This window comes from Chelon labrosus (genome assembly GCF_963514085.1).
Source record: "Chelon labrosus genome assembly, chromosome: 4".
NCBI lineage: Eukaryota > Metazoa > Chordata > Actinopteri > Mugiliformes > Mugilidae > Chelon > Chelon labrosus.
Genome location: NC_140340.1, coordinates 19,346,748 through 19,635,105, shown reverse-complemented (window position 1 = coordinate 19,635,105; position 288,358 = coordinate 19,346,748). Strand labels below are relative to the sequence as shown.

The following is a 288,358-nucleotide window of genomic DNA, read 5'->3' as shown; positions in this document are numbered from 1 at the left end:
CCTCTGGTTTAGAGGTGAACACTGTGTATATCGGTATTGGTGTGTGCTCTGCATATGTGTAAACAAAAGTGTAAACAAAACAGAATGCATTTGTGCAAAATGTTGAGAAATGAGAGTTGTGCGATTGAAACTAGTTTTTAGTGTTGATTTTGCCACAGTGGCTGCTTTTCTGAAGCCACCTGGGAGGAATGTGGTAATGAGCAGATGGTTGGGTGTGCCCAGGTGCTGGCACAACAGAAAGATATGTGTATGTCAACATGCTGCATGAATAAAATGGGCCTCCGACTGTTGTGATGTCTTGAGCCTTGTGATTAACGGATGTACGACGAACAAAGCCTTCCGCTTGAGGTCCCATGAAAGAGTTCGCCACAGCCAATGGTGCCGCACTGAGGTTATTGGAATATTTCTGCTGATCGAAGAAGCTCAGTCATAGGATGTCATTGTAATCATGAGACAGCTTGTGTTTTAACATCAGAGACAGACAGGGGGGATCTACGATACAGATAAATCTAGCAAGTGAGCATTCCGACACATGTATAATGTGTGCAAAAGTACACCATGTCCATTTAAATGTACCTTTACAGTATATTCATACATATTCATGCATAGGTACTCTGCAGGAAAATTGTTCAAAGGATGTTGGAGAATTTGCCACAGTTCTTCTTTGGATTTTCTCTGTAATACCAGATTGACTGATGCTGAGATCAGGGTTCTGTGTGAGCTAACCAGTTAATCGGTTGAAGGATTCCTTGTTCTTCTTGTTGCTGGAGATCGCTCTTCCTTACTCTGTCTTTGCCCGTCGCGGTGGTGCAGAAAGGTTTCGGGATCGATTAAATGCCTCCCCGGTGGCTTCGAGCGATAACAATCTAAACATTTGAAGCACCTAAAACTCTCACGCAGCGGCGGATTTAAAATATACAGTATAACTTCAATAACATTATGACAGCTTGCGGATTTCAAAAGCAATTTTGCAAGCAGAATGGAATATTTTTCCGAGTTCATGTTTGCAAATCCAATCAAATTTCGAAGGCCTATTTTCTCAGTTGGGGAATTGTTTCATAAAAACGACTCAGCCGTCACCATTTTTGCACTCCAAGACGAGACTGTCACTACACAAGCAAGCAAATGGTGAGATGGACAGCTAAGTTGCTGAAACATTCAAATGACTCAGCCAGTAAGAGGGTATTCCATTTATTTCAACAGACTAGTGTTCATCTCATTTCATCTCAAAATGCATAGTATCTTAACAACCTGGACCTTATTGCTGGCATAAAATACGATCGTTTACTCACCCACATAACTTTGGTGTCATTTGGAGTCGTTTGAATGATATTTAGATCCGCGTATATCCACATAGTGGGAGTGACTGGGGCACCGCAACGCTGCCTCTAAATAACACATTATCTCAGAGATGACATTATCCAGGTCAGAGGTTAGTAGGTCAATCTACAGATGATGATAACAGGTAACTCCGGACTCAATGGGGAATAGCAGTAGCGTATCATAACAAAATATTGGTGAAATGAACGAGTTTCGAGGCAGAAAATGCGTTATTTAGAGGCTGCGTTTCGGTGCCCCAGTCACTCCCACTATATGGATCTAGTTATCTCCCGATGGAATACAAATTACACAAAAGTTATATGGGTGAGTAAACGATCGTATTTCATCAAGTCCTGGTTGTAAAAAATGGAAATTCCCCTTTAATGTATCTATTTTTATGAATGACTGTTTTTATGGTGATGACTGCCCTGTAATACAACAAAATCTGTCTGTATGGATTGTTGGCTGACAGCATGCTTCAACCACATTTTCCTCATCCACTGACGAGCTGCGGGTCTTATGGATGCTGTGCAGCTATTGATTTTGTTTCTCGTTGTGGTGATTCTCAGGCCCTTCGGTTCTAAAGTTGTTCCAAAAGGTCACGCACTCTTCAAGATGTATAGGATCTCGACGCCTCACCCTGTCGGAAAACAAACTACTTCACTTTCAGTGAGGCTGTAAAGTTTTCCTATCCGCAGAAACACAGTGATTTTATGTTGTTTGTTTTGTTTTCATGCTTATTTGCCTCCATTATGTATTTTTACTTATGCTTATGATTCTATTGACAGTCCTTCGAGCAACCCTGTCAATCAGTTGATTGCTTGGCCGTTGGTGTACAGTATGTCGCCTCCGCTGACTCATCACTCACTCTCAGACTTTATTTATTTTTGCACAGGTCATAAGAAATGACATCAAACCCAAATGAGCCGTGCATTTCTGTGCTGTCTGCAGCGCTGAATGACAGCGCTTGGGAGTGGGTGGAGAAGGTGCAAAGGAGGATTGATTTGATGCATGTGAGACTCCGCGGGAAAATCAATATGCTCGCCGCAACCCATGATTGACTTAACTGCACATGCCAACCACCTCCAAGCGGAGCTGAGAGCGAATGCCGCTGCAGTTTGTTATAGACGCTCTGTGCTGATATGATCTTGGAGCCCTCCCTTTTCGTTCAGCACATCACCTGCTCACAGAACACTCTCTCAGCTCCTCCCCAGTCGGACTGGAATAATAATTGAGGTGGGTGGCTAGCATATCACACTCCCCTACTCTTTCATGGCTGTCGAGCTACAGCATGTATCAAACTAAGCTCTTTGTGTGGGTGACAGCTCACCTTTGCTACATGCCTGAAGAATGATCAAACAGATGATCACATGGATTCTGTCTGCACTTGATCTAGTTAGTTAATCCACAGGTTTGGACGAGACGGGTCATAAAAATTAACATTCAGATTAATAGCAGTCCGGTTGTAGGTGGGCAAAACAATCACCTACATCATTAATAAGGAAAATACTAGCTCATAATGTTCTCTAAAATGTAAGTCTCATCATTTCAGCACATCAAGAAATTGCATGCATTTTGTTTTAGACTGTATATGAACAGGTTTAACTAGAAAGCAGCTTCACAGCACGCGCTCTAAATGGTATAGTATGTGTCCTTATGTAACTGAACTAAACAGATGCCACACAGATAGTTTTTTTTTTTGTTTCAAACTTTTTATTAGAATCGAGAAATTCCGATTTTTATATTGACTCCTCATGTTGAAGACTTGGATGTATCACCGCAGCAGCAAACAAAGGAGTGGAACAGTGTGAGCAAGATTACAGAGCTCAGGCGGCATGCTGCTCTTGGATTTTGTTCAAACTGACAACAGCATTATCACCAGGAGAAAAAAAAAAAAAAAAAAAACAGACTGCAGGAACTACTGAAAGAGAAGACCTCCGTATTGTGAATGCTGGCACCTGCAGGGCCAATCTGTGGGGGAGCATCCTCAGATTTCTGGCCAGTGATTGTAGTAAAATTAAGCTCAGTGTGCAGTTTCATTGTACAGTAACAACACACCGGTGCCCACATGATACAATATGTTGACATCTGCCAATAAAGACAGTTAGCTGAAATCAGAAAATCCCCGAAATCTGACCATACAATTATGAATAATGCAAAGTATTTCAAAGAACCTGAGCCCACTATTTGACTGTCAAATGAACCCGTCAGTCTGCCTATTGTGCTATTTATCTGGCCTTCTGTCCTCATTGGATTGGACAGACGAAGTTGTATACCAAATGTATGCCATAATTGCTGTTTTGGGGGGCGTAAATAATACTAGTCTTTGTAATAAAATGAACCTCCTTAGCTATGGCTGCACTTTGGAAAATGTTAATGGACAATACAAACTCCCCGGGGGGTCCAGGCAAGTAACTCAGCAAAGCAAAAAAGTCAGAGCAGGGAAGAATTACAGTGCAAACACACTCAGGAAGATTTAGAGGGCTTTCCCTGCAATGCATGACTGTGTGTGTGTGCAAATTCAACTACAGTAGGATTTATATACTGTATTTATTGGAGGAGGAGGACGAGGAGGAGACACGTCTTCATAGGTGGGGAAACGTGGCTTTTATTTTAGCAACGCCACATCATTTGAACATTTAGAATGAATAAAACACCTGGGTGAACAAAGCTGTCGGACATTAAGCACACACATTACTGTTACAACGTCCAAAAGGAAAAAAAAAAAAAACCCACTTGAATCAAAAGGTTTTAGCGTCTATAGGTTTGGTTCCAAATGAACTGCAGCACTGGTAATGGAGGTGATAGAAGAATTACTTCATCTACAGTGATAAGATTTCTATGTAAGAGAAAAGGGACACTTTTCAAATGCGCGGTACGTGACCTTTCGTCTGCTTTTGTTCGTCCGCGTTTGCGGTGCACAAGCCTCTCTCGTATCAAGGAGAGGCTGCCTTCACTTCCTCCTCATTACCGCACAGTTTTTCCTCAACTCTTTAAATTCAAGCATTCATTATCTGTTTTACAGGCCAAAAACATTCCCATCAACCGTTTTGCAGAACTTGGAATCCCCCGAGCTGTAGCTGCATTTACTAATTGCTTAAGATTTAAGGCTAATGATGGGGGGTTTTAGCTCTGGACCCCTGTCAGATTTATTTTCCTCACTTGCCAGCGGATGCTCAGTTTCTCGTGGTGCTTGTCGTTGTAGTTACTGTCACAGCGCGCATAAAACCAGGATGAGTACTCCTGTTTAAAAGTAGGCTGCAAAATAGATCACAAAGCTGTTAAAAATCGTGTCTGCGTTTGTCACTAACTCTGTGAAACAAACAAAAAACAATTATTATCTCACTGGAATCCGGGGAATGTTGTACATTTAATTATACAAAATAAGGAGCACTTCTACAGTGAACTGTCCATCATTTCTCTCTAAAATGAACACCTTGCAAAAACAATGTAGTCAATGTGAAGTTGCACAAGTAAACAGACAGTAGCTGCAGCAGCTCTGAGCAACACACCCCAACGTCAGACACACACTCGCAATTTATAGAAGTCAATTCAACAATTTGAATAATTACCTTCAGACTTCCTCTGCAAAATGAGTGTCATACATTTGCATTCAGTATATAAAATAAGTGCATGTCCAACTCTAACTCTCCAACTAAATGACTGCCTCGCTATCATATGCCTCTGCCAGCCACTCAAGTTGCAGTTAACATTTATGTCTCTCCAGGCTCATATAATGTATGTAGTCAAGACTTTGAAGGGATTTCATTAAAGGTATTAAGTATATTTTTAGGCATAGTGGAAGTGGAAGGATCACTGTTGACGTGAGTTATTTCCAGGGAGACATGCTGTCTTCACTGTTTTTATAGAAGGGTACAGAGAACAGACCAATGAAAAGCTTTGTCACATGGCCCAGCAACAGCCACCTGAGGCTTGACACTGTGGTGGACAAAAAGACCAGGACGCCCCCTGTCCTGGTTGCCATCCAGAGAGGGGAAGTGAATAGAAAAACTTCCAGCCAGTTACGTGCGTGAACTCTTGAGTTGTGGCCAAAAATGTGACGTGTGATGTGAAAACCTAAACCTAATCAGGTCATACTTGAGTTAAAGCGGATTTTTTTGTCAAATTTGAAGAACGTCCCTCAAGGCAGACTGAGAACCTGAAAACATAATGCCTCCGGCCACAGCTGTCAGCGGCACAAAAATAAAGACAGGACAAAACCTGTTCTCCGCACAGACACAGTGTGATTCTATGTGTGAAATATTAAACAGCAAACATTTAACCCCAGTCAAGTAATTTCTATATAGAGTAAAAATATTCATACCGAGCTGCTTAGTGTGCACTGGCCTCTGTTTTTTCCTTCTTTTAGCCTCTTATCTGCTGCCAGGGAGTAAATATAACCCCCCCTACCCCCCATGGCTTCCTTCATGCCAACCAAGCTAACCCCAAGTAAAAAAAAACTTTATTGCGGCACGTCGGTGGAAGACTGAGAGAGTGGGACGATGTCACCCTGGTTTGTTGACGTGTCTGACACAAGATAAAGGAAAACATATCTTCCTTTCTTCCCTGTTCTGATTTAAGAATACATTTCCCTGTTTTTTGGATCAATAATTTGCTCCTGTTGCACAATTGTAGTGTGCAACAGGAGAAGGCTGTGGCTCAGTAGGTAGATCGGGTTGTCCGTGAATCAGAGGGTTAGCGGTTTGATCCCTGGAATGTGCCATGTGACAAAGTGTCCTTGTTCCCAGTGCGTGGCACTGGTGTGTGAATGCGTGTGTGCTTGTGTGAGCAAATGGGCAAATGCATCTGTGACTGTAAAGTGCTTTGAGTACCAATAGGTAGAAAAGGTGCTGTATAAAAAAACAAGGCCAAGGTCATGCAAACTTATGTGGAAGAACATGAACTGTTGATAACATAGAATGGTTTCTGAATTGTTGAGATGTATTTCAATATTTCATTTTAGAGTGCTTTCATTCTGTAGTTTAACAAGACCAAATGCTGCATAAACATACAATTTCATCTGAAATGGTGAGGCAGTATTGTCGTGGCTCAGGATCATCATCTTTACAAGACCCACCTTTACTGCAGGCGGCAACACAACAGAGCGCAAACAGAATGCAGATGAGACTCACAAGGCTAAGCTACACACAATGCATGCTATCTTTTTGAAGCCGAGGCACCGGGGGTTGATGTATTTCAGGTTCAAACGTCTGCTTGCAGAGAAAGAACCTGGTTGTGCTGAAATGTTAAACTCCAGTTTTTGATCATTTGCCTTCCTCTGTAACGCAGCACCCATCTGTCCTGCATGCAGCCCAGTTTCTAAGAGGTTTATTTGGATATAAATAGTAAAAGTATTTTGCTGAAACAATGTGTTCCCTTTATGCCATCTGTTTCAGGTTGGGCTCCTGTTTGTTTATCCATGATCGGGCTTTCAATGACTGGATAAGTGTTTGATCATAGTGCCAAATGTTCGCCTGTAAGACTGTTGCGGGCTTTGTTGTTCGCTAGCTCAGACACAAAGACGGGGAAGCTGTCAAAGAGCACCGGCAATATTTTCTCGCCACATCCATTCACAGCCACCAGAAACATAAAACAAATAAAATGCTGATTTGTGGTTTTTCTTCTTTTCTTTTCTGCTACAGCTAGTGGATTGTGGCTTTCTCACTAGATCTTGCAGATGTACAAAAAGGCCTCTGATCATTGTTTGCCGATTTGAGGATTTATAATTTGACATAGGTATCCTTTTCTGGACAGACTCTGGTTTACAAATGTCTGAGAAAATATTGTTCAGTATTTAAGATGTGCTTTTCTTATTACCGTGCATATATTACTGAAATATGGTCAAGGGGATGAAATCTAATTTGAGGGTGTGGGATTCACTCTGGAAATACAGAACCATTTACATACATGCCTTATTCAGATCCTGCAGTCTTCTATTAAATTCAATTTCTTAAGTACATGATCAAACCTCTAATCAAGACAGAAAACTGAGACTAATGGGTGGTTATTACTCTGCGTATCTGTGCTTTAGAGCTTTTAACACCCAAATGAGTTTCACTCCACTGTATCACTAAGCGCTCTGAACCAGAAAATGCAGCCATATCTCAAGAAAAAAAATAAAAAAAGATTCAGCCGTGCCTTCAGTGCGTAGTCTCCACAAACCTAGCCCAGTCCTGAGACTCAGTGTTTGTTTATTAGCATATCGGTTTTTTTTTTTTTCTCCAGACGCTGAGTTAAAACGAACACGCATTTTTGGACTGAATCGTTTGGAGTCGCAAAAGTATCACAGTTTGTTTCTGTTATGAGTAAAGTACAATTATTTCTTTCTATACTCGATACTTTGATCAGTACTAGTGCAGTGGCTCCAAAAAAATCAAAAAGACCCCAAAACTGACATGTAGTCTGCAGTCTGGTACTCTTTAATTGAGAAATATCATTGTGGCTTGTCCATACCCCACTTCCACTGTTGATTGTGAAGTGTCCTCCGTAATCTTTTTTTTTTTTAATCATGTTAGATTTTTTAAGGTCAGCAATTAGCAGTGATTAAAACCAACTTGACATAACTTCATTTCCTTCTTCATTCTTAGATTAAGTAGACTAATATCTGGGCAAAAAACATGGAAGGATGGCTTTAATTTAGTTTTTAATGAGGCAGATGAATTGAATGAATTAATAATTAAAAATACATGAAAAGACAAAAATGAGAGGTCTTTAGAGTACTGTGCATCAGTTATCTTCAGGAAAACTCCACGGCCCGTCACAGAGTGAATCTTGTCTCTGTGACGGCTCAAAGAAACATACATGTAGCCAACGTTGTGAACATACCATTTAAGAGAAATACACACATATGAAAGTGTTAAGAAGAGTCAGTGTTAAGTGCAAATGTGTGAGAGTACTAATTCTTTCACATTGTTTATATTATTACTGGCAACTGTTGAATAATTAATGAATGAATGAATGAGTTTCTGTTTTTTAAATCCTGGCCAAAGCGTTTGTACAACCTGATCATGAACAGTTTCTCCATTGGGGCGATCAGGCAACAAGTTTCTGGCTAGTTGCGAACGTCTATTGCTGTTGTAGACTGTCCATGTGCCTCTGAATGTAGTCCAGTCAGTATCAAGCCGTGCTCTGTGGAGTATCCCTGTTTTTTTCTCAAACTGCCTACGCTGCAATGCAATCTCAGTGGGTTCTTTTGGGAGGGCTTGCCCTAATGCGCTTCCATCAGAAGTAACCTGTTTTTTTTGTTTTTTTTTATTGTTTTTTTTCAATTGCTGGGGAAGCCACTTAGCCTAGCAATCAAGACATACCTGTGAATGGCAGAAGCACTGGCCGTGGTTCCATTGTGAGGGAACCAGTCAGGAACATAACTGGCATTACTGAGAGGGTAACTGATCAGTTTGCTTCATTGTCAGTGAGTAATGTAATTTAAATAGAGAGTTACGTGATTGTACTGGTAATATAATAATCGCACTGGTTTAATGGAAAATGTAATTAATTCATGGCACGTTATCTGTGGGTGGAACAGTGACGTGGTGGTTAGCACTGATGCCTCAGGGCAAGAAGGTCCCGAGTTCGATTCCGTCGCCCAACTGGGACCTTTCTGTGTGGAGAAGCCCCCTAGAGGTTACTGCTGGTGTCGCTACCTGAGTTACAACTCTAAAACCAATCGTTCAGTGCAATGTGAGACTGTCTAAATATCCTGCTGTTAATTTACCGGGACACAGGTCATCATAGCAACTATTGCGTTCCCTGACAGACTTGGCTACAGATTTGGCCATTGGGCCTGATAAGAGGCGTGTGAATTTTTTCTGCTGGGTAGGGAGCGTGATCCCCCAGTCTGTTACTGACTGACACTCTGATACCTACTTCTTAACATTATACAGGCCTACATACAGTCACTGGACTCAGATAGCTGGGCTTTAGAACGGGCAGAGGTCAGCAGTCCTTCTGCGGTTGGTGGCGAATTGGTAGCATGCAACATGACTTGGCATGTTACTCATACACAGTTTGATGACACCCAGCTGCTCAGTGGAGAGCAGGGTTTTAGCCGTGACAGGCAAAGCACCCATTAGAGCTGAGGGATAACATTCAATATGACAGCATGCTCTGCCAAGTGTAGTGACTTATTTGACCATCTGACTGTGACTATTCATAGCTTCCAACTGCACAATGGCCCTCAATGCACACTGCAAAAACAGCTACAGCTTGAAGTTTACATTAAATAACTCAAATCTGATTGTCCAAATATGCAATCAAATTTAGACTGGCCTAGTAGGAGTATGTATACACTATGCAAATATACCTCAGACTTGGCAGCGCACTTAAGAATCATTCAGTTCAAGGTATGCAATGAGATTTGAATGTTCCATTAACTTCCTTCCCACATTCATGTCTCAACATCAGCTGTGGCTATTACATCAGTCAGGACATTACCAGTAAGGTGAGGTGGGGAGAAAAATAGATTTCATATGTGACAGGTCTTATCTGCCCTTCACTAAACACATTTGCAGGTAGGGAAGGGTACGCTAGATTAGTCAGTGCATCATATGGAAGATGAGTGACAAGGGCAGGTGCCAATACCCCTATGCTAGATTGAAAACGGAGTATTTCTCTGCGAATGCAGCGAAGCCGCACCGGTCCGTGAGCTGACACCAATAGACACGCTATCGCCGGCCATAGGAGGCCTTGGTTGGTGAATAAACCGAAACTCATTTTAAAAAGTCATAAGCAGTGAATTATGTATGCGTGTTGGTATTACAATTTCAAGACACGCAAGAAATTCATGCAGGCGATTTAAACAAACCTCTAGATAAATATTCTCCTTGCAAAGCAGGACTATTCCACAAGTTAAACTGGATTGCTTGTTTTTGTTTTTGAATTTTCCCTTCAGTTTTGTTTTGTTACTATTTGGATTGCACTTATTGGCATGTTGAGGTACTCCCTTGTGTGTTAATGTGGTGCATAATCCTTTTGGAGGCAACAACAGACTAATACACAATATAGAGTGAAACTATCTATCCACTCATAACTCCGCAATTCTGTCTTGCAGTTGGTGTTTTATCCGACGCTCTGTTTAAGTAGTAGTTTTCCTTTTCAGCGTTATGTGTTGTTTTACTCTTGTAGCTGCAGCTATACATTTTACATAAGCCTGAATGAAACAGAATGAAATTTTTTCACTCACTGCTTTTGTTATTGTGTGAGAAGGTTGATAGGGCTGGCTCTATATAAGAAGCCACTATTCAATAAATGGACATCAGTGAAGCATTAGCAGTAATCTTCCACCATTGTCAGGGGTGTCAAGCTCATTTTAGTTCAGGGGCCACATACAGCCCAATTTGATCTCAAGTGGGCCGGACCAGTAACATAATAGTATAATAACCTATAAATAAAGACAACTCCAAATGTTTCCCTCTGTTTTAGTGCAAAGAAGAACAAGTACATTATGAAAATATTTATAACTAACGAGCTGTCATTTTACAAAACATTTTATGAACAGCCTGGAATTTCTTTAAAAAGTAAAGTGCAATTTTATTGCTGTCTGCCTGTTTGCTACTCTTACTGAAACAGTGGATAAATTAGAAATAGCAGTCACTTTTGTATTTTACAGGAGGGTGGTGAGTAAACCGCCTCAAAACTACCGCCTCTGAGTAATCACTCTTTGCATGGGAGGTGAATAGATGATGGGTCTGCTAAAGTATTAAATTTGAGATGTGTGTATAGCAGCAGTCAGAATGTATGACTCTTTCTAGGGTGCAGAGAGACCTGGTTAGCTTCATATACAGCTATGCTGCCCTGAGAGCTCAGCCTCCCATACATTATATAGTTTGGCAAACCAGTCATTCAGCAGTGTCCCGTCACTGTGGTGTAGAAACACGTCCTCAGGCTCCGCCCATGTTTGTAAGCATCCATTAGGTTCTCAGCAGCTTGGTGTAACAAGTGTTTCCCAAGAACAAGTCTCTGACACTGCTAGCACAAGGAGCTAACTAGCAACAGTCCACAGTGTGGTCACAGTTTAGCTTTAATTAAGTAGAATTTCCGACAGAAAAGGCAGAGCGTTCAGTCTCTCCAGCAAACAAATACACTAAGTTGTGCAGGCAGACACATAACTAAATCACACTAACGTAAATAAATATAGCTTATTGAACTAAGTTTTAGTGGTGACTTTCATTCTCGCTCCGTCTCTTTCCTATCAGTCCCATTCACCTGGTTTCCCAGTAGGTTAACTTGAACATCACTAATTGGCTAATCAAACAGACTGACACCTGCCCATACCATTAACGCCACAAGAAAATGGTGCGTTCGGGGAACAATGTTGAACATAGAACATGCCATATACTTAAAGGGGAATTACCATTTTGTACAACCTGGACCTTAATAAAATACGATCGTTTACTCACCCATATAACATTGGTGTCATTTGAAGTCGTTCGGAAGATATTTAGATCCATCGGAGCGCCGCGTATATCCATATAGTGGGAGTGACAGGGGCACCGAAATGCAGCCTCTAACGCATTATCTGCCGCAAAACTCGTTAATTTCACGAATATTTTGTTATGATACGCTTTACGCCAGAAATAAGGTCCAGGTTGTAAAAAAATGGTAATTTCCCTTTAACGAACCATCCCAAATACCAGTAATCTTTTATGTAATTTCTGCATTTTGTGTTTTGCATTTTGCAGTTTGCAAATTCATGCCGCAGGCTAGATTAGATCCTCTGTCGGGCCGGTTTTGGCCCACGGGTCGTATATTTGACACCTGTGCTCCATGTCATCTAATTATTCTCATTGCATCTCCACCTAAAAGCACCTTAAATATGGATTTATGCTTCTGTGTCGGATCTCTGTGGCGTTACCCGACATGCACCTGCCCAGAAATGTAAATGTAAATGTTACAGCGGTGCAGACTGCAACAGCTGTGATTGGTCTGGAATTCATGTCCTCATCCATGTCTCTCGGTGGCCAGACAAACATAGGAAATTCTCCCTCCTTCTGCCTCCTACACATCTACTCAGATGTCCTCTCTCTTAAGTGCAGTGTTTTCAGTAACTGCTGATCAACATTTATTAGCTCCAACACATCTGACCGCCCTCTGACCTGCTTTTAGTGGCATAATTAGTGAACGACACACCAGTGTATGAACGGTCACAACGCTGTTGGCTATTCAAGCGACCTAACGTAGAGCTGTTGCAGGAATGTAAACCGAGCTTAAGAATGGCCGCTGTGTCTATCTTCTCCTCGTCGTCCATTAAACGTCGCACTAAGTTACTCTTTCCATGCTGCCTCCTCTCTAACACCGCGCACCAGTATTGTGCACGGCACTTCGAGCCTCACCTCATACCACCTCTCATTGTCCTTTTAATATTTTAACCGTGGAAGTTATTCTACACCAACCCTAAGGCTTAGCCTCAAGCTTTAGTTGCCCAACCTTATTCATGATGATAATACTTCCTTAAAAAAAGTTTTATCTGTGTTTATTTGCCTTTATCATACAAGCAAACAATGTGCTGGCACAAAAGTCCATGTTCAGAGTGCTTGACCGTGTAAGCTACACAATTCTAAAACACTTTTGCTTTGCGATGTCAGTTTACAGCATGAAGGCATAGAGCAGGTAGCTATAGTTAATCATAAATTTGTGTATCATAAGTGTTTTCATTTTTCTGTCTTTTTGATTAAAGCATTAAGAAATTGATCAGTTTGTATTAGGCGGGAGGCGTTTTAGCGCTGTGTTGTGCCTGACATTTTTGTACATTACCCAATGCGCAACAGTTAATTATCTTGATTATTAGTGCAGTTCAGACAGAGATAACTATTACTTGGCCAAGTGTTTGGGACGCGTTCAAGATGAGATGAATAACAGAACTTGAGCATGATCCCAGCCTGTTTTCTCTGTTGCCGCTGCAACGCTAACTATATTCCACAGAAGCCAGACGTGCAGGGTTTGTTGTCTATTCTGAGCACCCATGCTGAGATCACAAGAGGTACTTGGCTTCCTCTTCTCCTGGACTCAAACGCTACACTATCAGTAGGAAGCACATTACACTGCTTTTTTAAATATTAAATTCAGCATGCAGATGAGTTTGGTGTTTTATCTCCACTCACATAGCGTGTACTTGATTCACGAGGGATGAAATACTATAAAATCATATCTTAGTGTTTAATGTGTTATGTTGCTCCACCTGCTTAATAATAATGCTTAATTTACAATGCTAAAATATACATTTCTCCTTTAAGAATTCATGAGCTGGGTCCTATTTTTACCAGTGAGAGGAAATGGTCATTACTACATTTGACAATAACAGCACTTAGACCAAAAGTGGAAGCACATTAGAGAGAGAGAAGTAGCCAGACTTTACTGGAACCCTCGTCTGTCCCTGCTATTAGAACCATATTCCCATTTACCTGCTAGACAGTGACTAAGGCCGTGGCTCTGCCATATGAAACATCCAGAGCCATTCTGCCTCCTGGCATCTAATTACTGACACAAATCATCCAGAGATAATGCATTCCCCTTTGCGATTTGCATATAATTGATGATAATGCTGAATATACCATGGGATGCTGATGCTCTTACAAGACGTCTGCATTTGGCAATAATGATTTGAGAAGATTGTAAACATAAATCAGCAGGGGCCCATAAGCAGCGGGATTGTTTGCAATGTAAGCCGCTCAAAATGACTGCGGTTCATTTTAGTGTTCGCATGTGCTTTCTGTGTCTTTTCACTATAAAACAGATAATAAAAGGAGGAAATATTCAATCTGAAGTTGCAGTGAGCTTTCTCTGCAGTGTAGTGCTCACTGATCATGCATTAGTCCCGTTTAAAATAGTTGACCCTCATTATGGCTGTGCTGTTATGTAGCAATTTCATCACTCTTCATTTCCCTCTTGCCCTCAAAGTCAGCAGCTCAGAGGCTGAGTCACTTCAAGTTCACATAATGCAACATCATAATTTATCTCTTCAACAAAGTGACACCTTCCAGTGAGAGGATAGAAAGTCCAAAGCAAGGCAGATAATGATATCTTCTTTAATAATTGGATGATAAAGAAGCTGCATTCGTATGCGTTGTGAGTATTTACAGAGACAGGAGGGACATGGCTACATCATGACAAGAGAGTACAATGCAAACTACCTCCTGTCATGATTTAGAGCTCAGGCCTCAGCACAACCATCTGGGTGGATAAATTAAACAAGGTCTTCAATCTGTGTTGTTACTGTGCTACCATGGCTTGATAGTATTTTATCAATCAGAATCAGAATCAGAATACTTTATTAATCCTTCAAGGAAATTGTTTTGTTGCTGTTGCTCCCATAAAGTGACAGTTGCTAGTTAACAGAGCAAATACAATCGAATGAAAGTAATTCAAAAATATATAGTAAGTAAGATGCATTTAAAGTAAAAGAAACAATATTGCACAAGTATTCACAATATACAGAGGTAAGAGGTTGCAAATAAATTAACATGGTCTGAAGTGTTGACAGTGTTAAGAGTGACCAACACTCAGCGGGAGGAGTTATAAAGTTTGATGGCCACAGGCAGGAATGATCTCCTGTGGCGTTCTGTGGTGCATTTGGGTAGAATGAGTCTGTTACTAAAGGTACTCCTTAGACTGACCAGTGTGTTGTGGAGTGGGTGAGATGTGTTGTCCAGGATGGTCTCCACTCTTGCCAGCATCCTCCTCTCTGACACTGTGTTCAAAGAGTCCAGCTCCACCCCGACAACATCACTGGCCTTGCGGATCAGTTTGTTGAGTCTATTCGCGTCTGCCGCTCGCAGCCTGCTGCCCCAGCATGCAACGGTGTACAGGAGCGCACTGGTCACCACAGACTCATAGAACATCCTCAACATTGTCCGACAGATGTTGAAAAACCTCAGTCTCCTCAAAAGGTAGAGTCGACTCTGGCCCTTCTTGTAGAGTGCCTCAGTGTTCTTTGACCAGTCCGGTTTATTGTCGATGTACACTCCCAGATACTTGTAGTCCTCCACAATGTCCACCTGGGTCCCCCCGGATGGTAACAGGGGTCACCGGAGCCTTTTTTTCTCTGCATGTCCACAACCAGTTCCTTTGTCTTCGTCACATTTAGCTGAAGGAAGTTGTCCTCGCACCATGTGACAAAGTTTCCCACCACAGTTCTGTACTCAGCCTCCTCACCATCACTGATACATCCTACTACCGCAGAGTCATCAGAAAATTTCTGAAGGTGGCAGGACTCTGTCTGGTAGTTGAAGTCTGTGGTGTAGACAGTGAAGAGGAAGGGGGAGAGGACTGTGCCCTGTGGAGCCCCAGTGCTGCTGACCACCCTGTCAGACACACCGTGTTGTAGCCGCACTTACTGTGGTCTTCCAGTGAGGTAGTCAACAATCCAGGACACCAGGATCATCAACATGCATAGCTTTGAGCTTGTCACCTGTTGAAAACCAGTTGAAAGACTCCACACAGCTGGGTGGCACAGGCCCTAAGCACTCTGGGACAGACGCCATCCGGGCCTGCAGCCTTTCCTGCATGGAGTGTCCTCAGCTGTCTCCTCACCTGGTCAGCTGTGAAGCAGGTCGTCGTTATTGTACTTGGTGGGGGGTTGCTGCTGTGCCTCTGGAGAGGGCTGATGGAGGAGGTAGTGGAGGGGGGAGCAGGGCCATCAATAGGAGCAGGAGCAGGAGAGCTGCGAGGTGGGGGAGGGTATGGTGATGCCATCATTGGTGTTGATGATGATGATGATGGGCAGCTCACAAAGGAGTCTGGGGGGGGGGGGGGGGGGGTTGGTGGGGTCCACTGTGTCAAATCTGTTGAAAAACAGGTTTAGTTCATTGGCCCTGTCCACGCCTCCCTCTGCTCCACTGCCAGCTGGCTTGAAACCAGTGATGTTTCTCAAGCCTCTCCATACCTCCCTCACATTGTTCTGCTGGAGGGGAAACTTACTTTGTCTTTTTCGGCGGGCGGCACAGTGGCGAGGTGGTTAGCACTGATGCCTCACAGCGAGAAGGTCCCGGGTTCGAATCTATGGGCCAACTGGGCCTTTCTGTGTGGAGTTTGCATGTTCTCCCTGTGTCCGCGTGGGTTCTCTCCGGGTTCTCTGGCTTCCTCCCACCGTCCAAAAGACATGCTCATTAGGTTAGGTGGTGATTCTAAATTGGTCGTAGGTGTGAGTGTGAGTGTGAATGGTTGTCTGTCTCTCTGTGTTGGCCCTGCGATAGACTGGCGACCAGCTGGGATAGGCTCCAGCAGACTCCCGCAACCCCTAACAGGAATAAGCAGGTACAGAAGATGAATGAATGAATGAATGAATGTCTTGTCGGCGTTTGGGAGAAATGACAAGCTGACAGAGGGAGGCAGTTACATGTACATGTTTGGATGCTTTAGGAAAGTTCCTTGATAAAAGACTACAGTCAAATCAATTGAAATGCAACGTCAAACCCAAAGAGGAGCTTTGTTGCAAAAGGACATTATTTTATAAAAGGATCAATATACAATTGTTGAGATTTAGCAAATGGTGTTTAATTTAGATTTCACAATCGGCCCATTTGGTCATGCCCTTTTGAGGGTGCTGATTAGTAATTTACTAACAATATGAGTTTACTGTTCCACAATAAACTCATATTGATCTGTTTCCAGGGAAGCAAGGGCAAACACAATTGATCTCCTTTCAAACCTTTCAAAACTTGGAGAGAAACACAAATTCCTCCTTTCCATTGTACGGAATTCAGATGTCTTATTTCCATATTCTGTGCCTTGGCAGATTGTCTCTTGTCTTACTGGTGTCTTTTCCTTTCAGCCTCTTTTGTGGTAGGCTTTGCAAATAATATCTAGTTCTGGACTGCAAATTGCACTGAAGTTAATCAGAAATAATACAGTGAATAGAGAGTATGTAATGTAGACAAAACACATCCTTGCCATTTGGGTTCAGGTGGGCCCTTTGAATCCACAAGCTTATTCAGTGCTCACTTATACAAAAGAAAAAACACACTAAAGTTAATAGACTTGACAGAATAGAGAAGGGGAAACCTTGTGGAAAGTAATCACTCTTTAACAAAGCACATTTGTACAGTAATGACTGGTTCAAGATCAAGCCTGTCTCTGTTTGAATGCAACTATCAGCATGGGTTTATAGCTGAACAAGTGCCAATAAAGCACAGCTGTTTCACTGTGGTGTCCCTATAAAGTTAATATCCAAATACACTGTCCAGTCATAGTCTGATATCTTTGAAATTCCCATTATGTTCCAAATGTGTAATAAGGCCGAAGAATGCTTTAAAACAGGAAATCATGACACTTCTATCGACAGGCTTTGACTCTACCTCAGTCAAGGACACGGTTCTCTACCAACAGGTGATGTTCACATGGTGCAGCAAAAAGCAGGCCGCTGAATGTCAGGATGATGAATCGAGTTTTTATCCTCTGACAAGGACCACTACTTTGACTGTGCTTCATTTGTTAAAACACTTTGGCAGCAAACAATTAAATGAAATGTTCTGTCAGTATGTATATTTCCGTTTCAATTAACGTGCAGTCCATTTCATTTCAAGTGTCTAGAGCTTTCTGAAATCTGTTTTCCTGCTGTGGCACCTATTTCATTCCTCACGTTCAGCTTTACCAAGAATCCTTGACTCACAGCGCTTGACACAGTGGCTGAATCAGCCTCTACATTTAGTACATGGACTGTATTTCTTCAACGTAGCGGAAATAATCCAGGTTAGGTTTCAATTCAAGTGTTTACATGGTCAAATTGCACGAAGTGGTTCAGCCCGCTGTGGCTGTGGAACCACTTTCTTCTGAAATATAGCAGAAGAAGAGACGCATTTTTATTTTTATTTTCAACATTGCTGCCCAGATCAATTCCAGCTTTTTCCGCCATCTTTTACTAATGCACTTAATATGAAAGGGTTACACCATCCATCTCAGTCTGATTGAAAATGTATTTGTCAGGCCAGTCTGTTCGAACTAATGTGGTCTAATGATGCATTTTTATTCTAAATTGGCTATTATTCTTATTATTAATATATTACTTGTGTCCAATTGGAAATGTAGCCACTGATTTGTTGGAGAGCGGTAGAGGAACTGGTGGCAGCTTCTGTGTTCTTCAGACAAATTATACCTAATTTTGGCCTGATTTTATCTTGTATTGGGACCAATTATTAGACTTTCTTGACTGATTTCTGTGTTCACAAAAAAGAACGTCTTAGAGGCGGTATTTTTGTTTGCTTCTGTCCAATCTGTTTAGGGGAAAAAAGTCAAAAAAATATTGACCTGTGGTTGCTTATAGCCCTAAATCGTTACACAGGTGTGTTGACACAAAATGATGCTGTCCACATGCTTCCGTAGCAGTGAGCAGCGCAGCCTGTTAACGCTGACGTGAGTGATTGGCACAGAGTGGGAGCTGTCAGATCCCAGAAATCATATCATTGTCTTGTCTTGTCTACAGTGCCTCTAACACCTTTTCACGACTGTTCCGCTGCTGAACTGATGGATTGATCATGCCATGAGCTAACATAAAATTGCGATGTAAAAAATGTGCAGAAGTCCACTAATCTGCTTGCGCAGGGATGTAATGCTGAAAGAGCAGTCAGTTTGTTAAATCTGGCGACGGGAGACTCCAGTGTTTGTCCAACATATTTTGTTGGTTCATATTAATCTTGAGGAATCGCTCTAGACTGTCCACTCTCAGTCCATGTTTACTTGAGCCGTGACCAAAGCCAAGACTTGGTGGCTAACTGAGCGAAAAGCTGCGCCAGAATGCAACCCACATACGGCAGAGAGTGAAGTCACTCCTTGTCGTATGTTTGGATTCATTCATAGCTTCAGTTTAACCCACATTCACGTCTCACTCTTTCACACCTCTCTTTGATTGCACTTTAATCAGCATTAACACATTTGGAGCGGCGGTGATGGTAAAAAGGGAAGCTGGAACTACTAAATGGTTCTTCTGCATTTTTTACATCTGTCTACTGGAGTGTTAACAATCAAAGAAAGACTGTGTCTCATTATTCGCAGTGCTGAACACCACCAGGAGCAGCGCGGTGGACAAGGTTTGCAACTTTAATATAGTTTGAGTTTATTTGAAGAGAGGGGGGATGCAATAAGAGGTACACCTCAGCTTGATTGTTAAGAAGAATACAATAAAGGCTGAAACTTCGTGCTGGGAATTTTACATGAGAAAACACAATGTTACCTGGGCGATAATTATCACGGGTGCACTGTAAAAATCTGTATGGACAAGCGCGATACACCCCATATTGTACTTGTCCATCAGGTATCTGCGTTTTCTGATTTTAAGTGCGAGTTCACAGCTCACGGAAAGAAGCTGTTTTTTAGTCTGACAGGCGGGCGGTGAACGGGGAGTGTCCGGTGTTAGAGGGATTCTTATAGACGTTGGAGGCCCGCTTTGTGGAGGCGGCTCGAGTGGATGTCACTCAGGTGTGGAAGTGGAGAGCCAGCAATCCACTGAGCTGATTTTTACCACCCGCTGTAAACCCTGCCTCTCCACTGCAGTGCAACCCAAAGCCTGTGTGCAGTTTCAGCGAACCGGGCATTTCTGTGTCCGGATGGCAATGAGAGCCAGAAATCTTCCTCGTAGAGTGATACATCTGAGGAGTATAGAGGGAGAATAAATGAAAGAGGGAAGTCATTAAAATAAGCAGTAGGTTTAGCAGTAGCTAAGACCAGACAAACAGCTGGAGTTTTAACTCTCTTTCATAACACACTAGGAATTCAATTAAAAGAGGTAAGTTGCTCACAGTGTGACAGTTAAAGCTGCAACAAGAAATACTGAGCAATGCTAATATTACATAAATAAATGTTAACTGTACAAAAATGGTTATTAATTGTCCGGATTCCAAAATTTCATTGTTAAATCTTGCTTTATTTTTTAGTTCTGACCCACAGCCACACAAGCACATGCCAATTTGTGAATGCCTGCCGTTATAGACGCTACACCCGACTCTGGGTGTGTGCTGCACTGTTGCTTTAATGACAAATTCAATATCCGTGCAAGGGCAACAATACAACTGACTGTAAACATTTATAGAGCTATTGCAACAAGGAAAAAACAAGGCTAAACTAAACCAATGCAAACTAATCAGAAGATAATCTCATGAATCTCATTCACCCTTTTGTCCATTTTTGGTGTGTTGTAGCCTGTAAGGGCTTTGGATACATGAGTCATAAATATTCATACATAAATTAAACTCATATTTATGTCTGGCTGATTATGTAATGTGTACTTTGTGTATTTAATATATTCAATTTGATTATTTAATTATATTTAATCAAAGAACATTTTCACAGCTTATAAGTTCTCATGCGAGACTTTAAATATGTCAAACTAAATTAAATGTGAAGAAAGGAGAAATTTGCCTTCACTGCCAATTACTCACACTGTGACCGCGGCCTCTTTATATTTTCTGAAGGGGTTATTTTCTAATGGATCCTGATGTTTGTTGTCTGCGCAAGAAATGTCTGACAGACAGCTGTGCTGCATGACAGATGGCAGTGCGGCCTTTTTCTTTATTTTAACTGATCACTGACGAGAACAAAATTGCACCAGTTTTACCATCGCTGACAGATGTGTCAGATATGAGGGACGGGCTCTTGAGGGGGAGCGACGTGTCTGAAGCGTCAGCGACTCATTGATTTCCTTTTGCATTTTACTGCTTCATCGTCCACCAGGATCTGATCGCTTTTGGTGGGAGTCCTCTCTGTTCTTTTTCATTGTTTTCTGGTTTTTAGAGTGAGTGGGGCCCATATCAGCTCAGTCAGGACACTAGACCTGTGTAATTACTGCCCAGGGCTAGTTTATCCCACCACTCTCCCACTGTACCATCACTTGAGTGATTGGAGCTGCAGGGGGATCACCAATGTAACAGGCCATTACTCATAAAGGTGTGCACGGGCAATACAGAGTCAAAGCTCTACAGTGTGGAAAAAGCTCTAGCTTCAATAAAAAGAACATGGATTGCTTATCTGAGATCTGGGCAAGCTCATGGATCATTCTGTTGCACATCACTTAAACCAACTTTAACTCATCAGCAGGTCTGAAACCATAACACCCAACATGCCTCATAGGAACTAAAGATAATACTGCATAAATTATAAGTCTGATGAGTGCAGGAAATGGACACCAAAAAGCAAAGCTCTGAATACGGCCCGCTATCTTAAAATGAAAACATAAAGTATTATAAATGTGAGGAGGCACGTGCTTGAATTCTATAAATAGGTCTTTCCACCAACAAATCAGTTATGTGTGTTATTCGGAGGTTGCTCTAGATGGCTTATGACCAAATAAAGAGCTAATGAAATGAGGAAATCTGTCTGGAAACGGATAGATTACTCTGGATGCTGGCAGAAATTCCATTAGCATCTGGCCAAGGCATGTTGCACTCCCATATCTGAGCCAAAGACATTTGGCATGATGTATGAATGCACCATGAGTAAAAATATGTGACACATTACATTCTTTATTTCATTTATTTATTTATTTTTATTGTTTTTGTTTTTCAGCTCTACTAAAGAAAAAAAAAAATAGGCAATTACACAGAGAAGGCATCCAGTGCGATCATTTTCCCTCTTGTTTTGTTATTTCAAGCCAAACAGATGCAACCAATACATGGTTTTAAGCTGGGGCTATCATTGCTATTCATCTGTCAATACACGAATCAATACCATTTGTACAGACACTCAGGTTCCTCTTGTAAGGGCTTTGCTTCTCTCTTCTCTGTTCTTTAAAGGTGCAGTCAACTGTGCACCGTGACTCTTTCAGATATTTAGAGCCAACATGTCAACGTGCCTTCACATGTATTATTTGTAATATTACTGAAAATGGATTTGTGTCAGCAATAATGCCACCTATGAATTCTCAGCTCAATTTAGAAATTAAAGAACAGTTTCTGCTGCAGCAAAGATCCATGATTTAAACCTGTACCTCTGCTATGTTTACAATGGCGGTGAGTAAGCAAGCTACAATTGGTTGTCAGTGGAAGTTAGCACGTTACTACGTGACGGGCAAGACGCAACACTTTTTCTGACGTTCCACTGTGGCAGCGACACATTAACCACTAATATGCGTTGACGTGGATAACGTCCATCCACCTCAGGGTTTCCCATACAATGTTAGTGCTCTGGTGGCTCGCCAGAGTCTAATTCATTACGCCGGTCTCATAACGAATCGAAATATTTTTGCATGTCTCGAACTTTTTTGTGCTTGCGTTGTGTTTTTCCTAAAGTCGGCTCCACCCAACCCCCCCACCACCACCACACACCACACACCGGTCGCTCACCTGCTCTGTACTCAACTTAACCTGACGGAGATAACGGCACAACTCACGTAGCATGTGAAGCTAATTGTGTTATTCACAAATAAAACATGTTGCCACCATTTAAAAACCGGTGTTTGTGCACTTGATTTATTAGATCCATAGAGATTTAAAAAAATGTTTTAAGAGAGTTGGTCAAAACCTGGATTAAACGACTCTGTAACGTAACGTGAACTAGCTTAACTTTATAAGCGCTAGCTAGTACTGTTAAATACTTTATTTAATCTTGCATATAGTTGTCCATGGGAAGCCACGTGTCAACAGCATTATGTTATTAGTATTCCCATTTCTGAACTGCACAGGCTGCTGTTAACTGCCGCCAAATACAATATTAGCGTCATTACAGTAATTTAACGACGGACTGATAAAAATGCATTCAGACTTATTCTACGTGCATTCATTTCATATACCGTTTGAATTGTTTTTAATATGGATATTACCACAATTAGAGGACGTTCCAGTCTCTGGTTGCTCCAAATGTTTCCTAGTGAAACAAGCAAAACACAAAAATGTTGCTAGTTTATCGATGCAACTAGCTGTTCCGGCTGTCTCTGCTTGAAAAGATGAGCTCAGCTGCCTCTGGATCCATACAACACTCCAAGCCTGCCATCAGCATGGTCAGTGCAATGGTGGGAAGAGTCATGGATGGTGTTTTCTTGCTGTAAATGTCTGTTAAACTATATAACTGCTGTGTTAGTTGCTAAAATTGGTTGCGTCGTCTCAAGGTTGAGATCACCTCAACTTAGTACCCGTGCATCTGCAAAGGCATTCACTATTCTTCACTAAACTGGATTCATGGTCTCTTGTCACCACATCGCTGGGGAGCCCCTTAATAAATACCAGATTTGAAATTTTGAAAACTGCCTATAATCAGAAGGTTATTGAGCAGCTGTCACAATGACAGCCTCAGTTATTTTGCTCAGTCTCCCCCTCAGTCCCTGACTTACATCCCTCCTGCTCACACTATTAGGAACTTGCCCCACATGCCACTTACAACCTGTCCACCAGATGCCCTAAGACTCTTCCGCTTCTCACTTGCCAGCACACCCACTACCCATTTTCATCAATCAACAGCACGGTAATTAATAATAAAAAAAAAGTCTTTCTCCAGTCACATGCCAAACTGTTAATGCCTGAATCTGAACGTCTGCATCCACTCACCATTTCCTGCCTCCCCTGTCCCTTTCAACACCTTCAGCCCTAAAGTCTGTTTCTGTAAATTCCTACCTGGAAAAAAACATCCCTACATTCACTCTGTAACAGCTGTAAGGCCAAAAGGAACAACCCTGGGCTCTGTGAATTAGAGACGCTTAGGAGAATCTTGAAATACAATAAATGTTCCTATCCTTACAACCAGACCCAGGTAAGACTTGTCTCCAGCGAAACATGATATTTTTACCCAAAAAAGAAAAGAACTATGGCTGCAATGTTCCAATTACATCAAATATTTTATCCAATTTTATTACATAACTTCAAGGTAAATTGTAACATTCAATGCAGTTTTTCTTTCTATGATTGTAAGTCAGTGAATTAAATGAAATATCTCTATATATACTTTTATAGTCACATAACGCCATATTTATGAAGACAGAAAATTATTTTTTGTTTGCCTGATCAAAACTGTCATTTCACCCCAGTTCTGCAAAATAAGACATAGAAAAAAATGAAGCACAACAATGCTAAATCCATTTTAATCAAAACAGCAGAAGGTAGCATGTTCAGTAAATGTCCCACACTTGCCAGCTTTTTTTTTTGAATAAAATGGCAACGGGCTGCATTTTCATTAAAGAGACGGCTCGGTTGCCGTACAATGTATCTCCAGTGGGCAAAGGGTTAACTTGAAGACTCTCATCCAAATCTGTTCAGACATCAAAATTATAGAAAATCACAATCACTGAACTGTTCCTCCGATGTCTTTTGGCTTATGGCATTTGAGGTTTAAACTTTTTCATATGCTCATGATGACTTCTTAAGATGAACCATTTTGGTTGTTGAAGATATTGTCAAAGATTCTTTCTGCCAACTGCTATTAACTTTATAAATACGTTTTTTTTTTTGTACATTTATTTTTATGTTTTCTCAATGCATGTTTTAATGCACTTAGTATTACATATAAAGTATCAAGGGTTACAAAGTTAAAAATGCTGATTTTCTTACTATAAACATTTAGCAGGGCAATTCTTTCCTTCACAAATAAGTAAATGCAAATTAAAAACTGCACAGATATAGAGCAAGAACGGTATGTATGGTTAGAAAAATCTGCACACAGCGGCCTTAAATAATCAAACACGGTTATGGAAAGAGACGGAGGCAGCATGCAATAAACACATCTAATCACGAGTTACCCTGTTAAAATATTTGTATTGTCTTGTCTCATAAATTAATCGTATCACCTGCCACATTATATCAAGCCACGGAGCCACACAGTCCATCAGCCATCTAGGTTATACACCATGTGGTTGATGATGAAAATGCTTGAAAGCACAACATGTCTCATTCGCTTCCGAGATTCACGTTGAACAAAACGTCATAAACATTTCGACTACTTTCAGACATTTTGAGAAATGGGCACAGCGGCTTCAAAACAAAATAACAATAGTCTAACTGTGACACCGGTCAACTAAGAATGACAGCAAAACCAAAGTATCTGCATGGATGGATACCATGCATTTACTTTACGAGATTACTTTCTTTGAAATTTGCAACTATAATCTTCAGGTGGTCTCATGTCAGCTTGACTTACAGTCTTGGTTATGGATTATGCAGGCAGAAAAATTACTAATAGTGCAATTTTTCTCTGCAGGGCCTTCAGCGAAAAACCACCTGAACATTCAGAAAATGAAAAGAGATAATGTTCACATTGGGGATAATGACTTATTGAAAACGCGGCCTATATCCCATACAAACATGTGGCTTTTTTGTACGTCCCTGGCGAAACAATATGACACGCGGGACGGTGAACTGGCCACAGGAAAACACGCGGACTGCTAAATGCTGCTATTGCTCAAATGTGTCATGAACAGAAACACTTGCCTGGCTTCCTGTTGCTTTCCCATCTGTGTGCAAGTCTTCTTCTAAACATACAGTTTTCTAGCTGAGCGCCCATCAGCTCACCACATTGCAGTTTGAGATCTTTTAAAGGAATGAGTGTAATGATGCAGATTTAGTCCAGATATTTTCAGATACCATTAACTGTCATTTACATCCTTGGTAACCAACACTGAAGAATACTTATTCAAGCGGGAGTGATACGAAAAGTCTTGTGCCATGTATCTTAATGTATCTGAAGGAAGTGCTTGATTCTTTCCAAATTCATTTAGCAAGGCGATAAACCAAAGCATGCAACCAGAGTCATAAAGGTCTATCTTCAGGGACAAGAACAACAGAGCACTGTTCTCCAGGATGTCAATTTGAGAAAGCCTTATGCAGTTTATGTTTCTCCATCAATTTGACGCCGTAGCTACGGCAACAGCCCAGACACTATGCAGACCTTAACGGCATAGCCTGACGTGCACCTCCCCAGAAATGTAATTACACATCAGACTGCAAGAACTGTGATTGGTCTGCTTGGTAGTAGCGTATTTCCCCTATTTCTGGCTGCTTCTCCATCTCTGCAATTTTTTAATCAATTGTTTTGGATAAATAAAGATGGAACACATCAAGGAAAGGTTAACTGAGGAGGTTTGGGGATACAGACATTTGTATGACTCGTCTTCTGCGCAATTTCTCCAAAAGTTTCAGTCGCCATTGTTGAAAGTGAAGCAGGAAGTAGAAACAAAAATTAACCCGACTGGCAAAAAAAACACAGCACCGCCTAGCCTTTGGGTTGTGTTGTTACAGAGCGAGCCAGACTGATGGGCGCACAAGTATAAATGGCTCACACCAGCGTAGGCTACGTGCAGCTTGCAACAGATGAACATGAACTGCTGGCTTGGCTTAAATAGAGCGGCTCTCTGACCGTCCAATCAGAGGAGGCGAAAAAACTGACTCCACCGTAGGCCACAGAGAAGGCCTAAGAACACGAACTTAAAATGTGATTGGTTAAAGGAACAGTGTTATTGCAATGTATTTCAATGTATTGCAAGCTTCAGATGCCTGCAGTTTTAATTGTGAAGGCCCAGGCAGATTTCTGTGACTCCGGCAACACATGATGGCTGAAATATGATTGGATAAAAGCTCTAATGCATAGTTACACTGCCAGAAGCGCCACAGTTGAGAGACAGGCAAGCCATAAAATGAAAAGAATAGGCTATTGGGAAATATTTAATGGGAAATATTAAAATGTAAGTCATTGATTTTGCTAAAGTTTAGGCCAGAAGAGAAGACCTTGCTGGCCCTGACGGCCCACCACTGATAAAACTATTGTAGCCATATATTACAACAGCTCACATTTTGATGTAAAGCACAAATTCCTGCAAAGTCTTATGACTTATAGCCTGTGATATTTTTTTTTCCCGCCAGGATCTGTACTGCTTTTTTGAATAACCATTGACTGTATACACTAGGAAATAACTCAACTGTTTGTGTGGATCTTCTGCTTCTGCGGTGCCGGAGGCGTCTTCTCTTTCAGCTGCACCAGCCATGCTGTATTCCGTAAATCGCACGTCGGCTGACAGCTGTCGTAAAACTTTTATTTCTTTTTTTTTCCTGAACGGGGGTGAACGTCGTTATTTCCCTCCAGACTGAGCGAAACTCACGTCTACGCTCACAGTCGGAAAAATGATGCGTTCACAGTTCACAAAAAAATGAACGCCGTTCATTGAACACGTTCACGCACGACACTAACAATGGGTGAGGTCTACAATCTTGGTTAGTTTAATTTACATTTGTAATAATGAACTACTTTGAAATCTAAAAACCAAGGAGCAAAGTTTAATGAAATGTCACCAAGAAGAAAAACCAAGTACTCCATAAATAATTACTTGGTGGACTCATAAAATGCCGGTTGGGGCTTTTATATAAAAGTAATCTTCAGTTCATTTATTTTAGTTGACATTTAAGAGCCGTTAAGTGTTCCTGTTTCTTGTTTAAACTGCCATGCAAACTGACATTTTGCTTGTAAAGTTAGTTTAATTTCCACTGCTATTGGACCTTTTTCCACAGTTTCCTTTTCTTCCTTATCCTTTTCCTTTTTTTCCCCCTTTATATTAAACAAGACCGCGTTGGACTGTAAAAGATCATTGGGATGTCAAAGGTCAGCTTATGGTGATTCATCCATTTTGATGGATCCAGATAACTTCACGCTAGCAGTAATAACACAAGATTCCATTTAATTATTTTTTATAAATATTTTAATAATGTACTTGTTCTTCTTTGCACTAAAACAAAGTGAAACATTTGGAGTTGTTGTTATTTATAAGTTAATATACTATTATGTTACTGATCCGGCCCACTTGAGATCATACTGTGCTGTATGTGGCCCCTGAACTAAAATGAGTGATTTAAGTGTGATGATTTAAGCAATATAACATTACTATCCATCTATTTATATTCAAGGCATTACCATGCCACTCTCTTTCAATCCCATTTAGGTACAGACGCTAAGTGTAGCATTAAGGCCTCGGTTGTGATTGTGGTCTACCATGGCTACACCTTGAGAGAAAAAGCTTCAATTCAGAGCAACAATCACCTCTGATATAACACGTCTCATCTTTTTGAATCATGAGTCATTTTCAGGCCAATTCTGGTTTTGGAGTCCTGCAAGTGTTTTTCAGGGAGTTGTTGCTTCTTCTTTTTTTTCCCCCAGCATGTTTTGGCAGAGCACCCAGTCAGAGGAGTGTAGGACAAGCCTGTGATTTCTCATGAGAGTGAATTTTCAAACACAGGCACTAGTTTCTTCCAGCGTTGCTTATTTTTTTGTATATGCATAAAATGTGTCAGTTGTATACACAGCCATAATCCGTCTGTAGTTGTTCTGTTTACAAATGATTAGAAAGCATCTGTAATGTTCTACTAAATGTATATGCGCTGTCCAAAGCATGACGCAGGCTGCTGGTCCGATAAGCAGGAGTAAAGAAGGCGGTTAAAGAGGCATTTAGTAAATACTTGGAGCCAGAGCGGCTTCCAGTTTGTCAGCAAAAACTAATAAATGTGTCACTTGAACTTTTTTGTAATGCGACTTGGCTCCTGTAATGACAGTCGCCACCGTTCTAACGTCGGCTAGCTCTGTAATTAACCGGTTTGAGTTTGAGGTGCTCCGTGGCAGCGTCAATGCAAAGGCTGGATCTGTGTCAACACGTGAGAGCGCCCTCCTCAGTTGGCCTTGAGCAGTAAAAGTGCTTGTTATGCGCAAATTACCAGCTAGTTCTGTGGTCATTAACAGCTTTTAATGTGCACGTGTCTTGTTTATGATTCCGACTGCAATTAGTTGTAATTTTAGGGGTTTGGTGTGCGTGAGTGCCGGCGAGTCACTGGAAGCAGCAGCAGTAGGGGCGATGATAAAAGTTGCTGAATATGGGGCCACGTTTTGAGTTATGATGGGTTAAGGAGGCTTTAACAATGTTATTTAAAATTTACAAGTCAAACACTTAAAATAATCCACGAGGATGTCTTAAAGTTATATGGCCAAAACAATATAACAGTATATATAATATATATCTCACAGTGCCTACTCCGAGCTCATGCTTACAGACAGTAAAGATACCACATATGTATTCATAGAAATGTTTAAGGTGAGCAACACGCAGTAAATCATCCCTTATTACCCTCTTGTAGGGTGGTGTACCTTCGTCCCCAAGCACACAGAGCGGCGCTGTTCAAGCTGGTGAGGCTCGGTTCCATTTAACCAAGCACTGATGTCACGTTGTCCCACTTTCATGGATGGCCTTAATCTCTGCCCTTAGCTGAGGCAGATTAATCTCTACAGTGCTGACATTATCTCCTGTTCTACACTGTGACACTGGACAGAGGAGGAACTCCCCCCACATCCGCACTTCTCTAAGCTTAAGCATCACATCTGATGCCACTGGATGTTGATCCGGAGCCAAAGAACAACTACAAGTGTTCTCATAACCGTACATATCTAAGCTGTATTTATACACACTCCAATCATACATTTCTAATACATCGATTTGATGCAATACTAAACTAGTCATTGTATGTGATAAGGAATGATTTAAGACTTCTGACATTGGATCCTTTCAAAATATTGTCACTGCAATTACCCTTATACGACGAGGATGTATGATGTTGGATGTAAAGCTCTGATTTATGTTTTTTTATTTTTCTTTCATCCTTCTACTCAGTACCTTGGCATGTAGGCCGTGTATTCAAACCACAAATTGCGTGTCAAACTGGCTAATGAGAGGGCCAGGGAGGTAAATATTTACCACCAAGTGTGACTGTACTGGTGGTGCTGTGGCTAAAAACAGTGGATGTCAGGGTCGAGCAAGTGTACTATGACAAATATTTTCCATTAATTATCTTTGTAATTCATAAGCCAGGAAGTGTTTGATGTACCGTGACAGATTGTCATAATAATGATGGAGCACTGTGGCTGGCAACCCACTGGAAAACATATTTTATCATAGGGATAAAGGTTCTTGCGCTTTGTTTAGCAGTAACCTCAAAAAAGCCACAATGTCCCATTGTTTCAGAGCCTTCACTCCCACCTATTGAAATGGATAAGCGGTGATGCATTATTGTGCGAGGGCTTTGAACAGTGCTCAGTTGACTGAATGAAGAAATTGTAAAAAAAGAGAGAGAAATTACAAAACACTTTAGACTAAAGAAAAATTGAGGATGAAATTGTGACAGTCGGTTACTCCAGCCTTCTTCCATCTGCACGCTATTAACTTCTAGCTTTAGAATGATGATCATTTTAAATCTTCCTCAAAAAAAAGATCAGTGTATTAACAAAAAATATTAAACTGATGTACTTCAAAGATTACATACAATATGAATTAAATCATAACAAAGCATACAATTTATTCTGCAAGACAAAGACACCTGTGTTTTTCTACCCACTGAGTCATATGGATAAGTTGTTTTCGTGCATTAAGGTTCAAAAAGGTTGCAAAAGTAAAGGGTCCTTATGCCAGGGATGAAACCAAGGAAGGCTGGACTCAGACATCGAGCACTTTAAAACCCAACCTGATTTATAAATCAGATTGCATCACATACAAATGAGGACAAACTTCTCACACTTAGTTCTCTCTAATGTCAAACTTGCTCACACTACAAGATTTGGAAGTAATTCCACACTCCAGGATGTTATTCAGATTATCCTGTTGCATCAGGGAGTACGGAATGCACCGCCTCGTGTAATCTCACTAGGTAAAGGCTGTAAACAAAAGAAACACTGTGGTGAAAACAACTTGCTGTAAAACTGCTGATCCACACTTCAGTCCAGTAGGGGGCAGAAGACTAAACTGTGCATAAGAAAATGGTTCGGGAGACACAATCGGTACTTCATAAAGACAACTATGCTAGTTTATGTTAATCCCAAGGGCTAGAATGTTCATAGTTGCTTGACAACATTGTTGGTTGCTCTGTGTGCTTTCTTTCATTTGCTGTTGTGTATATACTAATGTAATCATCAGGTTATATTAATCGGGACAACCCGATATAATAATTATTATTACAATTATATATAATAATTCTACAAGTGGTTTGGTGGACTGGACCTGTAAACCCTCACATTAATCCGGACCGAACCTCATTACTAAACAAGTCCGGGGAAGGAGTTCTCCTCTCAGTGCTGAAGAGTGAATTTGGGCATAAATGAACTTGAGGAGACGTTTAGATCCCTGAACTTTTTGAAGGTAGTGGATAGTTTGGTGCCCACGCTGTGTTACTGCGTGTTTAATACGGTCTACTGTGACTATTTGTCAAGCTCTGCGATCAGTTTGAGATAATGTGCATAGATATTCAGAAGTGACAGCTGGCAGATCTACACGCTGATGGCTTTTTATGGAAAAAAAAGCATCAGAGCAAACAAAAAAAAAAAAAACATAACACAATCACCTTTATTATGAGCTTTTGCACGTCCATAAAACATCTGGTATATTTTGAGAAAACGGCATAATTTTTATGCATGCTTTTATGAGTGTACAGTAATAACCAGAATCAGTCATACTCTTAAAAGATCATTCTGGTTTATTTCAGCAAGGTGTAATACCCATTAATGCGTTATTGTGCCTCCATGGGTCATGTTAACTTTGCACTCTGCCTCGATTTAGAAATGTAGGGAATGGAGGAGTTGCACAGGATGGTGTGCAAATGGAGGGACTTGCACAAAGCTCCCTGCAACCTTTGCCATTCTATCGTTGCCTGTAGAGCTAGTCAGAGTTGGAAGACGTCTGTCAAAACACAAGACTTGTTTTTCAAATGTTGAATGCAGTTACATTTCTTATTTCTGTGATTAGTTCATCAGTTTATTTTACCTGTTCATTATGCATAGATTGTATGCTTTATTTGGAAAACTTTTTTGTTGCACAAACAGAATATTCTAAAGATACTTAAATCACAGCCTTATTTTGTACATCTAGTTCGCCTAGAGACTAATGTTTAGTAAAGTCTGAAGCGTGTCATATCGGAATCCAGTGAGAACCCCACAATTATTCCAAACAAATGTCCAAATGGACAGACACAAAAACGATAACGGACAATAGAGAGGTAGATATGTCTTTGGCAGTGGTCTTTATCCTGTTGGCAACACTGCCTCTGTGTGAGTAGGTGTCCCTGTCTGTCGTTTTGGTATAAATTCAAATATTGTGTCAATTATTAAATGGATCGTTCTGGAATTCAGGTTTACGCTTTGAATTTTCAGTTTATGTCCAGATACCTTAGTCAGCTGAAGAGAACATTTTCATTTTTGGAGATGTTTAGAGCTTGATGTTCTGCCCGCCACTGTGTCGATAACTGTGCAGTGTGTGGAAAATGCGTTTAGTGCATATTTCTTATTTATTCTCCAGCCGCGCAATCTGATGTTAGAAGTTTCCGTGGCCCTCAAAGTAATTCATTTAGGAGGTTCTTAGCCATGAAGTCCATTATTACTCAGCTTCTCTGTGATTATCTGAAGGTGACATTTTTCATCTCTTGTCTATTAAATTGTATGAGTTTTATTCAGATTGTAGATGGATTGTCTTTTCAAGCTGTAATCAGCCCTTGTGAAGTTTAATACATTATGCATGGGGACAGGTCTTTTTTAACATTTAAATTGTGTTTTACCAGAATACTGAAACCCAGTAAATTTAACTTGAGCTTAGCTTTTGTGTGTGTTAAAATGGTTTAAGTATTTATTGGGATTTGCACTTTTGAACACTGATTTCATTTTTTAGCCCAGGCTGTTGTTCAGTACAGGCTGAAGCTAAATAGACATTTTGACGACAGTGACGTTATTAGTATTTAACTTTCAAAATAATTAGGTTTTTGCTGTGATTGCAAAGGCAAGGGAGGCATTATGTTTAACCGCTAATACAGATGCGGCTTGCTCAATGATAACAGTGCACAATTCATTGCAAAGGGACATTGTCGGGCGCTGAAAGCACAGTGAGCCGCACGTATCATTTTGTATTTACCAACAGTCATGCAGATCAACATATTTCTGAGACCAGGACATTATTCTCTGACCATTTGCATTTGCATCACCGTTGCTCAATCACAGGATTTCGTGGCTAACAGGATCATATCAACTAAAACCCATTTTCATGACAGAGAATGGTCTGCAGCATCTGAATCTGCTAGAATTGCTTTCACACCTTCCCACGCTGTAGCATTTGCATCATTTTCAGATGAGGCACAAGGAAAAAAAAAAAAAAGACAAAATGCTGTTTTTTTTCCCTTTTTATTTCCCATTACTCTGTTCTTGATTATGCATGCAGTGCCTGTAAAACTCACACACTGAATTTGATGCTCATGATGTTCCAAACATTTTTACGACTATATAAATGCAAGTTTTCCTTGCTTCTGGTAAACAGTGTAAAGGTCACAATCTCAAATTCATGATGGACGGCTAGTGTCTGATTGTAGGAGGGAAGCGTTCTAGCTATGATTATTTCATTTACAGAGTTGTAAAACAACCCATCATGGGTCAGGGCGAAACATTATAGACAACTTTGGTAATGGCAAATAAAAACTTAATTCTCAAACTGCGGCCTGATTCTGCTTATCCCTCCTTCATAGTCTCCCCAGAGGTGGCGTCAGTGATTCCCAGATCAGGTATTTATATTTTTGGAAGGAGGCCAGATGGGGAGGGGCAGAGCACAAATGTCTTCATTAAAACTCGGGGTCACTTACAATTCATAATAAAATAAATGGTTTGCCACTACGCGTATAACAGAAAAACAAAGCAACAGAATGGAGCTAATAAAACACCTTTTTGTTATTTTAGGTTAGAACTATTTCATTATTACCTCAACAGAAAATCTCACTCTGGTCTAATCCGTTTCCAAATATAACTGAAGGTGGGACAAGAAAAATTTGAGCCTTCAGAAAATTTGTGCCTTAAAAAAAATGTTTTATTTAATATAATAGTTAAATGTGCATGGGTTTTTAAAAGCTGAACTTAACAGAAAAAGCGAATGTGTGTTCAAATGCTCAGGACTTGCTGTTATCAGACACTCAACCACGACATGTCTCTATTTCTAAAGTCCAGTTAGGACTAAATACCAGGACAGTCTCTGGCTGTCATGGATGACTCCCTCTTCCGCTGATTCAGACACCATCGCAAGAGGGAAGGTCACATATGCTCTTTTATCATCTCTATCTATCGAGCCATATGGAGTAGGCTTTAAACATCCCTCACCAGTGGCTGACTCTATGAAGACACTCGTCCCCCGAGGAGCTTCCATCTTTGCTGTTCCGTCTACGAGCGGGATCGCAAACACAGCTGAAGGACACATCCCCATTTCGTCAAAAGCCGCGCCACTATTGCTGTCACTGGGCTGAGAGATAACTAGCATGCCTAACCTTTCCTTTGTGGGAATGTCAAAGTGTTCATGCAGGGGCCATGACACGCCAGCATGAGACACTGTAGTCTGCAACCAACACTCCCACGGTGGTGAAATGCCTCGGAAGAGGTGGCGCGCACATATTTCCCTAACTGTTGTGTTCTTAAGCCACTGGATACACAGCAGAGAACGGAGACATCTCGCTTTGTCGGAAATAAATCCTGCATTGCGGCTCTCTCTCTCCTCCCATTAAGAATATACAGTTATGCTTATTCCTGTTAATACTTCCAGGACCTTTAAGCACTTCATCCTTTCCAGATGGTGCCGTAAGAGACAAGAGAACGAGACACTCATCTTTTGCAGCTCCTCTCATGTTAGGATTGGGTTGCTGATGTTGACTCAGATTGCTCCGTGAGCACTGACACTGTATGTATCATTTTCATCTAAATTCCTCTCTGCAGCCAAGTCAGTCACCAGAGATGAAGTCAGACTTCAGTCGATGAACTTAATTGCTTAACCTCCGCAAAATCAGCTGCCAATAAATTGTGCAGGGAAATGACTGATCACATACATCAGTTTCATGTTGCCAGAGGTTTGTCTGTCACACTTAATCAGACAGTTCAGTGGCGATGTGTGTGCTTTTGTAGAAGGACGATGCAGTGTCCCTGCAATCAAGTGCACCACAAGGCTACATCATTAAACTGTGTACAGTTAAGTGCACCATGAATTTGTGGCAGTAATACTACTGCCTGTAGTGGAAACATTCATACACTGACTCAGACAAAAGTCACAATGAAGCTGTTTATGGGTTACCTCCAAATATAGCTGTGGTCATTCCTTTTTCTGACTTTTCTTCGGGGAGAGGGACAGAGGAAATAAAACGCCAAATGTCGCATTCCACTTTGCTTGAATTTCCTACATGAAAGCTGTTTCAGCCATATTCACAGGATTTTGTGAGAAAGCCTGATCTGTGTCACTTTGAACATCACAACTGACTAACAATCCATCAAATGAAAAAAATAAATAAACCCATCCATGTCCGCAGGCCATACCACGATCTGTATTCAAGCTCACGACACGCTATGGGGATTAATGGCGATGTAAATGGAAGTGCTCACACTTCACTGCAGCTGGTTCACATCATCCCTGCGTTGGCTGTGTGCGGACTTGAGCTCCTATTCTCAGCGACGTTTCATCAGTTTCGAGGGTATCCCAGGTTGAAGCAGCTGAAGTGATGGTCAAGTAAGGGAGCAGAGGGAGACACAAAGATTATAGTAATATCCTACTGAGAGCGATTCAGAAGAGGTAGAGTTTATTCATGTTAAGTGGGGCTGTAAAATCTTCTGACTTCTGCTGACCCCCTCTGTCTGGCTATGAATATTTAAAAAAAAATGGACCCTGGAGGTCATTTCTAAAGTATGTATGAATTTATATTCCTTGTGACAGTTTTAACACCGCACTGGTGTCAGATTCATTCATCGATTTGTTGCTTTGTGTTGTCTTAGCATTGTATTTACTGTTAAGATTAAATTACCTTGCACTGAATTCAGTTTCACATTTTGAAAGACCAGAGTGGATGTTCATAATTTGTTCTTTTGAACCCCAATACCAATGCCAATCTTTTACTATTGAGTATCGGCCAATCCTATTCCAGATCCGATCCTAAATGCACAAAATTTCCTCCACTGGAGATTCATAAAGACGTTTCTTAGCTTACTTGCGTTCAGCTGAATCATGTGACCGTGCATCCAATAAATGGAGCTGTCAAAGCTAACGTCAAGAGGGTAGTTCGAAGAGAAGCTCCAACAGACGGTGAAAACCTGTGTTCTGTACTAGAGCAATGTTCTGGGTCATCCAATGTCATACACTCCATAACACTCTCCTCAATATTTTTCGCATTGATGCTCTCACAAAACTGAAACACAGCGTTCAGTGTCAATTTTGGTGGTGAATCAAGTTGGTAGTATTGACTGATCACCTACTACCACCTTCCAAAACATCCACATTTTACAAACTGCTGACTGACTTACTTAATTTTTCATAATAAAGGACCTCCAAACATCAGACGGGTTTAGTCACGTGATTTTGGTTCCACTTCATTCATTCCTTCATCTTCTATAACCGCTGGGTCCTGTCGGGGTACACCCTGGACAGGTCGCCAGTCTATCGCAGGGCTAACACAGCGAAACAGACAACCATTCACACTCACATTCACACCTACGGCCAATTTAGAATCACCAATTAGCCTAACCAGCATGTCTTTGGACGGTGGGAGGAAGCTGGAGTACCCGGAGAGAACCCACACAGACACAGGGAGAAGATGCAAACACCACACAGAAAGGCCCAGTGAGCCTGTGGATTTGAACCCGGAACCTTCTTGCTCTGAGGCAACAGTGCTAACCACCTCGCCACTGTTCTGCCTTGGTTCCTCTTCTTTTGTTAGCTTTGACCAACCACCATTAAAACATAAGAGGAAGAAGATGTTTAGACACTAAAGAGAAGTGTTTTTTGTCCATGGCAGACTAAAAGCAACTACGACATCCCTATTAACTATGAACTACTGTGTTTTTGTTAGCTTAGAATGAGCTCTTCATATTTAGAAAGGGAGTGGGTCCTCTTCAACGGAGCCCATTGTGTTGCACACCATCTTTCTACAGTAGCCCAAAAACGAACCACTCAAACACTGAATCTAAAAAAAGGTAACATTTTTAAGTAAAACTGTTTAGGTTCCCCACCACACTTGAGAATGCAGAGGAAGCGGGTGTTCATTTGTGTTCAATTTTCAACCTCCGTAAAGGCACTTTGCTGTATACCATGGAGTCTGTACTAGTATGCAGAAAAACCCACTGAACAATGCACAAGTAGGCCTTGCTTTTAACGGTGGAGCTCACTGAATGCAGAAAATCTAGGTGGAAACACAGACCCAAGGTAAATGGCATCTCTCATTTTTGAAAGCCCACCTTGAATTAATCCAATTTAAAGGGTTTAGCTACACTGTGCACAGCAGTATTCACTCAAACTAATCCACGGCGCACCCACATACTTTTACACACATGCTGTAGCTTTGTGTGCTCATGTCAAAAACAAGCACCCGTGCACGCTGTCACGCCTACATGTTCCCTTTCATTGTGACGCGCGCGTGCACACACACACACACACACACACACACACACACACACACACACACACACACACACACACACACACACACACCAATACACGTGAACCAGGCTAACAGTGGACTGCCATTCTTCATTGGCTAACAGGGGACTTGGGTTTCTGGGCATTTTTAAACAAAAACAATTACATAGAAAATTTACTTTAAAGGCCTTTTACCACATTATTACTTAAAATGTGCTTTTTAATTTTTTTTGAAGAAAAGGCAAAGAGGGGACTTGCATCTTTGAGCGATCTCTACCTATCAAGCAGGGGACCTCCTACTACTACAGTGACACTATCTGCAGCCATTGTTTCACCTAATGAGTGCCTGTTTACTGCCAAGCCTTTGATTCTTTCAAATGATAATTTAACTTTAATGTCAACATTTAAACCTTTCTCTGTGATACAAATACTAAATAATCATGGCCACTGGAATTCTGAGAATAAAAAATGTTATCTTCAAATTAGGAGTAACTAACTTCGCTGCATGCACTAATCTCAAGTGCTGGAGTATTAGCAGCAAAATTGACTTTTATCTGGGATTCATAATAATTAAAAATAAATCTCAAAGTTACTAAATACGTATAAGTGTGCAGTTCATCTGGGGTGTTTTTAACCACTGGTGCAGAGTAGTAATGTACCCAAATTTGTGTACAAAATGTGCCAGAACACATCAGGCAAGATAAGCCATAAGATATTGATGTGGAATAGGCAGTCATTTTGAGTTACGCTGAGCCAAGGTAGATCTGTCTTTGCATATAGTAATCACTCTTTCCTGCATTAGAACATGTTTCCAACCTGATCTGATCTGTCCTCCTATGGAATCAGTTACAATCTCTGTCAGAGCTAGTACAACAAGAGGTACAACCCTAAAGAGGACATGTCACCGTTTAAAAAACTAAACAAGAGGGAAAAGAAAAACAACCAGGATGAAGTTACAAATAAAATGGGCAGGCGTAAGATAATTTATATTTTTAATCACTCTGATCACCTTTATTAGACATTCAAAGCTGTCTAATCCATATTTTAAAAAACTGCTGCTGAGATTTTACAAGCCCTGGATTCCAATTTATAATAATAATTCACACATATAGTAATTTGCACACACAGGGCTGCAACATTTGCTCATACACGTTACCAAAAAAAGGACACATGTCCACTGTTGGCTGGCAAATTATGACACAAGTTCCCTCTTGGATAGCACAGAGCGACAGTCACACTCCAGCATGGGTGAAAAGAGGAAATAAGCAAGATTATTTAAAACTTAACTCAATATCTCAACTAACTAATTCAAGAATTAAACATGATTAGTTAATATGTTCTTTGTTTTTGTTTTAAATACAGCATGATGGCTCTATTAAAGCGGAATTAAAATGAAAAGCTACCCAGAGGGCAACGGAGTACCTGAAAATCTAAAAATGGGGAAAGAAAAGAAAAACAACTAGGAAAAAATAATAAAATGGTTTATAGCCAGATCTTCTATACTTATAGAAGACTATTTTATTTGTTCATTTACATTAGAGCAAAAGGTCCACACTTAAATAGTGTGGAACGACACAAGTCCACTGTTGGCTGGCGAATAATGACACAAGTTCCCTCTTGGATAGCATGGAGCGATACTTAGACTCCAAAATGGATAAATAACAGAAAAAAGCAAAATGAATGGTAGTTTTTTGTTTGTTTTGTTAGTTTTTTTCCAGCTTAATAGTCTCTTGAGAGATGATTTAATATGTTTTTTGTAACAAAACACAAAGACTTCCTGACCAGTTTCAAGTTTGAGACTGTTTTAAATGAAGGCCAACCCATGAGGCAGCAGAGAATTTTTAAAACTTAGAAGACAAAAGTTTCACATGATCTGTGTTTTTGTTGTGTGTGCATTGAAGTAACATCCTGTATGGTTAAGGGGGGTTAGGTTGGGAAAGAAAATGCTGCAGAGGCACAGGGAAATAAAATGTATAGATACGTTTGTTTGGCTCCTTTTGATGAACCAATGCTGGTTAAAAAGGGTAGGAAAAGAATATTTTAAAAGTTATAAACATAATAAAAACAACATCAAAATGATAAGAAAAGGTAATGATAATTAGTAATAAAATAGACAAACATTAATGGTTCTAAGACACAAGGGCTGTTGTGGAGAGCTTCTAATAAAATTCCATGGTAGGGGATCCCCTCTGCAAGTTGATGCCTGGAAATTGGGGTGACTAAAAAGATAATTCTTCTCTGTGGGTTTAACATAAATAAATAAATGTTACGGAAATTCTTTTATCAAGAATGACAGAGTCACTGGAGTTTCGTTTAAAAGTTTTATTTGCAACAAGGAGTTGACACATGCACTACAGCAAGTACAGAGTCAACTGGCAATAATAAGATTACATCCACTTTTGTCTAATTGGTGGTCCTGACCTAGTGATGGTTACAGAGAGACAGCCTTGCTAAATTTGTCATAATAAACACAGCCATAATAAAAGTAGACCTGGCACATCGGTGCCCCACCTGTGGGAAGAAGACGGAAGCAAACATTTTTTTATTAGCGACCGTTTAACCTTGGTATTTTTCCAATAAATAAATAAATAAGGAAACTCATATGGTGAGGCAAAGTCAAAATCATCATGCATAATACAAGTTAAAATATTAATAAAATCACATCAAATCAACATGCATTTAAAATAAAACACACTAAAACAATACTCATGTTGTCCCAACTCCCATATAATGGTTAGGAGGAACAGGCGTTGCCATTGCAGACCACGTAAAGTGGCAGCCAAATGGAGCTCTCTACTTGGAGATGGTCCGATGGCTGCAGCTCTTTGAATCCCTCCTTGTCAAGGACGACCGTGTACTTCTCTGGAGTCTCTGTCTGTGTAAGTCCATACTCCTGGTGGTCTCCCAACTCCTCTGGTCGTGCATGTGGAGGTTAGGTTGATGGTTAGGGCCCCGTCCTCTCCATGGAGGACAAAGGAGTGCACTATATTGAAGACTGATTTTCGGGTTCCCATACTTAGAAGTTTTGGTGGGAAATTTTTCTCGCAGATTGATATGTATACATAGGGAAATGCAAATATGTGCAAATATTTGACCCCTCTAGACTTGTTTCTTGGGCCCTAAGACATCAGGCAAAGCCTTCCGGATCTCTGAGTTCTGGTGGCCATTGGGCACCTTTAACACTGTGATCTTGGTGGCTTTGTTGAGACACACACACACACACACACACTACCGGTCAAAAGTATTAGAACACCACACTTTTTCCATTTTTTTACTGAAAATTATTCGGTTTAGTGTCCCATTGGACTCTGAAATGAAAGCATAGAACAAATAAGCAATTTGAGTTGAAAAATAATTCATGGAATCAATTTATAGACCAAAATGTATTCTAAACTATTGACTCATCAAAGTAGCCACCTTTGGCAGATATAACAGCTGAACACACTCGTGGCATTCTTTCTACAATAGAAATCAAATATTCTTCAGAAAGTTCTTCCCAAGTCTGTTGCAGAAGTTCCCATAAATGTGTGGCACTTGTAGGTTGCTTGGCTTTCAATCTTCTGTCCAGTTCATCCCAAACCAGCTCGATGGGGTTTAAGTCTGGAGACTGTGCTGGCCACTCCATGTTTTCAAGCTTACCATCTTGTTCTTTTTTTCCTGAGGTAGTTCTGGCATAGCTTGGACTTGTGTTTTGGGTCATTATCTTGCTGTAGGATGAACCTCTGACCAACTAGGCGCATACCAGAGGGTATTGCATGGCGCTGCAGAATGCTATGGTAGCCGGTTTGGTTCAGGGTGCCTCTCACTCTGTACAAGTCACCGACCCTGGATCCAGCAAAAACAGCCCCAGACCATCACACTTCCTCCTCCATGTCTGACAGTTGATGTCACACACTGTGGAACCATCTTCTCGCCTACTCGACGGCGTACAAAGATCCTGCGTGATGAACCGAAGATTTGAAATTTTGATTCATCAGTCCATAATACCTTTTTCCAGTCTTCAGTAGTCCAATGGTGGTGTTTCATGGCCCAGGCGAGCCTCTTTGTCTTATTCTGACATCTTAGCAATGGCTTTCTTGCTGCAAGTCGTCCTGTCAAACCTGCAGCTCGAAGTCTTCTCTTCACAGCTGAAAGTGTCCAGGGTGTACCCCCGCCTCTCGCCCGATGACAGCTGGGATAGGCTCCAGCAGACCCCCGCGACCCTTAACAGGACTAAGCGGGTACAGAAGATGAATGAATGAAAAACTTTTACCAGAGTAGTTAGCATCCGTACTTTTACTTAAGTACAGAATGTGAATACTTTTGCCACCTCTGGTTAAGAGTGTCATTAAGCTTTCATCACCGTCATCATTAGAGAAGGATTAGTTATTCCCACCACTTCAGCAGCTCAGGAATATCAAAACACAATCAGAGTCTATTAAAACAACGGCGTTACCGGCCCACTGAGAAGCAAAAGTTGTTTTTCACTTCTTTTTTTCTTGTTTCTTTTTTAATCAAGAGGTGGTACAATTTAGCTGACCCTTCACACGACATGTCAATATCACACCAAGACATATTGCCAGCAGGCTTGTTGACATGTTGAAACCATGGGCGTCACATCCGTGCGGGATGGGGGTGTTGCTTTGTGGCATGTCAGCTAATATTAAGCAAGCCAGGTGGCAAACAAAGTTAATGCAAGCTCAGTAAAGTTAATGGTTACTGAGAGTTTTCTAGAGCCATCCACTGATTTTGACATTATTCAACATTATCGTTATTCTTTTTGATAGGAATGCCAAAAAGGAAGAGGCAGCAGAAGATAGACTTATTTTTCAAATCAAGTTGTCATGCAAGTGTTTATGTGACAGGAGGGAAACGGAAAGCTGTCAATCCATAAATGCACTAATTCAGTTATATGGTAGTACATATTCTTGCATTAATGCCATGTAGGTGTTCATTTACGTAACTTAAAGCGGTTTGTTGGAGCTTAAAACCTTCTTTTCAATGAAGAAAATCCCCTACATCAGGAGTGCCCACACTTTTTTGGCTTGCGAGCTACTTTTACAATGACCAAGTCAAAGTGATCTACATGTCCATATATATACACACACACTACCGGTCAAAAGTTTTAGAACACCACACTTTTTCCATTTTTTTTACTGAAAATTATTCGGTTTAGTGTCCCATTGGACTTTGAAATGAAAGCATAGAACAAATAAGCAATTTGAGTTGAAAAAGAATTCATGGAATCAATTTATAGACCAAAATGTATTCTAAACTATTGACTCATCAAAGTAGCCACCTTTGGCAGATATAACAGCTGAACACACTCGTGGCATTCTTTCTACAATAGAAATCAAATATTCTTCAGAAAGTTCTTCCCAAGTCTGTTGCAGAAGTTCCCATAAATGTGTGGCACTTGTAGGTTGCTTGGCTTTCAATCTTCTGTCCAGTTCATCCCAAACCAGCTCGATGGGGTTTAAGTCTGGAGACTGTGCTGGCCACTCCATGTTTTCAAGCTTACCATCTTGTTCTTTTTTTCCTGAGGTAGTTCTGGCATAGCTTGGACTTGTGTTTTGGGTCATTATCTTGCTGTAGGATGAACCTCTGACCAACTAGGCGCATACCAGAGGGTATTGCATGGCGCTGCAGAATGCTATGGTAGCCGGTTTGGTTCAGGGTGCCTCTCACTCTGTACAAGTCACCGACCCTGGATCCAGCAAAAACAGCCCCAGACCATCACACTTCCTCCTCCATGTCTGACAGTTGATGTCACACACTGTGGAACCATCTTCTCGCCTACTCGACGGCGTACAAAGATCCTGCGTGATGAACCGAAGATTTGAAATTTTGATTCATCAGTCCATAATACCTTTTTCCAGTCTTCAGTAGTCCAATGGTGGTGTTTCATGGCCCAGGCGAGCCTCTTTGTCTTATTCTGACATCTTAGCAATGGCTTTCTTGCTGCAAGTCGTCCTGTCAAACCTGCAGCTCGAAGTCTTCTCTTCACAGCTGAAAGTGTCCAGGGTGTACCCCCGCCTCTCGCCCGATGACAGCTGGGATAGGCTCCAGCAGACCCCCGCGACCCTTAACAGGACTAAGCGGGTACAGAAGATGAATGAATGAAAAACTTTTACCAGAGTAGTTAGCATCCGTACTTTTACTTAAGTACAGAATGTGAATACTTTTGCCACCTCTGGTTAAGAGTGTCATTAAGCTTTCATCACCGTCATCATTAGAGAAGGATTAGTTATTCCCACCACTTCAGCAGCTCAGGAATATCAAAACACAATCAGAGTCTATTAAAACAACGGCGTTACCGGCCCACTGAGAAGCAAAAGTTGTTTTTCACTTCTTTTTTTCTTGTTTCTTTTTTAATCAAGAGGTGGTACAATTTAGCTGACCCTTCACACGACATGTCAATATCACACCAAGACATATTGCCAGCAGGCTTGTTGACATGTTGAAACCATGGGCGTCACATCCGTGCGGGATGGGGGTGTTGCTTTGTGGCATGTCAGCTAATATTAAGCAAGCCAGGTGGCAAACAAAGTTAATGCAAGCTCAGTAAAGTTAATGGTTACTGAGAGTTTTCTAGAGCCATCCACTGATTTTGACATTATTCAACATTATCGTTATTCTTTTTGATAGGAATGCCAAAAAGGAAGAGGCAGCAGAAGATAGACTTATTTTTCAAATCAAGTTGTCATGCAAGTGTTTATGTGACAGGAGGGAAACGGAAAGCTGTCAATCCATAAATGCACTAATTCAGTTATATGGTAGTACATATTCTTGCATTAATGCCATGTAGGTGTTCATTTACGTAACTTAAAGCGGTTTGTTGGAGCTTAAAACCTTCTTTTCAATGAAGAAAATCCCCTACATCAGGAGTGCCCACACTTTTTTGGCTTGCGAGCTACTTTTACAATGACCAAGTCAAAGTGATCTACATGTCCATATATATACACACACACTACCGGTCAAAAGTTTTAGAACACCACACTTTTTCCATTTTTTTTACTGAAAATTATTCGGTTTAGTGTCCCATTGGACTTTGAAATGAAAGCATAGAACAAATAAGCAATTTGAGTTGAAAAAGAATTCATGGAATCAATTTATAGACCAAAATGTATTCTAAACTATTGACTCATCAAAGTAGCCACCTTTGGCAGATATAACAGCTGAACACACTCGTGGCATTCTTTCTACAATAGAAATCAAATATTCTTCAGAAAGTTCTTCCCAAGTCTGTTGCAGAAGTTCCCATAAATGTGTGGCACTTGTAGGTTGCTTGGCTTTCAATCTTCTGTCCAGTTCATCCCAAACCAGCTCGATGGGGTTTAAGTCTGGAGACTGTGCTGGCCACTCCATGTTTTCAAGCTTACCATCTTGTTCTTTTTTTCCTGAGGTAGTTCTGGCATAGCTTGGACTTGTGTTTTGGGTCATTATCTTGCTGTAGGATGAACCTCTGACCAACTAGGCGCATACCAGAGGGTATTGCATGGCGCTGCAGAATGCTATGGTAGCCGTTTTGGTTCAGGGTGCCTCTCACTCTGTACAAGTCACCGACCCTGGATCCAGCAAAAACAGCCCCAGACCATCACACTTCCTCCTCCTCCTCCATGTCTGACAGTTGATGTCACACACTGTGGAACCATCTTCTCGCCTACTCGACGGCGTACAAAGATCCTGCGTGATGAACCGAAGATTTGAAATTTTGATTCATCAGTCCATAATACCTTTTTCCAGTCTTCAGTAGTCCAATGGTGGTGTTTCATGGCCCAGGCGAGCCTCTTTGTCTTATTCTGACATCTTAGCAATGGTTTTCTTGCTGCAAGTCGTCTTGTCAAACCTGCAGCTCGAAGTCTTCTCTTCACAGCTGAAAGTGAGACTTGCTTACTACGACCACTATTAAGCTGTGCTTGAAGCTGTTGTCCTGTGAGCCGCCTATCACGCAAGCTGTTAACTCTCAGAAGCTTGTCCTCTGATTCAGTTGTGTCTTTGGGTCTGCCAGACCTCTTCCTGTCAGAGTTTCCCCCAGTTTCTGAGTGCCTTTTGATGGTGAAGAAAACTGTACTCACTGACACCTTGACTTTCTTTGCAATTTCCCTGTAGGAAAGACCTACATTTTTAAGTGTTATGATGGTCTATCTCTCTTCCATTGGTATTATTATCCAGATGCTCATGGAGGACCTCTGGTCAGTTCAGTCAAGATTATTCTGCTAGAGCGTTTTTCATATTGCAAAATGATCAATTGTTTCATTAATGGCAAAATCATTTTTACTTTTTACCTAAGTACATTTCAGAGCCTGTACTTCCTTACTTTTACTTGAGTAGAGAAATTGAATCAGTACTTTTACCAGAGGCCCTGCGATGGACTGGCGACCTGTCCAGGGTGTACCCCCGCCTCTCGCCCGATGACAGCTGGGATAGGCTCCAGCAGACCCCCGCGACCCTTAACAGGACTAAGCGGGTACAGAAGATGAATGAATGAAAAACTTTTACCAGAGTAGTTAGCATCCGTACTTTTACTTAAGTACAGAATGTGAATACTTTTGCCACCTCTGGTTAAGAATATCATTAAGCTTTCATCACCGTCATCATTAGAGAAGGATTAGTTATTCCCACCACTTCAGCAGCTCAGGAATATCAAAACACAATCAGAGTCTATTAAAACAACGGCGTTACCGGCCCACTGAGAAGCAAAAGTTGTTTTTCACTTCTTTTTTTCTTGTTTCTTTTTTAATCAAGAGGTGGTACAATTTAGCTGACCCTTCACACGACATGTCAATATCACACCAAGACATATTGCCAGCAGGCTTGTTGACATGTTGAAACCATGGGCGTCACATCCGTGCGGGATGGGGGTGTTGCTTTGTGGCATGTCAGCTAATATTAAGCAAGCCAGGTGGCAAACAAAGTTAATGCAAGCTCAGTAAAGTTAATGGTTACTGAGAGTTTTCTAGAGCCATCCACTGATTTTGACATTATTCAACATTATCGTTATTCTTTTTGATAGGAATGCCAAAAAGGAAGAGGCAGCAGAAGATAGACTTATTTTTCAAATCAAGTTGTCATGCAAGTGTTTATGTGACAGGAGGGAAACGGAAAGCTGTCAATCCATAAATGCACTAATTCAGTTATATGGTAGTACATATTCTTGCATTAATGCCATGTAGGTGTTCATTTACGTAACTTAAAGCGGTTTGTTGGAGCTTAAAACCTTCTTTTCAATGAAGAAAATCCCCTACATCAGGAGTGCCCACACTTTTTTGGCTTGCGAGCTACTTTTACAATGACCAAGTCAAAGTGATCTACATGTCCATATATATACACACACACTACCGGTCAAAAGTTTTAGAACACCACACTTTTTCCATTTTTTTTACTGAAAATTATTCGGTTTAGTGTCCCATTGGACTTTGAAATGAAAGCATAGAACAAATAAGCAATTTGAGTTGAAAAAGAATTCATGGAATCAATTTATAGACCAAAATGTATTCTAAACTATTGACTCATCAAAGTAGCCACCTTTGGCAGATATAACAGCTGAACACACTCGTGGCATTCTTTCTACAATAGAAATCAAATATTCTTCAGAAAGTTCTTCCCAAGTCTGTTGCAGAAGTTCCCATAAATGTGTGGCACTTGTAGGTTGCTTGGCTTTCAATCTTCTGTCCAGTTCATCCCAAACCAGCTCGATGGGGTTTAAGTCTGGAGACTGTGCTGGCCACTCCATGTTTTCAAGCTTACCATCTTGTTCTTTTTTTCCTGAGGTAGTTCTGGCATAGCTTGGACTTGTGTTTTGGGTCATTATCTTGCTGTAGGATGAACCTCTGACCAACTAGGCGCATACCAGAGGGTATTGCATGGCGCTGCAGAATGCTATGGTAGCCGGTTTGGTTCAGGGTGCCTCTCACTCTGTACAAGTCACCGACCCTGGATCCAGCAAAAACAGCCCCAGACCATCACACTTCCTCCTCCATGTCTGACAGTTGATGTCACACACTGTGGAACCATCTTCTCGCCTACTCGACGGCGTACAAAGATCCTGCGTGATGAACCGAAGATTTGAAATTTTGATTCATCAGTCCATAATACCTTTTTCCAGTCTTCAGTAGTCCAATGGTGGTGTTTCATGGCCCAGGCGAGCCTCTTTGTCTTATTCTGACATCTTAGCAATGGCTTTCTTGCTGCAAGTCGTCCTGTCAAACCTGCAGCTCGAAGTCTTCTCTTCACAGCTGAAAGTGTCCAGGGTGTACCCCCGCCTCTCGCCCGATGACAGCTGGGATAGGCTCCAGCAGACCCCCGCGACCCTTAACAGGACTAAGCGGGTACAGAAGATGAATGAATGAAAAACTTTTACCAGAGTAGTTAGCATCCGTACTTTTACTTAAGTACAGAATGTGAATACTTTTGCCACCTCTGGTTAAGAGTGTCATTAAGCTTTCATCACCGTCATCATTAGAGAAGGATTAGTTATTCCCACCACTTCAGCAGCTCAGGAATATCAAAACACAATCAGAGTCTATTAAAACAACGGCGTTACCGGCCCACTGAGAAGCAAAAGTTGTTTTTCACTTCTTTTTTTCTTGTTTCTTTTTTAATCAAGAGGTGGTACAATTTAGCTGACCCTTCACACGACATGTCAATATCACACCAAGACATATTGCCAGCAGGCTTGTTGACATGTTGAAACCATGGGCGTCACATCCGTGCGGGATGGGGGTGTTGCTTTGTGGCATGTCAGCTAATATTAAGCAAGCCAGGTGGCAAACAAAGTTAATGCAAGCTCAGTAAAGTTAATGGTTACTGAGAGTTTTCTAGAGCCATCCACTGATTTTGACATTATTCAACATTATCGTTATTCTTTTTGATAGGAATGCCAAAAAGGAAGAGGCAGCAGAAGATAGACTTATTTTTCAAATCAAGTTGTCATGCAAGTGTTTATGTGACAGGAGGGAAACGGAAAGCTGTCAATCCATAAATGCACTAATTCAATTATATGGTAGTACATATTCTTGCATTAATGCCATGTAGGTGTTCATTTACGTAACTTAAAGCGGTTTGTTGGAGCTTAAAACCTTCTTTTCAATGAAGAAAATCCCCTACATCAGGAGTGCCCACACTTTTTTGGCTTGTGAGCTACTTTTACAATGACCAAGTCAAAGTGATCTACATGTACATATATATATACACTATATTACCAAAAGTATTCGCTCACCTGCCTTTACTCATTCTATGAACTGAAGTGCCATCCCATTCCTAACTCATAGAATTCAATATGATGTCGGTCCACCTTTTGCAGCTATTACAGCTTCAACTCTTCTGGGAAGACTGTCCACAAGGTTGAGGAGAGTGTTTATAGGAATTTTTGACCATTCTTCCAAAAGCGCATTGGTGAGGTCACACACTGATGTTGGTCGAGAAGGCCTGGCTCTCAGTCTCCGCTCTAATTCATCCCAAAGGTGTTCTATCGGGTTCAGGTCAGGACTCTGTGCAGGCCAGTCAAGTTCATCCACACCAGACTCTGTCATCCACGTCTTTATGGACCTTGCTTTGTGCACTGGTGCACAGTCATGTTGGAAGAGGAAGGGGCCCGCTCCAAACTGTTCCCACAAGGTTGGGAGCATGGAATTGTCCAAAATGTTTTGGTATCCTGAAGCATTCAATGTTCCTTTCACTGGAACTAAGGGGCCAAGCCCAGCTCCTGAAAAACAACCCCATACCATAATTCCTCCTCCACCAAATTTCACAGTTGGCACAATGCAATCTGAAATGTACCGTTCTCCTGGCAACCTCCAAACCCAGACTCGTCCATCAGATTGCCAGATGGTAAAGCGTGATTCATCACTCCAGAGAACGCGTCTCCACTGCTCTAGAGGCCAGTGGCGGCGTGCTTTACACCATTGCATCCGACGCCTTGCATTGCACTTGGTGATGTGTGGCTTGGCTGCAGCTGCTCGGCCATGGAAACCCATTCCATGAAGCTCTCTGCGTACTGTACTTGGGCTAATCTGAAGGTCACATGAAGTTTGTAGCTCTGTAGCAATTGACTGTGCAGAAAGTCGGCGACCTCTTTGCACTATGCGCTTCAGCATCCGCTGACCCCTCTCCGTCACTTTACGTGGCCTACCACTTCGTGGCTGAGTTGCTGTTTTTCCCAAACGCTTCCATTTTGTTATAATAGAGCTGACAGTTGACTGTGGAATATTTAGGAGCGAGGAAATTTCACGACTGGATTTGTTGCACAAGTGGCATCCTATGACAGTTCCACGCTGGAATTCACTGAGCTCCTGAGAGCGGCCCATTCTTTCACAAATGTCTTGTTTCACAGTCTGCATGCCTGAGTGCTTGAATTTATACACCTGGGGCCAGGCCAAGTGATTAGAACACCTGATTCTGATCATTTGAATGGGTGAGCGAATACTTTTGGTAATATAGTGTATATATATATACACACACACACACACACACCACCACACACACACACACACACACACACACACACACACACACACACAATTATTAAAGGAAGACAACAGTACCAGTGGAAGGAGAAATTAAGTTCCTAGAAACACTGCAGCCTCTTCATTCGTTTTTTCTTTTTTTTTTGCACAGGATTCAAGACATGGGGATGCCACGTCAAGCTGGACACACGGTGCAGAGGACAGGAGGCATCCTGGGTCCTGCATTTGCACCGCAAATAGCAAAGTTGGCAGCTTGTTCACAATTCACCGATGCACAATAATAAATAGGTGTAATTTTTCTCTCCTGAAAACATTTCATCTTTTTATTAATGACGGACAGAAGAAGACGTGCTCTGCTGGAATGAAGACAATCCACTCATGTCAGATGATTTGTCATAGAGAGCTCTTTGCAAGGTGAAGGTAATTCACAGGGTTCAAACGTCAGTCTGAGGTCTCGAGATGCTTCAAATACTGCAGTATCTTCGGGTAACATCAAGCAGCTTGAAGTAGTTCATGACAGTTTCAGCCACCATTCACCATTAACTTTAGTTGCCCGTGGATATCTTCTTTACAGCAGTTAGCCAAAACATTATGACTATTCATGGATAAAGTGAAATAAGTTGATTACCTATCAACAACAGAACATATGAGGGCCTGGAATGTCCAGCATTAGACTCTAAGTGAACAGTAGTGAGTGTGGATGTGGGAGAAAGAGTCAGGTATAAAAACTTGATCAGATGAGCATTCCACGAGCCTCGTCTGAAATTACAAGGCTTGTGGAAAGCTCTTTGTCAGCACCAGCTGACACTGGCCCCAGGAGGGACAAACCTTGAACCGCCAACAGGGTGTTGACGGATGTGATGGAATAAGTCTGCAGGGATGTTGTATTTAGCCTGGCAAATGTTTGCTAACTGCCTACACCCTGCTAGGCCACTGTTTCTGAGGCTGAGCCTGCAGCAGAGATAGTTTAATGAAAGTTTTGTAAAGTTTAGGACATATTTATACAGCTGATACTGACAAATATAACAGTTAATTATTGTGCATTATATTAAATATATTAATCATAGTGCAGAGCTACAAGTGGCTGGACAGCAAGGGCAGCTGCTCAGTTTATTTTAAGACCTGTTCCTGACACAGTTCCACCAAAACAAAGCCAATACTGTATACATGTCAAGATCAGGTCCTAAAGTTGGCGGAGAGATCATTTCTCAGTTGATACGATTTATTGCTGGAACTAAATGTGTCACCAATGAGTCTTCAGCCCACTGCCAAGGATGACAGTCTCAGTAATTGTGTACACAACATCACTCAGGATGTGATCATTCGCTCATATTGATTACGTGCGCAGCAATATGGAAATGTGGACAACAGAGGAAACAAAGCGGAATGCAGCATTGATCACAATAAGACCAGTAACAGGATGACAATAAAGGAAGGATCAATTGTTTATATATTTTTTTATAATTAAAGTGCACACTTTGGACAGATTGAGGTATTAAAGTCCTGCAATATTCTTTGACCAAAACACACTTTTGTTAACACAGTTTGTTAACTTAGAGCAGCTGGGCACAAGCTCCAGTCTCAAGGTGTGAATGAGGGTGAAACATTTTGAGAACACTTGTTAAGACTGTGTTGGAAATTGATGGCACATTATATCTCAGTCCATCTCCCCTGTTCAGAAAGTTTTTTTTTGTTTGTTTTTCAGTTTGACAGAGATGGTTTCAATGTCAACTATGTCAACTCTTCAAGTCCAGTTGCCCTTTTTTCAGCACTTTTTAACAAAATCAAAGCCGCACATATTAATCAGAGTTTAGCATCATGTCAGTTAAACTTCTGGGTTAGTGATGTGGTCAGTTAAGTAGCAGAGATTAATTAGTTTCATCTGCTTTGGTGTTAATGGAATTAACAACAGGCGCTCCAGAAGGTCAACAGTCGAGGGCCGCTATCTACTCCTTTGTGCAAGGGGGAACAGTGTGAGCGCTGCCACCTGCCATCACCTCTGGCAGGCCACTGGTGTGAATGTTTCTGACCAAACAATCAGAAAAAGATTTCTTGAGGGTGGCCTGAGGGCCTGACATCCTCTAGTGGGCCCTGTGCTCACTGTCAGGCACCATGGAGCTCAATTGGCATTTACCATAGAACACCTGAATTGGCAGGTCCGCCACTGGTGCCCTGTGCCCTTCACAGATGAGAGCAGGTTCATCCTGAGAACATTTGACGGATGTGAAAGGCTCTGGAGAAGCCGTGGAGAACGTTATGATGTGTGTAATATCATTCAGTATGACCGCTGTAGTGGTGGGTCAGTGATGGTCTGGGGAGGCACATCCATGGAGGGACGCACAGACCTCTTCAGACTAGACAACCCTGCCCAGCCCCAAGACTACCCCGACCTAAATCCAACAGAACACCTCTGGGACATTACGCTTCAGTCCATTCAAAGTTGCCAGGTTGCAACTCAGACTGTATAGAGCTCAGTGATGCCCCGGTCCAGATCTGGGTGGAGATACCCCAGGACACCATCCATCATCTCATTAGGAGCATGCCCTGACGTTGTCAGGCATGAATGCAAGCACGTGGGGGCCATACAAACTACTGAGTACCATTTTAGGCTGCTGCAATGAGATTTAAACCACATCAATTTTCACTTTGATTTTGGGGTTATCTTTGAATTCAGCCCTCTGTAGATTGATAATTTTAAGATTAAGATTAAGTGTCTATCGGCCAAGTATACTTGTGTATACAAGGAATTTGGTCTCTGCATTTATCCCATCCGTGAATTAGTGAACACAAAGCACACAGTGAGGTGAAGCACACACTAACCCGGAGCAGTGAGCTGCCATGCTACAGCGGCGCTCGGGGAGCAGTGAGGGGTTAGGTGCCTTGCTCAAGGGCACTTCAGCCGCTTTCTACCGGTCGGGGGTTCGAACCGGCAACCCTCCGGTCACAAGCCCAAAGCGCTAACCAGTAGGCCACGGCTGCCACTTCCATCAAACGACGTGACATCTTTTCTTTCACATCACCCAGTCAATATCAGAATAGATATCCAGCATGATTTTTTTTTTTTTCCCCCCATTGAGATCTGATGTGTTTTCAAAGTGTTCCTTTAATTTTTTTGAGCGGTGTGCCATCACCTGGAAGCTGGGAACCTTCACATAAGAGTACAGAAGATCAAGTGGAATGCTATAAAAAGTATTTATCCAAAATTAGCTTTATAAATCATGCATGAACATAATATTATACTAGCTAGTACAAGTGGATATTATATTGCAATATCAAATGTAAAATATCCTGCTCAGAATTGACAATCTCGGCCTCCAAAACACACTCAGTGAACTTGTTGTGTCCAACCATCCTTTCCAAGGTTGTGTACAGTCAAGGATAATAGAGTTCCAATTACACGAGCCTTAAAACTCCAATGTCTTCCTATTAGTCACAGTCAGGGGGAACACATCAGTGAGAGAAGTTCAAATGAATACAACACCGTTTTCTTGCTGATTTTAACAGAAGCAATTTATGGACACAAAATCATGGCATGTGACCTTTACCATCTTAAAATGAGTATTTAGATTTGCACTCATGGAATCTCTATTTAAATGTATCCATTTCTCTTCAAAATAACACAATCAAATGTCATATTAAGAAAATTGATGTGTTTTCCCCCAATTTGAGGTGAATCACCAAGGCCCATCCCTTTAGTTTCTTAATGAATAAATTGACTTTTCTGCATTTGCACAAAGGTAATTTAGATAAGGCAAACCACTCTCCTCTCTGCGCATCTAGAAGTAATTTGAGTTCACGCTTGAAATACAAGCTTATAGTTTTTTCTACAGTAAACTTATTTTCTCCTCAATAAACTCCCACTTTTAGGATAAGAAGTTACACAAACAGCTCTTATCCAATAACTCACTGGGGGAAGATCCTCATCCACTGACTCATTACTTGGTTATGCCTTCAGTCAGCTGTGATTCTTTGCCTCCATCTCAGATCATTGCAGAATGGCTCTTTTGCCTTAGCCTGCATGGTTTGGGTGTAGCATCCCAGACCACAGTTCGCTCTCAGCGTATTTCATTGTTAATAAAAATAAATTAAAAATTCTGCATCTTATTTTTGATAGGATATTTAGCCATACATAATAAGCATGAAGCATATTTCCATATTAAATGGACACATACTGTGCACACGCTGTGGCAGAATACATGGAATTTTCATCAAAGCATGAATGAAACCCATATCACAACCTTAACAAGTTACCATATTAATGTAATCATTCTAGTTTAATAGCATAAAAAGATGAACTCTAATATAAACTGCAAAAAAAAATGCAAATGACTGCCAGAGTGCTAAAAACCAATAAAACAGAAAATACATTATTTTCAAGAACTCGCGCACATTGGATTTTATTGTAACAGTCCAAACCACGGTTGGTCACTTTGGAACCTAAATCACATTCATTAGGATTAGGTTTTAAATCTACATTTTAATACTAATATTTGCTCACAGTCTTGGCAGCGAGAGCATAAAAAGTGGCACAACAAGCTGAACTACACTGTATGGTCTCTATGGTTCTCTATAATGCTTTCTATTTTTGAGATTATGCTGCAACACTTTTCATAGAATTGTGAATAAGCTGATTAGGACACTGATCCCTTTCAATAGCCCAAAGTCAGTCACATTAACTGTTTGCGTTTGCCCGGCTTTAGCTGTTCACTCTATTGTTGTAAAATGTAAAGAATCAGTGATTTGTCACCCCTGCCAAAACTGTTATTTGAATTAAAAAACAGTAAGGAGTTAGCAGAATTACTTAAATGTGCATTTCAAGTGCATATCTGCATGCACGTGATCTGCTTGTCAGTCCACTATACTTTCCAGCGCTGTTTTGTGCTGTTCATTTGCTGCTCTTAAGTGGAAATTAAGTCCAAGTTGTTAAGTAGTGACATGTTCACTGGCATTTCCAGAAACAGTCGTATGGAGTTTTCTTTATAAGTTTCTAATGTGTCTTGTTGATATGTTTGATGTCCCCAAAGACTTCATCCTTTCACTATGCTTTTGGATTTCACACATTGAGTTAGCTTGAGGTTAGCCTCAGTTGCCTTGCAGCGGTGTTCTCACAATTTACAGCTGATGTTACCTCTTGAACGCCAAGAATTTTGTGGACACGTCTAACCCGTCTTGCCACTCTGCAGCAGCTAACAGAGTGCACCTTGTCCCTCTTGCTCACCCAGCCAATGTTTTTTTCTTTTTTTTTGTGCGTGGCATCCGCAACAAACCTATCATGGTACTTATCATGCTGATTAGCATGTCACTAGTAGATGTGAGTTAACTGTAGTGAATGAGCTGCTAAAGTGGTAGCTGTAGTATAAACTGTGCATAATTGTAGTTACTTTAGCCCATGGGTGTCAAACTCATTTTAGTTCAGGGGCCACATTCAGCCCAATTTGATTTGAAGCGTGCCGGACCAGTAACATAACAGCATAATAACCTATAAATAATGGCAACACCAGACTGTTTCCATTTCCATTTGTAAATGTATTAAGAAAAATAAGTGCAATTTGAACACAGTGCTATCTGCTGTTATTTTAATTGAAATATTGCAGTCTTTATGTAATTTTCGCACTTTGCAAATTCATGCTGCGGGCCAGATTAGACCCTCTGGCAGACCAGCTTTGACACCTGTGCCGTTACCACTGTGGGCCTTTGGGCAGCTTAAGAACAGCATTGGGGCTTTGTGTATTGCTTACTTCTGTTGGACTATTATCACTTTTTTTTTTTCTTTTAATCAATATGCACCAGCGTTGTTCCAACATTTACTTTCTTCATCCCCTTAGCTTTCTCTCAGGAAAACTATAGTCAGTTTATCTTTAAACAGTAAAACAACTTCAGGGAAGCATAAGTTTTTGATGAGAAGTATAAAGAAAAAATAAATCAATTCCCCTGTAGTTTACTGTGCTTTTGTTTTATTCTACTTTTCTCTTTGCCTCTTGTGTTTGAGACATTTTAATTTAAAGAGCACTGACCGCAGCTGCAGGAGTGGACACACATCACTTCCTAAGGAAGATGGATTGCTCTTTCCTTAGGAACTAATTAGCCTGGGTCTTCCACGACTCATGTTCAAATGCCAAGTCCTGAAGCTCCACGACTGTAGGGGAGACGGCCAGCGAAGGATTCACAGAACACGCAGATAAACAGCTGATGCTAATGGTCTATTATGAGAGGTCTTTGGAGACTATTTGAGTGGTCTATTTTCAGACCAGTTGTGCAAATCAACGTAATATTCTTACTTTCTGACCATTATAAATTCAAGTCTGTGCGCCACGGAGAAAGCACTGTGAAGTATCGATCCAATTTCTGGGGCTCCAAACAGACTTCCTGATGTGAGAGCGTAATTATGTGAACCCACTGCACATAAGAGACTTTCTGTAAGCCTGTAAAATAACATTTCATGATGTAACGTTATGAAATCTGTCAATGACCAAATGCATGTCAGAGGGACTGGAAATTGTCTTTTCTTTAATTCAAAACACCGCGTCACCTAAATTTTCACCCCTCACTTTGTTTCTTTTTGTAAATGTCTAACGTTCACATATAACCTCCCGTTTGCCTTCCCCCATCATGCAGTGTGATGATCCATGCACTGTAAGTGGATTTGATGCTTTGTGGAATAGTGAGGTAGGCTGCAGCAATAAATGATAGTGTTTTTCCTGACACACTCCATTTTGATTTCACTCTGGTGAATTTGAATAGCACGCTGCGAGATACAATGGCTAATTGGCTAATCCATCTCGACATTAAAGGCATTTCATAGCACACTTAGTGTCTTTTCAATGCCATTCAATGTGTCATTACAAGAATTCAATTGAAGGTAGAAAAAGTATCGGAAATGCAGAGGAATGAATAGTTATCAAGTACTCAAAATCATTCACATGCCCTCTTTGACAACTGTCGGTGTGACAATAAGCATAATTTGTTCTAAATTATGCACTTCCTATTGCGGAATATGTGTAATGACGCTCCTGTGTAAAACCCACATTATTTTCCTTGCTTAGCTTGAAGTGAGCCTCCACTGAACATCCAAATAAAGAAGCATGCATCGTTGCATGTACTCACATCTGTAACAGTTAAAAATACGAAAGCTCTGAAAATAATGCATTTAATGATCTGAACAGTACATGGGTTTGCATAACGGATGGGAGTTTAAGGGACTTAATAACATCACTATAATAGTGGTCAGAGGGAGGCTTTCATCAGCAGCCACTCCATATTCAGACAGAATGTATGTTTAAGGAGTGAGATGAAACCTAACCTTGGGTGTTGTCTGAGTGCCTCTTAGCTTCCTTTGCACTTCTCAAGTCTCAAGCTCTCATTCATTTCGCCCCGAGGCCGTGTCGATGCTGGAGGTGGGGTGTAGAGCCCCAGAGACACGCTACTTTTTCATTCATTTGTGTTTCATGTACAGATTCTTATCCACCGATGCTCCCACTCAGAGAAGACACATCTAATACGCGGCAGCTGAATATTCTTGAGGAGAAAATAGGAAGGGGACGGAATGAATCTCTGTTGATATTTGCTAATGTTATAATTTCCAGGGCAAGATGGGAAGAAGTGACTTTGTGAGCGCAACTGCGAGGGTCTCTTCGTGTCTAACCAAAGCATATCGACTACAGTTGCTGTTGAATATGACAAAAATTAATATATTCTATATAAATTTAAATTACTGTATTAAAAATATGAAAATGTCTACACAGGAGTAGCTTTTGGGTCTTGGTTACATAAGAGGAAATTCACCTGTGTGTGTGTGTGTGTGTGTGTGTGTGTGTGTGTGTGTGTGTGTGTGTGTGTGTGTGTGTGGTGGTGCGTGTGTGGGTGTGTGTGTGTGTACACCAGAGAGACTGAATGAGAAGGGCAGAGGAGCGGAGAGAGAAATGGGGTGGGAGCATAATTACATGCTTTCAGGCATAAGCAAGCAAAGTGGTTACAGTATTGCTGTGGTGGAACTGAATTAAAAATTCTCTCTTTATCCCCCATCAGCAACTTGACACACAAAGTGATATTGTCTTTTAAGACGTGCAGTGATCCAGATGCGGTGGCAGCCAATATAAATGAGACACTTGGAAGGCTGTGCAAAATATGTCTCAAATATTCTAGCAAACGTGTTTACCTCAGTCAACGGATGCAGTTAGATTTTCAGTTGAATGTTGCTGCCTGTCTATTAGCAAGATATCCCAAAAGTTAATCAGTGGATTTGGATGAAATTTGGAGGCAGATGGCTGCAGGCCCAAGGTTCAGATGATCAGATTTGGGTGATGTCTGGGTCTGGGATGGCTGCCACTGAGAAATTAGGGATTTTTTAGTCATAGCAGTGTGTTCACCTGTCACTGGGCAAGTTTTTATTTATTTTTTTTTCCAACAGAAAAATATTTGTGATACTGTATGTCTATATGCAGAGGCAAACAGGCTGCAAAATCACATCTTGTCAGTTTTATTTCTAGCGCATTGACGTGCAACGTAACTGTCAGGGTTTAGGTTTAATCTTCCCCACTGTCTTAATTAATGGATGCCTGTCTGCTCTCGGATAGACAGGGCATGGCAAAAGGTGTCAGAGTTGTTCCAGTGTGTTTCTCTGAGCAAATATTGATGAAATAAAAACGTTTTAAATCATGACACAGTTACTCATATAATCCTGTTTGGGAACAGTTTGGGAACGGTAAAAATTATATTTGATCAAAACCTGCTTACTGCCAACTGTCTGTCATTGCACGGAGGTTAGCACGCACGCAATGACACATGCACACTGTTGTCATGAAACCAATCATAAAACACATAATGTTTGGATGAGGTTAATTGGGTATGAAGTTTGTGTTACATGTTTTTTGCACTATATTTTTTTTTCACCGATGGCTTGATAATATGCGTTTCTGTGCATTCTGTAAAAAAACTAAAAAAAATAAATAAAAATGGGGATTTAGCTAATTGGTCAGTGGATGTAAACGGTGCAGATGGCAACCTGGGATCATCCAACAGCGTATGAGTAATATGTCCAGTCATGCTCTAACTGATGTGTCTGATGTGTTATTGCCAAGTTATTTTGTGCCATGAAGTCTTGTCTTTAGCTCAAACCATAGCACGTAATTTCTGGTGCATTTTGCATTACATGGTCATTTTTTTTTTAGATTTTCACATGCATGTACATCATAAAGTGAAAAGTGCTATTAAAATGATATTATGTAGGTTAAATAAAGTGGCTAAAGCAGTAAAGCAGAAAAATGAACAAAACCATGCATCTAATTACATTGTACTTATGTACAAACTCAGTTGTCATTTATTTCAACATATCTTGCTAAAATGAACACAGTCTTTTATAAATATGTTTTAGAAAAACCTACTCATAATAGGTAGGGAGGATGAACTGGCTATTTATTCAGCCCATTATTATAAAGTAGTAGAAACACCCATCAGTGTAATGCAAGAAGGTTTGACAGAACCTCTTACCTAAAAATAATTTGGAGTGGACTAGGCATTTTGCATAGTTAAAGGAACATATGTTTAGTTGGAGCCCTGCTCTTGCATTACAGAGTGACTTTGTAATATTAAGTGACTTGTATTATGGGGTATTTATGGACTTAATGTTGCGTTTGTGAGTTTCTTTTTGTCTAATGACTGTTTGCTACAGTTATTCAGCCTCAAGTAAGCCCAATTACACCCACACATACCATAGGGCCATTTTATGCTAACTACAAATTTTACTGTCACTGAGGAATTAGAGGGGGAACAACTGGAGAGCAAGACCATGAGCCAAAGTAACTGTTCAAGCCACCAGGCTCCAAACTGATCGCTTCAGGGCACCTACTCTATATGCAGTCATACAAAGGTTATGTATATATACACACACACACACACACACACACATACATTAACTGGACTTCAGAATGGTTTGATGCATTCCAGATATTCACGTTGCGAGCGCTGTGTTGGCTTGGACTCCAAAATAAATGAGGTGGCAGCGCTAACTCACACGGCCATCCCTTCTAATAACCGTGGCCCTATTCACCAGCGGGGAGGTTCATTTCATGAATAGACATGTAAGCACTCAATTAGAATAAAATAAACATCCACAACCTACAGTATGCAGGTTTGCTCTGAAGTCAGCAAGCAATTATAAAACACCAAATCTCTCCAATGTTGGTCGAAGGGAAATGTTTCTGTCACAAGACACACAGCCCTCGGCTACTGAATCATGGTAAAACCATAATATACCTGTATAAATACCAGTATGAATACAAATGAAATCTTCAGACTCTTTTTTTTTTTTTTTTCCTGAAGCGGATGAGTTACAAAGGTAATGCAATATGCAGACATTTTAGTAATTGTATAAACAGACAGGAAAGGAAAGAAAGCAAAAAGCATATTCAGGCTGCCTACATTATGATGATCTGCCAATGACATTATAATCCTGGGCGTGTTATATTATTTTATTCTTGGCTTACATCCACTTTGTGAACAGTTTTGTAAAGGAAAAGCTTCAATCCTGAAGGGGCTGTGCTTTTCACCAGACCTCCTCGAGTTTCTGGTTGTCAGAGATGTGGGCAGGGATTTGGAGGTGTCAAGTCAAACCTCCTCAGCAAACTTTTGAAAGGCAAAAATTACAGTGGTCTGAGATGTAATTGCACAGTCAGGCAGACTTTTCTTTTGGCTTTCAACCTCTTTTTTTTTTTCTCATAAGGCCTTTTTAATAAGAACTACTTTAAAAAAAAAAACATTGATTTTTTTTTCACCTGTCCTTGAAAATGAATATAAATAAAATTAATGCTAACATTTTAGTCCTAGAAAAACAAGAAAAAATGCACAAATTTTCATTTACAGGTTTTGATATTTGGTTTACGTCTCCTCATTTCCTTTTTAATACAGTGTACCTTGCTTTGTGTTAGGCATTACTGTATTAATAGCCACAAGTACGTTAAAGCCACTAGAGGGTATCTCTCTTTTTACGGAGTCATGTGAGGCCAAATCGCTTCAGGAAATACGTGTAGCTGACATAGATGTTTTATTTCTCCCCATCTACGTGTGCCCGCAAATAAAGCGAAATTGTGCAGCTAAAGCACGTCTACTGCTGGTTCCAACCTGGTCAACCCCGCAAGCCTGGTCTTGTCCCATTTTAGGAAGTCACCCCTAATCTCTGCTGATGGTTCAGGCGCACTGCAATGTGTTCCCCACTGGCAGACTTCTGAGTCGTCCCCCGTGCATAATATCCGTGCAATTCTGCTTCTGACAGATATGTGTTGTAATCTCTTTGAAAATGAGCATTTGCAACATGTAAGAGCCTCAAAGCTGTGGGTCTGAGAAGTGTGAGGAAGAAAATGACATGGAGAAACTGCAGTGTTAAAAAAAAAAATAAAAATCCCTGCCTCGAGCCTGGCCTTTTATCCACGTCTTTATTCAGCTCCTGCTAATAATTTCTTTGGAAACAGTTGGCAGTATTGCTCCTTTTTTACTTGAAGTGATTAATGTGTTAATAGCGGTCATTTAACAATGCATTCACATTTATTTTCATATGATTGCAAAACACAGCCAGATTTCAGTGCATACGAGGACACTGAAACAAATATGACTCCTCCTACACGGAAAACCTGCATTCAGTTTATTTTGTAGGAAAAAAAAAAAAGACTTAAGACAATACAGAATGGAAGTATAAATCTCTTTTGCAATTTTAATTAAAATCTCTTTTAATCCGAACATAAAGAAGCATACACAGAGGACTAGACTAGCAGCGATAGTGACACGTGACCGTGCATTTTTAATGACATTTAATGAGCTGTAGCAATGAAAAAACTTTTGGTAGTGCAAAATTGACATGACAATTTTGAAGCGATACATTGCTGATAGTGGGCTTTGAGCGTAGGGGGGAACCCAGATGGAGCAGAGGCATCATTGGGCGTTCATCAACAGCAGGTACGCAAATGTCCAACTTGGGTACGTGGTGAGTTCTACTAGAGTACGCACTCTGCAGGACGGCAGGACACAGGACGGTAATTCTGCAAATTGAACATCACCGTACTTTATGACGCCTGGAAAATGCATTCTGGGTTATCAGGCTGTCCCACATCCACACAAGTTGAAACATCCTCGATAAAACAGGCGGGGCACGTCTGGGTACTGTACTTGATCAGATGTGCACTTTGAATTGGAACAGTGCTTGAACAGTGAGTGTTGATGTTTCACAAATCCATGAGAACCAGAGTAGAGACAATAACAGACACTGATTGCTGGTGTTTTCTCTTCCAGTAGGGAGTGGTGACGGCAAAAAGAGGTAGTTCTCTTGGCGATCCAGAATGTACAGCTTTGATCTAAGAAACTGTGTAAGGCTCGTCTGTGCACAAGCAATATTTTTATGTCCTACTTATTTCCCTCTAAAACATTTGGTGGGAAATATACAAGAGGGTTACCAAGGCAACCATACCCTGGAATGCCCGCCAGCGATCAGCTGTCACCTACAGAGCGATGGGTAGGGAGCAAAACACTTTGTAGTGGATGGGGCTTAAGGCTCGCCCCGGTGTTTAGAGAGCTCAACTGAAGGCCATGTGACAGAAGTTAAACTTGCGTTCTCAGTATTCACTCCCATGTTTTAACCAGAATGGAGACATGCACTGAAGGAAGTTCTGGTATTGCTTAGAAAGACTTTGATGATCCTACATATCCTTTCTTCCTGTGCACTTCTGTGCAGCGCTCGGCCCGTCACATATTTGCTAATGGAAATCTAAAGGCTTTTCCGGATGTGATTGTCTCATTAAAAATTCCTCACGTGAGAGGCTAAACATAAACGCCATTTGAACTGAGTAATGGAGATAATTAAAATCAATCTCAGTGTACCTGAGCAATTAAATTGGTCAAAAATTGCAAGATGGTTAATAGCTTGACAGGTCATTTACATTGATGACAAGTTTACATTCAGGTCAAGGTTTCTGAAGATAAGAGGCCATTCCATTACCACACGTTTGGATAGCAATTTACACTAATTAATAACTTGAGTAATGCGTACAGACTATTGAAAGAAATGGCATCATTAAGCTGTGATATCTAATGCCCGTCTATAGGCACCGTGTCCCTAAATGGATCCCGCCTAAACTTAATGACTACGACACCCTGTGAGAGAATGTATTACATATGCACAAGTCCACGGCCTCGTAATTAAACTGTCAGGGGCCTTACGCATAAAGCTCAAAGTCAGCCACTGGACATTACTGTGGCTGAATCTCATCTGCAGTTTTCAGCTCGGGCTGGCCCTCATCTGTGACTGTTCAGCAAGTTCAGCAAGTTGGTTGCTGGCAGTGAGGGAAAACCTGCATCCATTACTAACATTAATTTACTTAAATGGATAGTGTGGATCGCATTAGTAATAATGACCATATCAGCACGCATTACATCCATAATGCACATTGCGGAATGAGTTAATCGTCTCAAAGTGGATTCGTATTTGCACGATTGTAGTAATTAGAATTCTTCCACAGTACGTGATCTTTGTAACATAAATTCCATCAAATCGCTGGAACGCTTGTAAAATTTACTGGCAGGTGACATGAGAAGTTTGCGCTCTCCTTTTCCTTGTGTGGGTTTTACTCTGTGTCTTTTTGCTAGCCTCCTATAATTTCTCACAAACATCCCTCTTGGCAGCTCAATGCTTAGAAGCTAGGTAGTCCTGTCTAGCGTCGGTCCCCTCGTGAATTCCCACACCATTCCTGTTTGCAGGTGTCTGAGAGAGAAACACACACACGGGTCGCACAACCGGTTTGTGTGCGCAACTTGCACAACTGATTCGTGCCGTCTCGTTAGATGCTCCCAGTGACGGGCCTGTTTAAGCCTTGCGTGCTTCTATGCAATACACCTAATACTTCATGAAGTGCTGGAAGCTGTTAAGACAGCCTAAATCAACAGAACTGTACACAATTCTAAAATAGGTTTGGAGCAACCTAGCTTACAAGTACCGTGAAACAAAATGTGCTAGTTTATCCAGGAGAAGGCAAATATTGGCGCAGTTTAGGTTTTTACCGTTTATTGCACTTTACAGGAAGTTTATTGATGAATAAAAACTATTAATGCCATAATTTTATTAAACCATTTAAGTGTGTAGTCCCTAAAACATTTGCAGAGCACTATATGTTGTACACATGCACAGTATTTGTACTAGAGGAGACATTTTTAAGGGTATGTTGAATCGGGATGTGTCATCTTGCAAAGTTTACTGTTTCCAAAATAATAATGGCTAAGTCACTCCAGGGCTCAGCTATCAGCAGATCAGTCCAGCACCCTTCTGTCCTCCTCTACAGTTCATGTGGATCATTACAACCTTTTGCACCACAGTGTCTCTTGACCGCTGTCCAAGGTGCTAATCCTGGAACGAGCGGGCTCTCCTGATGCCAGCAACAAAGGATGCAATCTTAACTAAACTAGCTCGGCTGCAGTTCAGAGCGGGTCCAGCCAAGTTGCAGGGGTTTAATAAACAGCTGCATTCTGACATCGAACAGATCGCTGCATTAAAAACAAGCGCAGATTAAGCTGAGGCGAAGCTGCTAAACCTGTCTGAGCCGCTCGGTGGAGGTGTGTCAGACAAACACGACGTGTGCTCACCGAGGGTAGATGCACAAGCATGCCCTGAAGCAATGAAATTGTCCTTGGTATCATTATTATCTGTCTCGTTGTGTTGCTACTGGTGTTATTGATCCGCACCGTGCTCTGCAGTGCTTCCACTCTTCATTTTTTTTTTCTATATTGTTGTACAACTAATCACAGTGAATGAATGATTATGCTGTGAGGGATATTGTACGTGTGATTATCGAGAGTGTCATCCCTGACACTGTTCTGGTGACTCAATTCAACACTTATAATGAGTTTAGTTCCACTAGTGAATCACATTAAGAGAGAAACCATTTCCCGGCTAACTTTCTTTTCTGTCTGAAACCTTGATCTTGGCAGAACATGTGGACTAGTAGATGTATTATATAGTTTTAGATATCTCAAACCCATCCTACCATAATACACGTGGCTCCATGTTTCCTTTCAACATTCTGCATTAATAATCTGTTAAATACACACCATGGGCTTGGTTACATTGGAGGTTTGGTGGGAATTGATCTGAAAATACATTCACGGTTGTTTGTTTCTCTGACTTTAACATTTTTGCAAATTGACCTTGTGTCATTCTCTGAGCCACTGGGACAGAAGAGAGTTTCAAATTTAGAAAGCTTAATAAATAATGAATACCTAAATCACAGCTGGTGTTGCTGTTAAAGACAGAGTAACAGTGTCGTGAGGTATGCTATATGAAACACACACAAGTGAAAAAGGCTTTGCGATCCAAAAAGCATCACGTTCTCTCACGGAGCCGCCGTCCCAGCTCAAAAAGAGTTCTTGGTGCAAATGGTTTGAACTTAGCTGCACTTTTATTTGGACTGATGGAAATATTGACAGAGTCAAACCCACTTTCATCAGTGCTGGCCCAAACCAAGAAGGGATCCCCCTGGCACTGCATTATAATGCTTTCACTGACATCAGCAGGGTTAGTTCTACAGAACACAGCGATGGTATGCATAACGAGAGGCTGCCACAGTTACTAAGACATCCTGCTGTCTGATTGTTTCCAATAAGAGGGTGGATGAGATGTGGAATTGGAAAAGCATTGCATAACATTATTCATTCATGGGACACACTGTACATGGTTATTTGGATTTGAATATCTATTTGAAAGATTTCTGGTTTTGGCAAACATGAACTACTCCAAGTATAGGTCTTCCTTGGACTTGGTCCTGTAGAATAACCTTTTTTTTTGCAATTGCAAATGCACTTCAGTCCCCAGCAGAAATGAGAGGGTAAATGTGACATAACATAACATTATGACCACCTTCCTAATATTGTGTAGGTCTCCCTTGTGCCTCCAAAACAGTTGTGACTCATCAGAGAATGGACATGGGCCTTCTGAGGGTGTCCTGTGGTGTCTGGTAACAGAATGTTGTTAGTGGGGGCCTTTGGGTCCCGTAGGTTGAGGGGAGGGGCCTCTGTGGATAAGTAACACAGTCTTTCAGTGTTTTGGGTTCGCTTGCGTTTCTGTTTTTACATTGATACAAGTAAAAAGGAACTGCCATTAAGAGTTCCACTCCTGATTATTATGGACCTCCGTATTAAATTTTCAGATCAAGCTCTAAGAAATAATTCACTTTACACCTAGAAACTCTTAATGACATTTTAATTCTTAGTAATTAGTTTTCAAGTTTCCCACAGAGGAACATGATTCCCATTGTTTCCCACGGTCATCAAAACATAAAGTGAAATCCATGGCCCAAAGGATGACAACAGTTTGGAGTTGACATATTGTGAGGTGAGGTGGAACCAGCTCCCAGTTTGGGTTCGGGAAGCAGACACCTTCTCTATTTTTAAGGTCAGGCTTAAGACTTTCCTTTTTGATCAAGCTTATAGTTAGGGCTGGACTAAACCATCCCTTAGTTATGCTGCTATAGGCGTAGGCTGCTGGGGGACAATGCACCAAACACATGTCCTCCTTCTTTCTTCTCTCTCCTCTCTCGCATCCTCCACTTTCTTTTCTCTGGCACAGAGTTCTTGCCCTCTAATTTCCTATCTACTACTAGTCATGCAATTCTGTGCTATTACTGTATAGCATGTTAACTGCTGTGATTGTTATTGACGCTATATAAATAAAATTGAATTGAATTGAATTGAATTGAAAAAAGGAATCACTCTTTATCCAAGCAGTGCACAGGAGAGGAGCTCCCAGAACAGAGAAATGAAACAGTATTTATACACAATGGTAGCTTATCTTCAGTACAGGTCATGCTGCCTATCAAGAAGCATGCTATCTATTCTCTGGAAGAAGGGAGTATCTCCCTTAAGAGGGCACCAAGGCCTCAGGCCTCCTGCACTCTCCTTGACCTAATAGGTTTTCTACAAAAACAAGGCACTTAATCGTGCATGAATACAACCTGTTTACTAAACCTAGTTACTACACCTAATAGTTTTCCAGCACATATCATTTGCTTCTTGGTCCAAAAGAATCTACCAGTTTGTCAGCTTTAAGTTCATGTCGACTTCATCATTCATTCGCCACCTAAAAGAATTTTCCGAGGGATCTCAGATTAATCGTGTATTTGTCTCTCCATGGCAACAAGCACTAGACCATCAAGTTAAATGTAGCCTACAGTTGTGGTTGCTCACCCATGCATTTGGTGGTCAAGTGTGTGTTTGGGCTGGCTGAACTTAATTTGAACTTTATTTACGTAAAAACATGCAATTAGACAAGGTGCTGCTAAGCAAATAATATGCATGCCGGCACGCTATTAGAAAAGAGCAGTCCACACAAAATCCATTAGTAAGTGACCAAAACACACACTCCCTGGGCACATTTAAAATGGAATGTAATCCAGTACAAGGGACACCACCTGATGTTTAAAACATTAGAAAAACGTATTAAGACATGTGGTCTAGTTCGGCATCACCAAAGTTGAACCATAATAACAATATACGTAGATCAATTGAACAGTCGCAGTCATTTTTATCCTTGTACAGGAGGAATGTACAGTCTCGGCTGTTGGAATTAAACTGAATGGAATTTTACAAGTGTACCTAATAAAGTGGCCTATGTGAGTCTATGTCTGAGACACGCTTGATGGTTAAGTGCAGGTGATACAGGCAACACCACAGAGTAATTCAAAGCAACAAGTTCTTAATGATAACTAGAGAGACAATAAGAAGAGACAGAGTAATTCCTCACTGATGGAGCCAGGTCTCTGTGTGTGTCCTTCTTCCTCTCAGTTTCTCAGATACTATTCGTAAAAAAAGAAAAAGAAAAAACACTTATGGACTTGTATCTATAGAGAAAGATAAGCACATGACAACAGAATGTGGAGTCTCACAAGACTTAAGACCCTGCTTTGTTTGTAGGTTAGACGCCATATGGACGGCAACACGTTCAGCTCTGTTACCCCAACAAATTGTTGTTGACACTGCCCTCTAGAGATGTGTGATAGTGCATTAGCACTGCAGACCTTGTGCTCAGAAAGCCTCCTCTCTGCCCCATCGGCAGTGAGGGGGCAGCGTTACGACAGAGGCGCTCCATATGCATGAGCTCTATGAGTTTGAATCCATATATTGGCACCTGACACCTTGACACCTTGTCCTATTATTCACACCTATTATTGGGAGCAGCTCGTTCAATAGTCATTTTTCAGTTAGGTGTTGTTGCACTGAATCACAAAGGTCTAATAGTGAGAGTGTATGAAACACCAAACCTCTGTCTACTAGGAAACAGTTTTCCTGGAGTTCCTGTATTGGTAACGGACTTACTGGTCCGCTGGTGCGCAGATCAATACACGTATGTGGTCTTGATATATTGAGTCGGCTTTGCAGAAAGTGGGAAACCAATGGCTTTATTCAACGGACTTCTTTTTCAAGGATGCAGCTGCCGTGTTTTTGTCTGTCCTCTTGAATAACTTATTTCCTGAACTTCCTTCCAAAGAAAAAAAAAGAACCCCGTAAGACCATTTCACAAAAGACTTACAAAGCCGCAAACATCATTTAAGAGTAAAACAGAATAGCAAACTAAGCCCGGGCCTTTGTTAAGGTGATGCTGATTAGATTGACATAGCCCGAGGCGGCTGTCAAACTTTGGCAGGTCTTGGGGATATGAAATACTTGTGGTCCCTTCACTCTGAAGCAGTGACTTTGGAGATGACCACGATGACAGGAAACACAAATCTAACACCTCAGCCGCCTCTTAATGAGATGAGACCGATGTAACTCTGGTGCATCGTTTTGGCAGGGGTATGCTAATTATAATTTTTTTTTCTTTTTTAAGAATATGTCAGTGTTATATTTAAGAATGCATGCGGGGGAACAGTTTTGGTGCAAATGACATTTGCAAATAGGCTCTCTGATTTGAGGGACGTTGCAGCGTGAAAAAGTGTTGCAACAGCCTTTGCTGTGAGACGGTACAGGCGTGATTCTGCCGAGCAAGGAGGGTGAACTCATCTGGAGTTAAATGCTTGAATCCATTTGGGTGATGGAGGCTCTTTAATGAGACAAAAACCGGAAGAGAGAAAAATCTTTTAAAGTGGGTTTAATGGTGTTCCAAGAAAATATCACCTTCTCCAGTTGTTAGAGTGGTGAGGACAATAAGTACTGAATGCTTTATGTAAGTAAAGTTTTTTTTAGATCGCCTTTTTTCGTTGGACACACAAAATAAAGTAAGAAAAGATACACTTTCAGCAAATATTTTCTGATAATCAAACGACTGATCAGTAGACAGATGGTGAAAGGATATTTAGAAATCTTTTTTTTTTTTTTTTTTTTTAACGAGAAAAAAAATCCACGGAAATAAATCGGCTTAATGGACAGAATTAGAATGGTCTGAATCCAGGGTGGGATTAAGAAAAAAAAAAATTGTGTGAAATAAAAGAACGAGTGATCAGGAATGACTGTGCGTCTGTCTAGAGGGCGGGAGGAGAGAGAGAGAGAGAGAGAGAAATAGGGGGGGGGGGGAGAGAGAGAGAGAGAGAGAGAGAGAGAGAGAGAGAGAGAGAGAGAGAGAGGAACACATTTTCATCCAGACCTCTTCGTTTTTTTCCAGAGCCTGTCTCTGCTCCGCGGCTCAGCGCTACTCCCTATTGTTTAAACTGTTCTCTGAACGCATCCACCGAGTCGTTTTGTCTTTTTGCGCTTTGATCCGATGCTCGATTTTGGGCGCCCTGAATGCTGCATCGATTGTCAACTTCTCCCGATTTCTCCACTTAAGACTTGAGCTGCATCATGAATAGTTTGGGGGCACCTTTCAATCGCATACCTCTGGAATGGCGGGGATTACACAGCCGAGACCCGGAGAGCATGTAAACGCAGATGGAGTTTGGGATTTATTGCAAAATAAGGGAAAGATGACCGTCTTCTCGTTGTGCTTGCTCCTGTGCGCGGATCTACTGGATTTAGCCGTGGGTAAGTCTGACCCTGTCATGTCATTTTCTCGCAGTGGGAGCATCGCGCGGTCTCTCGGATCCATGCGTGGGGTCTAACAATAGTCGAACTGTCAATGAGTGGAGGGATTCGTGGGTGACAGCGAAATACTAACTGGCCATTAACAGGACAGCGGGGTGGAGGCGATCGGTGCCACGCTCGCCTCATGCCAACTTTCCCCCCTCCGCGCCAACCAAGTCGTGGAAAATCAGTGAATAATGGTGGAATTCAGTTCAGGGTGCAAAATGCGTGATGTCGGTGTGCTCAGATGAAATGGCACAAGGCCTGGTAATGTGTTAGGTCTTAATTATGTTGCACTGACTATCACGACCAGCGTGCATGACAGCACCTACTTCTGAGCCACGCACAACTATATACCCACAACGCCGAAGCGCACTCCTCTGGGTTTTTGGTGATCGTGGCTTTTGCACATCAGATAACGCCCGAGCTCAACAGATATTAAAGTTGCTGCTTTGAAAGAAAACATTAAAGAGTGTCTTTTATGCAGATTTCAGCCCTGTGCGCGGTCTGCACAGCACAGCGGTGGTAACAGTGTCGCGTGTTTCTTTTTTTTTTTTTTTTTTTTTTTAATCCTCCGTTGGCGCGTTTGGATGTTAGAGGATGAAAAACAGCGTTGATCATTTTTCATGAGAGCAAATTCTGGATTTCAGTCAGTACACGCGTGTTTTAAATTCCTCAGTCTTTCTTGAGAGAGTGGTGGTGGGACTGAGGACGTTACACGACAATTAGGGGGGGGGGGGGCACATTTATTCAAATATTTGCAACAGATTGTGAGTTGCTGGCACAAATGTAGACACGTTTGCTCACTTTAATGATATTGTATGTTCTCACCCGTTGTCTGTTTGGCATTCGGGGGAATCATTTTTGTTTTCCATATGGTGACAGTCATCATTAAGAGCTTGCCTTACAAGGCTGCATTACAGGCGCTCGATATTCTTATTCTGTTGGAGTTGCAGGCTCACACACACACTGGACTGGCTGTTCACACTGTGGTGTTTGAAGGACTTAAGAGGAAGGAGAGTTCACTTCTGGCTACAACATCAGAGCAGCATGCCATAAAACCTAACCTGTTAACCTGTGCCGTTTGCTAAGGATGTTGTTGTTTTGAAGTGTGTCCGACCTTTGCTGACCCGTACAGGAAATGTCGGTTTGGGCTCAACATAATGTTAAATGATAAAATGCCTCCGGGACCCTCCTGCTCAGGTGACGGCATACTGAACACTGGCCCTGCACTCTGTAAGCACAGAGGATTACCCCTGTAATGCAAGCATAGCTCGCTGATTTGAAATGGCTACTGCTGGCGATTACTTTAGTTTGATTTCATGCTACATGCAAGTGTTAACATGATCGCCGTGTAAACAGACAGCGAAAGGAGGAATTTAGCAAAAGTATCGTCAGGAAGTGAGTTGCGACTTACGGCCAGATTGCTTAGCTGTTCTTAGCATTTGTCGTCTTTACCATTAACAAAATTGATTTATGCTATGGATAGATGATTTAACTGGAATTGTCTGTTGTTCCCAGGTGCTTTTTAAATATGAAATAATGCCTGTTGTCTTCTGAATGTCACATTTGACTGACACACGTACACATTCCCCTTGTCTTCCTATATTTCTCTGTTGGAATATGCGCTCCAGGTTCTTCACATGGAATTTGCGAAGGCTTGTGTCCAGTGATTCCACTCGCATAATTGTCCTGAAATCTCATACATTTTTGGGTGCGTTTTGCTTTTGGCTGATACAAGCTAGCTTTAACTAATAAAATCCTGCAGGTGGTGTTATGATAGAGCCACAACGTCTGCAGGGAGGAGGTCAGGGTTGGTGGATGGTCACGGCAAACTGCTATTCTTTTCCAGATACAAACTGATAGATCAAGATTGTCTCTCCGCTTCTGTTTATTACTATAATCATGCTGAGAAAGTTTATCCAACCTTAACAGCCCAGCCATGAGGTTTCCTTTAATGTAAGCAACTTGTTATTTTGTATCTAACCTAATCAGATCCAAACTGTTTATTGGTCAGGTTATTCTCAGAAGGTTAGGGGCGTACATACTGTATATGGTTCTTAAGATTTAGATATTTAGTTACAGTATTTTGTTCAACAGTGATTTTTTTTTTGGTCTTTTAGACTTGATTTTACTGTCTCAGCTGTAGTCCATACACCACTGCTGTCTGCCAGATGTGAATTTTTGCGACAGCTGCTTGCTTAATACAGATATGCATACAAGCTAGCTTTAACTAATAAAATAGTGTAGTTTGACTGTCACAGAGTCGGCATTTCAAGATCACTCTACATATTCAGTGTCTGTATGGTTGGGTATTTTCCAGAAATTACTTTTAAAATTACTTTTAAAATACTATATAGACTGTATTTTAAGCTCACACATTTATGGATCCACAATAGTGAGTAGGTGTGTGTCCCCAGGCATACAGTACAATACAAAAGACCAAAACAATAAAACAAAAAACGTTGAAAATGTGGCTATGCAGCTCGTCTGGCTCTGCCCATAGCTAACAAGATCTGCCTGCCAGCACCCATGAAGCGCCATTTATCACATTTGCTTAATTCTTTCAAAGTCTACAAGTGGAAAATTATGACTTAATGGATGGTAATGTGTCAGACAGTTCAAAGGTTCAGAGCAATGTCTTCCTCAAATCTTTGCTGGTTGCCTGGCAACCTCACATTTTTACATACTTCTCAGCAAGAAACACTTAGGTGCAAACCCCCTCCCTCAACCTTCACCCCATCACATCCAGACAGTTAAGCTAACTTGCTAACCGTTTCTCAATGTAGCCAGCCATTTGTACCGAAGAAAAAAGCAAATGAACACCATCCTCATTTTTTTAAGGTAAATGTAACTGCCATTTAGTGAAGTAGCAGAGCCCATCTGTGGATGTGAGTCTGTTCCTTTGCTAAGCTCATTCAGAACACAATTTAAGCTTTTGTACAGTCAAAATGGAGACGTACCCCCATTAAAAAAGAGTTCAGAGGTTTGACGAAGCAGCTTAAAAAGGCCCATATTTACTTTTACCGTTCCATGACTTCAAAAGGTTGTGTGCAGTAGCCATTTCAAGAAATGCTCCTAAATGGCAGGTATTTGACAATGTGCTCACATTATGATAGCAAAAACGGAGGAAGGTCAGGTGATGTTATGATAGATAGGGATGCACCGATCCGACTTTTTCAGTCCCGATACCGATACCGATGCCTGGACTTTGTATATCTGTCGATACCCGATACCGATCCGATACCATTGTTGAATTAATAATAAACTGCATACCTTCCACCTTATACCTTCCTTCCACCATGTAGAAGAAACTAAAGGCACCAGACTTTCCTAACTAAGACAAAATAACATAGATGTAATGTATTGAATACTTATTTATTTGTTATTTAAAGAACAATTGTGCATCCAAATCGAAAATAGAATGTAATCAAACTTCTTAAAATAAATTTAAATAAATAAACCTTTACTTTGCAGACATTGCAAACAGCCGTCGAACTAGTTGGCGTGGCAAGCGCGAAATATCTCCACACAGCCGACTCTTTCGCTCCATGTTGCTTAAATGCGCCAACTCCTTCTTCTTCTTCTGTTTAATGGCGGATCATATCTTCACGACATATACCGCCACCTACTGGACTACTACACAGGATCTCCAACTCGTTCCAGCATGCGACACACGTGCTGCTAACGAATGACGTAGGATCTGCTACGACGGAGAAAAAAAAAAAAAAAAAAAAACTGGATCGGCCCGTGGATCTGTTAATTTTTCCGATCCCCGATCCAGCTATTTTGTCAATATCGGGGCCGATATCCGATCCCAATATCGGATCGGTGCACCCCTAATGATAGAGCCACAAAGTCTTTACAGGGAGGAGGTCAGGGTGGATGGATGGTCACGGCAAAATGCTGTTCATTTCCAGATACAAAATGATAGATCAAGATTGTTTCTCTGTTTCTGTTTATTATTGTATCATGCTGAAAAAGGTTCTCCAACCTTAGTGAACTACTTTAAACTGTTTATCTGTCAGATTATTATCAGAATGTAGGGGCATATATACTATATATGGTTATTTCATCAGTCAGCAACTTGGTCCAGGTATCATCTCTACCAAGCGGTCGCAATTGCTCACTTACAGCCACTTATCTGCTACTTTTAAAGAGATCGTTTGTAATTCATTTTTCTTATTCATGACTTCTTGTTAAAGAAGAATGTTAAAGTCCAACACTGTAGAATTTAATTGGGCAAATAGTGTGATTCATCTTGGTAATGGTTTAGCAGGGGTGGGCTGCTTTTCTCCGTGGTCCCATTCCTAATTCTAGTAGATATGAGGAGTTCTTACTTTTACATGTGTTTTGTAGGATGGATTTTTTTTTTTTGGCCTCAGATTTAGATACCCTCCAAAAAAGGAAACAAAAAACAACAACAATGGGATGGTGCAAGGCGCTATTACTGTCTCTATGACAATGCCATTTGGAGCTTATTTCACAGACCCACTGAGAATTTTTAAAGATTAAAAACCACAGATAACAGTGTTCAGAAAATGAATTAAAGCTATACCAAATTGCAGCTTTTTGAAGCTTCTTTTTTCCCTTGCAAGAGGAGTTGGCTCACTATTACTGCTCATATTCATTTTTGGCCTGGACTATTTCCTGATAGGGCGACACAGTGGCGGGGTGGTTAGCACTGATGCCTCACAGCGAGAAGGTCTCGGGTTCGAGTCCATGGGTCCTTTCTGTGTGGAGTTTGCATGTTCTCCCTGTGTCTGCGTGGGTTCTCTCCGGGTACTCCGACTTCCTCCCACCGTCCAAAGACATGCTCATTAGGTTAATTGGTGATTCTAAATTGGCCGTAGGTGTGCATGTGAGTGTGAATGGTTGTCTGTCTCTCTGTGTTAGCCCTGTGATGGACTGGAGACCTGTCCAGGGTGTACCCCGCCTCTCGCCCGATGACAGCTGGGATAGGCTCCAGCAGACCCCGTGACCCTTAACAGGAATAAGCGGTTACAGAAGATGAATGAATGAATGAATATTTCCTGATAAGAATCAGAGTATTTCTAATACCGTCGCATACACTTTTTTTAATTTTAAAAATCGAGCTAAAGATGAAGTGTCTTACAGAATAGTGTTAGAAATCATAATAGAACTTTTTTTTTTTAGTCATGCTCAGGATAATTCTTGATTTTTTTGACAGCTGCATGAATATTGTTTACTCTCAAAGCATGTGACGATTTTCTGCCCAGTCAATTGTGCATCTATGCTCGGATTTTAATACATAATCGTACAATCCTTGCGTTTCCCAGGGTAAATGTGTATGTGGGCTAAATCGCTGTAGGTTGAGGCTTGGACAGCTGAACGTAGGTTCAAAGAGCAGCGCAGCAAAGTACAAGCCGCTCTGCTTTTATGTAGATTAGTAAATGGGACAGGACAGCTCCAGCGATTTGCTACCAGTAGAATCTGGTAGGAATATTACAGGGATAAGGAGCAGAATAATCAGCGTTCATGGATATTGATTGTTCACTGTGTCAAAGGCCAGAGAGATACTGAGCATTTTGGAACAGACTTAAACAGCACCATCAAACACACTGCTTTAACTGCTGGAGTTATTGTAGTTAAAAATACTGAAACTGATTCGCTGTACAAACAAATCAACAAAATTCTACCTACAGGTGGTTGGCTGTAAAATCAGCTATACGTAATTGTTGTATATGGAATACTGTGTGTTATTATTTTCATTTTAAACCATTCTGTCAAGGCATTAAAGACACTATCCTGCCTCATAGCATACAGTACAGTAGGTTAGCTCGGAGATTGTGTGTCATTGCAGTGTTGACAGATTTAACAGGCGCTGGATCCCTGTCAGGTTTCTGCTGCACTATGACTGTTTGCTACTCATGGCTGGTCTTGACTCACAGGAAGTGGGATGAGATAGGAGCTGGAAAATGGGTTTTGGTTATGCCACTGTCTAACAATCACAGAGCTTTGCATCACACTGCAGCTCTCGGCAGTTATGTAAAATGATTAAGCACAGATTAGAAGCCGTTTTCATTGTTTTAATCTGCATACTTGAATTGGAAATCGTTGTAAGAGTACAATAAAGCTGTTTGATTTATTTTTCATTTCTAGATTTGTCTGTTGCTTTTGATACACATAGATCAGTCTGGGCTCACTACTAAAGACTGTATATAAAAATGGACATGACATCACTGTAGGTTTCCTGAAGAGCGGTTTTGAAGCTGGCTCTGACTGTTGCCGTCTTGCCAGTGCGTGAGTGGAGCTGAGGTGGGCGGGTGACGTCTAGGCAGAGCTGCCACACCCTTAATGACGCATAAGCCTTGATAAAATTTAAACAGATGACCTATATAAAAATTCTCCCCTGCTCAGTTGTTATGAATACAAAACTGATGGAGACCAAGACAGGTTTTTTTGTACCAGGCTGTAGACCAGGCAGGAAATGTATTTCTGCCATAAGGTTGGCAATTTTTACATCCAGGTCTATGGGGATTGACTCACTTTGGGAGCCAGCCTCAAGTGGCCACTGGAAGAACATACTGACTTAATTTTTCTGCACTAGAGGTTGCTGTTTTTCTGCTTAATATACACCAACCAGGCATAACATTATGACCACCTTCCTAACGTTGTGTATAGGTAGATACTTTATTTATCCCGAGGGAAATTCAGTATCCAGTAGCTTCATGCCATAAAAAAAAAAAAGAAGAATGGACATGGGCCTTCTGAGGGTGTCCTCTGTGTCTGGCAACAGAATGTTGTTAGTGGGTGCCTTTGGGTCCTATGAGGGGAGGGGCCTCTGTGGATCAGGCTTGTTTCAGTGCATGTATTGTACTAACCACCACAACAAATTCCTGTGTGAACCCATGTAGCAATCAAAATAATTCTGATTCTGATTAGAGTCCAGGTCAACACCTTGTGCTGTTCTTCATGTTTTTTGAGTTGCTCCTAAACCGTTTTTGTGTGCTTGCCTGTGTTAGGCTGCATCCTGCTGGGATGGTTAATGTTAATTACTTCTCCTGTCAGTGGTTTTAATGTTGTGGCTGATAAATCTGATGCAACTGGGAGTCCACTTTTGAAACAAACTTTGTTTTTTACTGCTTGCAAATATAACATTCATTCATTGCTGTGAGGTTGAAGCTTGATCAAGAAATTAGAGTGGAGATCACTTAGACCCAGTAACATCCAACACAACCTGCTTTGAGACTTTTTGGTGACCTCATGTACTTTCCGGGTGTACTTTGACCAAATTGAGGGGAATAATACAATGAAAAGGTTGTCAGATTGCATCTAATAGCTTCGCTGAAAGAAAAAAAAAAACTCCAGAATCTAGGCCATCCTCGCCGCAGCCTCTGTATATGACTACCAATTGTCTCCTTCAGTGATCACCTTCAATTAAAGTATAATTTCTGTTGTGCTCACCTTTTAGTCCAGATCTTTTGTAACTTGAAATCCCATTTAATGTAATGAAAGAGTCATATTAAAACTTGAAATGGGTTGATGACCCAGAAATGACAGCTTTTGTTGAAGGGCTGCAGCCGGCTTTGTGCATGCAAACGGTGGTGCTAAAAATGAAAAAGCTTTTACTGAAGAAAAAAGACTGACCTGAAATTGTCTTTGTGGTGTCATGCAGTACCTACAGGACATCAGGGAATATTATTACTTCACGGTGGGATTATTAGGTTGAAGGGTTGTAACTGCTTTAAGTCCAAACTAGCCTCCGCATTGTGACATATTTCAGAATGAAAAAGAACATGAAGAAGGGACATAATCATGAGATGGTGTGGCTTAGGGAGTACAAAGCTGTACAGGGCTGTTGATTTGGACCCACGCAGCTCTTGCTTGCTACAGGATACAACTAAGGAAATAGTACAGTGGAGTAGCCAGTTTTAAAACTGACATCCAAACACAGACCTCTGCTGTCATCACCAAAAGATTAGTGGTCAAGAGATCACTGGATAATTCTATTGATATTCCCCCTGAGTCCAGTAGAAAGATGTAAAAAGCATCCTCATACTATAAAGAAAGAAGAAACTAGGCAATAATAGAACAATCAACACAATGACACAGAATTCAAATATAATTAGAACGCGCCAAGGGTCGTTAAGTTCCCTCAAGTCACTAAAGAAATGTGGAGAAAACTGTTTCCCCTTTTCCCTTTCACCCCGAATCATTTTGAACAACAGGGGTAATATTAAAGATCTTCTGCCAAACTATCAGTGCGTTGGAAATTAGTTCATTTATGTAGACATTGTAGAGTAAACAGTGAGGTATGATTATCACTAATAACCAGCATATTGTTCCCTGACGTTGCCGGTTTTCTGCTGTTCCTCTGTGGTTATGTTGGCTGAAGTCTCAGTGGTGAACTTTGTTCTTCTCTGACAATTCTGTACATTGTGGGGTTTCTCAGAAGGACTGTGTGAATGTGTTACTCTGTTGTCTAACGCAAAGTTTTCCAACAGTATGGCTGAAGTGGTTTTCGCTTCTCAACCATGTATGCAGTCGCTTTTCACACTGAGGCACAGATGTTGTCCTCGAAGGAAATACTGGCCTTTAGTTCCTTCAAAGGCATCCTTCCCAACAAAATGACACCCTGAAATGTCTGAGACAGCGTTGCGAGACAATAACATATTCTTAGAAGTAGCATGCAAGCTATCTGCTTTTGGTGTGAAACCAAATCCTCTGTGACATTTTGGACAAGCTAAAGTGTGGTCTTTGCAGTGAACCAGTCGCTGGAAATCCATTACCATATTTTATTTACAGCATCCTCAACCATGGGGGTTTGCATTCGAGCTGACTTGTTGCCTGGTAGCCTCAGGTCCTCGGGTCGACCACAGGGGATATATGTCTACCACAATGCAAATAATGCAAAAGAATCTGTATCCATCATGACAAATCGGTCCTCCCCCACCGCCACCGCAACAGCCTCTGGCATGGAAAGTGGTACATTAAGGGCGAGAATCACAGAAAATTAGCCTTCCTTTGCCTATATGGCTGAAATACATTTATGGTCTCAGGCAACGATGTTCCAAATGATCACATGATAAAGCCTGTGATTAATAGAGACAACTAAAGGCTCGGAGCAAGAAGTTCAAACAGCACAGTAACTTTCATTACTACCCTCCTGGACCTTCATACGCAGATGCAGGCTGGCTTGCTGATGTCTTTGGCTTGCGTGGGAGTTTGAAGCAACTCGCGTTCCCTCAGCAGCTGGTGGTTCGCAGAGATAGGGAAAAGAAGCTGGAGAAGCTTTGCTCAGAATGGTCTCCCAAGTATAAGAATGTGTAACATTCCTGTTTGTGATCTGAAGCAAACAGTGAAGAATTGTCAAACAATGGCATATGTTGAGTACCGCAACCGTTATCTGTAAACTTTTAAATCTCATTGTAACATAAGCAACTTATTTTTTCTGAAATTAACAGCCAGTATAACCAGGGATTTCTTGACAGGCTTTATCAGCAGTTTTACTATATTTCCCCCATAACTGTAGCCTACATGCTAATGTGGATTATGCGATTTTGCTTATCCTGATCAAACATGAGTAACAATAATTTTTCTGCCACTGTGTCCCAACATTAGTCTGCGTATTAAAGATTGTAAGAATAAGAACCCTGCCTTGTATATGATATATAACGCTTATCTCTACATCCACAGTGCATTATAAGGGAGCTTAAGCTTCCAGGAGTAACACCGGTCTGCATAGATGATTTTTCATATACAGATATTGTGATTCTTTGCAGTTTATATATATATAAGTATATATATATATATTTCTGCTAGTAATGAGTATTTCTGGACTATCTGACAAGTTTTTGTGTTACAGTATGTACAGTACGTCAACGTTATTTTATAAAGAAACGTGGTGGTGGTGGGGGGAGGGGGTTGGCAAGGCTTGCATTAGTATATTATTGCAAGTCTGAGACGGAAGGTGATAGAGGGCAAAGACAGAATTCTGACATTGCAATGACATTGCATTAGATGTATGTTGTCAAAACAGATGTCTTTAGTAACATATAGTCATATACAGTATGTAGAATTACATGCAGAATCAGTTTACCTATCCAGCATTTATATATGTTAATAGTCTGTCTTTTCTATATTCATGCATGCAGATTATTTTAATCTTGTGCTTGTAATTTCAAGACCATTTTTCCGTCAGTATATTCTCATTATGTTGTTTTTCCGTGCTTCTGTTCTTACGTCTCGTGCTATACAACAGTCTTTTAGGCAGTGAATGCAGCATCGCAAAGGTTCCATGAAAAATCCAGATTAAGTGTGAAAAAGAACAAGATGTTAGAGGAGGGGGAATAAAAAAAAAAAAACTCTAATGTGCACATTGACATCACTCTGGATGAGCTGAAGCTGTGCGGATGGGCGTAAGGAAGGGTCGCGTGGGCTACGTATCTTACGACAGCACATTATTTCCTTTAATGCATGTTGACTTCCTCCATGCAAAGCACAGAGACTTTCTTCCCTCTGGATAGCATGCCTAGATTTTCTATCTCCAAAAAAATAAAAATAAAATAAAAATCATGAAGACATCAATCTGTAGTCACAGGAGCAGGTATAAGTGAAGTTTCACAGACAGAGTCAGTCTATCGTAGGACGAGTCTTTGTGTTCATCCTATAACATCTGTCATTTCTGATAACATTTATCAGCGAACCTTTGATCCGCTGCAGAACTTGTCATGCAAGTTCAGAGAATTAATCCCCTGAACACGTGACGTGAATGATACAATAACAGAAACTGCGGCTCCATATGGATCATAGCCAGCTTTAAATATGATTATTTTACTTCTCTGTTTTTCAAGATGAAGCTTAATATTGCAAGGCTGTTTCATCTTTTATGGTGATTACACTTAACTTTCTGCAGCTCATGCCTTCATTTGGAATTTTTATATAAAGGAAGGATTGTGATGATCTAATTTATTCTTGCCCAATAAAACTGTCAGCGTTAATTTACCTCTAGACGGGAGTGCGGCTTTTGCCTCCTACCTGGTGACTCTCTGCTGTTGAAATGAATTTCTTTCAGGAAGGTGCACTTAAATATTGTTAGGTATCATCCGTAATGGCTTGGTGGCTTGTTGTGCGTTATCCTGGGAGGATTTTACATGTTGTACGCAAGTGCATAATATGGGGTCATGGTGTGAGGCTGTCCTCTCGAGGCGCGCAAGCACGAAGTTCCAAGGCGTTCACACTTACAAACACTGGCGCTTAACATTTTTGCGGTTATCGTCTTGGAGAACATGCACTCATCGCAGGAGGTTATCTTTTCTTCGCTCGTTGCCATTACCCAGCAAGTTAGCTCAACTCTTTATTGTTGTTCTTAAAAACCACTCCTTCGCTGAAAGAAAACGATCTTTAACCCATTCAGACCGGATCACGCATCTATGCGTAGTTACCATTAAGACCGGCAAACACGTCATTTTGAGCGTTGTCGTCTTTTTCGAGGCACATGGCCAATTATATGCACTGTGATTGGCTGAAATATTCTTGGGGTTGAGTGACAGAGATGCTTAGGGATTTCTTTTAAACTCATGTGACTAATAAAACGCTTTGTGATTGGTCGAAATAAGCCTACACGTGGAGTATGTTTTGGTCGAAAATTTTAAACACCGTGCTAGCGATCTGTCATGGCTGACTCAAGTGAAGGAAGTGATATTGACGAAGTAATTGAAAAAATAGATCTTTACTGATCAAAATTTTAAAAATGTTTGGTGTTTATTGATTTTTAAAAAAAATGCATTTGAAGATTATGCCCTAGCAAGTCAGTCAAGTTGAAAGCCAAAGAAGTAAGCTTTCAAATGCTTTTTATTTCATGTTTTTATCTGCTAGAGAAATTAAGGTTTTAGTAAGCGTTGACATATTTTGAAAAACCTCAGGTTTTGAGAGGGGGTTTACAGAAGAGTATTTAGGCCTGAATGGGTTAATTGGAATGTGGAGCGACTGTTTGTTTATCTTTAATGTGACTTCTGCTAAGGGAACATACTATTCTTATGCCGAGCCATAACCAACACCTAGGGAAAGACTCATCATTTGTTACTGTGTGGAAAAAAAAAGACATCAGATTTTATTGTGTATGTACCATCGCGTGGCAAAGGTCGTAAATTGCAATCCCAAGTCTATTATAACTCACTATGCTGCTTTCTACAGCTGAAACAAGACAAAGCAAAAGCATGAGTGTAGATGAAGATGTAGTAACTTTCTCGAGAGCCGGTCGGTGCACGAATTATGTTTTCGTAGATGTAATTAGTTTGGTGCTATGGTGAATGCCCTTATCGATTAATGTCGTGTGGCATGTCATCCAACTCTGGAACTAAGATGTACTTGTTTATACTCTGAGAGGAGGTGCTGCTTGAGAGGGTTGGCTTACCATCTTAGCAATTCTGTCTCTTTTAATTTACCATGATTTATTTTTATTTTTTAAATTCCTTTTTCATGGTTTATCTGACAAGTGAATTATTTCTAAAATAAAAAAAAAGACAAAGGTATTTCGTTGCACACAACTGTCATTTGGTTTCTGCGTTTGAGATTTTGATGGATTCTGATCAAGTTTATTTGTATACTTCAGTTACTCTAGCAATGGCACTGGGCTTTTTAATTCCATTTTCTAGATAACACAATCAGAATCCCCGCGTGCATAGTTCCTTGCCATTTACAGCACATAAGAAGCCACCGCTATTTACATGCTAAAAAAGTTAGAACTGCGTGTGCTTTCTGTGGACACAGACCTCTCCCTTAGCAAAGTCACAGCAACTGGCAAAAATACATCAGTCGTATCATTGTCCTACACAAAACTGCCAAGCTTATCTTCAAAGAGGGCTTGCCTTTAGCTTTAGTGCTGCTGTTGGTGCCATAATAGCTACTGTCACTCAGCACATTGCAGACAATCTGTTGCTGACAGCATTACATTCTACCAATGACACTGTCTCAACATACACGACTTCCAACCAGATGACGGTGGTTTTGAGGTTTTTGTTTTAACAACGCGAAGTTCTGTGTTTTCTGACGCTTCCTTCTTTATGGTACACACCATAGACTGTATATAAATATGGACAATGCAATTTGACGGGGATATGGGCTGCGCTGTCTCGTGACTTTGGAGCCAGAGTCTGCGCAGTACGGTCCGAGAGTGGAGCCACGCTTAGCCGCGTTATCGACCACCCGGCCACACTTCCGCCAGACTCACTCGTGTTTTTGTTTAAATTAATACTGCGCTCTGCTCTACCTCCGCCAGTTACAAGGAAATGCTGGATTATACACTGTACTTATTTATTTATTCGTTTTTTCCAACTCTCACAGTCCTATGGTACTACGTCACAGATCGGTTGGCATGGAAACTTGAGGATGTGATCATGATGTCACATCCTATTTCTATAGCGTCACATAACTAACTAAAATAAAACTTCTCAGAAATATGGATACTTGAATATGCACCAGTATTACGTTAACTAACTAAAATTACTGAAACCATCTTTGAAAAAAAAATTATTTGACGTGTACGTTCATGTTTTAGTTTGGCCCAAGTCCCATTCTCTAACATGGAGGGGTGGTACAGACTATGATAGAAACCCTTCATGACTTCACCCACAGTTATTCTGATAAATGATTTAGTAGCTCAGCGTGGCAGCACCAGCCACCACCATTTTAACAGTGCTCTCTGCTGATTAAAAAATGGGCAGCCTCAAGTGGCCATTGGAGGAACTGCTTTTAGGCACTTCTGCGTTGCCTTCATTTTTCATCCCGTGAGGTTGTCGGTTAGTTAAAATACACCCTTTTAAATTTGATGTGCTGGCATGAAATATATTGCCAGTTTAAACACGTCATTTTCAAAATTGTAATCTGCGTGATTAAAAAATTGAAAAAATTTATGTCCAAGGACACAAATCACTTTAATTAAATTTTGTGACTCTTTTAGGAGCTTCCATGAAATAAGGAGTCCTAATGTTGTTTGTGTCCTGTGCATATAACACGAGTTGTTGTGATCAAGTAATTTCGTATCCCTTGCGCTGACTGTCCTTTAACAATGAGTAAACAAGCCCAACAGGCTCAGAAACTAATTTATCTCCCGTGTTATTAGACCTCTCATTATGCCGAGATTCCACGTATCGAGTCTGTAATGAAAGTGATGAATATCAGGTGGGAATAGGGAAAAGGAAAGCTTGTGCAAAAATCTTTGGCTCTGATGCGGCAGAGAGAAGTCAGCCCTCGGCCATGGATCAAGTTTGTGCTGAAACACCCCCACTGGATTGTACTTAATCAAACTCTGAGAGCAGCATGGGGAAGTGATGGTAAGAGTAGGTGGAAAACAGCCCGGAGAGCTGTGCACTTTAAGTGTGAAATGAGTAGATTGGCAGACAAGAAATTTCTTTTTGAGCCATGAGTTAAAACTGACTCTTTAGTCAAGGATGCTGATAACATGCACACAAAAAAATATCTTTCCTATGGTATCTGGGACTCAGAGTCTATTCTCCAATGTACATACAGTGACATAAAAATAAGAAAGCGATGTCCCAAACTGTATGACGGTATAAAGGCATTTTTAAGTGAGTCTCTTTATAATATTTAAAACCTGGTCTACACATCAATACGAGTTATTGCCATATATAGTCACACATACAAGGAATTCATTTTGGTCTTTGGGGCACTAAACATAATAAGAGGTAAGACTCAATAAAAAAAATTTACAAAGAAAAGAATAAACGAAACATCTGGTTTTAAAAGACAAAGCAACTGTGGAGACAACCAGGACAACCAGGTCGATAAAACCATCCTTTCTTGTTAATTAAATACACCGAGTATGAAATAAAGCAATATAAACACTGCTGTGTTGGGTTAAAACCAATCATTCTCGTGTATTTCTAAAATGATTTGCAGGTGCAGCTTATGATTGAGAATTATTTTTGTTATCTCAGTAGTGGACTTTTTATTCACAGTGGGGGGAAAGATAGGCTCAGCAAACTTTCCTGCCTCTGACTGATGCTTGTGTTTCCATGAATATAACTCAAAATGAGTGTTATCTTTTACTTGTGCAGCTGTGTTACGTAGAAAAACCACAACTAAATTTTGGATTCAATTACCTTTGGCATCTTGTCTATATTAAAAAAAAAAATTGATTGGTGATTACTTACTATGTATTTATGCAGCTTCCTTGTCAAGCCTGCATAGTACTAAATGTATTAAATGATAGTTAGGCACCTGTTTGCCGAAAGTAGCGGCGAAGTTGAATTGAAATGCTTTCCTGTCATTTCAGCAGTTTGATTTACGCACCCACTCAGCTGCTCCGTTTCCTCATGTGGCTGCCTCTTCCAGGGGGAGTTGAATGTAAGAGAAAGCTCGCATTAGTCCCCGTCACAGCTGACTGAACATTAGGCTACATTCTGCCGGATAGCAAGACCTCCATCATGTCAGGGATAGAAAATGCCAGTTTCAGGATGCAGACAGATTGTAGATTCAATAGAGTGTATTATCAGTTTTGTTTGGCATTTCATCTAATTCCCTTTACTATGCAAACCCAATAAATATGTATGCCCAGCCCCAATTTTGTACAGCAGCAGCAGCAGCACTAAAAAGGAGAAAAAATCTGTGCACTTTGACTGGATGGAAATTTAATGAAATGTCCCCTTTTATCAGATGCCACTGAAACCAAAACAGATGTTCTTTCAAATTACCCTGTGTTGAATTTCTCTTTGTCGTATGTTTAAGGGAACAAACAAATGTCAACACTTCCTATATATAAAATTTATATGTAACATATCTACAGTTTTAGAATGTATAAATCCTCTCCTGATGTGTATTGCATGACTATGATATTAGGGGATGACTATTTACTCTTCTTTCTAGAATGAAAGGGTATTGTGAAGTCGACATCTGTCACCCTCCAGAGACAGTCTGGCAATGTATGTTTCCTCCCCTCTACCCTTTCGCTCCATCCCATTCACCCATTCCCCCGAGTGGGACCGCACTCGAAGCTGTTCAGCATAATGATCTGACAATAAAGTGTCAGAAGAATCATGTCATTTGTAAGGTGCGCGGACTTTACCTAACTCTTCCTCTTCAGTCTACATAGACGTTAGTATTAATCCTGTTGTTTAAGCTCCACACACGAGGGAAGGAAAGGATTAAACTATACAGCGCCAGAAAAGCATTTATTCTTTTGTTTACGATCAGCTGGAAAGCTGAAATAACCCTAGTTGATAATGATATGCCCTCTGTAGATATAAACAACACCTGCTCAGGCTATATTCTAGTACAGTTGTAAATCTCAGTTTAACAAAAACTGCTGTAAACACAGTCTCGGTGAATCACTTACTGCAGTAATATAAACAGCGTATAGGCAAATTGCATTCAGCCGTGTAGAATGTAGAGTTAAAGGTGGTGAAGGAACAAAGGAAGCAACCACTGCAGTACCTGACATCCTTAAAGAAAGATTCAAATCCCAGATTAACACATAGATGTTATGGACGCTTCTCTTTATCTTTCAACTACAACTGTAACCACAAATCAACGGCTGCTAGAGCCACAAGACACATTTTGTCTTGCATTACATTTTACAGTTTTGTTGAAATATGTAAATATATACCACCTCATCTTGGAGCGCCTGACATCCCTCTCATTCAGAGCAGAACAGTTAACGTGACGCTTCAGTTCGCCTCGGCTGTTAAAGGGCAGGCAACACGTTGAAGACCTCAGCTGCGCGTGTACACTAAATTGACTGATGACGAGACAAAGGCAGTGTGTCAAAAATACATTTGGAAACGGAGCGACCATAATGTCACAACAATCGTGAAAAGTCACCTGAATGCTTTAAATAGTAGGCAGTTTTATTGCTTGAAGAAAAAAAACTAGCTGTAGCTGTAGCTACCAAACATAACTCAGCTGATATCTATTCTCCAGTTATCATAATGAAGCTACTTTTATCTGCCATTTAACCATTATGTTACGCATCATAAGGACTTGCACTCACTTTGCTTGGAAAAATAGTTGCAGCTGATCTGAAGAGTCACAACCAACAACTACTACTAAATGGCCTTCTCCACATACTTTAGAATAATTGAATCCTTAAATATGATTAATGCTGTAAAATAAACACAGACACTTCCAACTATACCCCCTTCACCTCACCACCCACCCCATTGGTCGAAAGTTAGAATATTCACTGCAGCGCCTAAATGATGCTACAGTATTTGGGAACCTAAAGGTACCAGCTACTTATGGCATAGTTACTTCTTTGTAGCATTGGGTGGGACCCCTCTGTGCCTTCAGACATTATTATTTTTGGCGTATATTCAGTATAAAGTGCTGTAAAATTGCTCAGGCATTTTGGATGTAATTACATGACAGCATCACACAGTCGCTGCCAGTCAGAAATCCTCCTTTTCATGGCATTACAAAGTTGCTCCATTAGGCTGGTGATAGTGCAGGCCTTTTGAATACACTTAACCCGTTGTCATGTTCACGTCTGAGATGATACGTGCTTTATGACACGGTACTGAGCGTGGATACTAGGAGTTGGGTGGTCATTAAGAATTGGACACGGCCAGTCTCAGGTTGTCTGTCTCTCTGTGTTAGCCCTTCAATGGACTGGCAACCTATCCATGGTGTACCGCCTTTCGCCCAGTGACAGCTGGGACAGGCTCCCCTATAGCCCTCCAGAGGACAAGCGGTTATAGAAAATGAATGATTTTTTTTTTTTTGGGGGGGGGGAGCAGTTAAGCATGTGTACCAACTATTACAGTGTAAATGGGAGTAATATGTTTCAGTTTTTAATACTGTTGTTGTCTGAGCTTTGTCTTGCGTAGCTAAATGAAGCCCGTCCAGCCATTCATCATCTATAACAACACATCTGGTAGAGAGTCGGGGCCTGTCCCAGCTGTCATAGGGCGAGAGGCAGGATACACCATGGACAGGTCAGCCCTCCATCACAGGGCTAACACAGAGAGACAAAACAACCATTCACACTCTTGTGCACGGCTACGGCTAATTAACCGAACATGCATGTCTTTGGACTGTGGGAGGAAGTTAACCCATGCAGATACCGGGAGAACGTGTAAACTCTAATGATGGTGCTAACCACTGCATCTCCGTCCTGATACAATACCGCCTTCAGACTCACCTTTTTGAGTTTATTCTTTACTCAAGAACAGTTGTTGCCCAAACCTTATATTTCACGCTGAGTCCACACAAGGTTCCCCCAGTTCAAATTATTAAGTTTGTATTTTGCACGTACTGTATGTGTTTGCTCTTCTTGGTTCTATGTGCTTTCCTAATATGACTTGTTTAGAGTTGGTTCTTATCATTAAGTCTTTGAGGTGCCGTGCTGAAAGGACAGAAATGGCTGTTTAAACTGCACATGTATTGCCATTAGTGGCTCCTATAATAAGGAAAATCAAGGATGTTATTTGACAAAAAAAGAGAAATCTCCATGCATTTGCATGAATTGCCAGTAAAATATATTGTATTCCCATTAAAGCAGTACTGATTAGCTAATTTGTTCTACTTCTGGTAGATTTCTAGAATTGTCTCGCCGTGATTGCTGCTGATATTTTTCTATGCCTAATATTATGTCAGCTTGTGTTAAAAGAGAGCTTCCAATCAAGATCAGCAAAAAACTTATCATACTAGAGCAGAAGGAATCTAGGTGTAGAGCAGAAAAGGAATCACAACGTGGCTCATGTGACCAAAGCCCTCAGTTCCAGCCCAGTAAAGAAGGTTCAGTCCTACAGTAGATTAAAAACTGAGAGGTTGTCAAGGACGTGAGTGATGAGATGAAAGAATAAGTGGGTGTAATTATGAAAAGAGGAGCAAAGGCTGTGGCTTCATCTCTACTGTTGCGTGTTTTAATGAAACAAAAAGGTCTCTTTGAGTTTCCTTCTATATGACTATGCTTTATTCATGATGCCACAAAAGACAAGCAATGTGATTCAAAGGGGTTGTCTTGTCTGAACAACTCCCTAGAACTGAAAATAATTTCACACAAGGCTTTTGGATGTCTTTGAAAACAAGTGATAAAATCTATGACAAATATTGGAAATTATATTTGTGAATGTAATGTATGTTTTTGGAAATAACACATTTTATCCTTATTTTTTATACTTTCTTTTTATTGATTTTTTCTTTTCCAACATATAGAAATCGACAAAAACAGAACAAAAAAGCAAATACTAACATCAGAAAAATAACAAGCTGGACTGCTATGTCGCTACAGTTTGTTTTCTATTACGATCAGTGTGAAAGACCTTGTCCTGTCGTTGATGTGAAGACAGTCCACTTCTCTCATCTTTCTCGACATTGTTCCTCTTGGATCCTTATCTTATGAGTCAGTTGCCCCATAACATATATTTCATTCACAATTTTCAGCCAGTCATTTTGCGTTGGTGGGTCTGGCTTATACCACTTCCTCGAGATTGCTTTCTTACAGGCTGCTAACAAGATTTTCGTTAAATATCTGCCCTCTTTTAACACCATTCCTGTCATACTGCCAAAATATAGTAACATGCATGACCTCGGTATACCATTACCCAGAACTCCAACAATAATTAGATGAACATCTTCTCAAAAGTTTATGAAATTAGGACAGAGCCAAAAAACATGAGAATAATCTACATTTGTAGCTCCACATTTTCTCCAACATGGCTGTGGTATAGATGAGTATTTGCTACTAATTTTGGGTGTGATAAAGAATCTATTTAAGTTCTTCCAACAGTGTAATCTCCAAGTAGTTTATTGTTGTGTTCTCCAACTATGTAGCCAGTAATCTTCAGAAATATCCACACCTAGCTCTCTTTCCCATTCCAGTTTTACATACAAGGTTCTATTTCCTCTACATTTGATCATTTTATAAATTCTCAGTTGCACTTGCTTTTATAAAATTCAAATTCTCATTCAGTTCAATAGTAAAACCAAATATTTGGAGAATGAATCAAATGTTCACTGGACAGATGAGCTCCAAATACCCAGAGCATCCCTCTGAGGCTAAGGAGGACAGCATTACACAATGTTCTACTAATAACGTGACATTTGTCAAATGTTAAGGTCAGACAGATGTAGAGATTGGAAAGTGTGTGTCAGAAAACACCACAGTCTCTTAATACAATTTCTCAACCGGATCCGTTCTGCCATCCTCCCTGTGCCAACTGTGCCAAAGCAGACGTTGCACATTCATTACACATGAACGGCACATAATAACGACAGCAATTACCACAAATGTTGGGGCTGGGTTCATTATGGAAAAGAAGCTTAGGCGTAATTGTTTTTCCCATTTTTCTATGCTTCTTCACAAAGGGTTTGGGGATTGAGATGGCCCAGGAACTGAATAGAGAAACATCAGACATCAGACTATATTCTCCTTTCTGTGTGTGTGTTTTGCAACGTGGAATATGTGTGTGGCTTAGAGTGCATTCACATGTTTCTCAGATGGTCCCATTTCCAGAACTGGGAAGTATATTTTTTTTTGCTGGTTTTATGTGCTTTTAAGACAATATGTAGAAACAACATGAACTACAAACAAGATGTGGGTTGTTTTCTTTTTTTTTCTTTTTTCGCACAAAGCACTTACACAGCACGTTGATAGCTGCTTTTAGTATTTGCAAGAAACCAATTTCAAACACAAAGCAACAGAAACAATCTGTATATTCTCAAAAATGTGGCGCTGGGTGCTTTTGAAACATGGACATAGAGCTTGCAGAGTAACAGCTAGTAAGTTTGGGTGAGCATTAAGGGGCTTTCACACAAAATTCAGCTAATTATAGCAATGATGGGCTGAACTAATCTCAATTTTTAGGTGAAGGGATTGAGTTGATTGACATATCGCCCAACCACAACATTTACTGCAAGGAAACACCGTCCATAACTCTGGCTCCTACTGTCAAATTCACCATGCTGATGGTGGGCTTTGAGGTTTTTCAGTTAGATTGAAGACTTAGCTCCGCCCATACACTAGCATTATTTTTATACACCAATCCGGGCATAACATTACATTATGACCACCTTCCTCATATTGTGTCGGTCTCTCTTGTGCCTCCAAAACAGTTATGACCCATCAGAGAATGGACATGGGCCTTCTGAGGGTGTCCTGTGGTGTCTGGCAACAGAATGTTGTTAGTGGGGGCCTTTGGGTCCTATGAGTTGAGTGGAGGGGCCTCTGTGGATCATCCCACAGATACTTGACTAGTTTGGGATCTAGCGAATTTGGAGGCCAAGCCAACACCTCGTGCTGTTTTTCATTTTTTTTTAGTTGTTCGTAAACAATTTGTGTGTGTGTGTCTGTGTCAGGCTGCCATCAAGGAGTGTCATTGTTATGGGGTGGGGGTGCCTGGTCTGGTGTAAGTGGATGATACATGTCTAAGTAACACACAAATGCCAGGTCCAAAAGTTTCCCAGCAGAACACTGAATTGTCACAAGATGGTCAATGTTATTTACTTCTCCTGTCAGTGGTCATAATGTTATGATTGGTGGAGCTTATCGCTTCACACTGATCCCACTGTCAGCTACAAACTGATGGGTCACAAGTCTCAACTGCTTTATACATGGACCAGACTTTACTTGTCAATAACTCGGTGGTCATGTGCCGTTTTTTTGTTGACTTTCTGGGCCACCTGGAGGCTGGATGATCACATGATGTTTTCTATTTGGGAACTCATTTTTTCAGATTAGATTAGGCCGCCATCACATGAATGCACAATTAGTGCACTTCCAAATATCCAAAGAGGCCAAAGCTGGTGAGCCGTTAAATGGGTACAACGTCAGAAATACTGCTACACCTTGATGTGTTCACTGCAGTCCTTTAACATGAAGAGAGAAAGCAGGCTCTGTTACCCATCCTGAGTCACTGAGAGTCACTCATACACGAAGAAGTGTGTCATTTATCAAACAGCCACATCAGCCGTAACAACAGTGTGCTTGTCATGAGTACACTTAAGCTTTGCCTGTATTTTGTAAAATGTGCATCCTTCCTCTCTCGTGCAGGCAATAAGAAGAGATTGCAGTAATAACATGAGAATTGATGAATGTGGTTGTCTATGCATGTCCAGTTTGCAAGAATAATTTTCGATTATAAAACCACTCTCAAGAGAACGTTCACATCTGCCCACACATATCAAACGAAAGCTGTTACTCCTCCTATTTTCAAGCAGAATAAACGTTATTGTATTTTTATTTCATACTGAGCAGCATAGCGGTGCAGTGGTTAGTCCTGTCGCCTCACAGCAAGGAGGTTATGTGCAGAGTTTGCATGTTCTCCCTGTGTGGTTTCTCTTTTATGTGTGCTCCGACTTCCTCCCTCGTTCCAAATGCGCACTTTAGGTTCACTGGTGAGTCGAAATTGTCCGTACGTGTGAATGTTTCTCCGCTAGCTCTGTGATAGACTGCCGACCTCTCCGCGGTGTGCTTTGCCGCTAGCCCACTGTCAGCTGGGATAGGCTCCAGCCTCTGTGTGACCCTGTGAGGATAAGTGTTAATGGGTAATGGATGGAAAAGTTCCAAAAAGGGAAGGTGTGAATAGATAAAGGGACAACAAATTTGATTAAAGATAAAAAAAACAGGTATAAAACCTAACAATTGAATACGGCAATTTGTCCTTTTGGTAAGACATTACTATACCGGAAGATTCTTGATTGACATCAGCTAACATTAGTGCTGACTGCCTCCTCTCTAAGTCTCTGGAGTGAATGGACAGTTTTCCCATTCTTTTTTAAAAAAAAAAACAATTTCTTTGAGCATTATTGTCCTTCCATCTCTTCAGAGTACGCAGTAACTTCCACTGCATTAATTTTATGCTCTGTAGACACTCAGGTACGTTTTCTCAGGTAGAGTGGAACCGCACTCTAGTCAAAAGATTGTTACTTCATTGATGGGTGTTTCTATTTTTGTATCACTCTGCAGATTTTCTTTCACTTCATTTCTGAGCTTATTGACTTCTCCACCTTTGGTAGCTTCTATCCCTGTTTGGCATATTTGAGCGCTGCTTCAGTTTGCCCGGAAGGCAGCCTTTTTGAGTAATTAGCTGCTGCCTCGGTAAATTAAATACTAATTTTCCACAGACCATGACTACAAACACTGTGAAAACGACAGCAGCATGCTCTGTACGCAACAATCTTGCCCTTTATTTTATATCCTCTCTAGTGTTTTGTCCTGGTGCTCATGCGAGTAGTTGAGCATATTTTTTATTTATTTATTTTTTCGATGCAGAGAGACCATTTTATTGTTAGGAATCCTCATTCATTAATTTTCTGTAACCCCTTGCCCTGGCGGATCGTGGTGAGGGGGGCTGGAGCCTATCCCAGCTGTCATTGGGCGAGACGTGGGGGTACACCCTGGACAGGTTGCCAGTCTATCACAGGGCTAACACAGAGGGACAGAAAACCATTCACACTCACATGCACACCTACGAGCATTTTAGAATCACCAATTAACCTAATGAGCATGTCTTTGGATGGTGGGAGGAAGCCAGAGTACCCAGAGAGAACCCACGCAGACACAGGGAGAACATGCAAACTCCACACAGAAAGGCCCAGTCAGCTCGTGGATTCGAACCCAGAACCTTTGTTGGGAATCTCCATATGCAAATTTCGGCACATGGCATAACCGGCAAGTCAACCAGGTTCCATTGAGCTGCACTTTGTAAATATTTGCAAATATAACTAAAGTAACAGCACAGTAAATAAGACGCGGAGGTGTTAAATTATTATTTTAAGGCCATTGTTGTGGAGCAAAGCAGCAGTCTAAGAATACAGGCTTCACACATGTACCTGGTTAGCCTTCTCTGAAATAATAAGAAACAAAGTCCCTTGTGATCTGTCACCTGCTACGGATTTGTCGGGACGTTCTTAAATCATTGATCGCGGTTGTCGCACAGTCAGAATCTGGGCTAGCCCTATGGTCATGGCGAGTTATCCTTATCAAGTAAGCAGAAATAATTAGTTCAAAACCCACGGCTCTTTCATCTTAGCCTCTTCTAAAGCTACTCACACATTCCACTCAGCGTGATGCAAGCTACAAAGTAGTTAATTTACTATTGGGCTTACATATTGAACAGGCAGTACTGAAGATTCCCTTCTAAACGGCCCTATTAGGGGGTAGAATAGAATAATTAGTGAATTATCATTATTGTTGTCATGTTAATACAGCAGAGTCATTCTAAAAAGTTGGTGTTAGTGTCATGATTTGCCTTTACCAGCATTGTGACCTATGTGGTATGCTAATATATTTAAAAATGTGTGCTTTTGCTGTCATTTGCACCTTAATCGAGGATAATAAGAGACATAAGACACAAGACATTGTTTATTTATCCCACGTGTGGGAAATTCCCAAGTCACAGTAGAGCAGAATTTGAAAAGAATATATACAGAAAACAGTAACGAATTTGACAGGAAAAATATTACAAAAAAAAAAAAAAAGAATTTGAAAAAAGATATATACAGCACTTTGAGAAAAATATAAATATAAAGGCTTTCCGTATGTACAGTGTGGTGGTGGAAACTTTAATAACTTTAATAGTCCGTTCAGTGGTCTTCTGTGCTGACAGTGCAGTCAGAGAGACTGTAAAAGTCTAATCTCATATAAATTCCATGTTCCAAGGGCTGTGCCCAGACAACAGTGTGATGTATGAAGTCACTGGCAGAGAAAAGGGCAGGTGACGAAGCTGCAGACTGTTTGATATTCAGAAGGGTAGACTTCTTCAGACTGACCTGACTGAGTGGTAAACGCCCTTGCAGTTCAGTCGCTAAGGGGAAATTATACAATGAAAACAGTCTCTCCTTGGTTTAATGTCTGAATTAACAGAGGATTTATTAACTGAGGACTACAAGTTTTCATTACCCAGATGTATTAAATTCTGTCAACCTTAAATATTGAGAGCACCATCAAAAGTACATGAAAGTGAAACTGATCATTTGAATTTATTTATTTTTTGGTCATCTTTACTTTATTAGTTGAATACTAACTGACCAGGAAGGTGATGCTGTGCCACTGTGTGACATCCAAAACACTGCAGTTATGCCTTAGGAAAAAAATATATATACCAGTTTTGTGATCTAAAAAGCAATAATTCTCCTTTGAAAACTAAAAATGTTCCTACCTTATTCTTTAGAAAATTGCATGAGGGACACGAACAAGTGTTTCTTGGAATGATGTGCTCAGAGTACAGGGAACACTCTGGTCCCTAGCCAAAACTCTCCTGTTTGGCTTTGTAGTCTGTCCTCGCTGCAAAATGCCATCTTAGATTTGCCCCCACCCCCTCCACTTAAAACGCTCCTCCATCACCTGATGTATTTCTGCTTTGAACAGCACCCAGACAAAATCAGCCGCTTGCCAAGTGCTCTGCAGCTACGAGTCAGCAATAGGTAATCAATAGAGATTTACAGGAGAACTTTTCCCAGCCATCAGGGCGTGACATCTTCACTGTCACTTGACTGTACAAACATCAGATTTCAACTGCCGGGCTAATTTCCGTCTTAACGTCTCAACTGGGCGAGGCGGTGAGGCGGCGTTCCACGTTTAGCCATCAATATCAGGTTAGATGAGACAGCTGGACATGCTCTGTTTAGCGCACTAGGGGAAGCTGTAATGTACTTACCAAAGGCCAGTGGTAATAACTCACGTTGCTTAATTATGTTGTCCTTGTTATTATGATATGCCGTGTTTGTTCTCTTGTTATGTACTTCTAAAAGGCTTCCATTAACCGGTTGCATCATTATTTTTGCTGAGTCAAAATGTATTATGAATTTTGTCGAATAAACCGTGTTTTAAACAGTCGGGGTGTGAATGAAACGCGGTGCAGGTCTGTTTGCTTGGAAGGGTTGCAGGATTAGAACATTAGGGGTAGTCAAATGAGAGCTTCTGCACAGCTGTATGTGGTGAACTGATTAAATGCTTGATTAAAGTCTAGGCGGAGGAGTCTGGCAGCCTAATTCAAAAGCATATGCAAATAATCTCTTTTTTTTATGCCTTTTTTTTAGCCTTTTATGCACTCCTTCTCACTCTGTGTATGCATACACACAAACTCTGAACAACTCAAGGATGCATACTTCCTGAGCATCCCAACACATGGACAGAACTGGAGACAGTATTGCGCAATATTATTTGTGAGCATACGCGTACGTACACCCAGCAAGCAAATGCAGTCAAAGCAAAAAAAAAAAAAAAAACCTTCAGATTATCCACACGCTCTACTACAGAAGTGGCTTTACAACAGACCACAGCATATTTTTATGACGATTACTTTTTTTTAAGGTTTTCAGCAAGTACACAGCCTCAGGCAACGTTTTCCCAACCTTTTTTTTTCTTTCTTTCTGACATTGCACACTTTCTGCGTTCAAAAGATACCAGGGCGCCCCGCCACCCCATTAATCACAAACGTGTTACAAAATATCACACAGATACTAATGGCCTGCACTGTTTGCACTGCTTGTCTCAGGTGAAATAAACACAAGCTTTTTAGACACAAAAAATGAATAAGTAATAGTGATAAGAGTTGTTAAAAATGAATATCTTCAGGGAAAAAAAGGCAAAACCCAAAGCAGTTAAACCTATTCAACATGGTTTCCTTTTCTTTGTAGTATTTTTGATTAGTTCTAATTATACATTTCTGACATATTCATATGATATATATGCATTTCTCCTAAAGTCCACTGACGCCGTCCCAGACTGCTGGGGAAAAACTGCCTACCTCACCACTTCTTCGCAGCACAAGCATTTCTAGGCGATATCATAATATCGTTTTTCATTTAATTGCAAGATACATTATTGAGTTGATCTTGTCCTGCAACGAAATGTGATACACCACAAAAGCTTCCATAATTCATAAGTGATGATTTCTCATGCTGTGTCCCATTCACATTTGCCAAGTCTGTCCCGTTATCCAAGCCGGAATCCATTCTGAAAAATCTCTTTGATAGAAACTAAAACGGGCTTAAATATCTGTGCTTGGTTTCCATTCTTCCTAGCTGCACTGTGCTCACTGTTCTTGGCACTGCCCTGTGCTCCCTTTTGTTTTGTTTTTTTTTTGGTTTTTTTGCTTCAAGCAACCTTCTGTAATAAACTCTGTAATTTAACTCCTATTGGAGTTTGTTGTTGTTTTTTATTCATGATATCCATGAATGTCAATATATATATATATATACTTAACCCCCTCCTTAACTCCTCAATCCAAATTGGTTGTTTCAACTCAGACCAGACACTGTGAATCTCTTTGATGCAATATGTAAATATTTTTTTGTACATATTTGTTGGCTGTATTCTATTTTTATTCTATTCTATTTTTTTGTATCTTCTGCATTTCGCACTGTTGTTTCCTGCTGCTGTAACGCCCTAATTTCCCCACGGGGATGAATAAAGTCTTATCTTATCTTATCTTATCTTGTCTTATTCTAAAGCCAGTTGGAGCAATAATACGACATCAGCCTTATGGAGAATCTTTGGAGAATCATTAGCTCTCGGTGTGCTACCTAAAGCAAATGTATGCTGGGACTTGAAAATCAGATGAGCTCAGCTACCTCTTGTGCAGCTAAACCACTAGAAAATCATTTCATTAACTAAATCAATAAGGTATCCAGGTTCTGTGTGGTCACTTTTACAATTTTCCCTCCTTTGTGGATATTAACATTTCCATATCTTCTTTTGTCATTGTTTGATGAAGGCAGCTTTATTATTCAAATTGCATTTTCTTTACGGTCTTGCATCGATATTGATCATTTTTATTTATTCCGAGGACTGGGTGTTGTCATCCCACTTGGTTAGCATAAATCTACACATAGTTAAGAGGACATGGACACATTTAAAATGACCCACCTTGCTCTTTACTCTCACAGCAAATGTGGAGAGTAATGCCACATTTAAGCAGCACTGTGGGATTATTTGATTCATTCCTTGTATTTCCTGCGTGTCATGACAAAAACAAATAAATGGATTGACAAAAGGACGGTACTTGGATCATTTGGACAGTGTGCGGTGGCACGTGCACACCAAACAACAAAATGTGCACCTTTACCTGGTTTACAAGTCTAAAGCAAATATAGTGTTCCAGCAGATAGCAGTGATATCATAGATACGGGGAATGTGTATTTCTAAAAATGAAACTGGATACGTGTGTCTCCAGGATACCGTGTGCATGTAAACACAGCCAACGCCAGAAGCGTCGACTACAAATATCATTGAACCTCACATAAAAGAAACTAGGGTCAGTCCTTTCATCAGACAGGATGACTCGGCGCAGCACAAAAAAATATGTCCTCTGCAGGAGACGATTCAATAAGCACAGAGGCTGAGTATGAATACTTACCTCCTGATTAACCTTTTAATTTTTATTTTTATTTATTTAATCTCTGTCCATCTTTCAGCAGATGAAGTAAATTTGATCCGATCCTATACTTTGGTGGCAGATAAGAGACAACATGAATAATCTCAGAATATCTTTGGGCCAAGATGGAGATGGATTTCTCTGAAACACAATGTTTAATGACTCATTATTGCGGTCAGCCACTGAAAATAGATGAGATAGACATTTTATCCTGATTAACGCAGCTAATGGGTTTGCCCATAAAACCAAACTGTTCCTTCACTGATGCGTGCTGAGTCTGTCTCTCCCGCTCATATTTTCAGGTCGATAATGCATACACTCATCCATCAAGATTGACAGTGATCATTAGAATAATAAGGAGAGCTGATACTTGATATGAACCATCTTGGTGGCTGCTGCCAACTGAATAAAACTGTCTGAAGCAAAGCAGCAACCTTGACATCAGAAACCAATAACCTGGTGAAATTCATAATTCAGTCCGTAAAAGTTCATCTGCAAGATAAACTTTTCCATTTGCAAATAAATATAGATGTTTTCATTATTACTATTTATTTTGTCTGCACACAAGCAGACATTGTTTGCGGTCCCTGCCCTTGTGTCTCAGTAGACACAAAGACACAGCTGAGACTATAATGTACTACCCATGAACAATCTATATTTACAGAAGTGTTATCAACCCAGTGCTGAAGGCATAAACATAATTTGTTATGCAAGCGGCGAGGGGAAGGTGTGTGCTGGAATGTGTTTATGTATATCTGTGTGGATGTCAGTTTCCAGGTGTCTGCACACAAACACACGTGGCTCGGAATAATGTGCCGAAGAGAGCAAGCAAATATTTATGTATCTCTAAGCTAGATTTAGTTTATCGTCTTATTAAATATTAGTTGTTACATATTACCAACTCTTAGAACGTTGTTCCAAAACAAAATTCGAAATGCTTCAGTTAATTGTGAAATGGATGTTGTGTATGTTAAAAAGAAAAACACACTTATTGGAGGCTAAGTTTCTGTAATGATATTTATACATAGGGTAATGCACTTATTCCGTGCAGAAATAGATCATGGGTCATCATCTCATAAGTAAGTTCAGAGCTACAGATATATTGGTAGTATAATGGAACTAATGGATCCAGCAGACATCCATCTCTCGAGTACTTGCGCTTGGATCGGCAAATGAAGCTCAGCACGGTACAGATATATCACTGAGCCGTATTTGAGCACAGTGAAGTACTTTTTAAATATGACGTTGAGAATGGAGAGGTGAAGGATCCAATTCACCTCAACTGGAGGTGAGAAGTAAGCCTTTTTTTTTTTCTTTGAAAAGCAAACAATGCTCCACTGTCTGCGCTCTTGTCGCTAATGGCCATGTCAGATGCTGCCCCCTGTCCCAAGACTGTAATATATCAGTTACACCACAGACAACGTCCAGCTGGTACATACAGTATGTTCTGTGTCCTGCGTAAAAGGAAACACGTCTTCATACCAGGAGGTGGCAGGAACCTGTTTGTCGTTCAAAAGAGGAAACCAGAGGAGCTACTAGGCTGTTAGCTGGGAATCCAGGGAGTTTAGAAGAGTCGTACAGAGCTGGCGTCTCCGGAATCGAGCTGATTATATGGTCTATAGTTAATGTTATTTAATATTCTTTTATTGGAAAGTTCAGATGAGATGAAGATGAAAAATGGGAACAGTCTTCTGTGTGGCCTTTGAAGGTTGTTTGCTATGTTTATTTACATCGTTTCCGTTTCTCTTCTGGTTTGCTGGTTAGCTGTTGACAATTGGCAATAGTGCAGGACACTCAAAAACTATGAACACAGACACATACCAATGTTTTCTTTGTCAGCACCACTGCCCGGTAGCAGCAGGTGTATATTTGTACCAGTAACAATGTTTTATAATCGCTGAATGATGGAACACGCATTATTAACTGTGTGTGGTTTGTGGTTTTGCACGAGATTGTTTCCACATACAACAATTTCCTAATACAGCAATTTCATATAATTTACTCAGTGGACCACAGACTATTTTGTTACCTCATCAGTTGGTAGATGGTGATAACTGAAAATGAAATCTTCAAGATTGTCACTTTGTAACTGATCATGCAGCTTTGAAACTGTGTCTCACAGTTATCGGGCTTAGACTGCTTGATTATGTGACAAAACAGAAGACACTTTTTAATCTTAAAAATATGAATTGTGTACAAATTCCTTTTAACACCATTAATGCTTTGTACGTGTGCAAACACCTCCACCTCGCCAAAGGTAGGCCACACAGGACAGCGTTAGTTTGCCATTAATTATCCATTAACTATGGAAATCATGCGATTAATAACAAATTATTAATTTGTTATTAATCAAATTAATAATTTGATTAAATGTTTTGATTAAATGGCCGTTTAATCAACGGCCATTTGAAAAATACTTTTTCAAAAAGTATTTTTGAAAATAAGATAGATGATCCCATGTGGCTGTCATCACTGATGCACACTAAGAAATACGCGTTTTTGAAACGTCCTTTTCTACTTATTAAAGAGGAACTACTAGAACTACTATTTTTTACAACCTGGACTTTATTTCTGGCATAAAATACGATCGTTTACTCGCCCATATAACTTTTGTGAAATTCGCATTCCTTTAGGAGATATTTAGATCAGCATATATCCATGTAGTGGGAATGACTGGGGCACCGAAACGCAGCCCCTAAATAACGTATCATCTGCCGTGAAACTCGTTCATTTCACCAATATTTTCTTATCGTTCGCTAGTGCTATTCCCTGTTGAGTCCGGAGTTAGCTGTTAACATCATCCGGGGTCCGTAGATTGACCTACAGATGATGATGATGTTGTCTCTGAGCGCCGTGCGCACCCGCGGCTGTCGGCTTGTTTACCTGTAATTTGCTACTGCTATGGTTCGTCCACAACCTCAGAATCGGAAAAATATTCAGCCACGTTGCAAAAAAACTAGGAGTTTGTGTGGTATTGTTAACTATGCTAATTTCAGCAGCACTGTAGGCTGTTAAACCTTTGTTGCACTCTTGAAACTTACATATTATACATGAAATAGTTATACTGCATAGTTTTACTTTATGTCAATATGTTGTTCTATAATACTTCTTTCAGTGCCACGACTACAGTGGAGGTCTTTAAATTTCAGGGCACACACAGTAATTATTTTTGACCTGTTGGCATTATGTAACTTGAAAAATTGATTTGCAAAACCATGTTTTGACCTTCTCTGTAGTTCAAACAGCCTTAAGATATATATTATGGAATAATTGAATAATTTGAAATTGGAGGTGAATTAAGAGAAAAATAAAAGACAAACAAAAATACTTTACACCAGGTCCGTTGATTGTTCTGAAGGACACCGGTTAATTTACTCTCCCTCCTCCAACTGATGAGCTATATTCGGAATAATGAGGCATTGCTACCCTGAACAATCGCTAAATTTATTTTTAGAAAATTACAGACAAGAACAATCCATTTTTGACGATGCCGTATGGTTGACTGGACAGAAGAAGAGTTGGAAATATTGGATGTTTTGCTTTATAGTGTCTAACCAGGTTCCAGTGTCTTCAGTTTAGCATGTTGTGGTTTCGCTTATATACTGAACATATCTATATAACATCTTTCTTTAAGATTTGTGCATTTTTGTAGTTAAGGAGCATTTTTCTTTTTCAGACCAGTTACACGATAGCATCCCTGGACAACATTTAGTTTTTGTTTAGTTCACATAAATGCTGCACCATTTCAGAAATGTATCTGTAGACCTCATGTTAACCTACAGGATACAACAAAAGTGCAATTTAAAAGACAATAAGTATTTAACAGTACTATCCCTGCGTTTCTTTTGGCTTTATTATTAAAGTTCCCATGAAATTGCTAGATGAGTGCCATATATTTCTGCATATTTGAGTATTTCCTATTAAAAAAAGAGCCAGGGAGACCACACCCTCCTAAAGAAAGCCCAGTCTACTCGGCTTCAACCCCCCGAAACACGCTGAGCTGAAAGCCGCTGAAGGTGAAGGAAGGAGAAACATAACAAGTTGAGAAGCTGTTTCATTGGACACTGCATTAGTAAACTCCCCCTAGTGCAGAATGAGTCATCAACATTTTTAAACCACTCCAGCGAATGACAAACACTGTAAAGCCTTTAGGAATACACTAAGTACCAAGATGCATCTGCTAGCAAGTTAGCAAACTGTGTCTAGAGCTTTTGTTCTTGTAATGTAGTTGCATTGCCCTCTCTCTTATTTCCATTCCTACTCCACGCACCACAGCTTAAGAAGAAACGCAAAAATGTTCAACACACATGCAAACAGAAAGTAGCTTCACTGATTTCAACAATTGGATATAATTTCTTAAACTGTTGAAAAAGTGTCACAGTACAAAGTCAGTCACGCTTGATATTGTTAAGAAGGGAATGATAAGGTGGGCCTTGACATTTAGCCACGTTGTTGCTGCACTGTGAAGCAAGAATACAGCTACAAAGGAGCTGAGTTAACATTGAACACTGAACATTGAACTCTACTCCCAGCTGTGTTAAACAAGTCCTCATTTAACTTCACATTTTGTGTTCGTGCCTGTTTGGTGGAATGAAATTCTCTCTTCACCTCGTGGCTGCTGGGTTTTCCAGTGACTGCGGCAGGTGGGGTTTATGTATCTTGCTCAAGGATCCTCCTCGATGTTATGGACGCACAGTGATCTTGCTCAGGCCCCTTCGCTGGAATATGACCTTACTGGCGACTGGTCCATGCAGCTGGAAGAACTAAATTGTTACAACCCTGATAACCAATATACTGAAACTAAGCATGCTGGACGGAAAGCTGCACTTTCATTCTTGCTGTACCAGCCAGGCGGTCGTGCAAAAACGGATGTTCACAGAAGAGCTTTTGAAAATTACAGTACTGGCACAAATTTAAAGATAACTCATTTTCTGGGAACGTGCTCTCTGAAAATACACTCCAAGTAAGCAATTCATATATTCATAGTATTTTCCTGCAGCATTAAGTATAGATTTTTCATGTAGATTCTGCATAGGAAGATATGGAAATTGGAACACTTGAGAGGCATCTTTCCCCCACCTTGCAAATATTTTTCGGGCCCACCGTATTATTCCTGTTCATTTTGTGATAATAAAATGCCCACTCCTCTGTCAATGTTGCATTTTAGATTTTTGTGCAAACATGTTACCCACTGCAGTCTTCAGGATGTTTTGCAGATGAACAAAAGAAGAGAAATAAGAAAACTGCCAGAAAACAAGGTTGTCAGTGTCCGCTTTCTGGTATGTCACACTGGAGAAGGTGATATTTCTTCCAGACAAAACAGGAGTGGCACAGCACACCTGGTTGAATCAATATACATTAACATAAACTTATTTTTTTGACCAAGTTTGAACTCATTCAAGGGACAAAACCGCCTTGATGGCCACTCTAAAAATCTGTGTCAGCCAGTGGAGAATTAGCTGTCAGTAACAATGGGAACCAGACCCCTCTGCTATCCCAATCCACAAATATTTTCCATCCATCTTATTTATTTATTAATTTATTGCATTTGGTGCTATTGCTGCAAAATAACTCATTTCATCTTCTGCTTTGGGGTTGGTCGCTGCTAGATGCGCCATGCTGCTTTCCTCTCCGTAGTTATGTTTGTGTTTCTGTGATGACGTTGCAAGAAACTTTATTCATTTAATTTTAGGTGGTTTCAGTCAAAAAAGTCCAAAGACATTTTGGTCAGTCCTTGAATTTGGAGTTTCCAGCCACTAATAAGTTGTTGGGTACCACTCACTGGAAGAGAAAGGGATCAGGAACTGGCCACCACCAAACAGATGTTCCTGTTTGATCCACCAGTCATTTAGAACAGGAGTTTTTTAAATCACTTCAGTCTTTCACAAGATTAGTAGTAATGGCACCGCTTACTTGTTCACATCGCACGCGCGGAGGTCCTGCTCACTTAGCATTATGACAATGACTAGGCTTTAAAATCAGCTGCTCAATTTCTCCAATGAAGAGCAGCAAGCCATTCAGAATAGAATAAGCTCACTCGTTCACTAAAATAGTGTTTCTTGACTGGCTTTAGTTTAATACAAGAGGCAGAATCATTGGATTACTTAAAGGTTGCCGCCGCTTCACCTGATAATGTCACTTTATCAATGTTTCATTGTATCATGATTCTGCCTGCATGTTCGTAGTTTGTCTCATTGTAATTTGGAGATGAGTACATATTTTTTTCTTTTCTTACAAGAAACTGTAATATCAGATAAAATTACTGACATACATGTAGCATTACTTCCTGTAAAGTGTTTCATTGTAAGTATAGTTTAACAGGTCAAGTGGTTAAATCTAGATATATGTGGTCAGCAGATTAAACTAGTCAGGAGCTGTGCAATGTGAAATTCTTTAGATGCTCTAGAACATCTTGAACATTATTGTTTATTAGATAAATGTTAAAAATGTGAAGCATGCCATCCTCTTGAAATGTTGCTTTTTATTTTCCTTTGGTTTTGTTTTTTGTGAGTGAGTATTTTCTCCCCATCCTTGACCAAACTATCACTGCTCCAACACATCACTGAGACTTCACTAACACACACCCTTCTTAGGTGTCAATGACAAAAATAATGTCAGCCTCTCAGAAAATGCTAGAGGAGGCCATGCATTCCACTGTTTCACTTTTTGCAGCATGTGTCACATGCTGGTGTTGAGCCTCCTCATTAGACCATATAAGTGGAGTGGTTGTCATGGCTGACAAAAGTATGAAGCGCACACAAAAGAGCAAAATTTGTGCTTGTGTTGGCACCCTGTCTTCACTGTGACAGTCCCCCAATCTGGCTGGGTGTCGGGTGGGGCTGTGAGGCATTTGAGAGCGGCGCTGAAACTTAGAAATTGCCACATCTTCAGTGAGGCCTGTCAGTCACGTCAGGATACATCAATCTTTGTGTATACCTTAAATCAGGCCTATGAATACAGAGCCTGCGAGAAGATCCAATCTGATTGATTGGCAGATGTTTATGTGTGGCCTCACTTCACTAACTCCCAAAGTGTTCCAGCCTATTAACTTTAGTTAAGAGTGATTTCCTTGGAGACATGGCGAAAAAGCAGGTTTTTGGCAAGTGAGCAGGCATGTCAAATGACTCTATTAATCAATTCCAGTGCCAAATTGACAGCATTTAGAGTATGCTGTTTTATCATAGCTCTCCTGCTGTTTCTCATTACACATACTTTCACACCTTGAAATGCTAGTTGAATCCCAATTATAGGAAGAAGTAATTCTTTGCATGCAAGGGTTCATTAGGCTCTTCCAGCAGAAGTGCAGACTTATCGCTATCGCTAGTTCTCACTACATGGTGCGCGCTATCTAAAACAGGTTATTATAATAGGTTTCTTTTGAAAAAGTATTGGTTTTCAATGAATTCTGAGTGGCCAGTAATGTCATGCATCATTGTTTCCGACTGACTGCTCTGCAAACATGGGATCGGCAGATGTTATTTTGGATAGCGGCTGTTAGGGATCTGTTATCCCCTCATTACATTCATTTGTCCATTCAAAGTGAACTTTGCACACACCAGGGCGGCCCTGATGACATTTTAAATGTACGGAAAAGTACAAATTGCGCTTCGTTGAACACATTCTGACATTTTGAGCAAGGCCCTACACTGCATTTTTTGCTTTGGTATTTCAAGAACATCCCCTACTATCCCATGTCTGCGCGTAGAATAAGAGCATGCACTTTTCTTATCAGTCCGTCACTAAGTTACCGTAATATTACCATACCAACGCAAGTGTTGGATTTAGCGACAATTGCCAGCAGCCGGTGCAGTATACATGAATACTAAACATAATTCTGTGTTTGTCTGACGTGGCTTTCTATGGAAAAATGTATGTAAGATTGAATAAAGTATTAGCAAATTTAACTGTACTAGCTAGCTCTTATAAAGTTAAGCTAGCTCACGTTACGTCTGGAGTCGTTTTGACCAACTCTCTGAAAATATTTTTCAATATCTATGGTCTAAAAAAATCAAGAGCACAAATACTGGATTTTAAACGGTGGCGGTCACGTCCGTTTTCATTAGAGAACAACACAAATAGCGCTCCGTGCTACGTGACTTGCCCGTGCTGTTTTCTCCGTCAGGTTAAACTGAGTACAGAGCAGCAGCACAACAGGAAAAACCCAACACCAGCACAACGTTGTTAGAGACGTTGTTGCAAAAATATTTCCCATTCGTTATGAGACCATGGCGGAGTAAATTAGACCCTGGCGGGCTGCCATAGTATTAACATTGTATGGGAAACTCTGCAAACTAGTAATAAGCACATGGGTATCAGCAACTTAGGATAGAGTACCAGCCTGCCCTCTTGACTTACATAGATGCCGTTTGGAGCACTTTTTTTGCAAAGAATACACTACAGTATATAACAACAACTCAAGATAGTTATGGATAGATAATCTTCTCCCAAAGTGGCTTACTGAATTAGTAATTTGTCAACGTGCAATTGTAATACACCATGGACTCTTGGTCTAAACAATGATTATTCTACATGAGTCATGAGCAGCATCAGACAGCTTAATCCATCACTGAGTTTAAGCAACCACTCGCTTCCTCTACTTTCTGATGAATCTATGCCACCTTCTCCAGGAGCCCCATAACTTACCGGCTTTAATGTTAAATTCTCACTTCACGAGCCTTGTTTTTCTCTCCGCAGCCTTTGGTTTAAAGAATGTACTCTTAACGACACAGCATTCAACAGCAATAAGTCATTGTTTTGCGTTATTGTGGAAGCTCAGGCTGTTCCGTACAACACAGATTCATCACCACTCAGATTCATGGCTCGTGCAAGACAATTACGTGGAGCACTCCATCACTTTTTATTTTATTTTATTTTTTCCAGCTCTGCAGTCTGTAAACTTGTATAATAATCTTCTTTTGTAAAAACCATGTTGCATTCAGATATACTTTGGTAGACAGATGACCTGATATTCATTGAATACATAATTCTAATCTACACAAGCTATGACGCAACATATATGTTAATTTTCCACATAAATTGTATGTAGATTTATTTAAAATCTGTCTGGAGTTGACCAGATTGGCCAAATATCTGTACATATCAACGCTGCACACTTTTGGAAAACCATCCAGATCCAGGAAAGCTTTCGGATACTTAAATAGTGTATTTGTTCTCTTTGGCATAATCCAGATCTACTGCATACAACAAGCTATAAAGCAGTCTAATCTTTGGTGCATTTCTCAGTGTTGGTGTGTCCCTCTAACATGGGACCAGAGAACCCCAGGTATGAAGAGGACTAATCGTACTGCACGGTTTCATGATAAACTACAATCCATTCTGAAACAGACAGTGAATTAATATGTATTATTTCATACATTACTCTTACATATTTCCATAGTTTCAACTAGATTGTGATGAGTGATGGTGGGTCCAACCAGACTTTTACGGAAGACTCATGCATCCACAGTAATCTGGCTTGATTGCTGGTTCCTATTTGCCTTGATGAATCGAGACTGAAATCTGCATTTGTGAGCTTTCCTTAATTTTCTAGTTTGAATTGATTGAATGCTAGCAAAGGCCAGTAAATTAACTTACAAGGTGGCACAAAGCGTGGCTAGCATTAGCAGTACTTTTAGCCCAGTGGCGTCATTACCTGCAACACACATGCAACAAATTTCAGCTACTCGAAGTTTGAGATTAATGACTGATTGCTGAAGCAGGTCTTAAATCGGAGGACACAACAGCTTAAGAAGATTGTGGCAATAGACTTTAAAAGCAATGGCTTGTTTTTTTGTTAATGTGGCCCAGAATATATTAGACAGTGAGAGTTTCAGTAAAATGCATCAATTTAGTGTCCATAGATTGACTACAGACGCTAACTGTATTAGCCACTGTAGCTATAAATATGGGTCTGCTGTTTACGGTACATGATTTTTCCTTATCCTTTGCTACTTGCTTGGAAAAATGGGCCGTTCCCCTGTTCCAACCCCGAAAAGAATAAAAGATTTTAGGGACCAGATGAAAGTGGACAGGAAGAAAATGCCAGGTTAAATGCTGTGCCACTTGGAAATACGTTTAAAGAAATGTATAAGCAATGCTGGGCTGCATTCATCCTTCTTTAAAGTTTGACACTTAACTGAATTATGTAAATCTGGCTTTGCCCCCTGCTATGGCCATGAGCCCTTTTATTATTCCAGCCCAAGAGAAAAACCTATTTCAGATCCCAGGCTTGATATTGCAGAATGACAGGTCTAAATATCACAAGCTGCCAGAGGTCTTTAAGACCTCTAAATATGATATGCCGCTCACATATTGTGTTTACTCGATGAACAGCAGTGCTCACTGCAGTGCTCTTATAAACGAACGTCTGTATGGCAAAAAGAGATGTTTCATCTCGTAGTCACGTGTATCCTGTTTGTATCTTACGTACCGGGGAAAAATCTCTTTAGTGGCTTTTATTCTAGTTCCAATACCTTTCCTTGCTCTTTTGTCTCCATTGAGGCTTACACCCAAACTAAATAGCTATCCATGACAACAGCTTTGTGGATAATTAGTCGAATGATGTAATTAGGGCCTCTTAGGGCCCTTTGGTCTGGGAGGACTCAACAGAATGCTTCTTTCTATGGAGCGCAGAGATAGAGACACTGCCCCAGCATTAGGCAGAGGGGTGTGAAGTAGCCTCTTGCATGTATTCATCTTTTCCACTACACAGAGGCTTTTTCCTGCTCATTAGAGCTATACTTACACTCTAATGAGGAAGCAGGAGGGGTGTTGGCCATGGGGTGGAGACACACAGCGGTCATTTTATTTTTGTTTGAAGGTGACCACGGCATTTAATGGAGGTGTACCACTCACAGCATGCGATCCATCTCCCTCGAGTTGTTAAACTCTTCATCACTTTGTCTCGGGTTATTGTCTCCGTGGCTCCGGCTCCGTCTTGGCTTCCCACTCCCCGCGTCTTCCACCTTCTGCCTGTCATTCACTCATTCATGCTCTCTTTAGCTCCAGTGTCTCCTTCACCTGAGTGGAGGTGTACGTTGGAGCTCTTCCTGTCGTGAATATCGTGCATCAGCCGCAGAGGTCAAATGGAATGGGTTTTGCAAGATAATGACTGGAGTGATCGTACCCGGGCGCCACCAGATTGTGGAGTGTCTGAGGTTGTCATAAAACGACAGGGGAGGAGAACGCTGGATGCTCACTGTGTCCTTTAGGCATTATGAATGTTAGAAAAGGCAATGTCAAAATGAGCATGTTTTCATTCCGCCCCTCTTCGGCTCCCTTTACCTCTCAGTCCGACACCAACAATTCCTATATCATTTTCTTCTTCATCCAAGCAGAAAACTTTTAGTTCATCCCTAGGTCGCACATCCATGTACGGCATTTACACACTAAATCTGTGACTGAGTGATGGCTATATCGGACAGCTCTGTGTCATCATCTGCTCAAAGCTAATATTTATTGCATATGTCTTCTTGTCATTGAATGACTTTGATGCGTCCCTTCTACATTACACAGTCGAGTTTGCTGCCTCTTTTTGTCGCCACTCTCCTGTTATTTTCCTGAGATTTACAGCTCCATTGAACGTTTCCCCTTTTCACCTCTTGCCAGCATGTTTAAAACCCAAAAAAACCATCACAAGTTAAGGGAATTGGGGGCATCGCTCTACTGTCTCACTCCACTTTGCTGCTCTAAACACCCAGTTTCAGCTCAAATTGCATCCCATTAAAAGTCAATGAGCCGTTGTCACATTATTACAGGCCCTGGACTTGACAGCTCACAAAATAATCTATTACGAGTCACTGTGATGTGTTTGTAGCTAGTGAGCAACATTAAAATTGATATTTGGGCCACAGCATATCACCTGTCATCTGCAGAGTGGGGCCATCATTGAATAATAATGTAAAATATAACGAATAAGTGAAATTAGAGGAGACTTGAAAATGCTGCACCAAGTTTTTTATTCCGACAGCTAAACGATGCGACTTTGCGGCTTTGAAGAACTAGGAAAAGAAACAGGTTGAGAACAAAGGCGATGTCTAACAAGGTCTCTTGTCATTCCGGAGAAAATCACCAGACTCATATATTTGCATAGTTTTTAGAGAATCACTGCATTTCTGTTCAACTGGTTCAAACTTTTGGACCTGGCATTCATGTGGATGTAACTTAGACATGTACCACCCAGCTAGACCAGACCAGGCACCCCTACCCCAGCCATCCCCAGCAGGATGCAGCCTGACACAGACACACACACAAAAACGGTTTAGGAACAACTAAAATAAAAAACATGAAAAACAGCACAAGGTGTTGACCTGGCCTCCAAAGTCACTAGATCCTAAACTGATCAAGTATCTGTGGGATGATCCACAGAGGCCCCTCCTCTCAACCCATAGGACCCAAAGACCCCACTACAACATTCTGTTTCCAGACACAACAGGACACCCTCAGAAGGCCCATGTCCATTCTCTGATGAGTCACAACTGTTTTGGAGGCACAAGGGAGACCTACACAATATTAGGAAGGTGGTCATAATGTTGTGCCTGTAATAGATAGTTTCACAACCAATTGAGCCACCAAACCCAACATGTATAATTACTTAAACCTGCATTAAACAGAATAAATAGAAGCCTTTTGTGCATCTGTGGACAGAACTGAATTAGCTTGAATAATTTAAACTGCCAGATCTTTTCACTAGGGAGGCTTTATTCTTTTCACATGTAAGGTCAGTGCTATAGGCTCATAGAATTGCATGTGCAATCCCTTGTGATTCATTTATCGGCAACAAAGCCCTTGCGTGGCATTGCTCTTGCCTTAGTGCTGTCCCTGGTGCTGGAGCCTTAAAGAACTGGAGGGCCCCTTAGTGCCGGTGTTCACAGCTGATTGCTCTAGAACCCCATATTGGTAATTCAGGGCCTCGGTGGGATAGCCGACCTTGTGGGCAGGTTCAGGGTTTTGCCAAGGATGCCTCTCGTGTTCCTTATTTAGACCGCTTTGCTGAAGTGGGGGGCTGAGACAGATGAGCATCCCGAGTGAACATGCTGCAGGGACACTCAGTGACAGCAGGGATTTCCATCATTTAGCTTTATGCCTTCACTACTCTTCCTCCCCAACACCAGTCCTTCCCACCCCTACTGGCTTGTGATTAAACAATCACACTTACTGTTACCACAAGATTTACAGTGAGAATGCCTCTACAGTGAATATACACATACAGCGAAGGCACTTTGTATAATAAACACGCTGACTGATCTTTTGCAGTCGTGTGTCCTCCTACATGAGAGTGAGAAATAGGACACAAACCATGAAATGTACCATGAACCCGCAAATGTGTAAAAAGAAAATCTGTTCTAATAAACTGTCGGACACTGTCCAGTCATGTCTACGGTGGCATGTTAGAAATGAAGATTGAAATATTGAGCTGAAGATATTCTGAGCGCCCACTGACGTGCACAGGAATAGCGGTGACACCGGTGAGTGACAGACACACATGGCACTGAAACACAACAATGCTGCGCAGAAGCCGACCATCCCGACCTTCCTAGCAATTAGCATGACTGCTCGTGTTCTTGTCGGTGGTTATTTACAGCGCCTTTTTGCTTGTTTTTTATTTTCTGTTTTTCCCGGCCTAATATATATATATATATATATATATATATATATATATATATATATATATATAGTGTTTGAATCAAATTCAGTTATTTTTGACACCCAAGAAAAAGATGACACATAATTGCGTGCACAAACACAAGTCAAATAAAATAGTGAGAGAGCAACCACAAAAACGTATCCAAGCGTTTAGCAGCCTCTATCTGTGTGACACATGTACCTGTCTTCTGCGGCAGAAATTCTCTCATCGCACTCGCTACACACAATTATTGCCTTCTCAGAGGCGTGAAAGGAGCTGTCAGAAATAATATTGTCTTTTGAAGTTGTTGTAAAGAAAACTTTTAAGCTATTTTCCATTGACCAGTTTACAGCTATACTCACCCAAGTATGGGGCAGTTGCCGTCTGAGCTGTCCAGATTGTGATGATTTTCATTTTTATCACGCCATCTCACAATTATTGGATCCAAATTGCATCGGCTGACTTTTTTTATGTTTTTTTTTTTTTGTGTGTAAAATTACACCAAGACAAACCTACTTGATTTAGTCATTGAGAATGACTAACCCTAGTATCTGCTCATATATATATATATAAAGATTTGATGCAATGTATAATACCACTTGCTCCATGAAAGTAACTTCAGTGTTGTCTGTTCTGTTCTTCGCAGAAGCCAGAACAGAAAATGTTTCACACCTCTACAGTTTCACACTTAGTAGGCAACATTTGCTCATAATCTCTGCCTCATTCCCAGAGGATATCTTGTTTCTTCTAGAGCGTTATTGTACCAGACATGTGGTGCTTTGCAAGGCTCAACCTTTTCAGCACCAGCTCTGCAACTTTAGTTTGGTGGGAAAGGTCCTTTGAGGGGTAAAGCAGCTATTAATAAGCGCTCTTTCAGCAGAATAGTCCCATTAATCCAATGATTAATTAAAAGAAAATCATCATTGACTGAAGTAGGTGTAGACAGTTAAGTGATTTGCTATTTTTAACAGGGGGAATACCCAATTGGAGCACACACACACACACACTCACACACACACACATCCGTACAGACACACACACCCATGCATGCCTCCCAGAGGACATAACTGCAGGACGCCTTAACCACAGTGTGACATTTCGAATTTTACAATTCCATTTTATCCAGTAACCCTTCTTCTCTCCCTGCTACATTTATCTTTTTATAACTTTGTATTAAAGTCATGAGTAAATTTTATGCAGCGAACTGTGTGAGTGCGGTCAGTGCAGGTTAATTTACTATAATAGGCTATATCTGTAGTCATTTCTCCCCTAAAATATTTTATTGTAGAGGTGGCTCTGTCTGAGCTGCGTTTTCAGTGGCACACTGAATGATCATAGGAATATTAAAAGAATATTATACAAATACTACTACTACAATATAGCGTATAACTGAGTCATTATAGAATAGTTTGAACAGTATTATAGATCAGAGGCAAAACAGACAGAAAGACAAGAAAAAGGTGCAATTATATTACCATCTGTGGCTTCAATTCAATTTTATTTATATTGCGCCAGTATCAATCAAATTGTCTCCGGGTGCTTTACAGCGGCAGAGAGCCTGAAACCCCCAGAGCAAGCACTAAGGCAATAATGGCGCGGAAGAACTCCCTTTTGAAAGGAAGAAACCTCGACTTGAACTTAGCTCATATGAGGGGACCGAGGGGCAACCTCCAGGGCATAAAAATCCAGCAAACAAGGAAATGCCAGAAAGAAAAATAGCAGTTCTGCTAATGGCCACTTGAGGCTGGCTTGAAAACCGATTCAGCCCCTCCACTGTTAAAATGCCCAACATTACGGCAGACATAAACATGTTTAGAACGTGGCACATATAAGCAATTTTGTACATTTTGTCTTCTGTAATGTTGGGCATTTTAACAGTGGAGGGGCTGACTCAGTTTTATATATTAAGACTCATCCATTTAAACTATATAAATGCTAAAATAAATGCATGTTCAATGCCCTGACCAATCTGAGTAACAGGTTTGTGTGTGTCAAAGGTTGCTCGGTGTCTGTTCGGCGTCACCCAACCAACCTTGATGTCCATTTCTGAAATAGGCATAATCAGTCCCTGCAAAGATGCCAACATATGTGGCCACCAGTTGGGGTTGTCCAGTCCTATACACAGTCCATAGGGGGACCTATTTGCTTAAAGCTGCCCAGTTAGATAGAAAGAGGGGCTTCAGCACCATGGACAGAGGCATGGATTTATCAAATGGCAGCACAGTCAGCTACTGATATTTCAGAGCCACTGTCTGGGCCATATATTTGAACTTGCACAAACCTCAGCCCCATAAAGGATCAATAAGTCAGGCATCCTAGGCTAACATATTCCATTGAGCAACACTTTGTTAGAAAACACTTGATTCTATGATGCCACCTGTGTTACGACAAAAAAAAACAAAAAAAACCATTGATTTGAACCCGTACAGCTTTGTGTGTGAATGCATGCATGCACAGTGAGTGAGAGAGAACAGAACACACAACGACGGCATCTAATTTTATGGCTGTGTTTGATGGCTAAGTAGTCACAGGGTGAGTGAAAATATCAAGATTGCTTTTACATGATGTTTAAAAGAGGACATTATCAAACCATTTTCTAAGGATCTTTCTGCAAAAGGTAAAAACAAGCTATAATGATAAATAATAACTTATACGCAAACATGAACAATGGCTTTTTGACAAATAATGCATATTATCATCAACATTGCTGGTGTTAGCACGCCCAATACATGGAGGTTTTTGATCGCATGTGTGACTATAAAAAATTAGTTTTTGGGGCCATCTTAACAAAACAGCTTTACAATATTACCTTATTTAGATAAGATTGCTCAGATCTCTAAATTTGAATGTAGTCCTCTTAAAATTTAAAAAAAAAAAAAAGAAAAAGAAAAAGACAGGGCTATTTAGAATTCAGCCAGCGAGACAACACAAACTGCAGTGATGTTGCCACTAAAATTGTGATTTGCAACATAAATGGTGAACATAAGCGATTTTCACTTAGCCGCTTCATGCAAACTAGATTGTATCCCCTAATTAAGCAGATAAATGCGGGGAAATAAAAAGGTACAGGCACATGCACCATGCGTCTTCTTTGATCGCATAAACCTGACAGATGTGATTCATCTATGCCTGTTTACGGCCATGCATTAATTTCCCCTCCCCTCACTAACACAGTTTAGCCCAATTAACACAGTAGCTCCTTTACTAACAGTGTGAGGGGGAGATGTGCATGTGTCAGAGCTGCAGTCGGCTGCAGCCAAGTACCAAAAACGCGATCCAAAATGGAGGGACAGCTGTGAATACCAATGCTCCGCACTTCCACTCACTCTGATAGGTTGTGCTCTCTCTTCATGCTAACGTGCCTTTTCTTTCATTCCGCTGTCGAAATACATCAGCTGAAAGAAGGAGATGACAAAAACAACCCATTATGGCATGCAGGAGTGCACAATTAGAGAAATAATGGAGAGACATAATGGAGGTAGTAAGATTAGATTAATTTGTGTAATTCTGGAGAATCACTTAAATCTCCCATTCAGTCTCGTGGGCCTTCAAGAGAAAATATGAACATAATTCTCTATCCTTTTCTTCCTGTATTGCTGCTTTCTTTCTAAGGCTCTACAACAGTTTATATCATTGTTTCCATGAAATCATTGTTCAAATTCAAACGCTTGACATTGTGGAAACAGCGGTATACAGTGTTAATAATCACGCATGTATGTTGCTGGTGCTTGCCAAAAGAAAACACCCCGCCAATCGGCGTAATTAATGGATTGACTCGCACTGATTTTCTGACTTTTATCGTTTTATCCAGTGCCGTGAAAATCCACGATATGTCCGATCTGGAGACCCTGACATTCGTCTCACTGCCGGCGCAGCCCCCAGCTGACTTAATGACTCCATTTTTCCAGCGAGATCTGAATATGACAAAAGGGAAATAGCCGCAGGGTAGACAACGTGGCTCCTTTGACTGTCCTACCTGCCACTAGCTAGCAGTGGGAGCGCACGTATAGGTGGGTAAAATGACAGGAGAATTATACATGTGATACCGGATTTAATGGAGAGTGATGAATGCTCGGTGGAACTATCGCCGCGGGGGAACAGTGTTGAAAGATGATCAAACCAGTGTCTGTCTAATAAGTAAAAATGCCCTTGGTTTATACTACTGACATTAACCTATTCAACAAAAATAAAAAAATAAAAAAAAGTGCATGAGATGGTAAAGTCAGGCAGGGTGAGTACAGTCAAGCAGTTCTTAAGTCATCCCAAGAGCCTTATAAAGTTCAGGAGCAGCTGTTCCATGCCTTTGTGATGATGTTACAATGTTGTTGTTTTTTTTAGGGCGCATACATCAACAAGGCGGCCCCGCTAGCAGAGAGCCGTGAGAGGCTGTACTTAAGCACAGCAGCGCTTTGTGCTGAACGCTAACGTCAGGATGCTGATGTCTGGCAGACCTTTAATATGTTTGCCATCTAGATGAGCTAGGTTTTAGTGCGCTAGCATTTCCTGATGAGCACTTACGCAAAGTACAGCAGAGGTTGATGGGCATGCCATTATTTTGCAGGTCTTTGGTCTTAAGCCAAAGTATATGACACATTAAGATTGTCATTGGATGCAGGATCGGGAATGTCTGTCGCGTTTTAATGGCGGCGTACTAGCAACACATGACATCGTTTTCCCTCTAGCATGTAGCCTGGAAGTAGATGGAAGTTCTGAAATCCACCTCTACACACAGGGAGAAAAATAGAAAAATAGCTGCAGTATGGGAAGATGCTCCGTATTAAAAGTGAAAAAGAAAAATCCTACACCATTCATCTGATGTGTATGAACTACAGAGTTGTTGTTCAGTTTCCAATCTTCCAAAAGAACCACACAGAAGAATAAGTGCATTGTGAATTATAAAATAACTTGTTGACACATTAACATCTTCAGAGATTTATTCAGCTGGCATCTGTTCGACCCTTCCAACTCCAAGGTACTGTATATATGCTGACATTCGTGCCGAATCCATACTATATAATGTTTGCTGCGGTGCACCTGTACACAGGACAGGAAGTCAATGTGAAGGTCACCATTTTGGCCAGCAGGACGTTCTATTCCCCTGAACAGAACAGAGAGGAGAGGAGCTGCAGTGGCAGCCTCTAATCCTCTTTAATTTGTTTTCAGATGAGGCTTTGGAATACCAGCCTGCTCCCTAAGCAGAGATCACATAAGAACGTGGGCTGGGACAGCTGTCTCCTCTTCTGGCAGTTTTTAATACAGGTCTGGTCACCACCCCACCCCACCCTGCGATGAATAATTCTGCCGCTGAGCTGAGTAGTTACTTTATGTGGATTTTAGTGCAAAAAAAAAAAACGGGGCGATGCAATTCCACATAGTACAAAGGCATGGTAGCGCCAACGCGGCTGTGCTTAAAAAAAAAAAAGAAAAACAAACCAAAAAAATACAGCAAATGAAAGTGGGTGGGGGTGGAGATGAGTGTTTGTTTTTTTTTCTTTATCAGCAGTCATGTGGCCTCCTCCTCCTCAGTCCTCTACACAAAACAAAGCCTGTAATTGGGTTTGGGTGTGTCCCCTTTCTCCTTTGTTTGACAGCAGAGGTTGAATTTTAAAAGGAGAAAAACAAGGATGCTCTACTCACCTGCACCCATGTGTGCCTTAGCAAGTTACCTACACGGAGGTGAACAGTGTCACTGAGGAGAGGACTGCACCGTCTCCTTTTGCGGCACCCTTTTGCAGCAGTGATCGGTCGGGGCGAAGGCGTGTTGCTGTTGGAGTGATGAAGCGCATCTTGAGAGACAGAGGGGGTTTAAAAGCTGCTGAAATAAAGCATGCAGGCTGTAGGTTGGTGATGCCGGCGGGGGAGTGGCAGTCCTTTAATCCTCACCACAGTGCTGATAAATCGGCCTGTGCGTTTCATTTTTATCCCCACTCTTACCAGTTTGCTTGGATCTTGAGTGATGAACGAACCCCTGCTCGCCTTCGAGGCCGTTTGATGTAATACCCAGACGTGGATTACACCCTCTGCATTGGCCAGATTGGTGTTTAAGCGCTGGGCTAACTGGTGGAGCCCAGTTAGCTTTCGGGACGACAGACAATGAAGTCACTATGTCACCAGGGAGAGGGCAGCAGTCTAAGTGAGAAAGCTTCACTGATACTCGTCATGAAGGTGATTCGCTGCTCGTACTTGGACTACAATGGATGTGAAATCCGCAATATAAACTTTGAAGTCAAGACGCTACACGATCCGGCAGATTTCCTCCAGCAATGATCACTCTCTGTGTCACATGCCTCTGTGCCACCTTTTGAACCTAGTGATACGTACCGCTATTTTTAGCTCTTCTTACTCTGCACTGTTTGTGTCACAGTTGTCTCATTATGTGTCTCAGTATGTATGATTCACTCCTGCTTTCATTTGTCTCCATCTAAGCTCTGTGGTGATTGTGTAACAATACATTGAAGATTATGCACTCCAGTTTTGCGTTGCATCATGAGCAGCCCCCCCATGTCTTTAAATGAAGTTAGAATATGTTTCTCTCTGCCTTACTTGACATTGTCTGATTTGAAGGGGGGGATATACGTTGCCATAAGCAAAAAAAGATGAGGGTACCACAACAAGGAGACACATTTTGAGGGCTGCTAGAGTTAATAGAAATGCATAATACAATACCAGAAATCCACTGAGGCGCCAGTACAGCGCTGCAGGTTGCATTTGTCAGGAAAACTCAATACGCGCAATCGTAGATATCTTAATTGAGGTCGCTCTGCCGATAGTTTCATTTCTTCCCTTTTGGAACATAAAGAGAAAGTGGATCTTCTCTTTTTGGCCTCGACGTTAAAATGGTTCGAGTAAAAACAAAATGCCGCCCGCGGAAGATTGCAGTTGTGAAGTAGCTGAATGGCGCTTCAAAGTGGAGGAAACGAGCAAACCGGCGCAAAGATGTTGTGAATAGTCGGCGTCTCAACATGAAATGGTCTTCCTGTAACGGCAGCAATTCCGCCGTGATAAATTGAGTCTGTGGTTTATGTTCCCTGCATGCTGGATACGTCCCTCAAATCTACCCGTTTGACATTCAGAATGGCCATTTCTCCACATCGCCCTCATCTCCTCCCTCATTTCCTGCCATTGCTCGTGACCTGTGGTGATGCAGGGGTCCGCAGATTGAATGCACAAACAGTGACTGATACCCCGGTGAGTCTGTCTCCGGGTTACCACAACTTGCCTCCTTGGTAACAACATCGTGACTTCTTTGAGGCCTTTATTAATATGACACCCAGGTCCTGTTTACCTTATTAAAAACTGATTGGAATATCTATTTCCTAGGCTCTGTGACATTTCATTCCTCTGAGCTCTAGATTTGTTTGTTGTATTTATTACAAAGTAATGGAAAAATACAAACAAACTGCTGCAAAGCTTCTATGAAAACCTTCCGATTATTTTGTCGGGGGTATACCGAGGGAGGGCAAAGCATTGTCATCGTTCCACGTTCATTCAGTGATTTTTCTTTTCTTTTTAAACATTGAACAGATATTAAAAGTCTCTTATTTATTCATATTTGTATCTAGCCATCCATTATCATGTGTTTGTGTGTCACAAAAATTGGACTGTGACATCTGCTCAGCTTTAAATGTGTTTACTTCATGTAAAACACCCACACTCATTGTACCAAAGGCTTTTACGGAAATTGGAATAAAGAATAGTGAGCAGAATCATAAAATGCTGTTTGAAAAATTGCTTTTTGGTGGGTTGAGGCCGTATTCGCGAACGCATTTTCCGTTTCTACTGCGGAGGATCACTTAATTTTCCAGGCAAAATAAACACATCTAACCGAACAGGCAGTTCCCGCTACGGTTTCACATCTGCCATTGATTCACTGAACAGAGATACCCGGAATAAAACATTATGTTTAATTTTCTCAACCTTTCCCGTTCCTTTATTCTCAGGATTTGTCCAAATTAAAATGTTGCTTTGAGTTTGTTTAAATTCATGCAACAGTTGGTAGCATGAAGGACTGATAACTTTTTCAGCAATACTGCAAAATCCAAACATCCCTGTCAAACAACTGCTCTGTCAGCTGAAAAATCCCTCACGGACTTTAACTTATTTATGGAAACTTGCACAGATTCACACCTTGGAGTGTCACCCTGAGCAGGAAGTATCTGCTTTCTCACAGCGTCGGGTGCACCACACTGAGTGTCCTCACTTAAACGGGCGAGACATGCTGTTGTTCTTTAAACAATCTGTTTTTTGTTGACCGCCACTGTTAGGGAAGTGGCTGACGTGCAGCTGTGGCGGCTGACAATAATTTGTGTTTCCAAAAAAAAGTGTCACTCCAAGGCCATAAGAGGCAAAGAAGTTGAGTTTGCGAAACCTGTTATAAGAGCTTCTTATCGTGTCCCGACACATTTCCACCACCTCACTGAATAATATCTTTCGCGGGATTGTAGATGCATGACTTTTCGAGTGCAGCTGTTCCCCCAAAAGCAGAGATACAGCCCTCCCTGTGCAGAAATTGGTTGATTTATCCCTAAACGACTGAGTTTGGCAGACACAGAACAATGATAACAAATAATTTTCACAGCTGCAATAATGACGCTAGGAGGCAGATGAATCTATATTTAGCCGTGTAGTCTGATGCAGGTTTGTAATATCCTCTCACAAACTAAAAATTCATTTTATTCAAATGACATGTCAGAAAGCTAACTCTGCCTTTATAAAATTTGCAAGATATGTCATTGTAATGAATCACTTTAGTTGGGCGGAGGCAGATTGCTTTTAGTGTACAGCATCACTCCGGCTCCATTCACAGGCATCAGTGGCTTTGTATTTTGGGATCCAAAAGCATATAGGCGTAAAAAGACACACTGTAGTTGCGAGGGGGCCCTTAAAAATTCAGTACAAAAAAACAGTCTAGCAAATATATTTGCTATATATATATAAAGTGTTTTTAAATTGTTTTATGAGCATATGTCAGCATAATCAGTGTAAGATCACAGTGTCCAAGAAGTTACTTTGGCTTGGTTGTTATGTTGAGAACTTTTGTCTCTCTTGTTCCCCAAATTTCCTTTTTTCCATCAGCTGTGCTAAAAACCATACAGGGGCTTACATGTTTTAGTACCTGAATGATAAAATGCAGTACTTTGCAGACGGCAGAGCACACTAAAGTTACCTATTATTTTTTCTTTGCCCTTTTCACGCAATTTCACTCTTTAGATGTACGAATAAACACATGCACAACAAGCTCCCTCAGGCTTTTTATATCTCCGGTGAAAATACACAAAAAAAGCAAAAAACAAGAAAACAAAAATGGTGCATTTGTCCCTGCACATGCACGTTCCCAGCTGGATAATCTACACCAGACATGCGTCCGTGTGTCATTTTTCCTGATGCCGTTGCTGTCGGATATCTGGTAGTCCCAACTACTCCCTGGGGGCCATTTGTGAGCTTCAGCAGTGGTCATCCTCCGTCTTTATCCTACAAGCCTCATATGATTGCTGTTCACCTCCAGCTTTTTCCCTCTCCTGTTTCAGGGGAGAAATGTGTCCATGCTGTAAGTTTCTAAAATGGCGGTCACAAAAAAACAAAAAAAAAAACAGTTAAAGTATAGCTTCCCACTGAATAAGGAGTAATAAGGAACAGAACTCATTCTTATTTAGTTGTTCTGTTAAATAACAGATGTACACTAATAAAGAGAGGGAGAGAGAAAGGGAGGGACCAGAGAGTCACTGCTTTCCATTTGGCCAGCTGACACTACATGGTACAGCATCTGACTAACACATGTAGGAAGTCTGGCTGTTTTTCCTCTCTGGCTCTGACTCCCCTCCACCAATGACATGATAATTCCACATGCCTAAAGCCCTTCAAAACAAGGACCCGCTGATAGCGTTCCTTGTGATTGCTATCCACAAGAGCAGGGCGGTGGATTACAATAGACTGGTACTGACACTCTTGAAGCTGAAGCATGTCATTAAACAGTAAATCACTCTGATTGAAAAACACATCAGCTCCCAGCACTCTGTTTACAAAAGAAGACCTTCTCTGCAGGCACAGATTGTGTTCTTGGTCAGAATAAATCAACAAGCAACCATCCAGATTCTCCCGCCATGTAATGCTTCCTGAGCTCAGCTTGCACGTGCAGCTACAAATCACTACCTGAGATGTGTTGACTGTGTTGAACATTCTTCACCACAGTATTCATTCATCCACAGCAGCTGTCAGCACTGTTGGAAGTGCAGTGATCTTTTTTTTTTTTTTTTTTTTTTTTTTGGCACATTTGATCTAATTAGACTGAATTATTCGAGCACTGTAAATATGTATGTAGACCAACTAAGTGTTTATAGGAAAACATCAGATAACAATGTAAAATAAGGTGATCCAGTCGGTGTAGCGTTAACTCTATGCCACATGTTGACCACTGATAGAAAACGTGTCGCAAAAAAAGAAATGCCAGTTCCTTCACAGTCTTGTTTTGGTAGTTAGGGCCATCATATTTGGTTCTGACACCATGATATTTGTGAAATCTGTGGATGCAGCAGGGAGGTAGATGCAGCTTAACAACGGAGACTAATAAGGCAGCACAAGCTGTCAGACAAATCGCTTGTGTGCCTGCTCCGAGCATTCTGCCTGTAATGTTTTGAGATGCCACATTACCACACCTTGAGGATGAAGCGCAATCGTATGGGGACTGAAAGGTAATGAATAATAGAAATGAGGCACAGTAGCACAACAGATGCGTTAGATAAAGGCGTACTTTATCGAAACAGTCACACACATCATTATCTAATGTTATGAAGCATTACATTATGCAAATTGTTCTGGCTAATTAAAGCCAATATATAGATAGTAGAAGTTCTAGCACATGTTACACACATTACTTATATTATACATTAAATACATAACTTCGTATTTTAATCAAGACCTTGATTGTTTCTGATATGGTTTAAAAATGCAGTATACTCGCATCATACCACTGCTAGTTCTGCTAGCATATACACCAATCAGACATAGCATTATGACCACCTTCCTAATATTGTGTAGGTCTCCCTTGTGCCTCCAAAACAGTTGTGACTCATCAGAGAATGAACATGGGCCTTCTGAGGGTGTCCTGTGGTGTCTGGGAATGTTGTTAGTGGGGGCCTTTGGGTCCTATGGGTTAAGGGGAGGGGCCTCTGTGGATCATCCCACAGATACTTGATCAGTTTGGGATCTAGTGAATTTGGAGGCCAGGTCAACACCTGGTTCTGTTCTTCATGTTTTTTTTTTAGTTATTCCTAAACCGTTTTTGTGTGTGTGCCTGTGTCAGGCTGCATCCTGCTGGGGATGTTCTGCTGCCATCAAGGAGTGTCATTGCTATGGGGTGGGGGTGCCTGGTCTGGTCTAGGTGGGTGGTACATGTCTAAGTAACATCCACATGAATGCCAGGTCCAAAGGTTTCCCAACAGAACACTGAATTGTCACAAGATGGTCAGTGTCAGTGGTCATAATGTTATGGCTAATCCGTATAAATGTTAGTGACACTGTAACTACCATTTCTCCTCCTCCGTCCTATTACAGAACTGTTTTTTTTTTTTTTTTAATGGACCCATTACATTTTTTATTAAAAAAGAAAGAGAAAAGCAAAACATTAATGTTTCTCAGAACATGAATGAACATTTTGCTCTTTTTTTTCCCTGATATCTATCGGGTTCTTTAAGATTTAATACCAACCATACGTTCCCGTTATTGGGATTAATGTGAAGATGATATATGTAATATGCCCAATTTACATAATCTATACCCTCTATTTGCCTTTAGGCCTTTGACTTGAACATTTTTCAGAAGGAACCTTCAGGGACCTTCAGAACATTGACTAAATGTTTAAGAGGTTATTGCTGCCAAAACAGTGTAAAGTACTGACATGTCAGCCATGGTTCTTCCAAAGAGCCTCTCTTCCTGTTAACAGCACTTCACTGCTCACATGCCTTGAGCTGCTGCCTTCAAGTCAGGCACAAGGCTTTAGAAGCGCAGTTAGTAAGTGAATTTATTGATTACCCGCACGGGTCCAGATTGCCAGACATTTATAGCTGATGCTCTTGCAGGTTATATTGCAAGTGTTTAATTACAGATGGGGTGTGTGATGACATGCACATATATTATATATATATTGAGGCAGTATCGTTTCTGCGTTAAAGATAAATATGCCATTGTTTTTAAAACGAGATATTCCTTCCTTTTTTTTTGCAAAGTGATAATCCTTAAATATGTTTGAGACACTACAAATCGTCTCTTTCTGTTCACACTGCTTAGAGGCACAGATGAGGAGGAGAAACTCAGCCATCCATTTTTTCTCATACATTTATTTGCACTGACATCTAAGCAAAGGTAGGCCACGGTCATAAATCACAGAGCACAATAACAGGCACATTTTGGGCCGGTCCATCATTGGCTGTGTTTTGTTTTCTCATTGCATCTTGGCAAATTGCTGTTATTAATGGGAGAAAGCATAGTTTGCAGCCCTCATTAGATGTTGTTCCAACAGCGCCTCTGATGGATTAAGACAAGCCGGAGGCCTTGTCTGCCGGCGCAACCGGCTAATATGAGCCAATTAAATGCCATGCACTCTCTGGCCACTCCACACTTGCTTACGCGCTCTTGCAGTGATGTCCAAGTACTCTGCTTCATGCCCAAATAAATTTTAAAGTTTCACGACAAGTAGATTTATTTCAAGGATTTTCTGGAGAACAGAATGTTAACCTCCCCTTCCATCATAACAAATTATGTCCTTTTAAAGCAGCTGGTTTCTCTGTCGATGTAGAACATTTTCCTTTGACCAAGTGTACTTTTAAATATTCATTCACATTTTTACAGTCTGTCCTCTCCATACCTGCAGCTATTTATGAGTTCTGTTGGTTCTTCTCGCCACATGAGAAAAAGTTGAGGTTTGGGAGAATGTGTTACGGTGGCGTCAGCCTAGCAGAATGTCTGATTGGTGCAGGTAAGGATAGCGCAGGTGACTCTGAGTCACTGTTCACTGTAAATGTATCCAAGGCTCCTTTTGGAAGCAGGACTATATGACACACATGGATTAATACTGTGCAGCACTTTCATGAAAACAAAATCTTTCTGTCTATTGAATTTGAGCTCAGCTATATCAAAGGTGTTCACAAAGCCAGATATAACTTGTAAAAGCTTACTGGATGCATACAACGTTAAGACACTTAAGACACAAAAACTGATTGATTGATTATTGACTTAAGTGTAAAGTGACATTTCTGGCTTGTTTCAATAAAAGCAAGATTCATTTTTTTAGTTGCAGCAATCTAAACATGGCACTCTCGTAACAACAACACAAACAGCAGAGGAGTCGTGCTGTATGTCTTATATTTAACTAAGGGAGCATCTCTGTTAGTTGAGGAAAATAATAATCAGCCGTAATGTTTGTGAGCGGCTGCCCAGTAGATTAAATGTTGATTTTCCAGTGTTTTGAGTCGACAAGGCGTGATTGGAGACTTGTGTGTCCACTCAGAGCCGACACAGCTCTGGGGGCAGCTGTCTAAACGATCGCAAGTGCTGAATTATGTCTGATGGGCGAATACTTACATAAACACTTGCACAGTGTTGGTTTTCATGCTCAGAGTGAATTAACGCTAGCGTTTTTTTTTTTTTTTTTTTGCCATCGGAATATTAGGCCGCGTTTTAACAAGGGCATCAAGCATAACAAGAAATATTGCTTCGTTGGAACACTTTCAACAAAGAACTGGCAAATAAAATGTGTTTAATTTATGAACTCATTTGGATTGCGTTCGATGGATATTGAATTGCGTGGGTAGTATGCCCTCTTGTCTTGGTCTGTGCAGGCTGCAGCCGCTCCAGTTTCTCGTAGGGATTATTTGAAATGTGAACTTCTCCGGCATAAGTGCATAACCCGTGTAATTTGCTCTTTTAAAAAAACTCCTCATCCCTCCCTGCATGCTCTGGTCCATTTTTCCGTCATTGGCCGTGCGGCATTTTCCTCTGTGCCAGATACTCAATGAATTGTTCACAATTAATCCCTGCAACCACAGAAGAGGACCACCGTGTAGAAATCGCAAGGAATGTTGTACCACCTATGACTAAATATGTCCATTACGTAAAGCAAGACACCCACTTAACTAAGTATTCCACAGAGGTAGTTGACATTCTTGTAACATGAATTTCCACTACCGCTCTGGAAAACTCACACAGAGACATTTACAAGGCCAAGCTGCTCCTCTTGTGGGTTCATAGTAAGTGGTGAGGATTTTCTCTAAGAGCATGAGCTCTGTGTTAATGACATGCAGTCTCCGGAAAGGTTTATCCATTCAATTTGACTCTGGAGAGAAGATCTCTTCAGCCTGCTGATTAAATTAAGATTCTTTAATAAGCATATCTAGGTGCACTGACACGAGAGACAAGCAGATCTGTGTCTACCAATGCAGATACACAAGACCCATTTTAGAGGCAAATCATTTCCTCACAGTGATGTCTTTTTTTCCAGCAGTTTTGTGTAGTTTTGAATTATTCAAAACGGTGGTAGTATTATTCCTTTTGACACTGTCCTAAACGTGATGTAAACCCATGTAATTCTGGACAGCCGTACTATTTAACAAATGCGTCCTGCTTTTTGAGGGACAGCAGCAGAGTGCAGTGCATGATTTCATGAAAGAACCTGTGAGAGATTAGCGCGTAAACTTTGACACTTTTGCAGCTGACACTGATTCCGTAGATATTTTGATGACTCACTGCGAACGTTTCTGGGACGCTCACTGTCGGGGGTGGATCACTAACATCTAAGGGGAATAGAGCAGTTTGTTGAAGTTTTGCATGGATTTATGTAGACACCGTGTTAAAGGTGCATGACGCAGCCGAATTGTGTCAGTGAACGAATCTCTGTCAGTAAAAACCTTAACACGACCTTCTGTCTTTGAAATGCATATCAAGTGCATGTATGTGGCTGCATTGAGAATGAGTGACATTTAAACTGTCAGGATGTAACGTGACATACTGTAATGGGGATTGTTGAGGTAGTGGGTTTTTGAAACGTGTCAAAATCCATGACCAGTGCAGTAACAAAATAAGGAAATAAATAAAAGTAAACAAATTGTTGACGCTACCTTGCTTTCTTGTGCTACCAGTGCTAATTTTAGTAAAATAGATCATTCAAGGGCAACCACAGGTTAAAGTAAACAGAACAAAACAAACTATGTAAAAAATAAAAAATAAAAAAGAGCACATACAAAAAGTCTATGCAATCTGGAGATCCTTAAAAGGAAGACTGCCATTAGGTTAATTTCCTTAAATCAACCTAATGGCAGGACGAGGAACCACACATGGTAACTTCAGCACACATTTTAAATTGCATCCCGGTGCCCCACAATGAGGTCGAGAAACGTGGTTTTTCCCCAGCCAATCAGTAAAGATCAAGGCAACATTCTCAGGTCAAATCAGTTTCCAGTGTGGTCTACAAGGTCTACCTTTGCATGAACACTGAGCGTAACTGATTTATTAGGTACCATGAAAAAGAGGCTTAATGTTGTCTAATGTGGAGTTACTTTTCTGCTTAATTTCAAGATTAATTGCTAGTAGTTTAAAATTAAGTATTTTGAACTTGGCTTATGTGTATTATGGTTTCTTGGTATATATTCTTCTTGACCTATTTGTATTTGTGTTTTGGGTTTAAGGTTTTTCACCTGCTTTTGGCCACGTCAACTTTCAAAATAAAAGAAAGAAAAGAAAGAATTGATTCCTGGTCATTGAGTGAATTCCAGTCCAAGTCATCCGTTGCAAGCTGCCCTTTCAAGTGGGGGAAACTGCGGGGTTTAACCTCACAAGAGTGAGGACCACTTGACAGATAATGTGTGTAGGTTGACAAGTGCCTGAATCAGCACTTATGTTCTAATGGTCTAAGTACATGTTTACATTTTTTTACCACTTAACGGGGAACTACTGTTTTTTTACAACCTGGACCTTATTTACGATTGTTTAATCGCCCATATAACTTTTGTGTAATTTGTAGTCACTCAGGAGATATTTTGATCCGCGTATATCCATATAATGGGAGTGACTGGGGCACCGAAACACAGCCTCTAAATAACGCATTATCTGCCTCGAAACTCGTTCAAAGTCCGAAGTTACCTGTTATCATCATCCGGGGTCTGTAGATTGACCTACAGACCCCGGATGATGTCTTCTGACCAGGATGATGTCATCTCTGAGCGCCGCGCACAGTTTGCTACTGCTAGTTTTTTACAACATGGCTGAATATTTTTCCGATTCTGAGGTTGTGGACGAACCATAGCAGTAGCAAATTACAGGTAAACAAGCCGACCGTTGCGGGTGCACGCGGCGCTCAGAGATGACATCATCCAGGTCAGAAGACATCATCTGTAAGTCTGTAGGTCAATCTACAGACCCCGGATGATGGTGAGTAAACGATCATATTTTATGCCAGAAATAAGGTCGTTGTAAAGGTTGTAAAGAAACAGTAGTTCCCCTTTAAAGGGCCATATATGGTACTTTCATTGACCTTGATCTTCTACATACAAATAAAACAGTTTGAAAAGTTAAAAAAAAACAAAAACAAAAAAAAAAAAAGTCTTCTTATGCTCTACAATAACACTCTAGGCTTCGAATTTAGAATTTCCAAGTATTACATTGTGTGCCCTATAAAGCGTGAACACACTTGACTAACAAGTTTGCCTGATACGACAAAGTTCTGTCCTCTTGCACGGAAATATGAACAAATCGCAAAAGCGAAGTGTCAACTCATTGTATTCATTCGTATTCCAAATACTCATTCATCATATTTCAGCAATCCACGGACAAGGACAACTGTCAGTGATAATCATGGTTCTCTGAATTCCATCTCGTTTCTTCCTGCGCTATAGTAAAGCTCGGATGACAGCTTACAAAACCTTCGGTAAAGTACACTGCGTGCTGACAGTTAACAGGTCCCTCGGTTAAATTATAAGCGAAAGAGAAACAAACACACAAGCTCGGCGGTGAACTCTGGATGTCAGCACATTTGGGTTCAGGAACTGTTAGCCGAGTGCAAAGGGTTACAGGGTTCGACACGTGTTACATATAACAGCGAGGGTGCGTGCTGTGAGAGTGTTTTCTGGGAATGTGTTTTTTTTTTTTTTTTTCTAGACAGATTTAAGCCTTATACTTGCACATCCATTCTGGGACAGCTTTGAATTGGTTTGTTGAGTCTCTTTGATTTCAATCTTTCTAAATTATTCAGCGTACTCCCTACAAATACCTGAGTCTAAAAACAAAGCACTTTATTAAGGGTAAACCTCTCTGTGGTCTTCCTTCCTTACTTTGTAGCTGATTACCTCACAGTTTGTGTCATTCTATCAGCGTCAAGATATAAGTAGTATACATTGCGATTATATATTTCACTATGAATTTTTCACTCTGCCTGTTTTGTGTGATATAATCATCTCATTAAACACTAAGTGTGTTATCTGCTGCTGTATGGGTAGAAGGTTGCTTGTCTGTCTCTGGGTCTCTCTGGTGTAGCCGGATTTAAATAAATACTTTTTTCACCAATATATAAACTAGATATTGTATATTTTGGATACGTGTCGATATATTTTTGGACACTACATCTGAGCCTCGCCCAATTAAGTTTTGCATTACCTTCCTACAGTCTTCATTCATTCGCCTGCCTCCGGTAGTTTGGAAGTATTTTCTCTCAGGTCTTCTCATTATCACCAGGTAATTGCCTTTGTATCCTTGCATTTTTACTTAGAGATATAATCTCATGCCCATGCTGAGCTGTTATCACTCTGTGCGTGTGTATGAGTGTGTGGAACAGAAGAATACAAAGTGCTGATGATCTGGCAGAATACAGCACGTAGCATTCACTCGAGATTTTACTTTTGTCTCGGGTAGTCTTATTTACTTATGCTTTGTTTTTGCCTTTTTTTTTGGGGGGGGGAGATTAGCGTAGGTATCTGTGACTTGTAAGTGTGTGCTGTCTGTTTATGGCTGTTATCACAAAAGTTTCTGTTATATTTTCAGTTGCATTACATTAAGGACGCTCTTGGGGTGTATACTGTGTGTGAATTATTGCAAGTGACTTGCAATTATCAAAAGCAACGGCAGCATTACCCTTTAAATATGTTTCCACCGTGGAACCAGTGCTTCTGTTTTTGTCGGTTCTGACGTTTCTTACTACGTTCTTCACCGACTCTGAATGAGAAACTGTTCGCAATGATCCCTGTGATGCCGCAGGAACGCCTTTGCCTCTCTCTGAGGTTGACTTGGGATGTTTATCCAAGGCCAAACTACTTCAAATAAATAAGCGGTGAACGGCTTAAGCAGACTGCATCCGACAAGATGTACAGGTTATATCGCACAGGATAATGTAACGTGAGAAACCAATATGTCTTTTATACAACCACGAAAATCTTAGACATTTTTCTATTTCAATATGAATTTATAATTTGAGTAAACAGAGCGGATATTACTGCACACTACAGAGAAATAATTGCTCTGATACCTGCTACATGTGCACAGTGGCTTTTTTGTTTGTTTGAGTCTCTAAAGCAGAGTGGGGTCACTAAAAATGAATGTCTTCCCTTTTTAAATAACTATCACCGAAATGCTGTTTACCAAGAAAGACCTACGTGGGAGAGTGCTTGTTTTATAATTGCATAAGGATGAATCATGACATTTTTCCAAAGAGATTGCAGACCCAGGCAATTTTTAGCTTTTTAAAATAATTCATGACTGCAATATCTGCTGTCTAGCATTTACATCTACGGGAGCAATATCACGCAAGAATAAACTTGTTTTAAGCGTTTTTATAGTCTGTGATTATAATGTAACTTTTTCCCCCATCCTTTTTTTTGTTTCAGGATATCTGACAGTTACCATAGAGCCTCTGCCTCCTGTCGTTGTGGGCGAAACCGTTACTCTCAAGTGTAACTTCAAAACCGACGGAAGGCTTCGAGAGATTGTTTGGTACAGGGTGAGTAAACCTGTCTACACTTTTAAGCACTAGATCTACATCTATTTCTGCCATCTGAAGGAGTTCACTGCCGTGGTATCAATGCTAACGGTATATGATATCACAGGTTTATGGGTGTGTTAGGACAACGAGCGTGCGCCGTCAAACTGCAAACTTGTTAGGAAGCAAGCTATTATATTGGCCAGCTGTATGGGAGGCATCACTGGCTGTTGCTTGGGAATTTAATTTCTCAATCTGCTGGTCATCACCATCGTTTCTTAATAGTTCACAGCTGGCGACTCAACATTTATTACAATCCCAGTTGGCGTACAGCACTGCTTAAGTGCTGCTAATAATTAAATTGCTGTTGATGAAGTAAAAAAAAAAACAAAAAAAAACTTTGCATATCCAAGATGGATTTGTTTTTAAGTTCTGTGTGGAAGTAAATCTGTGAAATATTACAGTTCAGAGTGGAAAAAATTTGTCTCACTTAAAGGGAGTCTGTGATAAGCACTCGAATTGAAAAGCAGGAGCAGCTGCTACTGTCACATCATTGCCCGACTATTTGTATTTGCCAAAAAACCCTCCGATGATTCTTGAGGGCAGTGCGGGTTTGCTCTGTAACTGTGTCTGATTTTCACGTTGGGGAAGTTGTTGAGTGGCGACTGGATTTGTACAATGCAGCACAGACGAGCTGTAAACCCTGGAATGTTTTCAACCTAGCCAAGGGGACTCCCATAAAATGCACTCTTGCTCTGCATTGTGTCATTTATGAGGCTTGTGGAGCGCTCTAATGACTGATGGGTTTCCAAACCAAACAAGTAAACAGCAAGTGTAACTTTGCTGAGGCCGGGATTCTTTTATGTGCAGCTCTGACTTTACCTCGGGAGGCGGCTGGATTCTTGAGAGACTTAGGATCACACGAGAAGTACCACTTGACAGACTCCAAGCTCTGCACTTACCCACAGAGGTGTAGGCCATCATTGTCTTGTGAGGGACTACTGGTGGTTGTGGGTGTGCTTTAGGTGTGATATTGGTCACCCCCAAAAGCTGTTACATACTCTGTGAGAAGTTAGTTCTCTACGCAAAAACACATCAGCCCGGGCAGAACTTTTTTTTCCCGTGTGGTGTCGACTATTCTGTGATTGGTCAGAAATTGGAAGTGGTTAATGAGGAAAAGCAGTGGGAGCGGTGGGAGGGCCCTATGAAGACTTCCCACTTGAGTTTCTTGTTCAGTATAAATTACCCGGCCAAAACTAACTTTTTTCTTGTTCTCGCAGCCCTGGGAGCAAGAGCAAACTTCTCGCTTCTCGCAGAGTATGTAACCAGATTGAGAGTCCCTGTTATGTGCAGATGTTCTTTACTGACATCCTAACAACATCGCTTTTATTGTGTGTTTTCTTTTTGTAATATCTTACTATGTAAAGCTATGTTTGTTGATTTGATTGTTTGAAGTTATCCAGCTAGACAGATGGTTCACATAATCACCTGGCATGTATTTTTTGAAAATGCCTTGTCTTTTCCAAACTGTTTACAAGGACAGCCTCCCAGATGGTTCTTTGCAACAAACCATCTGAAGCATCAGGTTGCCCCTGACCTCCGCCCTCAGTGGCTGCTGCCTTAAGGAGCATTCTATTCTAAACACAGGCATTTATGTATCCAGCAACAGGCAGAGAGAACTGATTATGAAAAAATAATCGTTACGATGCCATCAGGTGAACGTTGTTATTGACTGTAAGAAAAGCAGCACCTGGAGCTTCCGGAGCTCGACTCACACTGAGCTAAACGTCGGGATATATCCACCTATGCTGCATCATAAATTTTGAGCATTTCATTTTTATTTGTCTCTTACGAGTCTAGTTTAATCGAATTGGGAAGTGTGCCACACTGACAACAGTTCACTCATTTCAATCGGATTGAGGTGAGGAAGAGAAATAAATAAAAAAAATCAATCTGACTAATATCTCGCAACTTCTCAAAGTTGTTTCAAAGAGTTTCAAAGGAGCTACTTATTCTTGTCTTGTTACGCTCCGTCAGTACTGGCTCCTAATAAACTATTCAGAGTGTAAACTGAACTTGATATCTGAGCATCCCATCAGCTAGGTTCACTGAACAGTCAGCCGGCTCAGGTCAGCTCCTCACTGGCACTTTTGCCAATATGCAATCATTTCTGGTTAATTCTGCATTCAGCAGAATTTTTTTTTTTACTATTATTATTTTATCGCAGCGTTTGATAATTTGCAAATGTTGAGTCCGACGCCGTGGTGACATTCACCTTGGTTTTCACCCTCTAAACTCAGCCGGAACACGAGTCATTAATGAGCGGGAGGTTTATTGCTCAGGCAGAAATTCTATCTTTAGAGAAGCTTCTGCTTTCTCACTTTTATTATTGTGAAATAAAACAGTGTCTCTGGACTCATCTTAGCAAATGCTGACCTTTCAAGGTAGGACAAAAAGAGATTTATGGCACTTTGCACATTCACCTTAGTATCATAGATCATTTTCATTGCTTTGACAATTTCATTTAATCAAGCAGCCTCAGTAGAGCATTGTTTTGCTTATACTTTCTGTCAGATTTCTGAAGTTCCTATCAGTGGCTACATACTGTAGTTTAAATAACCGCCTTGAGAATAGAGCTGCCCATATTAAGTGTCCTCACGGGGAAAGGGAGGAGGTTGTAATAGAAATCAGCCCCATCTTTCCAGTGGCTGCTGCTCAGCACAACCGCTGATAAATTATAAATCAATTGTGCACACTCGGCTGCCAAAGTTTCTTTAATCTCTGCCTTTTATTTGACTAAATACTGTTGACTTCTCATTTTACCTCCTGTTCAAATGGAACAGGGGTTGATACTCACCTGGGGAGTCCTCGTATCTAATCGAAGCTCGGCCGATCAAGTGAAGGGCTGAACAAACTGAAGACTTCAGTTCCTGACGTATTCTGTTTGAGGATTTTTTAAAAGCTTAACACTCTCATACCGCCATCAGAATTAGCATGTTTTAGGATGTACTTAAGATTATTTTAGAGGACCTTTCAAGCTCAAATTCTCGGCAGTACATTCAAAACTAGAGAGATAAAAGTAATGGATTTGATATGAGGTCCCCCATCGTTTCTGTTATATAAAAGCATTTTGTATTTTCTTTTATCCCCTGAATTGTGAGTGACTTATTTTATGGTGACATTGCTTGACTTAAGTTTGTGAAAGGGTCTTAATGAGAAGACGTGCTGTCCATTGCTGTTCAGCTTAGGCATTAGCTGCACAATTGTTCATGCAATTATTTATCACTTCCCGATGACATTAATCCTTTGCAGCCTCATTGTTTGGGGCCCCGCTGCTGTATCTGTAAAAGTGTTGATAGCAACTGCAAAATGAACCATATGTTTATCCTCAAACATGTGAGGATGAAGAGTAACCATGTCACAGGCTGACCTTGAAGGTGACAAAAATGGAGAGAAGATTTGTTATTTTATCAAATAAGTATTACATGTATTTTCCATTAGATTTTACAGAACAGCGATTTAAAAAATATATATATATTAATACGAAACATTTATTATTATGGTGACAAAGTGTTTTTTTGAACTGATGAAAGAGGCAAAGGATCTCCGGGACCCCAAACAGCACTTTAGAATTAATGAGTTGCAAACTGCAGACTAAATCTGATGACTAAATGTAAACAGTGTTTACCAGTGTAAGAACTCTGCACGGTCTGCAATGTCTACCGCCCCCGTGCATTGTTGTGAGGTTGGTTTTGTGATGAATGGAGATTATTCATTAAAGTCACCAAGTGGAGTAGGCAAGAAAAAAATGTTAAGAATGGATGCAGGTGCAAATGCAGCTTTAACCAACAAAAGAAACTAATAACATTTTTGGACCGTCCTGTTTTTTTTTTCCTTTCCTCCTACCCTTACTCTTTATAATAATAATAATAATACATTTTATTTATAGGCGCCTTTCACGACACTCAAGGTCACCGTACAAATTGTTTAAAATAAAACACAATTCAATACACGAAATAGTTAAAATAAAACACAATTAAGATACACACAAGCAAATAGAACATATAGTTACATACAAATGACAGATAGAATGGGAGATAGAAGTGAGACTATGGAATGGAGTAGGCCTGTCTGAATAAATTAGTTTTGAGCTGAGATTTGAAGGTGGTGACTGAGTCTGAATTTTTTAAGTGTTCCGGGAGGGCGTTCCACAGGCAGGGGGCTGAATGGGAGAATGCTCTGAACCCCATGGTGGTCAAGCGAGCAGGTGGGATGGTGAGGTGTTGTGATGAGGATGAACTAAGAGTGCGGGCAGGAATGTTTATTTGGAGGGGCGAGGTTGTTTAATGCCTTGAAGGTGAGAAGTAGGACTTTGTAGTTGATACGTAATTTGACAGGAAGCCAGTGGAGTTGTTGCAGGACCGGTGTTATGTGACTTATGGAGGGGGTTCTAGTGATGATTCGTGCGGCGTAGTTTTGAACCAGTTGTAGCTTATGGATGGATTTGTCAGGTAAACCAAATAAAAGGGAGTTGCAATAGTCCAGACGGGACGTGACCAGGCTATGGACAAGAGTGGCAGTATTTTCAGGTGAGAGGGATGGACGGAGACGGGAGATATTGCGTAGGTGAAAATTGGCTGAACGGGTGATGTTGTTAATATGAGAATGGAAAGAAAGAGTGGTGTCAAGGATGGCACCCAGACTCTTAACCTGGCGAGAGGGGGAGACTGGGGAATTGTCAATTTGAATAGAGAAGTTTTTTATATTAGATAGGGTGGTTTTGGTGCCAATGAGAAGAATTTCAGTTTTTTTTTTTTTTGACAATAATACCATAAGTGGGTTGGATGCCTTATAATAGTTTTAGTTCGTTTTAGTTTACCCAGATGGCAAACGGAGACAGGGAGCGAATGCAAGAGTGAGAGCAGTCCTCGGTAATGGATGTCGTACAGCCCTGCAGCTAATGCTTCAAGAGCAAATAAATGAGACCCTCTCAAGTGTGTATGATATTGCACTAAAGGCCATATGAATGTTTTTAGTGAGTCTTGAATACTGGCAGGTCACGGATTAAGCGCTGCGGATATGTAATACCATCAAGCTGTCATCTATGCTTTAACAGCACCCCAAATAGTAATGATGGATCATTTGATAGGGTGGTACTAATGCGCCGCCTCTGTGGGAGAAGGATTCGAGCACGGCTGTGCGCGGTGGCGCTCGGATAGGACTCCTCGAAGACGTGCGCACGGGCTCATCTCATGCAGTGCTTGTTTTAATTTATGTCGTGTCATTCTAATGAACATACACATATGGGACTTCTCCCTGTGGGCGCCCAGGTATGCCGCATTGACAGTAGAGGAACAAGTGATGTCTGTTAGCTTGCCCGTTGAGTGCACTTTGCTTAATTTTAATCACTGGATCAACTGTGTCTGCCTTCCTATCCAACCACCCCACCCCCACGCTGCCCATTATGGAATTTCTCCTTTCCCCGACATAACTCTTCTGAGATCCTCTCCCCCACCAGTACCAGTATCTTCCCTAAGACATTCCCCTAATTTACCACATCCCTGTCTGCTAGGCAAGCTCATTCTCTGATACACTTAGCTGTGTCCATCTCTGCCCATTTCATTATTATGATTCAAACTCACCTGTATTTATAATCCTGCTCTTTGCGGAATTACAGGACGTCACCCTGCGCGCCCCAGGTGCAATACTCCCACGTAGCAGGATAACATGCAGCATCAACAGCTAAAGAGAAGAAATATTAATTATGTCCCAGAGTCATTTGGTTTTTCTGTTAACAAATTGCACGCTAATCTGCATGGTTTATTGTGAGCATGAGCTACCCAGAAAAATACTGGAATCCACTCTCCACGTTTTGAACTTATTCATTCATTTTCTGTGACCGATTGTCCTGTGAAGGGCCGCGGGGGGGCTGGAGCCTATCCCAGCTGTCATCGGGTGAGAGGCGGGGTACACCCTGGACAGGTCGCCAGTCTATCACAGGGCCAACACAGAGAGATAGACAACCATTCACACTCACACCTAAGACCAACTTAGAATCACCATTTAACCTAATGAACATGTCGATGGACAGTGGGAGGAAGCCGGAGTACCCGGAGAGAACCCACACAGACACAGGGAGAACATGCAAACTCCACACAGAAAGGCCCAGTTGGCCTGGATTCGAACCCAGAACCTTCTTGCTGTGAGGCATTGTCTTGTTATTTTCTAATGAAATAAATGGAGACTGAAGATTAGAAAAGAGTGCATCTCATTTGGCCATTTCCCATTCAAATCCCCAGACAAGATTAGAAGCTTTAGCAGCCTGGCTGTTGTGGACTGTCAGTCTCGGCTGCCTCTCTCTAAATTATTTACTCATACATTCCCTAATTTTCTAAATATTCATCATCACTCTTATACATTCACGTCTTCCACCGTTTAATGGTACAGCGGACTGATTTAGACGAAAACATTTTAAAGCGGCCGCTCACAGAAATGGCGCATGTTAGACATGATTTCATTTTGTGAGCTGTCCATGAAGGTTAAGCCATGAAAATAACGCCGAGGCTTCGAGTATGATTGACTCGTGAAATACCAGCTCGCTAGCCATTTCCTGAAAGCCATCGTTGATGATATGCCAGTGGTAGAAAAAGCTTTGATGACCATATTGTTATTTAATTTAATATAAGTTACACTGAAAGTGAAAGAATATCTGGAGTGTCCTCTCCTCCCGTGTGTGTGTGCGTGCATGTGTGTGTTTTGGTATTTGTGTTGGGGAAACAAATCAACAGTTTACAATGTGTAGGAAGGACAATAACCAAAGACATTCGTAAATTTCAACCATCGACCATTAAGCACTTGTCAGATTTTAATGAAGCCATCTGCCTCAACAGAACTGATTCAGAGCGCCGCGTGTGAGTTTGCTTTACAAAATGTTACTACATACACTAGGATGTGGTGAGCTGGCACATAAAATAAAGAGGCAAAACATTTTTTAAGTTGTCCCTAGCATTTCCATTAAATCCGCTCAATGACAATGTTGTTATGGGGTCAAGTGTTTAAGCACTTTTCCATTTATTTTTATTTTTGTACTTTTATTTTGCGATTAACGGTGTGTTGGGTTGATCTCATGTCATTTTTATGCCATAAAAGAATGCATTCACTTTATGGACTTGTTCCGTGGGTGGGTTGTGCCAGTGAGTGTAGTTCTCTCCTTCTCTCTGAAAGGCCTAACACAGGTTCTTAAAGATGACACTTCGGACCCCTTTTAAACGTTCACCATTTCGGTGAATTCTCCATTTTTATTTATTTCTGTGAAAGTGTGAAAGTTAATTATATTTATCTGCATAGATTCGACTTTTGTGGGAGTCCATATCCAAATGCTGCGCGCACACTCCTTCCCTCTTGACATATTGCCATTATCTTAACAGCACAGAAGTGTTGTACACATATACGTAGGTGTTTGCCAACTGTGTTTGGACATATGCCAGCTGCCTTAGCTTAGTTACTAGGAGGAAAACACGATGCTTATATCTGGAAATATGAAAATAACTCTGCAGATAAAATGACCTGACTGCAACTTTCCAGAGCAACTTACAGCAAGAAACTGATGCACAAGTAATAGTGAGACACTTGCTGCACAAACTATGTCACCTTATTTTAATACCCTGAACCGTAACAATGCTTGTCGTACCGTTTTTTTCAGATTTACTTGTGGCCCACATGTGACAAATCCCATTAAAGCTGCTGACAGTGTCAAAGCACAGTATAACAGCTATACAAATGACTTATCTCTTGTCATAGCCTGCCAAGAAATATAGCAAAGCATTACCTGAGGGCATCGTGTCACCGGATTTACTGTTGTCTCTTTCTGTCACATGTTACCTCCAAATTCAATGGCAAAGATATGTTACCGGATACTCGACTGGAAAGTGGAGTGTTTTTCTAGCCGGTAATCCCGTCTCTTGACTGTGGAGAGACACAGGAGGCGTCATATGTTAAATCCGAGTTTAAAATCTTCAAGACATGGTTGCCCGGGCAACCGGAATCTGTGAGTTCAGAGCAGAGCTTGCACAGAGTGTGCATGCACCGCACAATCCTGTGGGGGTGTCTAGCGTCCTGCTGTTTTATCCCCAAGTGTGATTGTCTGGCTTCAAAATTGCTTGTCTCAGTTATTATCAGTGGCAACGTACAGTTGCACATGAACATTCTGTGTCGTTGTCTGCGTAAAAGTGCCATTTATGAATGTCATTTTCGGTTTCTAAATTGGTAGTGCAGGCGGCGTGTTCTTGTGAAAGAAATATCGAGCTTTATTCAGCCTTAGATTTGTTCAATAATTTTTCAGGTTTTTTCAGGTTTTGAGCTCAGGCCGCTTCAAGTTAAATCACTGTCATTTGGTGTCGTCCTAGAGACTGTAGGCCACATAAGTAGGTGTACAAATGGTCCATAATAAATATTTATTCTACTGTGTCCTGTCATATAGGTGGCTGGAGGGCTCTGCACTTTGGTGTGTGTTTGGGGGGGGGGGGGGGGGGGGGGGCGGGTGTATGTGTGTGTCTCTGTGTTTTTACGGGGTTGGGAGGGTTGGATTTTTGTCATTGCGGTTTTTAGCCTCTGTGAGGCACTTTGTATTGCTTTTAAAAGGTATGAAAAGTGGCATATAAATAAAATTTGATTTGATTTGATTTGATATAGATTTGACATGCATGCATGCTGTTATGATTATTAGAGAAGCTCTGAAGGGGATTCATCGATTTTACAATGCACTTGCTCCTATGTTTACCCTTGCTCTCTCATTTTTAGTTCAGTGCACTGAGAAATTCATCTGTCTTTGCATGCGTTACCACAGCCTTATCAACAAAGAGTAGTGCAGATCACTATCGACACCACTGCCCATGATGCTGCTCTGAGGTCTGTGCCAAAGGGCTTCCCTGGCCTCTGTCCATGGTGCTGATCTGACTCTGGCTGCCAGAGCAAGTAACATTGCTTCAATCGTCCCATGAATCTCCCCTCGGGGAAATTCAGCACCTGGGAGAATTAACCTGCTTGTTAAACCGTAGCACATTCAGCTGATTTATTTTTTATTTTTTTCCTTATTTAAAGTGTATAGCCAAGATTCAAGCTGTTGTGCCTCGTCGTGACGAAAGACAATAATATCATTCATCTATAATCTGTGAACAGACTTATTTCGGACAGAGAACATTTTTGAATGTCAACTGTTTTGTTTTTGTTTTTTATCCGTAAATAAGGCATGAGTCCTGTTCACATCTACAACAATTCGCTCATTGTCTATCGCTCTGGTTGCCTAGGTAACTCTCTTGTATATTTCCCACCTCAAATGTTTCAGAGTGCAACAATCATCTCCATCTGGATTCACCTGATGCTCCAATCTTGCTATGAGCACAGTGAATATTTTGGTATTTGCTTTAAAGATTACAAAGGCCGTATCACGTCGACAGTTCAAACTCAAAAACAGTGAATTCTTCTACACACTGTCATTTGGCGTAGACCTTGCCCTCCATAACAAGCTAACCTGCAGTTTTATCTTGAATGTAGCTACGGTGTAAATAAATGTGTATAGTCATGGGGAATGCCGAGGCCCAGGAATTAGGTTTGTGAGTTTTCGGTGCAGCTGCTCTTCCAATTTGACATGGTTGAAGCGGTGGGAGTGGACACTGGTCGTTGTGGGACTGGTTCAACTTCGAGTCAAATAATTTTTTTATCCCTACAGCTTACTGAATTTTCCATGATTTCTTGTCACCACATTGCTGCTAGTCTCTTCCTGCGTGTACACCCCTTTATGCCCAGTGAGTTATTTAGTTAGTGTGCCCTACTTGGCAGTAGTGTGTTGCTTTTCTCTTCAAACTGCTTGTTTGACTGTATAATACCATTAAAATGACTGATTGAGCATTACCCTACTTTTGTTTTGCCTCTGTGATTAGGTTTTATATGTGACCCTAAGTAGACACAAAATGCTTCTGTTGGTGAAGGAGCAATGTGTCCTTTGAGTAAGCCCGCTAGAGCCAAATGCGGTGTAATGATAATACATTTTCCAATCACTAGTCCAAGTAATAACTTGATACCCCATTTAAACACATTTTAGCATTTTTCAAGATGCACTTAGGGGCTATTAGGATCCTGATTTGGTCATTGTCTTCTCCAGTTTTATGCCTTCACCCAAATCCAATCTTACTGAGAGAGGAGCGCTCACATGTGAGCAATTTCACATATTGCATTTATAACAGAATAGTAGAACAGTTTACAGCGTTACATTCATACTGCATGTGATGAAAGGGAAGCTTTCTGCTTTCTATACGTAAAACACACTAAGACTCTGTCTGTGACCGACCTGTTTCTGCAGGGGACCAACTAACCTATTTGAAAGAGCGTCTGCTTTATAGTATTTTACTTCAAACGTGCCTGCACTCCCTCCTCTGACAAAAAAAAGTTGTCTGCCCCTTTCGACGGTGGTACAAACCTGTGTCATCTTTATTAGCCTGCTGCTCCATGCCAAATACGGTGCCCCCAAGGGGGATTGGGAGATAAGGTGATATGGATCACTGCACTGCCACCTTCCCCTTTGAGGATGTCACTAGGGCAAATAAGCAGCCTGTTATACATGGAATGATAATTACACACTTCATGTCAGCAAACTACAGGATCAGTCCCTTTTGTTATCCACAAATGGTAATGGCAACAAAGGGACAGATCATTGCTGTGCCTGTCTGAGAGCTTGTGCTGCTAGTGACTGTGATGACAATGGGATATTTTGTTTCTAAGAGTGCGTAATACCCCCTCACTGTTTGTATCTCTCATAGATCCCCAGGTATATATCAAAAGCATACACTGGATCTAATTAATTGTGTAATTCGACAAATGATTGCATAGAAAAACTCTCAGTGAGGCCATTTGTTCTTCTTCCTAATGATTCATTTTCTGTCTCTGACAGTAGAATTAAGTACAGGGTGCAGTTCATCCATATGTGAGCAGCAGTGTATAGTGCACCAGAAGCAACATAATAGTTGGTGATGCACCGATCTCAAAATGTCTCTTCCTTATATTTCAAAAACAACGGCCGTCCGGAGGAAGATTTTAATTCAGACTGCAAAACTCGTAGGCTTCTTCTTCTTTCTTAAGGCTTACAGAGCTCTTCAAATTTTCAACATGACTTCAAAATTTATTATCTCCCAACCAGAGTCATACCAGATTTTTAAAATCCATTCTCGCTATCACAGAAGGATCAAACGAGAAAGTGATTATTTAGCGATTAGGGGTGGATCAGAGCTTCTTTGTGACATTTGCATCTGAGGAGGAAGTCATTTCCATGCCAGAGGAGTCTTAGCTGTGGCCTCTACTTCGCCTCAACACAACACACTGTGAGGTCCTCTGGGAGCGTGGAAGCAGCCAAATGATTACTTGTTTCGTTCCTTGTGTATTTATTCCTCTGTTTACTTCCTTGTCGGTTTATATGGATAGACTGTGTTGAGACGTCATTTCAGCGGGTGAAAAAAACAGCTCCACACAAACAAATCAGATGATGTAAATACTTGATTGCTTTGTAAATCTGTTAATCAGTTTGTTACATGTGGTGTTTGAAACACAAATGGGAGACGTCCTGGGTTGTTCTTCCTATAAATAAATTCCATGAAAAGTCCAAAACCAGGATTGTTGGTTTTATCTGTGCAGCTAAAACCTACATACATATTTCTTTGTGCCATAAATCTCTGTTGTTGTCCAAAAAACACATTAATGACTCACAGTGTTAAACCAAGTGACCAATGTTCTTTCATTATTAGAACCGCGGGCACTTAGTGTATTTTGATTAGATCCAACTTAAAAGAGACATGCTGTTCTAAATCATCACAAGACCGCTAAGTGTGTTCTATCTAAAAACTACAGCTGTTTTAGGAAATGTAATTTAGTCTTCTTTTAAAAAAATGAATTACAGCTACACAGTTTGTGGCCATTTTTTATTTTTTTTTTCATTTCTTCAGTAGGGATGTCTGGGCTTTGGAACGAGAGCCAAGTCAAAAACTGTTGAGAGATGCATAACCATGTTTATGGGCTTGGCACAGAATTCAGATTTTCTCTGGGTCTTGGGTTCTTGGACTCATTGGTGAATTCAATAAGGATGACTGCTTGCAAAATACGGCACAACCTATTCTGGATTTGATACCAGTTTTAAGGAGTATTGTATTTATCAGCAGTTATTCTTCATAATTATACTGTACACTGATCAGGCATAACATTATGACCGCCTCCAAAACAGTTGTGACTCAGCAGAGAATGGACATGGGCCTTCTGAGGGTGTCCTGTGGTGTCTGGCAACATAATGTTAGTGGGGGACTTTGGGTCCATTGGGTTGAGGGGAGGGGCCTCTGTGGATCATCCCACAGATACTTGATCAGTTTGGGATCTAGTGAATTTGGAGGGAAGGTCAACACCTTGTGCTGTTTTTCATGTTTTTTGAGTTGTTCCTAAACCGTTTTTGTGTCTGTGCCTGTGTCAGGCTGCATCCTGGTGGGGATGGCTGCTGCCATCAAGGAGTGTCATTGCTATGGGCTGGGGGTGTCTGGTCTGGTCTAGGTGGGTGGTACATGTCCAAGTAACAGCCACATGAATGCCAGGCCCAAAGGTTTCCCAGCAGAACACTGAACTGTCACAAGATGGTCAAAGTTATTTAATTCTCCTGTCAGTGGTTTTAATGTTGTGGCCGATCTGTGTACATCTTTACTTTATTTTTGGCCTCGCTTTGGCACATAGGAGGAAGTAGGGATATGTTGTCCATCTTTCATACTAAAAAAAAAAACACTGACTGTGCACCAGCATCTCCTCAGGGGTGACGGTTACTCTGTAATTTGCTGCAAGCTGTGTTGAGAGAGTTGGTGCAGATGGAGTGTGCGCCACTTCTGCCTTATGATCTGCACAGATAAGTTTTCACAGTGAAGCACATTAGTTATCAGATATGCCAATACCGATATAACTGTGATAGGGCTCTATTACAAAATAGCATGAGAAGATAGAATTTATGCATTTACTCATTTGATTAAGTGATAGTTATAAACTCTGTAACTGCACTAAATAAATCTCACTTTTTTTAGACCAGGACTATACTCTGTGTGTTTTGGTATTTGGCCAAGCGTGTAGTTAAAACAGTTTTATCCTATCAGTAATAATATATTACTACTGGATGCCAGACACTCTCATTTAATTTTTAAGCCTTAACGTCAGTTTCATTGTGCTGTTCTTTTGTGTTCTGTGTTGACTATTTTGTGCCTGTAGTGAGATCCAAATTAACAGAATGGCTGAAATATGAATAAAAATATTAAATGTAATGTCTCGTCACTGGATTTAGTAAAAAGGCCCGAGAGCTGAAAAACTTCAGTTATGAGGGATGATATAAATTGTGAAAGTTATTACAGGAGAGAAAGAGGAGAAATGGTAGTTTGGCCTGCTATTGCAGGTGGTTTATATAACTCTGATGACATATTTTGTTCCACCTGAAATAGTGTTATAGCATGTTACCGTCATTTGACATTTTGCATATGTACAGATAGACGTGTTCCTCTGTCATTACTGCAGTCAGATGGAACATTATTATACCATGATGCAACAGCAGTGTGGAAGCAGAAATCAGCAGTATGCATAGCAATACCTGTTTCTTACATGTAAAACAAAATAACGCAAAATAATGAAATTAAAGTAGCTATCTAAGTGTTTTATGAACAAAAGGGGGTTTTGAAAAATTTGAGAAAGAATTTTTGTATTCCTTCTTTTTCCTATTCAAGGTCAGGAGGTCTCTATCCCAGGAGCCCAGTGTGGATTGAGTAAATGGCACAGTAGCACCCTAGGTGTGTCACCACTTTATCACCGTGCTAATTGGGATGCCAGTTATCAGCACATTGCACATCATTACATTGTGAGGGACAGGGATTTTTAAGCACTGATTAGGGTCAATAGTGCACTACATTTTCCCAGGATACAGGAATATGAGCTACTGAGTTAAATCTTAAGGCCTGGATACTACAAACCGACGTCAAAGAAGTACCGGCAGTGAAGGCCTGCGAATGGCGTCTCCTGTTTCTGGACCAAAAAGTTGCACTTGAACACGCTGCAAAAACTACAACCAAGGGCCTGCTGGCACACATGTTCTGGTCTTATTACCAGCAGACAAACCTTTGTTCAGAACAGGCCTCTCTTTGGACCATCAGTTAGATTATAGTTTATTCATTCTAGATGACCATTGTCTTTGTGAAAGTATTTGTGTATGTGAAGGTTTAGATTAGAAGCAGGAAGAACGCAGGTGTGCTGGCTTTTGTCACTTCTGTTTCTCTCCTTGTGCACTGGTTCGCTAAGCTCAACGGTCAATCATAGAGATCTCTCTGACCGGCTTGTTCTGACACCACTGAAAAGTCGGTGATGAGGGCCCATTGTGCCCAGTGGTGCAGGAAACAACCCTGAACTAGGGTCAAGCTCACTGACAGCCCTCGCTGGCCAATAGCCAACCGTTGACTTTGTCTCAGCATTTATCTAGAATTCAAGTGATTAAGAATGAAACATCTTTCACCGTCTAAATAAGATATGAACATTTAGTTTTGGCTATTTTCTTTTTATTTCTGCTGCTTTTCTTTTTATATTACCACAACCTCTCAAGAACATGTCAATTATGATGCGGTTGGCTCATTTTCTTTATTGTGTTCCCTCAAAATAAGTAATAAAATTAGGTTGTTATCTAGATGAATGTTGTTTGTTGATCCGTCAAACAACGCCGTGACCCCGCTGAAAAGCAGCCTAGAGCCACAACGCACGTCTGAAAACACGATTCACTTTGGCAATTTGTAATAAATTGTTTACAGTGTGTACCACTACTCTGCAACCTTGCAGCAATATCAGTAACACAATGGTACTGCAAATGGTATTGTTCCCTTTCTTGGACAGACATTCAGCGCTGTTTGGCTGTTGACTGGAAAAATAGTTTTGAAATACTCATAGTAATGCGGCCTTAACGGAACTGAGGTGATAGCATTTAATCATTCTGTGTAAATAAAACAAATGAAACTGCTCTTGTAAATGGAGTAATCAAATGAAAGGTTTAAAATACTAGAAATTATAACCGAGTAGGGAATACTGTATAGTGTCCAGTTCTGGCTTGATTGCTGCTGTGAAGCTGCACACTCAACATAATCAAAGTTAATGAATATGAAACGGTTGGCTTTTTCTTTTTTTTCTTTTTCTTTTTTTTAACATTGTGAGGAAATAATTATAATTTCCCACACGTTAGATAGCACAGTAATAAAGTTAAATTCGCTAATGTCACATATCAGGTTCAGCTCTATCGCCAAGAGAATTCGTTTATCAGGTACTAATTACTTTCCAGTGTTACTTTGTGGCAAGAAGCTTAATCACCGGTTGGATTATTTCACAGGAAACTTTCTTTTGAGCAAATAAGTCTTGTGTGGGGCAAAACACTTTAAATGTTTATGAACCTAACAAGTCGCTGCATGTTTTATATTACACCGAAACTAGAAAACCTGAATCCTTCCCTAACCTGAACCAGTGCCAAACATAATTAGACATACAAACACGCACAAATTGCGCAGACAAGCTGGATATTCATTCATTCATTCATTCATCTTCTATACCCGCTTATTCCTGTGAAGGGTCACGGGGTCTGCTGCAGCCTATCCCAGCTGTCATCGCGCAAGAGACAGGGGTACACCCTGGACAGGTCGCCAGTCTATCGCAGGGCTAACACAGAGAGACAGACAACCATTCACACTCACATTCACACCTACGGCCAATTTAGAATAACCAATTAACCTAACCAGCATGTCTTTGGACGGTGGGAGGAAGCCGGAGTACCTAGAGAGAACCCACGCAGACACAGGGAGAACATGCAAACACCACACAGAAAAGCCCAGTCGCCCCATGGATTCGAACTGGGGACCTTCTCACTGTGAGGCATCAGTGCTAACCACCTCGCTACTGTCCCGCCCCAAGCTGGATATTAAGGGTGAAAAAAAAACAACTAATAAACTACCATTACAACATGCTAATAATACATCCAGTCTCAACATTTTGCAACCTGCAGGTCATGTTGAGAATATTTTCTAATTATGTTTGTTTAGAAATTTGATCCAGATGATATCAGATTTCCCACAAAACCCATTACTGTTGCCATTTAGTCATACATAAACAGGTTTGACTTTGTTTGCTAACACATCTGTCTGAATGAGCAATTAAAAAAAAACAACAACACTGTTCTTATGGTAATTAAAATTGTCTGTAATATGACGCCCTATGTTTCCTACTTGTTCACAAATTGTAGAAGTGAAGTACGTGAGCACAGGTGGAAATGTGACCACGGTTGCCCTCAATGGAACTCGAGAGCTTGTGGTCAGGAGACTGGATGTCGTTTACGCATGGAGCTTGGTGTTCAAGTGGTGGGGCCAAACAATGCCGTCGGGCAATTACTGGTGCCTGGAAAGTACCAAGGCTAACGGTTCAGCAAGTTAACAATCGGGTAGCTTAATGTAGGGACCACAGAGGCACAATGGAGGGATGACGCTATCGGAAACATCGACATATGAATTCATCATCCACCTCCACTATTTCTTATAACGTCAGCAAACACACACACAATGCGTGAAATGTGGTTGAAGGCAAAAAAAGATAATACGAATGTTAATTGCCAGCGGGGTTCTCTGCAAAATACTCTGCTTTCAACAGTAACCAATGCCTGCATTAGTTTCATAAAAGGAGACTTAAAGTAACTTCAAAAGATAAAACCCTTATTTTTTTATCTTAAATCGTTCTCTAAGTTCTACTATAAATGAGTCTTTTGCCAATGATGAGGGTATGAAAATAGATTTTCTCCACTGATGTTTCGATGTCTTGATGGGAGCTTCATTTACTTGTTAAAATGTCTCTTGGGTTTTATTTTTTTTCCACTTTGGTCCCTTCTCGGATTCAATTCTATTATTATTATTATTATTATTATTATTATTATTGGCCTTTTTATTTAGTTTAGTTTTAAAGGAAAATCCATGGAAAATCTTCTAATCTGTGGGGATTATTCTTTGACCCTCTCTCTTCCTTTTTCACGGTGAGGTGAAGGAGTCACTCTTGGCGCTGAGAAATATTATTTTGAAAATACTATGTAATTTCTAGAGAACTGCCTTTCACTCCGAGAATATAATACAGTGTGAAATAAAGCTTTTCATCTTCCTGCTGTGTGCCCAAGCATATTCTTTTGCTCTGGATATTACACATGATTGAGGAGACATTGCCGAGAATTTGGGGACGTAGGAGGGCACAAAAGCTCAGTAGTGTTGCAAATGCAGCTCATGAAAGCTATTTTTATTTATTTTTTATTATTTTTTGTTTTATCATTAAATAAATGCAAGAAAAAAATTCATTCTTGTAGTTCCAGGACAATTATTCTTTTGTTTGTCAGAAGACTATTGCGATTGCAGAAAGATGCTGTAAGTCTCTCAGCATTACCAAATTGTTTTTACGATTTGGGACAAGTGTTCTGGGGCGGCACAGTAGCGAGGTGGTTAGCACTGATGCCTCACAGCGAGAAGGTCCCAGGTTTGAAACCATGGGCGGACTGGGCCTTTCTGTGTGGAGTTTGCATGTTCTCCCTGTGTCTGCGTGGGTTCTCTCCGGGTGCTCCGGCTTCCTCCCACCGTCCAAAGACATGTTCATTAGGTTAACTGGTGATTCTAAATTGGCCGTAGGTGTGCATGTGAGTGTGAATGGTTGTCTGTCTCTCTGTGTTAGCCCTGCGATAGACTGGCGACCTGTCCAGGGTGTACCCCGCCTCTCGCCCGATGACAGCTGGCATAGGCTCCAGCAGACCCCGCGACCCTTCACAGGAATAAGCGGTTACAGGAGATGAATGAATGAATGAATGAATGAATTCGTGTTCAATTCAATTCAATTCAATTTTATTTATATAGCGTCAATAACAATACAAATCGTCTCAAGACGCTTTACAAAAACCCGGCCTGAAACCCCCAGGCAACGGTGGCAAGGAAAAACTCCCTTTTAACAGGAAGAAACCTTGAGCAGAACCCAGCTCATATGGAGGGACCCATCTGCCTAAGGCCAGCCGCGTACAGACAGAAGAAAGAGGGGGGGGGGGGGGGGACACACAGCAGTCAACATTCTATATAGTAATAGCACAGAATTGCATGACTAGTAGTAGATAGGAAATTAGAGGGCAAGAGCTCTGTGCCAGAGAAAAGAAAGTGGAGGATGCGAGTGTTCTGATATTTCACATGGACAAGTGAACAGACTTGAGCTCCTTGAGGCTTTTGTTCTTCAGTGTTCTTTTCACATAGCCTTGAACATGTTCCTGTTGAAAGAAAAGACCCATGAAGATGCAAAGATCTTAACATTCAAAAAGAAGTCCTTATAACTTCTGTTAATAATATGTAACACACATAACTGTTCAGATCGTTTTGTATTCGAACAATGTAAACGTGTTCTTGAGCCTCCATCGTATTTATCAGAACTGCACCCATACATCGCACAAGGTTGTCGGCCCCTAGCACTGTGAGCTCGTCACGCTATCTCTACTTTAGGTTTTAAAAGCTGGGTCTCTCTTTTTGTCTGTTCAGCCGTGATGGCTGCCCTACACCTCCTGCATCTCCTGAATTCTGCATTTCACAAGCCACATCTGTCCTTCATGACACAATGGCAAACTGCATTCTGTCTTTACGCTGTATCAGTCAACGGTAGAGCCGTTTAGTTTGATAAAAAGGTTTGAAAAGTTTGTGAGAATAGGGGAACATAATTTTTCCACATTCTTGTTACTTTGAAAGTACTCTATACGCTGTGCCAGTCATCAGCTATATTTGCACTTCAGATTGCAGTCAGTAGTTGATGGCAGTGCTCAGACGTGTGTGTAACAGTGAAATGGTTCATAATGCACATTTCAATTTTAGTTTCAGAGGCACACTATTCCCCGAATAAAAAAAAAAAAAAAAAAAAGATACTAAGAATGATGCCATACCGTACATGGCAATGTGTAAATGATGGGCCTGAATGACCCAATCACCAATCAGAGCTATTATACGGACTCGGTTCACTCATAACCAGGCCAGCTCCGCTGCCAAGGAAAAACAATTAGAGTAAAGCCTCTCTTCCCCAGTGGGTTTAATGCAAGTGGAGAGAGATAGGTTTCGTAATAGATTTTTGTCCGTGTAAAATGAGATGCTGACCTCTAGGTCCAAGACACACAAAGACATCAGAGGAGCGGCACAGCACTCTCCCACTGGGGCTAAAGGATATTCATCCAGGACATCATTCTCGTGCTTGGTGTGAGTCATACTACCAGCCATGACAGCTACTCCTCATGGAAGTTATCGGCAGAGAGTCTCTGAGGGTGTTCAAAGTGGAGATTGCATCTATGCAATTAACTTCATTTTTAAACGCCATGAGACCCCAGCAATTGACACTAGCTTTTTACTCCGTGTGGCTGCTGAGCTGGTGTTGTTAATCATGTCATCTTCATGTATGAATGAAAAAAGGCATCAAAGCGTTTTAGGAGGGTGTGGGTTGTGTTCAGGAAAGCAAAATATTTCTGTTTGCAGCATGTGATTACATGATGACCTTTATCTCCTGTAATCCTTATTCATCTGTCAGAGGAAGTTTTTACTTCAGTTTGTCTGAACTGTTGTGGAACTTCTGAGACGGCCACTTGTTAAACACTTTCATATCATCTCCAGCAGCATGTCTCTCTATGATACTGTTCAATTCAATTTTCCGTTCTTGCTTTCACTCAGATCCCTTTGTTTCCCTTAGGCAGTCAGAGACATGGTGTATCGTAATGAACCATTATAATATTCCCTATTGTGTCAGAGCTCAAAATCACCATCCAAAACAAATCTGCCTATTCATGCATGAAGAGTGTGCTAAAAGGTGAAGTTTGGTTGCTCATGAGAAGTTGAAATCTGTAAATTTATGCTCAGAACTTTTAACCAAAAACTTGCACTAGAGTATCAGTTTCCATATTTTATACTTAAAGGGGAACTACTATTTTTTACAACCTGGACCTTATTTCTGGCATAAAATACGATTGTTGTACTCACCCATGTAACTTTTGTGTAATTTGCAGTCAGTCGGGAGATATTTAGATCAGCGTATATCCATATAGTGGGAGTGACTGGGGCACTGAAACGCAGCCTCTAAATAACGCATTATCTGCCGCGAAACTCGTTCAGTTCACCAATATTTTGTTATCGTACGGTAGTGCTATTCCCCGTTGAGTCCAGAGTTACCTGTTATCATCATCCGGGGGTAGGTCAATCTACAGACCCAGGATGATGTCTTCTGACCTGGATGATGTCGTCTCTGAGCGCAGCGCGCACCAGCGATGGTCGGCTTGTTTACCTGTAATTTGCTACTGCTATGGTTCGTCTACAACCTCAGAATCGGAAAAACTAGCAGGATGCTGATGTCGGATGATGATAACAGGTAACTCCGGACTCAACAGAGAATAGTACTAGCGTATCATAACAAAATACTGGTGAAATGAATGAGTTTCGCGGCAGATAATGCGTTATTTAGAGGCTGCGTTTCGGTGCCCCAGTCACTCCCACTATACGGATATACACGGATCTAAATATTTCCCAACTGCAAATTTCACAAAAGTTATATGGGTGAGTAAACAATCGTATTTTATGCCAGAAATAAGGTCCAGATTGTAAAAAAACAGTAGTTCCCCCTTAAGTAACATTTGTCTATTGTTATCTCTTTTTTTATTGTTTTTTTTTTTTAATTCCTTTTATCACAGCACAGATTTCAGAAGCATTTCTGAAAGGCATGCTGGAGTAAGCGTGAGCTTTAACAACGTTTGTTTAACGTCCTGGGTTTGTCTTCACTGCAATAATTTGATCTGAGTTTTCAGTAAGGCCGTGTGTAAACACTGAAATGTTATTTCACATTATTTACATGAATTGCCTGGGGAACAAATGATTTCCCCGTTTACATCCTACACATTTACATATCCCCACCGACATTAATCAAGTGCAGCTCATTTACTGAGGCCGCCCACATGCACCATTATGATTTATTTCAGCGTCGTAATCCTGCATTTCTCCTCAAAACCGAAGCTAATCAAAGATCATGTTTCTCGTTCTATTTCTTAGTCTGACCGTTTGACTTAAGTTATTACCACCCTGTTGGAGTCCAGGTAAACAAAAGCAGTTCTCCCAGGGCTCAGTGGCAGCTCACAAGTTCAATTAGTTTTCGTCCTGCTGAACATTTTGCGCTTTAGTGGAACATTTGGATGTGCCAAACTCAGTGGCGGTACAGGCAAAAATCGTGCCCCCATCATCACTGCCATACAAACACCTACTGTATCTAACAGCAGAATCTGCAGATCATTTACATTATAGTAAACGCCTCAAACCCTTTTTTTTTCTTTTTGAGATCAAAGCTTACATCCTTATAGACAGTCAAAACATTATAATATCTGCAGATGTTTCCATACAGCAACCAACAACTCTAATGGTAAAAGAGAAACTGCTATATTCATAAGAATTTTATATAAAAAAAAACTCCCCCCGATCACAGCATAATAATGTTACATTTGCTATGGAACAGGGTTATACCTTGTTGTTTTATTAGACAAACTAAATAGCCTTATGTTATTCATCTTATTTACACAAGGGCATGTCATTTCTGTCTCTACATAATCGTGCGTTTACCATTTTCTTCTGCTCTATGTTGGACACACGGACACATGATACGTGCGTGTGCACAGGTGAGCACACTCTTACCAAGGGACAGACAATATGTCAAGTCAGCCCGTTCAAGAGTTCAAATAATTGTTCAGTTGTTATATTGACTGCTGCCATTAAAAGAAACGCACAAACACAGTGATTCCTTGAAGTGGAATCCCCCAAGCCGTAAACCTATGGGAAACACTGCACTTATTAGAAACCATTACTGTCATATTATTTTGTCTTTCTTTGAGTCGTGATATCTACTTATGAGGTTTTAATCCCGAATCATGCAGACTCTTGCCATGTTGTGTTTCTCCGTTCTGCACCGTTTCCTCCTCTGCTGTTTTTAGTGACATCCGGTTTAATCCTTATTATTGAAACACTGAAAAAAAACGGCACCGCGCTGCTGTTTTGCCCTTAGGATTTACTGTATGTTGCTCCAGTTTGAAAGCTTTATTGAAATGACCAGTTTCTTCTGGGTGTGTGTACTGTGCTGTTTACATCTACAAGGCCTGACTGATTGATGTGCAATTCAATAAATACTCGTCCAAGTGACTTGCTTTAACTGCGTTAAAGGTTCAGACTACATGCAAGGGGAGGATGTTCTGAAGCCTGCAGCACATCCCTAAGAACTTTTTAATATGACATGTTTTTACACTGCAACTTACCATAAGTCAACATAAAAAGACCAGCTTTTATTTAAAAAAAAAAAAATAGATATCATGTATTAAGCCTCTGCTTTGAAGCAGTAATGTGAACGTGACATGTCAGCATTGGGGAGTCTTTTATGAAACACATAGTGGTAATATAGTTTGTCTGCAGAATTTGAAGGTTTTAACAGTGAGGCACACTCGAGTAACTTTGAGTCTGGCTGAATATCCACACCCACCCCCTTTCACACACTTTGTGCTCCAGCACCCTCTAATTTACAAAATGAAAACACTTTGTTTAATCCGCCTTTATCCTGACGTGATCCAACCATTTAGAATCAAAACTGAACAGAGATATCGGTGTAATTTAGGTTTTCATGGTCTCCTTCTCCTCTGCTGATGCAGCACACATGTGGTGGGCCTTGATCGATCAGACGCAGCGATAAAGTGTTATGTCTGCGGGCCCGTTAAACAAAATGAAGTATTGACAAAGGGCGCTCGCATATTCTTTTTTTAAAGGCCTCCATTTCTATGGATTACAACATTGCCCCTGGTTAAGCAATGGCTGCTTCATAGAACCTTCAACTTACAACAGCAACCAGGGCGTCATCACAGCAATCGGATGAGAATTTTACATGTTTGCAGATGTAAAGCAGTGAAATACAGTACAACATACTTTGCAGCCATCTAAAAACACATGTATTTGTTCTTCTACTGCACACCTGAAAGATAAGACTTTGATATCTAAGGTGTAAACCCCTTCAGTGAATAGGAATGACAGTTCCTGCTGTTAGTAATAAGGTTCATACCCCATAGAGTGAAACCTCTTTGAGGTGTCCTAGTTAAGATAAAAGTTGGTTTTAAGGCCTTTTGGATTCACAAAACAGTGGGAAGTTTTCCTTTTCGTTTCTTTTTGTATTATTCTGCACCAGCGTAGCTGCACAAAGGAAACATCCTTTTAGATTTCCGCTGCTCTCAATGGCAGAGACTCAAGCTGCACCTCTCACGTCAGGTTTACATGTTCAGATTTCCCTTTACATCTTCGGGGTTTGAGTTTACAGATCACAGCGTTATGTTTGCATTTGATTCAACAACACAAACTTAGTAACACATCTCTTGAGTCTTGGCATTAAAGAATGGTAGGTGGGTTTTTTTTTATAGTTTGCTAAATTCACTGCACCAATCAACTGTAAAACACAGTTCAGTTAAATGCCAGCTGATCCTCTGAGCTTTGCTTTCATCCCTTATTTCTTTTAAGAACACGATGCTAACTGATGCATTTTATCATGATAATGAACATGCCATTTAGAATGATGCACACAGAAGAAGCCACACCTATTTTTAACACTTAAATATTAAGGATTTCATGAGACAGGAACTAGAGTATGGTGCATATTAAAGAAAATAATAAAAGTTATTACAAAAAAATGCTTTCATTAATTGTAAAGGAGGTAATGAGCTTTCTGTGCAGCCACCAAAGCGCCTGCTCTCTTTTTTATGTCTGGTTTGGGCATTGTGCCATTGCCATAGTTTATCCTTAATAGCAGCCAACCAAAGGCTGTCATATCTTATTTTCTTTTAAATTTCAAAGGTATCGCCTTTGAAATGTGCTAAAAGTCCAAGAGCTCTCTTTCATCTCGGGTCTTCCTCGTAATTATTGAGAAAGCTGTGCATTTGGAGGCCTGCATCTCAACTGGGATTTTATATGGTCGGAGTAAAACCTTTTCCTCACCAAGCTAATAACGGAGGCAGCCTGAGCCAGACAGCATCATGCAAAATTAAATCCTTCATTCCCCCTCCTGCCACACTTTTTTTTTTTTAAACCATTTTCTGCCAAAAACGTTATTATTTGCATTTTGTTTTAGCATAGCCCTAATTTGTGAACAAAAAAGCTTACTGAAGCTCATCGTTGTTGACCAAGTCACAGCAGACTGAGCACTGCCAGAAGTGGAAAGAGCATAGAATGAGCTGGCAGTGATAAAATTTTACTGACCACATGTCTCCAGCGGTAGCAATCTGTGGTTCGTAAAATATCCGTCAGATCGTGTCACGTAATCTGGTCATTTTTGAGAACCCAACTTCTAAGCATTTTAATATAAAACAAGATGATGTCGATAAGTGAGGCGCGTCCGATCAGCTGCCTGTTTTGCTTTATTAGATTTGCTTTATCTCGCTGAAATAATCACTGGAGACAACATGAAGCGTGCGTACGGCTTATGAAAGAAGACTGCCAGGCATCTGTGAGAAAAGCGTCACAGGAGTATTCTCAATTAAAAGCTACATGTTCTAATCTTGTTTGATGCAGCCCTGACGTAGCCGTACTGACATGTACACTCGAGCGGCAAATCGCTCACAGATAGACTTCCATAGATGGTCAACCCCGTGGATCCATACTCCAGATTACCATCAGCGCTACAAGACAAAACATACACAACAAATATAAAGACTGCCAGATGCTGCCACCGGGGGCCGAGCAACAAACATAGGGGGGTGTCTTCTTGAGTTGCACGTAGAATGATTGACTTGTACACTTTCTAAATTACTTCTGCATTGTTCTGTTTTTACACAATGGCGCAGCCAGAGTTCATTTGCAGCTACGGTTTATGCAAATGAGCAAAACAAAATATATGTGCATCCGCCTTATTTGAACATACATCACACCCTCACTCAGTTTGACCAAATAAATGCGTTGCGTGGATCTAAAATTACGCCGTTCAAATGAGCACATAAAAGGCAGGGATACATAAAAACCAGTTACAATTTATGGCATTAGATAAATCTGTCCCAGGGTTTCTTTATGCATCTTCTGAAAGCAGTTAAGCTATCACCGAGGCAAGCCATTTTCTCCCACTATCAGAAACATGCACTGAATGCACAGCTCAAACAAACTTGCTGATAAATTGAGTTGAGAACAGTGACAGGGAGATAAACCGAATTGTAAAGCAGCTGTGATGCATTGATAGAGTGCTCTGACGGCAGCGGTCCTTTGCCAACATCTCCCCCGGGGAAACCTTTAAAAAGATAAAAAACATCTGATTGGATCCATCAATGTGGCTTTACAACACATACTCCACCCCCCCATAAGTCTCCTCAGCAGCCTTGCATTGGAGAGAAGCGTTTCTGCGCTTGGAAAATTTGTTGACATGTCAGTTTCGTCCCTCCGTCCGTAATGCGCACATTGAATGTAGGATACGGTGTTGAGTGAAGTCACCCTCCGTGCTCGGTGTCTGTGAGCACTTTCAAATGGAGATATCCAGCAGTTTGAGTGGTTGACAAAAAAATAAATAAAAAATACAAGTCGTCTATTACAGAAACCCCTAGTATATGGGGCGATTTATTTGCTTTGCTTTCAGGGTCCAGCAACACTCTAAAACATTTTTCCTCTTTGTGTTTGCGTTTCATTTCTTTCTTATTCTTAGTTCTCCGGCACAGGTTTTTTTCACTTAGAGATTTCTGGGTATATGCAGTTATCAGGTGTGAGTGAATATGGTAGCTTTTCATGAGATTTTTTTTATTTTTTTCGACCCCACTACTTAACTATCACAGAGACAGCAGAGGGCTTTTAGCCACAAGTATTTTTTCGAGCGGCTTGTGCTGCTTTATTATTACCAGATTGCTGAAATGTCCCTGACAAGTTTAGAAACCATTTCATCCTATCAAGTCTATTTCCCTGCATAAAAGACTCTGAGTACTTCCATCACACAATTAATGCTGACCTCTACAAAAGAAGCATACATCATTTGGACTTGCAGCACCTCAGCTCACAAATCTCCAGTGCCTTGTATGCGGCTGTTTATAGCCTCAGAGGTAACATACTGTACTACATGCTACTTATTATTAGTGGTAGACAGTGCAGTGCGTGCAAATTATGGCGTACTACATTTTCACATGACCACCAGAGTGGTCGGCATAACATTATGACCACCTGCCTAATATTGTGTAGGTCTCCCTTGTGCCTCCAAAACAGTTTTGACTCATCAGAGAATGGACATGGGCCTTCTGAGGGTGTCCTGTGGTGTCTGGCAGCAGAATGTTGTTAGGGGGGGCCTTTGGGTCCAATAGGTTGAGGGGAGGGGCCTCTTGGATCACACTTGTTCCAGTGCATCCCACAGATATTTGATCAGTTTGGGATCTAGTGAATTTGGAGGCCAGGTCAACACCTTTTCGCTTTTTTTTTTAAGTTGTTCCTAAACCATTTTTGTGTGTGCCTGTGTCAGGCTGCATCCTGAGGAGAACATTGCATTGTCACTAGATGGCCGATGTCATTTACATCTCCTGCCAGAGGTTTTAATGTTGTGGCTGATCGGTGTATGAAAATGTCTCACAGCAGTTTGTACCACAGAAGGGATCTTTTGAGGCCACTTTTGTTTAAACCTCCTGGGCTAACATGCAGTAGATGCTGGTATGCACACGCATAGAAGAATAATGATCGTGGTGCATCACTTAGCCGGCTTGAGTGGCATACTAGGAAATTTGGGGAGAACCAATATACCAGTAGTAGATAGTATGCCATTTCGCACATAGCCTCTGTCACTGCAGCAGCAGTTCGTGGTGCCGCTGTACAATACAACATACTGTTATTTCCCAATCCCTCCCAGTAAGGAAACAATTGATTTTTTTCTTACACATGCATTTGACAACCAGTGCTTGCAGCAGACTTGAAGCAGTGTGCACAACACAAAGAAGCAAACTAATAAGAGGAGATCTGTGGAATGGGGAGTGGGAAAGAAAGGCGAGTCCGATATTTCTATTCTCTGCTTCACCCTGTTCCCTCTTATTATCATTGTCTGCTGCTTCAGTAGCCAGTGTTGCTTCATCACATGGCCTTGAGATCATTTAGCCCTGATCAGTTGACCAAAATCTTCTTTTTACATGCTTTCTGTTGCTTTGCTCCCCTGATGAAAACAATGTCTCATTGGCACTGGCACCCTTTATCCTTTTGTGTGCTGTAGTTTCTTATGTACCCTTTGTGTACTCTCTGTGTACTGTAGTTTCTTGTTTCATTGCTACAAGCAAGTAAACATTTATGTCCACATTGTTTTCCTCCTAAGCTTCTTTACTCTAATTGGAAGACATTGTCTTTGGTGAGAGCTTCTTCTCTGATAAACTGCGCTAACAAATGCACCTCCTTGCGCCTCAGATTGCGGTGTGTGTCATGTACAAAAGCTGAATGGGAGTGAGCTTGTGTGGGATACTCTACCTTACAAAAAGCTTTTTGCAGCGCTGCTGAACTGAGATGTATCTGGGGCTTGTCATTAGGCCAGCTGATGGCTCATTGCAAGGACAATGTGCCCAGGAGGAAAAGGACAGAGATCAAATGAGCTGCTAGTCTCCCAAGTCTTGTCTGATTAGTGGCTCTGTCCAGACACTGCACACTAAGGGGCACTGGCTCTGGCCTCCACGTCCGTTTCAGCACCAAGAATGATGCAAGACAAAGACATTCACTTTTCTGGCACTCGGGGGCATCATTTCCTATGCGCTTATCATCCGCTGAATACCCTACATCATGAGCCAGGTTATCTCACAAGCTGATCACAGCACGGAGTCTGTTTGGACACAGGGTTGCGTGAGATGGCAGCAATAAACCAGACACATTTCGGTCCTCTCACGAACGAGTGTATGAAAGGCAAGCGAGGAGATAACTGGCAGCTCGTGTGTAATATTAGAAAGCAAATTTTAAAATTTGATTCCTCTTCATTTTCTTTTTATATGGACTTGGTACAATAACATGTAAGTACAATAGGGAACGTTCTTCAATTGTGAGTGAGCAGCCTCAGGACTGGTGCATCCGTTGCCACTGAATAACAACCGCTCTAAAGAATAGCAAGGCTGAAAGGTTCTGAGAGCTTGTAACATCACAGTGACTAGCAGAGACAAAAACATTCAACATTATGCAGAAAGATTTTTTCCTGAAAAAAAACAAAAATGCATTTAAACGAAAGAAGGAAACAAAATCCCTCTTTAGCTAATATGGTCATTATAAAAGGACATTATGCATCCTGTGGTGAAACCTGAGAAGGAGATGTTACTTGGCTTGATTGAATTACAAGTTTTGCACCACAGATTATGTCTTGTGAAGTGTTCTAGTACGAGACTATGCTGAATTACCCATACTAGCACCAAGCCAGGCGATGGGTTTGTTTGTTTGTTTGTTTGTTTGTTTGTTCAGTCTTTTATTTTTAAGAGGGTCAGATATCTCACCCTCGAGGCCTCTTTGCTTTTTGACACCACACCCGGGAAATGCGGAACCAATGCGCTGCTTCAGAAAATGAACTGCTATCACACTGGAGAGCCTTTTTTGTCAACAGAGCCGGTGTCAACATTCCCACAGGGCAATGGTTTCATATTCTAATTATTATTGTTAATATTATTTTGGTATGAGAAATAACTCTTAATTCAAAAGGCCTGGGGGAGATTTATCTCACACTCAAGTGGGTGTGGGTTTGTGTGTGTCAGTGTTAATGCTTGCATGTGTGTTGAGGGGTTACATGTTAACGGATTCATTTCTAGCACTTAAGCAAATAACTGGCTTCTGCTGTGAGTGCATGATGTCCCTACTAATAGACACATTATATATAATTTCCTGTACTACTCATTTGACCTTTTGTTTATGTTGAGATAATGTTAAGAATGGATTTCTTTCACCTCCTCTCAGCGTGTCACTGTTTTGCATTGCAAGGTATGTTTACCATTGCCATCACGTTCATCTTTAACGTAGCTTCATCGTATTAGATTCATAGTCATAATTTCATTCTAACACAAATTCCCCACAGTGACATTGGGTGAACATTTTGATAACATTACCTACAGGTTCACCCCAGACTCAAAAAGAAATGTTTTTCCTCTTGCCTGTACTGCTATTTATCCATTTATATTGTTCTCATGTGAGTGGCCGAGGCTTGGATGTGTCAGCCTGTGGTGTTCAAAGTGCAGATAAAACGCATTTTAAAAACTTGACAACAGAGTCTCTTTCCAGAAATCCTGACCTGATGACTCAAGAAAATCTGTTTTAACTGAACTGTTTTGTGTCCACCTAACTGCTCCCGCCAACCATGTCACTATGCACAAAGAAGCAAGCATTTACCCAACACGAAAGGCTGTCTCCCGCATTGGGTTAGCCAAAGCTGTAGCCCCCATAGCTTTCGTCTCGACTCTCCCTGCATCCATCTGTTGCAGTTCTTTGTCTGTGTACTCTCTTTCAAATAAGTATAATTGAGCAAGACTGAAGTCTTAAAGTCCGCCTTGTAGTCCGGTATTGATACTTTGTTGAGATATCTATCTATTCATATCTAACTAACTGATACTGCAGCATAACATCACAGCTCAATCCACTTATCATGGGTATGCTAGCAAGCTTCTTTCCAGTGGTGTGATACCTAGACATAAAATAGTTCCTACATGAAATGGCCCACAGCAACATCTGTGGGTTTTCTAGAGCGATTTCTCAAAGAGACATTGCCTTTGAGCTTTTCCGATGCATTTAGGTTGGTTCTTTCAGCACCACAAGCTGAGAGACATCTAGTTCCATTTTATATTAATAAAGGCAGAAAAGTTTGATATCCCCAGAACTCTGCAACTCGCATCAAAACAATCTAAATAGATCAAAAGCCCTACAGGCCCTTTTCACGTGTTCTGATTGCCTTCTGAAGATTTGCTATTAGCACTTGGTCAACATTTTGGTCGTTGGTCATTGAGTTGAGTTGAATTCTCTTATGGAAGATGCTTTGACTGTTTAGGTGCTTTTCCCCTTCTATAGAGAGCCGAAGTCCCGCCCCTCTACTTCCGGGTCATTGGACCTATCTTTCGAAAAAATATGAACGGCAGTCTACGGAGAGATCGTAATTATTTTTTGGTCCCGTTCGAATTGTGGCATGAATTTCACATATGATGTGTGTGAATTTAAAAGATAATTTCTCACGTCAAGAGATAAATTATTTGACGTAAATAAGCTGAACAACATTAGGTTTTGTATGAGATCGCTTAGTGAACTACATCTCTCGTCTCGAACAATGTACGTCACTAGAGAACTATGGCTGTCTCCTTGTTGAGCTACCGTCTTCTTCCAGGACGAAGGCAGAAGCATCAAACGAGGTGAAAATCATTATAAATCGGGTCATGTCGAGAGCTGTAGTTACACGAAGGGAGTTTTGGTCGGTTCTGTACACGCCAGCATGCGGGACTTGTAGTTTGTTTAATTACGTATTTTCCATAGCGTTTTACTTAACTATCTTGCGACAAACTGTGACATTCTTGACATGTAAAATCATTTTTTATTCTGAAAAACAACATATGTATAATCCAAGGCACAAGTCGATCGGGACCAGAAAATAATTTATCTTTTGCCATAGACTGCCGTTCATATTTTTTCGAAAGATAGGTCCCATGGCCTGGAAGTAGAAGGGGCGGGACTTCGGCTCTCTATTCCAACTGTATGGATACACTGTTACAAATGTATCAGCGATACAAGGTCAAGGTCGCCTTGCATGCATAAAACATCATAAGAATAAAACAAACAATGCAAAAAACATAAAAATAAAAATTTAAGCAGCTTTAAAAAGTATATAGAAATGAGGTAAAGGGGAAAACAGCTTAAACAGAGTAGGCACTTTTAAACAGATTTGAAGGTTGTCAGAGAGTCTATGTTTTGGATGTCTCAGGGAGCTGAGCAACAGCAGGCAGGTGGTGCAATAAGTTGGGTGGTTGCGATAAACTAAAACATTTTATGTTTTATCTTATATGTCGTTTGAAATACAGTATATACATCAGCATGGGTGATGGAAGCGATTCGGATGCCTGGAAAGAAGTTTTGCATTCAAAGTGCCACAGTATTTGTTGTGCTTAATTAATGTTGCATTATAACGACCCCCGTGTGTTATTTTTAAGTAAAGATATAAATCTTGAGTGTGAGCTCCATAAAGGTATCACGCTACCGTCAAATCCTGTCTGCACCGGAGACAAACCGAGACAGAAAGATAAAGCAGTGGAACATGAGATTAGTTGTGTCGAGTAAATGGGAAAAAAAACAGAAGCATTAAATATTAAATTACAATTTTTGTTCTCAGTACTTAGTTCAGTTGAAAGAGGAGACAAAGTCACCCTGGGAACAAGCAGTAGGAGTAAATATGTTAGTGTATGCTTCCTTAATTAAGCTCAAGCATGTCTTATTAAAAATGGCCCATGCCACATTAAGGATTAGAAATTTGTATTTAAGCATGAAATGAGCCCTGTGCTGTGCGCTGTGCGGACAGACAGTGTTACAGCACAGCTCAAATACATTTTTTCTTGATCTGCATGAAACATAGGAACATTCGTTTGAGAGGAATACATTAATCCCTGTAACGCGTCTTAACCCTTCACCTCCCGAATACATGGATCAAAACAAAATTCCTAAAATGCTTTTCTTATGGAGAGCAGTGCTGACCCTAAGTGTGTAGTTTCTCTTGGTGAAATCAATCATTCAGTAGGATCTTGCTTTAACCTTTTACATTTGTCCTGCACAGTAATCCCTGGGTAGATTTCTGCTTTCAACCAATTTCTGTCAAAGGACAGTTCCCGTGATAAATTTTCTCACAGTATGAAGACAGAAAATGCTTTATCATAATAAACTTGCACATAAAATTTATGAAGAAAACAAAAACCTTTTGTCTAGTTTAGCATTTTGCCAAATTCAGCATTCTGCTTTGTGCTCACGACCTGCTTGATGATTTATGCGTTGAATAACACTCCCCATATATCCATCAACTAGCAGATGCAGATGGTGGCTCCAGTAATCTGGTGGATAAGGAGGAAAAAAAAAAGAAAAAGGGGGTAGGCTGTGAAGCTGCAAACATATGCAGACTCGTTATGTCCAGAGTGGCCTTGATGTCTTTTAAGACCATCTGTTTTCCAACTTGTGTGCCCTTGTGAGTCAAAACCCATCTGTGATGAAATCAGAAAAAGGCAGAAATGTTATCGGACACAGGTTTGGTGGATAAAAGCACATCATTAGTTGGATCAGACATGCATATATTTCTCTAAAACTTTCTTTATATCATGTTGGTGGCAATTTCAATTTAATTCAGTTCAGCTTTATTTTTATAGCGTGTCTGTGCCATAGACTGTATACAAATATGGACAACACGTCCCCACTTCCTTGCATTGGCCAAACTGATGCTAGTTTCTGAGAGATAGGGGCGGCGGAGTTTGGAGCCAGAGTTTGCGCAGTACGGTCCAAGAGTGGAGCCGTGCAGAGCCGCGTTATCGATGACACGCCCACATTTCCACCAAACTCACTTGTGTTTTTGTTTGATTAATACTGCGCCCTGCTCTACCTCCACCAGTTACAAAGAAATGCTCCATTGTACAGTTTACATATTTATTTATTCATTTTTTTCACTCTCACAGTCCTATGGGACCACTTTATGGTTGTAAACTGGCAGTCATCATGAGGTCTCATTCTATAGCGTCAAAAAACTAAAATTAAACTTGAACATGCATCAACATTATATTAACTACCTAAAATGACTGAAACTATCCTTGAAAAAAAAAGTTTGGCCCTCGTCCCTCCACTAACATTGTGGAGGTGGAGCTTATGACCTATACTGCAACCACTCACCAGGGGGAGCTCTACTTGCCATTTTTGTTTACAGTCTATGGTCTGTGCTAACAGATTATTTCATTATATATTGACATGTGCAGAATGAGCCTGTTGTAGTGCGGTAAGAAGAGTTACATACACAATCCTCAAGTGTTAGCTGCACACTAATGACACTACAGAGTGAGCAATGAGAAGTTCCACTCAGCAACTGTTGTGTGTTGCACAGCTGCATTTCAGTGCAACTGTGAAAGAAAGAGAACAGTTTTACTCATTCCACTTCTCTACCACCACCCTACACACACACACGCACGCAGACACACACACACTCACATCTATAACTCACATAGACAGCCACTTAATTACATGCTGCCACACAGTCTGTATTTTATGCTTATAAGTTATATGGACTTTGACACAATACATTATGAGTGTTAAGCGCAGTCACCCTCATTTGTTGGAATTATGCAATTTGCATATCACGTAACGCGCACATGCAGTAACAGGGACAAAGTGGCTCAGGGTGAAGCAAGGCTGCAGTAGCCTGGAGGTCAGACGGGCTAAACAGTGATTCACACAGTAAAAACAGGAGCTCTGAGAGTAAGTAAACTGTGCGAACAGAATAATGTGGAGAAGAGCTTGGTCTATTGCCTGTTGACTTTGGTTAAGTCCAAGACTGGGCCATTGTTGTGTTTTATATGTATATATTCATTATTCATTATCATAGTGACTTGTATAAGTCTATACAACAAGAAGTTTAATTAAAACTGTATTTTTTTCTCAGCCCTACAACAAGTAGCAAGTTTCTCTTCACATCAGCTTCTGCATCATTCTACAGTTCTCTTTCAAAATGTTACAGCCTGCCGGATGTCTGATATAAAGGCATTGTCAAAGGAAAGTGGGAACATGGAGTCACTTATCGCGCGGTGATCAAACAGATTAAGGACAAGCTCCCACAATAATGTTCCTCCCTTAGTGCTGCATCTCATTACCTGCCCGTCCTTGATGGAACTCTTTGAAATGTGGATGAAGTCACTGTATTACATAATGTGCCACTAATTGCTGAACTTACGCAATCCTTTCTTGTGCTTGTGCTGCCTTTAAAGCTCGCAATCAATAGAGGCTTTATTCAGTTTCAGGTTTAATGCCAGCTTTTCTGCAGATTGATTGCGCGCATGTGTATTGTTTATTTATTTATTCTTTAATTTCAGTTCTCTTTTGTTTGTGTAACGTTTTAAGACAACACAAAAAGAAATAGTAAAAAGTACTTTTTGGAACCATATTTATTACAACAGAGCTGATTATTAAAAAAGCCTCTTCATTTCTCAGCGGGGTGCATTTCTAGAGCATGAATACCCTTCTTTGGCTATGACATTGTTAGCGCCCATGGTACTTCGGAAATGGTTAGCATCTGAGAGTTGCCCAGAACAACCACCGTTTTCTATTGTTAGCTAATCAGCTTCACTGAGCAGTGTGAAGTGCTTTGCTTAAGGGCACCTCAGTGATAATTGTTGAGGTAGTAGAGGTGACATGTTTTTTTTTCTCCCAGTTCTAGCACCACTCCAGTTCCGTTCAAGAATCCTACCTTTCTTTTTTAATTTTTTTTCTTCATTTTTCCACTCTATGACAATTAAATATAGCCCAGGCAATTCCGTGCTGCTAAATACAGTAGCTGTATAATAACCAGTATACAGTGTAGATCAGCAGCCTCCAACAAGTCTGACCCGTTTTGATCTCATCACCTCCTCACTGTCAGCCCACAGACAGCTTGTCTCCCCTCAGAATGACAGCCATAATAACTATCTTTGGATGGCCTTGTCTCAGATGGCTTTAGATAACACGCTTGCATAACACTTAACTGCCTGAATTTATGTCCTGGCTGCGCCTGACCCTCACCCATGCTTCGTCCAGGCCGCAGCTGAATGCAGCTGGTCTGTTCCTGTCGGTGGCACAGTTTTCATAGAGCCCAGCTCTAATCCTTGTATGTAATCTGGCAGCTCCAGCAGTAGCCAATCACAACCTGTTTGTACTTTGTAATGTTGGAATCAAAATGCCTCACAGCAGAGCGGGAGCATGTGACGGGCCATAGAAAATATCTCCTTTGGTGATGCTGTACTTCTATATCCTGTGTGTGGGCATAGACAATAGTACTGATTGAGAACTTGCCATGCTCTGGACCTTCACGCAGACACTCAACCTTCTCATTAGCAAGCATTGCCACTGGGCCTGAAATTGTTACATTAAAAATAGGTTTGAACATCATACTGACAAAACCACTCAGTATAATAATTCATATTCAAGATTGTTTTGAAGACCCAGTAGCTATCACAGACTGCTGCTAAGTTAGAAAAGAACGTTCTGTGATCACAAATCTCCTTCATAAATGTTTTAAAATTGCACTGAATGTGTTAAAGCCTGTTGAATTTCAGTGACAAGTATTCAGCCACCTTCCCCATAAAGGTTTTACATTTCTTGCTAAGTCAGCATCTCTTTAAATTAGCGTGGTGCTGTAGTATGAGCCAGTCTTGAGCATCAAAGGTATGAATGTTTGCGACATCAGTTAGCCACCAGCCTGAATTAGATGTGCTTCCCCCCTGAGAGTAGTGTCAGACAGAGGGAGGAGAGGAGCCTGTCATTTGAAGCATGAAATCCCTTTAACCAACTCCTCTGTCACTCAGCTGCCAGTAGGGGAGCCCAGCATGCAGAGCCGTAAACTCACAGGTTAAGAGGCAGGACCACCAATGCTGCACACTGGATTTGCTTACTGAATGAAGATCAACGGTATATGGCACATCCACAGATGTAGCCATCACTTATGGTCCTCCTCAGTCAGCAGGATTGTCGCATCAACTCCCCAACGTTCCCCCTGGTTACACTTGGCAGCTCTTAGTGCTGCAGAATAGTAAAGTTTATACACAGTGGATTTTTATCCTGTTGCATCATGTTTTGTTTGCTTTATTACACCTTTTTTAGGTACAACGCTTTGCAACACTTTCTTCTGTATTGTCCCCAGTATATCATGCTTTGTGCTCCATAAAAGCAGTGACAGCAAATTTCATCTCTTACCTCACTGGGGCACGGTGCGTTATTGTTGTACCTTAGCACTCCCTTACCTCTCATGCTGCATACTTCCCAGTGTGCAGTGCTGTCATCTGCCTCTTTGTTACAGTAGCTCAAAGGCTCAGAGAAAGGATGCTGTTGCTCTCTAAATGTCATGGAATGGAAGGGCCCTGGGCTTTACCGCCTAATGTCTTCCATCTTTGTATCTACAGTATATTCCAAACATTTGAATGTTTTCTTTGCTCATATTTTAATGATACCATCTGTGAACATCGAACAAGATGCTGTGTATTTTTTATTGTGACCTCAAAAGGCACATTGAGATGGGTTTTGAAGGTCATAACAAGATGCTACAATTCACAAACTTGTTCAGTACTGTAGATGCAAGTGGAACCGCAGCAAAGGATGACAAGCACTGTGATAATGCTGTCTCTTAAGCACAAAAGCAAACGTTGGATATAAAATTAAATTGATTTCTAAAACTACTTTGAGTCGTATTATATGGATTTTGTATCAATTTGGGGTTTGCGTCACATAGGGGTTGTGCCGACTAGTCGACTTTACTGCTGTGCCATGACGCTGCAAGCATCAAGTCGAGTAGTCGCCAGTCACGTGACAGTAACAACACAGACACCTCCGAGAAGACAGGTGAGGAGCAAACTAGCGGCGGTTCATCAAGTGTGTGGAAATACTTCACTTAAGATGAAGTGCATTCTACTGTGACATGCAGATTATGTAAGTCAGTCCCGAAATACCAGAAAAGTACTACTACAATGCAGACTCAACTGAAAAGGCATCCACTATCGCTAGCAAAGGAACAGTCCAAATCTTCTCAGTGGCAGTCAGTTAATGACTTCACTGAAAGACTTGCGCTAACAGAGAGAAGGAGGCGGCACATCAACAATTTGCTGGTGAATTTCGTTGTCTTAAGTTGTTAGACCTTTAGCTGCCATACACAGAAAAGGCTTTGGAGATAAACCGCATTTTTTTATTTTATTTTTTTTTAATCCCGGCTACATTATCCTATCTTACAACACGTTGTGAAGAACTGTTAAATGCTATTGACGGTGCCAATTTATATCATATCTGCAGCGCACAGTATTGATAAGCTCATGTGTTTCTGTTCAGTTCGGTTGTGTTTTACATTTGACATTGTTGCTGCGGTTGTAGCGCATGTTTTTTGTCCTTGATGTCAGTTAATGCACCATGCGAGAGACGGTTATGGTGGAGCTGAGAGTTTGCTGAGCGAGAGCCACATATTAGAAGTGTCAGACTTACGGTGTTTATGATGTTGGCGTGGTCTACGACAGTCGACAGCGGCCCGTGTTCAAGCTTCAATAAACTTGCAGAAAAGCCTCCATAGCTTCTTTTGTGTGAGACGCTACGATGTGTATTCAGGTCAAGAATATAGATCTCATTGTTGCAAAGCATTACTTTCTACTGTGTTTTTACCGTGTGATGTCATTGACTCGTCGACGTTGACTCGCCTTTCACCACATATTTGTCAACTTTAAAAGAAATCGGAAGTCGTTCAGCCTGTTGCGTTGCAATTATCCCCATTATACAAGTAAGACAATGACTCCCAATGCTTCGGTCCTCTTTCAAATAGACACATTGTGAGATAATAATATTAGGCAAATTACCACGGAAATGAAGGGAAGTGCCAAGCTGGTTCATGACAATGTGCTGATCATCTCTTTTGTTGCTGCTTGTCTAAGTCTGTAAATGAGTGTCTGAATGGGAATAAATCTTATTAAGACATTCTTTGAGAGCCATGTTGCTGTCCATCTTATGGAAGTGTAAGACGTGTAGATTCGCATCACAAAGAAATGTGAGTAAAATATGAATTAACATTTCATGACACCATTATCATCTCCTCATAAGGCACCATGTGATGAACTTACTGTAATTATTCCGTCCTATCTTTGCGTAATATTAAACTATACAAGCTCTTCTTTATCTTTTTACATGGAGACAAGAATATCTTCAGAAATTACACAGGGTTCATAATTCATTTCTCTTCCTAACCCGTGTGAAACATGCTACTAAAAGTCTTGTAGTAATGTAGTAATTCTCTGACATTCGCTGCCTGACATTATGAGGCAGGATTCAGGTTGAATCTCTCACAGTTGGCCTGCAGTGTGTTTGCTGAATTTCCTCCAGTGGGTGCTGATGCAGCTGCAGCCTATAAATAGCCCCACCCCAGACAGGCAGAGGGAGGAGGGCTTTGGTTAACCCCCAAGACCCAGTCCTAATCTGACCCCAATAATAGGAGGCATCATTAGAGAGGCAGTTCAGCTGGCTAGCCAGGAAGGATACAGGGCAGCCTCTGTCTGGAGAGAACTTGACATTATCACATCTCAGGAGAGGCATTGGACCCTGTTTTGAGCACCTTCAAACTCACCCATTCTCCCATATCTGTCATGAACTCTTCCTTTGCCTGCTGGCTATTCCTTCAGCCAATATCCACAATCTGCCCTAATGCACACAGGGGAGGGGTAGCTACCTCTCTAGCTATGCTTACCTTTTCATATCTCCAGATGGTCACGTGTTGGAAACGTTTGGTGCCTCTGTGCCTCATATGCATTGCGTGGCCTGGATTCAACAAAGCAGTTGTTGCAAAGCTTTGCTTCCCCAATGGTGCTTTTGCTACAATCAAAGAGTATTCATCTCTCTCTTGCCCTCCCTCTTGTACGGCCATTTCGGCACAGTTTGGCTCCCTTTTCTCTCCCACTCCCTTTCTCTCGCCTCGCTCTTTTTCTTTCTTCTTCCCACAGTCATTTTTTTTTTTATTGCGCTAACAGGTCCTCTTGTGGGGATAGGGAGACATTCACCAATGTGCAGATTCTCTCAGATATATTACGCTGGGGGTTACAGGTCAGTCTTAATTAAGAGGTGAAATCATTAAAGAGGGATAGATAAAGAGAGGGTGCTACCCAGAAGACCTGTCTGAGGCAGAAATCTTCTCTCTGGTTCTTAGGGCTTCCAGACAAGCAGAAATCTGACACCTGCTTTATCCATCAGGTTTTTCAGGGGGGGAGGGCGGAAGCAATTGTAATGCTTGTTGGATTAGGTGGACTGTGAAAGAGGAGATGGACTAAAAATGTCTTCAGCTCTGCTCAGTACTTTAGGGCCAGCAGATCATATTTACATCAGTTAGTATTGTAACTCTAAAGTCAACTGAAATGTGTTTGAGTAGAGGGGAAGTGAGTTGTATTGCAAGGGATTTGTAAAACATTTCTCAAGTAGGCGCACTTGTTCATCTGTGTAAATAGGCACGGCCACGTCATGTTTCCCCCCGGTGAAAAAATGTAAACGTCATAAAGTGAAGCGAATGTCACACATAGCCTTAGGCAAATCCACGTTTCTGGTCTGAATCAATGAAATAATAATAAAAACAAAAGTTATAATCCCTTCTGAAGAGTGGTGATGATGTTTGAATATCTCTTTCTCAGCTCGGCCAGCTAAGATTATCACTGCTCACACATACTGCCCGGTTCTGTTTCTGCCACTGGAAATGGTTTCACTCACTGTGAATAAAAAAGATCCTTGAAGCTGCCGATCTTATGCTGCTTGTCAGTACCTGAAGTGCATAATGGCAAGGTCACTGAGTTTAGTCGAGCTCGCCTTACAAACACATGGAGGACGTTGGTTCCAAGGAAGAGCTGTATCACATGAGTCCACAGTCCAACTGCCTTCAGGCTATTGTGGTCGTGTGAGAGATGTCTACGGCTCCAACAGAAGTCTTGCAGTTCTCAGTGAAAATAAAGTGATTTTATAAAGGTTACTGTAGAAGTGCCTATTTCCCAATTCAGTTTCATTTTTTATATGACTAAATGCCAAATAGCACAAAAAATATTGATGTTAGCTAATGTGCTAAAATGTTGTCAGGCCAGAACTGATGAAATGAGTCAATGACACATATGATATAATATAGTCATGTATTTGCGGCCACTGTTGCCGCACATATACATTTGATTTTCAATCTAGGAAGTCATTGTTTGTGTCTGTTTTCTTGAGCATCTTAGTTTCACACTGTCCTGTATTTAATAGTTCAGTACAGCTTTAAAAAGTCCCGGTATGTGTAATGTGAAAGCTATTAAACGGCTGTTACTTCGTGATGCATAGACCCAAAATTGCATATGACTAGACGTCTTTTTTTCTAGCAAAAGATCTTGTGTTGCTCAAAATAAACAATCAGGAGAATAATGACAATCAATAAAAATTGCTTTCTGAGTTGAGTTGTTTTCACATAATGACAGCAAATTATTCTGAGGCTGACAACAACATAGGCAAATAGAAATGAGGAAAATGCTTTTGCACATTTGATCTGGTCTGGTAGATTTAATCATTTGCCCGAACACTATAGCTGTGTGAAACTGAGAAAGATATCAGCAAGTAACTGGATGTGGACACTTTTGCTGTATAGTTTGTTGTAAATACTTTTCTCGTGCTGTACTAATCTGTGAAACCACCACTGTATTGCACTTTATATCTCAGTCACTTTTTATTTTGAATCCAGTAAAATGTTGTGCCCCTCACCTTCCAATATCCCATTTATCATTTTTACAAAGAAGTTTTTAACCATTTTATTATTTTATTTGCTTACAGTGTGTTCTGTATATTAATTGATTGACTGGAAGGCCTACGTAGTCTTAAATATATGACAGAAAGTTAACTGTGGTGTTTTGTTTTTTTCAAGCTCTGCTGAACTGATTTCACATAAGGTGTTGTTCAGCGATGTCTGTCAGAAAGGTTTTCTCCCTATGGTGATGTTTCTAAAAGGACCATTACTGTAACCACAGTGGTGGCAAAAGTCAGGGTAGTTGGAATGCAGTGTTCGAACGCAACTTTGCTTTTAGAGGCTGACCTTTCCCTGTTGTCTCTCCCTGCCGTGGAGCTCAAAATGAAGCCACATCATCGCTCAATGTCTACACCCCTGAATTGATATTAAAACCCAGCAGATGGCAACGATACTCTCAGGTCGTTGGCGAGTGTGTCAAAACATTTCTTCTTTCTCAAAAGGCGCTTAAAAAAAAAAGTCTGAAATCATATGAGGGATGCGGGAAAATGTTGCAAACAAGCATCTTGACCTTTAATAGTTCAAATCCAAATCCCAAAACCTCCAAGTGTGGAGGACAAAGGTGGTGTCGACCCAATAAGAGGTTATTGGTTGCCGGTGACAATGGTAATTTATTTCCACACTCCTGCTTTTGGTTGTTTCAGCACTGTCTACTCCCTGTGGAGTACCGCTTAGCAAGCTAAGCCCGAGGCAGTGTGCCTTCTCCAGAGGCAAGAGGTTATATGAGTTACCCCGCATTCACAGGGAACAATTGTTTGTTCATATAAATACAATTTAGCTTTGTCTCATCATGAGGTGACATTATACATTATACAGACTAATCATGAAGTGCTTTGACATTGTTTACTTTGCTGAAGGGATTGGATTGGATCAGAGTGATAGCATCTTCACTGGCAAACGGAAGAAGGATCCCTAGCCCACCAACAATTTCCCTCTTCAAAGCAGCATTAGTGGCTCCATTAAAATCCTGTCACCCTTTTTTTCCTTTTTGACTGCGGCTTCTGAGGAGAGGAGAAATCTCAGTCATTCAAATGCTAAGTGGCTTCAACACTCCGTTGAATATTAGAAAGGAAAGAACCACTCCATCAGAGATGAGACCAGTGTTTTGAATATCTTATCCCGTTACCTCTGCAGTATCTCGTCACAAGCCATTACCTCTGCAGAAAGCAGACTGCTTGACACATACAGAACACCGCACCCTGTCAGTCTTCATTACGGCCCAAGCATTTGCGTGAACAGAGACCGATAGCAGCCTAAGAGACTGTCTCTGTGATGGTATCATGTCAGCAGGTTTTCAATCCCTTGCGTTCAGACACTATAGGGAATCGGCTTATCACGAATCGATGAGGTAATTGCAGGTAGGAGCGCTGTCAACACTCCACGCCATGGGACAACACGGGGGCAGAAAATATAGGTCTTGTACCATCCATCATTATAGGAATCAACCTACTGACACTCTCTCTTTTTGCTTCACAGGTCACAGATGGAGGTACCATCAAGCAGAAAATTTTTACCTACGATGCTATGTTTAATACAAATTACTCTCACATGGAGGACTACCGCAGACGCGAAGACCTTGTGTATCAATCAACTGTCCGGTAAGCCGCAAAATCAATCAAGACCCCTTTCTTGTTTAACCCTTACGAGGTTTGTTTTCCAGGACTGGTGGTCTGTAAATTATCAAACACACTTTTGTACAGGCGTTCACCATTCCCAGCCATCTGCTGTAGGTCAGAGCAGGCCAAGCTGGAGTGACCGGGCAAAGGGGTCAGTGTATTACTACTTGACAACAAGAGGCAGTGGCGAACTATAATCACAGTTCAGTGTTATAGATTTAACTAACATCTGGTCAGGCTGTGCATATATATCCCAGGTAGCACCGCCAGTCTCATAATCGCATATTATCATGGAGATGAACGTGCGCTTCACCCATATCTAAAGCCTCTGTGATCAACTGCATACACATATGTATTCATTAACAGGTTTTACCAACAGAGCAATGGATGGGGAAACAGACAGTAGTAGGAGGAGGAGGAGGAGGAGGAGTCATCAGGCTCTAGCTGGCTTGATTACATGTTTAAGGCATCCTGGGGACTGCCTTCTTTCACCCCAGGCCCCAGCCATATAGCTGGCAGCTGTCTGCCTATCTCCTTATTCCTCACACCCTCCTCTCTGGCTCCTCTCCTACTGCAGATATCACTATTTGAATGCTTTCCACCACAAAGCCTGTGCTGGCTCTGCGTCGCACCTACGACTTCATTCAAAACTAGAATGCTTCACACTTTGCATCCTTTTGTAATGATCCTATTTTCATCATTCCTTTTCATCTCATCTTCAGCCGGCTGCTTTTTTTTCTTTTTTCTTTTTTATTCAGCCCATGTACATTGCTACCTCATTGTATTTTTTCCCTTTCTTTCTCCCCTTTTTCTTCTGTGTGGTGTGGCTGGCCGGCTGAAGATGATTTATCTGGACAATCCTACTATCCCTTTGGGAGAGTAGGCATCATCGCAACGAAATGGTGCACGCACGCACATGCACACAAACCTGGAAACATGAATGCACACACAAACGGAACATACGACCCTCGCTCATGGATGGGCAGCCACACACATACAGAGCAGTGAAAGCCTACTACACCGCACCAGTTAGATGGATGCTACCTGTATCTGTATCAGAATGCTTGGTGTCAGTATCCAGAGGGAACTGTGGACTCCTGTCCTGTTCGAGTCAAGGAAGAAAAGAAACCCGGTCATGGTCCCACTTTCACGGTGTATCACAGAAGCTCAGCACTTCTAAGAAATGCAAAAAGCTGAATTGCCACTCACTATAATCTCCCATTTCCACCTGAGAATGGTATAATCTTCGGTACAAAGCCTTAGCAGTCTGACAAATCCAGTTGTACGACCAAAATTAATGCCTCAATATTCTGTATCTTTTATAAACGTAGAGCTTTTTTCCAGAAAATGTATTTTTTTTTTTTTTTTGGCTTTTGTAGAATACAGCAATATGAGATTTATAATTTTCTTCCTGTGAAGGTTTACAATCGGTAGACAGTTTCGGGAGTGATGCTGATATTAACTACATCTAACATTGCACAGTCTTATCTGGCTTTGAAAGCTATTAGTCATTAAGTTTCAAAGAATGAAGACAGCCGCAACATCCTCTGTGTTCAAGTGCCAGTACATAGATTAGACCTTGTAAGATGAACCGTCTTGAATAAAGATGGTTATTCTGGAAGTTTGAAGGACCTCCAGTGTACTATTAAAGGTCAGATAGACAGCAGAAGTCAGCATTTCTTCTTTCTTTAACTTCCTTAAATTTGTCATGAAATATGAATGTGGCACATCAAGGGCGTGCATAGGTGTGGTTTAATATATCCTGCAAACATTTTATAAGACAAAAGTGTTTCTCTGTTTTCCTACTAACATTTAAGCCCTATTATGCAAGAAGTTGCATTTGCTTTTCCCACTGGCTGCTGCTAGCACTTTCCAAGTGTAATTCACTTTCACATAACTGTCATAAGATAATATCTAGAGGCTAATTCTCTGGTATATAATCAAAAACTAGCAAGTCAACAACTTGGCTAAGACAGGCAAACATCAAGCAAGTGCAACATCACAGAAAGCCGGCTAATATTACTTACTAGTCCAGGAGCAAGAGGGCTTGGCATACGTCTTGCAGCCTTTTATTTTGGGAATCCCTTGTGAATGAGTAAATACCAGTCCAAGAATTGCTCTTGTCTGGCCTCTGGCTTGAGCACTGTTTTTGCTTTGCTCCCCCGTAAAGACCCTCCGTGGTCTCTTCTCCTATTCTGTAATGTCTGTACTGCTGATAAGTTTGCTTCTCCACATACCTGTCTAAAGACCAACAGTTGGTGGTGGTGCCATAAAGCATCCCTCACTTCTTCTCATGTACTCACGTTACCCAATTTGCACGGCGCCGGAACAGGCAAAGAGTGGCACTGAAAGAGGCCCCATTGTCCCTACAATCCTTTTTAAAGCTGTTTTTAAGGTAAAATGCTTGCATAATGTTGCTAACCCTCGCATATTTTTTATAAGAGTAAATTCTAACAAAATATCTGGTTAGTTGATACTATATGTATCAATAAATAATGACTGACAATGCCTTTAATTTGTTTTTCACATTATAATTGAAATAAAGCATGTTCATTTACAAATCCCCAATCTTATGTAAGCGTAACACTTAGACTTAGACAGACTTTATTCCTCCACAAGGGAAATTGCTCAGTCACAGTAGATCGGTTGCACACTCTCGAGAACCACTAGTCAAAAGAAAAATAGGTGAAGATAGTAAATAAATAATAAAATAATTTAAAAAATAAATAAAAATAACACATAAGTAAAAATGTAGTCAAATAAAATAAAATAGCATAAGCAAAAAAATGTAAAATACTTGCATATGAACAAATGTACAAGAAATAGAGACAGATGTAAATATATATTATATACATAGGAAGGATTGCACTAATGTGCATTAACGTTAATAACATGATGTTATCTGTTATAGAAAGGTGAGTTGTTGTACAGCTGGATTGAGAATGGTATGAATGATGTCGGGGGGCACAGTGGTGTGGTCCAGGGTGTACCCTGCCCCTCGCCCAGTGACAGCTGGGATAGGCTCCAGCCCTCCGTGACCCTCCCCTCCCGAGGACAAGCAGTTACTGAAAATGAATGAAAGAATGAATGAATGAGTCCTGTAGCGTTCACTGTGGGAGCAGAATTGCATGAGTGCATTGGAGAATGAGCTCCGCTGCCCCTCTATAGTCCAGTGAAGTGGGTGTGGCGGGTTGTCCATGATCGAGAGCAGTTTGTCCAGCGTCTTCCTGTCCCTCACCGACACAGATGTCTCCAACTCTCTGCCGATCACGTGTCCAGCCTTTCAGATCAATTTGTCAATCCCACAAGTCCTTATGTTACCTAAAACTAACCCCATACCCTTCACTCCTGCATTTATTAATTTGTTCAGGATCACGTTGTTTAACTAACTAGCGAATATGTTGCTTTTTTGATGTAGCCGAATAGAAACGAAAAGTTTTGCAGTTTTATTTTGATTACAGTTGCAAATTAAAATCTTCTCTCCCACTCTTACATCGAAGGCCGCTGTGGTGTCTTCTGAGGCTTCCTGCATGAAAAAGAGAAATTGACTTCCGTGGGTGGAAGTGTTATCACTGTACTTTTATTACGCTGAGCAATGGAATGAGCAAAGACAAAAGATAATTTAAAGCTCTTTTTTCAGCAGATATTGGTGTGTTTGACAAAATGGACAGGTCCCTGTAGGATGAAAGTCATCAAAATGACAATATTACCAAGAAAAAAACATATAATTAATTTGTTACTGGCTGTAACAATGAAATGAAAAATGTCGTTGTTTATTTAACTGACATTGCAGCCCTACTGGGCGGCACAGTGGCCAGGCTGTGCTCAGCACTGATGCCTCACAGCAAGAAGGTTCTGGGTTCGAATCCATCGGCGGACTGGGGCCTTTCTGTGTGGAGTTTGCATGTTCTCTCTGTGTCTGTGTGGGTTCTCTCCGGGTACTCTGGCTTCCTCCCATTGTCCAAAGACATGTTCATTCGGTTTAGGCTCATTGGTGATTGAGTGTGAATGGTTGTCTGTCTCTCTGTGTTAGCCCTGCAACAGAGTGGTGACCTGTCCAGGGTGTACTCCGCCTCTCGCCCAGTGGCATCTGGGATAAGCTCCAGCCCCCCCGCGACCCTCCAGAGGACTAGCGGTTACAGAAGATGAATGAATGATTGCAGCCATACCGACTGCGGTGGCTTAAACGCGTCAAATCTGTATTTCTATTCCTATTACCCTGGTTTTATTCAGCTGTGCCTCTAGACTCAAGTAAAGATTGAAAAACAGCTTTGAATAAATGTTAATTGTGTGCACATTTGTCCCAAAGCACTTATTATTATTATTAAAACCGCATAAAACCTTGATATCAATGACTACCTCATAGCAACAACTTTGGCTGATGTCAAGTAACAGCAACACATTACACTAGACTTTCTATGAGAAAAAAAGGCATTTATGAGCTTAAGGTTGTGGCGAGCAACTATAACTTTTTGACATTTCATACAGGTAGGTTGTTTAGTGTGCAGTTTCAAAGAATTTTTTCCAAAATATGCACTTAAAATCTTAACGTGTTCACACTGCCGTACAGGCGGGGAGTTTGATGTGTGAATGCAAAATGGGAAAGTTAAAAAATGATGAATTGTAAATAACTTAAGACATATTACTGCATTTCATCATTTAATTCATAACATTATGGAAGATTAATAAATGTATTAAAGAAGCAGACGTGGAAGATTCACGCTGACTGTAATTGTCTGTGTTTGCGGGCTCTTTGCTGAAAAGAGATGAATAAAAAAAATGAACAAATGAGCACGAAATGTGGTTGCAAATAGTTTCCTGAAAATTAAAATAAAAAAGCTAAATACATTTGTGAAGATGCTGAGCTTGTATTGTTAAGAAATATATTAATAAGGTGTGATAAGGCAAGTCTTAAAGTCTTAAATAGGTGATGAATAATGAGTAATGCACAACCTATTTAACGCTGAATGGGGCTTTAGAAGCTACTGTAATCAGCAGAAAGTATTTTTTTTGTGCCGTTTCTTTGTGGCCCCTTACCCATGTTCCACCAGTACCTCCACCCTTTCTGACCTTTTTATCACTGTGCTCTCCTTTCTGCATTTGTGTGATTTGAAATCCATGAATGCAGCACTCAGGATAACAAGCAACAGAACTACGTCTTTGCGGGTAAAAACAGAAAGATGAGCCACGTCAGCGCACTTACTATAATATTACCGCCGAGGACAAAGCCAATCGCACTTCCTTTGGCGCTCGCACAATCGCGGCGCCCTCGTCATTTTGTTTCAAGCCCATTCCATAAGGACACACGCGCGATTACACACTTCGCGTTGCGTCCGGTCCTCTAAGCAATTTGTCTCTGCATTTCATCGAGCGTATGCTGACATACATTTGCCAGTCCTGAACCGCTCACCCGTAATGCTCCAGCCGAGAAAGAGTATCTGACAATGCGCTAGTTAATTTGATGCAGAGATTGACTGGATGAGCTATCAGATGCCACTCTGTCAGGGCTGCTCTTTTTCACTCTCCATCACGGCAGTTGCATTTGCCTGCATTTGTAGGCAGGAGGAGTTCTGGAGGAAGGCCTACATAACAGGGAAGAGCTTTCAGATGCAACTCCTAGGGGACAATCAATCTCTCTTTGCGGTGGGCTGTTTTTGCTGCACCTCCATGGGGGCCCATTGCTATCGATCTCCACTGTGAATGCGCTGTTTTTTATTTATTTATTTTTTTCTGTTGTACATGGGATGTTTTGTACTGTGTTTAATGCTGTTTGCTGCTTCTTCATTCGATTGCCTTTTAATTTTGTTGCTACTTTCCCATGCTTCAGCTGATATTATTTTCCAAGGATGTAGAAATCTGCCTTGTTTTGTATCTGCGCTAATATGCTTTCTCCAACTGATTAAAGAGATCCATGATTTCCCCACAAAGTAAAGGACAAAACAATTTATAATTTGTCATTGAAGTGATGAATTACAATGCAAAGCATAAAAAGTTAAGGAAGGGGGAGGAAGGAACCAGAAAGATGAGTAATTACAAGATGGAAAGGCTATTTTCTGCACAAACAGATTGAATTTATGCCCTGACACTCCAGTGATAATTCAGTGCAACTTTAGTTTCAGAAGGACTCATACACTCATAAATTTTCGCTAAGCAGTTTGCTGAAGTGTGTATAAAACTGCTATTTAGTAAGAGGAAACCACATGATTATTACAGCGCCGTTGATGATAGCACTGATCCATTAGAGCGAGCACAGCAATAATGAGTAAAAAAAAAATCTTTAATGTATGGTATAATGGTATTTTGTTGTGTTTTTTTTTTTCCTTTTCCTTCCATTCCAATAAAGACCTCATCACATTAGCTGATCCATTAATAACAAATAGGAGACGCCAGCAAAAGAGTAGTACTGTCAGAGTCACATGTTCCATTTCGATGAACAGATTCTCAGTGGACTAGCACCTCTGAAAAGCACGACATCAAAGATTAGGAGGAGGTGCTGAAAAATTAATTCCAGCAGTCTTAATATTTAACAGTAGTCTCAATGTTAGGAGTACAACCTTTCCTCTTTTCCAGCTCCTAATGCTGATGGACATGTCTTGCTGTCGGGAGCCTTCAGAAGCAGGCAGCCACTCAGATATGCCGCGGTTTCAGGGTTTTCTTTGTGGCCCCCCCCTCACACTTCTTCCGGGCTTCTGCTTCCACACCTTGAATTATCTTATCTCTGGGTTCCTTTCTTTGTACTTGGTGGGTTCTCTTCTCTCTTTCTCTTTCGCCAACCCGGTTTGAATTCATGAATACAGCGGTTGGGATTGTGGATAACAGATATACGGCTTTGTTTGTAAAAACAAAGCAACGAGCTACATCAGCATTTACCAAGACGAAGCCAATTACCCCCCCCCCCCCCCCCCCCCCCCCGTCACCACAGAGAGAGAGAGAGAGAGAGAGAGAGAGAGAGAGAGAGAGAGAAAGAGAGAGAGGTTCACTGTGCTATTCTCATCATTTTTACTCTGTGGTGGAAAAAAAAAAACTTGCTTGTTTTATGCTTATCCCTCAAGGAAATGCTGGTGGAGAAAACCCTCCTTTATGTCTTGAGGTGCTCGCTCCTCTTTCTATATACTTATCTTTTTCAAACATTTGTCTTTGATTGTTACATTCAGCAAAACTTGACTCTCTTGCTTCAAGTTCAGCGCATGAATTTGACTTTTCTAGCTTCAAGTATATGCATTTAAAATTGATAATTTTTAGGGATAATCCCATTTGCTCTTGAGTCTGGGCAGCAGACAAGGTTGTAACGCAAATAAAGGTATTTTTAATATTCAAAAGTCTGCTGAGAACTGAGAAGGAAACACATGAAAAAGGACCATGAGCCTTCTTAAAACCAAACCAATTAGTGACACAATACATGTGTAGGTTTAGACTCAGGTGGTCGACCAGGTTGTCCACTAATCTCAGAGTTGGCGGTTTGATCCCTGATCTTTCCGCATGCCAAAGTGTCCCTGGGCGAGGCTCTCCCGATGGTTGGAGAGTACCTTGCATGGCAGCTGCTGCCATGTTGTCTGAGCACGTATGTGAGTGGGTGAATAAGATACATTGCACATTGCAACAGCCCACACCTCCTCAGAACTGTAACTACTCGTCACTGCTTCTCCATCTTTGCAATTTTCAAATTAATTATTTTGGATCAATTAAAATGGAACACCGAAGAAAGATTGACTGAGGAGGTTCGAAGGTACAAGCATTTGTACGACTTGTCTTCGGTGAAAGTTTCAGTCGCCATTGTTGAAAGTGAAGCAGGAAGTAGAAACAAAAATTAACCCAACTGGCAAAACACACAGCGCCGACTAGCGTTGGGGTGGCGTTTTTACAGAGTGAGCCAGACTGATGAGCACACAAGTATAAATGGCGTGCACCACCGTAGGCTACGTGCAGAGGCAGTCCCACAGAAGCATAAACCTTGCTTTAGAGTGGACCATTTAATATTTACTTGCTATGAATAGGAAAAAAAAAAAGCCAAAATTCACTCCAGTTTTAACCTTTGGGTTTGTCAGGATAGTTCAAAGTTAGTTGCGAAGCGAGGACTCTATCTATAGTTGGTGCACAGATCTGACTCCACTTCAACAGAGTGAGCTTCTCTTTCTCTCTCTCTCTCCCACGCACACACACACTCACAGAGCTGAACTCATTAAAGCCCGGCTGCTGAGAGCACCCTACCGCTGTTTTAACAGAGGTCTCCATTCGAAACACCCGGGTGGCAAGGACAATTGTTCCTGTTTTGTGAGAATAAATCACAGGAGCTAAATGTGACTGCTCGTGTCTCACTTTGATTATCACTGTTGACATATTAGCCAAGTACAGAATACCGAGTGTGCTCCAGATCCCTTTCAAAAATGGTCATCTTCCTCGTGTGTGTTGCTCTTTTGAACTTGAGCCGTTCGGTTAAGGCTTTCCACTGGAATATAAAACAAATAATTAAAAAAAAATAAATAAAAAATGTTATCGAGTTTCAATTTACGGTAGACTTCTGAAATTCTGGTGAATTCATTATTTAGTTGATCCATCATCTGGACACCACATTAAATACTTGGTTTTGAGTTGTTCTTTCTGCCATATTTATAGAAATATATGTCTTAGTAAAGACGAGTCAACCATTAACTTTTCATTGTGTCTTCTTACGATTTAGAATAAATAAATTAAACCTGGTGAATTAATTGTTTAACTGCTATTGATGAGCAAAGGGTAACAATGATCAGTAATAACGTGATGGTAACTGACCTCATTATTTCAACATTAGCTTATTATTAATTATTAGTTAATATGGGTTTATATGGCCTTTTAACCATTTATTAACTGACCAGGGTAGTTTAGCATCTTTAGACACAGAATTATAGCAATAAACTGCAAAGTTACACTTTTATAGTCTGTAATTTTTTGATTTAAATCTTTGTATTCAAATAAAAAATATTTGTATGTAACGAAATGTGAAGTTTATGAGACATTTTGAAATCCTGCATCACATCATGGGGGATAAGAGACATCATTTACCAATCTCATGCTACGAAGAATGATCAACAGAGTGTTAAGAGGACTGACTGACTCTTTTCACAGAGCTTTGTGTTTAACTCTCTTCAACTGTTCACTTTCTATTCCAGTGTTTTCTTTAACCGCTGGTGTTGGATTCTTGCAACGATTAATATCAACTCACAGAGTGACTCTTGTCCTTCACAGGCTGCCAGAGGTACGGATCTCAGACAACGGGCCTTATGAATGCCACGTGGGCATCTACGACCGGGCAACGAGGGAGAAGGTTGTCCTGGCTTCAGGGAATGTTTTTCTTACGGTTATGTGTGAGTACCATCATTGCACTTTATCTGTCCTATAAAGCCGAGGAACCACCTCATTGGTGGCATCTTGTTTACGGCACAGCACTGGTTACAAAAGGATGTAGGGGTGGAACATGGGGCCGCATGCAGAAGGACTGCTCAAAGTCAGGTTGGACGGTGCGGCAAACATTGAAAGAACGGATGCGGCGTAGGCCTGCAGGTGGACCGGGAACCTCTTGGTCAATCAAAAAAGTGGGTTTTATTTGTGCTGCCAGAGGGGGGATGTTTGAAACTGACACTGTCGGTTGGATGTGTTGTTTTCCATCGCACAAGAGGGAACTGTGATGGGAAACATGAAACAAGTAAAATAACACAACTCTATTAGCTGATAGTCAGGTCTACAGGAGTAGAGAGAAAAATTAGCTTTACCGCCCTGCTTAATGAATGTGGACACGTCATTTCCTTTTCTTGTTGATTATAAGAGGGTCTTTTTCTTCTATCTCTATCCTATTTCTTTGGGAGCAGCAGTAGAGCACAAACGTAATGTTAAATTAATTGCAGTGTTCTTTTTTGAGTGATCAGTTGCATCACACCACCCTGGTATAAATTGGAGAACTCCCATTAGCTTTGTCTGCTGCACGTCGCGGTGTAGTGTGGAAAACATTTGGAGAAGAAAAAAAAAATGACACACCAGTCGGATAGATGTTGGTTCAGGGAGGAAAACAATGGCACGTCAGACAGCGAGTGAATTAATCACCCTCGACCAGAGAATACAAAAGATATTTTACACAGACGTGTTTTTTTCAGTATGCAGAATTCATTTATTTTATTTTATGTTTTTTCCATTGCTGATGCTCCTTTTGCTTTCGTGACTGTATGACATGAAGAATTAATGAACACATTTCTTTGAAATTTCGTAGTCGGATAGATTCTGGGGCAATTGATTTAATTTCAGCAGCGATCCTGATCCAGAATATCTGCTATTAGAGGGCTAATGCTTCCTTCGACTATGAACAGAAACAGATCTGATACGAATCCCGGACGGTGTATTAACAGGGGTCGAGAAATTGATCTGACTGAGAGGTTGATAGGAATGCGTCGGGAATCGTTGGGTGGAGACGTGCACAGTCTCACCGCCTTCTGCATTTCCATGATCTACAGCTTCAGACAAAACACCAAACTTTGCTCTTTGACTCTGTCTAGCAGTCCTGTCGATTTATTACTGACGAATATTCGCTTCATTTCCATTTGCCCCATTCCTCCTCGCCTCTGCGTCACAGTCACTGCTGCCATTATTTAGTTACCATGATATTTCATTCAGAGGTTTTGTGCCCGCAGCCTATTGCTCAGTTTGCTCTGTAATTATTGCATTAAAGTCCCCCTAACGACAGCTGCTTTGCTTGCCTCTGACGTATCAATTCCAGCAGCAAAGACATGCTGGTCTCCATGTGGTCCTGTGGCTAATTAGCAATCGTGAAATTTTTCAGTGGAACACTAGAGAGACAATATTACTCCATTATCACATTTTGTGTTGTGCTCTTTTTTATTTTTTTATTTTCCCATGGCATTTACTTCTTTTCAACTAAGACCTCAACCCTTTGTTCTTGTCTTTTTAGTGACCAGTCCCTGCCTCTGTTAGAGAACGTCCCCCACGCTGACGTCAGAGAAAAGACTCTATTAATGGGAAGGGATTCGCTCAGTTAACTGTTTCCTATTTCGGTGTTGGGTGGTAAAAAAAAAAAAAGAAAAAAAGAAAAAAGGTGAATGGTGCGGTTTGTGGGATAGTCGGAGCACCCTAACTCAGCTGGGTCTTAAATCACCACTCTACCAGAGAGGAAGAAGAATGGCCTCTGGCATTGTGGCTAATTGCCGTCTAAACTGAAACAGAATTATTCATAACCTATTAGTGTGTCAAGTTCAGTGGGAAGTAAAGAAAAGAAACGCTGAGAAGAGAAAGAAAGAAAATGAGCGAGAGAGAAAAAAAAAGTTAATTAATAGGAAGCAGTACACGCAGAGTATTTTAATTTTTTAAAGGGCTTCATAAATAAGAATTATCATTTTAATGAATCCCCTGCCAAGAAATTCAATCATCCAGTTTCAAAAGGCTAAACCCTGAACTCTTGGCTACTGTCCTTCGCTCTCCGGAAAGTTTGAAAAGTCTTTACTTTATTTCTTGGACTGCCGGAGCATATGTTGACTTTATTAAGTCCGAACGAAGAGCCTCATGAAGAAACTGTTGCTCAAATGACAGACATATGATGACTTGTAGCTCATGTTCAGTGATTTAGTTAACCATAATTTGTGAAGTTGTTGATAAGGTGTTTAATTTACAAGCAAGGGATACTAGTATAAATAGGTTATTCTATTTTGTTTGCCTATTTAGTGTAATTTTATTTATTAATTTATGTATATCTTTAATGCACAGTGCTGTATATCCGCTCTACAATTGGACCAAATTGCTTTCCTTGGCAGGAACATTAATAAGATGCAGCACCAAGATATACCTACAACTAGGGCATTTTATCATGTGCAGTGTTTGCTCAGTTCTATTTCATCCTTACTGACCGCCAGAGGCGGTGCTTCAGCACTGAATGTCTCCATCTCGCGCATGCGCAGGTCGAGTGTTTATACCAACAGAGTCACCTGTGACCCCCGATGACACCGGCTAACCTATATCTTCCGGTGACATCAGAGGATCTGTTCCTTTTCATCTTCTCGCTTTTGCAGGTAGACGTATGTCAGTAAGTTCTAGCTGAACTAAGCGTGTACTTCACTGCTGCTTCGTCGCCGGTAGCCTTGCGACAACGTTGTCGGAGCTGCGAGCTGCGCCCTCCAAAGGCTGCGACGAGCTGAGACGGGAGGTTTGTTGCGGTTTACCGCGGACACCCTTTGAGTATTTGTTTTAGTCGTTTGTTATAAGGTTGGTGACGGCGTGATACTCGCTCCCTCTCCCGACGCTCGTGTTATTATTTTCGGGCATTAGCGGTCGCGTTGCCCGCTTGACCTGTTGGCTGTGTATCGGTACACTGTTGGTTGTACCCGTTTTTCGTTGTAGTTTGATTTGTTGGTGAAGCCAGCGTACTCGCTCCCTCTCCCGACATTTGTGTAATTATTTACGGGCATTAGCGGTCTGCGTTGCCCGCTTGACCTATTGCCTGTGTATCGGTACACCGTTGGTTGTACCCGTCTTTCGTTGTAGTTTGATTTGTTGGTGAAGCCAGCGTACTCGCTCCCTCTCCCGACATTTGTACCGCCGTTATCCGCTAAGTTGTAGCCCGTTTTTCGTTGTTGTTCCCTGTAGTGGTGAAGGCAGTGTGTGCGCTCCCGCTCCCACTTTAGGTGTATATTATTACCTTGGAAAAGTAGTTTTACCAGCGTTTTTCGCTCGGCCTACTTGGGTTGTTTTGTTTTTTTGCACAGCAAGCTGACTTGCTGGTGAAGGTAGTGCTCTCGCTCCCGCTCCCAGCATAGGCGTGTGCTGTCGCCCTTGTTGCAACACCTGTTGGTGAAGGCAGTGCGTTCGCTCCCTCTCCCAGCATCTGTTGTTTTCTCAGTTGTTGTCACCATGTTTGGTGACCACTCTTGCTCGGCCTGTCTGGCTTCTCTGCAGCCTGAAGATGGTCATGATATGTGTCCTTCGTGCCTTGGCCTTGAACACCTGAGGGAGGGGCTTTCGGAGGATCCATGCATGAACTGTAGCTTCATGCCCCGGGCAGTGCGGGTTGCCAGACTGGCTGAGGCTGAACACCTGCTGGGCCATGTTCCGGGGCCGGACCAGTTGACTCCAGCCCAGCGAATGCCAACTCAGCCTAGGCGACCTAGACGGCGGGCTGAGACCGTGGGTGCCTCCTCCGGGAGGGGGGCCAAGGAGTCTAAACTGGCCTCCAAGGTGGACCAGCTGACTGAGGAGTTGAACCAGGTGAAGTCCCTCTTCCTAGCCATCCAGTCTGGGACTGGTGCAGGGGAGGTTGGTGCTCCTGCTCCTCCTGCGGCCGTGTTCGATCCAGAGGATGATGTGCTCTCCGTGGCGGCATCAGCCACTGAGTTCGCTGACTGTGGGGCGGACGTGGTTCCCCAGGACATTACCTCCAAGCATGGCTCTGGGGAGAGCTCCCGCTCCTCAACCCACAGTTGTGCTGCTGGGTCTGAGGATAGCTCTATGGGTGCCATCATTCGTATGGCCCTGGCCCGCCTGCAGCTGGATGTTCCACAAGCTCAGCCGGCTCCTGCCAGTGCTTTTTTCAGGCGGGGCCCAGTCCCTGCCACCTTTACTGTGCCTCCGTCAGACGAATACCTGAGGGAGCTGCACGCATGCTGGAGGGATACTAGAGTCCTCTCTCATGCAACATCTGATGGCCGGACCCTGGCTGCCATGCAGGACGCAGCCAAGTTTGGCTTGGCCCGCATGCCAGCGGTTGAACCGACTATAGCGGCTCTCATCGTTTCGCCTGATGAGGCTCTGAGGCCAGATGCCAGGTGTCCTCGCCCCCAGTGTCGGGTTACAGATGATCTGCTCTCTAAAGCTTATGACGCAGCGGCACGTATGGGACGCATCGGCAATTCCCTGTCGCATCTGATGCTGGCTCTTTCTGCATCCCTGCAGGATGCTACGCTGGACGCGTCTGTCCACAGTTTCAGTGACGCGTCTCTGCAGGCTTTTGCTCTGATGTCCAGAGATCTGGGGCGCTTGATGTCCACTCTCGTCCAGGCTCGCCGCCAGGTGTGGCTGGCACAGTCGCCTCTCACTGAGACGTGCCGGAGAACCCTCCGCAGTGTCCCAGTGGAACCCGGTGAGATTTTCGGGTCGGCTGCTCTAGAGGCGCTTGAGCGCACAGTCCAGGCCAGACAGACTCGACAGCAGCTCTCTGGGCTTCACAGGAGTATGCCTCCTCCCGGCAGGCCGGGGGGTTCTTCAGCTGCCCCCCAGCGACGCTCTCAGCCACAGACTTTCCCCAGTGGCCACCTTAGGTCTCAGCGACCGGCTCAACAGTCTGTTCAACGAGGGGCTCAGGGCTTTCGAGCCCCTGAACGACTGCCCTCTAGACAACCTCAGGCTTTCGATGCAGCCCGTCGTCCCCCCAGGGCCTCTAGAGGCCGGGGGACCAGGCGCTGAGAGCCCGGGGCCGGTCGTCGGCTGTTTTTCCCAGCAGCAGCTCAGCCACTGGGCTGCTTCCACCACGGACCCGTGGGTGATTTCCATCTTAACCCACGGGTACAAACTTCAGTTCCGACGCCGGCCCCCAGCCTTCGGCCGGGTCAAGATGACCATCATACACGACCCGGCAAAAGCCCACGCCCTCAACCAGGAGTTGTCCGCCCTCCTGGACAAGGGTGCCATCGAGCCGGTAGACCCCCTGTCATCACCCGGGGGGTTCTATTCGACTTACTTTCTTGTCGAAAAGAAAGACGGCGGACTCCGCCCTGTCCTCGACTTGAGGGGACTCAACAGGTTCCTCAAGGTCTTGCGGTTTCACATGCTCAGCACTGCAGAGGTCCTGTGTACCGTTGCCAGAGGGGAGTGGTTTACTTCGGTAGACCTGAAGGATGCGTACTTTCATGTCCCCATAGCACCACACCACAGACATTTTCTGCGGTTTGCCTTCCAGGGCCGCCATTTTCAGTTCAGGGTGCTCCCGTTCGGCCTCTCCCTTTCTCCACGGGTGTTCACCAGGTGTGTGGCGGCAGCCCTCTCACCCCTGCAGTCGCGGGGCATGAAGATTCTGCCGTATCTGGACGACTGGCTGATTTGCGCGCCATCCCGGTCTCAAGTGACCCGGGACACGGCGATTCTCCTCTCACATGTGACCCAGCTCGGTCTCAGAGTGAATTTTCTGAAGAGCTGCCTGGTCCCCTCACAGAGTACACTCTTTCTGGGGATGACTCTGGATGCCGTTGCCATGAAGGCCTGTCCATCTCCCCGGCGCGTGGACGACATCATCCGCCTCCTTCTCCTCTTTCGGGAGGGCCGCTGTTTGCGCTATGTCCTGTATTTGCGCCTCTTAGGCAAGCTGACGGCTGCTGCCACTGTGGTCCCCTTAGGGTTGCTGTCGCTGCGTCCCCTTCAGAGGTGGCTGAACAGCTTTCACTTGGACGCCAAGTGGCACCGGCACAGGAAACTCAAGGTGTCACGGCGTTGCCTCCTTGCTCTGGCTCCATGGAGGGAGAGGTCATTTCTCCTTCGGGGCATGCCCATGGGCTCTATTGCATCCCGTCGGGAGACTGTCACAACGGACGCCTCCCTCTCAGGGTGGGGTGCTGTGTGGCAGAACCGGACAGCTCGCGGGCTGTGGCCTGCACGGGACCGCTCGGAGCACATCAACGTGCTGGAGCTTCGGGCAGTGCACATGGCACTGCAGTCTTTTCTTCCGTTCCTGAGAGCGAGGCATGTGCTAGTACGGACGGACAATGTCTCAGCCGTCTCTCACATAAACCACCAGGGGGGAACCAGGTCAGCACGGCTGTTGCAGGTGACCCGGGACCTCCTGTTGTGGGCGGCTCCCCACCTAGCCAGCATGAGGGCGATGTACTTGCCGGGAGAACGGAACCGGACCGCAGACTTCCTATCCCGTGGCAAGCCTCCGCCGGGGGAGTGGCGGCTTCATCCCGAGGTGGTGCTCAACATCTGGGACGTTTTTGGCAGGGCAGAGGTGGACCTCTTTGCCACAGAGGAGTCGACCCATTGCCCCCTCTGGTTCTCCTTGACAGGGGAGACCAGCCCTCTGGGCCAGGATGCTCTCGCCCACGATTGGCCGGAGAGTCTTCTCTATGCCTTTCCACCAATCCCTCTGATTCCTCAAGTACTGCAGAGGGTCCTCCAGCAGGGCCACAAGCTGCTGTTGGTAGCCCCCTTCTGGCCGGGGAGGACATGGTTTCCTCTGCTGCACAGGCTCTGCCGCAGCTCACCCTGGCGTCTCCCCGACAGGATGGATCTCCTGTCTCAGTTAGGGGGCCGGATTTGGCATCCCGACCCTCAGCGCCTGCAGCTTTGGGTTTGGCCACTGCAGGGCCCGACCCGCTGCTGACAGGGTGTTCGGACACTGTCCAACATACCATACTGAATGCTAGGGCGCCTTCTACCCGGTTGCAGTATAAGAACAGGTGGCGGCTGTTTTCTGTATGGTGTTCGAGCAGGGGTGAGGACCCCGTGCACTGTACAATTCCGAAAATTCTGGAGTTTTTACAGTCACTTTTGGATGGCGGACGGTCCCCGGCTACTCTGAGGGTATACGTGGCAGCCATTTCCTCTCGACATGCCCGGGTTGATGGCAACACCGTGGGGGGCCAAAGACTCGTGTCACTTTTTCTAAAGGGAGCCTTGAGGTTAAGACCCCCACAGGCACAGAGAGCTCCAGCATGGGATCTGCCCCTGGTGCTGGACGCTTTGTGTCTGCCTCCTTTTGAGCCCCTGGCGCAGGCGGAGCTGAAGTGGGTGTCTGCTAAGACTGCTTTTCTCCTCGCCATCACTTCAGCGAAGCGTGTTGGGGAGCTACATGCTCTCTCTGTGAGTGATTCATGTCTGAGATGGAACTCAGATGGCTCGGGGGTCACTCTGTGGCCGAATACGGCTTTTCTTCCCAAGGTTCTGTCATCGTCGAACCTTAACCGACCTATCCACCTGGCACAGTTTATTCCCCCTGCAGGGGAGGACGGGTTAGGACTGTTGTGCCCTGTGCGGGCTCTGAGAGCCTATGTATCTTTGACCGCAAGCATGAGACGGTCAGAACAGCTGTTCCTTTGTCATGGTGGTCCTAGGAAAGGCTGCGCTCTCTCCAAACAGCGATTGTCGCACTGGGTTGTGGATGTCATTACCCAGGCATATAGACACAGTGGTCGCCCCCCGCCATCTGGGGTGAGGTGCCACTCTACTAGGGCTGTCTCTACATCATGGGCGGCTCTGAGAGGCGTGCCCTTGCAGGACATCTGTGATGCAGCATCGTGGGCATCACCAACTACCTTCTCCAGATTCTATCGGGTGAATGTGGCCACTCCCCATCCGCTGGGTGTGGCCCTGTTGCCCACCTCTACTGCCTCCTCTCATTGAGGTATGTATTGGCATTCCTCGTGACTTTGTCGTTATGGGTCATCCAGTGCTGAAGCACCGCCTCTGGCGGTCAGTAAGGATGAAATAGAACGAGAGTTACGTATGTAACTACGGTTCTATGAATCCTGGATGACCGCCAGAGCGTTCTGTCACTCAGAATCCTTGTGGTTTCGCGAGAAGATTCTGCAGGAACAGATCCTCTGATGTCACCGGAAGATATAGGTTAGCCGGTGTCATCGGGGGTCACAGGTGACTCTGTTGGTATAAACACTCGACCTGCGCATGCGCGAGATGGAGACATTCAGTGCTGAAGCACCGCCTCTGGCGGTCATCCAGGATTCATAGAACCGTAGTTACATACGTAACTCTCGTTTTATCTCTTAACCTGAATGTGGTGTTATGTTGCTCTGTGCCTGTAAATATACTTTCTGACACAATGCTGTATGATAATTTGTGTTGTTTTCAGAGTGCAAAATTAAGATCTGACCTGAAAGGTCAGGGTTGAGAAGTTCATTGCGAGAAAATGCTGGAATACATTGATGGACAGAATCCTTATTAGACCACTGAGTTTCCTGTCAAGTCTTTCTCAGTTTCATTCTGAAGGGGATGCATTCAACAAGATAGAAACGCACGGGGCAGAGAAATTAGAATGTAATACAGTTTGGCCTTTTAGCCTCCTTCCTCTCTGCTATTGTTTCATTGAGGCCGCTAGGTTGAATGACATCAGAAGACAAAGCATTCAGTTTTTTTGATGTGAAGACCAGTTTAATGGGATTTTCGTGATTTCAAAAAATTTGAACGCCTGAGAACAAAATTCATTGTACCTTCTTTGCTATTGTTCTTTCAGCACAGTACAACATACTGTTAGAACTTTCATTTTGGTTAGACGCAACACAGGCGCATGGTAGAGAACTGCAAAGCATACTGGTTCAGAAAGTCCCACCAGCTTCAACTGAGAAAACAAATTTGAATGCAATTTTGTTATCACACAAGTATCAAGGGAAACTTTCGGACCTGGCATTCATGTTACTTAGGCATGTACCACCCACCTAGACCAGACCAGACCAGGCAGCCCCACCCCATAGCAATGACACTCTTTGATGGCAGCAGCCATCCCCAGCAAGATGCAGCCTGACACAGACACACACACAAAAACGGTTTAGGAAAAACATGAAAAACAGCACAAGGTGTTGACCTGGCCTCCAAATTCACTAGATCCCAGAATGATCAAGAATCTGTGGGATGCACTGGAACAAGCCTGATCCACAGAGGCCCCTCCCCTCAACCCATAGGACCCAAAGGCCCCCACTAACAACATTCTGTTACCAGACACCACAGGACACCCTCAGAAGGACCTACACAATATTAGGGAAGGGGTCATAATGTTATGCATGATTGGTGTATAATTGCATCTGAATTGTTTTCCCAGCTAAGTTAAATTTAACTGGAAGTGTATTTAACTCCTTGATAGTACTTCCAATTTAGGTAAGATCTGAATGAAATCAAAGCAATCTCTACCTCATGTAATGTAAAACGCTGCATCAGTGTACTCAAGGACATTGAAACAATTAAAAAACATGCGTTGAATGAATAATCACAGTTATGAATGATTTTCTGTTTAGTTGTTATACCTTTGCCAAGTCATGATTTCTTGAGGATTTAATTTGTATGCTAAATGTACATGAAACAAATCGATCATAGGGCCATATACATATATCGCATAATTTGTGCTCCAAATGTCTCCAAATGCTGGATTTGTCCATTAATATACTGTGATTTCAACATTTCAGGGAATACACTTGGGGCCTGTCACTGGTCACAAAAATAGATATTTCATTCCGCAAACAGTGCCATATCCATCCCTGTAAAGCTAAGGTCATAATTTCAGGCTTTGGTCGGCGAAAAAAAAAAAAAAATCAATACCTCTTTCCCAATGGTAAAGATACGGTCATTATTTGTTATTACCCAAAGTGATTCCTATTCGACATTCCAAAGATTACAAGGAAAGGTTATTTGTCTCCTCAGAACAGAGACTGACCTTGGGAAGCCGTCTCCCCTTTGATCTGTACATACAGTCCAAGTCCAGCTAAGCCTGTTGTGTTGTTCGAATCAGATGACCGTTAGGCTGTGACTTCTCCGCTGGTTGAAGAACATCTTAATGGCCCCGTGTTTAAACGTCACGTCACGTAATTTCAGAAATCCTTCCTTGTATAACCTTTTGTAAAGCACAAGGATCTAATTTAAAGGATACCCTTCATGAGGCGGCAGGGCTGGTGTATTTATAACCTCTAGAAACGGAGTTGAGCACTAAGGTGTAGAGGGACTAATTACCTTCTCATCCCATGTAACTGGGATTCGCTTCAATAATGGATGCCCAACTTTAATTAAGCGCTGTGTATATTTAGGTGCTCGTTTATAAATGGGTGGGCTTAATGGCGTACAAGCCAAGCCTTTAGACGGCAACGCCCGCAGACACAGCATTTCGTTGTGCTGGTATGAAGAGTTTAGGGACCGTGTCCGACTGCGTGCTTGCCAGGTTTGCGCTTGTGTGTTGAGAGGGTTATTTGGGTGGCGGTGTTTGATGGATTGTTAGCGAGTGACTGTCTCCTCCGTGTCCTGGACCTAGCGGGGAAGTGAAGAGAACATCTTGGCCAGAATCAACATGGAGAGCGGCTAAAACGCAGTGGCCTAATTCTCAGTCCTCAGACAGGATGCCAATTTTGTCAGACTCGTCACTTATACTCTGAAGTGTTTGCAGTGTCGTATTTTAGAGCGCCTCGGGTCACCGCGGGGGCTCATTGGAGAGTCCTTGATGTGATTCTCCATTACTCTCTCATTCATCCTCTGTGTCACCTTCCTGCTCATCACACTTAATGTCCTACAGTGTGCTATCGGCCTCCGAACACGTTAAATTGATTTTGCACAGAAACGTTACACACAGAAGACAACAACATTTTCTGTTTTTTGTTTTTTTTTGACAAGATAATTCATCAATTGCCGTCCACATGCAATAAGCCTTAATCATTTTTTGAATCTTGTTCATAATAAACATTAGACCTTCCTCTGTGGAATGGTTGTGTCTGTGACTCATTCCCACTACCACCATTCAGTTTCGCTAACTGGGAGCAGCTTACCGTACCGATAAAATAGGTTGGCTCAAAAAAAAAATAAGGAAATGAATTCAAAGAACAGATGAATTATTAAGGGTCTGTTTTTGAGCTAAACCCTGGGGTGATAATTGAGGCAAAAATAAACAACCCATGGGCTTCCTCTAGGATTCTTCTTCCCACCATTGAACTGGTAGTCTGTGCATTGCTTAGTGTATGCTAAAGAACTTCTGTCTGATTTTTTTTTTAAGCTTCCTTCCATGATGTTAAAGTTTTGTCAGAAAAATGTCTGTTTTCCCTTTACTCCGTGTTACTTTTTTCCCCCCAAAACCCACCGAAGCACGAGATGTTTCTTTAATGTAGCAGCAGAATTTTAAAACTCAGCCGGTCAAACTGTGAAATCTAGCGCTGCCTTTTTTGCTGCTAATTAGCTGGTGGCATAAACTTGAAATCATATTTGGAGACATACTGTATCTCATTTTGAGGCCGCATTAGCGACAAGCCATTTTTACCCTCTCGCTCACTCGGTGGCTCATTTGGTTGACATTCACCAGGCATTCATCAGCTGGGTGGCCGATGCGTGCCAAGGCTGCAGCCTCATGAGCAAGCCTGTTTTCATACCCATGGATTTCACACGCTAAAAACAAAAAACAAGCGTCGGATGGTTGCATCAAGATGTCTGCCCATGTTTTGTCCATTAAAAGACTCTAGGAGGCAATATTTTTGGCCTGACGTTTTGTTTATCAGCTAAGACCTGGGTGGGCTCTCTGCAGGCTATTTCTTAACGCGTATTCATTTGCATTTGTATGCATGGCACCTTGAAAAAGTAAAGGTTATCAGAGTCAGGGTACCTGTCAGAGATCAGAAAGGACCAGCTGAATATGACTGGTACTGCCGCATTTAAGCCCTGGTAATAACGGAGAATATCCTTTTTTCATTTTTATTGTGCACATTTCAACCCAAATGTTTAGTAATATATACATATTTGTTATAGTAACAAACAAGTACCACTCTAGGTGAAGTGTACTGTCATTTTTTCCTCTCTTGTAAATCCACATGAGACCTTGCAGCCGCATTAAAAGTTTGGTTTCTCACTCTAAATGTAGACATGTCCTTAGTAGACCCTGCCGCTTCCACCGCCATATGGCAGCAGTGTTAAAGAGCATAAATTAGGGATACGCAAAGTATACTAGCTTGTTGCTAAGAGCAAATACCATTTTTCGCTATGTGGCATCAAGGGATGTTTATTGAACCCCATAAGGCACAGCATTTCCTGCCTGTCATCCATTAATCATTTCTGAACGCCTGTCCCCCGATAAATAATCCCAGTCATGGCAGGGCAGCGGTGGGGGACCTCATGCAAAGATCATTATGTGCTGTGCAGTATTTCCCGTAAACATATTGCGATGAGGACGGCGAATGGAATATCAATTGAAGTCAATGAGTTGCATCAAGTAATGGTCAGGTCAAGGTGGGTGTGTGCATAAGCCCAAAGTTGCAGTTACATGAAGACAGTGTTTTTGAGAAGAAGAAACTTTCAGCAAATCAGCGTTTTTTTTTTTTTTTGTTTTCTTTTGTTTTTTCAAAGCACTGCAGTCAAACACAGAAGTCTACATCTTCAAATGGATCCAGGAGTCTTTAAACCATCACTTTAAAATAACCTTGTGATGTCTTTCATGATGTAACCCTTTCTTCTTTTCTTGGGTAGCATTCTTGCCTTCATCGTGAGACGTGCGTGTCTGATACTTAACACAGTGCCTCCGTGATGTCTCCTTGTGCGTCTCTGTATGCTCTGAAGAGTAAACTTCACTCCTCATGGCGCAGTCTCCCTCATGCCCCCCCCCCCCCCCCCCCCCCCACTAAGGATGTCTTCATCGCTCGCTGCGCTCTGCTCCCCACCAAGGTCCCTTTGTTTGAGCATGGATGACAGAGGAGGCGACAGAGGAGAAACAGATTCACCTCCCTAGGGACATACTGATTGTACCAAAGGATACGGAAACCTCTTTGTCTTGCTACCATTTACCTCAATATCACCTTGCTTGATAACGAAAAAGCGAACCCCCTAAAAATATTTTCTGGCAAGTGTTTTTTTTTTTTTTTTTTTTTCATTTATTTATTTTTTATCGGACAAGTTTGACAGAACTTATCAGCGTTATCTGTTTTTTCTAATATCAGTTCTTAGTTCATTCTCAAGTATCAGTTCATTCACTTAAGAAGGTTAAGTGTTGGATTCTACATTTAATTAATTTTTCCAAGGGCTCTTTTCATCCTGTCTGGTTCCTTTTAGTTGACCTTTTCCAAACTCTATGGTATCTTTCTAACCCTGTGGAATAGGTTTATGATTTAATTTTAGCCCGGCCCGATGTGACACCAAGATTTTATTTTTTTATTTTTTGTAACAACAGGGAGATAAACAGATGTGAGATGCCCTGCCTGTCATCCTGTTTGCAGGGAGAGATAATCATAATCATTTTAAGATGAATTTCCTTTAAGCATTCGCATCTACAGTCCATCCCCCAGTGGTCTATCAAAAGCATTTCATTACATCGGCTCCCTTAAAACTGTTTTGATGCAGAGCTCACCAGAAGGTCTCTTTCATAACACGAGGGCCCCTCCAAAAAAACAGACTTTTTCATTCCAGACTTCCATGACAACATATTGACAAGAAAAGATTATGTTGACACTCTCTCTTCAAATGCTGCATTTTACTGTTTGGAGGATAAACACGGTGTGGTTGTAAAGCCTTCCAAGACAATACCTGTCTTGATAAGTGTAGCGCGTGAAAAGGATTGTGAGTTTCTACGCAGTGTCTTTGTGAAAGTGTAGAAGTCAGAATGTGTCACTGTTTTTTTTACACCCGGATCAGACTGACATGCTTTAATACACCTGTACTTTTTGTACTGTAGATTTTGTTATTACTGCATTATTTTGTGAGCCCTGTCGTGCAGTTAAATATTAATAAACACACTTTTAACATTTTCCATTAGATATCAGTCACTCCCACACACATGAGGCTTGCAAATGCCATTCAGATGTTTAGTTGATCTTTCTAGTTTCACACTTGAAGGATAGAAGGTGGCAGATATTTTTTTATTTATTTATTTATTTAGATGGAGCTGAGTACTTTTCACTGCGGTCTTAGCTCTTTGAGATTTGACACTCATCTTTGCTGCTGCACAAAGGAGTGTGAGACAGGCGATAAATTTATGGGAAAAGAAGAAATACAGGTTTAAGAGCCCCTGAAAGCAGCCTGTGGGCATGGATCGAATGGATTTCTTCTCAGCGGACCCATTTTTCTGAACTTGAATAGGAATCAGAGCAGGGGAGGCTGAAGGGAAAATTGAAATGGGAAACTCATATTGTATATTGGGACCCTTATTATCCCCCACCGAAATTCATCAAATTAGGAGTAGGTGGGGTAGCCTACATTTATTGTGTAAATGTCTGATCTTAGGCTTGTAAGATTGAAAAGTTTACAATGACATATTTAGAGGAATACAGCTTAGTTATAGATGGCTACAAGATACCAGCATGTATGACCTACAGACACGTGTGATGATTTTGAATATTTTTTTTTGAGGCTTGTAGTACATTCTGAATCCTAAACCTGTTGGTTGGCCACGATTTGCTGCAGCAAACCTTAGCATTTATCTTTTTGATTTATCATGTAATGAACCCTCCATTGCTTGTAAACAAAATAGAGAAAATGTGTCATGTTGAGCATCCTCAGAGGAGCTGACCAGAATGAGTGCTTTATTCTACTCACAAAGATACTAAAAGCAGACATTCTAAAACCTCTAAAGACACCTCAAACACTGAATATGATGCTTAATACTGAGTAACTCTTTAAACAAATGATTTAATGGATAGCTTACAGAGTTACACTGAGTATTAATTGCAGTAGTGTAAAATGTCAAGGCTCTTTATAGACGCTGTACCTTACGCACATAGCCAGCGCCGGTGCGAGCCCTTTATACTGTGTCTTTTTGTCAGTAGGGTTAATTTTTGTTTCCACTTCCTGCTTCGTTTTCATCAACGGCAGCTGAAACTTTTGCTGAAATTTTGCCAAAGGTGAATCATACAAACGTTTGTATCTTCAAACCTTTCCTCGATATGTTCCATCTTTATTGATCCAAAACAATCATTTCGAAAATTGTGCAGATGGCGAAGTAGCCAGAAATACTAAAGCAGAAATATGCTACTACCAAGCGGACCAATCACAGCTCTTGCGGTCTGCAGCGCGTGAGGTGCACATCAGCTACAGTGCTAGGGTCTGTGTAGGCTCTGCGTAGGCTTCTGCATTGTTGGCGTAGCCTCTGCGTCAGCTTAACTCGGAAGTATAAACCTTCGAGCACCAGTCTTGAGTCCGGACCTTATCTGTTTAAGATGCATGAATTTATCTGCCAAAAAATAACCAACAGCTACGTTTTACTTATCAGTGAAGTTCGCATTGTTAATTTGCTTCATCGAAACAACTCAAACGCAAGTTTGATTGCTATTCCCTGGAGTGCATAGTAAAAGAAAAACACAAAAAATTAGCCTCATATATTCATATGAGGCTAATTTTTTGTGTTTTTCTTTATATATATATATTCATATGAGGCTAATTTTTTTCCAAACCGTCCATGTTTCAAGTATTGTTGGCTTAATTGCTATTTTACAAAAGCCTCCTAGAAATAATTTAATTAAGGAACTTGCACATTCAGGTATTTCAAATGGTAGAAAACAGAAGCCCGGTTGATAAATATAGAAATGAAAGTGGAAACTTGTGAAATGTGACAGCTTTGCAGGAACCAAATGCCTGCTTGATGATTCTGTTTTATTTTAGGAATTAACCACTAATTGGCGCACTCCGTTTAACTCCCCCTTTCTTGTTCCATGTCTTCTCCCACTCCTTCTTATTATTATAGTAGCAGTAATTGTACCACAGGGAGCTATTTCACAAACATTTGGCTTCTTGAGGTAAAAACTATTCTCAAGAGGATTCGGTAAAGGGATAGATAACATATTCTCTTATGGGGCATGCAGTATTTGGAAGTCCACTGACTGAAATTCCACCCCCAGATCCCAAGACAGAACGAATAACATATGTTCATAGCATACTGTTCAAGATTAAAACTCATATAGGCTATGGTACGTTTATCACACACAGACTGTGTGGAGTTGAATTTTGTTGAGTTATACTGTACTATACAAAGTGACCACTTTGGTGGTCTTAAAGACATGGGCAATTCCACAAGTAGGCTAAACATGCACAGTATGTCAAGTCACATATTTATTTTTTTTTTTTTTAATTAAATCTAAATTTAATTTAGGTTGACTAAGTTGTCTCATAAGATCATTTCTTATGCCTGTACGTTTGGGGTCTTTGTCGAGCCGAGCAGTTTAATTTGGCAGCTCTGGCTGCTGATCCACATTTTGGAGGGGTTTTGAAATAGAATTCCAATTGGATTTCTACAGATGTGTCTCAGTCAAGACGCGGTGACTGCTCCAATCAAAATTCAGCGCCTGTTTTGTACCAATCGCAATGCGACACAACAACAGTGATGTCAAACCCGCAATGACGAAGGTGCCCAGAGCAGAGCAGTATGGAGGACAGCATGGAGAACAACAGTCTGCAGACAGAACAGGTCACTTTATATCAGCTTCAACAGCGTAACACCCGTATAATTACCACACTGGTGAGATGTCTGGACACATAAATCCAACCTGATAGATAACAGTGTAGACATTTTCTGTCCTAAAGATCTACTTTGAGAAACAAATCCGATTTGCCTGCAGTTTGAACAAAACCTGAAGGACTGACTGAATGCATCCTTGGCGCTGTTGCATGATGGATCCTAAACACCCACCTAAAATGTTTGCACATATTTGGATGAGGGAGTGCAGTTTGTTCTGTACACCGGTCGGATATCAAGGAAGCAGCTTCCATGTGACTGATCACTCAAAGCATCTTTGCTAGCAAGAGGATATACTGTTTATGGAAATGTAGTCGCACAATACATCATCATTTTCTCCAACATTTTTTATGCTGCTGCAGTGTGTGCAGCCACCATAACTTTTTCCCCTCACTATGGGAAAACTGAACTTAATCGACTGCTGTGTCAACCTCAAAAGTCCTCACAGTCACTGTCACAATACACTAAGCAGGAATGTAATGGTGGTAAATCAGGGGGTAAATTAAAATATGTAATATATACGGTGTGCCATATGTGTACACGCAGATACAAAAGCACTCAACACCTCAGGAAAAGCTTTGTGTTCACACAGAAGCAAGATTAAAATATCTCACGTGCCAGAGTGGAATGGTGGAAATAATACAGCACCTGCCAATTTTTAGCCCATATTTGGCTGGTTGAAAAATGCTCATTTCAAGCCCTGGTGGCACAACATTTGGCACTGGCATGGGCTTTAGTGGGCAGGTGTTGTCTGATAGGGAGCATTAAGACTTAAACGCTTGTTCCGAAATTAGATATCTGTCCACGGCAAAGAGTTATGACAGAAAATGGTGAAGATGACATGAGCAGAAATCATTCATTCCAAGTCCACAAGGTGTGATCATTTCCTTTCATCCATTGATCAAGGATTGTATATTTCCATGTCTAATAGGTAACAGCAATCTTACCACGACCATAAGGTGGTCGCAGAGGTGCCACAAGCCATTTGGGCTTTTTCCATGGGCCCACATTTCATAATGCCGAGCCAAAATCCCACGTGATTCCACTAAAGCCTCATGGCTGAGGATAGCTGAGCACTCATCCTGTGGTCCTGCTAGTTAGTAAGTGCATCCACAAATTACTTGCTTGGTTTCCTCCCTCTGTGTACAGCTACTGTATGTGGATGTGTCTACCTTTGAGAGATTTGTAGGTTCATTTTGGTATTTTGCAATATAGTTTCACTCCTGGGTTTGTGTGTTATACTTTCATGAAGCAGTCTTATTTTGCTGTTAAGTAACTGTTGATGACCTTTCTTGCTGCTGCTACTTTACATATAAAAAAAATCCATCTTGGGAGGATTGGGAGGACGCTTTAATTGTGAAGAAATTACAGGAAAAGCTTTGTTCTCAGATCTGTTCTCCTTCAAAGAATACAAAAAAAAAAAAAAGATCCAATCAACCAGATATAGTCAGGGAATAGTAAAAGAAAAAAAATACAGTGAGCTTGAAAAGCTGCAGGCAATAGACTCTTGCTGCGTTTTGTGGCTAGCGTACCCCCAACACGTCTTCAAAGTAAACAAATTTACCTCGCTGTGCAGTTCAGTGGAAAAACACACCTTAACAGCATGGCGCAACCGTTCCCACTCGAAAAAAAAACACACTACTCATTCACACAAGTCAATACCACTGTAGATAAACAGAGACTGACCTCAGTGACTTTTTTCATTGCTCGTACGCTTCAGCGGTAGAATCTGATCCAAACTGAATAATTAGTTTCACTCTTCATTGCAACCATATCAACAGCTACCAACACTCTAGGCTCACCGTGAACTTGTAACAGGAACACAAGACCGAACCGAAGGAGCAAACGCAGTTTATCTGCTTTCACTTTAATTTCCACTGAGGTTGTTAGACACTACATATACACATCTGTACATGTGTTGCATGTGTGTTAATGAACTGGTTCTGTATTAATCTAAGAGGAATTTACTGGGTATTTATAATTTTGCTGCCATCAAGCACTTCCAGTTTGATGGATATGTGCCCTGTTTTGAGTTAGTGGAGATTTAAGATTTTGTGGTAGCCTCAATCTCTGCTCTGATCTTGAATAATTCAATCTGTTACAGAGTAAATTGTTGAAGTGGCCATGGGCCAAGAGCACATTTTAGTTGGTAACTCATATAAAATCTTGATGCATGCTGGTGGATGATGGAGAAGCTGTCTTTCAAACAGAACAGATGAACTTGGCAGCAACTTTTTCACAGCAGGAGCAGATTTTTACCTCAATTGATCCAAAATCAGTGGAGGTATTTCTTAAGTAATGCATTCTTGATGCGCACTCTCCTGGTCTATTTGCGGCTGTGAAATGCTAACACATAAAAAGCCTAATGCCCAGCGCGCTTTCAGGAGCTGGGTGCACGTCGCATTGTATTGGTGATCATTTTTCTCAAAACATGTCATGCAGATGTCCTCTTCGGACACACAATATCCAACTTTTTTACAAGCTGCCAGAACAAAAGCTTGCTACACAACTGAGGCTCCTCCTAAATCAAATTAAGCCATAATGGAAAGTAGGTGCAAAGATATCAGCAACCTCATGTGTGCCAAAGTCAATATGTTTGTCAGATTGCCCCTGAACAGAGTAACAGTGCTCCATAAATGATTCCTTGTTCCAAATAATGAAGACTCTTTCAGCTGCCTCTTGCTGCTGGCTGTGACTTTGCCCGAGAGCATATTCTCACTTGTTCTATTCTATTGTGACTGAATGGCTGTGGAACAGAAACAGGCTCACAACCTGACTTACAATTATAGCTTAGCTATTTCTGTCAGGACACAAGAGGCTGACTCTTTACGTTCTGCTGATATGAAGACAAACACAGCCGGAATGGTAAAAATTAAGTTTTCTTCCTAAATGATTGTGTTTGGGTCAGTAAAGAGGGGCCTTTTCTTACTCTTACGTAAGCTTCACTTGTAATTCAACACCAAATCATTTTGGACTGAAAACGACTCTTGCACATGATGATAAGGGTAAGCCGATGTCACATTTGCTTGCGGTTCAAACGGAAGTCTGCATATGTGCTATGAATGAAAGTGTGAATAAGAACACTGATGACCTGAATGAACAAGATCCCCAGTGGCCTTGAAATTAGCACTCCAAGAATCCAAATGTTCCTATCATACATTTTATATACATATATTATATATATATATATATATATATATTATATATATTCTGATTCTGATTCTGATTCTGAGATACACCATACTGTATATACCTTATGCCTTATTTTTCCACAGGCGGCTATTGGATTGATAAGTTTAATTTGTCAGCAACATAAAAGCCTAGGCTTGCAATGTTATGCAGCTTTTTAATTCATATTAGTGTTTACCTTTTTGATTTTCACTGTCAACGGTCAATACTAGATCGCAGCCTTTTTACAGATATTGTCGATACAAGTCTCACATGTCCCCTGCATGTGTCTTTTAGGTGTCAGCTCTTAACGCTGCACAGATGGCTCCTTATATCGAGCCTGTTCAGTATCTGTACCTTTAAATGCAAGTAAGACGCTGCTGCATGTCCTTTTTTTTTTTGAGGGTGGTACTTTTCCTACCATTTTTACCTTGTTAAAAAGGAGGCATGAAGACATGTAGGGCTAACAGTGAAATTCCTCCAGTTAAACTGTGCAGACTGAAACAAACTGTGGGTGGTCTCGCAACCCCTTGTGACATCATAAGGGGTTGCAAACTTGATTCGACTTCAGACGTACTCTTTCTGATCCGTGGAAAATGGAAAGAAACAATTCTGTCGGCCATTATTTCACACATCCAAAAAATAATGAAAGAAGAAAGATTTTGCAAAACATGTCCCCTTTAATGTCTGAATCCATGTAGTGCAGTGTAGAAGCAGTTTGTCTCCTTTACATGATTCTGTTTGAAATTGCTGTTTAATTCCTAAGAACCCCAGATCACAGATCCTCTTTTTGACATCTACTTATGTAAAACTTTGCCAGAGAATTTTTTCAGACTCTTTGAGGATCCATGACACTGACACCTTTACTATAATAAATGCAGCCTCAATGATACTGCCGGTCATAAAGAAATCAAAGCTTGTCCATTACAAATATTTTGGGCAGTCATACAACAAGCAATCCACAAATTCATGATTGTTTTGGCTGCTTTTATATGGGGGTTTCTGTCAATGCCATGTTAGAGTGAAAATGTGAAATGCCTAATTACACAGAAGTTAATCATCATCGTGTTACGCTAGAAAAGCTTCTGGCAGTGGTTTGATGGGTCAGTCTGTCATCCATCAGCGTCTTATCATTATAAATGGACTCAGCGTTGGAAGCCCTTAATTTGCCAGTTTCAGTCATCATAATAGTGTACTAGTGCTCTCTTGAAGGAGATACAGTAGAGGCTTGTGCACCAGTTTTGCGGTTCGGTGACTCTGGAAAATACAGTGCCTCCTCAGCTCTGGGTTGAATTGCAAATAAATCACTTCGGCATTAACAAAACACTCAATTTTTCAGACACTATAGAAATGAGTGAGTGGTTTGCATGTACACATTTGTCAAGAAAATGGTGACGTTGTTTTTCTTTTTCCAGTGAGATATCACAGTGCCAGCAGTGGTGCAATGGTTGTAATGATTAGCACGTCACTGCTGACTACTTCAGCTTCAGGTTGGTTTGATCCCCAGATCCTCTCTAAATATTTCCTTCAATAGTCACAGCTGGAAATAAGGAACATTACGTCTGTAGCATGTTTTCCCATCTGAGCTTGATGAATGCTATGTATTTGTTTTACTTTTGTTTTCAGACCCAACATTTTAAAAAACCTGTGCGTGAAACGCACCATTTGACCCGATTTGACTTGTCCAAAAGTGGAATATAAAAGGCAAAATTACATAGAAATTAGGGCTGAACGATATGGACAAAATTTCATATCTCAATAATTATGCCAGATATCTCGATATCGAGCGTCCGAACCATATTTAAAGCACTCTTTCTAGACTGTGTACACAGGTACCATATCTTTTGCAATGTGGTATGTTATAGCGTCTGTAATGTGTTTATGTCTGGTGGACGTCGACTCATACGGTGCTACTGAACGCATCAGCAATCAAACTTTGATTAGGCTTCCTTTGGGATGACTGAGAAGTCCCCGGTGTTTCTCTCATTGCAATACACTCTTCGTCGCTTCGTCGCAATTTTCGCCAAGCACAACCTGCACGACACCTCACTCTGGTTTACATCATCCTTTTTAAATCCAAAATACCTCCAAATAATGGAAGATGATTTATGTTTTGGCACCAAATCAGATTCTGCACTTGAGGGTGACACAGTATTGTCGCTCCCATCCCATCCTACAAAAATACTCCCGTCATATCCCGATCACGTGACTGCCCCCCAAAAAAATCCTGTCCCGCAAAATCACGAGAGAGACTCCCAAATCCCTATGTTGTTGTCTAAAGTTGGGCGCACTCACAGAATTGCAGCGTTATTTTTTAATTTAATCTCCGGCTCCGTCCCGCTCCGTTGATTATTTGCTCTATCCCGTCCCTATCACGTTACCAACAGTGAAACTGACTCCCATACCGCGGGACTCCCGCGGGAATAGCGGGACCCGCGGGAGTCCCGAAAAATTGTCACCCTCTATTCTGCACGGCCACCGGCCGCATTATCTTCCGCACTCATGTCACTTTACTTTCTTTCTTTTTAATTTCCCCACGGTGTATGGAGTGTGTGCTCTCAGTCTGCGTCTCCCTCACTCCCGCCCTCGTATGTTTGTCATTGGTCTATATCGTTGCTTTTTCGATATTAATATCTTGAATGTTCATATCTAGATATAGATACGATAACGATATATCGTTCAGCCCTAATAGAAATATGAACTGAATGTAATCTAAAGATGATTGGAGTGGATATGACATACTCTTATCCATAAATAGAGTGCTGAGGAAGATAGTGGGCCTTCATATTTCTCCTCCTAACACGGTGCTGAATTTATGTTTCACTCGCACTGGTGTCAGCTGCAGACATGTAACGCTCATGTTTCATTAATTGTTTGCACGCAAAAAAAATGATAATGAAAGTACTGCTTTTAATTGAGGGGGGTGTTTTGTCTGATTGGTTAGCATAAATTGCCAACTAGACTGCCCTTGATTAGGTTACTTAATTATTTACATTACTGAGTTATTTGCACGGGTATCTCTTGACAAAACTGTGTCTTCCACAGATCACGCATATGCTGTTGGCCTGCAGAAATACATTCTGTTCAAATACCAATTTCCTTTACATATTTTCAAACTGCAGTTTGGCAGTTTGAAACTTACTTTGTGTGTTGAAGACAATCTAAAAATATCAAAACTGTCTGAATCAAACTCATGAGACCTATATTTATGCCTTATGTGCTGAGGAAATGTTCAGGACTTGAAATGTGTGTTGAAAATCCATTTAGTCCCTGAATAGAGCTCCGGTGGCTGACGTCACCCTGCTAAAGGAATCACAACAATGCCGTATTGGCAGGAAAGTGCGCTTTTCGAATTACTATTCGGTTGACAACTGCAAGCAACTAACTAACTTGTCCTTGTACCAGTTACATCCAAAAATCGACAGCTGTTGTGCCCCAGGATGCCAGAATAGTCGGGGACAAGCAACGGGGAAATTGTTTTATAGGATTCCCAAAGATCCTGCAAGACGATCTGCCGTCTTGCAGGATCTTTGGGATTACTGCAATAAAACGCCTGCTATTGGATGATTACTGCATGGCTGGCAACAAGTTATTTAACCCCAACTGATGCAATGAGTAGCTTCTCATTTCTTAAACAACCATGTCTAAAGACAGATCCCGTGGTCGTGGAAAAGATGTTAGTCTGTTTGAGAAGGGTCAAATCACTGGCATGCATCAAACAGAGAAAACATCTAAGGAGATTGAAGAAACTACTAAAACTGGGTCAAGAACTGTCCAACACATTATTAAAAACTGGAAGGATAGTGGGGAACCCTTGTCTTCGAGGACGAAATGTGGTCGTAAAAAAATCCTGATTGATCGTGATCGCCGATCACTTTAACGTTTGGTGAAATCAAATTGAAGAAAAACAACAGTAGAACTCAGGACTATGTTTAATAGTGAAAATAAGAGCATTTCCACACGTACAGTGTGAAAGGAACTCAAGGGATTGGACAGCTGTGTAGCCTTAAGAAAACCACTAATCAGTGAGGCTAACCAGAAAAAAAGAGCAATGGAAGAAGGTCATGTGGTCTGATGAGTGCAGATTTACCCTGTTCCAGAGTGATGGGGGCATCAGGGTAAGAAGAGAGGCAGATGAAGTGATGCACCCATCATGCCTAGTGCCTACTGTACAAGCCTGTGGGGGCAGTGCTATGATCTGGGGTTGCTGCTGTTGGTCAGGTCTAGGTTCAGCTACATTATGTGCCCAAAGAATGAGGTCAGCTGACTACCTGAATATACTGAATGACCAGGTTATTCCATCAATGGAAATTGTGAAAGAGTGGTTCGGGGAACATGAGACGTCATGTTCACACATGGATTGGCCACCACAGAGTCCAGACCTTAAGAATCTTTTGAATGTGTTGGAGAAGGCTTTGTGCAGTGGTTAGACTCTCCCATCATCAATACAAGATTTTGGTGAAAAATTAATGCAATGCAGTGTATATCCAGATATTGCAGGTCAGAAACATTGTCCACGCCGGCTGTTTCAATGTTGGATTGTCATTCTGTTTTATTCAGAATTTTGAGTGCGATGTTTGTACAGAAATCATAGATGTGAACTGACAGACATGCACCAACATACTTTTATTCACAGAAAATACATCCCAACTCTCATATACGTAGAGCAAACTCCAGGCTGAATCAGAACAAATTCCAGGGTGACTCAGAGCAATCTGGTCATCCTAATTATGGCATGCTGTATGGGAAAATGGTGAGGTACTCCAGGAAAACTTTAATCAAGACCTCGGGCAGCAGGAAGCTGTGATGAAGTGGCGCACTCCATGTGCAGTTAATAGGAAGGCATGAAATTGCAAATTCATGACCCTTGAATGCAGTGTGCACCCGCAATGAGGTCCGCCCTAGTCTTTTTCTATCTCCATGATTCTCATACTGAGAGGAACGCCAGAGAAGTCTCGCACCGTCCGGGAAAACTGGGAACTGGATCATTATACAAAGAATGTGAAGCGACAGGTGTAGTACACCATAGCACAATTGCTTAACCTGCCTTTAACTAGGGCCACAACACATAAATTGAACTGCAGACCATGACTTTATAGTCCATCCAATTTCCTTCCTCATTTTTCTTTGGTTTTACTGCATAGTAGCTGGCTGAATGGAATATTACATAGAATTGTACTATTGTTATGGAGAGCAGATAACAAGGCTCAACTCAGCTCTTAACGTAGTCTTTTATTTTGTCATTGCCACTTTTCTCAGCCTTTCAGTGTTTCAGTACTGGTCATTTCAATAACTATCATCAGCCATGGAATAGAAATCAAAGTCTTTTTTTGAAACAAAACCCACCATGTCTTGGAGCAAAAGCTTTAGATTTAATTGAGAGTGTTTGCCAATCTGCTGAGTGTGAAATAGCTGAAGTAGAAAATTGATTTTTTTGGCTGCAGCTATCTGACAATATTAGCTGTCCTTGGGATGTTATGACAAATTCACTGAACTGCCATGTTTAAAGATTCAATTGTCAAAACAGACCAGTTGAGAAGTATGGGTGGGGAATTCACCAATATAGTAAAAGTTGCCAGAAAGTGTTTTGGTGTACACACTCCACACTGCGTGTTTTTTTTAGAAACTTTATAAGGGATGACTAAGAGGAAGAGATGAGTCACGTGGCTCTCGTCAAAGTTCAATATTTTGAGTGATCCTGCAGAACGTTAGTCACATTTGTGATATTTATGTTTTGGCAAATTGCAGCACTGTCTAAAAATGGACAACATTGGCCTTCATGGAGTCATCTTATTACATGGTAGCATCACTAGGCCAGGCTCTTCGACCACTCAGCCAAGTGTGAAAATGCAGGAACGGACTTCATTGGAAAATAAGGGTTAAGTTTTCAAGAAAATTGACTCATCTACCTAAGGCCGTAAACATATCAATCACCTCTCGCATAGTGCACTGAATTATTGATCAAAACGTTAGAGGTGGGAAGTTGAAAACAGGGCTTCGTAATGGCACAGAGTGATGCCACGATCACCGGGATGTTAGTCATCATTTCTAGTTTGAAAAGAGCTGCTTCACCATCAGAGTCCAATTTATTTTGAAATTGGAAGCTGTTTTCAGACCCTACATAAATCAAATTTTTTCTTTGGCCAAATTTGGAGGAAATGCATCCATGAATATTTAGGAATTGGAGATGTCACCATGGAGTGATCAAATGTCATTTCAATGCTAATGGTGGATTTACATTTGTATTGAATGTAAAAAAATAAAATAAAAAAAGAAATGCTGAGCTCTTATGGCTTCTGATTTGTATACACCTATATTTATTCTCTCATTAGTTATTGAATTAATTAATTAATTAACTTAGTCAATCATTCTTTCATTTATTTCCTACAAATTCGACATTTTGATAACTGCAGCGAGAGCATCAAGTTTAAGACTACCATATAATATCAGGTATGAAATGAATGCAAACAGAGAAAACTGGATTTAAACCAGTTACACGAACGTGTCTTAAATGTTCTAAAAACTCATTTTCATCAAACTTCCCAGAGTATAATACAGTGCAAATAGGATGTATTTATCCTGAGCTGCTGATTTAAATCGTTGTAGTGCTTCACGTAATTGCCTCCGAAGCAGACAAACAAACAAAAAGATAAGTTAAACAAAACACTTGTATGACAAGATAAAGCAGAGGGAAGTGCTAGGATCAGCAGGCTTGTCTCAGTCCTTTGAGAAATTAAATCAACTTTGGTTTGTGGATTTTGTCTTCTTTTTTGTTTTGTTTTTTTTTGAGGAGGCTGAGTGCGGATGCGTGGATGGGGCTGACTTGTTCCACACGGTAAATATCAATAGATGCAGTAATGAAGCTGAAGGAATTACAGGTACAAGTACCAAGTACAGGCATAGGCCGCTTTCGATGAATGTCTTAAATCCATCCATATGCAATCCAAATAACAGTATGGTGCCTTTATGCTTGCTATTGCCATCTACCTTTAACTTATAAATTTATAATTCTGAAGACAAAACGGTTTAAACTACAATAAGAATGTGTCAAAAATGATCTGACTGTAAAAGTTTTCTTGGGTATATTGTGTGACACCACTTTGTTCTGACAAATTTCTAATTATCCAAAGCAGTTAAAAATACTACAGCTTAATTAATCTAAAGTTAAATTACCTATGGAGCAGTTAAACTGGGAACAGGTTGGGTGTGTCTTATTAAAAATGGGTAAAACGAGAAAATAACTTCACACCTGATGTCACTTTTTAATGAAAATCTTTACATTTAAAAGTAACTCTTAAGTGGTTGACCAAAGCTTATTGCTGTACCCAGGCCCTGCCAACTGTACACTTTAGGAAGACCAAAGATAAAACAGCAAAAACCAAATCTCAAGCTGTTCTAACTTCAGCAGAAAATTGTATTCCTTTATTGAGTCCAAGTTAAATTATATAAAAGGGTCTTAGGTACTTTAAACCTTCAAGACATCAATCTGGTATTCACAGTACTTTTTTATTTTATTTCATTATTTTATGGAGGAATGTAGTAGAAAAAAAAAACACAGACTCTGACTCTTAAGAAATAAAACGAAAGCTATGTCTGATTTTAATCAAGGATAATTCCGCAATTTAGCCGCAGTTGGAAGACGAATCACCGAGAAACATTCTTCCCGTTGTAAAGGTCAACAGGTAGTATGCATAATGTAACACATTTTTGCGCTTATGAATAACTCAACTATCACAAGATGACTGCATTGCTCAATACATGCTTTTCTTCTGAAGCACTCTAAATTTAGCATCTCTTTTCACTGTGCAAAAACTGTCCAGCTCCTTTAAGAGGTTTAGCGTGCTGAACACTTTAATGACCATTGTTCAAACACACCAACAGCTATATGTTCCCATTTTTTTCACAGTGGATTACTCACCATCAGTCAAATGCAACACAGGGGACATTATTCACACTTGATGAACCTTTTTATCCCTTTAATGTGTGAAGTTAGGCACTTCAAACGTTCCCTCCTGCCCATGTCCCTAAGGAATGAACTGACACTATGGAGAGCACACTGCTCTTGGTAGCTGCTTTGCATTTTTCTTTCTTCATCAGATTTCTTTGGAGGAGGGACTCACTGTTAACCACTTGCTGACACAGGTTTGCAGCCGTGTTGATGAATAGATATTTAAAACATGCTGTGAGAGTGGGAGGATTTTAGATGTGACAATACCATGTCTGAAAATCAGTTACTTAGACTGAAGATTTTTTTCGTTTAAATAAGTATGGGATAATTTGCCAGCAGTTAAATGAAACTGCCCAACTGTACGCATGGCCCCCAAAGTCAGGATATCAAAGACGCGTGACACGCATCATAGACTGTATATAATTGATGGATGTAGCAGCTGGGACTGAAAAATGAAGCTGAAGTGCCAAAACATAAAGAGTCACTAGGTGTTTGCTCCAACATTCAAAAATCAACATCTCTCTTGAAATACTAAGTCAGAAATTGTTTTCCACAGTGGTGCCAGACACTAAATTCACTTCTTGTGATTTGTGTGCTTTGCCCATTTGAAAGTAATCCCAAAGTTTAATAGACAGGCTGTATGTTTGTGGATGTGCCTGGCTTGATTGATAGCCTCTAGCTCTGGACTGACTGATCAGATGTCCTCAGGTTCTTACCTTTAACTTTAAATCATAGTTAAACTACTCCAGTTTCATTTCAAAATCACTTTAATATCTATAAATGTCTGTAATGGCAGCTTGTGTATACCTATGGATGTTTTCTCATGAATGAACCACAGATTGCAGGAAAAGTGGACGCCATGACAGCTTGCACATACAGCTCCCCCTGGTGGCTGGTTGCAGTATAGACCGTAAGCTGCGCCTCCTCCATGTTAGTAGATGAGACTTGGGTCAAACTACAATAAAATACACGTCCAATAATTTTTTTGTCCAGGATAGTTTCTGTCATTTTAGGTAGTTAACAGAATGCCGATGCACGTTCAAGTGTCTGTTTAACCAATGGGAGAACGTGGAGAGGCGTCTATGGTATGAACCACAGTCTATGGTATGAACCACGCATAATTGCTTATCACCGTCGGTTACTCAATACATCACATGGGCACATGGAGAGTTTAACATAACAGCCATGTTTTTATTTTCCTTTTTATCAGTTTAATTTGCACAAACATATGATTAAGGGCAGTTGACGTCTTATGCACATGTGCACAGATACATAAAAATGTGGCCTTCTACCAAGTGACAGCTGGGGGCACAGTTCTTACAATGTCATGTGATGGTAAGTGGCTGCATTTAGAGCTTTAATGTAAAACACTTTCACACACACACACACACTGCCCGAAGACAGCACTTAAATATGTTGTTGGTACATCTCAAATTGACCACAACAGTGTAGTTTACCAAATGTCCTCTCTTCTTTTAAGACATAAATAAACACACATAACTTCCAAAAAGTGCCCGTGTACTTGAAAATTCGGTGTTTGAGAAAGTGAGAGTCAGGCATTCAAGCCGAAATGAATAATTGGGGCTCCCCACTGAGATTTTTACACTTTAGATTCACAGATTAACGCTCAAAGTGAAGTCTCCTCGTAACATTAGAAAAGGTGAAATCTTCACTCTGTATGATTTTGCGGCTCTTTTTTTTTTATTTGGTAAAAAGTTAGGCTGAAAAGAAAGCTTCACACATGAGCCACCATCAGTGTCTACCAGCAGTAATAACATAAATTAACGGCACTGTGATCATGATATTATTTTAATATGATTATCCGGCTTCATTGAGCTCTGTGAGCTTGATGGGTTTTAAATAAAAGGTTGGATTGCACTGTTATACATATTGTTTTGTATCTTTTTTTTTTTTTTTCACCAGCTAGAAGAGCTGGAAAATGTATTGCTTTTGTGTTGCGTATCAGATCAGATTGTGAGATGCTTAGAAACGTATTATCTTATTATTTTACAAAGGGTCGATGATTATATAGTAGGCCCCTACTCTAATATATTTCACTATCAAGTGAATCAAAGTCAGGATAATAGACAGCCCTTTGCTCAATATCATTTCAATCCAGTACCCAGAAAAAGTAAAACGTGTCAAGGTAATGAAAGTCATTGTGTTGGGTTTCTTGCCCATTTTAAAAAAAGAAACTGTTGACGCATGGTCACACCATTTGTCTTGGTCATAATGGCCCCATCAACAACCGTTATGTGTCAGCTTGAAATATGAATCCTCCTCCCTGTCCCTGAATGCTGTGTATACTTTATCGACATTTGTGAAGCTTGTGGCCGTCTGGCTGGAGGCATTTGATGTAGATTTTCTCAAAGACTTCTTTGGGGATTGTTCATATGGTCTGGGGATGGGAATTGAATGATTGATGCCTCACTACCTCGAGTGACTCCCTTTGGTCTCATATAACTTTACAGTCTCATTTTACCCCCTTGCTCTGTAAATTAGGTGTAGTAATAAATAAATAAATAAAAACATCAGGACTAGGCCTCACAGCCACACTCATCAAGACATTTCTCTAAGACGCCCAAGGCCCTGTGGATCTTACAGGTGAATTCATGTCAGTCCCTTGTGAATTACAACGCAGCTTAAAGTTGGATGGGTGACGCTGGAGCAGGCCAGAGGTAAAGGGGCCAAATTGTAACAGATTGCCAACCTAAACCTCTGCCCTTAAGCAAAAAAAATGGACTTTAGGGATGAGGGTGCCAGGCACAGCATAATTGATGCTGGGCAGGGAACAGGGTAAGTCCCATCTGTCACTGTCTGCTATTTGGGAGACAAAAAAATAAAGCTTTCCCTTTTGTCCTCTCTTAACCAAGCCTTCAAACTGCGCTGGCAAAATCCTCTCGTCTGTCCCCCTTGTCCTCATTATAATCAAAATGCTGCGAGTCCAAGCCTGATTTACCCTCAGAGAGCAGCAGCCTGGGGAGAGGCTGGGGAAAGCCACATACACCCATGACATATCATAGTTCCAATCATATGGGACATGAGCAAGATAAATGTCCCAAATCATTCGTTTATGGTTGAATATACTGTATTTTGTGACTTTTTTTTCCCCCATTGAAGACTATGTGAAGCTTTGAGGTGTTTTTTTTTGTCATGTGGGTGACTCACAGAAGCACTGTACACCGTATTAGATGTATGTCTGCATTCCTCTCAAAGCTGGACGACATTTCGGCGTCCACTTGAGAGTGTGCTACATGAGGGACGGACAGCTGTCATCTCTTAGTAATGCGTTAATTGAACCGCATTTCCACGGACAAGCCTATTTCTCACTCTCCGAAACACAGAGAGCAGTCAAAGCACAGAGACATATAGGATGCTGTATGTGCGTACTGCATTTTCAACAACATCACTATGATTAATGGGTTTCAGAACCGGGGAACTTGTTCAGTGTGACACAAGCTTTTGTCTTCGTGTGTCATCCTCTTCCTCTTCCTGACAGCCACCAGGGCCTCTCTTCACAACCAGCCACACTCTGGCTGGTTGGCTGGGGAAGGAGGATCCGATATGACCTGACAGCACAGTAATAACCCGTGCAAATTAACAGGGAGGGGCGTAAATGCAAATGTTAAAAGCACAATAGTAAAAGTGATTTAAAAAAAAAAAAAGCAATTCAGCGTCTTATATCTCTCGGTGCTCCTCATGCTGGGAAATAAATGAAGCAGGCTTGGATACAGGGAACTTGTACCAGTGATCATTTCAACGCCCCCCCACCCCCACCCCCTTGAGAAGTCTTAACTTTTATTGTTTTTCAGGCTGACTTCTATCTCTCCCACTGACACAATCATACAGTGGCTCATCCAACTGTGTGACTTCTCAATATAAGGAATATATCATATCATATTTCATATTTGACTCAGCTTAACTCGGTTTTAAATGTGTTCGTGTCGCCCTTTCACAACTACGCCCACGTGTATGAGAGAATTTCACGTGTGTGTATGTGTGTCTGTACACAAGCATTGATTTGCATACACATCCCTGCTAGGAGCCATCTTAGCCTTAGCGCAGCGATGGGGCATGTGGGTTGTGCTTTGCCAAGAGCAGGCAGTGTAAATTTAGTTTGGATATTTTGGATGCCAAAATCAAATCATGTCCACGAGTCAAGTAAAGTTTAGATCATAAAACTAGCTCAGGGATGCACCAATTAACTTCCATTTCGGACTCCATGGGGATTGATTTTAGGTGAAAGAGTCAATTAAATTGACATCCTGAATTTCCATTCGGTTAATTTGCAATAATGTGGCTGGGGCATTTCTAGTCCCACACTTAGTGTTTAACCTCTCACTCGTGCTTTTGTGTTTGGGACCAATTACAAATTGCATTTAGGAGTAGATAAGTAATATGCAGCCTTATTCTGAAAGCGTCCGTCTGAAAGGGGTTTGGTTATACTTAATTGAATGGTACTAAATGTAGATGAATACCCGGAAAGCCACGTAGACAACCGAATCACTTAAATTTATGAAAATAAAAATAAAAAGATCACTTTAATGCCAGAAACACAGGGTGACACAAGATGCAGTGGTGATTTATGTTCTAGTTAAATATCCATGAGAAAGACAAGGTGCATCAAATAGAAATGTAGACTTTTGAAGTATTTGAAAAGGGAACCAGGTGGCCCAATGGTGCAGGGGTTCACACCGACAGCTTCCTTCCTAATTGGCCCTAGATATACATGTGACTGTGAATCTTTGTCTTGTCCTGTCCAGGGTGTACCCCGTGTCTCGGGTTAATGATAGCTGGGATAGGCTCCAGCAATCTAGAGCGATCATATATATTGGATGGATGGATGAAGGAAACATTTGATCGTCTTTGAAGCAGTGCATATTAATGAAGGTGACCGCTTTTGTTCCGTTTTTGTTTGTTGTTAGAAATTTTTGTTCCACATTTCTAACAGGATCTGCAGGTAGCTCTTGCAGCTGTTGGTGTCACAGTGCATCTGTTTACGATCTACAAACTGCGCACGTTTGACCTGAATAGAAAAAGCCTTTGGTGTCCAAGAAGAACAAACTACATTTTGCCACTGAACACATAGCCAAAGATTGGGAATCTTGGAACAGTGTGACTGGAGCTGGTCGTCGTGGACTTTTAAATAGAGCAATGATCCTACTCACATAAGCAAATTCTCCAAGGAACGGCTCAGATAGAAGAAAGGGCAGATTATGGAACCGAATAGTCAAAACACACATCTGAATCCCATTGAAATGTTGAGTGATTTAAAAGCAAGAAAATCCTCAAATATCTTGAAAATGAAAATGGCATCAAAGGTTTTCTTGTCTAAATACTGTATGTCAATAAAGCTAACAGCTTCCATGGGATGTACTAACTGTAAGCACCTGTTGTAGCTTGCATTAACATTTTAAGTTTTGATGAAAAGATTCTCGGGCGACGTCTGGAGCGTCTCTTTTTTCTGCTCTTTCCAGCGGGTTTATGTTGTTTCTGTGAGTTGGATGTGCCATGTTTCTGCTGAAAGACATATTATTATTATTAATGATGTTCAGATGATCTAGGAGGAGCAGAAGACTGGACAGGTGTCCAGTAGAACCACGTGCAGGTGTGGTTACCTGAGTTTTTCTGGCCCTTTGACACAATGTGGAGAGAAATTCAATAAGAAAAAAAAAAGAAATTCTCTCAAAAGAGTTAAAAAAATATCATTCTGTGAGAAGCAAGAGACAAAATCTTGGAAATGGCGCTACATTACAGTAACGCACGGTGTTTGTGCTCCTTCTTCAGGTGTTATCAAGACGTTTTTTTCTCATAGGGGAAAATGTATTTCTTTAGATGCTCTTTAGGGTCCACTAGTGTTGCTTTCCGTCTGCTCTATTACTTCCAATTTCAACTCTAAAGCACAACAAATCCAGCCAGGAAACAGTTTTGCATAGTTATGACACTGTGTCACCTCAAGGCCCTCTTTCAGTGTGGTTTGATATATACAACTATGCATCCAGAATGGGGAGAACATGTTGACACTGGCTCCAGCTGCCATGGCAGCATCAAAGTATGTTTTTAATTTTAAAAAAGAAATCCAAATATATCGCCGTTCTTACGAACGCTGATGGAACTATGTGTTTGGAGATTCAAGTCGTGCATAAAGACTAATGTGGGGTAAACAAGAAACAGCAGCTAAACCAGGTAAGCTGTCTAAAAGTGAAAACACTGCCTAAATGATCACACTAATGTTCCATCTTTGATTGCCATTAAAATTGACTAAATGTTTAATTTTGGGATACGGATAGCCAAAAACAAAGTCACCACCAAAAAAACAGGTCACACGCACTAATATTTGGATGGACCACCTTTAGCTTTGATTACAGCACACATTCGCTGTGGCATTGTTTTGATAAGCTTCTACAATGTCACAAGATTTATTTCCATCCAGCATTGCATTCATTTTTCTCAGAGATCTTGTATTTAACATGGGAGAGTGTGACCACTGTGCAAAGCCTTCTCCAGCACGTCCCACAGATTCTCAGTGGGGTTAAGGTCTGGACTCGCACAGCTGTTCAGTCCCAATCCTTTAAGTTCCCTTCGCATTGTACGTGTGGAAATGCTCTTACTTTCACTATGTTAGAGCCAGTGGAAACTTCCACAAGTTCACTTCTTGTGAACGTGTTTCTTTCAGCTGAGAGACTATTTGTCAAGAAAGTAATTATCCAGTGGCTGTGACAAGATCACACATAGAAGTTCAATCTAGCTTCTTGAAACCATTCAAAATTCATAGTGATTACTTTGGAACATCTGGGCCCAAAGTAAAATAGCACAGCTTCATCAAACACTTATCACTGAATTACTGTCAGTGAAAGCCAAGGATGACCTTGGCACATTTAATTTTTATTTTTTTTTGCAATCATCCTCCTATACACACACCACCATAAATAATGTAGAAATGTAGACCCATGACCGGGGTGTTTAGCACAAGGGGATATTGGGAGTGTTTCTTGTGGGTCCAGCTGTCTCCAGGGAAAGCAGTCTCTTAGGACCAAATGTGCAGGATGCTCCTGCTTTGCACATTTGCCATTCACCAATCCCATTTACAAAGTTTTTTTTCCCCTTCCCTTTCTTTTCTCTTCGTGCGTCTGGAAAGATAGCAGAGTAATGGTGCTTGAGGATATAGAACAAAAAGGAGGTGTTAAACGAGAAATGGAGGGGGAGATCATTATTGATGTGACTAGAATAGTAGCACTGCCAGGGACAAAAGGAATTAAAGGCTGCTTTTAATGCAGTGGTGTGCAAGTGCCGATTTGCAGAAAGAACGAATAGGTCGCTGGGCTCTGGACCTCACATTCTCATGAATTTCAGATTTGTATAATGGAAGACAGCAAACAGTTTATGTTTCGCAGACTAGTCAGATGTGTTTCAGGCCTAATTGTGCTATTGGCAAGTGTAATGGCAAGGCTTGAGAAAGTTTCAGAAAGTCTTACAACAACCTTTGAAAGAAACCTATGAGCCCACTGGAGGCTGGAGGAAATGCTTCATATGAAAAGAGTAAGGCATCATCCTTAAAGCGCAAACATGAATATCAATAAATAATTGGACTGCTGAATAAACATGATGCATGATTGAATTTATTCTCAAAACTAAAGTATACAGTACATTTCCAGAAAGATTTCAGTCAGTTCTGATTGGGAAAAAAATAAATAAATCTGAATTCCAGCCATACAGGGCAGAAATACTCTTACCTCTACACTGCGTGCAGTTTTCATCATGTATTGGAGAAGGAGAGTTCTGAGCAGACGCTGGAATTTTTATATCTGTGCCTGATTTATTTTTTTTATTTTTTTTGAGTCTTTTAAGAATAACCTCGAGAAGAATGTCAAAGATATTGACATTTCTTACTTTTTTCTACAGTTTATTTTTTTCCTCACGACTTCATATTGTTTAGAAAACTTGACTGTTGCGTTTCAATTCATAGGTTTTTATTCTCTCCCAATTTTCTATATCAGCTTCAACTGCTGCGCTGTTAGATGGTAACCTTGTCGAGAGAGAAATTGAATTATTTATGTGTTGTTTTTTCCCGAAACGGGCGGTATGCAGATCTCGGCTAAAACAAAGAATTCCATCACAAGTAGAGGGAGGTTTTAGCTCATCCTTTTAAAAGTGGGAGAGGAGAGAACCGCAATTAAATGAGGTATGATAGGCTCAGAGACTCCATCATCACAGACAACCATCTTAATCCTGTACAGGGTTGTTGTGTTTGCAAATACTGTGCTGCGCGCAGTAGGTCTCGGCTTTAATCATGTCAAATATTTCACCAAGGCTTATTGCCGTCCTAGACTTTGACTCCCATTAGGTGTCCCCACCACCCACAGGGCAGAAAACAATAGAGCATCATAATCAATGCGCAGCTCTCATGAATGAACTTGACTGAAGTGAGGAATTATTTATCCCACCATTTACAAGGTGGTGTTAAAGATTTTGTTCTGACTAAACAAAACATCTTGTTACTACTCATTTGGAGAAGTACTCATCAGGGGATTATGAATACTTATCAGTGGAGTGGAAACTTGCAATTTAACAGCACTTATTCTAAATCTAACAACATCATTTATTTTATTTTTTTGTGAGATTACCGTTGTCAAAAATAAATGTTTTTTTATAAGTTAATACACACTCCACAGACAGCTACAAAACTCTTGGTCTCTTTTTGCGTTTACAGCTGCAATATTGTAAAAATGAATCATAACATTTAACTGCATCGCGCGGCAGCATTACTATCACCTCGCAGGGAAGAAATTTGCAGATAGGATTATCTTTTCTGGCCTCTACAAAAGTGAAAAGGGAGCCGTTTTGTGAAATTGAGAAGTCAGTATTTATTTATTTACATTTTGCAGCTGTTTAATTACGCTCTGCGTATCGGCACAACTTCACTGTACCCGATGCACTTGACACACACTGCTCCCGCGCTGAGTGCTTTGGCGCGACTGGTCTGCAGCGGACGCCTCCGACAGCTTATCATACGCCAGGTTGAGACAGGCTTGTCAGTAAGCTAATGGAGTGTTCTCAGGTTAATTTACAACCATATGAATTCCATCAGTAAGCAATTAAGAGGTGTGGAAACACTGAGGCACCCAGGCCAGACGCTAAACCCCCACCAAGCCCCACCTGCTTTTAATCAATTAATTGCTGTGGCATGTCTGTTTAAAACCACTTGATAGATTTACACACATGAAAAAGGAACCGCTCCCAGCATGGCCTTCCTCGTTGCCTTAAAGCATGGATTTAGAAACTGCAACTCCGGAAGAGATTCCTTTGTCCCCTCGCGCTTGACAGATTTTATAATGTTTCTTGTTCTGCCGAACCTGAAAGGAATTAGCGTGCCAAGCAACTGTTAAATGCCTACGCACGACGGTGCACGGAGAGCCTCAGAACAGACATGTTGGCATAGAGAAAACATGAAAAACTCCTCAGCTATTTTTGTGTCCTCATCGAAATTCAACTGGTCCTTGTGTAGCTGGCAACCATCTGCTGCAGCGCCTTCAGATAAAACTTGCTCGCTGATATGTCCTTTAATCCACCACAATATGAAGCCCTCACATTCATGTTTAAGTCACCGTACAAGGACCGGAGCACTGTATGTTGAACAGCTGATTTTCTGGGGGATGTGAGAGATTTCCATTCATTACCCCTTTCTCCTCCCTGTCCTCCTTTATATAACTGTGAAGTCTTGCTCGCATGTTTTCCCTTAACACCACCGTGACACACTTGCTGGGATCCCAAGAGAATTTCAGACTGAAGGTTAGTGATATGATATGTATGAGATTTTCTACCTTATCAGCCTCATCCGCCTCACATGAGCCCTTGGGGAGTTTTGAACATACTGTCCCAGCCATTCAGTTACCATTTTAAGTGGAGATTCTCTCAGCAGGTTTTGTCTTTCTTTTGAAAATAGATACGGTAGATGGATAAAGCAGGTCTGTAGATTTTTGTTCAGTCAGTTTTATTTTAAACATCTGGGCAGAACAGCGTTGCTCTTTCTCTGCTCTCAGTTACTGTCGGTGTTGCCGGTGCCGTTTCCACCTACACATATGCACCCAAGATGACATTTCATCACAAATAACTCCTGAAACGCTCTGAAAGCGTGAAAGCGAGTCATTTCTAACAGTTTGGGAATGTCTGAGGTTGCATTTTGGGTCTATTGAATGTACTTGGATGTTGTTTCACAAAGCTTTCCCCCTCTTCTCCACAGCACCTCCAAACAACATATCAGTGGTGGCAGAGAACACTCCGGCCCCTTTCAGTCGTTACCAAGCCCAGAATTTCACTCTTGTCTGCACTGCAAAGGGAGGGAAACCAGCCCCATCGGTGAGTTGCTGCTGAACATCAACACACCATGCTGCTTGGAGACCTGCCTTTACAGCTCACTAATCTCAGTTGTTTACAACATAAGAAGAAACTGAGTTTCTTTTTTTTAATTGATGAATAAATTAATGTGCCCAAACCACTTGGCGTTATAAATGCTTTTTACATATCAGTAAAAAGACTCTTTAAGCAGAAATTCAAAAGTTTTGATCTCAAGGCCTCCGATAGAAATCCTCTATTACTAAACCTTAATATCACAGGAAATAAATAATATTTAGCAGGTGAATGAAAAGAAATCAATTAAAAGTTCAGAGCATCTTTCTTTGCTGTAATTTAAAGGAGCTGTCACCAAATGTTGCAGTTTCCTTTATGAAACCTTGTTCTACAATGTAGTCATTAAAAGTATAGATCAGATTTAGGAAACAGACACATTAGTGTTATTGATGGTCACATTCAAGGTAATTAATCTAATCACAGTGACTTGATAGCAATGGTTGTTCAAAGAATTATCACTGTGCACCCTCAACCACACGCATTTAGACTCGGGAGTCTGGACGCAGTACACACTTGCACAACTTTTTGAAGTGTAAGACAAGGTCTTGCAAATATCCAAAGCATTTGCTCAGATGTTTGGTGGCATATGAGCTTGCGGACGCTGTTTGAGAGCAATTGCTTGCTGTTAGTTCCCACCGGGCCATTAATCATCGTCCATGAGCGTATGGTAATGGACTCCAGACCCTGAGCGCACCTATCTCCAGCAATTATGAGCGCAGTGAGAGGTGAATACAAGGTGAATATGATTTCCGTCTCTCAGGTACTTCCTGGTTGATGGTGTGATGAGTGAGATTCTCCCCTGTTGTGATTTCGCTGGGAGCCTTAAGCCATTAAAGCCCAGCACAGCTGGATCCTTTTTTCAACGTATAATGGAGAAAAAGAGATTTGAAAGGTTTCAGCTGGTCAGTAAGCCCACACTGTCTCTGTGTCACTGGCTAGGTCATACGGCTGATAATTAGCTTTGTCAGCAACGCAGCAAGCAAATGATTAAAGCTGTGACTTGAGATAAAACACAAAAGACTTGGTGGTTGCTCAAATCACCATTGTATTAGGACAATTGCAGAAATAAATATTTAATGTAGGATAAACTGAAACATTTTGATACGCTTTGGAATGAATATAATCTGCTTTTTGCAAAGACATTTTATAATAATTTCACTACAGCTTAATCACTCAAAATGACTGAATGATTTTTAAGTAGCAAGGGAGCAATCTGTTTTCTACATCATGACATAGAATATGTCAGGGTTGCACAGAAACATACCGTATAAACAAGAAAACACACACATTTCATAGCAGTATGGAAAAGTCTAAGAACCATATTGAAAAATGGAAAACAAGCGTGGATGTAATTAACAGCCATACCGGTGTGATCCTTGTATCAAACAAAAAGAAACTAACGTGAAACAAACGCATCACTTTAGCTCGTTCGCAGCAGTAACAGTGACTACTTTTACATATTTCACCACTAATCGTGAGCACCCAATCAGAACAACATGCCTCATGTTAGCACCACAATGGGAGTGGTGTAAACCTTTGATAATCCCTTCCAATATTAGCACCTAATAACCAAGTAAGCACTTTATCCTGTTGGTTGTCACTGGGTGAAATAGTTCATTCTTTCTGTGCATTTTTGCCCCATATTGTTCTAAAGTTCTTCTTTTGTTTCTGTATTTCTAAGCTGTGACGCTCCTAATTGAGCAGGACCACTTTGCACATTTCTATAAAGTTAAATTTTGATTGTTTTTTTTGTTTTTTTAATGTAAGCACATATATCTTGTGCAGTTCAGCAGCTGGAATCTCTAATCAGAATGATTTCAGTGGGGTTGACTGCATTGTCCATGAATATGTACCCTCTGACTCCAGTATTATCCATAATATACCATGTTTCATTTTATTTCTAAAGTGGCTTTTAGAACCACTTCAGCTTCACAACTGGGGACTTACCACTTCTTAAGCCTATAACGTACCACTACCAACCTGAAAATAAGTAATTAAATAACTGTAGCAGTAATTGCAAAGTCCTGCACACCCACACAGGTTTTTTCAGTTGTTCTCTTTGAAGTTGCATGAAGCTACAGCATGTTGGAAGTTTGCAAAAGTCACCAAACTTTAGACACTGTTTTCTTTTTTTTTTTTTCTAAAGCACGAACGTGTGAGACAATGAGAGTCATATGTTAGTCAAGAACCGTATGTACGCTCCCACACAGTCCTGAGAGGAGGTTTAATTAGCCTATGTAAGTGAAAACACCTGCCTGCAAGTACCATGAGTGTGAAGGGCCTTTAATGCTCCTCGTGCTCTCCTGGCATGGAATTAGATTAGATTAAAATTAGATCCGTGTGACGTTGTCATGCAGGAGGTATGGGTGTGGAAGCTATTGGCTAGGCAGAAACTAGTTGTAGCGTTGCATATCAGGCCTCTATCATACAGGTAAACAGTGTTTGCGCTGAAATAAGTCAAGTCAGCCGATGCAGGGAATACTTTCAGTTCAGCTGAACTGAACATGGCCGGTCAAAGTTGCTTTGTGCTGTTGGACTGAATCAAAATCCAGCCAACAGTCTCTGACAGGTTTCATGGACAGATTTTCAAAGTACAGTCTCTCTAGACGGCAAAGTTCTCTTTAATCCAATTTGAAGTCTTCATCACGGTCTTTTATCAGCAGGAAACGTCTATTAATTTGCAACTGGCATGGAGATATGTTTAGTCATTTGGGAAATAGAGCTCGCTTTATGTGTGTTTGGATTATTCTTCAGGCTTGGTTGATTAAGGTCTGTTATATTTCAATTTAGTTCTTTAGCAAATTAATAATTGAACCAGAAGATTTCGCAATCCTGGCTTACCAAGTAGCCGTTGTTTTAAAATGATCAAAGCCAAAACATACAGCTTCTAAAAAGCTCCAAAAAGACAATTACAAAATAACATACGGTTGTGGCATCATTCTTCACATATTGCCAGCACCATGTTACAGTTGAAGAATGAGTACATATATTGCATTTAAACTGTGTCCATTGGCGCTATTTATGCTGTTGTCCATGGTCATGCTGCATAACAAAACCTCATTACGGGGTTTGTAAGTATTTGCTCAAGTGTTGCCGCTTTGGCCCACTTGTGTGACTGCAACTTCAAACAGCTCCCTTCGCTTTTTGATGAAACTCATTTAGTCTTTGTCGGTGCTGCTGCCTGGGGGCTTGTTGCAAAATGAGCTGTTGTCAGCTCTATTTTCAATGTCATATCATTCCGAGCCTAGTCTCAATAGCGGCTCCAAACTTACAAAGAAACTGACCCAACTGATTGAGCCGCCATTTAGCAGAGGCCTCCAAATATAAGCAGTATCTCATACATTAAAGTATCTTGGTCTTTAATCACACCAGTGTATTTTCCAATTAAAATTACTAAAATTCATTAATTTTATGAGAAGACTGAGCGCAAACCATAACAGTAAAGGTGAAGGCCGGACAACGAAACAGAGAGCTGCAGTCTGTTTTAAAGCTCCATAAAGCTGAGTGGGGCTGCAGGTTTGGGTTGTGATTCTCTGTGAGTACATCACTGTGAGCAACCCCTTTCACATTGTTTTTGCATCCATTGTCTTTGGATTTGGTAATCTTAAAGTCATTTCATTCACCTTTCTATGTTCACTGGCATCTGCAAACTGTTAAACATGGTCTTACAGGGTCCTCTCATGGCAAGTAATGCTCAGAATATGGCCACTGTTAGAGAGTGATGAAGAAATGTGGTGAAAAGACACGATCTGCTGATTACGCCGCAGATCAGTCAGAGCCCCTTCTAGTAATTAAAGCAAACAGTTCATGCTGAAAGTGTTATTTTTATTACCGGCTTTCCACTTAATAAGATTATTTATCCCTATTTTCACCTGTTGTTATTTAATATTTTTATACAGATTTAACAAAACAAAAAAAAAAAAAAAAAAGCTGTGTGTTAGAAAGAGTGAGGGCAAAGAGGAGAGAGAAAACACTGCATCTCCTTGTCAGACCTCACAACATTCACCGAACCTCCTCTGCATAAGACTTATGGCGCTAACATGGTGTGTGCAGCCATACTTTACCCTGTTGTGAGTGCCATAGCTCACCCCAACCTTGACTTTATCTCATTTTCCATAAGAACCTCGAGTGCTTTTATCCAGCATTCAGTGCAATATTTCTTTTGTCATAAACAGAGACGTAAGCTTTGTTTTTGTTTTGATAAATTTGCTTTGGCACTCCTCAAAGAAAAACATGTTCCCTGTTGCTATGCAACATCCTTTTTCGTCCTTCCAGCATCCAGTGTAATGTCTGACACTTGATTCTGGCTTAGTGTAGACATTTGAAAGTGTTGAACTTCCTCCAGTAGCTGTGCTCCTGTTGCATGTCGTGTTACACTGTTATTAAAGCCAGTTTTAGAACGCTCCTATTGTTCTTCCCTTCCAGCTGATCATGTTCCCTTTTTTATTGGTTCTTCAAGTGTCAAATTAGGACTGAATAAAAAAATGTGTATATGAATATGGATGTTAAAAGAGAAGATGATCATGAAAGCTGCAGTATGATGAACTGCATTCTTTGTGCACGTCTAATAATATTTATCCTGCAGATGTCAAAAATAATAAGGTGTCTTATGTTCAGTTGCAGCATATTTTTAGTTAAAGGAAGTATTTTTGTTTCATATTCAGTAGTGATAAACCAGATCCTCCATATGTACACATCATCATATATGCAGTTTACTTAATAACATAAATCCAGTGTCTTCAAGTTCGTACTTTTTCTAAAGCTGTTACTTCTCACCACTTTCTGACACCCAACATCCCAAAAAATTCCTCTCCTGCATCTCAGGGAGAAGTGAATATAATGGACTGCATGTGTTAAAAGTGTCTCACATTATGTTTCAAGATCTGTCAGCATCTGATGCCGCTGAAGCAAGCTGGTGACATATCAATAATAGCTTCCCAGTGCCACTATTAGAACATCCTCAGAGCACAAGCAAGCACTGATTGAAAAGAGGAAAGATAATGACAGTTAATAATAAGAAGGAAAGCTGATTAAGTCACGGCCAGGATCTCTCTCGCTGCCTCTCTCCTTTTTTCTTCACCCTTTTCGCTTGCTCCTGCTCTCTCATTGACTCGCTCTGTCACTGTGGAAAATGCTGCCTTGTCCTTTTGACGCCCCCGTGATTAATTGCGGCAGCATAAAGGTGCATATGGACCGATGCACGTTCGCTACATTTTTTAAAAAGGTTTCGGATCTGAGATGCCGGTGAGGTGGGGGCAGCTTGGCAGTGTGCAGAATGCAGGTGCTTTCATCACTGTCTATTCACAGGCAATTGCAGAGCCCTTCTCATGCCATCCCAGCATAATTTCACCACTGTCTTGGCATTGTGTACGGGCTACTGCTTAGAATCACATCTCTATTTTTTCTATGCTAATTCATTTCAGAATGAAGTAAGTGGTTTGTGTCTGGTTTAATTGTCTCCACGTATCGGACTACGGAGTATTTGGGGATTTATAACAGAGCTGTGATTGATAATCACTTTATTCCATGCAGTAACCGTTTGTGAGAGGACAATACAACTGCAATGCCAGAAACACTCAAAAATCCTCTTTTACCCAAGAGTGAGTGCTACTTGCCAGATCCCAGAACAACAAACTGTAATACCTAACAAGGTAGCGAGTTGATTAAAGAATGTTTTATAGATATACAGACCGTATATAATTTGCATCTTGTCCAGCATGATTGTTAAAGAGATGTACTGTCTTTTTATAAGAAATTTCAGATTCAAATATAGTCACTGTGACAAAGCACGACTAAATACCAGATTAAAAACAGATTCCTCCAATAAGACGAAAGTATCTGGTCGTTACAGACCCTAGCGAGTTTCAGAAGTACCTAATAAAACCCCAACTCCCCACCAGTCATTAAAAACTAAAGAAGCTCCTTGCATGAGCAGGAAAACATGAAGCCTCCCAAGTCCAATTTTGACTTTCTGGTGTGCAACCATTTACTGGAGACATGCATCCCAGTGAGAGACACACTCAGTTTAATTTTGGCAGATTTCTAATCACGTGTAGAAAATTAATCAGTGCCTGCTCTCCAATTTGAACAGGACGACAGGAGTGATGTGTTTTCTGTTGTCTTTGCCTGACAAACAAGAAAATGTGGGATTTTTTATTATTTTTATTTGAAAATGCATAGGTAGCAAAAAAATCAAGAAAACCAAGCCTGCGGTGATGACAGTCTCCTTAATTGTGCATCGATTTTGAGATGGATTGATTTGTCCTTATTAAGTTTTTACAGAGAGATCCTGGGGGCTTATTTTTGTCGGGGCCACATACCAGGCAGGGGCCAGTGTCACACTTTTCTCTCCTCTTGCCAATTTGGCTGCTATAAGATGTCACGTACATTCAGGAATTATTTCAATACACATTTTGCAAGATAGATGTCAGATCTTGACCTTGCAGAATTGCACTCCACTCAGATCTTTTTAATCTCAAATGTCATTTTCTGGGCGTTAATTAAATGGTGTCTTACATGTTGTGATCTTGAGCTGGAAATAATCATACGGTAAAAGCACTCAAATTTACTTGTTTACGGTGATTGTCAGGGTTGTATGAAAGCCAAAGCATTCGGCTCATTTGCCTTCAATTTATCACGACTGACTTGTATCTTACTGTAGTTTCCATTGCATCAAAAACACTGCATATCCATTAAAATACGATTGTTTACTCACCCATATAACTTTGGTGTTATTTGGAGTCCTTCGGAAGATATTTAGCTCCAGCGGAGTGCCGTGTATATCCATATAGTGGGAGTGACTGGGGCACCGAAACTGCAGCCTCTAAATAACGCATTATCTGCCACGAAACTCGTTCATTTCACCAATATTTTGTTACGCTAGTGCTATTCTCTGTTGAGTCCGGAGTTACCTGTTATCATCATCCTGGGTCTGTAGATTGACCTACTAACCTCTGACCTGAATGATGTCATCTCTGAGTGCCGTGCACACCCTGCGCAACTTGTTTACCTGTAATTTGCTACTGCTAGTTTTTTGCAACATGGCTGAATATTTTTCCGATTCTGAGGTTGTGGACGATGACTTTGTTTATGATGGACGTCCTTACCGTTTGAGCCAGAGTATACGGATGAGGAGCTCGTTGAAAGGAGGATGCGGAGGGAGGGAGAGGAACAGCTGGCCAAAGAACAAACTGCTGCACGTCCACGAATAGATAACAGGTAACTCCAGACTCACCGGGGAATAGCACTAGCGTATCATAACAAAATACTGGTGAAATGAACGAGTTTCGCGGCAGGTAATGTGTTATTGAGAGGCTGCGTTTCGGTGCCCCGATCACTCCCACCATATGTACATACGCGGCGCTCCACTGGAGCTGAATATCTTCCGAAGGACTCCAAATAACTCCAAAGTTATATGGGTGAGTAAACGATGGTATCTTATGCCAGAAATAAGGTCCATGTTGTAAAAAAATGGTTGTTCTCCTTTAAGTATATATCAGTATAAAAATGATGATGACATGTGTTGAACACGTCACTTAACAGGATATTCAATGGACAGCACTATGAAGAATCTTAGGTGGCTGAGGTCACTCAGCTGCTGTGACAGTTTACTCCCTGTATGGCCGTTTATGACTCTGTCTGCAATGCTTCCATAACCATATTCTATACGTGATGTGCTGGTGATGGAAGGAGAAAAGAACAAGAGCAGAACTGCGGGATAATGATACTGAAATAACACTTGGTTTTCTGCCTGCAGCTACGTATCTGCCATTCATTTCACTCATGTCTTTGATGAAACATTCATTCATTCCTGTTCTTATACCTCTAGCAGACAGGTGGCAAAAAAAAAGATATTTAGTCACAGTGGGATCACTATGAATACGTAAACTGATGCTTCATATTTTGCTGGAGGTAACACCTCAGTAAAGTTTTATTTCTGCCTCGTTTAGAGCCATCTCGACACGTCGCTCTGTGCACCAAGTTAAGTAATGCCGCTGTTTAATATTTCTTTTATGACCGTAAATTAACTTGTCTGTTAATGTTTGCGGAAACAAACCCGTTATTTAGGCTTACTGAATTAATTCCCTATCATACCAGCCCATAGCCAATGCAGGTGTTATTGTGTACCCACACCATTTTGTCCAACAAAAGCCCCGGAACAGGTGCATGGATCTTTCTAATCCACACTTCTCTCCCTCCACCTGCTGTGATAATTAATGAGGTGTTTCAGTACACCGTGAAAAAGCTTCTTCCCTTTGTAAGTTGTTGAGTAGCTGCAGGAGTTAGTAGCAGACGCAATGGGGTCATTGTGGATAAGGTTGATGTTTCTACTTACCATTGTGCTATTAGAGTTTAAGCTCTGGCTCAGCTCAGAGGTAAATGCAGATAAACGGTGATGGATACCGAATGCTCGCGATAAAATCCAGTGAAGTAAAATGTGTTAATTGGAGGAGCTTTAATTGGAAATTAGCGTTACACGCTATACTTGTCGATACACTTGTTAGAGTCGTACATTCAGAGGTTTCAAAGGTTTCACGAGAAGGTTGTGCAGATGAGAAAAATAACTAAATGTCATGCAGGAGGAATTGTAACTCGATTTTATGGACAGGATGCAATTATTGAGCTTGAAGTGGAGTTATCTTGCCAACAGGCTGATTTCCTGACAAGTCAGTGCCTATAAGAATACCTGACACAACCTGAATCCCTATGTGCACCTGGAATCTACATGTAGCTGGAGTGGAGTGCAGTAATGGCTCTTTGCTCATGTGTGTGCGGGTGCTACGTTTATCTTTTGAAATATTTTTATAGCAATAGCAGTATCTGTATTGTGTGCGTGTGTGTGTGTTTGCACTAAACTATAAAGTAAGATTATACTTGTTATCTTTTACCAACTGTTCCACCAGTGTGAGAATTCAGAATGACCCCGGCAGTCTATCGGACTTGATATGGAAAGTAAATATCAGAAAACTTCAAGTTCTCAAATCTGGTTTTCTTGAAATAAAATATACAGTAAAAAATACATTTAGCTGAAATCTATTGAAGTATAGCAAGGCTGTTGTGCATCAAGTTTTAGAGTTACATCTAAAAATGAACACACTAACTTAGGAAGAAAGTTGCCTTAAAGTTTAAAAGAAAGTTTTAGTTGAAAGCCATCCTTCAGATAAGGCTATCCGTGTACTGGAAGCCTGGTGCAGGTAGATGGGGCCACAGACCAATTCAAGGAGATTGGTTAGGGTCAACAGGTTGGTTAGGAGAAGGATTGTTAAAGGGTTTGAATTTCTTATCTGTCATTCTAACAGCAACCAGTGTTGTTGAATGCCTTTGACCAAGGGTGCTCAGCCTCATGTGGACTCTGTACCTGGCTGCTCTGATGACTATAAATACTAGGATACAACCCGGCAGCATAACGCAGCTTTTAATGAGGTTGCATCTGTCTAGTCAAACTACCTCACCAACAAGGGAGCCCGCAGAGTCAACACCCATCCATCAGTTATTTAAAACCAAGTTGCTAACATAAAGGCTACCAGCTGAATTTAAAATACTGGTAGTGCATACTAAAGTTTGTTATGAGTGGGCAATGGGCATACTGCTGATTTGAATTGAACTTGACATTAGTGTTGAAAGGTGTGCTGTGGCTTCAGAGTTGAGTACTTTTCCAGTGTAACATTGTAAAGCTGTACTGCGGTCCTGGGTCCCTGTTACATCTTATTCTTTGGAAAATTGAATTTGAATTGACCAAAGGTCCCTAAAAGAGCTTTGGATTAAATGTTCCTTTCTTCAACAACATAAAAGAGGGCCTTCCGTTTCCAAAATACCACAGGCAGCAACTTGTTTCAATGCTGATATTTGGAGGTTATGTGCTTTAATGGGAGCATGAATTCCCTGTTTGGAGATTAGGCAGCCTGAGATGGTAACAGACTTATGAAAGGTGAGGAAATGGCTGGGAAGCCTTTGTGAGTGGCTGCTGGCTACAACAGAACTAACAGCAGCTGAGCCAGTTAAAGAGTATTGTCTTATAACTGCACTTATCAATAGTTTAACAGTTAACAACAGCATACTCTGATATGGAAGGCATTTTTAAACATGTTTTTTTTTTTAGTGGTTGAGAGATTCCCTCTCCAACAAACAAACAATTAGCAGCTGAAAATACACATATTTTCTCCAAAAGTTGAATAAAAAGTGTTGGACAAAAGTCTAAAGCTTGTTGACCATATATTCAGTAAATGCAAATTAAAGTTATGCACAGTGTTTTGGTTTTCTGCCAGAGAAAAAATAACTAATCAAGTAATATATGCCTGCTCTTGTTTCTTTTTTGGCTCTCCTCCCTATCTGTTTCTCCATTTCAACCCTCCTTGTTCTGTATGTATAGGTGTACTTTAAGCGCGATGGCGAGCTGATAGAGGTGATCTCTTATACGCAACCCTCCGGCAGCGAGCAGGGTGGCGGCTCGGCGGGGGTGAGAGGAGCCAGACCCCTCATCAGCAGAGACCTCGATGACACCAAGCTCCAGCGGTCCCTCTCCCTTCTGGACCCCGAAGGGCGGCCGCCCCGCCTGTACACAGAGAGCCCCCAGCGTGTCCACACTCAGGGCCAGCAGGCCTACGAGCCCAGCCCTGCAACGGAGGTCATCCCAGAGACGGTGGTGAGCCGGGAGTTCCCCCGCTGGGTGCACAGCACGGACCCCCTCTACTACTTCAGTCACACTCACATCCCGCAGAGCGACGGCTCTGTGGTGGTGCAGGCCCGACTCACCTGGACCCTCAACCCTCAACTTGATAACGATGCCCTATTCAGCTGCGAAGTCAAGCACCCAGCACTGTCCATGCCCATGCAGACAGAGGTCACTCTATGTGAGTAGGATGCAGTCTAACTCATTGTTTTTGCGAGCTATTCTCAGTACCCCGTACCACCTTCTATTCATCTGCCCTCTATTCCTCATCCAATCCGACCCGAAGCACTCCACCTAGGTACACATACACCCTTTTCTCATTTCTTCTTCCCTTTTAATCTCCTGCTGTCTCCATGTGTCCCCTTGCCACACTTGGAAACCGACTGGGACTCCTTATGTCTCCCTTGCAAATGTACTCAGAACAACACTGATTTTCATTTGATGCCGCTTAATTGTGTTACAGCTGAGCAGATTGCGAGTTTAGCGCCGAATGCAAAACTCCAAGTGACTGACAGGGCAATTCATCGAGCTGTCTGTCGCTAGATTGAGTTAACTCACGGCCGTTATTGAAAAAGTCAGCCTGAATTAGAGAAGTCAGATGAGAATTTAGACACGCTGACCAATGTTTTATCATTGGAAAGACAATCTCAGAGACGGCGCCCTTTCTTTGAACTCCAGCGTACACCTCCCTTACGCTCTTCAGTGCCACGCTATAGTCTCGCAAACAGACGTACGGCCTCTACATTTCATCTTTTTATTTCAAGGAGAAAAACACGGTGTCATTGGTATTGTTTGCCAAACTATCGGAGAAGGAGATATGCAGTTAGCAATTTCAGAAAAAAATACTATAAGGTAGCATTAAGTTTTAAAAGTGTGATCCAAGAGAGACAGATGCACTCTTTTGTTTTTGTTTTAATCTAAAAACGAAGATGGCTTCCGGCACGTCCAATTAACACTTCAAAGGCAATACTTTGGCATAGTCCTCCTGGAAACGTGCCACGCAATCCTGACATGATAAACAGAGACATTATCTTCCACCAGAGAGCGAGAGATACTGTGAATGCGGTTCGGACACGTTCACTTGCTGCTTTGTGTCTCGCTGTCAGTATTTTATCTCACATCACCACCTTCCATCCAATTAAAACTTGTCTTTCTACCCTGGCGGGTAACGACGGGCCCTCTCAATGAATCTATAGAAACTGTCGCTATCGTCTAGAAGTCTTTAATAGGTTTAAGAAATGACGAGCAGGATTTAAAACACACAGCACAACACCACTTTTTCTTGACTTAATTGTGGTTACTGTGGGAGATCTGCGAAGACTTGAAAACAGCACTGTATTTAAATACACAGTATATACCACACGGTGAAGCTCTCTGTGGTTGGGTATTTAATGGAATTGAATTTTTGGAATTAAATAAAATATAGAGTATTTATCACAAAATAATTTGTCATGAGATGATACTGAAGACTCATTGGATCTGAACCGTGTGTGAAGTGATGATGGCAGACGATCTTGTTGCACCGAGTGGAACCCCTTACCAATTATTGCTTGACCAAAAGAATTAACTGTTTAGTTTTTAGTAGGGGTGGAACTGATTAAAAAAATTAAGCTAATTAATGAGATGCTTTGTAATTAATCTTGATTAATCACATTTTAATCGCATAACAATATTTGCCTCAAAAAGCAACATTTTTTAATTTAAATGGATTTTAGTGGACGACTGAATCAATAGACATGAATATTGTAAACTCAAGCTCTTTTAATGTCTGGAAAAATGCATTTAATTGCATTTCAATTCAAAACAGTAGAAAAAGAAAGAAATATCCCTGGCCAAAACTGAACAGACATAAAGGTAAAGTGCCACTGTAAGTATTTTAAGTACTTTTTCAGAAAAAGTGTTGACTTTAAATGGTTAAAAAAATATAATAATAAAAAATTTGCCTTCCATCAGTCCTAGCAATGTACTTTCATCTGATTCCTCCATTTTGAAGGAATCGAGCTCTGACGTGTGATGTTTTAATTTTTTTAACGCGTTAATTTTTTTTGTAATTAATTAATTGTAATTAACACGTTAAAGTCCCACCCCTAGTTTCTAGTTCTTTGCCTTTTTTTTTTTTTTTGGATCAAAAACAACATCCTGCCAAAGTCCATATATACTGTTGCCCATAAAGTTGGAATAATTTTGTTTTCAGACACTATTTTTAATCACATTGTCACAATCATTTCATGAGAAGAGGTAAAAAAAAAATGTTTTCCAGCTTTATGGGCAACAGTGTACATATGTGGTTAAGTAGGTCGACTCTACACTCTATCAATTAGTAAGGAAGGGACACTCCTTTCTGTCGTACATTTTGAGTTGGTTAAGACTGACAAGAATCACGAAAAATGCATAACAGCATAACAACAAATTGCATCTTTAAAAAGACATAAAAACATAATCCTTTCTCTGCACCCTAGGCATTCCTACTCAAGACATAAATCTTTTAAAACATATACACTATTTTCTAAGATAGGTTAAGTAGATTCTGACAGTTCTATTTTATTTTATTTTTTAACAAATGTTACTTAAATAAGATAAATACAATTGTCAGGGACTATTTTCAGCTGCATATTTGCTGTATTTGTGAGTATTTATGGAAGAAGAAAGGTCCATGCGGGATTGACTCAAAATAAATAAATTACAGTGGCTGTGTTCATAGTAAAAAATGACCATTTCACCCAGTACAGCAGTGTGGCTCTTTGATGTGTCTTTAATAGGTTTTGAGCAACAATGAAGGTCTGAGGCACACGGAAATAAAGCAAATAATAACAGGCTTTGGCACACTATTTGTTCCTAGGATCAATTTACTGGTAGGTTTGATGTTTTAATGGAATTCATGGATATTAAGAAAAAATCTAAAGGCTTCATACTTTAAGAGACTCCAGTATCTAAAAAGCCCCTTTGGCCCTTATTTAAAAACCAATTGTGGCAATTGGCATTGTCACTTTTTCAAATGGGAATATCTCATACCAGTAAATTGTCTTTTGAAATGCATTAACTGTCACCCTCCCATCCCTAGTGAGTAGAAATATAGTACATCTCATGTGAGCAGCAGCACCAGTTGAAGGTATAATGGCATGTGCTGTCTTCTCAAGACAAGCTGTGACGATCCTAACAGCTCGTTGGCTTTTTTTTTTTTCCCCGCGCGTTGTTGATAAAACAGACGACACACCCTGAGGGGAACGCGCCCTGCGAAACTCTTGCTAAATGTCAAAGGCGCTAATATTTTGACAGGCCCCTCTCTCCGGTGTGTTTGAAGTCATTAATTTATCACTACCTTTGTTCTTTTAAAGAGATGGAAGGAGCGTCTCTCAGTGTTTTCCCACCACCTGAAGAAAAGAGAACAGAAAGCGTCCGTTTGTTGATTCTAATTAGAGCACACTTGAAATTCAGAGCATTCACAGACCTGCTTGGGGCTCGATCCACCTAGAAGTGAATACTATTTTAAGCTAATAAAGCTTAGTTTCAGGTCCGAGGTGATGTTGATTTGGCTCGTATCACAGACACAATGGCACGCAATTTTTATAGTATTTCAGCATTGTGTAGCTCTAATTGAGGGTGACTGTGTGGAGTTTTCCACCTATAGGATTCCCATCACTTGCATACCCTATATATTTATTCATATTATAGCGCTGGAACTAGATAATTGCTCTCACACGCACACACACCCTTTTATCTCTCAGGTATGTTTGGCTAGGAAATACATGGTGAGAAACTTCCAGTGCTCATAAGTAATAAATCTTTCAGAGATTTAATATCGCCACAGGAGATAGAGTGACAGTCTGACAATCGGCGAATGTTGCATCACACTTCATGAATATTCATTAGTGGCTCTGTGTTCGCCGTGCAAATGGAGCTAAAGCTGGAGATGAGCCTCAGGAGGAAAAAAATGCTTCACGTGTATGAGATCATCATCATCATCACGTTCAAAATAAGTTCATTCAAGAACGTGACGTTTTAATAATTAACAGAAGTTTTTTGTTCTGGATTTAGGCGAGCTGATGTGTTTATTATTCAGCGTCATTAAACAAGTGGTGGAACTCATACACTGTACAGCAGTGAGAAGAGATCCAGGCATCCTCACCCCTCCCCGTCTTTGCTCTGCCAGACCGTGATAATCAAAGAGCAGATGCTCATTTTCAGGAACGCGTCTGTGATCTGGGAGTGTGTGCATGTGTGTTTCTGAGTGTGTATTTGAGATGATTATGTGTGTGCATACATCTAGACTTTTTAGACTTAGGGGTCTTTGGTTCCTATGGGTTGAGGGGAGGGGCCTCTGTGGATCATCCCACAGATACTTGATCAGTTTGGGATCTAGTGAATTTGGAGGCCAGGTCAACACCTTCTGCTGTTCTTCATGTTTTTTTGAGTTGTTCCTAAACTGTTTCTGTGTGTGTGTGTGTGTGTGTGTGTGTGTGTGGTGGTGTGTGTGTGTGTGTGTGTGTCAGGCTGCATCCTGCTGGGGATGGCTGCTGCCATCAAGGAGTGTCATTGCTATGGGGTGGGGGTGTCTGGTCTGGTTTAGGTGGGTGGAACATGTCTAAGTAACATCCACATGAATGCCAGGTCCAAAAGTTTCCCAGCACAACATTGTGTTGTCACAAGATGGTAATTTACTTCTCCTGTCAGTGGTCATAATGTTATGCCTGATCGGTGTAAATGTCTACATAAGATTTTGACTGTCTGCTCACGTGGGCTAACAGGATGTGTTTTTATTTGTGTTCCTGACACAGCACTCTGTTCCCTGTTCATTAGTCTGTCTGATCTCCCTGGATTTTGTCACCCAGAGTAGCATGTTGGTTGAATCCATCAAACACATTACATAGGGTCTGATTCACCGCGATAGAATGATCCAGCAGTCAGTCAGTCAGTCAGTCAGGCCTTTTAAATTCAGTTACATGCCTCAGCATCTCTTTTTCAACAGAATCAGTCACCCAGGTAATACGACAGGTTCCCTTCAGCTGCTTAAGTCTGCTGTGCAGCTGGGCAGACCTGTTGATGTCTTGGCTTGGTATTAAAGCACACCTGATGCAGGGTGCGCAGTTGTTTTTCTGGGGGGCATGTTTATTGTCTGACCTCTCCTGAAGTGATAACAGTTCTTTCTTGCAAGCTGAAGAAGCTGGGCCTTAGGTGACGGTCTCATGGGACCGTGGCTCACCCAAGAGAGGCTGTGTCATGTCCATCACACTGCACGCTGCCCTCATCAAAGGTGGTGACGCAGGACACCAACTGCCGCTGTTGGAGCAAATCCCAGAAATCGGCCACCATCTTTCCGACCATATGCCTAGCAAGCGCCATGTGACGCCATGACACCAGTATTTAAAAATACCCTTCCGTTTGTGGGTAGGAGGTGGAAAGTGCTTCACAGCGCCTTGCCAAAACTAGCCTGTGAAATGACATCCGTCTTCAGCGTGAGATGGTACAAATCGCCGTGTCAAACTGTTCACATAATGGCTTTGGTTGGGTTGCCAGTAGAAACATGTGAATGTTGTCCCTGAATCTTGACAAAAATAAAAGCTTCCAAAATTTTGTTCAGCAGCAGTTTGGCTGCTATGCATTGATTTTCTGGACAAATTAATCTAGCGGTGCTGAAATGTTTCCAAAAGTGTTTTAATTTACAGTATATCTTCTTTCTTTCTTTTGTGTTGCTCGAAATCTTTCTCAGACACCGAGGTTGCTCTAAGGTTGCTCTATTCTATTCTATACAAGGAGGCGTAGAGAGGATATCGTACATGGGCAAGGCCATATTCTCAATCCTCATCTATTAGTCTGACTTGCAGTCAGTGACTGTCTAAACAAAAGGATGTGAGTCATTAGCCACAGTGGACAGTTTTTTTTTTTTTTTTGCCCGATTAATAGCTAAAATCGGGGTAATTTGTCTCTTTATTTATTTATCCTTTCTTTTAACTCATCAATGAAAACAAGCACCAACTGTGATTCATCTTAAGAGTTCAAACCAAATTAAACACCCAGGGTTGTACAGGCATTACTGATAGGATGCCCTCAGCCTGAGTGTCATCGCATGTGCTGCTCAGTCCATTTGTTCAACATATGGAACTGCACAGCATGTGAAGCAGTTATCTTTAAGGAAATTGTTAATCATCACAGATTGTGCCGAGCCTGCGCATACAAGCCTAATGCAGTGTACTGCACAGTTTAGCTGTAAAGAAATGATTTACCTTTTTATAGCATTATGCAAATCAGTCATTTTATCTCGACACCACATACACAGCCCAATCACCGGCCCCTCACAATGTCATAATATTAGATTCTGCTTGCTCCCTCTCCTACTTGCACCCCATTGTTTTAGATGGCCCAAATGAAAGCCATCTGGGGGCTGCTGTCCACACCAAGACAAGGGAATTAGCTCTCTGAGCGTCCCTTATCTCGCTGCCTCCACACTCCACCCGTTGCACTCCCATTCTCCTCTAGTAATGAGTATCTACCCAATTTAGTTCTTTTTCTCTCCAAAGGGGAATAAATCCGGCACAGTCTTTTGGATCAAAGAACTTGCAGGTCCCTCGCCTCTAGCCCCGTGACCTTAATTGACAGGAAATTGTATTTGTCTCGATCCCTCAAGAAAAAAATAAATAAATAAAAAAATAAAACAGGTGTCCGGCAGGATTTGCTCTCTATGCTCAGTATGATGACCTTTGTCTCTCTGTCTTTTCTTCTCTTTTCAGCTGCTCCCAAGGGTCCTAAGCTCTTTATGTCGCCCAGCAGGGCAAAGGTAGGGGACACAGTGCGCATCACTGTGCAAGGATTCCAGGTAAGACCGCCTGTGGTAAGTGCATGCGGTTTTATGAAAACTTAAGGCCAGGTTCAGTCTAAAGTAGGAGGAGACTGGTGCATATGTGCAGTTAAGCCTGGTTATTTTTCTCTATAGGGGCTTCAGTGTTGGGGAGAGACATATCCTAAATTTAGAATCATGTTTTAACGTTTAGTTCGACCAGTTTGGCTGAAGAACCCCAAACCATGTTATTTGTCATCAGTAAAGCCCCAGGCAATAAAACCATAATAGAAAAACAACAATTTGTTTATGAATGTCTGATGTCCAGGCCCACTGTCCATGTCCATCATTCTTGACCAACTAGACTGGAACTATGTCATTTTTCTGCATAGACTCTTCTTGTTTCTTGCTTGCACAAACCCAAAGACAAAAATTGCCTCTATGTCACTATCATACCCTGCCAACAAAAAAAAATTGTCCCAGGTGTGAATGGCCTGTGGATGGTCCTGTCTACTCTCTGTGACAGGAATGACACATTGAAGCCAGGCAGCTGGAGCCAGTCAGCTGAAGAGAATAGGGCTAATCCTGATATAGAAAATGCTAATGGCCCGCAGCAAAATCCTCCTTTGTAACTTCACAGTCGCGGCTTCATGAAGAAGCACAAGTCACATACAGGGTTTGATTTTATTTCCCGTTTATGAGACAACATTAATATTCTGTATTGTTGTTGGTTTAGAGCGCCGAGCTATTGACTGCTAAGATTTAGACTTGTGTTTTATGTCTGCCCAGTGACCTTGGGATTCTTCCAGACCTTTTCTTTGAACAGGGTTAAGATTGGTTATTATAAACCCGACTTGACTGTGGCATGCAACCAGCCGGGCCCTTCAGCAGCGCAGGCATCGGTGCGTGCAGATTGATCAGAAAGCAAATTTCCCTTATCCTTCACTGTACCTCGGCTTTAGGGTTTCACAAGCAGATAAGATTGTGTGCTGGGCCTGACAATTTTGCCTCCCGCCCTTCTGATAAAGATGTCCCTTCAGGACTGTGCTATGGATGATCAACTTACAGTGTGATTATTACTGTGTGTTATGTTTTTCTTGTTGCTTTATCTATGTCACACTTACATTATTTATGTATTTAATCACATTTCGCACTTTCCCATCAACCATATGTGTTGCATGCCAAACAACAAGTGCACAACACTGCCTGCTTACTGCTTTAAGGATTCCAGAGTGTTTTGAATTGACAACCCTTTTTTTGTGAATTTCTAAAGAAGCCATGCACCTCCACAGCGACGGTATACTTGAGCAGAATGAACCAAAATAAAATGGTTGCTTTCATAGGGGGCCTTGATTCCACACTTACTATTGTATTTTTCTCTAAAGATGAGGTCATGTTTTTGCTTTTCCCTTGGACTGAAACCTTCAGTCTCATCCAATTGACTCATTTCTTTAAAAACAGATAAAAGTCTTTTGTGTTGTGCCATATGTGAAGTACCTCTGACGTTCCACTGATGTGATATTCTCTTTTGACCATGCATAGTTGCAATCCTGGAAACCCTTATCTGGGAAAAACAGTTGTAAAGTGAAGAGTTGATTATTAATGCATGTTGTTAACTTACTGTTGCATTAGGGGAAAATTGGAGCTTGTATTATTCATGTATAGCTCTGCTCTTAATCTCTTGGTTGAAACTCACAGACTTTCTCTGCACTGCCCTTTCTCCACCCCCTCTCCCTTTCCTGTCCCCCCCCCCCCCACTCCCCCATCCCATCTGGGCGTTGATAGAATGAGGTTTTCCCAGAGCCGCTCTTCACCTGGACGCGGGTGGGGGGTCGCCTGCTGGATGGCAGCACAGAGCGAGATGGGAAGGAGCTGATTCTGGAGAGAGTGCCGGCCGAGCTTAACGGCTCCATGTATCGCTGCACGGCCCAGAATCCTCTGGGCTCCACAGATACGCACACTCGCCTCATAGTCTTTGGTATGTACACTCGGCTCCGCAACATGCTCCAGCCCCGTTCTGAATTGTCTATTACACTGGCAGTTAAGCTGAAAGTTTGATTAATTATTTAAAAGACATTGAATATGAAACACTTTTTTTTTCATTGTACCACTTGGTTCCACAAGTATTATCTGGAACAGTTGTGCAGTTAAATGTCACAAAAAATGCATAATTCTACAAAAGTCATTTCATGTTTCCACAATATCTTTGGACAAAATTACTTTGGAGATTTATGTGACCGGTTTTAGGTATGAATCTTTAATGCAACTAAGTGTGTGATTAATAAGAGATTGTATCCTTAATTGGCTCAACAACACATTCTTTTTTCAAGGCAGCACTTAGTGAGAATAACTATTCTCTAGCAGGGGATTTAGTGACTATTCCATTAATGGCGTGTCTCATGCTGTTCTCACCAACCAAGGCATTAAAGGCCCATCATCAAGACCTTTGTTACTGAGAGTGTAAGTACTTTGTTCAATGGCCGAGCCAGACTTAACATGTTCATCAGAAACTTGGAGTAGTTCATTTACTGGTGTTCAGGCAGGGGGCCGCACTGGGAACATACTCAGTTATATCTATGTGTGTCCGACTCGTCTGGCCCTGAGTATTCTGGACACTCTTGGAAGAACTGTGATCCGACAGACTGAGCTTCCTCCTGAAGAGCCTTTAACCAAATAAATTCTGCCATGGCTTAATGTCTCTTTACGTGAATGTTATGCCGATGTTGTGACATGCCCGTCTCGAAATAAACCCACTCCGTAACGCCATTGCGAAAGGGAGGAAGGCGCCTCTCGACTGATTTAACTATAAAATATGTTTGATAGTCAATCATTGAGGCAGCCTGTATGAGAACTGAAGCCTACTTCTTCAATGTCATCATTTTCCACAAGTGTCCCTCAGCAGTGATGCCGATCTCTTTCACATATCAGATGCAAAGCATTGTGCAAGCACTGCGACTCCATCGGTAATAGCTCTGCCATGTTCAAACAGAGCCATTCAGAAATATTCACTTAACACAGACCTATGTCTGAAAGCCTGTACGTAGATAAACCAATCGCTGTTGAGCATTTCCTGTGTGAAGAGGGTTCTTGAAATTTATATTGTACAGATGTCAAGTCAGGCAAACAGGAAAAATATTTTTCAAGTGCAGAAGTATGTGGTATGCGCACGTATATCAGCCCTGGAGTGTCCTATTAAAATAAATCAGGTTGGCACTATTTTTGTTCTTGAGCGATGCTGAGAATATTGTATCCATCTTTTTATATATCTATCCTACTGCCTGAGTCACTCCTGTGAACAAGGTTTGAAGTATGTCACAAATGTACAAATTACTGGGCGGGTCTAATAAGAACCCACTTTAACCGGGAAGTGCCGCTTTAGGGAGGCGTTACCTTGGGAGGCGTTTTGCTAGGAAGAGCACTAATGTCTGTTTAACACCCTGATGCATCCTCAGGTGTCATCGGCTACGTGCCTAGTATGGCCCATCTGTCTGCCTGCTCCTTGTAGATTGCTTCCCCTCACGCTTAGGGGAAGTAAATGGTGATTAAGTGACCTTGGCACCATCCCCTGTGGCCTTGAGATGAGACACCTCTCTATCTGCGGGGGGAGTATTTCGAGGCCCTGCTCAGCTCGCCAGTTTTCAATACACATCATCAGGAACAATAAAGTATAATGGTAATGCTTGGTATGGAGACACTCCACCGACGGCCAGCCGCATTCGCGTCTTGATGATGTGCATCTTTAGCCACCCTCAGCGATAATATCCTCTCGGATTACTGTGAAGTGAGTCAGCAAAAGTGAGGAACTGGGCAGTGACTATCACGCAGGCAGACATCCAAAGTGCACACACACGCGGAGGCATCACAGAAATGTACGCCTATGCAAATTTGCAGGGGCAGGCAAACACGAGCGTGCATATGGAGAGTGCACACGCTAATTTCTCTCTCGCCTCTCGGAGGGGCCGCTATGTTAATGTGGTTGCAATGAGACCAGAAACGTTTCACACTGTGCCGTATATGTAGCTTCCACCTGCTCGAGCCTTTACATCCAAAAATAGCACACAGAGCGGAATTTAGAAGGTGTTGCTAATAAACCTTTCCCGCTCCCTCTTTTGCAATTACCCTATCCCGGCGAGATCTTTGAAAATACAGTGTCAGACTGTACTGTGCAGGGGTAGGCATTGGTGCTAATTATTAAAAGGTGGAGCCAGTGTCTCTAAAGATCTTTCCCACGCTGCCCGGCCACAGCTGTAGGTCCCCGGCCTCGCTGCTGCTAAAAGTGTCCAGCTTGTTCTGTTGCAGCACTCGGCGTTCCCAGGTCCATTAACAGCCTTTCTTTCTCACTGGGGATGTGTCATTTAGCATGTGCTTCAGGAACTTTGGAGTTCAGCTTCTTTAGAAAGCCACAGACTCTGTCAGAGATTACAGGTTTTTTTTTTCTTTGTCTCTCCCCATCTTTCTCTCAGATTAATTTTGTCCTTCATTTGCAGAATGAATCACTGTCTCTGTATCGACTGCAACTGTGATTGTTTGACTGTTGATCTTTTATTTCTTTTCAACAGAAAATCCAAGCATGATGAAAAACACACAGAATCAGAACAGTAAGTAATTCAGCCACAGAGCTGATGACCTTTGACTGTGTGCGTGTGTGTGTGTGTGTGTTTGGGTGGGGTGGGGGGGGGGATCAGACACTGAATGTAATACGAGAACAAAATGTGCCACTGCGGCTTGTTCAGTCGGGAAGTGGGTGCATAAATCTGGCACTGATCAAGAGAGAAAATTCTTCAGGAGACTGTGGTTTCAACAATCACCGTATTGACAGGTGGATGTTTTTGATTCTGTCCTGAATGCTCTGACCCAGATAGACCGCGCGAGAGTGATTCAGTCAGGATTAATCTTTGCCGATATTCAGCAGCAGCAGCAAGCAACAAGCCTCTTCCAGTGACTAACCGTGCCTGTCACTTTTGGTTGAGTGTGAGATTATTGGTGTTTCATATGTGCAGTGGTGGCTCATTTGCGGCTTCTGAGATTATCATATGTAAAGATGAGGGATTGCCAGGAGAAGCCGCAGGGCTGTGACAACAACCTTTCCATCTCTCCCTTCTTCCTGCTTCTCCCTCTCTCTTTCTACTACAATCTCTCCGCCTTTTCCTCCTCTCAGACTTTTGTACTCACTCCCCGTCTACCTGAGCCTCCATCTCTTGCAGCTTCATCCATTTCTGGTTTCTCTTTCTCTTTTGTCACCACCTTCTTTTCCTCTACCCGCGCTTATTCTGGATTCACCCCCTTCCGTCATATTTGCTTATGTACTTTTCCTCCTCTGCCTGGCTCAAAATCATGGCATTATGAGAAATGCAGATTGTGATGTTAAAAAAAGTCTCAAGCATGAAGTTCAGGGCTCACCGAGACTGAAATGAGATAGTGACCCTGTAGAAATAGATATCAGATTATACACATGGGTGAGAAAAATTTGTGAACTGAAGTATCTTAACTTCCTCCAAGCTCATAAAGGTGCTGTGATGTGATAAATAAAAAAATGTCAGCACACGGCGTTTCATAAAATATGTCAGTTATTTGCTCTAAATACAAAACGTGACTATTGTCACCATTTAGAATCAATTAAGACCCAACATGCACTCGTATTATAACACATTTTTGCGGTAATGTGTTGTTGATGAACTGGAAAATGAATTTGAATGGTATAATCGCCTAGTGTATAATCCCCAGAGTATGTGTGTGCTGCCCATGTTTGTCCCAGCATACAGTGGATGCAGCTTCCTAAGCAGATGGCCGGCAGGGCTGCCCTTAAGCTGAAATTAGACTTTGGAAATTTGAAGTCTGAAATGGGCTTTGTTCCTGTTTCCTGCTTTAGACTCATCACCTCGTCCTCTCCCGCTATCATTTTTCCTGTCATTTTGCCATTTGTTTTCTCCCCCCTCTCTCTCTCTCTCTCCCTTTACCTTCTCTGCTAGTCATATCTTGGCAATGCAAATCTATGAATGCAAATGCTATGGTAAGCACAGGAGCAGGTGTGTCGCAGCAAGGACAGAATCAGGTCAGCGTAGACGCGCAGACATGGCTTGCATGCAAGTCAAATTGGTGTTCAACACGGCCCCAAGAGGTCACCACACATGTGCATGAGCTCAATGGCTGAATTGCAAACTCCCCGTCTGGCGCGAGAGGGAAGGACCACCCCTGTCAGTCAGTCAGGGCCATAGAAGACAAGAGACCTGCGCTTCCCGTGAGGGCTTACATGCATTCATCTTTGTCAGGATTCCACTTTCCCACACAACCTGTTAAACCGCTCTGTATGGCACTGAACCGATTTTAGCAAATGAATGAAACTGATGACAAATATGTCATATAATACGTGTCAAAGGTTTGAGTGATGCATCTGCAAAAGTCGTTCAAAAAGTCTCAGCAGATGAACTTTACCGAGTCACATATAGGAATTTGTTATCTGCATTTTTCATTTATTTATTTATTGCAGACATGTTCCATTTGTCATTTCCACAGTGCCATGCAAAATTGTAATTTAAATCCTCTTTTAGAACAGACGTCACATCAGAGACAGGAGCCAGACCTGGTAGGCATGCAAACAGATGTGTCATAGCTGCTGTCAGAAATGTCATATAGGCGTGTAAAGCCAGCTAACTCGACTTAAAGCTTCTCAGGGGTCAGAGCAGTCATGTGCAGAGAGAAAACATTATGTTTTCCGCTGACATTTTAGATCCAGCACATGTGAGGTAAAGTCATCCTTTATTTAAAGAAATGTTCCCACAGAAATCACACCCAGTTGTCTTAAAAAAATAAAAAAGTCAGGTTGGCAAATATTTACTGAGATCTGAACCAGAAATCGAAGGCAAACAGATGACTGAGTGACTTGCATCTCTGATTCTAGACTGAAAAAGGGACCTCAGATGATGATCTTATGGTTGGATGAGCCCATTACCAAATGAGATGAAGTGATTATTGAGAAGATCCAGTTGTTATACTGTCTAATCTTGTGTGACTTGCATAAACAGAGTGAAATATGTTGTAGAATGTCAGATTATAGACTTTCAGTTGAGAGTTACTATCATTTAGGAGTCATCATGTAACTCTGATTAACACAAACAATCCTGTCAGACATGTAATCCAACTCATAACAATACATTTAACTTTTTTTTTTTAGCATGCGAGTCAGCCATGATCTGACAGGTCTAAAAATGACAAGATCAAATTTTTAATCTGAGCTCAGGCACGCCTCAGCACGGTCGGCGCTTCGCTGTGATTCTCCTTGTTTGCGCAGCCACAGTGTTGTTATGTCAGGAGAGACACACCCACAGTCAGTCACAACGTCCCCCCCACAGCAGCTACAGTTCCACGGTCCGATCTGTAATACATCCACGAGGGAGCTTCAGCGACAAAAAAAGCGGCAACAAAACCGGCGTCTATGCTGATCTGTCCTCTGTAGTCTAGTTCCCCGCTGTCGGCCTCGGAACAACAAGTACAAATGTAAAAATAAATCGGTGAAAAGAAGCAGAGTTCTCTCCACACTTTTGTCTGAGGAGTGTTCAAATACTGGGAAACAAAAGAGTGTCTTTGTATTTGACTGCACCAAAGGTCACATAGGAACTTTGTGGGATGTTGGTGCAGTGGCACATCTATACTGTATTGTCATTATTGTACACTTCAAAGAACCAGACAGAAGATTTCCTTTTAATGAATGTGGTGCTGTGAACCGCAGTGCATAATTGACTGTCACTACACGGTTGCAATCAAAATTATTCAACGAATCAAGTGTTGTGAAATGAAAAGCATATTTGAATGATCTTGAAAACCCAATGTTGAGTTCAGTAGTAGTAGAGATAAATAATATCACATGCTTCTGACACCTCTCTTTTGGAATATTCCCAATATATTTAGTCTCTGTGCTACCGCTGTACTCTGCAAATCTTAGTAATGATTTTCAATTGGATTCACGGCTGAAGTCTGAGATGGCAACTCAGGACCAGCAATTCCTCAGCCAAGCCCTGATTGGCTTGGATGTGTGGGATCAATGGGCTGGTGTTTCAAATAATCCATGATGACAGTTTCGGTCAGTTCTTGCAGCGGTATGGAAACACCTGCATGATGGGCTGCGGTGGTGGTGGTGGTTTTCACGGTGTTCTTCCTGTCACATCGGTCCATTTTTTTAAACCACAGTCTTCATAATATAACATGTCACTACTACTATATCACCAGCAAATAGGTTTTATATCAATATCACAACTGAAGTATAATTTTTGTAATAATTTACCTAAAGATTAATTGCATTCTGTGACAATTTGATAGTAACACATACAATAAGATTGATTCATGAACAGCACTATTATATAGTGCTATAATAATTGTTACTTTAAATGTCATTCAAAAATATACTTTTAATTCCTGATTTGATTATGCCACTGACAGGAAAAAAAAAAAAAAAACACATGATGGTTGACTAATTTTGATTGCAAGTGTGCTTCTTAGTGGATTCATAGTTCGGAAACGAAATGTCTCTGTGTTCTACAAACTCTGTGCCTGCGCGTAATTACTTAATAGCGCTGCAAGTAACTTTTACTAGAACAACTTAACATGTCGAGGCAATGCAGTATATTCTCACACAAAGGTCTAATGGATGCAGAGCTTGCGCTAGACTTTTTCGTTGACTGTCATTTTTTACCTTCCATCAGGTACATTTTGTCCCAGCAACGTGCTTTCATCCGATTCCTCCATTTTGGTAGCCGTTAGCCGTTAGCCAAGCTCTGACGTGTGCATCAGTGTAATCGGTGTACCAGGAAATCGTGCACTGACAAAAATTCCGCAATGTTTGGAGCGCAAACTGTGATTAGAGACAAGAGCTAATTAATAACGTCACTCGCCACCAAGTGGTCAGGGGTGTGAATTGCAATTCATTTTGCCGTCACAGTTTCAAAAAAACGGTCAGTGACGGAAAATTTTTGGTTAACGTGACCCCTGAATGGATGTGTGAAGCAGGGAATACGTTTTGTTTAAGTCAGTCACCAAGTCAAGGCGTCTCCATTTTGGCTGCCTGGATTTTTCTTAATTTGATCGTTCACTTCAAACACAGTCCTTCAACGGCTTTGACCACGGGAGAGACAAACCAGTCAGTCTAAAAAGGGGCTCATACTGGGACATTTTACAGTGACTATAAACCCCCTTAAACCATCCATAAAGGCACACTAGAGTGCCTTTATGGGAGTGGGGCCTCTTTTTCTAGCTCACCTATGATATGGGAGCAACAAAGAGCTCCACTAAGTTTCAGTTCTAATAAGCAGTACTGTGGGCTGATCCTCTGCCCATACATCTGAAATCATAAAAGTTGAGATTAATGTACTCTTTCAAAAATATGTCTTTGCCTATGTGATGACACTGTCTGTCTGTCTGACTGACTTTTCCTCTGGTGTCTGTAGATGAAGCCTCCCGCACGGACGTGCTCGGACTGACGTGGATGGCACTTGTCCTCACAGTGACAGTGGAACTGACGTGAAACCTCTCATCCAAGACACTCTTCACTCGCACATATACTTGCCCTTCTTGCTCAACATCCACACACACACACACACACACACTTTACACAGTCCCTCAAGCCTTCTCCAGTCATCAACAGACACTTCATACGTCAGTCAATCAGGAAACAGTGCCAGCACACGATGGCGCTTCACTGTTTTTGTAACAAAATAATAACCAAGATAATGATATCAAAAGAACAACGTGATGAACAGTAACCACCCCCGTATATAGCCCTGCCCAGCTACACCTTTTTTTGTTTCTTGTCCCTCGTCTGCCTGTTGATCAATAAAATCGGTTGATTTGAAACGGAAAAGAAAAAAGCAGTTGGATTTTATTTTGACGAGTCAAAATGTCATTGGTGTTGACTGAAATGTGAAAAAGTGAACCTGGCTTAGACTGTGCCACCCTATCGACCCGTTTGTGTACATGTCCTGGGATGCACCCGATTAGCAACGAGCTGACAAACCATGGGAGAACAAATATGGACGCTCCAAGAGAACTTGCTTTTTTTTCAAATTACTGTACCAGTTTGTTTGTTTTTTTCCTGATGGCTTGGAATGTACAAGAGGATTTAAATGCAGAAAAACTAGAAAAAAAAAATCTCATTTTTGAGTGTATTTTGTGTACATCAGTGTAAATACTGAAAAATAATTAAAGACGTTATATGGGTTGTGGTGAGGGATGGTTGCTGCGATAGTTGGCGTTTACACTTCTTCACCTTTGTTTGTACTTCATTCAACGCTGTTTTCAGAGATAATACTCGGACAGAAACATGAACACCCTTTCTGATTGGATTCGAGCTTTTTAGATCTCTACGGCAGGTCTCCAAGGACAGACTAAGAAATCGAAAAAATCCAACATATGTCTGCTGTTTTGGGGTTGTGGTGCATGTGACGTTTGAAGATTCTTTCTCCTTTCGGTGTGTTGCAACTGACAGCACTGCAAGTCATTGTCACTGGCCTGTAATCCAGTTATTTACTTGTGACATACTATCTTAAGTGACCTACATTGTGTACTCTTACCCAGACATTTACAGTACTAGTAGGATCATCAATTTTAGCCGCCATTTCGGGGAGGAGCTCACCTGAGGCAGCTTGTGTAAACAGGGTTGTTGCATTTGTTTCATTTCACCTGTATTAAAATGGACAGATGATAAAACCTCACAAGCCTTGACTTTACTTAAAACGGTGTTTGACATTTTCAGCAGTAGACGTGCATCCTTCCTCCTGCTTTAATGCTGGGTACATGAGATGAAACACACAGAAAAATCTAATACTGCACACGCCTGCAAGTCAACATGGTTGCAAGCATTGTTTACAATCTTATTTCATTTTAATCCCACTGTATCAGGGAAATTTGCAAGACAGTCTGCCTATGCCAAGAGACGTGGACCTGTTTGTATTCATGTTCGAGTCGAGGAAAGTTACACAAATGACTAATATTTCTGATTGTATTGAGGATGTAAATTCCGAAGGAGATTCTGACATTGCCGTTAACTCTTTGCAGTTTCTCCCAGTGTACCTTAATGCAGCATAATCCTGTATTTTTTGTACTTCACAAGAATTGCAATTTAAGCTATTCTAAGGACACAACACGTATTAAGGGATTAAGGTTTAAAGCGGGTGTGGGGTATGAGGAGAGATTTTTAGAGCTTAGTTGAATAGAAAGGATAGACCTATCCGTTTGGGATATCAGCTCACCTTGCCCAAAGTACAATCCATATTCCTGCATTCCGGAGATGAGACCCACATAGCACAAATATTATTAACAGACAGTCGTATGCGCTTTGAATTAATTTTTTATTTTTTTTCTCACAAATCTTCGTCCACCCACTGTGTAGCATTGTAACTGAGCTATCATTTTCATTTTTATTCAAGAGGCACTTCGGAGCTTTTTTTTGGTTTTATCCTTCACTCCACATTCAAGAGAGAAAAAGTCAATTTCTGAATGCATTAGAATGCGCAAAGAGAATGTGGAAATGTTCTTCATGTATGCCAGAAGACGTGCGTCATACCTGTAACTTTGTGTGTGGATGTGGGTGTTAATTTTGTCCACAGGGAGGTAGCATGTATGACATTTTCATGAAAATTCACATAATTAGTTCAAAGAAGTCCTGGACCAAAAAGATACAACAGACAATAAAGACGACCGTTGTAAATGTGTGACTTTATTACATTTTCTGTTACGCATGACGAAAGACTTCCTGAATAATCATGCCTCCTGCACCTCCTGTTCCTGAGAAGGCTGGATGAGTTTGAGCCACTGCAGTTTTAATGACAGTTCCTGATTTTCCTTAACAAACTGATAGCTCTGTGAAGGTGACAGCATTTTCTTTTTTTGTGTTCGTATTGGACTGAACACATCTGTCCCCAGCTTAACTCATTTGCATAGTTATAACAGAAAAAAGGCAGGAAACATCTGTTAAAAATATGTCTTTTGAGCCTTCTGTTCTTGTTCAGTCACATGTTGCACACCTGTTATGGATGGAAGAGGTGAAAGTGGATTCACACAACAATGCACATGGTTGACAATCATGTTTTTTTCTGTTCTGAATAGTGCACCTGAGCTGGGAGCAATGGGGAGGATAAGAAGCTGCGTCTATAGTCCATTTGTGAATTATTCAGGAGTCAGCCATCCCTGCAGAATCCGGTTTCCTTTTTGTTGTCTGCAGGCTTGGCTATCGGATGAGCAAACAGTGCCCATGTCAGGGACACCTGACACGCCCTCTGCTCGAGTCTCAGCGTGATGCGTCTTTACAATGTTCCACAGTGTGCTATTAAAATAAATTCTGTTTTGTTGTTGACCACAGCATCGCTCTAGTGTGTTATCAGCAACAGAAATGACAGCCTGTCAGCGGCGACCGAGAGGCATGATTTCCATGTGACTGATGCATGTTTGCATCTCAGTATTCTGCATGGCAATGAATGACACTGTCCTGTTTCTCTGTAGACATTGTGTTCCCATTCTTCAGATGGTGATCTGGACAGTTTTGTTTGTTTATTATACCATGTGACGGCCATTTAAGTGTCTGATAGCAATCTTAAGCTTCTCTTGGGAGGGAGTCATTTTAGCGTCTGTGTTGGCACAGAAAGGGACCTTTGATCGGTGGCATGGCTGTGCAAACAGATGTATCCTGGTTATTAAGTATTTGATGAATGTCCTCTATCATTACTCCCCACCCCTTATTCAAACCATGCTTCCCTCTTGCTGTTCTAGGTGTATGTTGTGTTATCTATCATCATTTTTTTGACAGTATTCTCATAAAATGGCATACCCAGCACCAGCAACATAGCAAAAACTAAATTAGGAAAATTATTGACAGAAGTTTTTGTGTGATACAGTATCTCCATAGCCATGGGAAAAGCTTGGGTGAGTCAGCAAATGGTATAACCAAATATTGATCTAAGAGGTATTTACATATTCTGTGTGTGGTTTCTAAGACTGCCTCTGACATGCCACAGGTGGTGCATGGAAAGCGCCCCGCCTCTACGGAGCCAGGGATGCAAATAGCGCCTCTCAAGCTATCATTTTACACTTGATCCTTTGGGCAAAGAGGCGCAGTCATCAGATCACAAGAGGTCGTTTACAATGAAAACCGCGGAGCAGTGACAATAACATTCAGTAGGGTCAGTCAACCAGCCATTGCCACTATCACTTCTACAGCTATGCCCATTGCAGACCTTTTGGGAGTCCAGTTCGACATGCAGCTGCTGTTGAAACTTAGTGTCTCAGTTGCCGCGGTTGTGCTGGTTTCCTGGGCCTACAGGTTCTACAGCTCCAGGCACGTGAGGACGATTCAGCTCGGTGGCAACAAAGACAACAAAGAGCCACAAAAATCGACCTGCCAAAACTGCAAGACGCCACTACAGCATCAAAGCTCTCCAAAGCATGACACGGATGATGGCGACGAGCGACCCAGACCCCTGCACGCAGACTCAGCTGCTGATGACCTGACATCTGACAGCACCAAGGAAACGGCTGCACAAGATCGTCCACACCAACTTGAAAAGAGAGAGGATGCATTTAGTATGTCAAATACTGACCAAGATATCAGCATGAAAGGCGAGGTACTCACTCATCAGACGCAGGCGCAGGTTGCCACCAGTAATATTTCATTTGGATCTGCTTTGAACCTTCCTGCTCCAACAGAGAGTGGGATGGGCAGTTCAACGGGGCGCCGCTCCCCTTGCTTTTTGCAGAAGCTGGAGGGCTGTGTGGGTGTGGGCAGGGAGTTAAGGCAGGACTTGGAGCGCCAGGGGGCCTACTCGAGCTTTTTCTCCAAGGCAGAGATCAAAGTGGAGGATGCTACCGTGGTGCTGGAAGGAACAGGAGACCAGATTGTGCGTGGAAAGATATACGATTACTATGTTGAGTCCTCTTCTCACTCTGTTACAGATTCAAACAGTGTGCTGGGTCAGTATGAGAGGAACTCTGAGTCACAGCCGGTGGAGTTTGGAAGCCGTGGCAGAAACCTCACAGACTCTCCCTCCTCTTTAAGCCCCATCATTATGCGTGATCTGGTTTTACCACAAAGCACTGTTGAGGATGCCTCCTCGATAGGAAGCTTCCAGCAGAGGCACCCCGCAAGGCCTGTACTCCTACGCAAGGAGAGCTATCTGTCTGCAGCAGAGGAGTCTGAGCTTTCCATCCCCTTTCCAACTTCAAGAGCCTCAACTCCAGTGACTCACTCCCTGGCCTCAACCGGTGATGAGTGTATCTCTGTATCCCCTATCAGTCCCTCTTCAGACAGTAAAGGTCATACAGCAGGGGAGGGGGCTGATTTAGAGACTGTAGCAGGGGCTCCATTTTTACACCTGCCAAAAATTCTCGATGGCAAAGATTTGGAGATCATAAAGAGTAAGCTTGATCTAGGTAACTGTTTGGAGACACTATACCTGGCCAAAAAACATGGCCAGATGTCTATCCAGAAAGCAGCCCTGGGGTTCATGTCAGACAACTACCTACAAGTGCTCAGGGACCCCAACCTTTATGGACGGCTAATGGCTGGTGAGCGGGAACAAATCCGGACACAGCGTCTGAAGGGGAGAAGGTTCGTCATGGCTGCAGACATGGACCCTCAAGACTGGATGAGAGACACAGAAGAACAGACAGCAGCAACAAAGCAGAGAAAGATGTCTAGTGCAATATACTATTATGATGACTACAAAGACGTCTGGCATACACTCTGCCTGATTCCACAGGAGGTCGTCTCTAAAGCCTGTGCCATGTGCACAATGGATAACTACTTATTTGTGGCAGTGGGCTGCCAAGGCACAGACAGAGAAATGACACCCTCAAAGCGAGTGTTTTGCTACAATCCTTTGACTTCCATTTGGAAAGAGATCAGTCCTATGAATGAAGCCAGGCCCCGCTGCAAACTGGCAGCACTGGAGGGCTTCATCTACGCCATCGGAGGGGAGTGCCTCTCCTCTGTGGAGCGCTACGACCCGCGATTGGACAGATGGACATTTGTGGCTCCGCTGCCTAATGATACATTTGCTGTAGCACATCATGTCACGGTGTGCAGTGGGGAGCTTTTTGTTTCTGGGGGTACTCTCAGATATATGTTGCTGCGCTACAACCCCAAAACCAACACTTGGAAGCCAAGCCTCTTGATAGGCAGCAAAGACAGAACTGCAGACATGGTGGCTGTTGGGAGATTTCTGTATCGCTTCGACGTCAACCCACTGCTGGGTGTCAGTGTGTACCGCTACCATACAGTGGCTCGACTGTGGTATGAGTGCAGTTCCAGACGTCTTCTACACTGCCCTGCCTTTCAGTGTGTCACAAAGGATGGCACAATCTATTGTGTCAGCCGTCAGTTCACCGTGAGGTACGAGGCTGATGAGATCTCTCCTGCTTTCACAGATGAGGACTTGAGTGTCCTGTGTGCAGCTAAGGGCATACTTTTCCCCTTTGTCCTTTCACTACCTGATAAGACACCTCTACAGACAAGTGTGTAACAAGGAGTTACACACACAACACAGTTTTCCATTGACGATGAGATTAGATGGTGATGGAGTATCCCTACAAGAGCGTATTTTACATCCACTTTACTGTTGACTGGTTTTGCTTTGATCAGGTTTATGTTGAACCCAGCCCAACTCCAAATGTTTTTGCAGAGCTTATGTCCCCTCTCCACAAACTCACAAAGTGTGTTCCGTACACAGCTTTATTTTTCTTCAGTTGCAATTACACAAAGAATTGTGTGTTTCTTGTGTCTCGCCCTTGGCAGCAGATGTTAAGTATTAGACTCTTAATTGTAGTCAAACTACTGTTTGCTTAGATTTACGCAGGATGTGCTGCCATGTAAATCGTTTGCTCCTTTGATTTGCCACTCCCTCCTGCCATTACGCTAGTTTTATATCACCCCAGATGCCTAACCTCTTCACTGTAAAGATAATTCATAAAAAAAGTCCGGGAGTAAATGAGTTCACTCAACTCTAACACGCAGAGATTGGGAAATACAGAGATGATCCATCACTGTGCCCCACTGTGTAGGGCACAAATATAACTTACACAGTGGCCTGGATACAATGCTATTATCTACAGTTGCTCTTTAAATATGACAAAATGTAAATGGGTACGTCATACAATATGAATAGCTGAGGCAGTAAAGCATTTGTCACGAGGTTTTGAAACTCTTCAGTAGTAGTTATTTTTATATATGCGTGTGCATATATAGTGCATATGTATTCATCTATGTTCAATTTACCAATTAAATATCTTTACTTTGTTGTCTATTGTTTTCAAAAATACAAAATATGTCTCTGTCATTTACTGCATATTAATCCACAAACGGTGACTAAAGGTATTAAGGCAGGTATGATTTCCAGTGTTTGTGTTATACATGCTGAATAACCAGTAATAGTATAGCACATGAACAAGCTAAACACCCCAGTTTGTTTTATTAAGTGCTGACTGTGTCACGCAAAGAATGATACAAATATCAAATGCCTCATTGTCTTCTCATTTACAGTCAAGTCTCTCACTGTACAGACTGTAAAGCCGAACACTTCAAAAACACAGTGACATGTTGCTATAGCACCATCATGTGGCTCTGAAGACTAACACAGCAGTGCTCGGGGCTAGACATGTTGTGTTACAGACTTCCTTCAACACAGAGGTGTCACGTGACACACGCATCAGCTGCACAGCAGAGTGACTAACTAGCTAACAGTGGGTGAAATGGAGCTGCACTGGAAGGCAGCAGACAGGCGGGAAAAGGGGAGGCAGACACAGATGGTTGACCATCAAACATAAGCATCTTTGATTCTTCCTAATTAAACACTTTGATTCCCTGTAATTAAACACCTAATGGAATGGGAGTTAGACACGTCCCTTCAGACTTTGCATTGGATGACTCATGGCTTCTGGTTTGCCTCAATACCCCGGTCAGTTCTGACATCAACACTTGCTTTATTATTTTTCTTTTTTTTTTTCTTTTGCTTGTCCTTTTCACTGAGTATCTTGTTTCCTAGCAGCTCATTTGGGGTTTCAAGTGTGCAGAGGGAGAAAGAATTTGCATGCAATTATCCATTGGAAGGGCAGACATAATTTATAGCCCCCCCCATTCCCTCTTGCACAGAGACACACACCCATTCACATACATAAACACTGAAACTACCCACTGCACAACACAGAGATCTACAGTAGTCCTCCTGCCAACATAATGAGAATCATGGTTAATTTTTTTTTAATTCCTTTGGATTTCCCAAATGGGTTAACAATGTTCATGCTGTGAACTAATAAAGAGAAAGAAGCCTCACTTGGAGCAGAGCTTCTAAAATAACAAGCAGGAAGCGAGGTAATTTAAGAGTCACGGGTCTGTCTCAAAGTCTGTTGTGATGGTGAAAATGGACTGAAACAATGATCTGGTACTTGTAGGAGCAAGCGCTGTCTCAGATCCAGGTCCTTGTTGTTGTGATTGGCTGCGTAGACGTGGCTGGAGAGCACGTGTGAAGTCCTGGCACAGCGTGTATGGCAGAAGGCACTAAGTGGGTGCCTCTGGTATTCTGACCTGTACACAGTCAGAGATGGGAAGTGCGACTGCTGCTTTTCGAAATGGTGATTTGTGGACCGTGGCGGGCCAAAGTTGGTTGGAAGGGCTGGAAAGGAAGATAAAGTTAACTGCCATGTTACTGCAGCCATTAATTACACCGGTGACTGATTTGGAACAATAAAAGGCATTGGGGGCAACCCAGAGTTAATTGTTCATGAATACAACTGCTCATACGTTTGGTCCATACAAAATTTAATGCACTGTATTTTCACTGCATTCACACTCTTGGTAACTGAAAGGTTTAATATACAATACCATTTCCTGAGTACAATCCATACCTTCTGACAATGGTGGCATGGCACTTCAAACTGTGGTCTTACCAGAAGTTGGCTGGTCAGATTTCTCAGCTTGCCATGTCAAGTTGTCTGACTGCTGGGCTCGCAGAGCGGGCAAAGAATTTGTGTGCTTATGCCCGTAGCTTTCTCCATACTGCGTGACCAAGTAATGTGAGGATGATGGGCCACAGTGGGCGAACAGCATCTTGGATGGAAGCCCCTGGATAAAAGTACACAGAAGTCTTGGCATAGCCTGTACTGCCTTTCACTAGATTAAGATACAAAGGCCATGACCTGTTCTTTTTCAATAATCTTCAGGAGCCTCCCCATGTGGCAGCAGCAAATTGCTCTAACTGGCCTTTAAGTGCTCAGCAGGACTGATGATTTTACACATTTTCATGACTGCTGAGTCTGACCAGAAACTTGCTTTCATAAAGAGTTTTATCACAGGCCTTTATCTCGGCCATCAATATTATGCAAAAGTGTTCACAATCTGGAAAAGAAACCCCTGACTTGCAGGGTTGTGACAGGCATTCAATTGGCGTTAATGCCATGAATGAGCAGTTAAAGGCTGACCTCAGCTCTCAGCAGGGCAGATCTTCTCTCAGAGACGTCTGGCTGGAAGTCCCAGTGGGGCCCATAGTCTGCACGACTGGTGCTGTTAGCTATCTTTGGCTCCTGAGTGAACTGTGTCGGATGGAATAAACAGACATCGCGCAGAGGAGTGAAAAAGTGGAGGGGAGGGGTGGGGGGTACACAGGGACTTGAGCAATGAGCCCAGCACAAGGATCAGCAAAGCTCACACTTTGCTATCGATCCTCACTGTTGTACAGTATTTCTGAAGTCATTTCTCCTCTCAAATCCTGAACCAGCAGCCCGTGGCCGAAACTCACGTCAATGTAATTAGTCTCCAGCTCTAGCCTCTCCCACCAGGAGGCTGTGCTGATGTAGCTGAACTGAGGCTGCCTAATCACTTTGCTATAGATTTGCCTACCTACTGAGGTCCTACAAAACCCTTGGCAGCCTGCCACTGCTATGGTATTACGTTTTACATGGAAAGCTATACCCTGTGTTCACATATCTAGTAGAAGTTGTACAGTATTTTAGAGATCTCTGTAGATCTTGATACTTGACATTTAGGAATATATTATATTTTAGAGCAGAGGATCCAAATACATTAAGCAACTAGCAGACAAATTGCCTACCTGAAGTCTTTCTTCAGCCCAGTTACCCAACAGCACTTTATTTCCATACTTCTGCTCTATCCTCCATCCAGGTTGAGCCCATTTATCCTGTGCCATGACTTTGGTCTGGTTCATACTTCAGCTGGTGTCAAACACACTCAGCCAGAGAAATCTGAAGCCTTGTTAGAGCAAGGTTAGCTAGTCAAACAGACAGCATGTAATGTAGGTGTATTCACCTGACCTCATAATGGCATAGGCAGTGGAGGGGAAATGGAGCTTGGTTGCCATGGATACAGCAAACACTGTAGGCAAGGCAAGCACAGTATCCTGGAAGCAGACGGGAGGTGTCTTACATCTTTGTTAAAAAGAAATACATTCCTTAATACTAGGGCATGACATTTACTTTGAGAAGTATACTCTATATGGTTCAAGTGGTGCCAGGAACTGTTTGCAGACTTTGTGTCTTGAGGCTACGTTTCATTTTTGGAATAAAGCAGGTTTTGTTTATTGATTTGTCTTCTGTGAACAGTATAATGGTAATGATGAACAGTGGAGGCAGGCTTGTTTCTTAAAATGTAAGTGGAATCAAGTTTATTTTATGATCTTCTTTATGAACTTCACAGTGTTTTTACATACTCAACAGCACTATTCACAACATGTACTGCAGAGGGAAAGGCGAGCCATCCCTGGTTAAAGAAGCTAATCATTCCATGAAACCCGTGCATCACATGTTCCCAGGTGACATCTTTCCCCAAGTCCAGCAGTCGTTTCCTGTAAAGAATCCCATCATCCCGCAGGACATCATACTCACAGGTGAGGATGAAGGTTGGCGGGGTTTTCTGAATGATGTCATCGTCTGCTAGCAAAGGTGAGACCTCAGCTTCCAAACCGGCTTTAACTGCGTGATACACTGCCCCATCATAATCTGGGGCTGGGGGTTCGGAGAAACCTCGTGTGAAGCACTCGGGGGGTAAGTTGGAAGGGGAGAGCCAGTCTTTGATGCGTGGCCTGAGCTCAGTGGGGACATGGATTCCTTCCAGCACTTCCTGGCACAAGGACATGTCTCCATTGAGGTACTGCAAGAAGTAGAATGCCATCCGGCCACGAAACAATATGGGCACAGCATGATTTTGTTGGTATGAGGGCAGGTTGAAATCTGCCATCTGCAGGGCTGGGTAGATGAGGAGCTGAGCGCAGGGGGATGGCAGATGCCCATCCTCTCTCCTCGCCAGCCTTTGGCACAGCGCTGCTGCCAGGTTAGCCCCAGTGCTGTCCCCTCCGACTGCCACTCTGCGAGAGTCCACGCTGAACTCCGTCTCAGCCACAGACAGGAAGTGACACGTCGCTGTTTCACAATCATCCAGCTGGGTAGGGTACCTGTGCTCGGGGGCTAATCGGTACCTAAGAGAGGTGAATGGGAAGACAGCAGGACAGTACACTGAATTGTGGCCACATGCTGGACTAAATAGACTTTGGTTATTTATGTGCAGTGCAGAAAAAGTTTAGATACCCAACAGAAATCACAGTTGTGTTAGATTCCTTGGCGATGTGCCGACAGACTTCATCAACAGAATCTGTTAGGGATTAGCAGGACTCTGTTAGCAAAAGGTACCGCAGTCTCTCTGGTATTAGAAGAAACCAAAGCCACAGACAGAACATGGCAATTTATTACGTCTATGCTGGTCTCATTTGTTGATATTCAGACAGTATATTCAAAGATGAATGTACCACTGCAGCCTCACAAAAAAAAATACTGTATTTTTAACTGATTGTTCCAATTACTGTTTTGAGTGCAGATTGATACTTAACTTTAAAAAAGCATTTCTGGCATTTTAAAGGGATTTTAAATGATGAACAATTAACTGACTGAAGATTCTTCCCTGTAATTGAAAAATTTTTTTTCATTCTACTCAAATAAATAATTTGAACATAGCATACCTATACTGCCCAGTACCCATCCTCCCCCATGGAAGTACACAAGACCTCTCCTCAAGCCATTGCACGTGGTGGTGGGTTCGTAGACTCGCACTGGCACCTCAGAAAACGTCATGTCCTTCACTCGCAGACCAGCGGGAACTTGTTTCACGCGAGTCAGAAAACAGGCCACAAACCATCGAATGAAGCCGACCTGATTGCAAACGCCCAGGCGGTGCAGGATTCGACCCTGGCAGGAGAGAAACTGCAGACTAACAACAAATGGCAGACAATGTTATGAACAAATAAACTAAATGCTCTTGATAGGTAAAGTCAGAGTGAAGGTTACTCTGTCTGAGAGACCATATTTACTGTGGCAGCATCAAAGAAAGGGAAACACATGACTCTGTGTATCTTTGCACCTTTGGTAGACGTGATTTCTTATCTAAAATTTCTCTGATCTCAGCTTTATCAGGTGTTGGAGGACAAAGAAAGGACAGACACGTTCAGCCTGAAAGAGTAGAGTTAATTCTTTTTGTCTCCACAGGAGGCATTTCTTCTAGTCTGAAGAATAAGAAAAAAAGGACCCTAAAGAGATTCAGTAACAATGCAAGAAACATAAAATAATAAGCACCCTAACACCTCCACAGATGCAGATACTCACCACAATCGCCATGCCAACAAACAAGCCGTGAACCATGTGCAATTTCCCACTATTTGCAACCCCACGAGGAATGTCTGAATTCATCAGCTCAGAGTACACAAGTCCAATTACGAGAAGGAGGAAGGCTGCAACAAGAGCAGCGAAGCCAATTATTAAAATTGCCGAGCCAATGTCCATGGTGTTGCTGGTCGGCTCTGCTGAAGGTAAGTCATTAGGAGTAAATGTTTTATCTACCTGCTTTCAGCCTCTTTTCACCCCTCCCACATCCGCCTGCAATGCATTCTGACCTTGGTTCTGTTTAATGACATTTTTAGCTGCCTGTTGGCCAGGAAGAAAATAATTATATTCTTCAATGTGTTTTGTGGCTGTGTAGTCACACTAATTACACGTTTCCCAAAGAAACCACTTTGTTCCACCACAGAACAAAATATTTGCGTGTCAATGGAGAAGTTTTTTTGATTATTTATACATTTCTATAGTGCCCGTAAAGTTGCCTCCCGAACTCCTGGTAACATTTTCACAGATATCTGATGGTTATGATGTTTTCTTTCCAGCTTTCTTTCATCCTCTCCGCGCAGAGGAAAGCTCCACCGCTCACAGATGCACTCGGCACGGAGACAGTGGCATTTTTCTTGTCTGGTGTCTAAAGGAAGAAAATGTTCAGCGAAGCTCCCAGTGAAGGCTGGCTGAAGACACCCTTATCTGAACTTTCCCGGATGATCTGTAGATGGCAGTGATAGCATGAGTATAAATAAACTGCACCTTCTGAAATATACTCTATTTACATTTTTAAAATCTACATGCAGCCTAAACCTATTTACCACTCACAGAAATACATTTTGTGAGATTTTTTTTTTGCAAAACTCAGCTTCACTTCCTCTAAGAATATTTAATTATAAGCTTCAAATCTTGGCTTTGGGTTCACATTATATATATATTTAAATCAGAAATTTCCAAAATGAAGACAGCATCTGGAGTCATGTTGTCTTGGAGTTTTAAGCAGCCCCCGAGAGGCCCTCTGCCTTCCCCTAAGTAGCCGAGCCCAACACAAAGCAACCATTGTGAGGCTGCTCTTTAAACCCATCCCAGTTGCTGAGAGAGCCCTGCATTCAGCGATACCCAGGAAAAATCACAGTGCCAGGGCCAAACATCACAGACTGGAATCTTGTCTGAGGCCCGCGGACTCATAGGATTTGTTTTGGAGGTATTCATGCACTTTTCTGTTTGTCATTCAGCCAAGCTCCCAAGGCTGGGCTGACCTAGTAATTTCCAAATTGCACTGTTGCACAGAAGAAGATATGACCTGCTTCACAAACACTGTCACCGCAACAAATCAATCAGCTAATGTGGATTTACACCTACAGCTGGAGAACACTGCAAGTTTTTGGGCCACAGACAGATTTCTGTGCAATGATATAAAATGAATCCTTTTTATACAACTCGAGGCAGTAGTTGAGCTTAATTTGAGCATCCAGACCTGTTTTTGACAATATTTAGGATGGATCAAGCAGCGATTTATCTATTTGTCTATCTCTGTCAGATTTATTTGTGTTGGTTTAGCTGATTGTTTGTTTGCTTGCTTGATTATTTGTTTAACTTAATTAACAGGGCTGGTGGTCTAAGGATAGTTGACTCAGTCATTTTATGAAACTCTTGACCAAGTACTCTCTAGTGCACCCAATACCTACATATGAATGTGTCGATGTTCCATTGACTGTCAGTGAATCCCGTGATTGCAACATCATTGTTATGTAATGAGGTTAAATTCGGGTCAGTGGAATTATGAAGTTAAACTTTCCCAAAAGTGACTTGGCACCCATCTGGGACGCAGTGGGGCGACCGCTGGAGGGGGGGCCGGACCGCAAATTGAGAACCACCGCTGTAGCCACACGAAGGGGGTGGGGAAGAGGCAAGTACGCAACCAGTCAGGGGCAGACGGGCACTCACTGGAGCAAAAATATTCATCCCCACTTAACATGTCAATCAGGATTAATGCCCTCACAAACCACCCCTCTAGGTTCACCCAGGTCCTTTCACTGACAGAAGTACCGAAGCCAGGGCAGAGGCGGTGATATAAAAAGGCAGGACAGGACAGGAACACAACACCAAAAGCCCAGCGGTTTCAGTAGCGCACACCACGGAGCGTCGCTTGGACTTATGTTTCGCGTCTCCACCGGTGGTTGACAGGCGCAATGAGTGATCACTCAAACATTTCGAGAGTCTGATGCACTAAGATGTCCGAGCTCCCCGAAGCCGCACGGTTCTGCGTTTTTAACATTTGTTCGCCCGCGGATTACTCATGCGACACTCTGTGAGGCTGCACATGATACTGTTTGCATGCGGATAAACTTGCAGGGGCTCGGGGAAAAAAAGTCGCCGTTTCTGCACTCCGCGCTCACCGTTGGGAGGATATCAGTAGTAGTGCACGCAAAACTTGCAGCGTAAACATTTGCACTCGTCTGCTGCCCGTGAGCACTCAACCCGAGATGGAGCTGAAGAGCGCGTGTCGCATGTTTCTTTTCCCGGTGCAAATGCTCTATTATATAGTGCGGGCAAGTTTGTTTTCGCTGTTGCCGAGCAGGAGGAAGGACCTGACCAAGGAGGTGGTATTGATCACTGGTGGAGGACGAGGCATCGGTCGACACCTGGCCAAAGAGTTTGCCAAGCAGGGGGCCAGAAAGGTAATTGGACAACTTGTTGCACGCACACTGCTCCCTTCCACCCTCTCCCAAAAGAAACGGATTAGCAGATAATTGAAGTTATTTTCCAGCCAATTTCTTTTGGCAGTTCGTTTGATGCTGTTAGTTGCTTTTTGTGTCAAAAGCAGGCATAGTAGTAGAGCAGATTGAATCCACCCACACACCCTCTCCTCCTCCTCCTCCTCCTCCTCCTCCTGCTGCTGCCTCAGGTAGCCCGCGGTGTTGCCTACCCTACCCCAAGTGTATTGTTGTTCCGCTGTTGTATGAAAGCAGAGATCATGACCTCAAAGTAGCCCAGTTGGTCCAGTGAGACTGGAGACACTGCCCTCAATTTTGGTTCAAGTATTGCACAACCGCTCGGGTCAACCAGAGGGCAGGTCTGTGCAGCATTTATGGCAGAATGATATGATTAAGTGTGGTAGTGAGCTGACATTCATTTTGCAGAGGTCCGGGGTGGTTGTGGTGTGACTGACATGTCTAGAAAGTGCATTATCCAAAGTTTTAGCCTGTGATGGAGGCACTGACCATGTACATGCGAGTGTACAGGAGGTGGGGGTGGTTCATGCACAAAGCCTCGCAGAAACCGCTTCAAAGCCATTCTCATCATAACAGCCCTGCTATTACCTATTATAGCTTCTTGCCATTTTTTTTTTTTTCTGTGCAGGCTTTGCGCCATTGTAAAATCTGCCAACATATCACAAGACAACAAAAGGCTGGGTAATGCGTTTAATAAAAGCCAGATTAGTTTTTTTTTTTTTTTCAAGTGCAGCATGAGGACATGGGATGCCTTTTTATGGACTTTATGCAAAACCAAATGAACACAATAAAAAGGGATATGGAGGAACAGATTACGTTGTCTTGGCAACTCTAACTCATTACTGTAAATAAAATGTGGTGTAATCGGATTCAGATATACTTCAGAGGCAACACCTGGTGTTCAGATCTGTCATATATGGAATCAGTTTAAATATTTGACTCAGTCATACAGATTGACATGAAGGTGAATTTAACTTTTAATGAATGAAAGTGTTTGTGGATGTCATGTTTACCCCTTAACTGCCGGATAGTATTTTCAGCAGAAAACACCCCAACAGTTTTAACCACACACTTTTCAATCCTCCCCTCTCTCACCATCTCCCTAACACGGAGCTGTCCCTTTGGCCTGAAATCCCCCGGTGCCTACATATAGCATCCCACATCCTTGCAGGTCAGGCTAACCTCTGATCATAATTTCCAGCTGTGCCTGTTGCCTACCAATCTGGTGGGTGAACATTACACAGCTGAGTGCCTGATGAGTCGCTGGTGTCCCCTTAGCAGTAATGTGTTAATACAGAGCAACTCTATTTTTGATCACATCAGATGGGAGGATGGATCATTACACACTGAGGAAAATGGTGGTAATTTCAACCCACACTGAACAGCCCGGCTGAAAGCTGCGGGTTGTAATTATCTGTACATGTGTGCCACGAACGCCACAACTCGGATGCTCTCTTAAGGTGCAATTTTAGCAGCTTGAAAACATTGCTAAAAGCTCAATGAAACACTAACTGCCTCCTTCTGTCTTTCAATGACATCTCCTTGGGGATTGAGCAAGAAGAAACCAGTAGGTTTTAAAAGCTTTACTTTGCAGCTGCACAACAAAGGATGTCACCATGCTTTTCAGCACCCCATTGTTGGGTATTATCAAGGTGTGAAGGCTTTGAAAACAACACCTGTGGTAATGCGTATGACAATTACTCCCTGCCTGAAGAGATGCTAAAAGGAAATAGGACGGTAATTATGAATAGGGCTAACCTCTATGAACTTGCGCTCACCCCAGTTTGAGCCCCTTTGTGACTGGCAGCCGGAATTTCCTTTTCCCCTCTGCTCAAGCTTTGGTGCTTTCACGGTGTGAGGAAGCCTAACTTCAGCGTTGATGAAAGAATTCACTGAGATGAAGCGCCAGAGACTCCGGAGGGGAGCCAGGTCTACTTGCGTGCTGTTAGGAACCATGACAGCGTGCAGCTCTGAAATAATAAACCAGACCAAAGTCTTTTTAAAAAAAAAACAAAAAAAAAAAAAACTTTCAATAGCACAGCGAGAGGGCTCTCAGAACAATCTCGGTAAATAGTTGACAACTTTAAACTGTATATTCATTCAAAGCTCCTTTTACGGTATCCTAACAGCAACACCAGCTCAGCTCAATATTTGCACATAGCTTTGTTTTTCTTTTATGTGCATGTTAGCATTACATAAAGAGATCTCTGCAAGGAAGATGAACCAAACCAAGTCACTGACAACAGGTTTGTGTGGGTGTGCTTGTATTGCGCTGGAGGCGGGAAGCACACCACTCCCAGCTGGGTATTGCCCTGCAACTGACCTTGCTGTCTCCGCAGTAATTAGACAGCGGCAGGCGACTGCCTCCTGAACTCCTGCTGCCCCCTCTGTGTGCCGCCTCTCTGCTGGCCCATACAATGGGTGTGAAAAGAAGGGTTCATACCCACCCATACATTCAGACCTGAGAGATAGAGTATCAGTGTAATTCAGCTGGAGCTACTGGGGACACAGAGACGTACACCTCTGCCTGTATTGAGTTGCATCTCCGCTATCTCTCTCGGGGTCTTGTTTCAAGCTTTGCAACATTAATTTGTTGATTAGAGAGCTTTTACTTACAGCACATGTTTATGTTAAGTCTTGTTAGGCATGCCTAGTTAGAACAATCACCAGTCTGTCACAAATAGCGAGCAGGGCCATAGCAAGGTCAATTAGAAACAGTTTTCTTACCATTTCTATCCAGATAGCAATTTGGCCCACCCTTGTTTGCTCCTAGGTTCCTTCTGTGTTGTGACTGGTGATAAACCTAATGAATTAAATAACATTTGAACAGGAGAGCAGAGTTTTAAGTGCTGACTTTTAATGAGAACTGTCAGCTTTGTTTGCCTGGCTCAAATCCTATTAAAAGCTTTCAGTTATTTATCAAGACCTGTCTGCCTTCACTGATTACTCAAATGGGCTTGCAAATGAAGCAAACAAAAAACCCAATCAAAAGCAGCTCAGACCAGGGCCGTTCACAGAGGGAGGCAAACCCTGATTGCTCCAGATCTGATAGAGAAATAAAGAACACATTCCCCACTGTAGTCTTTGACGGCCAAAGGACGTTACAGTGTCAGTGTTTGGGTCTGATTTAGCCGAATATTAATAAAAACAAGACTGCAGTAAAGATGATGGCAAATTGTGTGAATAGGGATTAAGTTCGCGACTATACAAATTAACATACAGTATTCCTGTGTGTTGGACAAATTCTGAGCAAATTTTACAAGACTGACACGTGATAAGAAGTTTGTTCATGTTTGTTGTTACTTGTTGGTTTTATATTAAATGACTCCCATATTTAAGATCTCAAAGACTAATAAATCAATCCATCCGGCCTAGTGACTAAATGTGTGTTTACACATCAACACTGGTGCAAAACAATGGGACCGACAGGCTGAACCATGGGCTAACAGACAGACATGCTGTCCTTTGTGTGTGCATACACACACTGCCTCTGACTCTCAAATACACAAGATCACTTTCCAGAGGACTTTTTGCTCAAATATTAACCTTGGTCACGGGCGACCAGCCAAATCCCACACTGGCGTCCTCAGCACTTCACACACGCACTGTTTTCAGACTCCCTGACCAGAAATGACAGGGCTCATCTGCCCAACAGGCCGTGTAATCTCTTTGAGAATTTGTGTTTGAGAGATGAGGAGGGCTCACCCCCTGATTTCATTACCTTTCCCTGACCCCAAAGACTGACAGATCTAATTGCCCAATCACTAGTCCCCCACCTCCATCCAACCCCATGTTCCCTGCTCAAATGACCGGCCTTCATTTAGTCTCCGGGTGGATGAAGAGACAATTCATTCGCACAGCAACCCCCGAGCCTTTAATCTTGCTCGAAAACTATTTGTTGGAGTGAAAATGGCCTCTCTGTTCTCTGAATGAAAAGAGCATTGCTGCATTGCTGCAAAGATATCCACAGTTTCACCAAGAGTTCTTAGTGCCAGAAAAATTGCGCAAAGGACACGTAATGTTTTGGTGATGACTGTAATAAAAATAACCCTTTTTGTTTCACTGCAGCTCCTGGTGTGAGACTGTTTCTTTTTTCTAACCTGTAATCGGTTCTTTGCCAGGTGATCTTGTGGGGCAGAACAGAAAAGTGCCTCAAAGAGACAGCTGAAGAAATCTGCCTCTCTGGAACTGAGTGCCATTATTTCCTGTGTGATGTGGCCAATCGGGAGGAAGTCTACAAGCAAGCCAAGGTGGTTAGAGAAAAGGTACGCCGTCTTAATATCTATCAAAATGGCTCTACTTGCATGAGTTGAAGTGGAATTTGCACACAAAACCCATCATAAAATATTTCCCTGGGATGTCTCTCTGTCTCGTCTACATGTATATTCGCCGTGAGCTGCTCCGTCTCCATCTGGTGTATAGATTACACTTCATCTGAAATATCTGAATACGAGCAGGGGATATTGCTGACAGCTCCGGTGCTGCGCGACTTTATCATCTCAGGAAAGCAGACAGAAAATGCTTGAGATCTCTGACAGTGGTGTGTTTTTTTTTTTCTTCTCTCTCATCGTTGCGCTTTTTAAGGTGGGAGATGTGACGATATTAGTGAACAATGCAGCCGTAGTCCATGGTAAAAGCTTGATGGACAGCGATGACGACGCTCTTCTGAAATCCCAACATATCAACACTATGGGACAGTTCTGGGTAAGACTTGCATAAATTAAAGTAAAGCCAGCTTGCCTGCCGACATGGGGAAATTCCTCAGAGCAGATTATCCTTATCATTTTCATATTATGATTCTAGTATTGCAGTATATGCAGTAGGCACCACCGGACTTGTCAGTCATGACTGTTATTATGGCAGGTTAAGTGGGGTATTTCCAAATTGCCTCTTAGCCTCAGAAACTTCAGAGGGGTTTTGAAACTCGTGGCATTTTTATTTTGAATGGAGATCAAAAGACTATGTCATATGCAGACAGAAAAGCAATTATCAACTAAATAGAAATGGAAATTTAATCTGTGGTTACAGTGTGGGCTTCCTTCTCTTGTCTCCTTTTTACTTTGCTGAATATATTTTGCCTTCTGTTTCCACACCTCCTTCATATCTTACCATTTTTCTTCCCTGGTTTTAGACGACAAAAGCCTTCCTGCCCCGAATGCTGGAGCTGCAGCATGGCCACGTAGTATGCATTAATTCCATCCTGTCCCAGTCTCCTATCCCTGGAGCCATAGACTATTGCACCTCCAAGGCCTCATCACTGGCCTTCATGGAGAGCCTGACTCTGGGCCTGCTGGACTGTCCCGGCGTCAGCTGCACCACCGTGCTACCCTTCCACACCAATACAGAGATGTTCCAGGGCATGAGAGTCAGGTGAGAAGACTGCGTGGGAAGGGAAGGTGTGACATCTTCAGAGTTTGTAATGTTCCCTATCTAGGGATTTGTGGGAACTTTATATATTACTGTTTTCCTGTTTGCCATGCTATCATTAGTGGTTCTAGGGATCTCAATGTTTCTCCTTTGGCCAGTCCAGTTTCCACGTTTGTACATTAATATTCCCTACATGACTTTAGAAATCCCCCAATTTTCAATCTAGCCCTGCTGTGAGGTTGACATTTGTGGCTCAGAGGGAAATATCTTGACAACTGTTTGATGGATTGCTGTGAAATGTGATACAGATCTTTCAAGTCCATGGGGGGAATAAATCTAATTTCATCTAGAGCCACCAGCAGGTCAAAGTTTTTTCTTTTGCAGTCAAAAAGCTAGACATTGATGGTTACCACAGGACCTGTAGAGTGCCATGGAGTGACTTTTCCTCAGTAATGAGCCACACCATAATAGAACACAATGACTCACTGTAGTGGGAGCTTTTTCACTTTTTGGTCAGTCCTCCTGCTCTTTGCAGATACTCTCTCAGTTCATTTGTTGCAACAGAATGTCCTTGGTCAACTTGTGCTAAAATACCAGTTGTACAAAGTTGGTAAGGAATTTGCAGCAGTAACTCATTGTTTGAATTATTCATTGATTCCTTCATCGCTTAGCCCCTAGGGCCTGTTGCACCAGCTGGATGTATACCCAGTCGTGGTAGCCTGGATGTAAAATGCAGTTTAAGACCTATGTAGAATTATTTATCTTTTGGACTACAAAGGCATAACACTACGTCAGAGATTGAATCTTACATCTAGTCAGGACTACTTGCAAAGTGAAAAAGTCTGGACCAGTTTTCATGGTGAAAATAAAAATGCTGATCCACAACTGATGGAGACAGAATTTAGTGAGAGATTCCGTTTCTCTGAACCTCCTCAGTTAACATTTCCTCAATGTGTTCCATCTTTATTGATCCAAAACAATCGATTTGAAAATTGCGGAGATGGAAAAGCAGCCGGAAATACTAAAGCAGAAACCCGCTACTACCAAGTGGACCAATCACAGCTGTTGCTGTCTGCATTGCCATGATGCGTAGTTACATTTCTGTTGAGCTGCATGTCAGGCTACAGCGTTGGGGTCTGCGTAGGGTCTGTGTATGCTCTGCGCTGTCTCCGTAGCTACGGCGCCAGTCATTTTTAATCTATCCTCGTGTTAAGGTGTCTGCACAATGAATGTACATGCTCACATTTGTAATAGTCGTAATAGTTATGTCAAAAACATATAATCTACACTTTGGCTAAAGCAGGCAGCTGAAATTTCAGCTGTGCTCTAGTATTTGTTATGGATGATGGTTCCACTGTGAAACTGTAAACAGATATAGAAATGTTACCCAGTTCCTCCTCAGTGTGTCCGACTGACCATTTAGTCACAGAATTGCCTTTTTGTTTTTTAATTATTATTTTTTTTATTCCGTAGGTTCCCTCAGCTCTTTCCACCTCTCAAACCTGAGGTAGTCGCCCAGAGGACTGTTGATGCAGTCAGAGCCGACAAGGCTTTCCTCTACCTGCCCTGGACAATGCATGCCCTTGTCATTCTTAAGAGGTAAAAATTCCTAATTTAACACCTGAATTTTTTTTTTTTTTTTATCTTTCTGGTGTAATTTAATACTCACACTTATCTTTCTCTCATTTATCTTTCTGCCCTCTCTAGTTTCATGCCACAAGTAGCACTTGAAGAAATCCACAAGTTTTCTGGGAGTTATACCTGCATGAACACGTTCAAAGGGAGGACATGAACCTGGATTGCACACAGCATGTGAGCGACCTCTACAGCTCTGGGGTGTAACAAAGGGAATATGGACCTTAAGACTTTTGAATGCAGAGGAGGCCCCATGATAGTGTGAAGACAAATACCTAGGGGACACGAAAGGGTGTCGCTTCCGCAGGTAGAATTAATCGATAAACTGCGCGACACGCCCTGGTCCTTCCCGTGTGTGTGCGTGTGTGTGTGCGCATGTATGAGTGTACTGTGGTTGACTGAATGCCATTCTCACTTTGAACAGAAGCCATGCATAGGTCTGTACCAGTAGTTATTCTGGATTTTTATTTTATTTTTTTCGTTTGTGACACTTGTTTTAGTCGTTTTTTACGATTCTTTTTTACTCTCTTTTAACGTGTCTTTGAATCAAAACAAAGTAATAAAGTGGAGTTTTAGAATTGCACTTGCCTCTGTTTGTTGTTGATGAAAATAGAAAAGGTGAACACTTGGGAGGTACACAGTGTTCTGTGTCTGGGTTTTGACTGTCGTGTCGGTGTGATAACATCTCTGATTTATTCCACGCATGAGATCAGTGACTATGACAGACGACATTGTTTTCAAAACAGAAAACCCACTCCTCGGGGGGGCATGTGGGGCATATTCTTGTTGGTTATCCACTGTCGGAAACTGGTGCTGGGTGATAGGGTAATTCTCAAAAAGGATAATGAACTCAAAACAAATGAGTCAGGCCCTCTTCCTCTTGTGTGCCGCAAGGTCTTAACCACAGCCAGGGGACGTGGACAAGCACAGAGTGCAGTTATCTTAATGCCTTAGTCACTAAAGTATTTTTACGGTCTTTTATGTATATGATAAAATATCAGATTTGATTTTGTTTGCTTGGCTCATGCTCACACACTCTTAAGATGTCTGTAACTATTTGTGTTAGTAGATTAACAAAACCCCAGAGGCATGTATTACAGTGAAAATGGGACAACATGGAGCCTCTTTTGCAGTTTTGCATATGAATTTGAGCATGTTCCAAAGCTTCAGTACAAAACGGGGGAATGAAGCTGTGGAAAATGGATGAGATTTGTTAATGCCAGACTCTCACAAAAACCTTTTTGTTTAGGATATTGTTTAAGATCCAGAAAAATCATGTCATAAAACTGATTTAAAAAAAACAAAAAAAAGTTGCGACATAAAACAAAGGGCTGTATCCACTGCAAATCTGCAAGGAGTTTCAAACGTATCACTAGCTGATAAGCATCTTAAAGCAAAGAATAGAAAACAACCTGCTATTGAAAGCTCAGTAACCGTATCCATAAAAAAACAACTAGGCTTCAGTAAATTACAGGAATACTTAGTATTTTGGGAAATGTGCTGGTAAGTGTTCTAGCGTAGAAGTAGAAGAGAATGTCGATAACACTCTCATGTCTGTACAATACAAACTGTTACAGTACCCTGGCTTTGTTCAATGGGTAACGTAAATCTGCCTACCTTTAGAGATACTGAAAGTGGTATTGATTTTCTTATCTAACTCTTGGCAAAATAGGCTGAAATAAGCATATTGTATTTCTTAAGATGAAGTTTAACTCTGTCTTTAGCTGAAATACAACTCTTTAAGTAGCATTTCAGTCCTGGTTGACTTGAAAGCATGGTTTAAAAGTACCGCTCACAGAATTCTGAGGAAACAAATCATAGCCAGACAACGCTTAACACAACAGGGCACCGTGTAAGGAGCTGGTTAGCTGATTTAGCAGTTGGAGGAATGTAGCCTGCAGCTCTTCATCTAACAGATCACTGTTGCTGTGCTTTCTTCTGTACAGACTCATCCACTGTCAATATTATGCCAAAAATGACCGTTGTTTTGCTTTACAGATTAATTTCGGATGAACAGCTGGACCCTGGGCGCTAATCTCACTGACATTTCCTCTCAGCTCATTTCCTCTGTTTGCTTAATAATGAAAGTGAAGCTTCAGCAGTGGTTTGCATTAGTAACACCGTTGTGTTACCTCATTTGGTGATACAGTGACTTAAAAGACCTCGGTTTAAATGAAAGTCTTTGACTGTGTCCTGGTAGAAATGTTAGAGGGAAGCTCCCATTCCTGCTGAAAAAAAAAAGCTTTCCTTCTCTTTCACGGAACATTTCGAACTCTTTGGCTGTTTGTTGAAGTCTAACTCTAAAAGATGTAGGGTTTTTTTTTTTTTTATCACAATAAAGCGAAAGAATAGTTGAGTCTTCAATTCAGTCCACGAAGGCCCTTTTTTAAAGACCAACCGGACAAACCAATCCTGAAAATAGGCAACATTCAGGTTTACTGCTCCACAAAGAAATAGAGAACCATTAGGGATCACGAGCTGCAATAAAATAAATCAGATGGTTAAAAAAGGGCTTTTTACTTGTTTTCACATCACAGATGGTGGACAGTAAATCTGAACTGGTTAATGTTTAAAGAGATGAGGCTTCGATCTGGCCTCGCTGAGGTTTATCATGTGTTAACAGAAAGGGATGTAGTAAAAGAGAGAAAATACCATAACCCTTTGCACTTCTCTTAACCTTGCGGGGATCCTGTGTAAGACTTGTTTAAACTTTGCTTTCTGGAAGATGGTGCTCAGCATTCTCTATTATACCACACAAAATGGCAAATAGACATTTATATTTAAAGTTAATGGTTTGGTTAAAGTGAGAAACTGAGAAACTACTGCTTTATCTGTGGGTTCAGAAACAGGGCCTGGTAATTTCATCCTTTTTGTTTGCATACCAAGATATTCAGACTCATATTTTTAGATCAGAGCAAAGAGCAATGTTCAGTGAAAACGCAGCAAAGCTTGTGCATATTCACTGGCATGATGCTTCCATCCTTCCTTGCTGTGAGGTTAATCATGAAGCCGCTACTTTTGACAGAGGAGAGGGAAGCGTTACAATAAATGCAGGTTACAAAGCCAGCTGACACCCAAGGGACACAGAAGTAAAATGCGGCTCTGTGCGTTCTGCAGAACAAATGCACAAAGATTACTCACACGGAGAACTTTGCCCTTGCCGCTTTGAGAGCCACACTTTAACCTCTACTAATAAACACAAGAAGGGATGGGCTGAGCCACCCCATATCTGAGCTCAAGTCAAAGCAATCTCACACAAGTAAAGGCAAACCCACGAGAGTGGCTGTAAAAACTGGGATGGTGCCTGGCCTTTGGCTGCCAGACAAGGCTCATAAACATTCATTTGAATCCCAGCGAACCATAAATGCCCTCCTGCGCACTCACGATAGGGCCGCACATTGTGATCAGTAGGTGACCCGCACTGGGTTGGGAGGGGGACGGGCACTGCTGAGAGTGAACCCGAGCCTCTTTCAAGGGCCTGTTTCTCATTCTCTTAGTGGGCTGTTGCGAAAGCAGAGGGAGAAGAAGCATGTTGGGATGGAACTAGGTCGAGGAGGCATGTAGTGCTGGAAAAGGAGGGCTAAAATGGTTGGAAATCTCTTGGGGCAGGTTCAGAGCAAGGTTAGCCAAATACTGAATAAATCAAAGGGGGACTTGGAAAGCCTTCTCACTGCTGAAGGCTCAGCTCCAGGGTGACTGACCAAGCGCAGGTGGAAGCAGAGGACTTAAAGTTGGGTCACATGGGAAGAAATCCGAGCATGTAGCTGTCTCAGCTGTGACCACATTCCCAGGTGTCTTTTCAGTACATTTCATTTTAGTTTGGACTGTATTGTGGTCTTAACAGATGCTATTAAATTAGATTGGTTTCATTCTACCAGTGTGGTTAATTTGAAGACCGGCCAGTGATCTGAATCACAAGTACAGTATGTTAATGCAAGTTTATCTCAAATGTTTATTAGTCATCACAACCCCCTACTCCACCTTTGTTACTGAACCTCTTCTGTACTTTAAAAGAGAGAAACAAGCCTGGGTTTTTCCTATATGCAGGCCAAGCATTTGTAATTCCAACACAGGGGCTTGGAGAGTCAGCCTCCAATGATCCATTAAATATATTATAGGCGCCCGGATCTGGAGTCCATTTGGCTTGTTGTTCAGTGATGCTGAACGCGTGTAAAAGCTCAGCCAGTGCAGGATTCTGTCATTATTCACATCACATTCACTTACAGATTTGGTGACTCTGAGTTTCCTGGCAGATGGTTCCGTGTGACTTTGAGGCTTAATATGGCTTTGCTGCATATGATAAATATGTTTCCAAAGCACTTCAAATCCATTTTGCCTTCCCATTTATTTGAGATACCTAAGACGCAGAAGCGGTTCGCTATCTTTTAAAAATACTACAGTTCCTGTCAATTTAGGGCGAGTCTTGGTGCCAAATGTGTCACATTTGCAGGAAAGCTCCTAAGAGATATCCCCTAGTTTCTCACCAACACACTAAAGACAAGTGTCATCAGATATGTGAGCAGTGGACCATTACCTGCTATAAACCCCATAAGGCGGTGCACAAGTGGCACAGGCCGGAGTGAACAGCCAAATAAGCCTGGAGCCAGGGGCAACAAGAAGCTAGTGGAGTTCAGCGATTTGTGTTATTTGTTACAACACCTTATCTGCTTTCTCTGAACAAACGCTGTTAGCCCTCGCCAGTTTGTAGCTGGGTTCATCCATCACAGGGTAGGTAGTATGATAAAAAGGCTCAGCTCTCACCCACAGCAAGGGGCCAGGCGTGACGCCTCAGTTGACCTGTCAAACAGTAAGAATTATTATACACTGTGGTGTTAAAGGTTAAAGGGAGCAGCAAGCTCAGAGGGTGTCAGTCCTCAAAAACACACACAGAGACAAATAGGACTCTGCAGATAAATGTAGGAAATTAGCCGCAATCCATGAATGAGTGAATAAATTGCGCAAGCCGTGTTTCCAGTATGCTTCGCATGTCTATTTCCAGCTTGTTTATTGCAACCCTGAAATATTCAATCACTACGGCCACAGTTGGTTATTCAAAGAATGCAGCTTTTCCAGGTAGATGCCTCATACAAATGCATTAGGGGGTGTAGTTCTACAACACAAGGTCAAACACTTGGTAGTTGGGGCATAACTCTCCATAAATTGTATTCATCACAAGCTGTCAGCCGTATCTACACAGCTGTTTCTCCACAGTGTGCTGAGAAGCACAGAATATCTATATGGCGATCTTTGCTGGGAAAAGGTTTTGGAGCCAAACAGAAAGCTTTGTCTGTGCTATCGCCTGTAGTTCATTAAGGTTTGTTTCTAGAACATCACAACAAGCTAAAAGATATGATCAGGAATAACACAGCACATGGCACCGCTAGCAACATGTCAGACAGTTAAGAATGTAACTGTCTGCCTTTGGTTTGCAGTAGTAAAATAAAAATAAAAAATGCTCTGCGTACAGTAAATAGCTTGGCTGCCACGCACTTCAAAACTAGAGAAGTGGCGATTTGTTCTGATCTTCCCAGGTGCCCACATGACATCCCTCTGGGTCATTCACCAACACTGTGAAACCAAGAGCGCTCTGTTTCACATGTGGTTTCCAGTGTTCTGCTTTTGAACGCTGACAGTTAACAGGGAGAAAGTGGGAGGTAAGAGCTGAGGGACAAACAAAGCAAAGTAAAGCCTCCTTTTCACTGGGAGCAGAAGGCAAACACTCAAAGGGGAAGGGTGTGGGAGGGTGAAACACAGTTCACATCGCGCGGATGGGCTCAGGATATTTATAAAGCCCACCAGGCATCACGTCAGGAGAGCACTGCTGAAAAATGTTGTTCCCAGATGGACCGCTTCAGCCAGATTTATTTATTGTGGAGCAGCTTCCTCGTGGATTACGCAACAGTGTCGCAGCACGGGTGAACTCCTTGGCTTTGGTGTCTGTTGCCAGCAGCCTGTCTTGCTCAAGGTGAATCAGATGTGGGTCAAATGGAGGGCACCATTCTCTCAGCGTCCTCATCTGAAGAGCAGAGCAGATATCAAAAGGTTGCACAACCCTTTACACATGCCATTGCTCTCATTGTGCCGAAGAGAGACATGCGGTCGACACACTCTTTACTGACATGCAGACACAGATAAAACTGATTAAATAACCAATAGATGCGCTTTTTGAGTTCTCATGGCACAGAAGCTCTTCATCACAGGGCTATATTACACAAACAAAGGCCTCCCAAGTCCGCAGCCTGCGTGCAGGTCATGTGACCAGAGCTGGCGGCCTCTGTGAACTACACCTGAACTTAGCTAAATGGAAACAGACCAAACACATAGTGTGCGTCAGGATGAAAGCATCCCTCTGGAGAGCTGTTACTGAGGGTTTTGAGTAGAGAGGATGTGGGTTATCATGCAGCACCGGAGAGCTGAAAAACACTTTTTTTTTTAAATGATTGAGTCAGCATGACGCTTAGTTACGAGCCTGAGGGAAAATTCACACTCGAAAAAGCTCACATTGCAGGACAGCAATTGTCACCTCATTCTTACTTTATTAAAGTGAGACCTGCACTTTTGCCACGGAGGTATTAGACACATGGGTGCCTCATTAGACTGAATTTTATTTCCATATGCCCGGCTTTCAGGTCATAAGATCGAAGTAATGTGACTGAAAAACATATAAGAGCGAATGCTTTTTTACTCTTGAAAGCTTAAAAAAAAAAAACTGAATCTGCAAACTATATTGTTACACTCTTAAAACATTTAATGAAAACATCCACGCAGTCAAAGAGAGCATAGGAGAGGGCGTGGGAGGCAAAGCCACAGCAGCCAACCTCCCACGCTTGACATGCTACTGAACCTAAAGATGGGTGCGTGTGTTTATATTGCACTTGCATGTCGTCCAAGTGCTACGAATACTCCAGAGAGTCAGAGAGAGAGAGAGAGAGAGAGAGGGGAATGAGCAACGGAGAGGTAGAGGAATAGCCAGTTTGTGTTTGTGCCTTTCACACAGAAGCCAAGAAGAGTAATTGCCCGCTCAACACCTCAGAGGTGAAAGGTTGGCGGGGAATGCGGGGGGTGGTCGCAGAGCCTGCTGTAATTAGCCTGCAAAAGGACAAATGAGTCTTCCACCAGATCGCTGTGAGGATGTCAGATTTGGACCACTGCAGACCTTACAAGATATTATCATGGCCTCTGGGAGATCCTGATTATACGATAGGCTGGTCTTGAAACGAGGTCGGAAAACAAGTGCAATGCGCAAGCAAGCTTCAGCAATTGTACCTGCTGCTTGTTTCGCATAAGAAATGATCGAACGCGGACAAGAAGGGATTTATTCAGGCAGCTTCAAGTGGCAAAGCAGTTTAAAAGCTTCAGTACTTTCTTAACTCATTCCACAAAGTATAGCTAATCTCAACAGGGGCATCTGGGGGTAATTTGGTTGAAAGGAGGATTTATACATAGAGTAATGTGCAACACAGCTGCCCTCGTGAGACATGACTGACTGGGTTTGGAATATTGTAAAGCTTTTCATAAAAAACAACAAAAACTGCACAGTGACCTGTTTTCAATTGCCAGTAAGCCTCAAGGAAAAGAGCGGCAATTTTGCACAATTTCTCAATTAGACAGTTCTACCTTTTATGGCAAAAGGACACGCAGAAATGTGTGTCTCCGGTTCGATTAGACCAGGGTTTCATGTAACAGAGCGATCAGAACCGCACACCCCCTTCCCTGCCACTGCTCCGCTGCTGGGCTTGGATGAGCCAGACTGGACTGAGATTGAACTGAGCCGAGGAATTCCAACATCTGGCTTGTATCTACAGCTTACGGTCATTTGGATGCAGTTGATAGTTTCCAGTAGATCCACAAAGACTGAATTGTTCTGGGTTTGGGCCTTGTCTGCCTTGGACTCAGAGGGCGTGGTGCTCTGGCGCCTGACTGCCACAGCTGGGCCTGTCTGTCAAATCCTTGTGTGACACAAGACTGAGTTATCCCCAGCGTGAGAATTGGGAGAGGGATTGGTGTGGTCACCATATGACTGGAGGGGCTTTGATGAAACACGAGAACATGTATTAGCTCTAAATCACCACGTTAATTAAGGCCCTGTCCACACGTACGAAAACGATCTTTTTTCTCTCCGTTTTCGACGTCATCGTTTCAAGAAATATCCGCGTCTACACGGGTCCGTTTCTGCTCGACCGAAAACGCTACTTCCTATTCCAGGCCTATAAGTGGCGCTGTTTCGGTTTCAGAAATTCACCAAAAATGGAGAGGAAGAGGCGGAGCATGCGCACAAAGCTTGAGCGCTGTTTACAAATCGCCTTTTTTGCTCAGCGTGGTGGGTACAGGAGCATGATATTTTGCCCTAGTAACCCTAATAGGCTCAATATCTTCTCCAGCAGGAAAACTAGCATGTAGTCCGCCATTGTTGTTGATGTTGTTATGAGACGTCTCGCTCACGGGAGGTGTAAGGCTGCTCGGGGGGGGGGGGGACGCATACGATGACGTCATCGTTTTCGTTTTTCTGTGTCCACAAGGAAACGCTAGAGCTGCGTTTTCAAATTTATCCACCCTGGGACCCGTTTTCAGAAAAGTGCGTTTTAGGGCTATGCGTTTACAGGATACGTCTGGACGCTCGGCCAAAACGATTAAAAAAAACTCCGTTTTGGCGTATTTGCGTTTACGTGTGGACAGGGCCTAAGTGAAAGAAGAAAAAAAAAGGAAAAAAAAGGGGTTTTGACGAGAAATTTCACTTTTCACAGCTTTTAACTACATTAGCTGAGGCAAAGGAAATCGTTACGCAGAACTCTTTCAGGGACCAGGAGATGACAAACACTTGCCTCAGTCAGCTAAACCATACTCTGGTGCCTCTCCTCCCCCCACCAAGGTCCCACACTACACTGCAAGTTTGACAATTGGGTTCAACACCAGGTCAAGCTCTGGGTTTGACAATGGGCCAACCAGTCTTCAATGGGAGTAAAGCAGACAGCTTTCCCACAAAGAGCTCAGTCACACAGAGGGGATTCTGGCTTCATGGCCTCTCCTATTTAAACCACACTGACTGGAATTAAAGAAAATCTTTCTCACTGTGTTATAACCTTACTGGTGTTGTTGTTGCTGTTGTTGCTGGCTATGGACACTATCTGTTACCCTCTCAGTTAAATCTGTTCTCTCCAAGAGGCAAGCCTGTTCACTCTTCCTTCTGCATGTTAATTTTGTATTTATCAGCCCGAGATAAACTTTGCTAGCGCTGATATGAAAATAATGTGTCATTGTGCGTGTACAGACAGTGTGTGGGGCTGTTTCCTGTCTGTGCAAATTCCTGTTCGGTCCAGGCTAAAAAGATTAATTATGTTTTACACATCCTGTACGTTTCGCAATTGCACATGTGTTTGTCTGTTGTTGCTTTTCATCTCGTCTTCGTGCATGCATGTGTGTAATGATACACGTGAGTTTTCCTGTGTATATGCTGGTGTATGGCTGGCGATCGCGGACTGAAGGACATGGATCTTGCACACTGAGTGTGTGAACTCTGGCTGAACCCCTCGGTGTACTGTTTCAGGCACGCTCTGACAACCTCGCCCCAATGACCCGGCTCGCGACTGCACAGTTCACAGGGAGGTCCTCTACTCACGCACAGCCACCCCCTCCTCCCACTACCACCTCTCTCCCTCCTGTTCGCCCCTCATCCCCTATCTGCTCCCCCTGCACCCTCCTTCACCTCTCTACTCTACCCTCCCTCTCCTCTCAACTTCTCTCAATCTCTTCCGTCATGCTGTGTTTTTTCACAGCCCCTCCTGCTTTCCCTTCTCTCTCTATTTCTATCACACTGTTGTCAACAAGACAGAAACTGTCTGCTGGCATCTTGGGGAGACGGGTCCTGCAGACCCTGCCAATGGAGACAAAATGTCTTTACACTCTAACATCCTTATCAAGCTTGTGGAATGAGTTCTTTTTGTTGATAACAAAATCATTCATGACACTGAAATAACAGTTTCCAGGACAACAAGATTAATCCCGACATAATCTTGAGGAAGGAGTTGAGGACGGAGATTTTTAAATGAATCAAAACTGCTAATGTCAGTGGTAGACATTAACTACAGTAAATACATTTACTCAAGTCCAAAAAGTTACTTTTTAGTATAGGATTTTTCATACAAATGGAATTAAGGTGATAAAATACTTGGGGAAAGGTGTTTAAAATGCTGCTAAAACGTTTTCTGTTTCAGTGGCCTTTCCTATTTCAAAACACACTGGAATATTAGAATCCTCTTCACTGTATTACAAAGTCAGTGGTGCCGTTGTTGAACAAGTTTCTACTTTTCCTTAAGCAAATTACATGACATACTTCTGCCACCACTGACATGACCTGAATATATAGCTGAGCCACTGCAACCCATAAGAAATTCAGTTTCATAATCTTAAAATTATGCATTAAATCTTGTCTTCTCGCGCTTTAAATCACACCCCATATTGCAGTGGCAAGATGCAGAATGTTGCAGGACTTAAAAACTATTTCTTTTCAGACATGATGCATTATTAATGAGCACTGCCATCTGAGGTGCAAATTTCCAGCAGATCTGAAAAAAAGTGCATTCAAAGCCGTGTCAGACATTTTGGGCAAAAGGAATGAGTGATGAGTGTGGTGCCGTAAATAAGAGGGTGTTTTGGTCAAATGTTATCAGTGCTCACACACATAAAAATACTCCATTACTCACTTTTGATTGAATTGCAGCGTTTTGTTATTCATCTCCAAGCGAAGGGCGGAAGTCTTCATGTTGACTTGTTCTGCTCTGGATAACATTACAGCGTTTTTTCCCTCAGTCAATGAGTCATTGGCAGTTTCAACATAGCCCTCAGTGATTTTGGTCATGTAGCCCTGGAAATATGATGATTTAGTGTGTATTTCAGTATCGTGCACAGGCTGACCTTTGATTCAGTTTTCTAGGCTTGCGCTCTCATGAGCCAGTAAGGAGTGAAGACAGGAGACTCCAAAATAAAAGGCCAGTAAACAGTTTAACTGATTCTGCCAGGCTGTGGTCTGACATGCGCGTCTCTGTGGCCACCTGATGTGATGGGCAATAAACAAACACTTCATAAATCTACAAAGTATTCCATCTCTATCAATGTGTGTCTTGTGCCGTGTCACAGGTCTTCAAACCCCTCATTGCTGATCACCCCACCAGTCATCTCATTAACTCCCCGCCAACCTCTCCCTAACCCCTGGTACAAGCTTTACTCTTGACATTATGGGAGGGACCACTTATCCACTCAAAGGGCCCATGCTGTGAAGCCTGTGCAAACTGCCTGATTAGTTGGCCACCCCTGACTTGCTGTTTGGTCTGTGAGTGTCAAATGATAGATTGTCTCTCATTTGTCTTTTTCAAAAGCCTTTATATGCTTCTACCCCATCTCCACGGTTAGCACATCCACCTGGATTCTGGCCTTATTTGAAGTTCGCTCATAAGCTCGTTATTTCTGAAGTCAAGAAGAGCGGAATGAGCAATAAAGTGTTTTTTATTGTACTTTCATGGAGCGAGAAACTACTTTCACTTTCTTTTATATTACTTGATTTCACTTTACTGACCGAGTATTTCTCTCTGCGTGGCCGCACAGTTTGGTTTCCACACTGCAGAGCTGTTTCTGTGTCCGGTGAGAATAGTAATACGAAACTTTGCAAAGACACACGGGGATGAGAGCTTTAAAAACAACCCTTCATCTGACTGTCAGAAAAATATTTATAGGGGAAGGTGGCTCTCCTCACCCTCCCATCCTCAGAATGACCTCAGTTTACCCAGGGCATGCCCCCGTTCCCCACACACCCCACAGAACTCCTGCTGGAAATGGGTTTGTGTTACAGGGCCCCTGGGGGGCTCGCAGCAGGGGCTGGAGGCCGTCAAGAGCAGGCCCCTTCAGCCATGGACAGCTCCTCTGCTCTCGCAGAGTCAGCAAGGGAAAGACCTGAACTTGGAATGACCCCACCAAGCAAAGTCCCCGATGGGTTCATCTACAGGCCACAGCTCCGGTTCCCCTCACCCCTAAATTTTCCTGCTCTTCTGTTTTTTTGGGACCTGTTTTTCCAACTAGACCAATACATTTTCCAGAGTATCACTCCCCAGTCCCTGCCCCCCCCCCCCCCCCCCCCAACCCTTCCTGCTTCCCGTCCTCCCTTCCTCCCCCTCCAACACCATCACCCCCCCTCCCTCACAGAGTCACCTAGTTAACTCCTTTCACTCCTCTCACAAAGAGGAAAAGCCTTTCAAGTTTATAGCCCCTTCATATGCTTCTCCTTCTTCTTTACACCTACCTTTCTGATGTGTGGGGAGTGTTAACAGTTACTAGTTTGTTTTTTTTGTAGCTGTTGATGCATATGATAAAATATTCGTGCATATTATGAATAAACTAGTTACAATTATGTGAGTGGCATTAGTTTCGACATTCTGCTACAGTGTTAAAATGCTGCTTTGTTTGTGCAGCACTGAAAACTGGTGCACAAATTGAATACGTAATGTAACATATGAGTCATAATATCTATGTTACGGTGATGATTTTGAAAACAGCTGTCTATTTACACATGCAGCAGAAACAATGCAAGATAAGGACTTAGTCATATTCCGGCCCACATGAAGAAGATTTCATGACGTTATTCACACTTTTCTTTTACTTGCGTCTGTTTTGGTTTCTGCTAACGGACAACGGTCTGTCTGTCTCTTTAGCTGCAAAACGTTCCACTATAGTCACCAGGCGCATATTTGTTGTACAAAAACATGACAACTCTAAAATTATCTAACCGGACCACTGCTGACGTGACACATTACATCACAAGCAGATTGGTGCTGACGCTGTAGTAATAACCGCTGAGTGGACAATAGATAAAACCCAGCTATGGGTTTATCTGTTCATGATAGTGCATGTTTTTCTTCATGTATGAACAACCAATCGAGTCATTACGGCTAAGAAGATCCAGGAGTGGTGATGTGTCACATCTTACTTCTTTAATATAATGTTTTGTTCCATTATTCATTCATCTTCTGTAACCGCTTGTTCCTGTTAAGGGTTGCGGGGTCTCCTGGAGCCTATCCCAGCTGTCATCGGGCGAGAGGTGGGGTACACCCTGGGCAGGTCGCCAGTCTATCGCAGGGCTAACACAGAGAGACAGACAACCATTCACACTCACATGCACACCTACGGCCAGTTTAGAATCACCAATTAACCTAACAAGCATGTCTTTGGACAGTGGGAGGAAGCCGGAGTACCGGGAGAGAACTTGTTCCATTATATATATTAAAAAAAAAAAAAAAAAAAAAAAAAGTTGAGTGAATGAGTTTCCAAGTCTGGGTCAATGTCACTTAAAACTGAAGTCCTTCACGCCTGACTCTGAACTCTTTAACTGCTGCTCAGGCACTGAAAGCAGCGGACTTTTCCACTCAGCCGGAGCCTCTGTGAGCTCAGAGCAGAGCAGCTGGCAGAGAACCAGACATCGGCACTGGTACTATAAAGGTTTAAAGACAGACACGGCTCCAGAGGCACTGGCAAGCCTTCCCGCCATGAATTTTGCATAATAAAGTCCATAACACTCAATATCCTCACCTTAGTTGTCCACCATTTATGATACCAGCGAGGGGGCCCGATGGATTTATAGGTATTAAAATGTCCCCTCTGAAAATTGGATTTCTATTAAATGCTATGGTGAGGAATTTTAACTAGGAAAGCTAATTTCTTGGCAGGGATTTTTTCTGTTTTCCACTTGAAAAAGCGAGAAACCCCGGGTGTGAAACAGAGAGCGTAGCTGTAGCTTAGATTCTGCATTTTACAGTGTATTTCGTGAGATTAGTTTTAATGCAAATCAGCCTGGATTTTAACTATCCAGACAACAGACAAGTGAAGTAAACAACAGCATCTGGATGAGAACAGCACCACGTTGCAGACTGTACGTCACAGCTATTCTGTAAAACACGATGCCTTTGCACCCCCATGTGGTGTCAATATATAGTTACACATTATGTTAGAGTCTGGCAGAAAGAGGATCTGATTAGTTTTTATGATGGCTATTCTCTTAGATGAGCCATCAGATCTGCAGATTTGAATGTAATATTTTCTAGTATTATTTTGCAAAGCCTGATGACAATATTCACTTTAGATTTATTTCCCTATTTCGAGCTGCCAACTGAGTAATAAAAGGACAAATATTATCCTGGTGCCAAACGCAGTCCATTGGTGAAAAGCAGTGGCTCCCATTCAGAAATTAAAAGACATGGGTCTGTGATTGAGCTGTCACCAAGATGTAAAATATAGCGCCGCTCCATTAACAATTGCATTGAGACGTTTTTATGGACTCACAGCACATTAGAGCTTTTGTATGGAACTGAATTTTATTCTATCATTGTTCGCGCCAGTGAACAGGAAAATGTATCCTTATAGGCTGTCTTAAAAACCTTTTTATTGTAGTTGTGCGCACTCAAAGATACTTTTATCGTCTTCTTCTTCCAGTGTGTTCCCTGTGGAAGAGTTCACCCCTATGCCCTTGGTTCTTAATTTAAGAGCAGACTTTGTTTACGATGATGAATATTTACAGAGCTGCTCACATGTGAATACACTTTTTGTCAAAAAATCAAAACAGTTTTAACATTCATTATAATACATCTTGAATGACTGATTTTTTGTTGTTCTGTGTTGAGCGGAAATTATAAAAATCACAAAACACAAAACGAGTCTGCACTCTGTGTTACAGACACTGTAGAAACAGTAAGAAAAAGATGATATGAAGTCCGTTTGACTCTTCAAAATGAGTGTTTACTATAATTATTGGTTTCACAGTCAAATTTAATTGTGCATTGTAAAATCTGTGAAAAACTGGTACGTATTAATGGTTACACGTACCAAAAAGAGCTGCACGTATTAAGCAAAATATACAAACTTAAATGAACTTGGGTCTAGTTGGTCTTTTGAATTGTAGCAATTAACAAAACAACAACAGTTGGAGATTTGGAGAGGTTACAAAAAAAAGTAACCTCTCCAAATCTGCTTATCCAGAGGTCGTCCTGGCACGAGGAAGGGTAAATCACAGAATCTAAAGTGAGCTGATGGAAAAGGATAATACTCTAATCTAAGCTGGATCTCAGCAAAGTTAAAGGGCACATTGAAGAAAGAAAGGGATTACGATCTTCTCTGACAGCTGACTCTGTGGTTTTGTTAATGTTCTGATGGGAGAAACAGACAAGAGAGAAAGAGAGAGAGAGAGAGAGAGAGAGAGAACGTCTGAGACCAGGATAGATTTGCAGCTGTTTACTGGGGATGATTTAGGTTCAGGATTTATGTTCCATCATTTGCCAGCATTCATCATTATTTTTTTGTAACATTTTCTTTTTTTTCTAAAAAAAAGGAAATAATTTATATTATGTTGATAAAAACTTCCAAAGAAGCCGCTAAGGAGCTATGATAACAACACAACACAGGTCCTCAAAGTGAATAATAATGTAGTAATAATTTATCACCTCTTGACACGTTTTAGACTTCAAGTGATGTCTGACCTCTGCTGGTGAGCTGCAGGATCTGCGGTCACTCATGAAGGAGTCCAGTATCCTCTCAAAAAACTCTTTTCATAAACGCACATCTTACTCTTTAATATTTGCTTCTTCTTTTTTTTTTAACTTTGGAAGTAGTTTTTTTCCAAATACAATTCAAGCAGGGCGGATGTCTAAAATATACAATAATAAAATAAAGTTAAAAAGATACAAAGCTGAATTTACCATCTGAATACGCAGTTTTTAGAATGTGAGACCTAAAATACTTTCAGAATATACTCAGTGATATTGATGGACAGATTGTTCCTGGCACCTCAAGAAGCGAGGTTTTGAATCCTGTTTTATATATATATAATTATTTTTTTATTTTTTTTCCTCTCTTTGCAAATGGGGTACTCATTCTTACAACTTCTTTAACTTCCTTAAAAAAAAACACCTCCAGACTTTCCTTGCTGTGACATGCGGAGTTAACGCAGTGGCGCACATATTGCATGCCTGATGCAGTGACAGTAGATTGCCACTAGATGGCAGTACTCTACTGTCTCACTCTGTTAAACATGGTAAAGTCATTTAATTAAAAACACTTTTGATCATTAAACAAACGATGACGGTGACATTAAGTGATATTGGTGACAATAAAAGCTTGTGTAGCTGCGATGGGGATATAAATATACAAAGTGCATTATATGTAAACTGTATTGTTCAGACATTGAAATCAGCTTCACCTCAAATTATGTAACAATACAAGAGTGAATTTCAGAATAAAAGGCCCACAAGAAAAGTTATATAAGTTACTGTCTCTACATATCTTTTGTTACAGATTATCTCATCATATGATAACAGGCACACGGCCCTATAGTAATGTACTGATGGCTTTCCGGCAGCTGAATGATGCATGGATGAGGCGTTTCCAATGTTTTCTGCAGCCAAGGTGAAGGTGCTAAAACAGCAAAGAAACAGCAACATGATTATAAGTATGTAACGGTATATGTGTGACAAGCCCATTTACCTGTTAACATGAAATATTTGCTTTATTATTTAATCATATAGCAGTGGAAAGCACAGATCATTTAAACTCTGGTTATGCAAAGTTTCAGTTTAAATGTTCAGTACAGACATGGTGCATGAACCTGCAACGTCATTATGAATGTAATCGTTTCACTGTTCATGAAGCTGCTTTTACAACCTGTCACGCAATTTCGGAAGTGTTTTTTTTCTAGCTTTAATCTGAGGTTTGTGGTGATGACTGAGATTAATCTTTCAGGATTGTTATCTGCTATTGGACATGTAATAAACACCCCCACCTGGAACCTTTCAGCAAGACACTTTTCCAATCAGAAGCTGCACACTTTCTGTTTTCGACACACTGCTGTGAACTGAGGATGACTCACCTTTTAACACAGTCATTTGAGATGTGTGCACTTAATGATTATTATAACGTGCATGGCGTAAATGTAAACTTTAGGACTTGCAGGACATGTTGAATAGACCAATCTGTGTGTGGCTGCCATTAGTTTTATTGATTTATATAACTGTGCTCAATGTGAAAACAAACCAGAGTCGTACAAACTGCGTTTCTGTGAGTTGTGGCTGCAGTTTTATACTTTGTCAGATCATAATTATGATGTGTTTTGACAATCGCTTCAGTCGCGTCAGTGGCTGGGCTCAGTTTTGCACACAGTGCAGCGCCCAGGCTTCGGATTTAACAACTTCTGACAGAGTCCTCGCTCTTGATCAAGCATCATGGAAGTCCTTTGCTCCCAAAAGTCCTTGCCTCTCCCAAGCTCCTCAGATAGCACTGTTTCACTGAGTTCCATTGTTTGATTTGCTTTCTTTGTCAAGGTCAAGCACATACATTTAATCAGCTAAGTGAATCTGAGTAACGGCGCACTGGACTCTCACAGCATGCATATCAGTTTCCCTGCAAGATGAAATCATTGGAGTATCTCCTCGGGTGACTATTGTGTTTTGAACATTGCTTCATGTTGAAGGCGAGTTTAATGTTAATACAGCAATTACTTAAAAGGAAAGGAAAAGCTTATTTCTATACAGAATTCTGTGTCTGAATGGTTAGCCTGTCATCGTACACTATTAAAGTCCATGTTCTCACAAGGGGAATGGCATTCAGATTTATTCTCTAATTAGTAGACATGAGTCTGGATAAAAGGCAAGGAATGCCAAGGGCCGGGGCTACGCTGCTCACTTATGTGTGCATGCTACACAACACATGAATAAATAATGGAATAAGCATGTACTACATCATTACCAGAATGGCAGATAATGATATACTGGAGGAACAGGAAAGATAAGACAAGAAGCTTTTGGGCAATAACTCAGAGAAATGAATGGCTCCATTCTGTTTCCATATGCACCATGCTTCATATTTTCAATTTGCAACATAACCCTTTACTCTTACCGTTAAGAAAAGTGATAATCGTCCCTATGTCCTTCTTGACACTGAAGTCACTGACATATTTTATGATTATGACAACAGAAATTGTGCACAATGTCAATTCCACTCTTATTGCCAATCATAAACAGAGGCCTTGGTGAGCAGTGACAACCTGTCTGCTCCTGCAGGGCATCATGTCCTCCCTGCTTTAGGATAACTGGCAGTGATCGCTGAGCATGCAAGCACCGTTTCATAATAACTGGTCACAATTAGCTGAACAACTGCCCAAAGCTGCAGTCATTCCTTAAATAAAAGTGTTGAAGAGAAAAGGCTACGACCCTATAAGTTAACATTTGACACAGCATCTTTCCTTTATTTTTTTGGGGGGGAAATGGGTCATCGTGACTCACGATTTTTTATTTTTTATTTTTTTCATATTTGGCTTTGTTTCCGGCCTAATTCTCAGGACTCCTGTTTTTCTAACGAGCCTGCGTGTGGAGACTGAACTCGGCAGAGGCCGCGGTGCGAGATTACAAAACCGAGCAAATTCACAAGCTAAATTTTCTTTAACCTTCTGTTAAATTCTAGCCGCAGTTCATTTGCTCAAGTGTGTAAATGATCAGATGTTTTGTTATCCTTGTCAGCCCTCTCCTGTGAGAGCTGCATGGTCTCCCCTCCAGCCCTCCCTGCTTGAATAATCCAAACAGATGTGGACTTCCCTTAGTGAACCCCCCCTCCCAATAATTCCTGTGCACTCTCTCACATCAACTAA

At 41.6% G+C, this 288,358-nt stretch overlaps 5 protein-coding genes across 6 annotated transcripts; 3 read left to right on the top strand and 2 right to left on the bottom strand.

The window, feature by feature from the left end:
- Nucleotides 1-69,938: 69,938 nt before the first annotated feature.
- On the top strand, nt 69,939-248,426 carry igsf21a (immunoglobin superfamily, member 21a; the record flags this gene model as incomplete). 2 transcript variants are annotated; one of them, XM_084542119.1, is made up of 10 exons in its annotated part: nt 69,939-70,077; nt 130,902-131,014; nt 173,069-173,190; nt 182,431-182,549; nt 220,708-220,823; nt 231,244-231,724; nt 238,269-238,354; nt 240,101-240,293; nt 242,875-242,913; nt 247,753-248,426. In XM_084542119.1, 10 exons carry the CDS (start codon nt 69,939-69,941, stop codon nt 247,827-247,829), a joined length of 1,485 nt encoding a protein of 494 aa, XP_084398245.1. In that variant the 3' UTR covers nt 247,830-248,426. The 2 variants fall into 2 exon arrangements, with proteins under 2 accessions (XP_084398245.1, XP_084398244.1); XM_084542118.1 differs by having other exon boundaries at nt 238,269-238,369.
- Nucleotides 248,427-251,517: 3,091 nt separating this feature from the next.
- Nucleotides 251,518-254,751, top strand: klhdc7a (kelch domain containing 7A; the record flags this gene model as incomplete). The annotated part of the gene is made up of 1 exon (XM_084542384.1): nt 251,518-254,751. One exon carries the CDS (start codon nt 251,518-251,520, stop codon nt 253,813-253,815), a length of 2,298 nt encoding a protein of 765 aa, XP_084398510.1. The 3' UTR covers nt 253,816-254,751.
- Nucleotides 254,752-254,913: 162 nt separating this feature from the next.
- On the bottom strand, nt 254,914-257,540 carry cfap107 (cilia and flagella associated protein 107). Its single transcript, XM_084543226.1, has 4 exons — nt 257,395-257,540; nt 256,766-256,876; nt 256,235-256,409; nt 254,914-255,960 (listed from the first exon to the last, which is right to left on the bottom strand). The coding sequence occupies exons 1-4, from the start codon at nt 257,506-257,508 to the stop codon at nt 255,665-255,667; spliced, it is 696 nt and encodes a 231-aa protein (XP_084399352.1). The 5' UTR covers nt 257,509-257,540; the 3' UTR covers nt 254,914-255,664.
- A 265-nt stretch (nt 257,541-257,805) lies between these two features.
- On the bottom strand, nt 257,806-260,128 carry aadacl4 (arylacetamide deacetylase-like 4; the record flags this gene model as incomplete). The annotated part of the gene is made up of 4 exons (XM_084542181.1): nt 257,806-258,774; nt 258,884-258,947; nt 259,312-259,537; nt 259,952-260,128. 4 exons carry the CDS (start codon nt 260,126-260,128, stop codon nt 257,991-257,993), a joined length of 1,251 nt encoding a protein of 416 aa, XP_084398307.1. The 3' UTR covers nt 257,806-257,990.
- A 2,004-nt stretch (nt 260,129-262,132) lies between these two features.
- On the top strand, nt 262,133-270,632 carry dhrs3b (dehydrogenase/reductase (SDR family) member 3b). The gene is made up of 6 exons (XM_084543977.1): nt 262,133-262,632; nt 266,808-266,951; nt 267,271-267,390; nt 267,818-268,056; nt 269,527-269,652; nt 269,761-270,632. Exons 1-6 carry the CDS (start codon nt 262,438-262,440, stop codon nt 269,843-269,845), a joined length of 909 nt encoding a protein of 302 aa, XP_084400103.1. The 5' UTR covers nt 262,133-262,437; the 3' UTR covers nt 269,846-270,632.
- Nucleotides 270,633-288,358: the final 17,726 nt, after the last annotated feature.

Excerpts from the sequence above, each read along its gene's own strand:
- cfap107 (XM_084543226.1), bottom strand. The coding sequence starts at position 257,508 with ATGAACCAGACCAAAGTCATGGCACAGGATAAATGGGCTCAACCTGGA. Across the intron at positions 256,877-257,394 it reads GGGCTGAAGAAAGACTTCAG|TTCACTCAGGAGCCAAAGAT; the intron begins GTAGGCAATTTG and ends CATCCGACACAG. Across the intron at positions 256,410-256,765 it reads CTGCCCTGCTGAGAGCTGAG|GGGCTTCCATCCAAGATGCT; the intron begins GTCAGCCTTTAA and ends ACTTTTATCCAG.
- dhrs3b (XM_084543977.1), top strand. The coding sequence starts at position 262,438 with ATGGAGCTGAAGAGCGCGTGTCGCATGTTTCTTTTCCCGGTGCAAATG. Across the intron at positions 262,633-266,807 it reads CCAAGCAGGGGGCCAGAAAG|GTGATCTTGTGGGGCAGAAC; the intron begins GTAATTGGACAA and ends GTTCTTTGCCAG. Across the intron at positions 268,057-269,526 it reads TTCCAGGGCATGAGAGTCAG|GTTCCCTCAGCTCTTTCCAC; the intron begins GTGAGAAGACTG and ends TTTATTCCGTAG.